The sequence below is a fragment of the Gopherus flavomarginatus genome, chromosome 2, assembly GCF_025201925.1.
Source record: "Gopherus flavomarginatus isolate rGopFla2 chromosome 2, rGopFla2.mat.asm, whole genome shotgun sequence".
In the NCBI taxonomy this organism is placed as follows: domain Eukaryota; kingdom Metazoa; phylum Chordata; order Testudines; family Testudinidae; genus Gopherus; species Gopherus flavomarginatus.
Window position 1 is genome coordinate 293,051,772 of NC_066618.1, and position 270,089 is coordinate 293,321,860.

At 47.9% G+C, this 270,089-nt stretch overlaps 2 protein-coding genes and 5 non-coding genes across 11 annotated transcripts; all 7 read right to left on the reverse strand.

The window, feature by feature from the left end:
- Positions 1-5,889: 5,889 nt before the first annotated feature.
- Positions 5,890-37,792, reverse strand: GPR20 (G protein-coupled receptor 20). 2 transcript variants are annotated; one of them, XM_050941142.1, is made up of 2 exons: positions 37,733-37,792; positions 5,890-8,983 (listed from the first exon to the last, which is right to left on the reverse strand). In XM_050941142.1, exon 2 carries the CDS (start codon positions 8,963-8,965, stop codon positions 7,883-7,885), a length of 1,083 nt encoding a protein of 360 aa, XP_050797099.1. In that variant the 5' UTR covers positions 8,966-8,983; positions 37,733-37,792; the 3' UTR covers positions 5,890-7,882. The 2 variants fall into 2 exon arrangements, with proteins under 2 accessions (XP_050797099.1, XP_050797098.1); XM_050941141.1 differs by lacking the exon at positions 37,733-37,792 and adding an exon at positions 21,062-21,205.
- A 54,436-nt stretch (positions 37,793-92,228) lies between these two features.
- LOC127045073 (serine/threonine-protein phosphatase 6 regulatory ankyrin repeat subunit B-like) lies at positions 92,229-182,564 on the reverse strand. Of its 4 annotated transcripts, XM_050940501.1 has the most exons (28): positions 182,204-182,564; positions 177,313-177,414; positions 169,288-169,386; positions 152,107-152,220; positions 151,775-151,879; positions 150,043-150,141; positions 146,395-146,496; positions 145,252-145,353; positions 144,270-144,368; positions 142,315-142,515; positions 138,899-139,000; positions 138,708-138,806; positions 136,714-136,842; positions 135,506-135,634; positions 134,654-134,770; positions 133,380-133,478; positions 127,882-128,082; positions 124,843-124,941; positions 113,534-113,740; positions 108,394-108,495; positions 107,076-107,174; positions 105,748-105,894; positions 104,018-104,125; positions 102,786-102,983; positions 102,177-102,383; positions 99,412-100,777; positions 94,610-94,762; positions 92,229-92,475 (listed from the first exon to the last, which is right to left on the reverse strand). In XM_050940501.1, the coding sequence occupies exons 1-28, from the start codon at positions 182,354-182,356 to the stop codon at positions 92,264-92,266; spliced, it is 4,950 nt and encodes a 1,649-aa protein (XP_050796458.1). In that variant the 5' UTR covers positions 182,357-182,564; the 3' UTR covers positions 92,229-92,263. The 4 variants fall into 4 exon arrangements, with proteins under 4 accessions (XP_050796458.1, XP_050796459.1, XP_050796460.1 ...); XM_050940502.1 differs by lacking the exon at positions 169,288-169,386; XM_050940503.1 differs by lacking the exon at positions 151,775-151,879.
- An 18,589-nt stretch (positions 182,565-201,153) lies between these two features.
- Positions 201,154-201,226, reverse strand: TRNAA-AGC (transfer RNA alanine (anticodon AGC)). The gene has a single exon. It is a non-coding gene; the product is annotated as a tRNA-Ala (tRNA).
- A 2,476-nt stretch (positions 201,227-203,702) lies between these two features.
- TRNAY-GUA (transfer RNA tyrosine (anticodon GUA)) lies at positions 203,703-203,792 on the reverse strand. The gene is given in 2 exon segments: positions 203,703-203,738; positions 203,756-203,792. It is a non-coding gene; the product is annotated as a tRNA-Tyr (tRNA).
- A 774-nt stretch (positions 203,793-204,566) lies between these two features.
- On the reverse strand, positions 204,567-204,639 carry TRNAA-AGC (transfer RNA alanine (anticodon AGC)). Its single transcript has one exon. It is a non-coding gene; the product is annotated as a tRNA-Ala (tRNA).
- A 3,075-nt stretch (positions 204,640-207,714) lies between these two features.
- On the reverse strand, positions 207,715-207,804 carry TRNAY-GUA (transfer RNA tyrosine (anticodon GUA)). The gene is given in 2 exon segments: positions 207,715-207,750; positions 207,768-207,804. It is a non-coding gene; the product is annotated as a tRNA-Tyr (tRNA).
- Positions 207,805-208,582: 778 nt separating this feature from the next.
- Positions 208,583-208,655, reverse strand: TRNAA-AGC (transfer RNA alanine (anticodon AGC)). Its single transcript has one exon. It is a non-coding gene; the product is annotated as a tRNA-Ala (tRNA).
- Positions 208,656-270,089: the final 61,434 nt, after the last annotated feature.

The window sequence follows — 270,089 nt, forward strand, 5'->3', positions numbered from 1 at the left end:
AACCCCACACTGGGGGTGTCCCTACATTTCTGACTGCTGGAAGATGGGACTGGACATTATGGGGAGGATCACTCAAGAACGTGCCCTCTTCTGTTCACTCCCTCTGAAGCATCTGATACTAGCACTTCCAGAAGGCAGGATACTGGGCTAAATGGACCATTGGTCTGACCCTGTATGACTGTTCTTATGATCTATTACTACTCAGCAGCTATGGGAGCTCTCCTTTGGTTCCTGTGGTAAAGAGCTGCAGTATTACCAACTGGTTAAAAGATAGGAAACAAAGGGTAGGAATAAATGGTCAGTTTTCAGAATAGAGAGAGGTAAACAGTGGTCTCCCCCAAGGATCTGTACTGAGCTCAGTGAGGCTTAGTGGCTAGAGTCAATAAGACTCCCTTGGTTCACCAGGCAGCAAGGTCTAGTGGCCAGAGTCAATAGAGTTGCCCTGCTGGATGGCTTAGCAGCCAGTGGGTGATGGCCTGGGCAGGGGAACCTAGGCCCTCCCTGCTCCACCGGGGCCCTGCCAGTGGCAAGTACATTCACCAGTGAGTGAGCAGGGGTCTGTCGACAACACGCTGACTGCCGTCAGGACAGCAGCTAGTCCCCCATAGGCTACTTCCTACCGTGATATCCATGGCAACGGTGAGTCTTCTGGATACCTCAGCTGGTGCAGCTCATGGTTGCTCAGACCTCCCTGGGGCATCTGCAGGTAGCTGGGCATCTGCCTGGGTTTCAGCGCTTCTGGCTTCCATGGCCTAGGGCTTTGGCTGTTTCCAGGCTGGCACCAGCAACATACATCCTTCCTCTCTGGCAGACCACCCAGACTGAACTGGGCTGCTCCCTTTTATACAAGTACTGTATTTGGTGCATGCCCAGTAGGACATGGGGGCGTGGCTTCTTCAGCCCACACTGAGGAGTTAACCCTTTCCCTTCTAGTGTGGGGTGAGTGCATCCCACCAAAGGATCATAATGGGTCAAAGCTAAATATAAATGAACAGTATAATACTGTTGCCAAAAGAAAAAAAATACCAAACATTTTGGGATGAATTAGCAGGAGTGTAGTAAGACATAGGAAGTAATTCTTCTGCTGTGCTCCTAACTGATTAGGCCTCAGCTGCAGTATTGAATCCAGTTTTGGGTGCCACATTTCAGGAAAGATGTGGACATATTGGAGACAGTCCAGAGGAAAGCAACAGTAATGATGAAAGTTCTAGAAAACATGACCTATGAGGAAGATTGAAAAAGTTGTGTTTGTTTAGTCCGGAGAAGAGAAGACCGAGAGGGGACATGATAACAGTTTTCAAGTACATAAAATTTGTTACAAGAAGGAAGGAGAAAAATTGTTCTCCTTAACCTCTGAGGATAGGACAAGAAGCAATGGGCTTAAATTGCAGCAAAGGAGATTTAGGTTGGACATTAGGAAAAACTTCCTAACATTGGAATAAATTGCCTAGGGATGTTGTGGGATCTCTGTCATTGGAAATTTTTAAGAGCAGGTGACAAACACCTGACAGGGATGGTCTAGATAATACTTAGTCCTACCATAAGTGCAGGGGACTGGACTAGATCAGTGGTTTTCAAACTTTTTTTCTGGGGACCCAGTTGAAGAAAATTGTTGATGCTCATGACCCAGCGGAGCTGGGGATGAGGGGTTTGGGGGTGTGGGAGGGGCTCAGGGCTGGGGTAGAGGATTGGGAAGCGGGGGTGAGGGCAGTAGGGTGGGGCCAGGAATGAGGGGTTCAGGGTGTGGGAGGGGGCTTTGGGCTGGGACAGGGGATTGGGGTGTGGATTTCCCTCCAGTGGCTCCCAGTCAGCAGTGCAGCCGGGGGGAAGAGGCAGGCTTCCCCTCTGTCCTGGCACCATGGACCGCACTGCGCCTGAAGTGGCCAACAGCAGGTCTGGTTCCTAAGAAGAGGTGTGCAAGCGGCTCTGCATGGCTCTCGCCAGTAGGCACTGCCCCCCTCCAGCTCCCATTGACTGGAGCCGGTGCTCGGGGAGGGGGCAGCATGCGGAGCCCTGTGACCCCCCTGTCAGAAGCCGGAACCGCTGTTGGCCGCTTCCAGGGCACAGCATGGTGTCGGAACAGGGAGGCACTAGACTGCCTCAGCAGGGCAGCACTGCCCACGGGACTTTTAATGTCCCAGTCAGCGGTGCTGACTAGAGCAATCCAGTGCCTGACATGCCACAACCCAGTACTGGGTTGTGACACGAACTGTGAAAAACTCTGGACTAGATGATCTCTCGAAGTCCCTTCCAGTCCTACGATTCTATCATTCTGTGATTCTATAATATATAAATGATGTTACTAATGTAACCCTTCTGCCCCTCTGAGTTGGCAGCAACAAGGGCCGGGTTCAGTATCCAGGGGTTCCGTTTCAGTAACACCATGCATAACCGGCTCGAGCCCCCACCCAGTGACCTGGGACACTCACATACCACACCCCCCTGGGCGCCTCTAGGAGGCAATACTTCCCCTCTCGTAAGCACGGAGTCTGAGTGTAGCAAAATCTTTTTAATAAAGGAAGGAATCAATGCGGCATCCCATTGGAGAAACACCACAAACAGGGTTATAACACAAACCATAAACAAAAACCCACCTCCAAGTACGTTTGGCACTGTCCTTTTTCCCCTTAGGGTTTTAAGTCCAATCACCCCAAAGTCCAACAACCCAAAAGTCTCTGGTCAATGCCACCCCAGAGTTCGAGAGTTTATCTGTAGAGGTCCCTCCCCCCAGCCTGGGTAGAAAGGGGCACCTTACGTGGTCCAGGGCCAACTGCCCTGCCTCTCCGTGGGTTCTGCTTCCGCCTTCTCCACGAACTGCTCCGCTTTACCAGCTGCTCCACTCTGCTCCTCCAGCCGTCCTCAGAAACTGCTCCGCTCCAGCAGCTGCTCTGCTCCATGAGCTGCTCTGCAAACTGCTTGGCTCCGCTCGCTCTGTGGGCCGCTCCACCCGTCCCACAGCTACTCTGCTCTGCCAGCCGCTCTGCTGCCACCAGCTGTCCCGTGGTCCGCTCCAGCCGTCCCCGCAACTGCTCCACTCCACCAGCTGCTCTGTTCCACAGTGTAACTTCAGGCTCCCCCACTAGTTAGCACAGTACTCAGTGCTCTCAGCTCAGTTATTTCAGCTCTTTAGTGATTTCAACTCTTAGTGATCTCAGCTCTTAGTGGGGGAGCCTCAGTGTTAGTGCACCATTAGCCCAAAGTGATTTCAGCTCAGTAACCTGTATTTAGATTCTTGAGGGAATAAAAAAAAAATCAACTCTGACATTCCACAGTGGATAGAGGAGGGGGTGGAACTGGTGCTTCTAGCTCCACAAGGCGACTGCACCACCAAGCACAAATACCTGTCCCCAGCCTCTCTCAATTCACTGGGTTTTGGAACCCATGTCCCTTGTCTAGCAAGTACCACCCAAGTGAGGGTGAATCATTTGTCACCAAGCAGTCCCACAGCTCGGCAGTCTGGGATAGGGTAGGCGTGCCTATGCAAATACACTCTCTGAAATTCTTTCCACCAGATGTCAGGGTAGAGCTTATCCTGACTCTGCTTACACTAATAATATATTATTGCATGCTTCAATGTAGAGGGTATGTGTGAATATCCCCAAGTCCCATTGAAGTCCATCATCTCTGAAAATCAGGCCCAGAACTGCCTTTATGTGCTAATGGGACTCATGTGCATAAACTCTCTACATCTGAGGGGTGGCAGAAGCCAAGAAATAAACAAGATGGAAGAAATATACATTGACTGTGTGGAAAGGATCATTGTTCCATTTCTTTTTTGAATGAACAAGATTTAAATGCACACATGGAGGGGGGAGTATAGCTTGTTAAATGTCCAAAAGGAAGTCGGTAAGTTGGGGGAACTGATGTTTGGAGTCAAGGGTTCTCATGTTGGGCATACATCTGGCATTCAGTTGAAGCATGTTTACCCTGTCTGTTGGAGTGTGTTTGCAATCAAGTTAAACGCTGGTCATTACTAAACACTGTAGCTCCCCAAACTGAAACATGTCTGTATAAAGAAAAATGTGGAGCCCTGGTCCATGACTAGTGCTCCCAAACTCTACAGCAATGCCACTTTGAACTAGCCAACATCCTTCATGAAATAAACGTGGCCCACACAGCACGGTAGTAAAAGACAGCTTTATTTCCTGGCCTGCATGACCTGACATATGTCAAGGTTACAGAAGGTTATACGTCTCAGCCACATGACAGAAGTCAGCACCCACTGACTCCAGTGGCTACTGTTATGCTTAATACAGACCTTCTTGCAATACAAATTGTTTACATCAGATATAAATACACATGACATGTTGCAGATATTCTCTTTGTTAGCCATCAACAACCAGTGGAGGAGGAGATTTCACCGACAGTACTTGTCTTTCAGAGATTCGAGATAAATTCAAAGAAACCCCAGGAACCAAATCAAAATGGACACCATGGCATCACTGAAATGTATGGCCTTTACACCAAACTCTTTCAGATGAGCTTCTAATATCCTTTGGAGAATGTCTTCTGCTTTAAATTCCAGGCTTGATTATGTGGAATTTTTCCACTATTATTATTTTTACTTTGGGGCTAAGATCCTGACCCTGGAAGCTGTCCATGTGCATAGCTCCCATTGACTTCACCAGAAGAATCACTTGCAGAAGGCTTTAAGGAGCCAGCCCTACAGTTTCAAACATAGATGTCTGCAAAATATGTGCACCATGAGGAATGTTGGAAGACACCAAACCACGAAGAAGGAAATAAAGTCCAGGCCAGCCTGACAGAAGAAATATACACATACTGCGTTTACAAAAGAGGAATTTAACCTCAGTCCAGGCCAGTGCATGCCCGGGTACTGGTTTGTGTGTGAAATTTGAACGTGCACAATTACCCACTTTTCACGTGCATGCTTTCCTCGGGCACAATGACCTGTTTTCATTGCGGGCATCATGTTCAGGCAGAAGATTAGATGCCAAAGAGCTAGATCTTGCTCTGTGTTGTGCAGGTGCATTGTGGGAAGGGAGTGGATGTGGGCAGCCATTCATCCCTAGTGCAGTAGTGTTACAGTTGGGGGAGGAGAACCACCTAATGCTCAAGAGACTTTTAAGAGTGGGGCTTGGCGGGTGGTTATCCACTGCCCAATGGGGTGGGATCTGCTAGTTTGGGGGTGTGGTTAGATTTCCCCATGCAGTCTGTAGGTTGCAGTGTGTGTTAGCAAGGGCTGTTGCATTGCTCCTTTTCGCAGGAGCGGCAGTGTGCCCAGCACTGTGCCCACCCTGCCCTGCGCCAGCAGGAGTGCTCTGGGAACGGTTGCATGGACAGCACCCGGGACTGCCAAATGTCACGCTTCAAGTGGGGCATGCATGCATCTGGCAGCTGGCGCACACCTTCATGCATCCCGGTGGAGACCTCCGGCATTCATTCCCCCGGCAGTAAGTTGCAGTTCCTCTCGGCTGTTATAGGGGTTGCTGTAGTGCAGGTTTCTTGCCATGCTGGCAGCAGATCCATACCCAGGCCCCTGGGAGGAAGTGGTGGTGGCAGCTGGGCCAGGGGAGGAGTGTGTATGTGTGTGTGTGTGTGGGGGGAGCGCACAATGACGGATGGGGCTGGAGAGGGCAGAATGGAGGGAGGCTAATGGGGTGATGAGAAGACTAAGAGACACGGCCACAGGTTCCCCCCAACAGTCTCCCCAGGCTCCAAACCCCTATTGCCCAGTCCCCCTTATTCCCCAACAGCCCCAATGATAGACTGACATGGGCCCTCCCCCACCCCCATTGTCCCCCAATAGCCCCAACTCCAGGTTGCTACAGGCACCCTGTTCCCCACCCCTCCAAGCTCCATCGCCCATTGGTTAACAATCTCAGACTCTTCCCCACTGCAGCCCCTTGACCCCCAAGGCCCTGACTTCTTCCCGTACCTTGGTCTTCGCTAAATCCTGCCAACCTCCCCTTGCTCTAGGCCTGCCAAGAATAGGTTCCTGCCTCTGCCCATACACCCCCGGCCTACTGCCACTTGACTGAGGTGGGGAAGCACCTCGAGGGGGAAATCCCTGACTTCTCCCCACAAGCAAGAAATGGGACACATAAAGCTGCACAAACTCCACTGCCCCATTCCTTAGCTTGGCTGCCTGTAGCAAGAGCAGAATTTGACCCTAATTTGTAAATTCTGGCATGCAGCTCTCCTTTGCTGGCTCTTATGCAGAGTTTGCTAGTGGAAATTCCAGTGGGTTCCATTAGAATCCTCTAACTAGTCTCAATTGGTTTCTACTGGTTTAAATTGGAAGACCAGTAGCCCCAGTAACCAACAGACCAATAGATCCATCGCTCTGTTCCTCAAACCTAGTTAGCCAGGTGGAACCCATTGAAAATATTTCAAGTGGCATTTCCACTAGGAGAATAATCACAGCAATGGTCGTTTTCATTCATGCTGTGGGTCTCGCTGTTTATCTGGGTTCCTTTTTCATGCTTATGCTTTTTCAATGGTGCAGTATAGAATGCAAATGGTACAGCCACCAGCCAGCACCATAACACTGAATCCGGGACTTTCATTTGTGCCGATGTTGTGAGTCAAACACCGTGAAGGGATTTTTACAAAGGGTTGACTCGTTTTATGACCCTGCATGATGAAAAAGGCAATTCATGCTCCACAAAGGGTGTAAACCTACCGGCCTGCTTTGGGGTGTAAACTGATTGCTGCAGGGGATCAAGAGTGAATTCGTCCCTTCCCAGGAACAACATGGAATTTAAAAGAGGAGAAGTTCATCCCTGTGCAGAGGGCCCTCAAATTAATTTAAATCCTAAACGTACGTCTTAAATCCTGCTAGGGCTCTGCCCTGGGATGGATTTCAACCTAGATGCTTTATGGGGCTGTGGGGTTAGTTGTGGTGTTTGTTGTTGTTGTTGTTGTTGCTGTTCTCTGAAGCCTTAGAGGAAAGGCAGATACAGACTAGTTGGACCAATGGTAGGATCTGGTATACAAACCCTAATTTAATGCCACATCATAAAATAAACTCAAACGAGGCTGACACATCTTCAGATTTCAGTTCTGCTTTTTATCACCACTGAGCTGCTGGAAGAGGGAGCAAATGTGGGAAACAGAGTTTCCAAGAAACCACATATGTTTGGACAGCTTCTTTCCATGCTTGTCTGAAACATAAGGAAACTGGTGATCCAACTGAATAATATGAACCAAGCAATTCAAATCCTTGCATGTACATATATTCTATAAAGTCATACAAATCCTCTCCTTATGGCTGAAATATTAAGGGTGTGTGTATTGAGGGGAGGGGAGGAGGAAAATATTGTTTTGCATTAGAGTGACTTCCCTGAGGAAATTCAGATGTGTTTGAGAAACACCTGAAGAGCTGCTAGTGACAAGTGGGTTAGATTTATTTTGTCCCGCTTCAGTTCAATCACCTGAAACGGACAACTCTGCTTGATGTCTTAAATCTTTGCTGTCTCTAGTAACGTGGAAAGCTGAGCAGCAGCTGCGTTACTCAACAACAATATTCCTTCCCAAGGCTGGGAGGCTTTCACAGATAAGAAGAGTGTTTATGGCCTTCTAAGTCCTTCTGCAGTTCAGTAGCTTACTGTCACATTGCAGTGTGAAACAGTGAAAGAAGACCACAACAGTAACAGGTTTGCTGCTTGTAAAACATATATATTAAAAGGCAAACAGATCATTCCTGTTGTGAACTATAATTAACGGACTTTCTTTTGTATTGGTACTAAAGGCACCGAGAGTTCCTTTTTCCAAAAAAACTATAATGTTCTCGAGGGATAAATTCTAACACAGTCGCTCCAAAACTCATATTAGAAACCAAGAGGCCAAGGACAAAAGTACCAGACAGTTCAGCAATATTCCGCACTGGCTTACTGTAGTGTGTCCCTCTAGGAGCTGCTTATATCTGTGTATTGTTTGTTGAAGGTAAGCTCAAAGGGCTGCCTATTGTGTTTGAGAAGGCAATGATTGCATTTGTACCTGAGCCCTTGGAGCTCTTGTTCATGCTGATGATGTCCCCGCTTGTCTGCTCAGGCTCCGACTTCCTGAAGATATTTTTCATAGTTGACTGGAAGTTGTTGGTGACAAAGCAGTAGACGATGGGGTCCATGCAGCTGTTGAGGCTACTCAGAGTCACGGTCACATGGTAGACAATTAAGCTGATTTCATGGGGAATGTCTGGGTTAATGGAAATGGCCACCTGGCGCACGTGGAAAGGTGTAAAGCAGATCATGAAGATGATGAGGACGGTGGTGAGGAGCTGAACGGCCCTCATTCGCCTCTCACGACTCTGGTGCATGAGGCTGGGCTTGGACAGCGCACACATGATCCTAGTGGTGAAGAAGGTGATGATGATGAGTGGGAAGAAATACTCGCAGACCATCAGGGCAAAGATCTTGGCGAGGCAGCAGGGTGCGAAGGTTATCGCCATGATCAGGATGGAGAAAGTGACCACAGTTGCAAAGACCCAGATGAAGACACAGATCCCCTTGGCACAGCTGGGGTTCCTCCACTTACGTGAGGCTTCCACCTGCACAATAGCCAGGTACCGGTCAATGCAGATGCATGTCAAGAAGAGAATGCTGCAGTACATGTTGACGAAGTAGCCGAAGATGTGAACAAAGGAACATTTCAGGCAGTCCCCTGCGGTGTAGTACATGATGATTCGGGTGGGCAAGGAGAAGCCCACCAGTAGATCAGTAACGATCAGGTTGATGGTGTAGATGACAGAGGTGGTTTTCGTCTTGGTGCGGAAGCAGAACACGTATAGAGCTAAGCTGTTCAGCACAACGCCCACCAGGAAAATGATGCCGTTGACCGCCATCAGTGCTATCCACAAGCTGTAATAGTCTTGGTAAAGTTCTTGGTCCATATGGATGAATTTGTGGAACAAGTTATCCTCATCTGAGCTGCTAGAGTTGGGCGCCCTCGTGGAGTTGAGAAGGTTAAGGGCCGGTACTCGGGGGGAGGAGGCAGCATGCATACTCAGTGCTCTGGGGACCTGAAAGAAGGAAGCAACAGCAAAGAGACATTTACAGTCATGTTCAGGGGTTCACAGCACAGAACACTGCTGCCTCATTTTGAGGTGTTTTGAAGGCATTTACCCAGGGTTGTGGTGGAGTCTCCATCACTGGCAATTTTAAAATCGAGATGGGGTGTGTTGCTAAAAGATCTGCTCTAGGGATTATTTGAGGGAAGTTCCATGTCCTGTGTTACACAGGAGGTCAGACTAGATGATCACAATGGTCCCTTCTGGCTTGGGAATCGATGGATAATTATAGCTCCCCAGTGGCCTACAGCCAGACCATCTCAGTCTGCGATCACATCACATCTCACAAACTAAGCAGAGTCACGCTGGTGCTCTGAACAGCTTACACTCCATATTTTAAATATGGCCCAACATGATGGGATAACAAACATCAAGGAGGACCAGAGATACAGCAATAGGCAAAGCCAATGTAGGGTATACTTGGAGCTGCGGGGAGCGGTGAATTCCAGCTTGAGGAGACATACCTGGATTAGCTGTCCTTGAGCTGGCCGACCCAAATACATGCCCATCAGAGACCCTAGGCACTTACTCAGGGCAACTAGCCCCTCCTGCTGCTCCCACTGCGGGGGCTATGCTCTATTTTTAGTCCACTGACAGGATGAGAGCTAGTGCAGGCATGTCTCCTGGAGCTGGGAACCGCACTCCCAGTGCCAAGTTCAGCTGTACCTTTAGGCCTGCACACATCTGTTCAGTTTTTCAAGTGGAGAAGATACCGATCTGTTGACTCACTTATTGCTGGGAGTGGATGAGAGGCATGACCTTTCAGCAGAGTTTCACAGGAATAATGAGTAAGCACTGGGCAGACCAGAGCAGGGTGAGCTTGTTCCTTGCATACAGATGGTATGATTGATGCCACTGGGAACACAGATTAGCCAACCATTGTGGAAAAAATGGTCTCCAAATTATTAATTCTCATTTAAAAATTCTTAGCGGGTTGGGGAAGATCCTATTGCTTAGATGCTTGGGACATGTAGAAATGCTATCTGAGCAAGAATTAGGCAGCTGGTGTGCTTAGAACACAGCCTGTCATGCTGAACAGTAGTGTCTGAGTGTTTCCTTGTGCTCGTCTGTCTGTATCCACCTTGTGTCTCTTGTCTCATACTTGGATTGCATAAGCTCTTTGGAGCAGAGGCTTGTTGTTTGTTCTGTATTTCTTATAGAATATCAGGGTTGGAAGGGACGTCAGGAGGTCATCTAGTCCAACTCCCTGCTCAAAGCAGGACCAATCCCCAACTAAATCCCCAAATGGCCCCCTGAAGGATTGAACTTACAACGCTGGATTTAGCAGGCCAATGTTCAAACCACTGAGCGATCCCCTTTGTCCAGTGCCTAGAACAATGGGATCAATGACAGGGCACCTAGCACTATTCTTATACAAATCCATAAATAAAGTGCCAGACAAGCACAGCAGGTGGGCCTTGGGGCAATGTGGGAACACTAGGCACATCAGCAGTGGTCTGGGGTAAGCTTCTAGCTCTCAAGGTTGTGAAGAAAAGATTGAAAACATGATGTGGGCATAACCAAGACAGCAACATCTGCCTGAGCGTGCAAATAGCCTGAAACACTTGCTCAGAGAGGTGTAAACTGTCCCATGAATTTCAATGGGGTGTTAACTACACCTGGAAGTGACAGCAACATCTGCCTGAGTGTACAAAGACAGCAACATCTCCCTGAGTGTACAAATTGCCTACAGTGGCTGCTTGGAGAGGTGTGAACTATCCCATGGATATCAGGGGGCTGTTAACTACACCTGGAAATAGCAGGGCCCCTGCCAACACTCCCCCAAGGGAGGATTGAGTGTGGCAGAAGGGGAAACTGCAGGCAGAGATAGCTCAGCAGCCACCATGTAAATATTGGGACCCTTGTAAGAAAGGGCCCCAGATCACTACCCCGTCCCTGCCTCGCTTCCTTCCTTTGCCACTCCAAATGGAGGGGTGAGGCCATGGAGAGGTGATGGTGCCACAGCTTGGGGGTGAGCCACTGGGGTAATGTGTCTGCCTAGAGCTTTGTGTCATCTTGCGGGTGGGTCATCTAGGGGTTGAGTGGGAGCAGAGAAGTGAGCTTTAGGGGTGATGCTGTATGGTGGAACTATCACCAAACTTGATTGCGCATTAAGAACACTTCACTCTCACCACGGGCCATCATTCCACCTAGATAAGTCTTCCTGTGAACACCTTAGCATGGATATGGCCAGTGGCTGCCCCTGTGAGTCAGGAAGCCGGGTAAGGGCATGTGACATGCTCCTGAGACCCTGGACTCCATCTTGTGCTAATGATTTCCCACAAACTACACTTTGAGCTTTGTTTGGGACTGTACGTTTCCAGGCACATGGCTAAGGGTATAAAAGACCCCTGAAATGACTCTGTTTTGCCTCTTTCCTTCTCTGATTCTCTGGACTGTGGATTTACAACTAAAAGGAGCATATTGGACTATGGACTGAGGACCTTCCAATCTTTTGGAAGTTACCAGAGACTTTACAAGTCTGCAGTCTATACCGTCATTGCTACAAACGTGATCTAAGAACGTTGTCATTATTGTAGGTATATGATTCTATTAACCATATTAACTCTCTTCTTCTTTTCTTTATGAATAAACCTTTAGATTTTAGTTACTAAAGGATGGGCAGCAGCATGGTTCTTGTATATTGACCTGGCTGCGTGGGTGATCTCTTGAGATCAGAAGAACCGTTTGTCTGATGAAATTGGAAGTCCAGTGTCTGGGTGGAGCGATAAGGCCTGGAATGCCTAAGGAGGTTCCATTTTTGACTTCTTGTTAACCAGTGTGGTGAGACCGAACTTACTTTTATTACTGGCTTGGTACAATCTAATGATAGAGTTAACCACCTGTTTGAGGTGTGCCTGCCCTATTTCTCAGCAGTTTGTCCTGAATCTGGTATTCTCAGCTGTGACCCACTGAGGTACGGGGATGGATGGGAACAGGGAGAAGGGCCCAGCTGAGTGTGCCCGAGGCTGAGCCTTGCTTCCGGCGCTCTGATCTGTGTCCGGGATGGGCAGATCGAGGGTCTGGGTTCTTCAGCTACAGTCAGATAGTTGCCAGGCTGTTACCCTCGCCATAAAAATAAGGAACAGCTTCATTTTAAAGTCAAGACCCAGTAGGCTGTGTAGCAGCTTCTAGAGCTCTGTAGACATAGCAACATCAGCTTTGAGATTCCAAACCAAACTGCTGCTGCCAGGGTCCGACAGTTTAATTTTCAAATCATTCTCGGCTTACCCGCTGTTTTAAACATATTGATATAAAAACTATATACACGGAAATTTGGCTGATTGAAATACGTGGTTTGAAAAACATCTGGAATACCTCAAATCAGCCTCGTGGGACCTGGGGCTTAATGCCCCCGCCCTCCCCGAGCATCAGCCTGCATCAGCAGAGGATAATAATGAAAGCCCTGGGCCAAGCGAGCTTAAAGCACATGAGATCAAAGAATAAACTTAGTAATATGAGACACTTAGATGTAAACATGTTTTCCAGAATTAACAGAACACTAAATATCCTTGGGGATCCCGTCAGAGAAGGGGAGACGTCCTGTGCAATCTGCAGAAACCGTTGGGAAGGTTTCTAGAAAGGTCAGTGCTCTTCTAAGTGAGCTCTGGAGCATTTGAAGAGATTCTCTACATGTGCTCAACCACTCGGCTGCTCATGAGAAATTCTTGGAAACAGAACTAGCGTCGCTTTGCCTGCAGGAAGCTCCTATTAATAGATAGCCCTGTAAAATGCAACCTCATGATCAGAGCTGGTTGGAAATTCACCAGTGGAATGGGTTTCCATCCAGGAATACCAATAGCTGCAATGCTTTGCAGAAGTGGTTCTGGGGACCCCAGGCTTCTAGGTTTCCAGCTCTTTGGTAGCCTATCTGGGGGTCTGATGGAGAGCTGGGAACCTGGAAGTCCTGGGAGCACTGGCTCCCAAGTTCCCTGGATTGTGGTTCTGGGGCAGCATGGAATTCCAGGGCTTCTACCGTCAGTCCATGAGGCGGATGTACCCTGAACTGGATATTTCAGGGTTCGTGGCTCTGGGGTAGCCCACGAAGGGTATGGCCCTGGAGCTGGGGATTCCAGGGGTCTCAAGGTTCACAGCTCTGGGGAAGTCAGGGAGAATTTCAAAATTTTGGGTTTGTTCCAAAGTGCAGCAAAACCAAATCTGAAATATCAAAATGCTCCATGAAACAGACTCCCCTTTCTCTGTCCGGCCCCGATAAGGAGAGCTAAAAATGTGCTGCTTTGTCTGACCTTCACCCCCATAATTTCCTGCCACTGTGAAAATTTAAATAATTAAAAATTTTAAAAAAATGCTTTAAAATGAACATCGACATTATCTATTGAAATGATAAAAAAATAGAAATCCAGTTCTGCCCTGTCTCGATAAGAAAGTTTCTACCTGAGTCTGAAATACAGCATGACACAGTCTATATTCTGCCTCTCAAACTCAAACTGAGGGTGGCAATCGCATTTTAATTTATTTTAAAGTAAGGACAGAATTAAACGTATGAGACCAAAGGCCTAATCCAAAGCTCATGAAAGTCAAAGAAACACTCCCGCTGGAGTTGGATCAGACCCCAAGTAAGAGTCAGATACAATGCAAACAAGAGAATACAAATGAGAAACACCGACACAGTAATCCAAATCAAGAGAAAGCAGAACGCCGGAGATAGATGCCTTCAGACAATCACGGCACCAAAGATATTTCATTGTAATTTACATTGGGCAGTGAGACCAGAGCCTGGGAATTGAGACAGCCAAATTTGAATTGTTAGCTGCCCTGGGTCATGTGATCCGAGTTGCTCATCGTCTCTAGGCATCCAGTTTAGTTTTAAATGTCCCAAGTTCTGATCTTCCACTACTGCTCCTGTGAGATTTTTCTTCAGCTTTACTTTCCAATATTCACCCTATATTTTCCTTTGCTCCAGTTCAGTTCATTACACCGAGTTAGCAACATGCCTCATTATCACTATAATTGAGAGCGTCATAGGTCTGCATAGTGCTTTACAGACAAATGAAATGGACATGCCCCGGCCTCGAGGAATATTGTTCAGATACCCTAGATACTTGAGGCAAATCATATGGCTTGTCCACCTAGCCCCAGTTTAAAGTGAAGCAAACTCTTGGCCTTTGCAGCCCTAGCATCCAAAAGGTGGCAGGTAACCTTGTGTCTGCCAAAGTGAACTTACAGTGTTGGTTTTTTGTAAGGGAAAGTCCAACATGGTTGGTTTAGATCTGTTCACCCTGCCTCTACTTATCTCCATGGAAAAGGGAAGGATCTGTGTCAGGGAAAATTAGATACAGGATGACCGGGAGATGGCTTCTATTTGGGGTCCCTTTGTGCCTGCCTAGGTACCAATGTCTCAGTAACAAAGCCAGAAGGATTATGCCAAAGGTTTCCTCCCTAGCAGGCAGTGCAAAAGCTGCAGATTGGGCCCCAAGCGAAAGAGAACTTGCTCTTTCTCCAGATCAGAATTGAAATGGTTACAGAAGATTTGTAATATAAGAGTGGACTTTTATTGTTGGGTCACATTCCATTATTTTTCTACCCCCATTGCTTGGTAATATGCATTAGGAACTGGGGAGCTGGTAAGGCAAAAAACTAAAAACCCTCCACCCATTTTTAAAAAGGAGGTGGCTCTGGATCAAAATCCCAGTTAATATTATTCAGTACTCTTCAGCTGTAGAGCTCCGTGGGCTTGACAAAAGGTATATTGTCCTCATCTGTAAAATGGGGATATTGAGGCACAGAGGGGCAAAGACCCAGCTTTCTGTAGGTGTTTAAGCACTGCGGCACTCAACTTTGTAATGCCCACCTGATTTAGGAGCCTAAGTCTAATTTTCCACAAGTGGCTTAGGCACACAAGAGCCTAAATGTCATTGATTGCCAATGGGATTGTGGCTCCTAAGTGCCTATGTCCCTTTTGAAAATGAGACTTAAGCCCATAACGCTGTTAGGTATTGCAATGCTGAGTGCAGCAATCCCCAAACACCTTTAGCAAGCTAGTCCAAAGTGACTTGCTGAAGGGCGAAGAGAAAGTCAGCAGCAGAGTCAAGATTCTCCAGAGGCCTCCCAGGTCTCCTTATTTCAAATCTCGTGTGGAGGCGGGGCAGGGGTGAGCTGCTTCACTTCTCCTGCCTCCCAGGCTTGCGGCACCAATCAGATTAGGTGTCACAAGCCTGGGAGGCGGGAGAAGTGAAGCTGCCACGGCGTGCTTGGGGTGCTCGTGCGCAGAGCAGGGGTGAGCTGGGGTGGGGGGGTGCCTCAGGGCGGAGGGTGGGGGGTGGGGAGCTGCCACAAGGGAGGCGTCTCAGGGCGGAGAGGGGGAGCTACCACGGGGGGGGGGACACCTCAGGGCAGAGGGGGAGAGCTGCCACAAGGGGGGGCATCTCAGGGAGGAGGGGGGGAGCTGCCGTGGGGGGGTGCCTCAGGGCAGGGGCCCCGGGGGGGAGGGCGCAAGGTGGAAGTTTCGCCTAGGGCGCGAAACATCCTAGCATGGGACCTGTCTGTAGCAGGCAGCTAGGCAAGACGGGGATTGGGAAAAGGAGGAAAAAAAAGACTTAGGGTTGCTATTGTTTTCCTTTTTCTGATCAAGCTCCTTGTTCAGCGTTAGAAGATCAACTATCTTTGCAATTCTTTATCTTTGACCCATGCCCTGGGCTGATTCCATCAGGATTTGTGCCAGGTAGGAAACAGATGGATGCTTTGCTGGACCAGACCCTAAAGTCTCTCTCCCTGTTGTCTGCATGCTTGGCACTACGTTAGCTTATTTCTCATGGCTAGCTCAGCCCTGGGACTGTCGAGCTGTTCCCAGCAGGGCAGAGTCGACCACCAGGTTTTCATTCACTGCATTTTTAGTTTTGCTTCTGCAGCAAACACCGACTTCAGCCTCAGCTTTAGAGGCCTGATCCGATGCTTAGCAAAGACCAGAGAAGTCTTCTCACTGACTACCTTGGCCTTTGGATCAGGTCCTCTGATGTGAAGTGGGATGCAGAAGACAGGCAGCCAGGGGGAATGAACCAAGCTCTGTTGTAGCAGCACCTGCACTATTAAAGGGTTATTTAGTGGCATATGCAGACAGGATCTTGGCATGGGGGCACAGAGAGAGGGAACGAGAGAGCCATATGCTGCGACAGCCAAGACTGAAAAGAACATTAACAAACAAGCCAGAGTGTAATTAAAATAAACAGTCAAAGTTAATGCTTTGGCTTTTTCCCATCTCACAGTCCTGAATCCGAACAGCTGGGCGAATTCCCACCCCTCACCCACCTCCTGCCTTCGAACGTTACACAGCTCTCTGGGAACGGCTTCAGCGTGTGTTTAGCTTTGCAGCCGCTCTGTGTTTAAATTTCCTCCAGTGATTTATCATCTTATTTATAAACAAAGGGTTAAACCTGCTCTCTTTCGATTTAAAATGGTCAGATCCGTGTGCTGGCAAGTTCTTTCTCAACTATGGCTCAAACTGGCCAAATATGGTATATTTTGTAGACAGAGCACAGAGGACAGTTTTTATGCCATGTGTATCTCAGTGAACTTGAAGAGGATGGCTATGCTGCAGACTGCCAGCAGAATACCCTAGGTTCAGAACTGTTCAGAAGAAAGGAAACTAGTTAAACTAACCTGGGGGAAGCTCATGGGCTTTGTGGAATGTGCTGGGTTCTCTAGGGGACAATTGACCCCCATAACTAAAAGAACCATCACTAAGTGGCACCCTTGTTGGCATTCTTAGCGGACTCTAAGGTCTGGACGCACCAGAGTGGCCGAAGGTATTTAGGACCCTAAAGATGCAGATAGACACAGTGAGATTTTTAAAAGTGCTTAACTCCTATTGAAACCAATGGGAATTAGACACCAAGATGCTTCTGAAAAGCTTGCCAGGCACCTAGCCGCATCTTTAGGTGCCTAGAATCTCTTTAAAAATCTGTCCCTGGCTGATCACAATCATCCCTAAAATGGCCCCTATCGTATCACAGTTGAGGCAGGTTGGCTGGGGTGAATGGGGGAAAATTGCCTTTACCAGGCTCAGTGTCCATTCTGTGGTGGGAGAATTTTGATACTCAGGAACGGCAGTAAAGCACTTTTCACACTTGTTCACATGTATTACACTCTCTCATACAAAACGCTATGTTACACGGGTGTCAGGCTTGTAGAATGAACCTCTGTAAAGTGAGAAAGCTGCAGTTAAGGTTACGCATACCACATTAACTCTAGCCAGGCGTGTTCTTTCACCTAGGACTCTGGTTAAAAAAAAGCCATTTCAATTCTTTTTTAAAACTCAGACCCTGTCTACTACATCGGCAGAGAAGACAATTTTCAAGTCTTCATAACAAAGTCAAATCAACCCCTTCTTCTCCTTTTTTTTTTTTTTAACCAGAACACTCCAATGACTTTCTTTTCTGTTAGGGCTATTTCCATGCCAAATTCAACTCTCCCCAGTTGCCAAGCTTCCCAAGTACATTGGCATTTCGAGCTCTTCAAAAAAGTCACAAGGGTTTTATAAATGGGGAAGTATTTTGCTCAAATGTAAATAATCTTAAGGAAAAAAGCAAGGCCCTGACAGTTTCGTTCTGATGGGCAAAAGGTTTGGAAATTGGAAAGGAACTGAAAAGGGGGCTGGAATGGAAGTACTCATGGACCTTGCAGAGGGATAGGTCAATGGTTTGAGCATTGGCCTGCTAAACTCTTTGAGGGGGCCATTTAGGGATCTGGGGCAAAAATCTGTTAGGGACAGTACTTGGTCCTGCCGTGAAGGCAGGGGACTGGACTCGATGACCTTTCAAGGTCCCTTCGAGCTCTATGAGCTAGGTATATCGCCATTAAAAAAAAAATTAGTCACTCTCTCTGCTGGCACACTGGGGTTTGAACTGCAGAGCTAAAAGCATGACCTGCTACAATTTGAACAAAAGAGCCAAAATTCTGTAGATTGTGGCTTTAATGACTCATTGCCTCTGTGGATCAGCACAGCATGGCCCCTCCAACACACACTGAGCAGTGGGTTACACATGCATGCAGGGGTAGACAGTCCCTGCTCCTCAGAGCTGGCAGTCCAGAGCTAGATTCTGTCATCTGATCCACAAGGATGCAGGATCCTTCACGGATCAGATTGCAGGAGCATCCGATCAGAAAACTATACCTATGTTCCAGCAATTATATATCCTAACATCCCATTAGTGTTATGCCGAAGACCGAAAGGGATTTTTGTTAATTAAAAGAAGGCGAATTCAGTTTTTCAGAATAATTTTTTTAAAGTGTAATCGGGCCATCCAGTTGGGTACAGCTGCATTCTTTCTGAAAGCAGGCTAGAAGCTGATGCTCTGGCGAAATATCAGCAGTGCTAGACACTCTGGAGACTCTCTATTTAAAACCCAGAAAGAGCTGCACTCCTCCAGCTCTGTCATAGCTCAAGCATGGAAAATATGGAATGAAGCTAGTGAAAATACAAATCCACATACTGGGAAATATTCATGGGCTTGTCTATCATTATGTCTATTTTGCAGTGGTGTAACTCACTGACATCAACAGCGGTAGTCCTGATTTACACCAGTAGAAGTGAAGGAAGAAGAAGACCTATATATATATATATATATAGAGAGAGAGAGAGAGAGAGAGAGAGAAATATGTCACTTGCCTGTCACTAAATATACACACACAATGGTCGGTGCTCTTAAGAGTTTATTCTTATGATAAATCAGAAATGGTTACATTACACAGGTCGCCTATCTCAGTGCCAATAAAGCCTTCAAGCCACCACTGACTTGTGTATGCCACATATTAGAGAAGAGTTACTCCTGAAATGTTTAGATTTTTCAGACATCTTATTGATGCCATGGTATTTTGTATGTCCCTCTTCCTGTAAAGCCTTGGGTTAAGCAGCACATTTTCATATCTGTACAAATGATCTATTAAGTTCCCCCATTATGATTTTGAAGGTTCAATATCTCACAATCTGCCAGAGCTAGAAACAAACGCCATCTACCACTGGGAAGCATTGGAATGACATATCTCTAGTGGACACAGTGTTAATCTCTAGATCGGATATTGTGTGGGAATGCAGACCTCATTGATCCAGGACTGAGATCTGTCAGTCCCTGTCAAGGGATCAGCATAACTGGGGAGGGGGGGGGGAGTCCATGTCTGTGAGGAAGACAGGCCTTTTTGTAACAGGGTCTTTATTATTTTAGAAAAGGGGCTGCTTTCAGAAAGAAGCTCAAAGATTTTGAATGCTAATAGTACACCTGCTAGAGATGGATTAGTGAGCAGACTGGAGGGCGAGAAATATATCTCATGTCATGATGTCCATCATCTCTCTCTCTAACTCTATTCTGTAGTAACTCCTTACAAGAGGCAAAAGACATCGGTACCATACCTTTTGGAAAGGGGACGTTCTTTTGTCTGAAAGACCTCTGAGCCATGAGCCATTTGTGTATTAAGGTGAAGTTCTTCTCTTTATTTTTCTCCAGCTGCTTGGCTGCTCTTACAGGCCTGAGCAGAACTGGCTGGGGATGTGAATGGCAGAGCCTTTCAACAGGGAGTTACGTTTGGTCCCTTAACTTTCTAGCCCAGGGTTACGTGCCAAACAAAGGCAGACCTCTGAGAATCACTCCATCAGCATGTCATCCAACATATGACTTCCCCACATAGGCTTCCTGTATTTTAGTCATTGCCAATAGAAAGAACAGTATTGGCCACTCCAGAGTTTGGTTCAAACGCTGAGTGAAAGTGCAGAGGGCACAGTGTACACTGCTTCTCCTGAATGCTCATCAAAATGCTTCATTCTTATACAGCAATTTCATCCCTTGATCTCCAAGTGTTTTGTTAGCACCCTTATCCTCTTTTTACTGACTGGGAAACTGAGGCACATAGCAGGTCAATGGCACAGCTGGGAAAAAACTGCACATTTTATGACTCCCAATCAACTGTCCTTTCCATTGGACTGGACTGTCTTCCTATTTCTCTCTCTGTAGATCGATAATAAAGATTCCACAGGAAATAAACTTTTGCTTGGTTGAATTCCCAAATGTTTGAGTCTCAACACTTTTTAGTGAAATTTTCATCTCTTGTTTCAGAGGATTTTAGCACTAGACACGTGCCAGGCTTGCTGCAGTTCCGACCAACTGTACAGGCTTCGCAAGTTTTATCTTCACCAAGGAAAAGGTTTGAAATGAGCAACGGGTGGAGGATTTTACCCAGAATTTCCCACTAGTAGCAGCCATAGCAAAAGGGCATGTCAAGTGACCATGCTGAAGTGTTTCTTCTAATAGTGACCTAGGCCTTTTATGAAAAGAAGGAAAGCAGCATTTTTCTGAAAGGTTCTGTCACTTTCTGCTGTGCCATCAAGCTTAGGCCTGCATCGTTCTCCAGCCCTCAGCAAGCCTAGCTTTCTGTGCCAGGTGTTAAGAGCAAGGGCACAGAGCATCACAGCCTTCCTACTTTTTAATCCGTATAAGCCAACTTTAACGAGAATTCACTTTTAACAACAAAATACAGACCAAAGCAATGACAGATCTGTGATACCTTTCACACGAGCAATGCAAAGCCCTTTGTAAACCTTAAATAATTCTCACTGTGCATTAGGTAAATGCCCTGTGAAGTAGATAAATCCGGTAATATTATTTTACAAACTCAGCTGCAGAGAAGTTCAGGGGATGTGCACAAGGCCACACAGAACAGTCAGGAACAGAGTCTGGCCGGGACTCATTCCCCCTTCATGGGCAATCAGGGACTCAACCAAAACCAGAGAGTTACTCCAGTGGGAAAATCAAGACCAGGAGAGTTTATATACCCCACTGTTTAGTGTTCACTACACCTGTTCTTCTACTCCCAATCCATGAACGAGCTGAGTCTGCTACAGCTGCCTGTGATGGGACTCTCAAACTCACAGCACTCGATTGCTGAGTGACCAAGAAGAGCTGATTCACTTACTCCAAACCTTTTCTGAAACTACTTCACTCATTCTCCCTGGCTAACAACTGACCATTGTTCATCAGAGCAGTCATTATTATGTGCTGCCTCAGAAGTGACAGGGTGACTTACCTCTGATCTGCTTTCCTCTTTTGCCCTTACAGGATCCCTGGTTAAGAAAATTCCCTGGCGGAACTGAACATTATCCGGAAAGGAGGCATCGGTTATGAGGAGCAGAGCAACTGGAGTGACTACAGAAGATGAAGAAATGCCTACTCTCTCTCTCTCTCTTCCCCCCACCCTCTCTAAATATAGCATTGAAACCAAGAGGAAAAAATTTACTAAAAAAAAAAATTCCACTTCTTGCCTTCAGCATTCAGAATTTCTTCGCAAGCATCTGGCTTCTTGCCCAAATCTGCCTGAAATTTATGAAGTGTTAGAAATGTCGGAGAGGATTTAAGACCTTCCCCATGGAATAATCCCTATGCATCTCTACTCAATAAATCTCTGCATCTATTGCCATGGGTAGCTTTCCTACCTGCATGGGGAGATGAGCTTCCCCTCCTTGGTAGAAATCAGGAGACATATTTTTTGCTTCAGGGTGTAAGTCAAGTTTTAAATTGCCTTTGTCTAGTCTCATTGCCCTTACCAAGATCTCCAAGATCTTCCTCCTCCACTGGTGAATTCAGGGGACAGGCGAGAAGCTCTGTCACTCCTACAGACCATCTTTTTCACTTTCATTAATATAGATACCATCTGACATACTGCTTTGTTCCTGCCAAGCTCTGATACAGAACCTGAATCTCTACCATGGCCTGGCACGGTAGGAGGAGGATATATTGGGGGAACAAAAAGAGATCAAGTTGCCTAGACAGGGACTGCTGTGTCTTACAGATTTTGGGTGCTACCACATTGCAAACAATAAATAATTTCCGAACTAGTCTCTGGAATCTGCTGGCATTCTGAATTGCCAGATGACTTGCTTGCCATGGCTTGGGAAGAAGAAACATAGGTAAATGCCTTTCTTTTTCAAAATCCTACTCATTGGAAGGATGGTGTGGACAGAAGTTTAGATAGCTATCTGCCTAGTGGCAAGTAGCTCATAAGTTAGACCAGTAGACAGTCAGGACTCCTGGGTTCTGTTCCCATATGCAAAAATTTAGACAAGCTACTTAACATCTCGGCACATCAGTTTACACTTCTGAATGATGAGTTTAATTACTGTTCATAAAGTGAGTTGAGATATTCGAAAGAGAGGCACTCTCTCAAATACTATGATTAGCATGATTGCAGACTCTTAGCTAGCCAGCTGCTAGCTTTTCAGATACTGAAAGGCGAGGGAGCAGATTGGCACCCATTGCAGACAGGCCACAAAGAAGTTAGAAGTTTCACCACAGAATTAGTCCCAGTAGCAGTGGTTTGATAGCTGGATTATGATGATCTGTTCTGAGTATTGGTCAGACCTGGCTAATAAACAAACCCATTTCTCAATGGATAGGGAAATAAATGCGAATGTGCAACTCCTCTTTGACACTGAATGGAGCAGATGAGAGGCTGCCATTTCCACAGGGAGCTCACCAGACAAACCATCCAACACATTTTATTGATAATAGTAACTAAGAGCTTCTTCCTGAAACAGGGCCAATGCAAGACAAGCCTCCCAAGGCACTGGCTGCTATCATAAATATAAAGGGTAACCACCTTTCTGTATACAGTACTATAAAATCCCTCCTGGCCAGAGGCACAAAATCCTCTTACCTGTAAAGGGTTAAGGAGCTCAAGTAACCTGGCTGGCGCCTGACCAAAAGGACCAATAAAGGGACAAGATACTTTCAAATGAGGGAGGCGGGAGAGAAAGGCTTTGTTTTGTCTGTTCCCTGTGGCTTTTGCCTGAGACAGATCAAGGAAGCAAGCAATCCAATTCTTAGAGACTTAGTAAGTATTTAGCAAGGAAATGAGTTAGATTATCTTTTATTTTGGCTTGTGAATTTCTCTGTGCTGGGGGGAATGTGTATCCCTGTTTTTTCTTTTTGTAACTTTAAGGTTTTGCCTAGAGGGAAATCCTCTGTGTTTTGAATCGGATTGCCTGTGAGATTATCTTCGATTCTAATCTTACAGAGGTACTCCTTTCACCTTTTTTCTTTCTCATAAAATTTTGTTTTTTTAAGAATCTGATTGGGTTTTTTAGTATCCTAAAAACCCAAGGCTGGTCTGTGCTCATCTTGTTTATTCTCAAGCCTCCTCAGGAAAGGGGGTGGAGAGCTCCAAGTGGTCCTTTCCCTGATTCTTTGTTTGAATCATTTGGTGGTGGCAGCATTTACCTAATCCAAGGTACAAGGAAGAATTTGTGCCTTGGGAAGTTTTAACCTATGCTGGTAGAAATAAGCTTAGGGGGGTCTTTCATGTGGGTCCCCACATCTGTACCCTAAAGTTCAGAGTGGAGATGAAACCCTGACAGCCACAGACCGTGTCTAGAGTCATTTCATGGACACTTCTACAGTAGCCCCTTTGACTGTAATACAGCCTCTGGGCAGGGCTAGGGAATGTTGATAAAGGCAGGAGCATCTACATGGCATTGCTTCTGCTCCCTCCCCCTCCACCCCATTCCCACCCATCCCCTGTGCACGCTGCTGTGGGGACACTAAGCTCAGGAGCATGGAATGTGTATGGCACCCCTCAAACCCCCCTGCTACAGGACAGAATTTCACCCTCCATCGAGGATTTCATCCACAGCTGCAGAGGCAGGAATCACCTCGGTCATGAAAATGTAGTCTCAAATATGATTAATTACGAAGCCATTTTCTTCAATGGCTGCCGAATTTTGGTATAAACAGCTTAATGCAATATTTGTACACCATGTGTAGACACACAATATAACAAATGGAGGAAGGCTGGGATACAGCCAATCAGCAAGTCACAGGATCGTTCAAGGGAGATTGAGCTTTGGGTCTATAGACCAGGCCCATAAATAGACCAATGGTAAACTCAGCCCATCAATGTCTCATTGGACAGTGGTTATTAGAGAAGATTGACCCCATTTTCTGGAATGTTTTCATCCTTGGATCTTTCCCAGGGAGCCGTAGGCTGAACTTTGCGTGGTTCTGTGTTATTTTTTAATTGTCTATTTTTGGTTTTCTCCATAATCAGGAACAGGTTCTCTGGCCCTATTTCTGGAACATCCTCCCTGACCTCGGGAGCTTTCCAGTCCAGTTAGCCTTCTCCTCCTGAGCTCCAGCCCAGCCTTCTTTCTGGACACCCATGTCACTTGCGTGCTGCGAAATCCTAGGGACTTTAAAAGCAAGCATTATTGCAAGGGCTCCATGAATCATCTCTTCCCAGCTAATCATTGGCTTAATGCAGGAGCTCACATCACACTCTTCCACCATCTTCTCTACCAAGGCTCCATCTTCCATGCTGGCATGCAATGGAATGAAGGGTACAATAGAGAAGGGGTGACCCCATGGAAACAAAGCAAATACTTCATTCTCCTCTACACAGGTTGTGATGGGGACGTAATGGAGACCTTCCAGACATGCTCTTGCTCTAGAGAGTAAATCTCAAGTTAAACCTGCTGGGAGGGATTTTTTCCAAAGTCCTCGTCAGGGACAAGGAGGGGATTTTCTCCCAAGGTGTTCTCTTGATATTGGTACTCTATTGATATCGGTGTTCTGGTCACCTGCTCATTGACTGGGTGGCTCCCTGCTTTGTCCTTCTGGTGACTTTGAATGCCATGCAGCCGCTGTACTCCCATCCCTAGCACATGGGGTAAAGAGAGCTTTCCCTGCTGTCACATACTCTCCCTCATTGCTGAATTTAGAGCTGTATTCACAGTGACAGCAGCTGGAACATTTCAAGTGGTCTGTGAGACTGTGCCGAGCATGATGTGTGGAGAGGCAGGTTTCCCATGGATGGCTATAGGCCTAGCTGCAGTTAAGGTGGAGATGGCCTATCTGGTTTCTGAGCCAAATGCTGGCCCAGGCACAGCTTTCATTGACTACCAGGAGGCATAGGCACAACTCAAGGGCAGGATCAGGGCCATTATATCCCTATTTACCGTTGTTTATAATTTTCTCAAAAACCAAAAAAACTCAAACTTGTGGGCTGGAATTTCTCATGCTTGCTCAGATGAATATGCGATGATGTCAAGTATTGTGTAGCATATTCAAATGTTTAAGTGGGAAAAGGTACTAGTTAAACCTAAAACAACATATCAGAGACAGTGGGCTATTCAGGATAGGGAACTGGACTGAGAGGCAGGAGACGTGGGGTCTAGAGTCACTTAACTGTATTGTGCCTCAGTTTACCCATCTGTAAAATAGGGATAATGCTGTTTATCCAAGTGCTATGAGACATCAGATGAGACGTGTCATTATCTTAATTACACACTCTCACTGGAGAAGCAGTATAAAATGAATTAACTTCTTTAACATTATATTCTATTAGTAGCATAGATCATACCGTCACATAAAGAAAGATTGTATTGTAGTTAGAGATGGCCCCTGACCCAATCCCTAGATCAAATCCCCATGAACTTTGCAGTAGTCTGGATCTGGATCGCAGGTTCCAAAATCCTGAATCTGACCATTTCCTGGACTTTTCACACAGTTAGATCTGGATTTCATGGGGCTTGTTTAGCATCAAAGAAGGTGTTCCTCTTTCTGTCAGGCAGGGGAAGGAGTCCATATCCAGAGGCACCTCGGCTCCACTAAAGGGCTCTCAGGCAGTAGTAGAATCAGCCTTGTGGTTTAAACTGAAATGATCAGTGGGGTTTTTCTGGGAAGAATAATTGGTTGAAATCAAACAGTGGGAATGATACTGGTGTGTCTAGCAGCAGCTTCTCTGTTCTTTATGTGCAAACTGGTTCAGAAAAAAATGAGACTCCTCTTCCCCAATATATAGCAGTTCCTCAATCACCAGTCCTTAAAGACCATGCCCTTGATTTTTTTGGACAGCTGGGATGGTAGTGCCACGCAGTGAGTTTGGTACAGGACTGAGAATCTGGAGGATTGGCAATAGTTTCTGTTGTGAACCCTGACACTGATTTGCTGGAAGACTGGGGACACGTCACGGTACTGCTGCTCCACCCTGACCATCCCCGTCTGTAACATGGGGCTAATGCTATTTTCAGTTGTAGATCTCAAAGCACTTTGCAAAGGGAGGTAAACTGCAAAGTATTCAACTTCATCAAACAATAGGGGGAAAAAAACAGGGTGATTTTCTTCCATTGCCCACAACTTATAAGAACTTCCTTCCTTGTGAACCATGAAGGAGGAACCTGCAGCAATAATGGAAATATTTTGTCAAGTGTTTTGGCCCCATTGTGTTTACATCAGTGCTGATGAGAGAAATGTATTTATTTCCTCCCACTCCAGCAGCAGCAGCAGCAGCAGCAGCAGCAGAGAAGGGCTCTGTGATTGGAGAGCGAGCCTTGGACAGGAGTGTGGGAAGATTTTCAAAAGGGCACTGAGCAAAACATTGGCTTCAGTTCTAATCCGAGGGACAGAGTGTAGTGGAGAAGGGGTGAGATTCCATCAGGTGGCAGCCTGGTGGACTATAGAACATACCCTCTGCTCAACACCTAACTCCCATCTACTTGCAGCAAAGGGAGAGGGGACGTGAGTCAAACTGATCATGGAGCACAGGATGCCCAGCTCTGAGAGAGCTGCCAGCTGTTATTTTGCTGTAATGGTTATTGGGGGGGGGGGGGGCCTGAGAGTCAGCAAACCTGGCTCCTCCTCCCAGCTCTGGCACGGACCCTGTTCACGTGCTGGGTGAGGATTCTGAAGGGTTCTCGTTTTATTCAGGCTGGTTCTCCCACCCCCTCGTTTGGAGGCTCATGCTCCTTGGGAACTAGGCCCAGTTCTCTGAGGGGGAGACTGATGCAAGAGTGGAGAAGGGCCAGATTTACCCCTCCTGTCCCTGACTGGTGCCAGGGGAGTTACGACAGGGAGGACGTTAGCTCACAATGAGTGCAGATTAGTGAAAGTGCTAAAATTCATCACTCAGGCAGACAGCTCTTGAATATGGGGTTTTAAAGGCCAGTGGAGTCCATCCAGGGGCAAATCCAGGTTTATAGGTGCAGGAAGGCTGGAAGGAAGAGTCTGCATGGGGCCTGATGTTTTGGGTCCCCTGAAATATTGTTGAGCCCAACTTAGTTTCAATTCACTGCTGTCATGAAATCAAGCTCTGCTTCTCAACCTCTCGCGCTTGATTTTGAATGACGGCCCTAAACCTAACATGCCACAGGAAGTACAATACTTGTACAGCAGCTGGTGGCCAGCTGTCAGAACAGACATAGAATATCAGGGTTGGAAGGGACCTCAGGAGGTCATCTAGTCTAACCCGCTGCTCAAAGCAGGACGAATTCCCAGACAGATTTTTACCCCGATTCCCTAAATGGCCCCCTCAAGGATTGGGCTCACAACCGTGGGTTTAGCAGGCCAATGCTCAAACCACTGAGCTATCCCTCTCCCCCTAACCCATCAGGGCTGGTGGCTCAGACAGTGGCAAGACCTGCTCAGTCAAACTCTACCCTTCGTTACACCTCCACCTCCCCTGTCCTCTACCTGTTGTTCTACAAGGTGAACTACGATGGTGCATCCTGCCAGGCCAGAGCTTGGTGTGCTGAGGTGGCCTCCACTGGGAGTGGCTCTTTGGTTACATCACACACCTCTGTGTCAGGCTAGTGCTCATCTCTGCTTGGAGATGGCTCAGAACTAAACCCTGGAGCCAGCCTCACCAGCTCCTGGGGTGGGGAGAGATTCCGATTCTAAAATGAAACACAGATTTTATATTTCCCACCTAGCTCTATCCTGGGCTGAACCAACATGTTAGAGCCAAACATCCTCAGATTTGGGGAGGGTGTGTGTGTCAGATTCTGGATCCGGGTCTTAAATATTTGCTTCAGGTTCGTTGCCAGTTATGGTGTTTGCCTCTTTGGGTTAGCCATCCCAGATCAGGCCAGTGAGCATCTTGCCTCCAGTAGCTGCCTGATACCTGAGAATTCAGAAGGAGGAAACACCCTCCTCCTTTTCCTATACAATAACCCAGTGGGCCAACTGTGCCAGCCATGCTGCAGACTGAGGAAATATTCCTTCCTGACTCCTGTTATGGAGCATCATCATCATTAACCATTGTTATTTGTATTGCAGTGGTGACTAAGGGCCTTCAATCAAAGATCACAGTTCCATTGTGCTAAGGGTTCTACAGAAATACAGGGAAAAGGCGGACCCTGTCCCGGGGAGCTTAACACCTGGGTTTGTAACAAGACAGAGCAGGTGGGTGGAACAGACAAACAGGGGTTGTGGGGGAGATGGGGGATGAGGTAACAGTAAAATGAGCTTGTTTTGCCCAAGAAGCAAGTCTCAGCTCACCACCAACCTATCTGTTTTAAGCAGGACAAGATTCTAGCTGTGGATGAGTTGGGCTTCCTTTCTCTCTCCAGGGCTGCCCAGAGGATTCAGGGGGCCTGGGGTCTTCGGCGGTGGGGGGTCCCCGCTTTGGCAGTTATTTGGTGGCAGGGGGTCCTTCCGCTCCGAGATCCGCTGCCAAAGTGCCCCGAAGACCTGCGGCGGGGGCCCTCCCCCCACCGAATTGCCGCTGAAGACCCGGCACTTTGGTGGCGGGTCCTGGGGAGGAAGGACCCCCTACCATGGGTCTTCGGAGCACTTTGACGGTGGGTCCTGGAGTGGAAGGACCCCCTTGCCACCGAATTGCTGTTGAAGACCCAGAGAAGAAGAAGCTCTGGGAGCCCGGGCCCCGCAAAAGTTTTCCTGGGCCCCCAGAGCGAGTGAAGGACCCCACTCTGGGGCCCTCAGAAAACTCTTGTGGGGGCCCCTGTGGGGCCTGGGGCAAATTGCCCCACTTGTCCCCCCCTCTGGGCAGCCCTGCCTCTCTCATCTCCTGGGGATGGCGGATCCTCTGGATGAAGGAACCTAAACTGCAAGCAACATCTATTCTTTCTTTCCTTCCTTCTCCTGAGAAAGCAGCACCCTTGCCTCCATGGACAGGCTCCAGTATTTCCTCATGTTCTAAGAGCTCCGATTCCCAAGGGCTTGAATGGACCAGTAAGGGACTATTGCTTGTTACCCCCATAGAATGAAAGCTGGCTTTTTGTTGAAGTCACCTTCCTGGTCTTAATTCCTTCCCAAGGACAACCCACCCTTCTGGCTGAAGCATCATGGAAGATGAAGATGGAACAGACCTAAAAGCCCTTTTCATCCACATGTAGGAGGTTGGTTCAGGGTTCTTCCCTACAGTACAGTCTGTCCATGCCAGCTTTAAGTGATGCAGATAGTCAGGATACTACTCCTTAGAGGACTGTTCTTTACTATAATACATTTCTGATTGACCTCTCTTTGTTAGCTCCAAAGAGAGCTGTGTCCAACCCATCTCAGTGAGAGTGTCTCTCCTGCTCCGAAGGGACCATATTGCCTCTGAACTGCCCTGATGGTCCAGGTCTGAACTCAGGTCCCTCCTCTGGCACTGCTCCATGTTATGTCACTGGGCCATTGCTCTCACTAGCAGCTGTTTCTTTTTTTAAGCTTAAGAAGCTAACTGCCAAGAATGCTACATCCAGTTTTGCAGTATCACGTGGATCTTTCTTTAATTCCCAGCAAAGGATTTCCTGCTGGTCTTGTTTGTCAGGGAGACACAGAGGGATATTTGCATTTTGAGCAGGAGGATGTGTGTGTGTGTGTGTGTGTGTGTGTGGGGAAGGGGATCACCCTTGCATAACAGATGCACTTGTGAATTCAGCACTGGGCCCCCTTAAAGCTGCTCCTGCCCAGGTCCCAGCTTTTTGGTGGGATAATTCGCTTAGCTGGAGTAGTGTGAAGGTGCAGAGGCAGGAGCTGTGTGTGCACAGAGTCTGCTGGGAGAGAGGAGGGCAGCTTTATGATGAGAGTGGGGAAACCTGATGAACTGTGGGTTCGGCAGATGAGTTGAAGGCACTGGAGGCTGCTGAAATGACTTCGCAGGAAAAAAACAGTCTCAGTTGGCAAGGCCCTGCCCTCCAGTGAACAGCAAGAAAATACATTAATGTAACCGATAAAACAACCTGGGATTCAGCTGAGACCTGTGACGGGAAGCCCAGCCTTCCTCAACCCATTTGCTCCTTACACCTCCCAAACGTCCCCTGGGCACCCACAGGAGAGAAGGGTGCAAATGAGCTGAAGTGACCTCCTTTGTCACTGGGGACCTGTACCCATCACAGAAGGGCCAGCCCTGAACTCCTGCCCTTGCTCCAGGGACAAGTGTCCTGCCTGCCTCAAAGATGTTCACAGGATGGGGCTGTGGTGTAAATGCACAGATGGGCTTGAACTACAGAATTTGGTCAGGATCCGGGTTTCCATTTCAGACACAGCCCAATAAAAACAGAGTTGTTTGGATCCAGAGGTTTGAATTGAGCCCATGTGTGTTTAAACGTGGCAGGCAGCGTTAAACGAGCAGTGCTGAACTGGCTCCAGGAGCTTTGAGCATGGCTTAGATTGCAGCAGGATGCAGTCACCTATCTCTGTGTTTTGACAGACAGAAAGAAAAATGAGGTAAAAAGAGCTGCCGCACTTTCAGATTACCAACGCAGAATCTGATTGCACCTGCACTAGAACTGGGTCACGCGGTGGACATGCCCTGTCTCGAAGGGTGTTGTCAATAAAAATTGACAAATACCTCTGAGGTAACCAGATACATCCCTAGGCCCTGATCGTGCAACTTGTGTGTGTGACTGGACAGGCAGTTGCAGGACAGCCGCCTTAGGGCCTGAGTCAGCAAACCACTTACGAATGTGAGTAGCCCCAGTGAAGTCCAGGCCTTACGGTTAAAGCACTGACTTAACATTCAGAAGAGGGGGCTTCAGTTGCTGGCTTTGCCCCAGAATGCCTTTGGGGCCTTGTGTCATTCAGATAGCGCCTCAGTGCCTCATCTGTACAACAGTGATGTCAATGCTTCCTTTCCCTGCAAACCCTTTGTCTTGTCAATTTAGACTGTCAGATCTGCAGGGCAGGGACTGTCTCTCCCTGGGGGTGGGTACAGGACAAAGGGTTCTGATCTCAGTTGGAGCCTTTAGGCATGATTGGAATGGATAATAATAAATACTAGGGTGAAAGCCTGTAAAGTACATAAGCCAAGTACATAAAATACAGGGCCCTGTCATCTTCAAAAATCGTATTTTTCTCTGCAAATTCCGCAGCTGCCATCTCCACGAGGAGGCTGTAAAATCGCAGTGTGTGAAAGAAGCTGGTAAAATAATTGCTTTTTTTCCCTCTCCATTAATTGCCTGGTTTGTTTCCTTTGCACTGGCAGTTCTCCAGGATAGCTTGACTTTATAGTAACTTGGTTCTTCAGTCAGCCAGGCCGTGATCCTACAGTGAGCTCTGGGTAAGTGGACCTCTGCACCTAGCTCATTGCAGGGCTGGTGCCTCAGTTTCCCCAGGCTCAAAAAAACCCTTATAAACACCAGAGGTACAGAAACACTGATATTTAAAAGGGATTTTTTGTGGGAGAAAGGGGAGATTTAGGAGATCTGATTGAAGGGAGCTCTATTAGAAATTGGAATTTTAAAAGAAAAACTGTTAAAAATTAAAAAATATACAATTCTTAAACTCTAAAAAATAGTGCTGCAGAATACTACAGGCCCTGATAATAAGATTGGTGGTTTTTATTGCTAAGATAACAGTACCTTGTATGCCTTAAATGTGACTGCCCCATGAATTTCCCAGATATCTGAAATCCATTGCACCTTCAACTGTTACCGCTTCAGAAAGATTTCTCTTTAGAATAACACATTATTAATTATTATTAATTATTGCAGCTTTGTCGTTCCTGTTTCCTAGGGATTGGCTGGATGGGGTGACCCTGCTGCATTCTACTATTTCAGAGGTAGCTCTGGTTAACCAAAAATCTAAGGGAATTTCCCCCTCATCAGGGATGTAGCAGCAGAGAGTAACTCTTGACTGCAGATTACCAAGGAGGCCTTGAACTCACTGCAGAGCAGGCAACTAATGGCAATATTTGGAGAGGGCCAGAACTAAATCATAAGATCATCCATAATTCATCTTCTTGGAAGACTCAGGCCCCTCAATCAAGCCTCCTTTATAGACACACAACGAGTTCCTTGGCTGGGACTTAAGTACAAACTGCCTGTGTTGTAAAATCTTGATTCACTTCTGCAGCTTTATCTCATTATGTTGTTACATGACCATTTGTTACATTATGTTTCATTGCTTTGTCTTGGGCTGTGCCAGGGCTCAAGACACATGCCCTGCATCAACCCAAAGCAGATCCTGTTTCTTGCCCAACTAAGCCTCGAACACGATCTCGTTGGATCTCCCTAATGGAAATGCTAGTCCACTTCATTAGAATAATCAGCTGGCCTCCTTCTGTTGGATTCCATTGGTGGCTGTTGGCTTTAACTGGTGGTTGAGTGGTCCCAGGAACCAGTAGACCAACAAATCTGTTACAAAATCTAGTTGGCCAAATGGACATGGGGGGATCCAGTTTACAATTTGCACTTGGTTTGAATATACAGCAGTTTTAACATGCCTATTATCTGTCTGTATACGCGCACACACACACACATTCATCATACACATATACATGCATCTATTTGGAGCGGCCAAATTAAATATGATTTAATCATGAATTGGGTTTACATTTCTGTCTGAAACTGAAAGAAAATAGCTAGGGCCGGCTCTGGCTTTTTTGCCGCCCCAAGCAAAAAAACCCCCCAAAAACAAAAAAAACCCCTGCAGGGTGGCCGAAGCCAGTGTGCAGGGGGGCTCCCTGTGCTGCACACGTGCAGCGCAGTGCACACCCGGTCTAGAAGGGGGTAGAGGGAGGGAGAAGGAGGAGAGAAAGAAGTGGGGTGGCCAGGGCTTCAGCGGGGCGCTCGCCACACGGCCCCTCTTGCTGTGCCGCCTGCCGGGAGGGCTCTGCGCCACTCCGGATGGCTGGGAGGGAAGGACGGGGCTGCCCTGGCGAGTTTGCTGCAGGGCTCTCTCCTCCTCTGCCACCCCGAGCACAAGCTTGCTCGGCTGGTGCCTGGAGCCGGCCCTGGAAGTAGCACTGAATTATCCCTTGGCATGGCTTCTACTGTTGGGTATGTTCTCTTTACAGTAACAAGCTGCCTTGGACAGCAGTATAATTTGAGCCATTATAAGCAGGAAAGAGAAAGAAATCAATCTTTTCAGTTTATCAAGTTGAGTCTGGCCTGGGGCCCAAATATTTTGTGCCTACAAAGTTGAATGTGTCCACCTTACACTGTATGACAGAGGTATGGCCTGCAGAAACTACAGGTCCCAGCATGTATTGCTCCCCTTTGGTCTACCCAGCTTTGCAGCTGCAATTCACTCCTTTTACTATAATGTAACATAGGTGATGCCCACAGACTGACAAGTTTCTCGTTTGGACAAATTTGGTTGCTCCTTTATAAAAACCTTTCAGCTCACACAAGGTTTGTTAAAATAGACTGTGCTTCCGCTTGTCTCCTTTCCTTCTCCAGGACAAACGAACTATAGGCGACATGTTTTAAAATCTGCCATCTCATTGTAGCCAAGTATATATCAGTCCCACTATTGTAAATCGTCATCTATTGTTAAGCTTTCTTGGGTAAGGACTAGTGAGCAGCAGGGCTGGGGTTTGTAGATTTCCTAGAGCTGCAGGGCTGAATCCCAGAAAGGTAGGGTGTGTGTGTGTGTGTATGTGTTGCGGGGTGGAGGGATTCTTTTACAGAGCATTTTAAATACCAAGATCCTGTCTTCTGTGCATGGCCATTAGAGAACTGCCATACTTTTCATATGAGAAACTGTTTGCCCTGGTATCTTTGGCCACAGTTTGCCTCCTGCTGTATGCAGGTAACCTGCTTTAGGACATCACAGTCGCACCTTGAGTGTAGTTGTGGGATGTCCTTTGAGATCTTTCTGAATGAAAGGTGAATGAATAAATGCCCTCGGACCCCATTAGCAGCTCCCTGAGCCACACCAACACCCATTCAGCTGCTTCATGCTTGGGCTAGGGAATCCCACAGTGAGCAGAGCTCCACTCACACAGAGCTCATGGTGAGCTCAGGGCCTGGCTGACTAATGATGACACAGGAGAAACACAGCTTCATACTTTACTACCGGTTTTATCCAGCAGCAAATGTGGATAAGATGGAGATTTTCAGCAAACATCCCACATGGTTCTTAGAATGATTCATTGACACTTAAGATCGATGCCCATCAACATTAGCTGGCAGATCAAAGCTTCATTCCCTCATGGTGACTTAGATCTGAAACCATGCACCACACGAAACCATTTGTGGATCATTCACTCAGTGTATCACGTAAACTCCCTTTCCCTGTCCCTCTCAGCACATCTATTGCAGAGGCTAGCGAAGTCAGTGCGCAAATGGCTGGGGAGCTGCCTGTCGGGTATGCTCGATGTGTGGGATTTGGCTTTGGGACACACTGCCAAAGCCCAGGTATTTTAACCTTTGGGACAAGCTGCCAAGTCCACCTTGTCACCATTCTTTTGGGGACAAGGCGGGCAGAGGTTTATCCTCAGGCTTTATTTTAATTACCCCCATTACGTTTGCTAGTGAATAGATATGTCAACGTGGGAGGAGCAGCCCTTTGTGTCACGTATTTCTAACTGATGGAATGGGTACATAGTGAGGCTTTTATAGATCTAAATAAACAAACAGTGAATAAAAACGAATGGATCTTGGCAGCGTTTGTATCCTAGTGTATACTGACCACAGTAAACATCTCCTCTGGACTGATGCACAGATAGGAGAAGGAGCAGATATCATGTAGCTAAGCGGCACCAGCCCGGTGGGTGACATCATGCCCATTGATGTCAGTTCCTAGCTAAACCTAGCCACTTCTGGCCTATGATTCCTCTTCTTCTGGCTCCTCCCTTTCTGGCCTCACCTCTCTCACTTCTGTCTTTGGCCCGTGACCTCAACCCAATCTCTTCCGTTTCTGGACTTGTTAGATCCCACCCAGCTTCTGCTTCCATTCTCTATGACCAACTAGATCAGAAGTCCCTCCTCTACCTACAAGGAGAATTAATAGGCATTGCTGTGTGGCCTGGAGTCCCTAAGCCATTGGCTGATTCATAGTGTCCTGGCTAGAAATGATAAAGAGCTGCAGCTAAAACTCGCAAGGAAAACTAAAGTCTATGGAGGAAGAAGAGGGAGGGAGGGGTCTTTAAATATTTGCAAAGGGAATTTTGGAGGATCAATGGACCCTTGTAAGAAAGAGCTGTAGAAATGTCCCAGGATGTTCACCCACATGGAGAATTGCGTCGTAAACTGTTAAACACGTGGGCATTTACAACAATGCCTTATAATACTCCATGGAGTAAACAATGTATAAACAACCTGTCGTTTCCAGTTTTGTAAGAGAGCTAAGACAATGCAGAATCGCTGGCCTAAATTTTCAAAAGTACCTAGATATTTTGGGTGGATTGCACGAGTCACCTCTGAGATTTTCAGGAAGTGCCGAGCATCCACCATCTGAAAACCAGGCCCCTTTCAGTTGGGCACCTAAGCACTGAGGGGCTTAGAATCACTGTTCACGTCTGCAAACTCAGGCCAAGATGTTTGTTCCTCTCTCTGGACAGGGGCTATGGCTGCTAACTGTTAAATGTAGCTTCAGGTCGAATGTAGCTGCTGTGCTGATCAGCGTACCAGACGTGTCCCCACACCCTCCATTGACTGCAATGGGATTTTAGAGAACAGTGGTGCTGAAGCGTGTGCTGCGGAGAGTGGCGTTGTCGTCCTGTCCCTTGTTTATGTGTGCGTGGTGTTGCAATCACATTGGGGGTATTATTGCTGGTCTGACCCACTGCAACTCCCAGGTGGAGTTTTGCTTGGAAATCAGCCCTTGACACAAGGAGGGCATGCTGCAGAGGGTCTCATTCCTCTGCCTTCTCCTGCCCCCTCAGTGCCTGAAGGCTTTCTGGGGGCTTTTGGCTCCATTACACTCTGCTGAGTGCAAGGTAGATTATGGCTCAGTATGTGTCCTAAGAGCTTACGGAGGGGTTATTTTGTACAAAGCGAGTGCTCTGTCCCATCTAGTGGCACCAAGACCACTTAGAGAGAGATTGAGTCTGCTCTACTGCCTTAGCTAACAGCCATATTGCTTTTAGCTCATGCACACTAAGCTCCAGAGGTCCTGGGTTCAATTTCGCCCCCCACCAAAAACTAGGGTCTGTCAGTGTTACACCTGGCTTTCCAACTGAGACAGAGGAAATGGACCAAAGCAAAAGTTGGTGGAGTCAGTGGGATTGACTCGCTTGAGAGATTGGGTGTTAATGTTGTGCTGAGGCAATGCTATGGGGCTTGGGGGGAATTTGTCTCTGTTGTTTTTCTCCTGGATTGGCTGAGGGGTTTATTTTCTGTCAGAAGAAGTTTAAAACATTCTCATCTAAAAAGTTTACCAGTCTATGGCCAGCTTTTCCCTCATTTATGCCCAGTGTGACCCGCCCATGTCAGTACCATTGCTCAGAGGGCAGTGTTGGAGGGGACAGATTTTTCACGTGACCGGATGCAGACGTGATAGGCTCATGGTTGCCATCTCGTCCTGCACAGCTATGTATTTATTAGCGATGAGCCCAAGCCACAAAGTTTAGATCTATATCCAGAAACCAGGGGTGTTTGCACCTGGATTTTCAGCTGGGATGCTGCCTTTAGTATGTAATTAGAGATATGACATTTCATATACACACTGCCATCCTGTCTTCGCTTTCTGATACAGTAGATTTTTTTGCTTTAAGAATGCGGCTATAGCTCCAGGAAGCTACCAGATTTTAGCTAAGGAAAAAAATGAGAGTCTGTCTTTAAGAATTGTTTAAAGAAAAGGTGCCTTGCATTGCTAACACCACTGTGTGCAGTGAGCCAAAAGATAACTCAGTTTTCAATTAAACACACCCACCCACTAACTATACAGTGCGCACAATGGGTGTGTAATGATACAGAAAAACCAAATCACAGACATTGCAGAGACCTAGGAGGCCATTCAACCCATCCCACAACTAGACCAGGATCGGTCCTGATAGCACATTTCCCTTTGCTTTCACTAGTCCACTTCTGAATGTCTCAGGTGATGGGGCTTCTACCCTGGGGAGACTTTCCCACATCCTAACTGCTTCCATCATTAGGAAGTTCATCCTGATAGATTTCAGACTCAGTTTTCGTTATCTTAATTTAAACTCATTACTCCTAGTTCTGGATTTATACATACACACATGTACAATCTACAGGTATCTTCTATCAAGTAAAGCTATACATATACCACCAAATGCTAACAGACATCTATCCACAGCATGTTTGTAGATACACCTGTGCTTGTGTGTGTGTACCGACACACATGCACATATAGCAGACAGATATAAATAACGTGTTTATTTCTATATACAAATCAGTTCTGATATAATTGAACAACATGGAAAACACTAGATTTTTCCCTTGCTAAACTGAAGAATGACATTTGCATTTTTGAACCAGATACCTGCCAGTTAAACTCCAGAATGACCCTGATGTTTAGAAAACCATCAGTGACTGAGACTTACTGTAATTTAAGGACCATTTCTACTTGTGTTCTGCTGCCTCTCCCATATATTGAACAAACCAGCTCAGGACACACTAGACTTATTAGTAAGGATTTTCAAATGAATTAAATGCCCTCCAACACGTGTATAAACCAACCGCCAGGCCTAACACACTTCATTTCTAAACTGCAATTGATAAAACTCCCTGAGGGAACTTCCGACTGACTGTCTGCTCAGGGAGGTCCGTGCAGAGGAGAGCACAGTACTTACACTGTTTGAATGAGAAAGATCAGCTGCGGATCTTGAAGTCTGCTCCCAGATCTTTGAATCGAATGACACTGCAGTTACTCCCCAGCGCTGAGCCCTGCAGAGTAATACAGGAACCAGACCTCTTTGGTTTACTTTTACATTGACGTCAGCGCCTTTTTCTAGCATCCCCGGCTCATTTTGGTAACAGGCCATTTTAGGATGGGGGAGTGGGGAGAAAGAGGAGTAAGTGGGATAGTTTTATCACTGTCTTTAGGAAGGAGCCAGGCAGCTGTGGGACGGTGTGTGGGCAAGTGTGTGTACTGAACATAGATGAACACTGCATATAGAGCGGTGCAGACTTTTATGGACAGTCATTCAAAGCCTGATTCTGCTCTCACTCCAGTTCTACACCAGTGTTCCACCACGAAAAGGAGTTGCTCCTTATCTACACCACTACGAGTGTAAAATTCTCCCATTCTGATTTGGTCTTGTTTTACCCCCACTGCTATAAGTGCCTATGCCTGGCAGTAGAAAAATCAGGTCTCGTGCGTGCACAGGATATATGGGCATGCACGGATAGGCCAATTCTTTTAAAAACGGGTGCCTACAGTTAGGATCCTGTCTATATTAAAGTACCTAAATAAGTGGCCGGGTTTTCAAAAGGGCTCAGCACTCAGCTGATCTTTTTAAAGTCAATAGGAGCAGCAGACACTGCCCCAGAATATCTGGCCACGTAATGTATATGTTTGTGCAGAATTACTGTGCATGTGTGTGTATTTTGCAATATGGTATGCATAGACTCTATGTGTACAGGATGTGTATGTATGCACAATATAGCTGTGTGTACAATGTTCGTGCATTCAGTATAGTGGATTCATATTTGTGGAGAGCTTTGAGATCTACATGCAAAAGCTGGGAGTCCCGGGCAAATGAAAAGAGTTATGATTCAAGCTGGTTGAACTGTTCAGTCTGGTGAATTTAGCACTTCTTTCTGCTTGTGAATAGATCCAGGTTGTTCTGCTTGGACAAACAATTTTCAATGTTATGCAACATGCCCCAAAATAATGTTAGATTTCTGTTCAGGCATGATCCTGCAAACACTAAGAGTATGTCTACGCTACCCACCGGATTGGCGGGTAGCAATCTATCTATCTATCTATCTATCTATAATCTATCTATCTATCTATCGTCTAGTGTAGACATGATAAATTGATCCCCAATCACTCTGCCATCGACTCCTGTACTCCACCATGGTGAGAAGCGGAAGCGGAGTCGATGGGGGAGGGCGGCAGTTGACCCCACACTGTGAGGACACGAGGTAAGTCCACCTAAGATACGTTGATGTCAGCTACGCTATTCTTGTAGCTGAAGTTTCGCATCTTAGGTCGATTCCCCACCCCAGTGTAGACCAGGCCTAAGAGTTTGTCTCTACTGCATACTAAGCCCAGGTCGGTGGCCTCCAAGTTTGTGGACTCGGTATTTCCAAACCCATGTTTAGCAACCACACTGCATTGTGAACCCGGGTTTACAATTGCTGGACTCAGGTCTCACAACCGTGCTAACACGTCCACATTGCCCTATGCAGACCTTCTGACTTGGGTCTGTGGCTTGGCCAGTGTCCATGACGGGGCTTGGACTGAGTAACAGTGGGACTTGAACACTAACCCCATGCCCTGGCAGGGTCCTAGGATCTGGGTCCTGAATGCTTGCTGGCCAAGTCAGATTGCTTTGTGTGTGGATGGAAAGAGGGCTTGGGCTCAAACCTGAGTCAGAACCTGGGCTTCGTGTGCAGTGTAGACATACCCTTACATACTCTGGTACTAAGAGCTCCCGTGATGAAGCTGAAATGGAACCTACAACATCACAACAGTAAACTTACTAAGACTACCAGCTCTTTGGGGCATGGGCTGGCTTTTTGTTGCATGATTCTACAGCGTCTGGCACGATGGGGTCTTGCTCCATAATTGGAGCCCTGGGGCACTACCACTGTACAAATAATATGTGAAATTATCATCAGCAGCTGTGTTTATATCCCACCTGCAGTGATTCCCCTGGAGCAATTACACTGAGTGGAGTGTGTGTTTGCAGGGGGTTGGACTAGATGATCTCCTGAGGTCCCTTCCAACCCTAATAATCTGTGATGAATGCTACACATTACACACCACATTAGATCATATTTGAACTCTGTGTAGTTATGCTACGTTCTATAACTATGAATTATGTTATACTTTTCCCAGAATGCTGTTCACTCATGCCATCCCGTAACACTTTGCAACAGTTAAACCCAGCTCTTGGCACAGGCAATTACAAAACTCTGTCAGGAACAAGATGGATGACAGTTAGGGGGTGCTTACATGGCTCACTGGCACCTGGAATGTGATGCCGAAAGCAAAGATAAGGAAGGCACAGGCAGGGCTGCCCAGAGCAGGGGGCAAGTGGGGCAATTTGCCCCAGGGGCCCCCACGTGAATATAGTATTGCAAATTTTTTTAATGAAAGGGGCCCCCAAAATTGCTTTGCCCCAGGCCCCCTGAATCCTCTGGGCAGCGCTAGGCACAGAACAGGAAACAAGAAGAGAAACTGGTACATAGTGGAAGGGTTGAATCTTGGGTGATGTATAGACTCCTCGCAGTCAGTGACCGATCATGCCTAGTGGTCAGAGCAGGCATCAGTCAAAGCCCAGGGCCAGAGACAGAGGCCAGATGCCCGAGCCAAGGGCCAGAACCGGGTTACTTGGAACGAGGCAAGGTAGGAGCTAAGCTGCAGCAAGCAGGCACAGACACTATCACAGCCACAAGCAAACACTCTGAGCAGCCACTGATTGGTAGCTGCTGCGGGGCTTATGAGCAGGTCTGCTCACTCTTCCAATCAAGCTGGTGGTGTAGCCAATTAGGCAGCCTGCTACAGGCCAGCTGTGCTTGTTAGGGTGTCTGAAGCCTGGCTTTGCTGAACACCCTGCTGCCTGACACTCTCTAACTTGTAAACAACTGGGCTAGAAATGTAAGTAGTCTTAGATGCATACTTTCAAAGCAAACTTACTGAGTAAGGTGAAGGCAATGAGATTGCTTCCCAAAAGGGTGGTAAATACGTTTCCTTTCATCCACTGCTGTGTCTTTGCCTCATAAGCTGACTCAGCTGGGCTGTTTAGTCTCCTGAATACTTTTAATATCAGAGCTTACTACTGGTTGTATCTCCACTGAAAACCCTAGTAACAGGGTGTCATAAACAGATAAGTAAGAGTGAATAGAACAAAAGTGCTTCATATCTCTTTTGCCTGGAAAGGGTTAACAAGAACAGTGAGCCAGGCTGTCACCAGACCAGAGGACCAATCAGGGGACAGGATACTTTCAAATCTTGAGGGAGGGAAGTTTTTGTGTGTGCTGTTAGTGTTTGGTGGTTATTCACACTGGGGGCTCAGAGGGACCAGATGTGCAACCAAGTTTCTCTCCAATCTCTCCGATACAGGCTCTTATAAGTTCAGAATAGTGAGTACTAGGTAGAGAAAGCGAGTTAGGCTTATGGTTGTTTTCTTTATTTGCAAATGTGTATTTGGCTGGGAAGAGTTCAAATGTGTATTTGGCTGGAAGGAGTTCAAATTTATATTTTGCTGAAAGGATTTTAATTTGTACTTGAATACTTAGGCTGGGAGGGTATTCCCAGTGTCTATAGCTGAAAGACCCTGTAACATATTCCATCTTAAATTTACAAAGATAATTTTTACCTTTGTTCTTTCTTTAATTAAAAGTTTTTCTTGTTTAAGAACCTGATTGTTTTTTTTTTTTATTCTGGTGTGAGACCCCAGGGGACGGGGTCTGGATCCACCAGGAAATTGGTGGGGAGAAAGGAGGGAAGGGGGAGAGAGAGGCTAATTTATCTCTGTGTCAGGATTACTTTCTCTCTCAGGGAGAATCTGAGAGAGGGAGAGAGAAGGAGGGGAGAAGGTGCATTTTCCTCTCTGTTTTAAGATGCAAGGAGTTTGAATCACAGTGATCTTCCAGGGTAACCCAGGGAGGGGAAGCCTGGGAGAGGCAACGGTGAGGGAAAGGGTTTACTTTCCTTGTGTTAAGATCCAGAGGGTCTGGGTCTTGGGGGTCCCCGGGCAAGGTTTTGTGGGGACCAGAGTGTACCAGGCACTGGAATTCCTGGTTGGTGGCAGCGCTACAAGTACTAAGCTGGTAATTGAGCTTAGAGGAATTCATGCTGGTACCCCATCTTTTGGATGCTAAGGTTCAGAGTGGGGAATTATAACATGACACAGGGTAAGCTCAGGAATATGGGATCATGGAAGAAGACCATTTCATTGTATTGTATCTGGAGCAGGAACCTGTCTATATCTATATCTGTCCAGGGCCTGACACACTCTAGCCTCTGTATAACTCCATGAAATCCACTGTGGACTTTGCTATGCTAATGTAATTAGCCTGAAAGCAGGGGCGACTCTAGGCATTTCTCCACCCCAAGCATGGCAGGCAGGCTGCGTTTGGCTGCTTGCCTGCGGGAGGTCCGCTGTTCCCGCGGTTTCGGCAGACCTCCCGCAGCCATGCCTGTGGGAGGTCTAGAAGCCGCGGGACCAGCAGACCTCCCGCAGGCAAGCCACCGAAGGCATCCTGCCTGCCACCCCCACAGCACCTGCAGAGTGCTCCCCGTGGCTTGCCGCCCCAAGCACTTGCTTGGCGTGCTGGGGCCTGGAGCTGCCCCTGCCTGGAAGGCACTCCAGTGTCATGGTGAGATGGGCACTAGTACAAATCTTAAGATAGATAGGTCTTCTTATAAGTATTACAGAGCTACTGAGAGGTCTCAAAAGAGATCAGGGTCCCACTCAAAAGAAATCAGGTGCTGCGCAAATGCACAGTAAGAAACAATTTCCGCCCCAAAGAATTTACCAACTGAACACACAAAGAAGAGGTAGAGACATGAAACCCTAAGGTCACCCGGCAGGTGAGTGGCACAGCCAGGAATTGAACCCAGATTTGTTGAGTCCCACTCCAGCATCCGAGCAAGCCAGACTTCCATCTCCATCCTCACCCTTTATAAATAACAATAAAGCTTCTAAAATGCCTGGGGTCATTGCTCTGAACCACTGATTTCTCACCATTACAGGAAGGCAAGGGCTCACAAAAATGCAGGCCCTGGAAAGGTCTATATTTATTCTTAGAAATGCTGTTACCCATTGCAGGCGCCATTTCAGGAGCTTTGAATACCAAAGCATGTAAAGGAAAAGGATCTATTTTTTTCCCAACTTTACAAACTCATCCAAAGGTCACTCTGAAACAGGAATAAAACTGTCTTTGAAATCTAAAGCTGCTGTAATAGCATTTTTGGCAGTGAATAAGAAACTTGAATATTTGAGGTTTACTCCGTGAAACACAAAGGGATGGAATGCTTCAGGATAAGGTTAAAGCCTAAGGAAAGGATTAAGTTCGGCATATTTTCTATACAAGGAATGGCCCTGCAGTGCCCTGCTCTGTGACTGACAACAACGTTTAGAGGATTCTAATGGCGGTGGACGAAAGCCTGAGCTCAGCGGGTGGAGTTAAGGCTCTTAAGTCAGACCAGCTACATCAGAAAAAACATCCCAGCAAGGTTATAGTTGTAGGATGTTTGGTAACCCACCCCTCCCCAGCAGGAGGACCAGCTGGAGTGATAGTCCCCTGGGTAGGAGTCCCAGACACCGCTTTAACGCTCCATTTCCCCAGCAGGAGTTCTTGTCTTGGCCAGGGGCCTTTCACAGCTTTGTAGAGCCCACAGGCTTGTCCTGGGAGAACTCACAATTGGAGGATAGCAAAGTGCCCAGACTCTGAGCTGTGCTTGGCTGCAGCATCTGGGGCTTTTCTCTGTCACTCTTTGAAGCCGAAGGCCACCTTTGTAGACCCCGGATTCTAGGGTATTCTGAGGACTAGTTGGGTCCCTGCCTTTGGGCTTCTTTGACTTATGCTCAGCTGCCAGTGGCCCAAAGGGACAATTCTGGCAGCTGTGAATAGCCGGAATGCAGTGGCACTCTGACAAGGCCCTGTTTTCTCCAAGCACGCCCCCATGCTCTGGGAGCTGAGGGCATGTCATGCGGCTACATTGGCTTTATGCTACCTGGGGAGTCATCTTGTGCAAGAGGAATTGCTAGGTAGCTGGTTAAGCTGGATTTCCAGCTGCCTTGCACTGCAGAGGGAGTCGGCGTCACAAATCTCCCAAGATCCCTATGAAGAAATGAGTATCATCTGTTATGATCTCCATCCACACGCAGCAAAATGGTGCACTTTCATTCTCCATGAGTATGACTTTAGATTAAAGAACAACAACAATGAAGCATGAGAGCAGAGCAGAGCATGTCCGTCTAAGATCCTCAGTCTATCTTCACCCCAGATCCCCTCGCAGCCAGGCAAGCAACTTTCAATGTCAGAGAACGGAGCCATTTACCACCTGACAGTGGTGAAATCAGACAAAAACAGTGTGTCTCCTAGGAGGTCTGCACTTACACTGGGTGAAGGCACCTCTAAGGAAGGACACTGGGATGTGAGCTTCCTCTGATCCTTCCTGAGCACCCAAGGCAGCATCCGCTGCAGTAGAATGTTTATTTACATCATCTTCCTTTCCAGTAGTTACGCTGATATTGTCATCAGGCACGAAGGTACCACAGCGGTGGATGAACCTAGGCAGAGATAGAGACAGTTTAGATCGATCTAGATTGCAAACATACTCCTAAGGGCCTCTATTATCTGAGTACTATCTAGATTATTCTGAGTATCTATCTGAGTATTATCTGTCTAGCTTACTAACATACTATTAAGGCCTCCTGAAGTATCTGAGCACCTCAAAATCTTTAATGTATTTGTCCTCACAAAACCCCCTGTGAGATAGGGAAGTGCTATTTTCCCCATATTACAGATGGCTAATGAAGGCATTCAGTGATTTGCCCAAGGCACGTTGGAAATTTAACCTAGGTCGCCCAACATAGTGCCCTAACCACTAGACAATCCTTCCTCTCTGATAGGAGATCAGCTCCTATTTCATGCCTTTAGCCTTGTTAAAAATTTGAAAAGCAGCTTGTTTGTGTCACAGATGCTATGAGAGAGAGGGAGAGTTTGAGTAACTGGTGGTTACTGTGGTTCTTTAGCTACTGGGACCCCAAGAGTCTCAGTGAAAAAGAACGAAACACTTCCAAGTGTGAAGGAATCAAACTGTGAGGAAATCTGCTTGGGAAGACATTTTGACACTATCCACTCACTGTAGCAGGTGGAGAGCAGACGGACTCCCTGAACACACTCATAGTGTAATTACTATGGATCTCTTTATTTTTTTGTTGTTTAATGTGTTTTTTTCCTTTATTTTTTAAAACTAAAAACAATCAGGAGTCTGGTGGCACCTTAAAGACTAACAGATTTATTTGGGCATAAGCTTTCGTGGGTAACCAAAGAAGTGTTTTTTTTACCTATGAAAGCTTATGCCCAAATAAATCTATTCATCTTTAAGGTGCCACCGGACTCCTTGTTGTTTTCATGGATACAGGCTAACAAGGCTACCTCTCTGACACTTTTTGAAAGTAGTTTGTTAAATATCAGAGCCTGGATCTATCAGTAAGGTAAGCAGTGGATTGTAGATCTTATAAGGGATGGAAATTACGTGTAATGCTTTTTTGGCCCTGATGAGTTGTCCTGGGATTAGCGTTGCTTCCAGTTTACATGAACTTGAAACTACTGTTATGTTTTGAGCATTCGTGTGGCTTTCCCTAGGTGGCCACATCCACCTAATGGATCTGATTCTCTGAAGCTTTGCCTCTAATGGAACCAATCCTGTGAAAAAGCAGTGCGGGGTAGGTGTAAAAGGTTACTAAGTCAGGTATCACCACTTAGGTACACCAGCAGTAGCACTGCGCACCCACTTCCCATAGGTATAACTTGTGACAGATGGACAATATCCTGGACAAACCTGATGAAGTTAAAATAAATGTAAACCTTATTGAGTGAGGTTGAATACCTTTTGGGTCCATTGTTTTTAAAATGCAATTTTGTATGTCTCACTGTGCAATTGTATGTAAATCTTCTGTGAGGAGGGGATACTAATGTACTTCCTCTATTATCAGCCCTTTGAGACCACACCCCTGGAAAGATTCACATATATTAGTTCAACCTGCATTCTCCAGGGTCCAACAGGCAAAGACAAGATTTTTGGATAAATAGACTGGACCTACTGAGGCTCCTCAAGACTGTACTTGTTCTGAGCTGAAGCTGTGATGCACTTAAAACCACAAGGAACCCTTGGCTGGGGTCTTGAAGGACTGTTCCTACCAGAGTCCATGTTAGGATTGGAGTGATCTCTGGGATCATAGAATCACAGACTATCAATGTTGGAAGGGACCTCAGGAGGTCATCTCGTCCAACCTGCTGCTCAAAGCAGGACCAATCCCCAACTAAAGCCAGGGCTTTGTCAAGCCAGGCCTTAAAAACCTCTAAGGATGGTGATTCCACCATCTCCCCTAGGTAACCCATTCCAGTGCTTCACCACCCTCCTACTGAAATAGTGTTTCCTAATATCCAACCTAGACCTCCCCCACTGCAACTTGACACCATTGCTTCTTGTTCTGTCATTTGCTATCACTGAGAACAGTCTAGATCCATCCTCTTTAGAAACCCCCTTCAGGTAATTGAAGGCTGCTATCAAATCCCACCTCCCCTTCAGCAGACTAAATAACCCCAGTTCCCTCAGCCTCTCCTTGTAAGTCATGTACCCCAGCCCCCTAATTATTTTCATTGCCCTCCGCTGAACTCTCTCCAATTTTTCCATGCTTTTTAGTACCACGTGTGTAGGTTCTCTGAGTGGTTTTGATATGTTTTCTCTGTAGTGCTTTTACCTTCCAAGTAAAACAGGCTTGAATAAGGAGAGCTGTGTGGTAACTCTGTAACCGCTGACAGTCTCTTTGTTAACCGACTCTCACAAGAGAGCAAGTAGGCCGGCTGAGCAGCCTGTCTTGGCTGGGAATAACACAGTGAAGGCAGCGAACTGTAGAGCCTGGAAATGTCCTGGTCAGAAGCAAGTATGATGCAGAACTTCACCCAAGAAAGGCAATGGCCAGGAGAGATGTGAGTGGCCCTTGCTGAACCACTGAGGGGTAAATATAGGTGCAATTGCCCTGAACTATGACCTATTTCCAGAGGTGTAAGTGATAACACGAGGTGCAAGGCAGTGGAGAATTGAGCCTGAACAGTCTGCCTACCAAATTAATGGAAGTCAGCAGCCATCTTTAATTCCTTTACTGTGAATAAGCAACAGCAAAGTAGCAGTTTGTTGCTGACCCACAACTTCTGCCCTCTCTTGTCCAAACTTGGCAACTAATTCAAGGCCAGATCCAAAGAGCACTGAGTCTGTTTTAAGCCAGGCTTTTTATCTAGTGGGAGTCAATTATAGTCTACAAGTACCTACATGGGAAACAAATATATGATAACTGGCTCTTCAGTCAAGCAGAGAAACATATAATACAATCTAATGGCTAGAAGTCAAAGCTAGACAAATTCAGACTGTGTAATACAGGATGTCAGATTAGATCATTCCATTAGTCCCTTCTGGCCTTGGAATATATGACTGTGTACCAGGAGCGGCGCCAGGGTTTCTGGCACCCTAGGCAGAATTCGGGGACGGGGCGGCATTTTGTGCGTTCCCCACGGGGCACATGTGAGCTTCCAGTTCTGCTCCTGTCGCACCTCCGAAGAAGGACCCTCTGCCAAAATGCCGCAGGCGACAGCGGCAGTCATTGAACTGCTCAATTGCCTGCCGCTGTTTTCCGCGGCACGTCAGCAGAAGATCCTTCTTCAGCGGTGCAACGGGAGCAGAACCCGAAGCTCCCGCGTGCCCTTTGGGGAGAGCGCAAAATGCAGCCCCCCAAATCCTGGCACCCTAACCGATCACCAAGTGTCGCCTAATGGAAGCACCGGCCCTGCTGTGTACTAAAATATATTTTGACTACATGCATCTTTAGTCATAGATATATAAGATCAACACTCAAGCAGTGACACTACACTACATGGATTGCTGGGCCAGGTCTATGACTGATCAAGCATCGTGCATCGTTCCATATTTCCATCTCTAGCTCTCTCACACATTCTCGCTCTTCTTTGCTTGTCTCGGCAAACAGAACCCTGAGGCATCACCTTAATTAGACCAATAAAGCACTTTTTTTTTTTAAAAAGGATCCCATTTTGGAGCTATTTCTGGGAGCTATGTGTTATAAAACCTCAGGCCCATTTCTAGTATTGTTGCTACATTTCCCCATTCCTTCACCTCTTCCATGCCAGCTGCAATTTAAAAAAATCCCACCACATTTGTACTGCACCAAAGCCAAGCAGATATAAGGGCTCTCCATTAGCCCATGGGCCCCAATTCAACCAGGCACTTAAGCACATGCTTAACTTAGGTATATGACTAGCCCCTTTGAAGTCAATGGGATTGAAATGCTTTGCTGAAACTGGGGCTGTAAACAAGGACTGCTCAGATGAGTAAGGGCTGGAGATGAGCAAGCCTAAGGTTCACACTAGTGCTGCTTGTAAACATGAGCTGGTCACTACTTTACTTCCATGACCTTTCTGCTCAGAGCTTCTTTGCCTCTTCTACCTTCTCCTCCTTTCCTCAATTCAGGGTGGTAATTCGCAGTACTCTCAGCCTGGTACAGTACTAAAACAGCAGAAAACAAGTTCCCAGATGTTTCCATTAACTCAGGCCCAAGGCCTCTCCAATGTTATACTCATAAAAAGATATCTTGCTGTCACTCGCCTAACTAGCTAGCTTTCAGGGTGACCTGAACGCCGATGCTTTGCAGCTGGAAGGAGATGCATTGTTTGAAAAGAAAAGAGCATGCTTGTTTCGTGTGAAGTGATGGAGTCCTCAGAGGAGTAGATGGGGCTTTATTCAGTCAAACTAAATGAGGTAAGGGCCCATTGCTTTATGGCAGAATGCGGGCCAATGTAAATGTCGCCTCGCTGAGGAGCGGGAATGTAAACACTGTCAATGTAAATGATGTAACTGGAGAAGTTAATTTTTCAGGTCTAATCCTGTGCTCATTGATGTCAGTGGTAGTTTTGCCATTGGACTTCCATGCCTGTTAGACAGGGGTTTTAATGTCACGCAGAGAAGGCATTATATATCATATTAGGACCTGGTTATGGGAGCCATCTTGAGACTTTCCATGGGTTTGCATAAGGGGGAATGGCTTTTCCTTGGCTAGCATCGAACAGCCTCCTTGGGTAAAATACAGTCTCCTAAAGCCAGACCGAAAAACCAGAACCAAAACTATTTCCATCACTCTTCTCTTTCAGTAGATCTCCATGAACTGTGAATTTGCACCCAACATACCTCCTTGGAGTGCTTTTTTCTGACTCAGCCTGAGGTTGTCAAGGGAAAACTAGTAATTGTGAGGAAGAGCTGAGCATCTCCGACTAAACCAGACAGTCTCAATGAGAAAGACTAGCTCCATCATAGCAAGAGTCATCGTCCTCAGCACCTGCGCAGATATGAGGGCATATAAAAGGCTGCATCATATCGGTCCCCTGAGTGATGAAAGTGGGGAAGAGGAGCAAATTCTGTAGCTCGCCGTAGAAACCAAAATAATTTGTGTAATTCTGACCTTTGAGGGCACGCCTACTCTTGGGGAATGAGATGGTGTCAATGGGGTCCCTCCTGGCCATCCCACAACTGGGATGGAAATGATTTAATGTCTTGCATAGACAGACCCAAAACATTTTCAACACCTGTTACAGAAAGTATAATACACATCTTGGCTCAAAGCCACCACTGGGGCCTGATTCCACTGCCATTCCACTTTTCACTGCTCTGGGACTTCAAGGTAGGCGCAAATGTAATTTGTGTTCACCTAAGGCCTCATAGTATGAAGTGACCTGAGTGTAACTGTGAATTAGTGTTACTCCACTAAAGGTCAGTGCTAATAAAAAAGTCACCTCTCTCTCCCTCCCACAAGGTTCTGACCAGTATGCTCTGGAAGACCATTTCTTTATGACTCCAGCTTGGTCGACTACCTTAGCCCTACCCAACGAGCAAGGCCAACACCTAAAACAGCTAGTCAGAGTGAAAGAGCTGCCACATGCACTGGATAGGGGAAGCCAAAGAGCAGATGAGAGAGTTCAAATCATTTCCCCAGCCTTGTTTAATCAGTAAAGGGGCAGGCCATCAGTGGGCCATGCTTTGCCAGTTTGTACCAAAGCCCTTGTAATTCCAGCAGCAGGGAAGAAGCCCTTTCAAAGGAAGATGCTGAGAATGCCTGATTGTACATCAGTGATTCCCAGCATCTATCAGCATTGATTTTCACCCTCAGCCTATAAAGCAGATCTATGAACTCACAGGGAGGCAGTAAATCACCTAGCCACTTTGTTGATATATTTAATAGCTCTTTAATTTACACTCTATAAGGCTTTTCTCTGTACGTCAACAGCTTGGCCAGCACGTTGTCCAGGAGTTTACTAGAAACGGACACCCATCATTCCAGGAAGAGACTACAGACTTGCTGTTGGCTCGTTCCTATCGATCACTGGGAGAACTGTTTTGTAAATTACATTGGGTGCAAAAAAAACCCACCACCAAACCCGGGGCACTTTGTTGCTTTGCTCCCATGTACACAGATATCTACACAAGCTGCTACCTAACTGGAGCGTGATGTTGTAATTCATTATCTTCAGCTGGCAGCATCTCTCTAAGGCAAGGGCCTATCGAGCTGTGATGGACAAATGTCCAACCATTTGGTGGTTCGCTGTAGTGCTGATAAGCAACCAGCTGTTCTGAGACTTATCGGAGGTCATTCCCAACCGCTTTGGTCTGGAAAAATAATAAGCATGGACCAGCTTCTCGCCTCCACTTCCTAGTTCAGACAAGGTTTTTTTCTACTGTAAGAATAGCCTGGTTGCATCCCATGTAGACTAATTTCTCCGGTGCTCATTTTTATGTCTCCCACAATCCAGTCAGTCAGTTGTCTCTTATAGCTAGAATGGCTCAGAACAGTGCCCCCTTCCCCACCACCACGAGGTTAGTAGAGCAAGAAGGACCATTATTTGCAAGTGACATTCAGCCCCACATCATTCTTTGATACAGGCTGTAATTTCAAATTCTAAATGTAACTGATTCCAATGCTTAAATCGGCATCCAGCGTGTTCCAGGTCTGAAAGGTGCAGGTCCAGGCTCTTATTACAGAAGCCATGCGCAATCCCCACAGTTGTCTATCTGCAATATTGCTAATGCATCTGTCAGGAAAACATTCAAGCGCCATTCCCAGCTGGATAGAGTGGTTCTTTGGTATGGTCACTGGGAATGACTGATGTGAAATCGGATCACGTCTCTCTCTCCTTACCAACCATGCCAGCTTCAGAAACAGGCAGCTGGCCTTTGGGCTCATAACTAAGTTTAGCTTCAGGTCCAGGAGCTGTGTGTGTGTGTGTGTGTGTGTGTGTGTGTGTGTGTGTGTCCAGGGAAAGGGAGCAAGGACGCATGAGCCCCTGATAGAGTGAATCACTTCCCAGCGTGCTGTGCAGAGTGACAGCCCTCACCTGAACTTCCCAAAGGGCAAGGCAGATTTCCTTCTGGTTACGTCTCTGGCTGGAAAGAAATGCAGATAATACTAAAATGAGCCTGCTCAGCTCTTTATTGTACATAGAAACTACAAAGGCTATTTTTGGGTTGATTTTCTGAAATTAGAGCAGACTGTTTTCTATGTACATGAGAGTGAGGAAGATGGAGAGCAATGCTGAGAAAGAGGGGGAGATGAAGGAGTCAGGGATGGAGTGTGGGAAGAGAGAGACACAGAAAGCAAGAGATTGGACTCAGTTAGTTACACCAGTGCAAATCTGAAATAATTCCATAGGTTCCAGTAGAGTCACAGAATATTAGGGTTGGAAGGGACCTCAGGAGGTCATCTAGTCCAACTCCCTGCTCAAAGCAGGACCAATCCCTAGACAGATTTTCACCCCAGTTCCCCAAATGGCCCCATCAAGGATTGAACTCACAACCCTGAACTTAGCAGGCCAATGCTCAAACCACTGAGCTATCCCTCTCCCACATCATTCTGTATGACTCAGCTGAGAGATGGCAGGTCAGTCAACAGGGGGCATGTGATGAATATGCTATGGAAGACTCAGCTGTTGCCCCTTTCCATCCAGCTCAGGAGGGATATTGCTCTCCAGGTGGCTGGGGACAGTGTCTGAGTTAGTGTGGAAGGATCATGGGAGTGGTAGGCAGTGGGAGACTATTTGGGACCTACCAGATGCTAGAGCCAGTATGGATGAAATGCCTACAGTGCTTGCCTAGGAGTGGTGCCACTGGTACACTAGTAAGGATTGGTGAAATATGGTGCTCCAGGGCCCTAGATTCATAGGCTCATCGATCCCAAGGCTGGAAGGGACTATTGATAATCATGTTGCCTTGGAATCTTGGGCCCAGAGCTCTCTAACAATGGGACGGCCATTCAAGATGGACCTAAGCACACTCCATCATCTCATTCAGTATAAAGCCATATAGATGTGGATGAGATGAATCAGAAAACATTCAGCTCCCACAGAGTGGAAATTATTCTTCCTCTCCAGTGCTGGAGCAAGCTGGGGAGCTAGCAGAGGGCACCAGGTCTCTCCAAAGGATGCCAAAATGACAGCCCTAAAACCATGAAGAGTGCCACGTCCTGAGAGCAACAGCAGCGGCCTCCCTAGAGCAGGGCCTGACAGTTGGGACAGTACCATGGGGAGCCAGGAACATGGTGCAGCACATGCAGGTGGGAGGTTCCAGGTTAGAGAGAGAGTGACCATGATGGAGAGGGGACCACAGATGGGCAGTAAGGCCAACCCAGCCCAGCCAATGGGAACATGGATTACAAAAGGATGGGTGAAGCACTGAGAGGCTCTGGGGCAGGAAGCTGCATTGCTATGCAATATAATTGCATAATATTTCATAGGGATCATATAAATGGTTAGTATTCTCTCACTGATCGGACCCGGAATACATCGTCTTTGGGCTGGACTGGGATGTTAACGACCCAGCAATTGATGTAGAACTGTTGAGAAAGCTGATGGAAACACTTCAGAACAGTGGCAGCCGAGAAGAAGGGGAACTGATTCAGACTTCTCTGGGATCCAGTGAGCTCAGGCCAGAGCTCAGCTAACAAGGGGAGCCAGATACAGCCAGCCTCCAGGCAGCAATATCAGTGGAGCCTGTAAGTTGCCAATAACCTATCAAGTTGCAACAGGGGGTTGGAGATGTGTGGGAGGAAGGAAAAAAAGTCAGGTGACATTGGGTCACTGATTGTTGCATCAATGGATTGTTTGCTTCTCTTCCTCAGTCTACGCAATCATGCTCAGCATCTACACATGGGCCAAGAGCTGGCCTGGCCACTGGGTTATTCCAGTTTTATGCCGATGTCCAAATGCCTTCATGTCATAGAATCATAGAATATCAGGGTTGGAAGAGGACATCCAGTCCAACCCCAACTAAATCATCTCAGCCAGGGCTTTGCCAAGCCTGATCTTAAAAACCTCTAAGGATGGAGATGCCACCATCTCCCTAGGTAACTCATACCAGTGCTTCACCACCCTCCTAGTGAAATAGTGTTTCCTAATATCCAACCTAGACCTCCCCCCCTGCAACTTGAGACCATTACTCCTTGTTCTGTCATCTGCCACCACTGAGAACAGCCTAGCTTCATCCTCTTTGGAACCCCCCTTCAGGTAGTTGAAGGTTGCTATCAAATCCCCTCTCACTCTTCTCTTCTACAGACTAAATAACCCCAGTTCCCTCAGCCTCTCCTCGTAAGTCATGTGCCCCAGCCCCCCAATCATTTTCATTGCCCTCTGCTGGACTCTCCAATTTGTACATCTCCCTTCTGTAGTGGGGGGACCAAAACTGGACACAATACTCCAGGTGTGGCCTCACCACTGCTGAATAGAGGGGAGTAATCACTTCCCTCCATCTGCTGGCAATGCTCCTACTAGCATGTTACACTAGCTAAAACTGGAACAATGCACTGGTGGGCAGGGGGCTAGCTTACGACCCAGGAGAGCCAAGCTGATTCCCTGTTCTGCAACTGACTTTCTGTGGGAGACCTTAGGCAAATCACATAGCCTCACTGGGTATATCTACAAAGCAACTAAACACCCTCCCATCCTGCAGGGTCCTAAAGCCCGGGCTCTAGCCCAGAAGTCTATACTGCAATGAAACAGCCCCACTGCCAGAGCCCTAGTCAGCCAGGGGTTTTCCTTTGTTGTGTAGACTGTTACAGGGTTACCTGTAAAGTGGGGACAATAGCATGTGTCTATCTTACAAGGCTGTTGTGGGTATGTTGACAGTGAGGCAGCTCAGATGCTGTGCTAATGGGAGCTATGCCAGTACTGAAGGTAGTGGTGAATCAAACTATAGGTAATTCATCTGCACAGTGGCCATGTTCAGCACATGAATCAGTGTGATCTTGACGCTATCAAAGAGGAAACCGAGGCAGAGGGAGGAGAGTTGGTTTACCCATGGTTACAGCATATGAGGGACAGGAGCTGGGATTAGAGTGCAGGGATCTGCTGTCTCCCACTCTGAGCTCTTTTTCCCAGCCCAAGTTGCTTTTCAGCACTTTGTCATGGTTTTAAAAGAGAGGGTATGGCTTGTGAATTTGTTGTACATGAAAATACATCTCAGGGCTGGCCCCTCTCTGCACCTACTGCAACAGCTAATAGTGAAGGGATAATTCAGGTAACAGACTCTTAGCAAGGAGCTAGCAAGATCCCAGGGCAGAGCCGTTTTCCTGGAGGGCACAATTCCCTCCCCATGATGTCCAGCTGAGCCTGAACCTCACTTATGTTGGAGGGGATCCCGCAAGGCCCCCCTCAGCCAACAGGCTCTGACCTACTGGTATTTGCAGAGCACCCCAGCTATGTCCCTCTGCCTGGCCACCATCTGGCCCCATTCCCAGTGGCTTTGGCTAAGGAAGGGAGAAGAGGGTGTGGCTCTCTGTCTCTGAATTAGATGTATTTCGAGTGTCTGGTTAAATGCTGGGTACCCCAGAAGTGTGTGTGAGCTCCCCCTAAAGCATCCAGCTGCGCAAGGCTCTGCTCGAGGCACTGCACGAAGAGAAGATGGGGATTCAGTCCCTGCCATCTTCCCTCTGAATCCCTATTGAGCCAAAGTCCCAGCCAGGTGGTAGCGGGCAGTGTGATGTTTAAGGTACACATTTTCAGTGAAATGGAAGACTGAGCACTTACCCTGATCATGGACTCCAGGACACCTTTCACTGGAGCAGAAGAGTTAGCCTCCATGCCCCAGACAAATTCCAGGCTGGACAACTGCATTGTGCCTTGCTTAAATTCCCTCTGCGGTTTCAACTAGATGGTATTCTTCATTTCTTATTGTGTAGCGTTGTGGTGTGCTATTAAACAGCTGCCATGTTCCACCTCAGAGGTGGCTGCATTTCTGTGTTATGAATTACTTTAATCCATTCTTATTTGTACAGTACTGCTCCTGTGCAGGGTGCTTCATAGACAAGTATGATGACAATGTCTCTGCTGCTCCGAAGAGTTTATAAACTACACAGTAACGATCATTTCCTAGCTTGTAATGCTGTTTGGAAAGGTCTCCTGTGAAAGGACCTATGTCAGCATAAAAATATTATTTTACCATGCAGGGAAAAGATTCTGACCCCATCTAGTGATCTGTTTGTGCCTCGAAGTGTGAGATCTGATGGCATATGAACTTAGAGTTGATTTCCACTGAAAGGAAAATCTGACTCTGTTGCTGTGAGTCAGGTTTGAATAAACTCCCTGCACTGTACCCTGGGTTAATCTGAACTGCCTTGTAAAAGCATTAAGCAGTTAGAGTCTCTCTCATGTAACTGACGAAAGCTCCCTCCTGCAAAGCTCATGTCTTCAAAGATGAGGACTTTTTAAACAGGAAATACTTAAGAGGTGGCATTGACTGCACTCATCACGTAGCCAGCTGAATTTGTATGCGTCAGGCACTTTGATTAATAGATGGGGTTCTGGGTACTTGAGAAAGACTAAGTCCAAGATTGGCTAAGCCAAATGCTGCTCCTCTCTTGTGAGCTTGGAGTAAGCAACTCCAGTCATTTGTCTTAGGTGCCCATGACATCAGTGTTGAGGTTTTTCACAATTGTAAATTAAAGTGACTGATGATGCTGACCAGAGGTGGCTGCTCCTCTCAGGGAAATGGAAATAATTCAGAAAACACAGCTGGATTTATACTAATGCCGGCTCCAAGCATCGGGAAGTAGCCCAGGAACCCTATCCCACACCACCAGGACACACACCCCATGGATGCAACACTGGAGCCAAGACATCTCACAGGAGCAGAAAGCCCTACATCGGAGCTCTAAGTACCAGGCATCTGAGTTATAGCTTTCCTCTGAATTACTCTCGTTTTTCATCTGCAATGCTGCATTTTCCCTTCTCATCAGCTACCCAGGTGTTGGGAAATTCTGAAGTAGGATCCTGGTGGCCCCATGCTGCTCCCATTGAAGACAATGGGCCTTCTGCTGTTGCCTTCAGAGGGAGGAAGGTTGGGCCTTGTATGCCCATGTTGAAGCTAAAACAGTAGCTTCCACTTGACATGGGCACCATGTGCGGTTGCTGCTGAATCAGCGACATGGCTAGATACAGAGATGTTGGACTGGAAGCAATCTGAATTGTCCTGTTGGACTGTGGAGACCATGAGCTGGGATGTAACCAACTGTGCTACAGATGCTTCAAGGTAGGAAGAATCAGTGGAGTTAAGTGAAAGGACACAACTGGGGTTTCCTACAACAGGCTGGGGAGCTCTGGTATTTCTCATGACAAGCAGTTTTTGCACGTGTCAGAGTGCAGGGCATAAGGGCCCTGGTGGATGCTGCACAGATACAAAGGCCATCTTCTCAAAGACCCTGTGTGCTGTGGCTGTCAGCCCAATGGGCTGCAGCCATTGTGAGTTCTGAATGGCTGTGCCATCTTCACATGGGACCTTGGAGACCCTGCCTGAGACCCACAGTGGCAGCAGTTTATGGCAGTGATGGAAGAAATCTTCAAGACAGACACTGGAGTAGACAGACTAGCAGGGCAGGAAAAGTTCCTTGGGTGCTGCCCATAATTCCATCATCCGCTAAGGCTGTCATAAACAGATAGCTAAGGGTTAATGTTCTTTTACCTGTAAAGGGGTAACAACAGTAACCTGAAACACCTGACCAGAGGACCAATCGGGAAACAAGACTTTTTCAAATCTGGGTGGAGGGAAGTTTTGGGTGTGAGTTCTTTGTTCTTTGTCTTGTGTCTGTGCCCTCTTGGCTCTGAGAGTGATTTTTCTATCTCCTGCCTTTCTAATCTTCTGTTTCCAAGTTGTAAGTACAAAGATAGTAAGACAATAGGTTTATATTGTTTTTTGTATTTACATGTGTGTAGTTGCTGGAGTGTTTTGAATTGTATTCTTTTTGGATAAGGCTGTTTATTCACTTTTTTTCTTTTAAGCAATTGACCCTGTATATTGCCACCTTGGTACAGAGACTATATATTATGTCCTTTTTCATTCTTTTTTTATAAAGCTTTCTTTTTAAGACCTGTTGGAGTTTTTCTTTAGTGGGGACTCCAGGGAATTAAGTCTGCAGCTCACCAGGGAATTGGTGGGAGGAAGAAGTCAAGGGGAAAATCTCTTTGTGTTAGATTTACTAAGCCTGACTTTGCATACCCTCTGGGTGAGGGGGAGAGATTAGATCTCTCGGTACTTGTGTTTCCAGGACTGGAAGCAGGGAATCTCCTACGGTCGTCCAGGGAGGGGAGCCTGGGAGGAAGTACCAAGGAAACAAGGGGCGGGGTTTTTTCCCCTTTGTTGTAAGACTCAAGGAATCTGAGTCTTGGGGTCCCCCAGGGAAGGTTTTGGGGGGACCAGAGGTTATCAGGCCCTAAAAATTCCTGATTGGTGGCAGCGCTATCAGATCTAAGCTGGTAATTAAGCTTAGGGGAATTCATGCTAACACCCATATTTTGGACACTAAGGTCCAGATCTGGGAAGAAATGTTATAACAAAGGCTCCCATGCAAAATCATGATTGTGATGGGGAACCCAAGATAGCCTTCACTCACACCTACCCATCCTACAAGAAGTGTTCAGATCACACCTGGAGACCAGAGGCACACAGCTCTGCACAGAGCTCATAAGAACAGCCATACTGGGTCAGACCAAAGGTCCATCTAGTCCTGTATCCTGTCTTCCAACAGTGGCCAATGCCAGGTGCCTCAGAGGGATTGAACAGAACAGGTGATCATCAAGTGATCAGTCCCCTGTTGCCCATTCCCAGCTTCTGGCAAACAGAGGCTAGGGACACCATCCCTCCCCATCCTGGCTAATAGCCATTGATGAACCTATCCTCCACGAATTTATCTAGTTCTTTTTTAAACCCTATTATAGTCTTGGCCTTCACAACATCCTCTGGCGAAGAGTTCCACAGGTTGACTGGGCATTGTGTGAAGAAATACTTCCGTTTGTTTGTTTTAAACCTGCTGCCTATTAATTTCATTTGGTGACCCCTAGTTCTTGTGTTATGAGAAGGAGTAAATAACACTTCCATGTTTACTTTCTTCACACCAGTCATGAGTTTATAAACCTCAATCATATCCCCCCTTATTTGTCTCTTTTCCAAGCTGAAAAGTCCCAGTTTTATTAATCTCTCCTTATATGGAAGCTATTCCATATCCCTAATCATTTTTTAAACCTTTTTCTGAATCTTTTCCAATTCCAATATATCTTTTTTGAGATGGAGCCACCACATCTGCACACAGAATTCAAGATGTGGGTGTACCATGGATTTATATAGAGACAATATGATATTTTCTGTCTTATTATCTATCCCTTTCTTAATTATTCCCAACATTCTGTTTGCTTTTTGACTGCTGCTGCACATTGAGTGGATGCTTTCAGAGAACTATCCATAATGACTCCAAGATCTCTTTCTTGAGCAGTAACAGCTATTTTAGACCTCATCATTGTACATGTATAGCTGGGATTATGTTTTCCAGTGTGCATTACTTTGCATTTATCAACATTGAATTTCATCTGCCATTTTGTGGCCCAGTCACCTAGTTTTGAGAGATCCTTTTGTAGCTCTTCGCCATCTGCCTGGGACTTAACTATCTTGAGTGGTTTTGCATCATCTGCAAATTTTGCCACCTCGCTGTTTACCCCTCAGTAGAACTGTTCAACAATCAAGCATTACTGAGATTCCTATACATAGCTCTGACACCAGCCAGTTAATGGAGATAATCTCTATGCCCATTGCTCTGGTTCCTGTGCCTGTGGCTTGCTGCCTTACCATTGTGACTTACTCTGTCACCTCAGAGAAGTGACCAATACATCACCACTAATTCACACTCCCCCTTTTTTCCAGGTGTTGCTCAACTGGGGTTCATAATGGTGGAGAATTTCTGTATCTATTGCAGACCAGACCATAGAATCTTCCAGGTGCAACGAGATCTGAATTTCAAAGGTAAAAAAACAGGCAGAATAAATCCCTTTCCTCTCTCTGACACCCTTTCCCGTCTCTGACACCCTTTCCCGTCTCTGACATCCATCATGCAGAACCAAGAACACGGCACAACCCTAACATTTTTCCCCCTTGGCAGGTTCTCTTTAATCCTATCTCCTGTCGATTCTTCAGCAGGGCTGTGCAACCCTATCTGAATCCACTGGCATTTCCGAAGGCAGCATGGCAACAAGGGAGAGACGCAAGACGCATTCCTAATAGGACCAAGATAGCTTTTTCCCATAACTCTCGGGCAGTGGGAACATAGCAGCTTTGCAGAGTGGTGCTGTGTCTAAAGTTAAAATAACCGGAGGGACAGAGTGGGGCATTTCAGTAGGATTATTGTAATTGGTGCTTTTACTCCAAATTAAGAGGGTGGGGGAAGAAACCTTTTGGCAAGTTTCCAAAATGCTGAAATGAGCCACTTTGATATTTCTTGGCTTCTTAGTGTTTGACAGGAATAAAATTCGGCAGAGGCCAGCTTGTAAATACAATTTGAACCGAAGCTTTGTTTTCATTAACAGAGCTTACCAAGGCCTGGGGCTTTATTGTTGTTCCTGAAAGTCCCAACAGTGGATTCCTCCTGCTCTTGGGGTTGCAGAGTTTCCTCCATCCGATGGAAAAATAATATTGATTTAAAGTCTCAAATGTTCTTAACTCACATGGGCCAAGTCCCGTTTTACAACGTCGAATCCCCAAGCCCTCTTTGTCCTTAGGCTTCTAAGCCATGGAAAATCTCAGCTGTTTTCACCCTATAAATCTCCACTGACTACAGAAATGTCTCTCACTAGGAAATAAATAGGAGAATACTCTCAGGTCGCAATGGTGTTGAAGGTGCCAGTGTTTGATGCTTTCCCAACAAAACCCATGCTGACTAGAGGAGGGATGGAAAGAACTTCTCTTTATTTTCATGATCTATCTCGAAAAATGGGAATTTGTGCCAGCACAGTTTATTTTGGTTAAAACAGAGCTGTGCCACTGGTCCCCTGAGCCTAAAGGTTGAATTCTCATGCACAGAGAGGTAAAAAAGCTCACTTGGAAGAGATAGAGGGGCAGGGGCTAACTGATGACTAGCGATGGGCAGATCTCCAAAGCATTAGCAGCACCGTCAGTTTTATCCCAGTATCTCCAAATGGCTTTGATCTGTGAATCAGGGACGCCCAGAGGCGGGGGAGGGGGGGCAAGTGGGGCAATTTGCCTCAGGCCCCGGGCCCTGCAGGGGCTCCCACGAGAGTTTTTCGGGGGCTCTGGAGTGGGGTCCTTCACTCATTCCAGGGGCCCCGAAGCTTCTTCCATTCCAAGTCTTTGATGGTAATTCGGCGGCGGGCCCCGGACCGGAAGGGCCCCACCGCCGCCTAATTACCACCAAAGCAGGGGCCCCCCTCCGCCGAAGACCCCAGGCTCCCTGAATCATCTGGGCGGCCGTGCTGTGAATCAGGCTGGGGATGCCATTAAATTGGGCTCCATTGTGAGATTTCCACTTTGGCTCACTCTGAACCACACCAGTGAAATCCCCTGGTGTCTGAAACAAGGCAATGTTCTCCATGATAGCGCTCTGAGCATGAGCATTACAGACCGTGGAAGGGATGAGGATTAGAAATGCGGGCTTGGAATATCCAGAGTTACAATAGCAAGAATGAAAAAGGCAACAACTTGGGGGGTTGGGAACCCCATGAGAGGTATGTCACAGATACAAAGTCTCAGACTTCAGGGATAAATCAACTATTGGGGGTCAGGAGGAAACTTCCCCCATGGGCAGGTTATTCCTTATGTTGGAGTCACCTTTCTTGGGCGCAAGTGACATCGACCATTGCTGGTGACAGCATAGTGGGCTGGCTTCTTCAAGGCCAGCTGGCTAAGTAGGACAGCGAACATTAGATAAAGTGGTTTAATCTCCACGGAGCCAATGGGGCAGTGTAAAGATGAGTTGGCCGATGATCGCTGAATGAGGTCAGCTCGACTCCCCTGCCTCCCTGGAGTTGCATGAAGGGAGGACTCTGGCCCCAAATGTCATGCTTCAAAAGCAACTGGTGGTCCCTTGACAACGGAGACACTTTTGGAATTCCTCAAGGAGCGCAGGGTAAATCACTACCATCTGCTTACAGTGTGGGGGAGCCTTTTCTGTGCCCACCACGGGGGAACTCGCCCCAAACTATCAGATGCTGGCAACACAAGCGCCCCACTCCAGGGTCCCCAGGAATCGCTCTTCCCCTCAGCAGGCCAGCAATTTGCACACATCAGCCCTTAGGCTCCCTAAGTGAGTCTTTGGGGCAGAGCGGAGAAACTGGGGGTAAATCTATAGAAATTGCTAGCCCCCCGAGTTCTGCTCTGGCCCAGGGGTGTAGGTCCTGCCAATCTGTCTGTACACTCCACTTGATTATACTTGAGTACCCACTCCCTGAACCTCTGGACACCGCAATGCACACACGTTCGCTGCCTCTGTGGAAGCAGCACCCCCACTTCACTAGCTTCACCTCAGTTCAATACTCTCCTTAGCACACAGCACGTAGTCATGTCTATAGTAAAATAGATATCTATCTGACAAAGCTTCAGATAAAGAGTCAAATAGAAGCCAGGATGGGAATCGGAAACATGGCTACAGATAAAAGAAAAATATAAAATGCCACTTGAGCCCTGTACTTATTAACAAGAGCCTTTCCTGTCTAACGAGGCATTTCGCACCCAAAGGTCTGTCTGTCTAGCATGAGACATTCACCCTGGCAGTATCACCCCCATAATGGATCCCATCTTGTGTCCCTCTTTCTCCTATTTTACAGTTCCAGACGTTTTGTCTCATTTCATAACCAGAGTGTTCCAGGAACTTCCATTCACCCATCATTGTGCCCCTAGTCTTGGTCTTTTTATTGGGCTTCTTTTTAAAGCCTGCACCTTGTCTAGGCTGTCAACACTTGGCTGGGTCGGGCCAAGAGATGTCAACTGTTCTCACACTGGACCGAGTTAGCTCAGAGAACCACCCTGCCCCCGGTGACCAGTTTCACCTCCAGCAGCTTTGGAACGCGCCATTCTACATGTTACACAACTCTTCAAATATTTTCCATATGTACATCTCGCAATAACCATGACCACCAGCGAGTTCTTAGCTTTCAGCAGACACCACATGGCCCCCTTTGGGGAAATATCGTGAAGATGGCCATCGCAGGGAAAACGCTCCATCTGGGCGTGTCTAGGCAAGGTCCTGGGTATAGACTTGTAACCATGCGCCTCTGGGTATTACCATCTTGGGATGCCTGGGTCACAGCTACACACTGTGACAGTCATAAGTGCAGCATGGTTAAATCATAAGTAAGTGCCGAATCAAACAGACCTGGCCTAAGTGTCAGCTCACATGGAATCTGACCGTGCTTCTAGCAACTGTGACTAAGAGGAGAGTGTCATAAAAGATTAACCAAGATTTTCAAAAGAGCTTTACGATTTTGGGGGCCTCCATTTTTGGGTGAAACACCTGAAAGGGGCCGGCTTTTCAGAAAAGCCCCAGTTCTTTACAACGTCTCAAGCTGGGCTCCCCCAAATTGAGGCCCCCATAAACCACTAGGCGCTCTTGAAAACCTTGGCCTAAAATGCTCAATCCAGTGGATGCATCAGAGGGGGAATGGAGACTTAGGTTGCTGTGATTGTTTAATCAAAGTGACTGGTTTCCCCTTCATCCTTCCTGGTTGTTATTGGGGGAGGCTTCTTTTGAATGAAAAGAAACACGGTGTGACTTAATGTTAATAAAAGGAGAAGGAATAAGGGGCCCAGAGCACGATGTTTGTCATGTATTCACAACACCCACCAGTGGGCCCCACCGATCAACTCCTTCCCCTCCCACCTGCTGGTGAGCACCACTGATCAGCTCCTCTCTGTCCCCAGTGATCAGCTGTTCAGAGGTGTGCAGGAGGTGCTGGGGGGAGGGGGGCAGAAGGAGGTGGAGCGAGGGTGGGGCGCACTTGAGGGAAGGCGTGGAATGGGGCACAAAGAGGCAGGGTGGGGGTGGACCAAGGGCAGGGCGGAGGTCTTGGGGGAAAGGGTGGAGTGGGAGTGGGCTTTGGGGTGGAGCAGGAGTCGAGCACGCCTGGGGAAATCAGAAAGTTCGGTCCTCTGTGTAGAGCATTCAGGGCTTGCTCTCCCAGCCGTGTCTGCCCACAAGGCTTCCAGTTGGGGTGATCTTGACATGTGACCACTGGGAACCAGACTGAGGCTACCACACTTATGTTTCACAGGCCACTGAACTGCTGCATGGTAACAACTGCACTCCCCACCAGCCTAGGCTTCATTTCAATTGGTGGCCGAGAGGTGAAAAGCTCTCTAGCCCTTTAAAAAGCCCTTGAGCAATCTAGGCTGCTTTTGAATTTTAACCCATGTTTTGAGGAATAATATGGGATATTCGTCTCTATCCCATGTGGAAACAGCCACACAGTTTGATGTTTATGGAACCCTAGCTTTCTATACACAGAGGAGTGTGATTATTTCATGAAGTGACTACAGTTCCTTTCAAAAATCTGAAAAAACTGTCAAGAGGGATTATATTTCTGATAAAATGTGAAAGGCAAAAAGATCCTTTCATCCTTGGGACCATTGGCATTATGTCCTGCTGTCACACAAACCCACTGGTGACGTGGAATATAAAGAGCAGGAAAACATCATGAAATAGCCTGGGTTATGTTATGTTCATGGCAAACAAACAGAGACGTTAGGTCAAAACATAAAATACTCTTTCTGGAATGTTGCAATGTAACATGACTTCATTTCTTAAAATTCAGAACCTTAACACACAAGAACCAAAACCAGGGAGCGACAAAGCGGGCCTCTCCCTAAAGTGGGGGGGCAATCCCCCCTTGCTGTAGGCTGGCTCTTTGCAGACTGACTGGTGAATGACCCAGATCACGAGCTTCCCTACAGAGCCACTTAGCCTGCAAGCAGGTCCAGGAACCCTTCTGAGAATTTAAAGTGATCTCTCATAATTTTAACAGCTTTCAATTCATCACCACTCTCTGGGCTAAAAAGCCCATTCCCAAGTTTCAGAGATAATGGTCTTGGACCAAATTCCAAGGGTTTTACATGGGGCCCAGCCATGTGCCCCAGGTCCGTGCTCAGAGGGGATTGTCCATGTGTGGGTATCCCCCCATCTCCTGCAGAAATGTGTGTGTTGGGGGAAAGGGTTCAGCGGCCTCTGCAGCACCATCCTTCCCCTTTCCAGAGCCCCACACAGGGAGTGAGTTCTTGACAGGTGGATCCATGCAAGGGGAGGGGACTGGGGATGCTGTGGGCATGGTAGGGATGGGATGCCTAGAATGGACAGTGCCTGGCTTCTCCAAAATGAAAGCCTGCAGGGCTAACTGAGCTCAAACCTCCTAGCGGAGAGGCACATGACAGAAAGGGGAAGAAATCTGTCTGCCTGAGCAAAGAAGAAAAAAGACGTGTTTTCATCTCGGCTTGTTTCACTCACTGGATCGGAAAACACCAGTGTCAATTTTGCTGTCAGCCCGGCCTGTTCTTTATCTTCCCGTCTTTCAGCAGGTTCTATTAACTGCTCATCAGGGGCCTGATCCTGCCACAAGCTGAGCACCTCCATTGGCTTAAATGGAAGGCAAGGGTGCTCATCCCCTGCCAGGATCGGGCCTATGTCTCCCTGACTTGTTACACTGCTGTACCTAAACCTGTTTCCTGCTTACACAGGTTGTCACACAGACACAGAACAGAAAGGAGAAGGCATTCGGGGTCAGACAAAGCATGAGTTACTGACACTCCAGTCCCACCGAAGGAGGCTTGTTGCCTAGCCCGAGAAGGGATGTGTCGGGTGGAACAATTGCATATGTTGCAGAGGCACATTTTCCTTTCCTACCTATCGCCCCCCGCCTTGAAATCTGTCTCGAGCCCATTGTGAGGTGTGGGGAACCTGCGCTGGGAACTGGGGGCAGAAAGTCACTCACTGAATTTAATATGGCGGGTTGGCCTCCTTTCCTGCAGGAGCTGCTTCGTTGGATCTTCATCACCCATCCAGTATGTTTGTTGAAGGATGATTTTCCTGTTTCCTCTTCCTGAATCTCTTGCCAGGCCAGCTTTTTCCAACCCTTTTTTCTCCCTGCGTTTTACTGAGTTATTCTGGGGAATGTAAATTGTTTTGGGCAAGCTGGAAAATCTGACACCCGTTGAGATCCTTCCCATACACAGCAGGTCAGGAGAAAGGAGGAGAAACCTTGGCAAGCATCTTGCAACCTGTTCAGCCAGAAAGCTATTGCATCCCTTCTTTCATTCTTCAGTCTCTTCTCCCACTCAGGGTTCTTCTCTTTCACACTTTCCCCTCTGGAAGGAAAGCTCGCCCTGTGGTTACAACACAGGACTCAGAGAGAAGGAAATCTGTGCTTCCCCCAAATCTCCCAGGCTTCTGGAGTGACCTTGGATTTATCACTTAACCGTGCCATGCCTCAGTTTCTCCATCTGCAAAATGGGGATTCTACCACCTTCCAACTCTTGTCCAGATGTTGGTGTTTGCAAAGCACTGAGCTCCTTGCACAGAAGGTGCTATAGGGAAGGCACATTGCTATTATGTACCATAGTCATCTGGTGCAAGACACAGGCCTAGGTAGTTCCCACATAGGCCAGTTTGAGGGTGAATCTGCTATTTCTCTCCTTTCTGTATTTTTACTTTTTTTTTAAAATTAACTTTTCCCCCTAAGCTTGAAACAAAACAACAACCCCAAACTCCATGTGTCAGAAGATAGGAAAAAATAAACTCCAAAGTCATGAAGGCCAGGCGGGAAAATCCTGACTTCACTGCAATTTTACTGTGTATAGCATGTTTCCTAATCTGAATTAAACACCACAGTCGCAGGAGATGAATAATCCATAACAGTTGAGAAGGAGGGAATGTCAGAATTAAAGACAAAGGAGCAAATGTTTATTTTCATGTGAGATTTTAAATCAGACTGGGGATCAGTTAGCTGGACAGATCCAGGAAGGCCATTCCTAATAGCAGGAGCTGCAGAGAAGACTCTTGCTTCCATAGTGGATTGTGGGAACAGACCACGAAGGGCTCAGTGGAGTCACCCAGTATTATGTTCATGGCCTACACACAGTTAGAAACAAAATATTAAAAACTCTTCCTGGAATGGGGTAACACTACTTTATATCTCAGAATCCAGAACCCTAATACACATCAGTCAAAACCAGAGATAAACAAAGCAGGCTGCTCCCTAAGGCAGTGAGAGGCCCAACTCCCCCCATCTTGTATCGGACTGGCTCTTTTTACAGACTGACTGCTGAGGATCCAGTTTGCAGGCTTCCCTCAGCGCTCCCAACCCTGCAAGGACTATGAAAATCCTTAGAATTTAAAGTGATAGCTTGTAATTTTAACATACAGTTTTCAGTACACAGCACCCAGGAAAAGGCTGTTAGTCCTAGCTAGGCAATATTGTGTATCACAGGAGAGTGGGGAGATGCTGGGTCTGCAACATACTCCAATACCTTCAACAGCGTGATGAGCAGCAGGCAAAATGTCCTCTGCCTGACATTCCCCATGATTGGTTTACTCTGTGAAGAACGAGATTCCAGCTCAGGATTGGCTGAGAGCAATTCAAAAAACTGTAGAGGAAGAACTTCCCCACAAAAATCCACCTAACCCCATTGCCTGTCCAACCCATCCTTCACACTCATTTCTGCCCCCAGGCCTGCAAGACACGGGAGCTGACTAGTGGTGAGCCATAACTAATGCTCACTGCGTAAGATAGGCTTGTTTGACTGTTACCTTGTCCTCCGCTACTTATTATTTATTTGTATTACTGTAGTGCCTAGGAGCCCTCGTCACAGACCAGGGCCCCACTGTGCTAGGGGCTGTACAAACACAGAACAAAAAGATAGTTCCTACCCCAAGGTGCTTGCAATCTACAGACAAATGGCAACAAATGGTGGAGTACAAGGAAACAATGAGACAATATTGATCAGCATGTTAGGAAATAGTCTCAGCACATCAGAAGCTTTCCTTCTGCCGCCCCCTCCTCCCCCGACATTATCTTGTCCTCTACCTTTCCCCTACTTCTGTTACCTTGTACTTCAATTCTTCCCTCCCATTGGATTATTTCATCCACCTGTTCGGTACTATTGTAATCTAGATTGTAAAATCTTTGGGGGCTGGCCTGTCTGTTTAATAAGTGTCCATACAGTGCCTAGCATGGTGGAGCCCTGATTCTTGACTGGCCACCTTTGGCACTAAGCACATCATTTTCATGTCAGCTCGGCTGGAGATGTAAGCCGCTGAGTGAGGCTTGCAGAAGCTGAAGTACTGGAATCCCCATGCCAGAGGCTGGAGGGATAAGGCAGTGCACAGGAAAACTGCACAGTTTGCTACGGACCCAGAAGAGGTTCCTCACTTAGATGGGGATGGAGAGAGACCCTGAGTGTTAATCCCACCTGTTGGTGGCCTGACATTCATATTCAAGGAAGTTAGACATACTGGATGAGATTTTCCAAAGCACTCAGCATTCGTCTAAACTCTGCTTCCAACTCCCATTGACTTGAACGGGAGCAGAGCTAGGCCAGTGCTTAGTGCTTTCCAGTAGTGTACACAGGTGCAGTGCCATTGAAATTAACGGGTTTCCTCTGCTTATCCGAGGGGGAGAACCACAGAGTCCAAGGCCAGAGGGGACCTCTGGGATCATTGAGTCTGACTTTCTGTTCAGCCCTGTGCTTGATAAAATGACGCTGGCTATCTTGCGTTTGCCAGAAATAAAGAGCAGAAAGAAAGTTGAGTGCTAGCTACTGTTGGAGAGGAAAGAAGGAGTTAGCCAGGTGTTTCTCATCATACAAAGGTATCTTCCAGAGAAATTAAGGGAGACAAATGAAGAAATCAGCCACAAAGTCAAGAGGAAATAAATATAAGCTGCTGTGCTAGGTGTGTCTGTTGGGCTTGGTGTGACTTGCTGAGTGTGCGTTTTGCAACAGCGTGTATCTATGTTCGTGTGTGTGTGTGTGTGCGTGTGTGTGCATGTTGGACCATGTGTATTTGGAAATGAGAGCAGAGAGAAAGACAGGGCACGGGTCATGTGACAATGAGCATGAGTGTGCACATGTACACGTGTGCATTCAAGCATGCGTTCTTGCACGAGTGTGTGCTTACGTAGGGACGAGTGCAGCTGTGTACGTGTGGAGCATGTGTGAGGGTGCAGGAGACCTAAGCATCTAACACACCACTGTTAAGCTTTTGCTTTTCCCAGGACACAAAATCCAAGGTTCCCATATATGGAAGAGCAGTGAGAGAGGAGCAGTGAATCATGGCAGAGAAAAAGCTGCAGGCCGCTGTTCTCAGAGACTCCGGGTCCAGCAAGAAAGCACTTCTAGGTTTCTGTGAAGTACATGGGCTTCCATCTCTGAGTATCCACAAAATGCATCTCTGGCTTCCTCTGCCCCAAGAAGGGGACCTACGAGGAGTTGAATGATGAGGTGCTGGGGGGAGGAGAAGAGCGTCCCCTGGATCTTCTCTGGGATGAGTCCCTCCAGAGCAGCGATTCATGCTGACTGCGGGGGGAGAGGTCAGCACAGAAGCCTGCACGGCTGCTGCCACCCACGCTTTCCCTGTTTCAGGGATGAATCAAAGAATCCCAGGGCTGCCACTGTGGCACTGTATTTCAATGAAGAAACAGCACGGGACAAGCCCTGAGAAGGGCTCGTCCTTATTCTTGGTATATTTGTGGTAATTGGCTGCATTCTGCACTGCCCTGCTCCTTCAGTGCCACGTACTGTACAAAGTTGGAGTCTGATGTTACTCGACCTGGTGACTGCTCTCAGGGTTCCCAGAATGGTGACTCACCTTATTACCCCCTGCCTTCACTGTGAGGGAGTCTGGTTGTGGTAACTGGGTGTTAGGTCCCTAACACCACCAGCCCGTCAGCTACTCCAGCACTCTCCTCGGAGCTCTGTCAGTCCGGTCTTCACCTTGCTGGTTAACAAGAGGTGCTCCCCAATCCTCAAGTCCCCTGTGAGATCCTGACACTGGGTACTCACAGAAACCCCAGATCCTCTGCCCCCAGATTTACCTTGGATCACTGCTCCTGGAAATCACACAGCATTTATAATAAAACAAAAGTAGGTTTATTTAAGAAAGAATGGAAGGAAACTAGAAAGAAGAGAGAATGGTGGAAACGATTGGTTACAGTTCCAAACAACATCATCAGACTTGAACCTGGGTCTGCACATGAGAATAATTCCCTTTCCTAGCTAATAAAGTAGGTCCCCACTCCCCAAGTTCAGTCTGTTGCAGAGCTGGCTGGCTTCGCTGAAACCAGGCTCCAATCTTGCATGAGAACATCCCTGTTCCCCAAGATGTCTCCTTAGTGAAAGGATACTGAGTGCTTTTCCTCACCCTCTGTTATTATTCTGAAACAGCCTTTTGTACTTGCTCATAGGCAGGGTGATTCCTTGTCTGCTGGAATATTCCTTTTTTATCTCCAAGCGGTTTCAATGGTGTAGTTGTCTCTGATGATTTTCCATCAAAAATCTTGGGATGGTACAAGGCTAGATAACTGAACCTTGCATTACAGCACCAGCTGACCAAGGCAGGGTGACAACTCCCGCCTGCTTGAATAGGCCATCATTGAGATATATTCCCCCTGGGCCCCCCTTCCCCATGACTAACATTTACTCCAAATCCATAAAACAGGATTTCAGTACAAATACATTATTCCTTAAATATTACCCATACATGCCTCTGAGAATGATTATGAATCCTGACAAGTTATATACCTTCAATAGATACCTTATATGCTACTCTGAACAGATAAATATTCTGTAAGACGTGTTAGGTGTAGTGAGTTTGTCAGGCCTGAGGTGAGAGTTGTTTGCAAAAGAACAAGGAACCCTTTGCCTAGGAACCTCTGGATCATGGAGCCTTCAACACCCACTTTGCAGAGGTAAATGACGACCCAAAGTGCAAGGCAATGGAGAATCAGGCCATTGTGCTTTCTGACCCTCTTTCCCTCCATAGAATTCTTTCCCCAGAGAGATCTGTTTGGCAGACTCAGCTGGTGCTTCTAAGTCCAAATGAAACCCTTCCCTCTCTCCTGGAGGATACTGTTTGTCCACTCCGTTGTAGGTGGCACTCTATACATTCATAAATACGTATGTTAAATCTCACCTAGCATGCTGAGACGCACCGGCAGGAGAGGTACTTGCTGTAGGAATGTAAACCATAGCCAGGAGTGGAGGATTTTAGAAACCAGCACTTTGCAGTTCACAGCGAGTCTCAGGGAAGGTTTGTAGTGAGGCTGTCAATGAAATGCCTGATCCAAAGCCCACTCAAGTCTATTGGCAGCTTCCTAGGGAGTTCAATGGGCTTTAGAGCAATCCTTCACAGGTATTTGGGGTAGACTGTGGGTGCAACTAAGCTGGGTAAACCTGCACGTCACTGTTGGGGTAGGTCAAATGATCCATCAGGAATCGGCAGCCCAAGACTTGGGGTTTGCCAGAGACATGGCTTTAGAGCTCACCTGCTCCACCGCCAGTGGGAAGGTCTTTTTCCACACTGTTCTTTACGCATGAAATGCCTTCTGCACTCTGCTCTGCCAACCCCTGTCCTCTCATCCTTCAATCCCTCCTTAAAACAGTTATTCCAATACCCGCAAGACGTGAAGCAATAATAATATTTACGACCAACGTTAGCCGAGGCACCATGGTGTACCCATCCTCCTTACGTGAGCGAGCACATGACCTGACCACTACAGCATGTCTCTCACCCCTCAGGCCCTCTCTGCTGTTTGCTCTTCTCTCAGCTCATCAGGGCTAAAACTCACACAGAGAAGGGACCAGAGGTGAAATCCTGGCTCAACTGAAGTCGCTGGCAAAAGTCTCATTGACTTCTGTGGAGTCAGGATTTCACTCCTTGCTCTGCAAAGCACTTTTGGAAGAAACCTGTAAAGGGTTCACCACCAGCAGTCAGCATATATGACTCTGCATATAGTCACATCTACAGATATCTGAACAAGAGAAACAAGACATGCAAGGAAGTAAACTTAAGAATCAGAGGCAAGATCAGTAAAGAGAAGAAATCCACAGTCAGATTTCCCCCAGTTTATACAAACACACCCACCCCTCTTTGGGCAGTAATTTCATGTGCTATTCACTGACATTCTCACTGAAAGAGACACCGTGTATAAATTTAACTTTCAGAAACATGGCCTGAGTTTGACCGTATGGCACATATTAGCATTTCTTTCCCAAGCTTTTCTGCTCCTCTGCACAGCTGTCTGGGAAGCCACATGCATTGCTTTAGGGGAAAGAGACAGAGAGAAATGTGCATCGCCAGTGCCATTCGAGGGTGATGAAATGTGTGTGTGAGAACCATTAGATGTGGAAATAACATACATGGCAGCACAGTGCCCTTGTTTATGTGGAATGCACTGGACTCAGCACAGGGCCTGAGCCCGAATGTTAACCAACTGGAATGCCTTATGCAGAAGGCTCAGAGGGTGTACGGGGCCAATCCTGCACACTGTATGTTTCCTGTTGAGGTGCCAGGCCTGATTTGCACCTTTTGCAGTCATTTATGCATATGCAAGATGGGTTAAAAAAACCAGCACACACATGTTCTGATTGGGTAGCCCTGTACGCCCACTGTGCACAAATGACTAGGCAAGGCAGTGGAGAACTAGGTTGATAGAGGGCTAGTCTTCAGTGAAAGCAAGGGCACATTGGAATATGACCTTGAGGAGTCATATTAATGGACAGTGCTTTGCAGGCAGTGCAGATAGGGACAGGCTGAAATCAACGTCAGTTCAGCTGGTCAGCATTACACCTGTCCTCGCAGCAGGGCATCCCCCTTCCCAGCTGAAACCATCATAAACATTCCGATTTGTGTGTTTAACGCCATGCTAGTTATTCTGACCCCCACATGTTCAAACATCATCTCATTTTCAGCGGAGGAAGCTGTGCCCAAAGCAGGTGTTTCTATCTCAGTTTGTCGGTGTTTGGTTTCATAGGTTCTGAAGAGGGTCAAGTGATTTGCAGAAGCCTGATGCAGAGTAAATGCCCTTGGATTTAAGTCCCTTAATTCTCTGTGGTTTCATAGCTCTCTTCATTCGAAGCTCGCAGACTGCTTTGCAGATACTGATGAACTAAGCCTGGGGGGTGAGAGGGGAGGTTGTTGTATTATTGTAACTGAAACACAAGGTGGGTGAGGCCCATGGCTACAAACTGGCTGCTGAGAGGCAGCGTCTGTATTTAGTCGGAGTGACCTGCTGTTGAGGGGCACTGAGGGCCAGCAGTCACAGAGTAATAGCTCACAACTCCTGAGCAAGTCAGTGATACCGGTGGGTGCTCAGCACCTCTAAAAGACAGGGCACTCATGTAGAAACCTACTTATGGCTTTTGGTGCCCTGTGCTGCCTCTCCACTCCAGCAGACTGCAGCGTAACTCCTCGCCCTTCCCCACCAAGCCTGGGCTCAGTTCTGGGGCAGGAGAAACAGCCCTTTGAGTGTCTGTGGAGCAGGCTTTGCTGCCCCTTGGAATAGCACATCCCCAGCTTTGGATTTAAGCAGCCAGTGAGTGGGACAAAGAAGAACAAGGGGCCTAAACACTCAGCAGCATCAGCCCCCTGCTCCCCACCCACACCCCATCTCTATTTGATCTGGCATGCACAAAATGGCTGAGAAATCTTCCTGGGACCTAACCTCCCTGCCCCACTGTGACATGGCTGGACACAGGAAGATCTCGTCAGCCATTTTGTGGGTCAGAGACCAAGAGAGTTTGAGAATCCGTGCCCTGAATCACAAGGCATTGATCATACCTGAGACCTTGAAATCTGGGGCTTGCTTGAATTAAGAGAGCTGTGCGTCTTCTCCACAGGGTGGATGGCTCTCTGTGACGGATCTTCTCCATCGGGGAGCTGGATGGGGAGAAATTTACAAAGACAGTGAAAATTCACTTGGTTCTTCCCCCACTTCTGGCTGCACTCATGTTCATCTGGTGCCAGACTCCCATTGTCTTTCCCTGTTATCTGACCTTTCTGCTGTGATGCAAACGCCTTTGTTCCTGATGTCGAGCTGAGCCTTGTAACATATTTTTATGTTTGAATCACAAAGTAACAGATGACTCAGGCACCATGAAGGAATTTTTTATTTTGAAATCACAAAGGCTAATCACCATATATCCCTGTCCATCTCATATCTACCTTAGGTACTTATATGGCCCCATCTATCTAAGCACATCACAATCTTCAATGTATTGTTACCTCTTATGACACAAGTGCTTAGCCAAAATTGGGGGTGTTTCTGGCAGGAGGAGATGTTGATGCTGGAGTCAGGTATTTCTTTGATGCAGTCTTGTTTGTTTACAAAGACTGTATGAAGTCCTGTTTCCCTGAACGCACCAGGAATCAAACAGCAGGAGCCAGTTCCTTTGCTCACAGTTCCAATCCACTTTTCCAGCCAGACCTTTTCCCAAAAATCTCACTCTCTTCACTTTTCCTCAGGGTCATGCTAGCAGTTCTTCTGTGGTTGTGCCTGGTCCTTCCTTCCTACTTCTCAGATGTTTCTGGCTCTGTCTTCACACACACACAAAACTCCATCAGACAACACCCGGCAAAACGCCTCTGCCACATGTACTCTTGGGGGAAGTCTGCACCACTGCATATGTGCAGAATTCATGTCCCCCACAGATTTCTTTGCTTCCCTACAGAAAAATGACTTTCTGACAGGGAGGCAAAGGGAAGCTGCAAGATCAGTCACGTACCACTCCTTACCTGTGCAGGTACATCATTTCAGGCACCTGGAGCAGCTGGTAGAGAGGTAAATCACCGCAGGGCTGGGGACACTCCAGTCAGTGGCTGGTACCCAGAGCTCAGATCAGCTTCTTGTCCAGTCTGGGTTGGAGGCAAGAGGGGACAGGACTTCCTTTTCCCCTGCCAGGAGTGGCTGGGGCTGCCAGGGCCACCTCCTACAAACCTCCCCCAGCAGCAGGAAGCTCAGCATCCTCCCCTGCTTCCTGCCAACATTGCTCCTTAGTTGCGGGAGCAGGGGTCACTGTACTGGGAGCTGCTCCCTCAACTGCCCAACCCCTGAGCATGCCAACCTCCCATACCCATGCACCCTCGCCAAGCCTCACCCCATACAGCTAGAACCCACCTAGCCCTCCATACCCAAATCCCACCCCATTGAACCTGAACTCCTGCGTCTGGAGCCTCCTGCACCCAGATTCCCTGCCTCCAGACCCCCACCCTTGCACCCAGACCACCCTCCACTGAGCTCCCTGTACTCAACCCCCCAGCTTGATGAACCCCACCCCCTGCATCACCCTGAGCCCCCACATTCAGACCCCCATGCCACTGACCCCCAGCTAGCTGCACCCAGACCCCACTGCACCAAGCCCCACTCCTCCAGCACCCAGACCACCCCTGCTGAGACCCCCACACCCAGACCCCCCCCGCTGAGACCCAACCACTTTCTCCTGGAAGCCCCTGAAAAGTGCCACTGCCCCTGCAGCTGGAACCCACAACAAGCCTCTCTGCATCGAGATTCCCCCACACCTAGACCCCCCACTGAGCTGCCTGCACCCAGATTGTCTCACACCGAATTCTCTCGCCCTACACCTGGATCCTTTCCACACTGAGCCTATTCACACTTGGGAGCCTGCGTGCTTGAGCCTGCCAGCCCCACTCTTGGTGCTCCTGGCGCAGAGGGGCAGGGTCCCAGGGTGTTTCTGGGGCAGGCCCAGGCCTTGTGCTGTGCCAGGGTTGGGTACAGCCTCATCACTGAGTCCATGTCCCGGTAGAGGGGTGGGGAGGCTGCAGGGTGATCTCTCACCTTTGTGCAGCCTGTAGCCTGTGCTCCCCACTGCCATGCTGGAGCCTCTGCATTTATTTACTGACAAATAAAACTTCCAGAATATTGCAGAATTTTGAAATAGCATGCACATAATTTGTAATTTAGGAGTACACACAGCTCCGTTTCTGACCAGCCCAGCGTGGCCTGTGTTTTGGGTGGTGGCTCCTATTGTTTGAGCTTTCTAGTTCCATTAAGGAACTTGATTGAAATGACAGGCGACCGTTACCACTCACCAGCTTCAACCCAACCCCAAGCATAACAGAATTTATCGTCACCACACCCCTGTGAAGTAGGGAACTGCTAACACTCCCATTTCACTGCCCAGAGACTGAGGCCCAAGCTGACACAGGGACTCTTCTCTAGAGCAGGAAATTGAATCAATGTCTCACAAGTCCTAGTTTAGTGCCTGTGATGGGGGTACTCCACTTGCTGCAGGGATGGTGCCTTCTCCTGCTCACTCCGGGGAATAGCTCATGAGAGCAATGCCTCTTTCTGCGGTTGCATTCTCTCTCTCCACCTCTTTCTTTCTGGGTGTGCAGCTCCACAAGTGGCTGCTGCCTCTTGCTGACTTGGCCAGGATACCAAGGTTTTTCTTTCTGGGGCTGGAAAGCCTCTTCCCACAAACAGGCTCAGGCAGTCTTCCCATGCACTGCCTCATAGTGCTGCTCCCTCAGCAGCTGACAAGGGAACCTGGGAGCTCCGAATTCTGGCTCAGGGACCCTCTAGCCAGCAGTCAAGGTTCTGTTCCTTGTCAAAGCTCACTGCCTTTCCTCTGAGCCCTGTCCTACCTCCTGGCACTCCCCCCTCTCTGGGGTTTGCCAGCCCTGCTGCATCTCCCTGACTGTAGACTTTCCCAGCAGCCCTTTCTGCTGCCAGTTTCCTGCCTTTATAGTCCCATCCCTGCTCCTTCCTCCTCTGCTGGGTTCCCTCCTGTCATAACATTTTTTCCCAGATCTGGACCTTAGCGTCCAAAATATGGGTGTTAGCATGAAAACCTCCAAGCTTAGGTACCAGCTTGGACCTGGTATCGCTGCCACCAGCTAAGAATTATACAGTGCCTAGCTCACTGTGGTCTCCCCAAAACCTTCCCTGGGGGACCCCAAGACTCAGATTCCTTGAATCTCACAACAAAGGAGAATAAACCATTTCCCTTCCCCCTCCTCCCCTCCAGGTGTTCCCTCCCTAGGTTCCTGGAGAGATATACAGAAGCAAGCTCCGTGAATCTAAATAAAGGGATTCTACCCTCCCTGTTTCAAGTCCTGGAAACACAAGTACCGAGAGAGAGCTAATCTCTCTTCCCCCTCACCCAGAGGGTATGCAAAGTCAGGCTTAGTAAATCTGACACAAAGAGATTTCCCCCCTGACTTCTTCCTCCCACCAATTCCCTGGTGAGCTGCAGACTCAATTCCCTGGAGTCCCCACTAAAGAAAAAACTCCAACGGGTCTTAAAAAGAAAGCTTTATGTAAAAAGAGTGAAAAAGGACATAATATATAGTCTCTGTATCAAGGTGACAATATACAGGGTCAATTGCTTAAAGGGAAAAAATGAATAAACAGCCTTATCCAAAAAGAATACAATTCAAAACACTCCAGCAACTACACACATGTAAATACAAAAGAAAACAATATAAACCTATTGTATTACTATCCTTGTACTTACAACTTGGAAACAGAAGATTAGAAAGCCAGGAGATAGAAAAATCACTCTCAGAGCCAAGAAGGTCAGACCCAAGACAGAAGACCCACACCCAAAACTTCCCTCCACCCAGATTTGAAAAAGTCTTGTTTCCTGATTGGTCCTCTGGTCAGGTGTTTGGTTCCCTGTGTTAACCCTTTACAGGTAAAAGAACATTAACCCTTAGCTATCTGTTTATGACACCTCCCTCAGTCAGGGGATTGCTTGGCCATCTGATTCCTCTCCCCTGTAGCTGGTTGGGTGAATTAGCTCCCTTAACAATCTGCGCTAACTTACCTTTCAGGGCAAGTGTGGAGCGAACACCTTGTTCCAGTGTCCTAACCACTGGATCACGCTTCCTTTCCACATCACGGAAGTCCACCACATGTCACCCTTAGGGAATCTCTGCTCACAAGGGCTGGCAAAACCGGGAGTGCCGCAGGTCAGGGTGCTGGAGTGTTGGCCCCGATGCGTGGGGAAAGGTGACACAGTTCCTTCCTGCAATGCGGGCTTGCCTCAGATTTCTAAGCATCATCCTGGCTTTGCTCCAACTCCCCTGCTGACACAGCGTCACCGCAATTCCAGCAGCAGAGACTTGGAGCCTTTAAATCATTTCTTCCCAGGTTGTTGAGAAAGATGAGCAGTCTTTGGGGTAAGTAACCATTGGAGACTGATCAGTATGACAGTCGCTCTATCTTGTACCAAAAGGACCCTGGGGAAGGGGACATGTACCCATTGCTATGACACCATTCTGACCCAATCCTTCTCCCACTGTAATCGACTGGTGTTATTCCTCAGACATCAACGGGAGTGGGAGCAGGAAAAGGCAGCGTATTGAATGGCTGTCAGACCTCAACAGCATTTCTTTTTATTGCTTGCCCGCAGCCAAATTGAAGGGCCTGGTTCTGAGCGCCCACTCATTTTACTCTGCTGTTACTCCAGTAACTATAGTGAAGTTACACCCACTTTACACTCAAGTCAATGAGAGCAGCATCCTGTCCTTAATCTGTCTTCGTGCTGGCTGAGAGAAATCATGCATCACAGCTCTGATTCTGTAACGGCCTTAGGACAGTGGTTCTCAAAGCTGGTCTGCCACTTGTTCAGGGAAAGCCCCTGGCGGGCTGGGCTGGTTTGTTTACCTGCCGCATCTGCAGGTTTGGCCGATCGCTGCTCCCACTGGCTGGGGTTCACCGCTCCAGGCCAATGGGGGCTGCGGGAAGGGCGGCCAGCACGTCCCTCAGCCTGCGCCGCTTCCCGCAGCCCCCATTGGTCTGGAGCAGCGAACTGTGACCAGTGGTAGCTGCGATCGGCCAAACCTGTGGACATGGCAGGTAAACAAAGTGGCCTGACCCGCCAGGGGCTTTCCCTGAACAAGCGGCGGACAATGTTCCCTCTAACTTTTGACAGGCCACGTGCGCAAAAAATTTCTTCTGTGCAAATTGTTGTGCTTCTGTGCAGATTTTTGTGCACACAGTGTTTCGTCGTGTGCGTACCGTTTAGGATCTGTGTGCATGCGCACACGCGCACGGCTTAGAGGGAACAGTGGCGGTGTCCCTAGTTTGAGAACCACTGCCTTAGGAGCAAGGCTGGCTCCAGGTTTTTTGCCACCCCAAGCAAAACAATTTTTGGCTGTCCCTCACTCCAGCCCTGGGCTCCTCCCACCACCAGTGCCCTCCCTCACTCGCACCCCCTCCTGCCCCAGCCCTGGGCTCCCCCATGCCAGTGCTGACTCAGCCTACTCCCACCTTGCCTCCAGCTGATCTGGTGCTGGCAGGGTTGGGGCAGGGCCTCCCAGAGGATTCAGGGAGCGTGGGGTCTTCGGTGGCAGGGTGCTCCTGCTGCCGAATTGCTGCCGAAGACCCGGCACTTCAGTGGCGGGTCCCTGGGCGGAAGGATCCCCAGCCACGTGTCTTTGGGGCACTTCGGCAGCGGGTCCCGGAGTGGAAGGACCCCCCGCCACTGAATTGCCGCCAAAGACCAGGAGCGGAAGAAGCAATTTGCCCCAGGCCCCAAAGCATTTTCTGAGAGTTTTCTGGGGGCCCTAGAGCGAATGAAGGACCCTGCTCCAGGGGCCCCAAAAAACTCTCATGGGGCAAATTGTCCCCCACCCCGGGTGGCCCTGGATTGGGGTAAGCATTAAGGCTCCTGGGCCACGCCTCAGCCCATGGTCCTTCCAGCCAGGGCTCCCGCCTCCAGGACTGGCTGGGACCCAGGAGGGCAGAACAGGGGGACCATCCCGGCAGGGGGCTGAGGAGCTGGGGCAGGGTAGCCCCAGAGGGAGTGGAGCCCTGGAGAGTGGGATGCAGGCCCCACACAGCAGTGCCCTGCCCTCTATGGCCCCGCTCCTGCTGCTGCTTCTGGCCACCTGCCACAGTCCCTGGGCGGCTTGGGCTGCTTCGCCCAGCCCCAGCTGCAGCGCTGGTGGGCGGCCGCCCTGAGGCATCTGCAAGCGATTCCATGTGCCCCAAGGGGCAGCCCCCAGCCTGAGTGTCGCCCCACTCAGAGCCTGCCTAGCCCAGCCACAAGGTGCAGTGTTGCCCCCCCGCAGCGCAAACTGTAGTGGTCCAAGGGTGTGACACGCTGCTGCTGCCAGGGCCGGCTCTAGACTTTTGCCGCCCAAAGCAAAAACCAAAAAAAAAAAAAAAAAAAAAAAAAAAAAATGGCCAGAATGCCGCTCTTGAAAATGTGCTGCCCCAAGCACATGCTTGGTTTCCTGGTGCCTAGAGCCGGCCCTGCTTAGGAGACCCTCTGGAAACCTTGGCGCAATTCAGGGCTCCACACAATGGCTCTGCTACTGTAGTCAGCTTTTCTGGACCCCATGCCTAGACCTCAGTGTGTGCATAGTCAGGATAGCTGATTACACAGGAGCTGGGGAGATGGGTGTCTGGCTTCCCTAAGGCCAGCCAGAAGCCAGCCCATCATGAATCAGGAGGTGGGGTATATTCATGCCTTTTGCTCCCTCTCACACGCACACGCATGGTTGTAGATTCCTAGAACCCAGGACTTGGGGTGCAAAGAGTGCTGGAGATGACATTATTTGGCTCCTATCTCAGGCTCTTGGGCTCATCCTCACACAAGCTTCTGTTCACCTGGATTCACCCTGCTGATTCCTGCCCACTCGCCCAGCACCCTCAAGTATCTGGATCACTTTATAAATCTGCCTTGTTAGTTGAGTCAGGGGCAGATTGTAGCTAAAAATCAGGGGCAGGATCCTTTTCCATGTTTTTCTGGCTCAGGGACAGTCCTAGTTGTGCTGTATTCCGATGTTGTTTGCATTAGCACCCTTCATTAATCCTTTTTACTGCAGCCTTGACCCCTGGGAATGGCACTGTGCATTTTTCTTCAGTAGCAGCTGCCACAAGGTGAGGAGGTGCCAAAGAATAGAAGAAATCACACAGCAACTTTTCCTAGGGCGATAGCTTTCTGCTCTGTACTGGGCAGTGTTAAACAGCCATCCCATGGCAATGCAGGAGATCTAGGGACCTGGCAAACGCTGCCTCCTTTCCGGCTTTGGAAGAACACATGAGTTGCATCTGGATAGCTTATACCACGCCCACTCCTGTCTAACCACTCCTGAGCCCCAGTCTGCTTCTTCAGCTGTGCTGGCTTCACACTTCAGGCTGCGAGGGCTGTTCTGAAAGTGAATTTGTAAAGCTGTTAACTTGATTTAAACAGTTTAACCACAGAAATAGCTAGTGGTGGACTCCAGCCGCCAGAACTAACAGTACGGCCCCTTTTCTTTTAGCATCAGGCCCAACTCAGCCAAGGTCCACATCCTTTACTGCTAGGGCCATGGTTGAGCCAGTGACATTACTAATGATTATTATTTGTGTATAATAGTGTGTAGAGGCCCCCAGTGAAACCAGAGCACCATTGTCCCAGGCATTGTGTAAACACAGCGAGAGGCGATCTTTGCCCTGGGAAGCCTCCAATCCAAATAGACAATGCAGACAAAAGGCAGGAGAAAGGGATACAAACAGAAGAGAAGGGTCTGAGGCTCAGAGAGGTCGTGTCTCTTGTCCAAAGGCACAAGGGAGTTTGCAGATGAGGCCAAACAGAGCCCAGTTCTCCAGAATCCCTGTCCAATGCCTTAACTACAACGGGGGCTATCTAAATCCCATGTGACAGCTGGAAGAAAGTATAAAAGAGGGACAGTGACATCATCACTAGGTCTCTCTCCTCCCCCAGAAGATTGTCTGGAAGACACAGACTTTGAACTGGGGAGGTTAGTCTCAGGCTGAGAAGGAAATTCCACCTGTGTAATAAGAACTGTGAACTGCCTGAAACAGCCAGTGGGGGTGAGAAACTGTTTGATTCAAATCTTGCTTAGTCTTTAGAATTTAGACTGTGATTTTATTTTTATTTCTCATGTAACCAACTTTGATCTCTATGCCTGCCACTTAAAATCACTTAAAATCTCTCTCTCTCTCTGTGGTTAATAAATCTATTTTATCGAAAACAGTGTGTTTTTGGTTGAAGTGCTTGGAGAATCTCAGCTCCAGTTAACAAGAGCTATTGCATGCCCACTACCCTTTGTTGGGGTGGTGAACTAATTAATGGGCTTGCACTGTCCAAGGAAGTCGGTATATTTCTGGGGTGCAAGGCTGTGGGCTGGTGGGATTTGTATAATTCATGAGTGGCTTAGAGCACCTGGGCACAATTTAGCTGGGTATGCATCTCCACATACTGATGGCTGAGTGATCACAGCGCCTGGAGGAGTTTGCGGCTTGCCACTGGCAAAGCATTGTGTGAGACAGCCCAGGCTGGAGAGTTAAGGGGGCATAACAGTCTCACAGTTTCAGAGTGTACCCCAGGAAGCCCGTCACAATTACCCACATCAGTTCTGATTTCAATGACAGCTTTGCTTGCATACAGGGTTGGGCCTTTAAAGTAACTTTGTTTTTAATTTAATCCTTCTGATCCCTTTTAAGTGCACATATGAGTCAACAGTGTAACACTGTTGCAAAAAAATGCAAACATCATTCTGGGCTGTATCAGCTGGAGTGTTGTAAGCAAAACATGAGAAGTCATTCTTATGCTTTACTCTGCACTGATGCAGCCTCAGCTGGAGTATTGTTTCCAGCTCTGGGCACCACATTTCAGGAAGGATATGGACAAATTGGGGAAAGTCCAGAGAAGAGCAACAAAAATGATGAAAGGTCTAGAAAACATGACCTAGGAGGAACAATTGAAAAAACTGGGTGTGTTTAATCTGGAGAAGAGAAGACAGAGGACACACAACAACCGTTTTTGAGTACATAAATGTAGTTACAAGAAGGAGGGTGAAAAATTGTCCTTGTTAACCTTTGAGGTTAGAACAAGAAGTAATGGGCTTAAATTGCAGCAAGGGAGGTTTAGGTTGGATATTAGGAAAAACTTCCAGTCAGGTGGTTAAGCACTGGTATAAATTGCCTAGGGAAACTGTGGAATCTCTGTCATTGGAGGCTTTTACGACCAGGTTAGACTAATACCTGTCAGGGATGGTTTGTTGTTACATAGTCCTGCCTTGACTGCAGGGTACTGGACTAGACGACTGATTGAGGTCCCTTCCAGTCCTGCACTTCTATGATTTCTTCCAAGAAGGCTTTAAAAACTGTTCTTGCCAGAGCCCCACAGCAAACTCATATCAGAACCTATTGTACTCAAGCTCCATCTACACTACAAGCTAGAGATGTGAGTTCCCTGCTCAAGTTCACATACTCAAGCCAACTCTCACCAAGCTAGTGCATGTATGAATAGCAATATCACCACAGTAGCACAGGCAGCAGCAGCGGCACAGCTGAGCCGTGCCGAGTACAAACCTGCCTGAAACCCACTGGTACATACTCAGCGTGGCTCAGCTGCCACCCCCCAGGCTACTGTGGCTACATCATTATTTAGGCTACGTCTACACTACAGGATAAATTCGAATTAGCTTAAACCGATTTTTATAAAACAGATATTATAAAGTCAATTGTGCGCGTCCACACTAGGCACATGAATTTGGTGGTGTGCGTCCATGGTCCGAGGCTAGCGTCAATTTCTGGAGCGGTGCACTGTGGGTAGCTACTGTAAAATAATGAGGCCAATAATGTCCATTTGCGTCCACACGAACCCTAATCCGATATAGTAATATCGATTTTAGCGTTACTCCTCTCGTTTTGTAGGAGTACAGAAATCGATTTAAAGAGCCCTTGAAATCGATATAAAGAGCAGTGTAGTGTGGACAGGTGCAGCGTTAAATTGATTTAACGCTGTTAAAATCGGTTTAACAGCGTAGTGTAGACCAGGCCTTAGACTGGTGCCCTTCGTTCATGGTATAGACATAGCTTTACATAACATGGTGATGGGTAACCTTATAAAAAAAATGATCTGAATTGTTATGTGTCCATTTGTGCTAGATTGTTATCCTAGCAAAGGCCCTAAGAGTCCACTGTACCCTCCAAGCTGTGCGCATTAACAGATCCTAAACACCACGCACACAGCAAAACACCACGTGCACAAAAATTTGAACAGAAGAAACTTTTTGCATACACGGCCTGTCAAAAATTAGAGGGAACATTGGCTAAGATCTGCATTTGGTCAGGATAAAGCATAACATCACCTCCCAAACAAATACAGATGATATTTCCCTTAAGTGTATTGCCTTAATTGGTGACTTTATTATATTCCATTAAAGCCCATGGACACGAGCAGCAAGGATGAGCAAAAGCAGCAAAGAATCCTGTGGCACCTTATAGACTAACAGATGTTTTGGAGCATGAGCTTTTGTGGGTGAATACCCACTTCGTCAGATGAATGTAGTGGAAATTTCCACTACATGCATCTGATGAAGTGGGTATTCACTATGCTTTTACAGATCCAGACTAACATGTCTACCCTTCTGATACTTGAAGGATGAGCAAGTGGTGACTGGGAGTGTTACACATTTAACGTGAATGTGAAAAGCTGACAGACGCACAGAGATGTGTGCACGTGTTTGCTGTTAGTGGGATTCAGTCTCAGAGCACCCTAATCTGACCTGCCAAAGGAGGGAATATCTCTGCCAGCTTATTCTAGCCAGGAGGAATCATCAGGTGGCTGAGGCTGCCCAGAGAAGGATCTGGAGGAACAGAAAATGGAGACCAGACCAGCAGAGCTGAATTCGGGGCTGTTTGCAAATTGATATGATTTACACTGTTTGAAATAAAATGAGCACAGAGGTTTAACACTACAGCAAGCGGGGGTCAGGGGAAAGGAAGCTATTTTCATTAGTTAACTGCGTTCAGTAAAAAACTTGAATGCATAGAAATACAGCCACGGCCAATGGTGCTGATGTCATACGTGGTGAGCGTCCTCAGGAACACAAGCAGCGAGCATGAAACTCTGCAGAGAACGAGTTAAACGCAGAGGGTGGGACCCCGTGCAGTGGCTGCACCCAGCCAGCTGTTCAGGGAATTGCATGGGTAAAAATGCTCCCCTTGGTTTAGATGGGCAGTCAGACCTTTGAAAGATTCCTTGCGTGGTCAAGCTGCTGCACAAAGGCAAGGTTAATGTGCACTGTGCAAGACCATGCAGTCCTGGGGGAGCAGTGTTGCACTAGCAGGAGCCTGGAGAAAAGCCCACGGGCTTGAGGCAGGAAGAGCTCCCTGTGGAAGCAGACAGAGGCCGAAAGCAGTGAATGCCTGGCAGCACAGGCTTCGGCACAGGCCATAAAAACCCACCCAGAACACTCAGGTAGCTAGTTCATGTCGCCATGGCGTTTCTGCTTTGGGACCCGAGCTAGCGATATTAAAGCTACCTTGGTATGGCTACGAAGCTGCAACCACACCCTGTGGCTGCAACGCAAACATGCTTGTCACAGTTTAGGGCACCTGCATCTGTAGTTACCCTCCATGGTCCAGCAACTGAACTCACTCTCAGATCCCAGATCCCCAGCCGTCACCTCTCTTAGACAGAGACCTGCATCTCTCTGCCTGCTGACCTGCTGACAATTCCCTGCCTACCCTGTGTTATTTCCAGCAAGTCAGATGACCTAAACAGCCAGTGTCTGTGCTTTGCAGAGGCTATGAACAACGTAATTGCCCACAGTTATAAGTTAGCGCACAACTCTTTCTAAATGTAAACCTTCTGCCAGGTGGGGCCAGCAGCAACAAGGGGGGGGTTTAGTATCTAGGGTTTCCTTTTCAACAATACAACACAAAACCGTCTCAAGCCCCCACACAGTGATCTGGGACAATTACACACCACCCTCTGGGTGCCTCTAAGAGGCAGTACTTCCCCTCTCGCAAGCACAGTCTGAGTGGAGCAAAAACTTTTAATAAAAGGAGGGAAGTAACTCAGTATTAATTTGGGAAAACACCACAACCAGGGTTCATAAACACAAACCATGAGCAAAAGACCCACCCCCAAGTAAGTCGGGCAGTGTCCTTTTCCTCTGAGGGTCTTAAGTCCAGCAATCCAAAAGTCCCTTTTACATGTCCATCCCTTCTTTGTACCCCACTCACAGTTGCTGTCCTGGGCCAGTGCAGCCCCCAAGTTCAGAGGCTCATCCGCATAGTTCACCTCCCACCCTGTGTGGAGGGGGGTAAGGAAGCACCTTACATGCTGCACTGCTTGGGCACTTGCTCGTCACCCCAACGGCCAATTGCCATGCCTCTGCAGGGCTCTGCAGGCTGCTGGCCACGCCTTTCCGCCAGCTGCCCTGCTGACCACGCCTCTCTGTCGGCCACCCTGCTGGCCACACCTCTTTGCCATCTGGCTGTTTGCCGTGCCTCACCACCAGCTGGGCCACTTGCTGTGCCTTGCTACCAGCTGCCCTCGCCACTCCACCAGCCACCTAGCTGGTTGCTTGCTGCACTTCTTCACCAGCTTCTGGGCTGGCCATGTGCCAAGATATCTTCAGGGCGCCCCTCACAACAAAACACGTCTCTCAGTGATTTCAGCTGTTAGTGGGAGACCCACACTGCTGGTGCACACTGGGCAGTCTCTTGCCATAGCCACACTGTCCCAAAGTAGGTCTAATACTTAGACCTAGGAATCAGTGATTTCAGCTCTGCAGCATTTAACAAGACTCTCAGTTAGCTCTTTTATTATACCATGGAGTAGAGACAGGTCAACCCACACCATCTGGTACAAGTACCTGTCCCCTCTCTCAACTCACTGGCCTGTGGAACCCATGCTCCCTGCCTAGTGAGTGGGGTTAAGTTGAGGGTGACTCCCTCCATTAGGGTATGTTGGGTACAGTTCTGCTGCCCTCAGTTCACACAAGGATAACAACCCTTTATTAGTCCTGCCCCAGTAACAAGGAGATAGGGGGTCCAACACCAGCCACAAATGATCATTCGGGCAAGCAATCCCATCATGCTGAGCACCTAGACAAGGTGGGTGTGTCCATGTAAACGAGATCAGCTTCTGAAGTCTTTTTCCACAGCTCACCACTAGATGTCAGGGGAGAGCTAATTCAGACTGTGCTTACATAAGCAAGCACATTTATTCTTAAGAGGAAAGCATTACAGAGAAAACAGTAAAAACAATAAACGAACCTACACACATGCTAACAAGCTTGCTAGAGATCACCCCAACTCCAACAAGGGCTCTAGTAGGTGTCAGTCCTTCAAATCCCACCGTAGGAATTTTCCGTGGTTACCAGTTCATAATAGCTTTTGCTCAAAACAAGCACCCCCATAAATACTTCAGTCTTTCCTTTGTACAGCTTGGTCCTTCGACAGTGCCTTCATGAAACAGGTGATCAGCAGACAAAGGGCCCACTCCTAAGTGTATAACTTCAAAAGGCTGGGTTTCAGCATAGCTAGCTGTGGATAAATTTGTGTTCATCTTCCCCTTGAGATTCCCACTTAATTTTGTTTGTCCCATTGTTCAATATAGTCCTTTGAAGCTAAGAACACTCCCCAAGGTTTACATTGGCCACTTCTCCCTGTAGAGACATTAATACAATCCCACAATAATACATAATGTTTGCATTTTTAATACAATGGACTCCAAAGATACTGAAACTTAATTTAATACGGTTTTTTTCAAGGATATTGCTGGAAATTGCCCTGTTAAAATACCTTCATAGAGCTTCCTGGTGACAGAGTAGTGGTGCTTTCACTGAGGTTACTGCTAAATGAAATCACTCTCCCATGGGCAGTTTGTGTCCACCTCTGTTCCAGGTAAATAGCACTTGGGCACATGTTGTAAGCAAACGTCACACTAGGAAATACCTTGGCTGTGCATCACCAATTTCTCCTCCAACAGGAAACTAAACGGCTACAAGGATCCAGTGTCTCCTGCAGCTCAGCAAAAGGGGCAAAAATACAAACCACATTTAAAAACTCAAACAAATTAAAATGGCATCTTAGGATTCCCGCTCCTTTTTGGTGAGCACGACAGGATCATCTGGCTACTTGTTAACAGACTCCTGCTGGAGATTAGACAGGGTAGGAGAGTATGCATTTTACCACCTGGAGGAAGCTTTTGCAGCATATTGTTGACTGACACAGACTGTCCCTCTGGCCCATTTGAGACCAGTATTGTCACAGATTGTGTCATGGCAGTGAGTGGTGGAGAGTGAAAAAGGAATTGATGATAAGACCAGTGATATTTCATTCCCAAGGATCTCAGGAAGGCAACATACTGTACAATTGCTGTCTGTCTTCCAATATTCAAAATAGGCCAAGTCCTTGGTCCCGACTAAGTGTCGTTTGTGCCACTCCAACGCCAACTGATCTCATTTTAGGGTGACCAGATAGCAAGTGTGAAAAATTGGGACAGGGGTGGGGGGTAATAAGTGCCTGTATAAGGAAAAGCTCCAAATATCGGGACTGTCCCTATAAAATTGGGACATCTGGTCCCCCTATCCCATTTCCACCCCCACTCCTCACCCAGGGAAGCGTTGTGGATGGGAGAGGGCAGGGTTCGAGCGTCGTAATGCTGGGGCCATTTCAACACCATTCAAGTTAATGGTGTTAGAGTCTCATACCAGGTTTACAGCAGTGTAACAGGATTGTTACTGAAACTCGTCCCCTTTCAGAACATAAATCAACAACAATGACGCTAGGCTCACAAACATTCACAAGTGAGAGGCGATTCTTGACACTCATAAGCACATTAAAGGCATTCGCTGGTTAGATTTGTTTCTAAGGGAGCCTGATGTAAGCAGTACAGGGCCTAGCCTTGATTTCAGTGCATACAGCTCAACCTAAGTGTGGCAGGATCTGGTCCTATATGGAATAATACTAAAAGAATTGGTTTGCTTATCTGCTCATAGCATTAGCAGGGATGCTGGCCTGAAATAAGACGTTAACACTGAGGCTAAGCTGATCTTCAGAAAAAAATTAGCCTCTGGTGGGAAAAAAAAGAGCAGTTTTCTTAACCTTTCAAATGTCTAGTTATTCAAGAGGCTTGTTGATTCATGCTGGAGATTTAACGGGGCACTAATGCTTCCTCCAAATGCCAGCAATCACAGGGGAATAGCTCTTCAAACAGATGGGGGATTTTCAATAGGTCAGCTACTGCTGGCCATGAGTACATTGTGGCTGGAAATTAAAACAGGGTTTCTAACCATCAGAGGAGAGAGGGTCTGGGACAGCCTCCCAGCAGCAGTTTGAAGATGGAGCTGGATATATGTGTGAATGGGGTTATATGACGGGGTAGTCTGTGATAGCAGGGGATGGACTTGATGACCCAGGAGGTCATTGCCCGTTCTACATCCCTAAGTTCTCCCTCTTTCAGCCCAGAAGATAATGTTTATCCTCAGAAAGTTAAAGCACCCCAGAAAAATGGGCTTGGAATGAAAATGTCTCCTCATTAATGATCATTCTGTGGGCCCCATAATGGGGTGGGTGCTGCTGTTTTGCATTATAGTAACACTTAGGGAGCCAGGTAGTGTAGCCAGCTTTCCATTTTGTCATAACCGAACCTTACAGGCCCTCGTCACTCATTCCCCCTCTCCTGGGACTCACCTGCCACCTGAAGAGCCAGGTGAGAGAAGCTGACATGGAGCCCGCCTGCCTGTCCATTTGGGGCACAGCGAGGTGTGTCTGTCCCTGGAGCGAGGGGCAGGAGAAAGCCAGGGCCCTGGAAGGCTGAGAAGGTGGGCTGGGCTGTCATGGGCAGCGAGCCTGGCCCCGCTCCTCAAGTGCAGTGCACTGTCAGGATCCCTCCTCCTCCAGCAGCGGCTGCTCTTCCCGCCCTCCCAGTGGAAGAGGCCAATTGGGGTTACTTCAGTAACTGGACTTTTGGGGTCCAGTCAGCAGTGCTGACAGGACACTGCATAGGTCCCCTTTTGAGTGGACTTTCTATTTGAAAACCGGACATCTGGCAACCCTGGAACTATCTGAGCATGCTCGGTGCTGTATGGATATATAGCAACAGGCCACCCCTGCTTGATGGGTACGTCTATACTGCAAAAACACCCCACACAAACCCTGCAGCAGCAAGACTCAGAGCCCAGGTCAACTGACTTGAGCTTGCACTACAGGGCTAAAAATAGCAGTGTAAACGTTCCCACTCAGGCTGGGGCCAGGCTCTGAGACCCTCCCCCGGCTGGGTTTGAAAGACGGGGCTCTAGCCTGAGTGGGAACACCAATATTGCTATTTTTGGCTTCGTAGCGTGAGCCCCGTGAGCCAGTCAGTTGACACAGGCTCTGAGACTCGCTGCTAAGGGGCTGGTTTTTTGCAGCGTAAATACCGTATGTGGACAAGTCAGTGACAAGCAGCAGTATTATCTCCATGCTGCAGATGGGAAATGCAGGGAGTAAGTGAGTTGCCCAAGGTCACACAGGAAGTCGGTGACAGAGCCAGGAATTAAATCCAGGGCTCTTGAGTCCCCCTGCTGTGCCTCAACCACTCAACCACCCCAGTTTACTCACAATAATAGCTACTGAGAAACTCCTGCAGTGCTGTATTACTGTGTTCCTGAAGTCCCTATGGGCTGTGAAGTGCAGACCCTCAATACACTCAGATACTCACCAGGAGCACTGTGGGGAGGTATCCAAGCACACTTTCCTGCTTCTGCCCAAACTCTTGAATACTTCCAATACTTCGGTTCTCAGCAAGCCACACACTGGCCCCCCAGTGCTGTCTCATCCTGGAGACTTCAGCACATTGGAACTCCTCCTCCTGCACAGCACGGGGATCTCACACACGGAGTGTCTCCTCGGTATCCATTCTCAGTGGTATGCAGGCGCTGTCCCGACCGACCACCCACAGACAGGCAGCCTGGCTGCTTGTGGGGATGGGAGAGGAGGTGAGCTCATAGAAAGCCTGTTCAGACAGACCACCAACGAAAGAACGCAGATTTATGGAAGCCAAAAACTTGCAACCTTTATTCACCCTTATATAAGGCTTAGCCCTGCTGCCGCTGAAATCAATGGATTTTTGGCCATTGATTTCAATGAGAGTGCAGATCTGTCCCAAAGTGCCAGCTCTCCCAGGACCTCAGCGCTCTGCCGCGTTCCCATGAGGGAGGTGTGATTGTCATCTCCATTTATAGATAGAGAAACTGAGGCACAGAATGGTTACATGACCGGCCTAAGAGCTAGGATTAAGTGTCAAGATTCTGGACCAGAGCCAGGGCCGGCTCTAGGCACCAGCAAACCAAGCATGTGCTTGGGGTGGCACATTTTCAAGAGCGGCATTGCAGCCATCTTTTTTGTTTTGTGTTTTTGCTTCAGGCAGCAAAATCTAGAGCCGGCCCTGGCAGCAGCAGCATGTCGCGCCCTTGGGCCACTGTAGTTTGCGCCGCGGGGGAGCAGCGCCGCACCTTGTGGCTGGGCTGAGCAGGCTCCGGGCGGGGGACACTCAGGCTGGGGGCCGCTCCTTGGGGCACAAGGAGCAGCCTGCAGGTGCTGCAGAGCGGCCGCGCCCCAGCGCTGCAGCCAGGGCTGGGTGAAGCGGCCTGAGCCACCCAGGGACTGCTGCAGGGCGGCCAGAAGCAGCAGCAGCAGGGCCATAGAGGGTGGGGCACTGCCGTAGGGGGCTCGCATCCCGCTCTCTGGGACTCCACTCCTTCTGGAGATAACCTGCCCTGCCTCCTCAGCCCCCTTCCAGGCAGTCCCCTGGCTCTGCCTCCCGGGTCCCGGCCGGTCCTGGAGGCGGGAGCCCTGGCTGGAGGGACCCTGGGCTGAGGCGTGGCCCAAGAATCCCGCTGCTTACCCCAACCCTGCCAGTGCCAGACCGGCTGGAGGCGAGCGGGGGAGCAGGCGGAGTCAGCACTGGTGTGGGGGAGCCCAGGGCTGGGGCGGCAGGGGATGCGGGTGGGGTGAGGAGGAGAGCCCAGGGCTAGGGTGGGAGGGGGTGTGGGTGGGGGAGGGCATTGGTTAGTGGGGGAGCGCAGGGCTGGAGTGAGGGGCAGCCAAAAATGTTTTTGCTTGGGGCGGCAAAAAAGCTAGAGCCGGCTCTGACCAGAGCACAGGAGTCCTGATTCCCTACACCCTTGTGCTAACCAGTAGGGCCTACTATCCTCAGGGCCCCTATTTTACCAGCAAAATTCATATCCCTTCTCCCCGTGGTAGCTGCTCACACTGGTAAGCCCCAGTCACTGAATGGATTTCGATGAAATGCAGGTTCCAGGTGGCACAACCCCTGGGCAGCAGGTCTGCATCTCTGCGGGGTGATGGGGGGGAGTCCTGAAGGATGTGGGTCTGCACCTTCCATTTCTCTTCACTGTACTATTGTCTCTTCTCTTTGGGCTACACTGCAAGCATAAAGCCAGAGCCCCATGGCAGCAGGGCTGCAGAGAAGCACTCCTGCACAGGAAGTTGACTTGGGTCTCATGCTTTTGGGAGCGGCAGTGGGCATCAGGCCAGAGCTACACCCATTCCCATGCTGAGTTGTGTGGAACATCCTCCTAGCTGGCCCACTCTTCTGTTGCCATCAGCCTCCAATAGTCCTTGCCCTCAGGAATGACTGTTGATTGCTGCTGTGCCTAACCACTGAGCAACAGAGCAAAGGTGTAGGGGGTGGAGATGGGGATTTATAGCCCTCACACCTCTGCTCACTGAGGGTGTGTGTGAAAGCAGTTTAGCCCACTGCACCATGGGAGGACAATGCAATTCTTCACTATGCAGCACCTGGCAGTGAAGCTGGGACTGGTTTTACACAGGAGAGTGTTTTTCTAGCCTGAGCTGTCCTGCCAGTCCGATTGCTGTCCCCATAGCCCAGTGATTCCCTCTACCACCTGTGGAATAGGCTCAGTAAAACTGCCACTACCACTAAGACAGGGAGAAACCAGAAGCCAAATCCAAACCTTCAGGCGAAACTCCCTTCTCGAGGGCATGTAGCATGACCAGCACCTCCTTTGGGTGCTGGAGAAGGTAGTGGCTGACCAGCCAGAAACCCTATATTAGGTTCCAATCTTTTGAAGTGCTGAGCCCCTTGGTTCTGGGCTCCAGCCAGAGGCCTCTTGCCGGAGACACTCAGCACCTCTCAGGATCAGGTCCCAGAGGGAGGATCACAAGTACAAAAATCCAACGGATTTGGACATGGAGGAAACACAGAAAATTATCTTTATTGCATTCCGTTTGAACATACAACACGTCGTTGTTCACGCCCTACTGCATTCATGGCAATCTCTGGTCCTGGGGAGCTGGGTGCAAACAGGCTAGATCCTGCACACATCCTGGCCGTTCACCAGCAGATGGATGGGCTGCACACCCCTCTTCTCCTCCTCATGGTGCATGGACAATTCCCTCTCGAACAGCGCTCTGTCCATCCGCCCTTTCAAGGAGTAATAGCGGAGAGCCACGCTGTGCCAGTCTACTGCCTCCTCAATGTGCAGTGGCCCTGCTGGCAGAGGGCTTCGAATGTGCCCACCTAAGGACAGAACAAGAGATGGCTAAGAGGGCAAGAGGAGAAAGTCACCCATCCATGCACCAAGGCTCCTCTTTTTGGAGTCCCCCTAACAGGCGGAGTTGGTTCAATGTAAGTGTCGGCCCTCATATCCCTCTCCTGGACGAAATCAGACCTGCTCAAGTGTTTGTGATTATATTGCCTCCTGGTGGCTGGAGGACTACAAAGAGTCTATCTCACAATACTGCGGTAAAAGTAATGGGACTTCCCATTTTGTTCAAGTGGTGGAGGTCTGCTTTTGGAGCAAAGATCTAGAGTTCAATCCTGGGGCTGTGCAGATTAGTTGGCAATGGTGGTGTCTGCATGTGTTTGTTTATGGACCCTCACAAACTCAGTGTCTTAAAATATATTGTCTGATATTATTTGGAGCTGCTGAGATTAGTGAGTTCTTAAACTCTTTGGTTCTCGTGATTAAGAAAAGACACTTATATAAATTATCAAATTACCCAGTGAAATATGTTACTCATGGTTAATTGTATGATGTGTTGTATTATATATTTGATATTAATTTTCTGTAATGATTGCATCTGATTTAATGGGATTGCTTACGGAAAAGATTCTGTCTTCAGATGTGCAATTGAAGCTCCTATTGAGGGAGCAGTGGTTTGGTAAATGGAGATAGAGCCTCTCCCCACTAGTTTATGAGTTCAACTCCAGTCTGTATCAAACTGAAAGCTGTCAGTGGCTATGCAAATTAAGTTGGTCTCAGTCCAGTCTGGTGAGGCGGAGGCAGCAACTCATAGGAAACAAATATGAATCAAGGATAAATGTGTCTGTGCTCTTCCTCTGAAACATGCTCTTGCTGCAATGCAGAATCCATCCCGTCCCACCTCTGTCTCTGTGATAGAGCAGAATGGCCCTGCAGCCAAGGTAGGAGGCACGCTGTCATACTGAACCCATTCCTGGTGAGTGTACAGTGAGAGAGGCAGAAGGCAGTGAGGGGAACACCCCATCCTCTACTCTTCTATCACTAAGGCAATGAAAGAGGAGGAGGCTTCCTTTCACCAAAGATGTGTCCCCTCCACGCCCCCAAAATTCATTCTGAATGTGCCATGCGATTCCATCGTGTTTATCCAGTTTGCCAATACTGTATCTGATTTCCTCTCTTCAAACTCACAGGGTCGGCCTAACCTACTGAACAGAAACCTCCCTTCCAGCTGCCTCCAACAGCACTGTAAGTTCCAAGCCAAGCTAGATAACAGGGGAGGGGGAGGAGGAACCTTTGTGGAGAGTTGCGTTAGTGAAACGTTGTGTTACATTGATGTACAGTTTGGCCTCTCCAGACAAAACATAAGCAGCACTGGCTGAAGCCCCCTCCCTCCCACTGCTTTGAAAACTGACTCCTAAGTGTCTGAACCAACAGCATTAAAGCAAAGACAGGCAGAGTAATGACTCCATCCTTAGTGCGCTCTGTTGTGCCTAGATATGGTAGCACATGCAGAAGTTCATTCTGCAGAGCACCTTTCAGCCACAATATTTCCCAAAATGGACAATACTCTTAGGAAGTGGAACAACAAAGGACAGCAAAGGGGGACAAAAAATTCAGATGTGTAGATCAGGGGGGAAGAGAGACTCTTCCAGCTACATGAACCAATACGGAGACTCAGTGTGATGGAGAGATATAGGAAGGCAATTGCAGGATACAGGAAGACAAGAGCCGCAGAGGAAAAGATTATTTGCATCAACGGTACTGACTCCGTACAGATATAACAGAAGTGAGATATAGGGCAACAGTCCAACCACACAGACTGAGGATCTCAGCAGTACAGAGAAAAAAAACAGGTACATTAAAGATCAACTGTTCAGCTTTCCTAGGGAAAGATTTAGAATCAAGGAGATGGAAACGACCCATTAGGGAGTCTAAATCATCCAGTGGAGGATTGTTCCCTGCATTTTGTATCCTCCAGCAATGGGGTCTTCTTTCCATTCCATTATCAAATAGCTCTCCTGATTAGGACTCCCCTTCCCCGATATTCATCCTATGTTTTCCTTTGCTCAGTGTCAGAGGTGCACCCTATTGGGGCACCCTATGTAATCAGGTCCCCTTCTAGCGGTCTATTGTGGATTTCCAACATATGGCTCAGCAAAGGGTCAGTACCTTCTGGTGATACTTGTGTCATCCTCTTGGCAGCAACCCTAATCCAACCCATGGATGTGTGAGCCAGCATATTGATGGATCGTGTGTCGGAAGTGCTGTCCAGGTCTTCCTCTTCATTTATCAGGTCTCTGCGTTCAGTGGAGCACAGCTTACCTTGGAGGAGCACAGAAGCTCAGATGAGTAGGATTGTGTACAAACATGATCTTAACCTCTACAATGAGGACTTATCTTCACTTTTCCCCATGCTTGTCTTATTATTCTGTTTTTGACACAATTGTGCTAGCTGGTACGTGAGATACATATAGTTTACACCAATAAACCCCCCCTCCCATCTTCACACAGGAAATCAGTGACAGACAACCCTTGAACATATCATAGTTTCAGGTAAGAGTCCCAAAGTTTGGATGTTCACTCAAGGCTTACATGAGTCTTCTGAGTGTGGACCTCTCCAAAGACTAGGGTCTCCAATGAGATTTCTGTACTGCTTGGTTTAGATGAGATTGGAAATATCTCAGCAATGGCAGGGCCTCAGGTCAATTTGGGCAGAGAGTTGTTCAAGTTATCTTGATAAATATTAATTATTGGATCCAGTTATTACTGATTGTTTTCAACTTATTTTTTCACTGTATGTCCCCAGCTGCAGTGTTGGAAGGAATTGCTCAGTGGTTTGAGCATTGGCCTGCTAAACCCAGAATTGTGAGTTCAATCCTTAAAGGGGCCATTTGGGGATTTAGTTGAGGTTGGTCACTGTTCGAACAGGGGATTGGACTAGATGACCTCCTGAAGTCCCTTCCAACCTAATAATCTATCATATTGGAAAGATTGCCAGTACTCAGGAGTGGAATGATTGGTTTACCCCTCTCCTTGACCCCAAAATAGAAAAACATTATTCATCTTTAAGTTTTGGCCTTTAAAAAGAGTCAGATAACATCTGAGGATTATCGTGATCATTGGACAACATTTTCACACCATGGCGCCTACAGTTCAGCTCATGAATATGCATTTAGACTCCTAAAGAAAAGCTTTTATTTGGGTGTCCAAATGTGGATTTTTAGGAGACCACCGTTAGGGACCCAAGTTTGTAAATTTCATAGAGCTTCTTGGGAAATGCCCCCTCAGAAAAAAAATTGTTTTGAATGAAATTTAAAGAAAAAACAATTTTTGTCAGTGTGTTGGGTTGGTTGGGTTTTTTTGTTTGTTAAAACCTCTCAATGCTTACACTTTTTCAAAAAATTAAAGTTTTCAGGCAGACAGGGAAAAATAGTTGGTTTCACCGAAAACTTTCCTCTGACTTGAAATTTTTTGGTTTTCAGTTACCAAATCCCTCGATTTTTTTTCAAGTTTCGGGATTTTGGCTTTTCATTAAAAACACTGATTTTTTTTATCAAAAAATTTTTTTTTGCTTTGAGCAGGGAATTGGACTAGATGACCTCCTGAGGTCTTTTCCAACCCTAATAGTCTATGATTCTATGATTTATCATGGAAATTTCCAGTTTGACAAAAAAGCCAGTTTTAATTAAAAAGTAAAAATATTGTCCAACATCTTTCCCAATTTAGCAAGCCCTGTGCTAAGCCCCTGAGGTAAGAGCTGACAAATGCATAGTAAATAACACATTCACTGATTTTAGCCTCCTTTTCCATTTGCATGTTGTCCACTAGAGGCTTACAATTTTCTTGAATTTAATCATTATTGGATATTATTTTTCAATTAGTTTTGGTGCATAATTCTTGGCCTGTAGCAGTTTGATATCTGGTTAGTTTAGATAGGGCACACAGCAATGCTTCTGATCTCTGGCAGGATGAGTGTAACACATAGCATTGTGGTTGCAAAATTCACTCTCCAAAAATACTTTCTCATATTCACTTAACATTTGTTGTTCACACCAACTTTCCCGCCATGAATACACTCTCTGGGTACACTCATTCAATTTAAACATAGTGAGCGAGTGAACACAGAGAAGTTAGATTTTCATCTGAGCAGAATATTTTTTTCAGATGTTTGCTCCTCTCTGTAGGACACTGTTCCTCTGCCAGCCCTGAGGTACTACGTGTTGAGCCACATTTCTGAAACCAGACAACTGGGAAAAACATGGAAGGGAATGCAATCCATAATTCGCTGGAAAATCACAACTTCAAATGCCAAGAGGGTCTGAAATGACTGAGAACGGGGCCAATGCCAGGAAACGGCCCTGACACAGACCTATTTATAGTAGGTCTGCCTAGGGTGAAATCTAGTCCACTGACTTCACTTCTCAGGATCAGGCCCACAGTCTCCTGGGATTACATTTCTCATAGAAGCACAGAAATTGGAGATGGGGAAGATTTATTAGCTCATCTTGTCCACATATCCCTGCAGGAGCAGTGCAGGATTGTCTCTTAACAGTTCAGTTTCAAGTGCCTGGGCCAGTTTAGATTTTAATGTCTCAAGTAATAGAACTTCTTACTGCAAAACAATTCCACAGCCTACATGTTCTTTTTCTAAGGCTTTTTTGTTTGTATTTACTATTGATGTTAGTTTCTTAGTTCTGCCCTATAGTGGCATCATGAGGAAAAAAGGGGAAGAGTCCAACGTAGCCTTAGAAATCGGTTTAATATGTTCTATGGGACTATTAAGCATTAATCCTAATTGTATGGTTATTCCATGTGTCACTACAGGGTGGAGTTAATGTCTGAGTGCCTTAACTGTGCATTGGCGTCCCTTAACATGACTGGATTTCTTTTAAATTTAAGCTTAACTGAATTTTCTGGATTGGTAATGCTTGGTTTTGGGATAATTACAACATCCCTGTAATTACCCTTAAATTACTAACGTGCTCGACCTTAACTCCAATTGGATATCCTTTTTATCTGGGATCACAGTTCTATATCCTGTATCCAGAGCTTCTTGGGAAATAAAATAGTATTATGTTGATTAGCTACTTGGTTAAATGATGCATGCTTGGTTCTGGTTCGGGGACAAGGGGGAGTTGCAGCTGTTCATGTGACATTCATGTAGGAAAAGGCTATGTATATGAAAAACCCACCACTGCTATGTATATGAAAAACCCACCAGTGCAAAAAATTACACTATGTTTCCTGAAACATTCCCAATGTAATGAATGTCAGTGAAATAAAAATGTATAACCCACCAACCCTTTATTTTAAAATAAATGAAAACTGATCTCTCTAGAGATGTAATACAGCAGCCTCAGGTCATGTGAGGGCACTTATACCCCATTCTCTTGTGAGTCTGTGAGAAGGAATGGAGCAGTGTCTCTTTAAGAGGACATACATCAGAAAACTCTTAGGCTCTAGGTTTCATCCTCCTTTCCTGGAAAGTAACAGTTTCCATTAGACTTGGAGATATTCTTGCTGCACTTACCCTACCACCCATCTAGCCACACTGATGTCCAGGGCAGGGGTGTCATTTCCGAAAAAAACTGGTGGTGGAGTGCAAAGTTGTGTCAGCATATAGAACATAATATGTGATAATATGAGTTGGTGGAGTGGAGCAGATAGACTTGTGAATTTGGGAGGAGAGGAAAACCAAGATCTGAGGGACTAACTGCCCACCTTGCCACCTAGCAAATGATACGCCTGGACCAGGAGTTGCCTGGGTCTAACAGAGAGCCATCTGTCTTCATTGGCAAGATATTTTTGTTGGAGGCGATCATTGCCTATGTACCCAAAACCTCTATATTGCACAGTACTAACCCACATTTAGGTGTAGATGAGTGGAAATTGCTTTGATGCGTTGCTTGGAATGTAGTTCAACGGTATAAAATTACGATGCACTGTGGTAACATGCATAATATTGTGAGCTGGATCAGAAATATCAAGGTTCTGTGGCCTCCAGACTAGATGTCCACTGTTGGGTCACCTGGAGGGTATTTGGTCTGTAATAAACTGGTTGGAAATTTTCTGATGGAATCTTTTTCTGTTGGAAAATATCGATTCATTGAAAGTGAAACATTTCACAGTAAACATGTCAATTTTGATGCAGTTTAGTTTTGGGGAAGAGAAAAGAAATTATTTGGATTTAGGTTAAAACATTCCATTTTACACTGCTTAATGGAATGTTTGCAGTTTTTGTTTTGAAATGACTTTTCATTTAGAAATTTATTCTATAGTATAAAAAGTGTCAAAATTGGAATGAAACGCTTTGATTCACCTGAAATGAATTTTTTTTCCATAATTTTGTTTTCCATAAAATTTTGAATTACGCCTCTCCCCCGATATAACACTGTCCTCGGGAGCCAAAAAATCTTACTGTGTTATAGGTGAAACTGTGTTACATCGAACTTGCTTTGATCCACCAGAGTGCGCAGCCCTGCCACCCTGGAGCGCTGCTTTACCACGTTATATCTGAATTCATGTTATAACGGGTCGTGTTACATCGGGGTAGAGGTGTATTTTGTTTTTGTTCCATTTTGGAATGGAACTTTTTTCAGACTCACAGAATTTCTCATATATTGAAAAACTCAGTTCCAACCCAACTCTAGTTTGCAATGTAAGCAACAGAGAGAACCATGGGCTCATGTTCTACTTTCTGCCTCAAAGGAGTTGCTTGACTGTAAGTGAGGACAGAATGAAGCCATGAGTGTGGTGCCTGACACAGCACATACTGCCCCTTGGTGAGGACCTTAAATAAATCCAGGCACTGCCATCTGACATGCTCCCACTTTCCAAGGTCTTCCTCAAAACTCTTACAGCTGCCAACATTCAACCATTCTATTCATTTCAATAGGCTTCGGGAACATGCCTAGGACTGCAAAGTAAAAATGTTCTGTGACACAAATCTACATATAAATTAGCAGTTGTACCTTTGTGTTTGCAAAGTATTTTGATATAATAGAGAAGATTTGTGAAGAGGTTAAAGGGGGAAGGTGTTCCAGACTTCCTAGTCATGTCCCTGATGAGTATGGCCCTGCCAAACTTCCACTCCGTGTCAGACTGGGCCTGTATCCTCTGGTAGGTGTCACTCATCATGGCGATCAGCAGGTTGATCAGCACAATCAAGGTCACGATCAGGTAGACCCCAAACACAAAGCGGATGATGACAAAAGTGAACTGGGGAGTTCTGGTGAGTGAGGGCAGGGACTCGGGGTCAACGAGGCCAAACAAGGAGAAGAATAATGTGACCATAATGACAATGGGGTCCTGGATAGTGGTGCTCACAGTTGCGTTCCCACCGGCAGCTGAGAGATTGGTCTTTGGTTCAGGGTAGACTGGCTGGTAGACAGATGACAGCTGCATGGTGAAGGCTATGTGAAACAAGCCCAGGATGACTGCGAACCTGGTGAGATCCTTCATGAGGTTCCTGATTATGACGGCCCACGGGCCAAAGAGGTGGTGGAAGGTGAGGAACTCCAGGAACTGCACAAAGGAGAGTGTCATGGCCACCCCTAGGAAGATGTTCCTGGCAAACAGGCAGTGCAAGCGATCAGTGCCGGTGAACATCAAGGCCAGCAAATGGCAAAGGAAAGCAATGGCAGAAAAGCCCAAGACGAACACTCTGATCCAAGCCAGGCCAGCCCTTTCTCCAGAAAAGGTGAGCTCGGTGACCAGTGTCCCCAGCAGCCAAGCTAAGAGCAACCACTCATTCCAGTATGGCACCATGTGACCTTCATAGATGGGGCTAATAGGGGGATACACTATGGTTAGGATGAACAGGATGAGCAGGAAGATATGAGATGCCAAGTGGCTCATGAATTTCATGATAGGAATTTTATTGAACCTATGTTTCAGGGGTAGGGAGAAAACCAGCCACATGGGGGGGCACGCTAGGAAGCAGATGAATAAAAGGGCGATCTTCCATGGGGCCCACTTCAGGCTGCCATACCAGACTTCTGTCAGATATTTTTGCACTGCTGGATGTGCTACTACATCCTTCTGTTCACATTCAATTAGCGAGTCCAGCATGGTAGTGCCTCTATGATCCACTGCGCGGAGAAGGTAGCCAGCACTTCTACCTCCAGAGGCCAGCGTCAAGAGCTCAGTGGCCATGCTCTCCGTGTACTTGGCAGCAGTCAGCAAGTCTTTGGCGCGTTCCTTCTCCTTCAGCGCAGCCATGTTGAAGGCCCGGGAAAGCTTGACAGCTGTGTCCAGGGGAGCAGAAGAGTGAAGGACAAATTCCTCAGTCGCCTGGTTGTTGTTCAGCTTCCCACAGACCATAAGGTCAAAGATAAACTGGAAAAACAAACACCCTAGTTAATAACAGAAAAAGGAAGGAGAGTCTAGTGCTTAAGGCATTGGCTGGAACTCAGGAGATCAGGGTTCAATCACCACTTCTGCTACAAGCTCACTGTACAACGTTGGTCAAATCATTGAATCTCTTTGGTGTCTCAAGCCTTCTTCTGTAAAATGGGTATAACAATACTGTCTTTCCTCCCACTCTTTGTCTTGTCTATTTACAATGTAAGCTCTTCGGTGCAGGGACCATCTTTTCCTATATGTATGTACAGCACCTAGCACGAGGAACCTCTAGGTGCTACTGTAATACAAGTAACAACAACAATGCACAATGCTTTACAAACATTGACTGACCCACAACACATCTCTAGGTAGGGCAGTATCATCACCACCGCTTTACATATGGTGAAACTGAGGCAGAGATCAGATGACTTCCTAAGTTCACAAAAGGATTCATCATCCAAGCTAGGATTAGAACTCCAAATTCTGTGCTCAGAGGCCACATCTAATATCTGGAATTAGTAAATAGCAATGTGGGAAAAAACAATCCAATTTGAGAGGAATATTTCCAAAATGCCAGGAACATTCACATATCTTCACCGGGGCTGAAGAAGGCTCATCATATAAATGCTGGAGATGTAGAACTAATGTTCAGTGATGTTTTTTTCAGCTTCTAGAAACAGAGGAGAGGTGTCTCTGACCAGATGAACCCCCTGGTCAAGCTGGTTCTAGTATACTTGGGTGAATAATAGGTTTTTAGGTTAATTGGCAATTTTGACAAAGTTAAAAAACAAATTGTTTCAGGTCAGACCAAAAAAGACAACTTTTGCAGATTCAGCAGTCCATAACATTTTCATTTTGGGTTGAACAAAATGTTTCATTCCAACAAAATCAAAATGTTCCATTTCAATTTTGACCGTTTTTTTTTAAAACACTTTTGAATTTTTAAAAATAAAATGGAAGGAAATTTTGAAACAAAAAGTCATTTCCAACTGAAAAATTGAAATGTATCATTTTGAACATGAAACATTTTGATTTTTTCAGAATCCCACAACCCCAAAACCAAACAATTAGGTGAAACAGACACCAATTCATGAAACAGTTCGGTATTGCTAAATCTGCATTTTTCACCAAAAAAAAATGTTTTGGCTGAAAATTTTTGCCTAGCTCTAGTCTTCAGCAACATATGGCTCTGAGCTTCGGGAACCCCATCACCATTTCTACCATTGATGTGACCAATGACTATAAACATCTAAATTATTGGGATCCAAGTCATGCTATTGCACCATAAGGACACAGTGTAGATGCTGACGATTTTGCAAACAAGAGTAGGACACATAAGTCTTGGCTCAGGGCTTGCCCACGTCACCTCCCCAGAGCTCAGGGTCTCCCCTACCTTCCTGTCCTCAATCAGTTTCAAGGTGGTGGTGTTCTTTTTCAGCAGGAAGCTCACTACTTCTTGGTGGTTCTCAGCAGCTGCATACTGGATAGGTATCCTCCCCTCTTTGGACTCGAGAGTGGGTGTGGCACCGCTTTCCACTAGCAGCCGGACATTAGCCAGGAAACCCGATTTGGCAGCAAAGTGCAATGGGCCCCAGCCTTGCTGCGGAATTAAAGGATGTACAGTGAAAATGCAGCATTCATTGACCACAGGCGTCAGGCAGTCACGTAGTAGGGAGTGGTGCAGGAGGGGATGGAATCACCTTTAACCAGAATTGCATGAAACTTTCATACTTTCAGGTGATGGGCCCACTGGAAATCCATGGGAAGCTTACTTGGCTGCCAGCTTTTGTCAATAGACAGCCATGTTGCTGTTAGGAACCATAGAATTCAGGACGTAGGGTTTGGAGATAATGTGTAGCACCCCCCATGGCATCATGTGTCATTCATGGCACTGGGCCTCGATCAAGGCTTGGAGACTCTCCATGAAGAGGTTGCACAGAAAGCGTGACCGCCCCACACTGTTCTAGCAGGCTAACACTGACCGTGTGATCTGCTGCTGTACCTTGTCGGTGAGGTTGATATCCGCTCCCTGGCCCAGCAACGCCCGCACCATCTCAACGTGGCCATTGGCTGCAGCCAGGTGGAGGCATGTCCGCCCTCTCTTGTCTCGGAGATGCAGCTGGGAGGTGGATTTGCTCAGAAGGAGCCCAACGACAGCGGTGTGACCATGCTGGGCTGCCAGGTGGAGAGGGCTGGAGCCCTAAGCACAAGTGGGCTGGTTAGTATTTTACAGTGTTTGGCACAGGGATGGGATGGCTCCAAGGGCACTAATGGGACCTAACAAGGTCACCTGGAGTCACTGTCAGACTCGGCATGAGAGGCATCTCTCTTACAGCAAGGACAGAGGCTGAGGACTGAGGGTCAGGGAGACTGAATTACCCTCCACAGCTAGAGGTGACCCCTCCAGAACAGAGCTGAGGTCCACTGTCTGAGGGCTACATGGACGAAGCTTTCATTGCAGCAGCCTCCTCTGCAGAGCGAAGAGCTGTCTCTACGGTTGTCAACTCAGCACTGGTCAGTAGTAGCACTAAGATGGTTTGGACTGGCCTGAGCTGGTGAGCAGCCCAAATGTTAGGTCGTGGGGTTGGCCTTGGATTGTCCCAAGAGGCTGATGCTTCTTGGTGGCCTTGCTCTGTTGTCATCTTACACATCAGTGCGGGGTGGGAGTACAATGCTAGCCCAAACGGCCACTCAAGGACCCTGGAGTGCTGGCCTCCGAGAAGCTAGGCCCTGAGAGTTGCTCAAAAGGGCTTGGTTAGTGTCAGCTTTGGGGGAGACATACCACAGCCAGCAGTAAACATAGAGCTCCCCTTGTGACATATGCCCTGCATCAGCATCTCTCTTCCGCACCCTTGCTTTGCCCCTCCCATCTTCTTCCCCCTCCCATCCCTGCTCTGCACCATGGACCCTCCTCCCTGAATCTCTGCCCTCTGTGTCTTGTCCTTCGCCCTAACCCTCTCTTACTCTTATGGGCCTTGTGCATCCAAAGTGACTCTCCTCCTGATCACCCCCGGGATCCTGCTTCTCCCACCTAGCGCAGAGCCAGAGCAGCCTCTGGGGTGGGAGGTGGAAGCTTCCCGAAGAGACAGTTACCCCAGATGTGACGCTGCAAGAATCAAAACTGCCCCCCACCTCCTGACAGGCTGCAGCCTTCTCCTGGGCTGAGCTAGCTCAGAGCATGGTGGCTCCCATGGGAGTAGAACAGCCCCACACTGAGCGTGGCTGGCCTCTTACCTGCAGGCTGGTCTGACAATCCACCTGCACACCTGGGTAGTTGAGCAGCAGCCGGACCAGGCTCTCATGTCCCGATTGGGCAGCCAGGTGCAGTGGCGTGAATCCTGACTGAGATAAATCACACAGATGGCGGCAGGGCCCCTTTGATGCCCCAGACTCCTGGGCATACAGCGAGGGCAATACAGTTCCCAGACACTTCTCCCCACACACACACACACTGCATACAAGTCAGAAGCCAGAGCAGCTGTTCCCCCATTTTCTGTGACTCACACCTGCAGGCGGGCCATGATGATCTACCTTCGTCCAGCAACGCTGCAGCCTCCTCCACACGCACCATCACGCTGGGTCCTCTTAGGCCTTGTGCTGGCCACCCCAAAGTCCCTCACTAACAGCTCCTGCTGTCCCCTGAACATACTGCCTGTGTGTGTTGTTGGATCCTATTTGGGCAGCACACCTGGCCTGCAGCCTGGCCAGCAGTGAAGCTTTCATGCTTTTTTTGTTCCTGTCACCAAGGACAGGCGGCGTCACGCACACGAGCTACATCGAAGACGTGTGTGTGACAATCCTGGGCAGCAGATTGAATGCAACCAGGAACTAGGGCACTTCTAAACCTTTACGCCACTGGGGCAAGCTCATTCCAATACCTGCTTGCCTTCACCTGCCCCTTGCGCTAGCTGGAGGATGACAACTCCGTTCTGTGGCAACTTTTGAGGTTTCCAAATTTCTTTTTTGTTACGCATTGGAACAACCCCAAAACCTTTCAAAGGTTTTCATGAGACTCTGTCACTATAGCCTGGTGGCGGGGGCACTGCCGTGGGAGACCCAGGCACAACCCCTGCTGTGCCTGATTCAAAGCAGCAAATTTCATCCCAGGTAACACGGACTCAGACAGAGCGGGGTCTTGAATCTGGATCTCCCAAATTCCAGGCCCATGATCTGACCTCCAACCCAAAACCCTCCTGATGAAAATTCATGGAAACCAAAACATTTCGGCTTCCCCGAAACAGCATCTTTCCGCAACAACGTTCCAACCAGATCTTCCTGACCCCCATTTCTGGGGCAAGTAGCACCATGGGACTGAGGGCTGCAGCATCATGGTCTCTACACCTTGCAAGCTCCACGCACAGCCCATCCCTTTCAATCAGGACCTTGGAGTCATTTGTCATCCAGGCCTCCAATTTCTGGCCCTTTGAAAAGTCTCTTTGTGAAGCCAAATCCTAACCAAGGAGAGCAGAGATGGGAAGAGGCAAAGGCAGGTTTCCCAGGGTGAATCCAGGGGTAAATCCTTCTACCCGCTCCATAGGCCCAAGGGAGAGAGGAACCAGGGAAGCTGCGTTACATAGAGTGCAGTGACATGACGCAGGGAGTTGGGTGGGTGGGGTCTGGGGTCCATCCAGGTGCAGGACCACCCAGGAGTGTGTGTCGGGTGTAAGAAGGTTCACTGGCGAAAGCCACAGCAGAGAAGGGAGTAAGATTTCAGCTGGTGTGGAAACTACTCGGGCCGTTCTGAGCTACAGTAGCAGCAGGGAGGGGGATTCAGTCCGCAGCAGCACTCCTCTGCCAAGCCTGTCTACAGGGGAGAGGGCTCGGGCCTACCACACAGTGAAATCAAATGGCTCAGTAACACGATTCCCCATGTTATTTGGCTCCACGGAAATAGACAAGTGGGTTCGGGATGCCATGTGTTGGCTTGTCCCTTAATCCCTCCCCAGGGCTGGCTGCTGTCTTACCTCCCTGGCTTGCTGCTTGACCTGCTGTCCTTCGGAGGTGAGCTTGGGAGGCTCGCTGCGCATGGCGGCCAATCCCCTGGCGAGCATGTCTCGGACGAAGTCCAGCTGGCCGTAATGAGCTGCCACATGAAGGGCAGTAAATCCTGTCTTGGAAGGGAAAGAAAAACACATCCACAGTTCAGGGAAAACAAACAAGATTTGCTCTTTTAAACGAACCAGAGCGCTCCCATTTAGCATCTGATCAAAGCACAGTACATGCCTGACAGCTGGAAGGAAGAAGGTTAAAAGGGAGAGGTCACAGAAGACATGAGAATGACAGGAACGAAAACAAAGAAAGGGAGGGAAAATGAGAGAGTTGGAAGAGGAGAAGGAGCTTTTGGGGATACACAACATTTCAGGAAGCAGCCTCTGCATTTGGCATCCACAGTTGACTCTGCAAGGCTCTGGGCAGCATCAGGAAAAGATGACCCCTGACAAAGCAATAGAAGGCAGGCCCTGTGTTAAGGGATGTGATTGGGCGCCAGGAGTGTGCGGTTCTAGTCCCTTCTCTGCCGTTGGCTGAGGTTTCAAAAAGGACTAACAATTTTGGATCTCTCTATTAGCGGGTGCTCAACCTGAAAGCCCTCAAACAAGCCTGATTTTGTGGAAGTGCTGAGCACCCAGCCTCTGAAAATTAGGCCCCTGTGAGGCATCCAAAAACTGAGGCCCTCAAAATCACTAGTCACCTTTGGAAACCTCATCTCACACTCTCTGGGCCTCAGTTTCCCATCTGCACAACAAGGATACTAATGCTTTCTTTCTCCCACCTTCTGTCTGCCTGGGCTCTTTGCAAGCACATTGGGGCAGGGACGGTCTCTCACTAGGTGTACACAGTGTCCAGCCCAGTGGGGACTAACCATTACCAATAACTGTGTGTCCCAGGCATTTCCTTGCTTTCCTGTGTGGCCCTCTCTCTGCTGGACACGCAACCAGGTCCTGACACTCACCTCTCACCCAGTTACAACAAATACCACCTGAGTTGGGTCCAAACAGTGGCTGTTTTCACAACACAGCCAAGGGCAGCTCCAGGCCCCAGCATGCCACTGGGGGCACTGGGGGCACTCTGCCGGTCTCCACGAGGGCGGCAGGCAGGCTGCCTTCAGCGGCTTGCCTGCTGGAGGTCCGCTAAAGCCACGGGACCAGCGGACCCTCCGCAGGCAAGCCGCCGAAGGCAGCCTGCCTGCTGCGCTTGGGGTGGCAAAATGCCTAGAGCCACCCCTGAACACAGCCACACCCACGCCATAGACAGCACGGTCCTTGATGGGCAAAGCCAGCGGCCATGCACTCACCTTGGTGCTGGTGATTCTCAAGGAGACGCTGCCCTTTAAGGCCTCCAGGACACTGATGTGCCCATGTTTGGCTGCCAGGTGAATTGCCGTCATTCCTTCCTAATAAGGAGCAGAGGAAAAGCATCAGAAGGCAAGGCCTGGTGCAAATCCCAGAGTGTTGTCACAGCAAGGGAGGAAGTCTGGGCAAGGGACAGAACCTCTGAAAGACCTCCTGGGGTCTACTCATATTCTTTGAGGTTCTGACACTCCCAGCATGGCCCAGTTCCATGCTATGATGGTATAATTCAGGGGGGTCTCAAACTTCAGAACCCCATTCTGACAACAAAAATTACTTCACAACCCCTGGAAGGGGGACCAAAGCCTGAGCCTGCCCAGGCCCCACTGCCTTCGGTGTGGGGGCCAAAGCCTGAGCCCCACTGCTCTGGACCCAGGGGGCGAAAGCTGAAGCTCAGGGGTTTCAGCCCCAGGCAGGAGGCCTATAACCTGATCCCCAACACCCAGGGCTGAAGCCCTCTGGCTTTGGCTTCGGCCCTGGGCAGTGGGACTTGGGCTTCAACCCTGGGCCCCAGCAAGTCTAAGCCAGCCCTGGTGACCCTGTTCAGAGGGGGTCGCGGCACAGTTTGAGAACCGCTGGTATAATTCAAGGTGTCACAGACTGGCTGGGCATTCAGGACAACAGACCACTGAACGGAGAGCTACCTTAGCCTGGAACTGTTCGAGGAGTCATGAAGAAAGAGGAGGCTGGTTCTTTATAAATGAAACATTACTGCCCTTCCGCTGCAAGGGGCAGAGAATTTTAACCCTTCATCCCTGAATTAAACACCTCACCATGCTATAATCATAGCATGGCAACAACCTGGGACTAGTCTACAAGAGACACACTAGGGGCATGGGGGGAGAGATGGAAAGAACAAGAATAGGGATGCTTTTACTTTAGCGTCTCAGCAAAATGTTAGTACCTTCCCCAAAGGGGAAAGGGCTCAGACCCCTGCGCCCCATTCACAGAGGTGCACATCAAGGAGAGACACAAGGATGTGAATGTAAAGTTTGTGAATGCACCTTTCTCTGCCAAAGAGAGATTCCCCTTCTGAACATGCCTCCTGAAATGAAGGAGGGGCATTTGCACTCATGGGCAAGCAGGTGTTACCAGTCCCCTCTGTGCTGATTACGGAGGATGAGTTATTACAGCCCCTAGCAGCTCATGCTTTTGACTCTAGAGGGCCCAAGCTGTCTGCCAAAGAGGGCACCTGTCACCCATTGCATTCACTCCATCTGCATTTTGAACTGGGAGCTGCCCAGCAGGGCCCTTGGTACGTACGCCGTCCTCATCCGCTGCCGAGGCTCCCGTCTGCAGCAAGACCTTCACCACCTCACCATGTCCACCAGCAGCTGCCAGGTGCAGGGGCGTGGAATTGCTTGTCTGCAACACAAAGACAGACTGGTTGGGTAACTAACCATGTGCAAGTATCAAAGGGTAGCCATATTAGTCTGTATCCACAAAAACAACAAGGAGTCCGGTGGCACATTAAAGACTAACAGATTTATTTGGGCATAAGTTTTCGAGGGTAAAAAACCTCACTGTCTGAGCTTCAGAGCAAGCTGGCAGTGGGGCTCACCTTGCAAGGATCACAGCATATAAGGTTGAGAAGCAAGGGCCAAGGGAGGTACCAGAGCTCCCTGCATATAACAATGCAATGGCACAGAGTATCAGGACGACGTGGGACTCTCTCACAAGCATCTCCTCCAAATGCCTCAATCCTGGGTCATAGATTCATAGACTCTAGGACTGGAAGGGACCTCGAGAGGTCATCGAGTCCAGTCCCCTGCCCTCATGGCAGGACCAAATACTGTCTAGACCATCCCTAATAGACATTTATCTAACCTACTCTTAAATATCTCCAGAGATGGAGATTCCACAACTTCCCTAGGCAATCTATTCCAGTGTTTAACTACCCTGACAGTTAGGAACTTTTTCCTAACGTCCAACCTAAATCTCCCTTGCTGCAGTTTAAGCCCATTGCTTCTTGTTCTATCATTGGAGGCTAAGGTGAACAAGTTTTCTCCCTCCTCCTGATGACACCCTTTTAGATACCTGAAAACTGCTATCATGTCCCCTCTCAGTCTTCTCTTTTCCAGACTAAACAAACCCAATTCCTTCAGCCTTCCTTCATAGGTCATGTTCTCAAGACCTTTAATCATTCTTGTTGCTCTTCTCTGGACCCTCTCCAATTTCTCCACATCTTTCTTGAAATGCGGTGCCCAGAACTGGACACAATACTCCAGTTGAGGCCTAACCAGCGCAGAGTAAAGCGGAAGAATGACTTCTCGTGTCTTGTTTACAACACACCTGTTAATGCATCCCAGAATCACGTTTGCTTTTTTTGCAACAGGATCACACTGTTGACTCATATTAAGCTTGTGGTCCACTATGACCCCTAGATCTCTTTCTGCCATACTCCTTCCTAGACAGTCTCTTCCCATTCTCTATGTGTGAAACTGATTGTTCCTTCCTAGGTGGAGCACTTTGCATTTATCTTTATTGAACTTCATCCTGTTTACCTCAGACCATTTCTCCAATTTGTCCAGATCATTTTGAATTTTGACCCTGTCCTCCAAAGCAGTTGCAATCCCTCCCAGTTTGGTATCGTCCGCAAACTTAATAAGCGTACTTTCTATGCCAACATCTAAATCGTTGATGAAGATATTGAACAGAACCGGTCCCAAAACAGACCCCTGCGGAACCCCACTTGTTATACCTTTCCAGCAGGCTTGGGAGCCATTAACAACTACTCTCTGAGTACGGTTATCCAGCCAGTTATGCACCCACCTTATAGTAGCCCCATCTAAATTGTACTTTCCTAGTTTATCTATAAGAATATCATGCGAGACTGTATCAAATGCCTTACTAAAGTCTAGGTATATCACATCCACCGCTTCTCCCTTATCCACAAGGCTCGTTATCCTATCAAAGAACGCTATCAGATTAGATTGACACGATTTGTTCTTTACAAATCCATGCTGGCTATTCCCTATCACCTTACCACCTTCCAAGTGTTTGCACATGATTTCTTTGATTACCTGCTCCATTATCTTCCCTGGCACAGAAGTTAAACTAACTGGTCTGTAGTTTCCTGGGTTGTTTTTATTTCCCTTTTTATAGATGGGCACTATATTTGCCCCCTTCCAGTCTTCTGGAATCTCCCCCGTCTCCCATGATTTCCCAAAGATATTAGCTAGAGGCTCAGATACCTCTTCTATTAACTCCTTGAGTATTCTAGGATGCATTTCATCAGGTCCTGGTGACTTGCAGGCATCTAACTTTTCTAAGTAGTAACTTGCCCTAAGGATGCAACCTATGATTCTTCATGTAGGCCACAGAGAAAGTGTAGAGGGGCAAACAGCTGCGTTTAAATTGTGGGGAGGGGGTTTCTTAGGAACTGGGACTGAAATCTCAGCACTCTTCTGTTTGGCCTGACAAACAGGGCTCAAAGAGACCTGCCGAGGACCTCACTGCAAAGGACACATTGCAAATACCCTCCCATGCAAGCAAAGCCTTTAGCTACATACATTAGCTACAAACTAAATCAGAGGTGGGCAAACTATGGCCCACAGGCCACATCTGGCCTGTGGGACCCTCCTGCCCGGCCCCTGAGCTCCAGCCCCAGGGAGGCTGGCTCCAGCCCCTGCCCTGCTGTTCACCCTCCCCTGCAGCCTCAACTCGCTCTGGTGCAATGTTCTGGGCGGCGGGGCTGCGAACTCCTGGGGCAGAGCAGCTGCAGTTCCGTGGCCTGACCAGGTCTCTGTACTGCACGGTGGCATGGCTGGCTCCAGCCAGGTGCCACGGCTGCCTGTCCTGGTGCTCTAGGCAGCGCGGCTGTAGCACAACCAGCCACCGGTGCTCCAGGCAGCGCAGTCAGGGGGCAGAGAGCGGAGGGGGTTGGATGGAGGGCAGGGAAGTTCAGGAAGTGGTCAGGGGGCGGGGGTGTGGATAGGGGTCAGGGCAGTCAGAGGGCAGGGAACAGGGGTGTTGAATGGGGGCAATCAGGAAGGAGAGGGGGGTTGGATGGGATGGCGGGGGGCAGTCAGGGGCAGGGTTTCTGGGGTCAGTCAGGGGACAGGAAGGGGTGGTTGGATAGGGGGAGGAGTCCTGGGGGGCCATCAGGGGGCAAGAAGCAGGAGGGGTTGGATGGGGGCGGGGGCCGGGCCACATCTGTCTGTTTGGGGAGGCACAGCCTCCCCTAACCAGCCCTCCATACAATTTCCGAAACCCAATGCAGCCCTCAGGACAAAAAGTTTGCCCGTCCCTGTACTAAATAAATAAAAGGGGGCGGATGCAACGAATGCATTACTGAAAACCAGCTGCCTGTTGTCGCAATGCCAGCAGGCAGGGGGAGGGGAAAACACGCTTTCTAAAACCTGCAGGCACATTCCCCTTAGGATGTTGTCTAGGCCACTGTGTCTCCGGGAGGCTGGCAAGAAGACAGAGGGGTTCCCCTATTTATGCTCATTGGGATGCTGGCTCTGAACTTCCCAGCTGCTTCCTATCTCCAATATGGGCCAAACCAAAAAGCCAGGCCCCAACGCTCATGAAGTTTGGGGAAGGTTAGATTCGGATCCCAAATGTACAGCTCAGGCCCATGTTATCAAAGCAAAGTGGTGAAGTATCGCGTTATGCACCGTGACTGGGGTTATTCACTTCCTTCATGTCTGTCTCTTTGCACACATCCTGGGGGAGAGCTGATTCCAGAGTGTGTGGCAGCTGTCCACATTTCCTGGGGCGGATACAAGCTCTCTGTGTTTCTGAGGCAGCCACGGTTAGTAAGGTGATAGTGTTCTGTGGCTGCCATCTCATAATTTGCCATGACTATTACTGGGATGCCCGCTGTCCGTGGAGCAAAGAATCTGATAGCGTGGCCATGCAGCATGCATAAGGCTACAATTTAGTCATGGCAGTCACGGATTCCGTCACTTTGCCAGACCTCTGTGACTTCTAGGGCTTCAGGAGGAGGAGGAGGCAGGACTGTGCATCCCTGCCCTGCAACTGGGGCTGGCTGGAACCAGGACCCTGCAGCCCCAGCCCTGTGGCTTCCACCGGGGGCTGTAGCCGGGTCCACACACTCCAGCCCCATGGCTTCCCAGGCTCGGCAGAGGCTGAACCGGGGCTGGGTGCCCCAGCCCCACGGCTTTCCCCAGGGCCTGCAGCCAGGGCCAGGAACCTCAGCTCCATGACTTTTGCCAGGGGCTGCAGCCGGGGCCACACGCCCCAGCCCCACGGCATCCCGGGCTTGCCAGAGGCTGCAGCTGGGGCCGCGTGCCCCAGCCCCACGGCATCCCGGGCTTGCCAGAGGCTGCAGCTGGGGCCACGTGCCTCAGCCCCACGGCATCCCGGGCTTGCCAGAGGCTGCAGCTGGGGCCACGTGCCTCAGCCCCACGGCATCCCAGGCTTGCCAGAGGCTGAAGCCGGGGCCGCGTGCCCCAGCCCCACGGCATCCCGGGCTTGCCAGAGGCTGCAGCTGGGGCCGCTTGCCCCAGCCCCACGGCATCCCGGGCTTGCCAGAGGCTGCAGCTGGGGCCACGTGCCTCAGCCCCACGGCATCCTGGGCTTGCCAGAGGCTGTAGCTGGGGCCATGTGCCCCAGCCTCACGGCATCCCGGGCTTGCCAGAGGCTGCAGCTGGGGCCGCTTGCCCCAGCCCCACGGCATCCCGGGCTTGCCAGAGGCTGCAGCTGGGGCCACGTGCCTCAGCCCCACAGCATCCTGGGCTTGCCAGAGGCTGTAGCTGGGGCCATGTGCCCCAGCCCCACGGCATCCCGGGCTTGCCAGAGGCTGCAGCCAGGGTTGCGCACCTGTGTCCCACAGCTGCGGCCAGCTTTGGAACAGGGGCCGTGAGCCTCCCATGGCTGTGCCTCCCTGCTGTGGCCACTGGAGCCGGGGCTGTTTCCCCCATCATGGCGGGTCGCTTGACCTGTCAGCCCCCCACCCCCTCCATGGGACTCTATTCCTCCCCCATATCTAGCCCTATCCCCCCCCCCAGTTATTTTTAGTAAAGTAACAGACAGGTCACGGCTCTGTTAATTTTTGTTTATTACCTGTGACCAGTTCGTGACTTTTACTAAAAATAACTATGCTAAAATCTTAGCCTTAAGCACGCGTAATGGAGGCACTGAGAATGATCTGGATCTCTGGATCCTAGCTTGAGCTCTCATACACACGGGAGAGAGGAGGTGCAATACTCTTTCTCTCTACATATCCAGCACTAGCTTCAGAATCACCCCATAGACCATCTGTGGCTAGTTCTCCCTTTTCCCCTCTCACTGCTGCATTACCATTTAACTCCCAGCTTCCTAATCCCTCTGGGATAGCAGAATAGGCACAGACCTAAACTCTCGGGTCAGTTCTGTGTGACACTGCCCACCTGGACTGGCCCATAGCAAAGGGGACACCACCACAGGGACTCACCTTGTTGCGTGCTGTGGTCGCCCCCATCTTGTTGAACTTCAGCAGCTCTTTGATCACAGCGATGCTGCCTTTGGAGGCAGCTATGTGGGCACAGGTCGAACCTTCCACGTTGGCAGAGGTCACCAGTTCCGGCTTGTGCTTCAGAAAGAACTGAACCACCTCCGAATGGTCATTCTCAGCAGCCAGGTGCAACGGTGTCTGTCCTTGCTGAGGGGAAAACAGAGCCAGGCACCGTGAGATCCCCGCCTGTCAGTGAACCCCTTCGGGGCTTGGTTGTGTCTCAGTTCCTCGGGGGCGCACCTGTCAGAGGTTAGAGGCCAGGGTGAAAGCGGGGACATTTTTCAAATTCACAAGTGCAGATGTGAAGGGCAAACATTTCCCAAAATTAAAGGCTTCTCTCAGAAAGATTGAGAAGTCAACCCTCGGCCACCTGGACTGTACCTAAAGGCTCATGTTCAGGGGTAGATCTGACTTTTTTTGGTCAGGCAGCTGGAGACCGAAAACAAAATCAATCACACAGCTGTGAGGGTTGAATGGAAACACATTTGAACCCGCCAAGACCTGTGTACCTGCTGCATCATCTGATGGCAGCATTCATTCAGCGGCCAAAGCAGGCATGGGGCTGAGGGGCACAAAGTCCCTTCTCTGCTTTAGGCATTAGCAAAATTAAAAACATGAGGGGAATTTTACCTGTGTTCTCTGGCTCCTGACACTGGTCCCTAAGGTATCTGTGGGATTAAACTTTTGTGGGCCCCCATGGGGGTAATGGGGGAGTTGGTCCCCGGAGCGAGGGACCAGCCGGGGGCTATGGGGCATGGTGCGGCAGGGGTGGCCCTGCTCCGCCCAGTGCGAGGGGACGGTTTTCAAACCAGCCGCCACCAGACGCATTCTAGTCCACCCAGCCTTGCGCTGCCAGTGTGCTCCTTCCCCTCCGGGGCAGACCCATGCCGCAGCACACCACCCCCTTGCACAACGCCCCCCCTTTATGCCAGCGCCCTCATACCCAGTGCCCCATTGCCCAGAGACCTCCCCTACACATCCCTATGCCCAGCGCATCCCCTCCCAGAGACTCCCCTACTCACCTCCCACCACAACTACACAGCTCCCTGCACACCACACTGCCCCCTCCCAGTGCCCCCCCACCAGAGGATTCCCCCCCTCTGCCCAGTAGGATGGGAGACTGGGAGGGTCATCGGGAGGTGGGGCTTGTCAGGGTGGGGGTTTGATGCGCCTGCTTAACAGGGGAGCCCCAGCTGCTGCCAAGGGGATGCCGCATGCTGGGCTCCCGCGTCTTCCATGCCCCTGCTTTTCCTATCCCTTTCTCTTCCCCATCCTGTGCCCTTTCCCCACTGCCCCACCCCCTTCCCATCCCACTTCACCGCCTCTTTCCCGCAGCGCGCCCCCTGCCCTGCCCCACACAGTATGGCTCCCAGCACACAGAAGGGAAGCACGACCAGCACTAGGCTGCAGAAGATGGCATCCAGCTGCAAAGTCAGTGGAGTTGAGTGGCATCCTCTTTTTTCAGCCTGGAAGCTCTGCCCTCACAGAAATGGGGAGGCAGTGGTATGTGACCCGTTTCCCCCCCACCCCAACTCTGTTAGGAGCATGCCCCCCAAACTATGCCCACAGGCACTCCTAGTCACACACCCCCACCGCACGCTCCTGCAGAAAGTGACGGAGAAGTAGGGAAGAAAAGAAATCTGCAGAGGGACCTGCTTTTATTCCCCCAGGAGTACCCCCCCACAAAGACACCCCAGAGACCCACTCCCCCATGCCCTGCCCCCCAAGTCAAACTCACCTGCCTGCTAGGAGCTGACCCTGTCTGCTAGGCTGAGCTGGCCGGTAGGCGATCTCTCAGAAGCTGGGTGACCAGGTGTCTGGTTTTCGACTGGAACATCGGTTGAAAAGAGACCCTGGCGGTTCCAGTCCACACTGCCGAATGGGCCATTAACAGTCCAGTCGGCGGTGCTGCAGGGCTAAGGCAGGCTAGTCCCTACCTGCCCTGGCTCCACGCTGCGTCCTGGAAGTGGCCAGCAGGTCCAGACCCTAGGCAGGGGGGGCATCAGGGCTTCTCGCATTGCCCCGTCCCGAGCACTGGCTCTGCACTCCCATTGGCCAGGAACCCTGGCCAATGGGAGCCAATGGGAGCTGAGAGGTACAGGGGCAAGGGACATCGGTGGCCGGGTGTGCGCATGCAAGGCGCAGAAGGAAGCCTGCACTGCCACAGGTATAACAGGCCGTAGCAGTACCTATGTGAGTTTCTACAATCAGTGCATCTTCACTAAACAGACTGCAGGCTATGCGTCAGCTTCTGCTATTTACCAAGCAGGATGATGGCTAACAGAGTGCTAATGAGCCTTGCCAGAGCATCTATTCCCAACCTTGCATCGAATCTTACCTGATGTTACTGGAGATGGGCCGGGTACTGCATAGCCCAGAACATTGGGTAAGTTTAGATCTAGATTTTAATGGGAATAACTGAGTCTTCCAGAGCTTAAAGAGGTCTGAAGAAAGTGTGTGCGCATGGGGCTCTGTCGTGATCTGGGAGCAGCAAGTTTGGTAAAACGGTGCCTAATGTGCACCCCTCGGTGTTCCAGGTCGACTTAAATATATACTGATTGCTGGTTCTGTGACCCCTTGTGATCTCCCCTCCCGCTGACTTTAAGCACAGGGGCTGCTGCTTCCTTAAAATGGGATGTCTGCCTCCTCTGACTTCGCGTCAACACACAGGGACATGGCACAGCACGGCATTGTTATGGTGCACAGTGATGCTGTGCTGAGTGGATTGAGGGGTTTCCTTTGGTTGCAAATGCTGGGGCTAGGATATTGGTTGTGTAAGCACTCATAAGGGCATGTCAGGGTTTGATGCACCTGCGCCCTGTCCCTTTAAGGACCAAAGGTCAGCTGAAGAGGTCAAAGGGGCCTGCCTAGATGACAGCAGCAGAACTTTTGGTGTGCTCCAGAAGGACTCAGCCGCACTGGGGATTCTTCGAACTGTGCGTGTTTGTTTTTGGATACTAAATTTAATAAAACTCTAGTTTTAAAATGGCTCCGGATCTGGGACGGTAACAGCTGCAGGCTGTTTTTATGGGAGGCAGAAAGCCAAGAGAAGCAACTGTTAGTGGGGCCCTGAGAGGACGCAGAGGTAGAGCTTGTTGGGCACAGAGCTTGCTGGAGAGTCAGGCTGGGGGATTTCAGAGCAAGGAAACTGCCCGCTGTTTGTTTCCACTGCGTTCAGTTAAACAGGACGTTGGTGGACGTTCCATGTACATGAACCAGATTATTTCTGCTTCACAGTGGGGGCCTTCAGGATCTCAGCAATAGCGGTGGATCAGCAGTTACCATTCCTATATGATTAGCGCTGACTGACCTTTTTGTTGAGGGGCTCCGCAGAGGCTTCAAGGACTAAATGGGCCACGGAGAGCAATGTAACCTCTCCCCAGTGGGGGAAGTTCCTCCAGGTTACACTCAAGGCATAGTGGTATGGGGCAGTGTGCATGCTGGCTAACCCTGCTGTACCAGTCCTGCGTCAATACGCAGGAGTTGAGTCTTCAGGGCTCTCCAGCCAGCCTCTTCTGGTCACATTCTCCAAATTCTAGTGGTGTTTAGATGTTGCTTGTAATTATTAGAACTGGGAGCATTGGCTGTTTGGAGCCTGAAAGGACAGGAAACAGGAAGGAGGGGAGGGGAGTTGAGGAGGCAGAGTGAGAGTTACAGAGGGTGCAGCAGCAGCTTGGTAAAGAGGTTTTCACTTTAAAAAGAAAGTCCTGTTGAAGTTTGTTAGTACCTTGCCTAGTTGATGCAACATTTTGGCGATGAGGATGGATCTTCTGCTTCTGAACCCACCTGCACCCTTTCTGCAAAGCCCCGGTGAGCCTCCAATTGCTTTTACTGCCTGGATCCATATGTTTGAGACTTATCTGCTTCCAATCAGTGCTACAGAGATTTCTGAAGTAATAAAGCGTGTTCTGCTAATCCACTGCCTTGGAGCAGAAAGGCAGTGTATATTTTACACTTTTCCCCTTGCAGATGATAAATATGAGACTGCACTCACTGCATTAAAGAACTTTTTTGTGCCAAAAATGAATGTAGTAGCTAATCACTACAGATTTCACCAGCATGAGCAGAAACCAGGGGAGACTATAATGCAGTATATTGCTTCCCTGAGGAGTCTGATTGTAACTTGTGACTTTGGGAATACGGCAGATGAGATGATTAGAGACCAGCTCATTGAGAAAACAACCATGCTTCGTGTAAGAGAACGCTTACTTCTAGAACCACAACTTACACTACAAAAAGCAATAACCATTGCTATTCAGATTGTGTCAGCTACAACTGAAGCCAAAATAATGAGCAGGGATACAGGAGACACAGTCCAGGCTGTGACTCCTTTGCAAAAAAGTTCACTATCGCTGCAGACAAACAATTGCAGGAGGAAAACTAAGGAAAAGCCACTGAATCAGCAAATTCAAAATACAGTACAAGCATGCTTTCGCTGTGGATCCCCACAACACCTTGCAAGCTACACAGGATGTCCAGCAAAAGTAGCTCAGTGCCATCATTGCAAAAAGATTGGGCATTTTGCTAAAGTATGTCGCAGTAGCCAGTTCAATCAATAGGGGCATGCAGCTACAATTCCAGATGTTACTGTGCTAAGCGTGGACAAAACTACTACTGCACATATTGCAGAACAGATAAAGTGCACTGTAAATGTTTTTGCCATACCCTCAGGCAAATCACACTCTGTTAAGCTAATGTTGGACACTGGCTCAGCAGTATCTATACTACCTGATTCCATCTATTTGCATTACTTTAAAGATGTGCCTCTTACTGAACCCAAACTTCAGTTGGTGTGCTATTTGAAAAACCATATTCCAGTACATGGCTGCCTGCCAGCAAGAGTTATTTTTGGTGATTGCTGCGTAACTGCAGAGTTCTACATTGTCCACAAAGGCACTCCTATCCTTGGCAGAGATTTATTGGCTGCTTTAAATCTCAGGGTAGTTAATGGACGAATTGATCTTCCTCAGCAAAGCACTCTTGCGGTACACACACCCGTTTCAGCTGGGACCCAACACCAGGTTGAGGAGAAACTCGGCTGTGCTTATGGGTTTCTCCATGAAGTTAAAATGCAGAATAATATGATGCCTCTATGACAGAAATTACGGCGCTTACCATTTTCAGCCAGGGAAGCTGTTTCAGAGGAACTTAGAAAACTTGTTCAAAAGGACATTATTGAAGAGATTAACTCCTCGGAATGGGTTTCACCTATAGCAGTGACACAGAAGAAGGGGAGAGGCATTTGCCTTTGTGTGGACTTAAGGGAGCTAAATAAAGCTATTGTGATTGACAGCTGTCCTCTTCCTCACATAGAATATATGGAGATATACCTATCTCAGAACTGAAAGGGACCCCAAAAGGTCATTGAGTCCAGCCTCCTGCCTCCACTAGCAGGACCAAGTACTGATTTTACCCCAGATCCCTAAGTTGCCCCTTCAAGGATTGAACTCATAATGCTGAGTTTAGCAAGCCAATGCTCAAACAACTGAGTGATCCCTCCCACCCCAAACCATGATGTCACATGTGCAAAAAAAGGCAAGAACAAATAGGACAGAGTTGGTTGGGTTGCGTAGCATCCTTTAAAACCAAGTCTATGTACAAATACAGTTCAAAGCCAAGACCCGTCCAGATATTGTGAGTGTTGTGCTTCAAATCAGCATGGAGACAGGGCATAGCTACTACAGTAATTCAGAGACCTCTTTAGTCGCATTTGATCATGTAAATAATTTCTTGTCAGTCCCATGGCCTAAAACCCACTTTTGCTTTACAGTCAGCCTTGTTGCTTTTCAATTTGTTTTATTAGGAAATTTCCCTCTTTTCTGGTGCAGGGGCTATTGACAATGAGCTCTTTCAGGTGGTATGATTATGTATTCACTCCGTTGGTTACCAGAAGAGACATGATAGAAATGAAATATCTGGGCTTTCCATTAAATTAAGCAAGAGAAATTTTTGGCCACATAAGCAGGAGAAAATTTGAGAGACAGCTGCATTAGTGTATGGAATAGTATTAAAGGAGAACAGAGGAAGTCACTTTGCTTGGGATGTTTAAAAGAAGTATTTGCCAAAATCTGTGGAGAAAAGACATTTTTTACTCTTGATTTGCAAAGCGCATACCACCAGATTATACTGCATGAAGATAGCAGAGACCTCACAGAATTTATTACACATGAGGGACCATTTCGTTTTAAACGTGTTCCATACAGTCTCGCATCAGCCCCAAGTGCCTTCCAAAAAATGATGTCGTTGATTCTGAAGAATCAATGTGGAGTTCAGTGCTATTTGGATGATATTATCATGTTTGAAATACTACTGAGGAACATGACAATAACCTGCAGTCTGTACTAAACTGCATCAGCAAAGCAGGCCTCAAGCTCAATAGGTCCAAATGCAAATTTAGACAAACTGAACTCTCCTTTCTGAGACATACAATTTCACAGGCTGGACTAAAACCTGATCCAGATCATCTCCTGGCAATTTCAAATGCTCCTCCTTCAACAGATTTGCAAACCTTATGTTCCTTCTTGGGTCTTACCTCCTGGTATGCAAAATGCATTCCCAATTATGCTTCTGTCATTGGATGCACAAGCTAGTTTTGAAAAGGTGAAAGACTTGATTGTACGTAGTCCAGTACTTGCACTATTCAGTCCTGCATTGCCCACAGTTGTGACTACTGATGCTTCTGATTATGAACTTGAGGCTGTCCTCACACAACTTCATGGAGAACAACACAGAGAGTTTGCAAATGGCTAAACTGGTTGTGCAATTGTGGATACCCTTCACTACTGATTTCTTGCAAGCGTATCAGGCTACACAACATGCCACAACACAAAGATCACCCGCAGAGTTACTGCATGGGGAACAGATGAATACTAAACTGAACACTGCTGGATTGTTAAAGGCATGACTTGAGGCCCCAACTGAGGATGATGTGAGAAAAACAGTTGAACAGAACCAAGCAAAGTATAAGGCTTTCACGGACAAGCGGCAGGGTGCTAAGGAACCAAAGTTTGAGAGTGGTTCCTTCGTTAGAATACGAAAACCTGGAATTTTACACAAAGGCAGAGGTGAAAGTAACTTACAGGACTTATCGGTACAGCCGGAGTCCTGAGGGGGGCGTGGCCTTATCTGGAAGAGGCGTGGCCTCCCAAGATTTAAAGGTCCTGGGGAACTAGCTATGGCTGGGAGACCTAGAGCCTTTAAATCAGCCAGGGGCTCCCAGCTGCAGAGGTGACTGGGAGCCCCCTGGGGCTCAGGGGCAAATTAAAGGGCCCAGGGCTCTGGCCACCAGGGGGAACCCCGAGCTTTGTGGGGCTGGGGCAGGGATTTAAAGGACCCAGAGCTCCTGCCACTGAGGGAAGCCTGGGGCTCTTTAAATCCTGGCCCCAGCCTGGCTGCCAGAGCCGTGGCTGGGATTCAAAGGGCTCTGAGCCGCGGCTGGGATTTAAAGGGCTCAGGGCTGCCCGCTGCTGGTACGCCATACTGGACTGGACCGGCTTACTTTCACCTCTGACTGTATGTATGCATATGTGTATGAATATGTCACAAACAATGCAGCTGCAGCCTGCCACCGATCAGCAGCGACCCCAGCAACCGGCCCCTGTGGGCTGCTGCCTGCAGAGAGCCAGCAGGTGCCGCTGGGCTGGGTCTGCCAAGGAGTAAGTAACCAAGGCAAAAACCACAGCCAGCCAGTCAGAGAGGGAGCTGGGGAGGAGGGGAGAGGGAGGGAGGAGGAAAGGAAGGGAAAGTCAAGGGTGAATGAAGGACAACTGGAATAGCCTTCATGAAATATACAAGATATTTAGAGAAAGTTTTGTCAATTTCAGCCTCTGCACTCTGCAGGCAGGACAAAACAAAAAGAGATCTGAGATTGCACCCAATGTCCTAAGGACATTTCAGGTGTTTAAATCAATATATAAAGAGGGTGGATTGGAATGAAAACTACTATTTCTTTCAAAGGAGGCACAATAATTTCCCTGAATATTCTGTTTTCCCCTCCAATTCCTTTGTGGTTTTGTCTATGGAGGCTATTTGCTTTCCCTGTGAATCTTTAGTTGCTTTAGCAAAATTGCTTTGCCCAAAATAAACCCTAATCATCATGACACATCTTTCCACCATGTTCTTCATGTTATTATTATTTTTTTTTAAACAGTAACATTTCAAAGAGGATCTGCAAGCAGTGTGGACATCACAACCATGATCCTCTGCTGGGGAGGGAATGGGATCGATTTGAACTTGGAAATGGTTCCTGATTTTGATTGTGTTTAGGAGATCCCCTCATCCCGGGGGCAGAAAAGAACTACCCCTGCCATAGTCACACACACCCAACAACAACTGGGATTGAAATTAACAAGGATGCCAGAAACGGCTCCTAACTCTGGGCACTGAACTGCACAGGGAACAGCTGAGTTTAAACTATTCTTTTGCAGGCAGCAGCAGCAGGCATCTCAGCCAGTCTCCCTACTGCAAGCTAGAGCCTAGAGGAAAACCTCTGCTGGAGGGGGAGGGGAAATGGGGAGGAATGCAGAGCCTTGTCTGCAGCCTGGCTAGAGGAGGGGGAGGAAGGAGATGAGAAACCAATGCGACAGTGAGTTTTCTCCTTCCACCTGCTTTTATTAACTCTGAATTTAAGCTGTGCAGCCAAATGCTTGTATTTGTTGTGTATATTAGTATTGGAGAGATCCCCTCATCCCCGGGGGCGGAAAAGGACTGTCTCTGCCATGGTCAAACACACCCTCCCCTCGACTCCCTCCCCCCAGCTACTGTGAGTGAAATTAACAAGGATGCCAGAAACCTAGCCCTGGGGGCTGAACCATCAGGGAACAGCTGAGTTTAAACTATTCTTATGCAGGGAGCAGGCTTCTCTCTCCCTCCCTCAGTCAGTCTCCTTTTCTTACCGGTCCTCCGTACCCGCTTACCTTCACCTCTGCACAAAGAGGACCATCAATTCTTAGCTCCTCTTAAATCATAGAGAAGAAGGGACCTTACACCTATTGACTTTCTGATGGGCGAGTATGGAATGCTTCTTTTCTTGCACCTGCCTATGCACCAAGAGGAGATTATGCCAACCCCAGTCTGCATTGGATGACTTCACCATAGTATCAACACAACAAGACACTGCATTGGAACCAGGGCTTGAGAGACAGCCTGTCAGACCCAGACGACCACCTGTCTGGACTAGAGACTATGTCATGTCGTATCTACAGTGTTTTTAGTGTAATATTTCTGCCAACAGTATAGTGTCTCATTTCCTATTTGCTCCTGTGGTTAGAACAACAATGTTTATTTTAATTGGGAGATTTTCTTAAGAGAGGAGGGAATGTGGTGTTTCGATGTTGCTTGAAATTATTAGAACTAGGAGCACTGGCTGTTGGGAGTCTGAAAGGACAAGAAACAGGAAGGAGAGGGGAGGAGTTGAGGCAGAGTGAGAGTTACAGAGAGTGCAGCAGCAGCTTGGTAAAGAGGTTTCCACTTTAAAAATAGAGTCCTGTTGAAGTTTGTTTTTACCTTGCCTGGTTGATACAACAATTATGGCCAGAATTCCTCGATCAGGAGAGGGAGGTCTCAGTTGGTGGAACCAGCTCCACTGCAGTATCACCCGCCTCCCCCAGCAAACAGATTATACTGAAGGACAAAGTGGGCATGTCAGGTCAGGGCAGGGCAGAGCACTATGCCATTCCCCCCTTCTCAGCTAGCAAGTGATCCCTTAAGGACTTTATGTCGTTAGTGTAAGCCAGTGCAGCCCCTAGTCTGCTCTAACTCATGCCAGGGCAGGCACACTGAATCAGAGAACTAGAATCAGCTCCCAAATAATCCCCCAACTTCCCTATGCTAAGAGGATCTCTGTGAAGGACAGAAAATCTCTTTTTAAAAGATAAATTAACAATTGAACATGCTCTTAAGCTAAGGCACTATTAATAACAGCAACTTATACCGATTGGTCGCCTTTGTCTTTTACGTTTTATTTTCCCCTCATTTTCCACATGGTGTTCCTGACCATTCCTGCTCCTCCAGCATGCTCCTGATTGTTATTTTTAGCAGAAGAACTAATAGTAAGAATGACACAGGAATCAGCAGTGGAAAGAGGCCAGCAAGTGAAGTATCCGGTCGTAAAAGCCAGCACAGAATGTTTGCAATAAAATATCTGTACGCAGGGAAAAAGCAGCATGGGACACAAAGCAGAGCAGTGAGCGATGAAAAGTGACGTCTGACACAGATGTGGGGCGGGTGAGCATTCCTCCCAATTCAATAACAAGCTGTGGCACCTCTAGCTCATCTTCCATTGAAGGAGCTCACACACTCCAATGAATTAAGCCCCATAAGAGTCCTTTGAATGACCCCTGACCCCAGTTTACAGATGGGGAAACTGAGGCACAGAGCGGTTAAGCCCATGGTCACAAAAAGAGTCAGTGGCAGAACCAAGTCCAACACCCCTCCTCCCCCCGAGGAGTCAGAAGGTGGCTCTTGTGGCACAGTGACTCATGGGGTTTTATTGCCATCTGACAGGGACCAGTTGCAAGCGGCTGATCAGATTCAATTCAGCAATAGATTAGAAATAGAGCAGGGGAGCAGGGTTCCTGAAAATTACAACCAATGGGATGCCCTGCTCTTTATACACTACGTAGGGGCCAGCTGGCTGGCAGTACACAGTGCTCAGTGGTGAGGCTTCGTTTGGGGAGGAAGGACAATCTAATGACTATGGCACAGAGCGGAGATTCAGGAGACATGGCCTATAATCCCAGTCCTTAGACAACTTGCTACCTGCCTCATCTCATTGCCTTCAAATGAGGATAATATCACCTCAACTCAACGCCTGTAAATCCTTGGAAGGCGCAGGTGATACGAGAGCAAGGTGTAATGATCTGGGGGAGTTAAAAGATTTCTAGGCCCTGGGGCTAGGAGCTTTGGAGCTGGCATCCTGCTGATGGAATATCAGTAACTGGAGAAGGGGCATCAGGCACCCAACCACCATGGCATGGGGGTCCCCCTACCTTAACGGCATCAGCAAAGGAAAACAGCAATCAAACAGCGATGGAGAGAGAAGGCTCGTGGGTAACGAGACGCAGACAGAAAGAGCCTGAGGAGCTCAAGAAGAAAGGAAACTATTTTGTCTTTGGCGGCAGCAGCGGGACCTTCTGAACTGCAGGATGTTTTGCTCCGAGATATGTGCTTGTTTCAGCAGAGCTCGTGAAACATGATTCCCGGTGCAGGCTGCTGTGCCTCGCTGCGGGGGAGAGCAGAGAGAGACTTACCATGTCGGTGGCGTTGACGTCCGCGCTCATGCTCAGAAGGCTGGTGCACACGTCCAGCTGGCCGGTCAGTGCAGCGAGGTGCAGAGGGGTTCGCTTGGTCTGCCCGAGAAGAAAAGCCAAACACGCTTCAGCAAATGCCAGCTTCCCCCAAGGAGGCAACACGAGATCAGGAGAGAGGGCAGTCCTGTAGGTATCCGAGTGCACGTGGATGCCTGGTCTGGGGCAGAGACTGCTTTTGGCCTTTTAAAGCCTGCGGGTGTGTCTTCACTAGGGAAAGAGGCTTTTTCTTACCACGTGTTAGCTGACACACGGTAAGGTCCTACTGAAGGTGAGACAGTTTGTAGTTTCCACCCGTTAGCAGACTGAGGTGAAGGCTGTGGAGGAGCCTAGGGTTTGTACCTCAACCTGCTAACACATGTGAAAGCTACGCACTGCCTTGTCTCCACTAGGATTTACCTTGTGTTCGTTACCTCATGGTGGCTAACAATACCTCTTTCCCCAGTGAAGACGAGGTCTAGGATTTAACGGAGGGATGTTAGCATGTGCTAATAAACACCTTTGAAGAACCTGGTGTATTCAAGGCCCCCTGCCTTTAACACATGCTAACCAAGTCAGATTCAAGCCAGGGTTGGCCTTATGGGTTGGTGACACGGGCATCCACCTATAGCTCCATGGTCGGGGGGTGCCACAGTCAAGAAGCCAGGAGGGAGGCAGGCCTAGGGTGTGAAGCTGCAGAAGGGAGCTTGAATTTGATCTCAATGGGGGGAGAGGCAGCAGGGATCAGGGGCATTGGGGGGTGGGGGCGGGAAGCCCAGGGAAGCTGTGGGATCAGAGGGGCTGCGGGGCTGGGTGGGGAGCCTGGGGAAGCAGTGGGGCCCAGGATGCCAAAATACAAGTTCACCCAGGGTGCCATTTTCCCGAAGGCCAGTGCTGATGAAATCCCAGAGTGTCCGTGGCTTTAACTCAACCAGTTTAGCATGTGTTAAAGGCAGGGGGCCTTGACTTGTTTCCAACATGTTAGCACCTTCTGTCCTGGTCCAGACAAAGCCCAAGCAACCGAGAAGGCCATTCTCCACCCTGATGACATCTCATCCACTTGGGACGCTTTAAGTGAAGTATCCTGGAGAGTCCCCACACACTGTCTTGTACTGTGGATACGATTCTGTGTTGAGCTTCTCAGAGGCACAGCTCAGAACTCACAGCCCAGGGGGAGGAAGGTCTCCTGTGACTTTAAGCCATCTCCATACCCTGGGCTGCTGCAAGGAATAGAGAGACTCCCAGCACAACAGCCATGGGAGCCAGTCTAAGCCATTTCCCCAGCTGACACTGGGCCATTGCATTGCCTAGAGTCTCCTCAGCACTGTGTACTGTGGGACCACCCTTGACACATCCCTCCGGCTCCCAGACCTGCCTCTTGCACACAGGGCCGGCTTTAGGCCTATTTCACCAATTCCCTCGAATCAGGCCCCGCGCCTAAGAGGGCCCTGCACCCAGTGCAAATCCCTTTCCTGGCTAGAGGCACCTTTTTAATTTTTATTTACCAGGCGGCTTTCCGGGTCTTCAGTGGCACTTCGGCTGTGGGTCCTTCGCTCGCTCCGGATCTTTGGCTGCATTTCGGCAGTGGCTCCTTCAGTGCTGCCGAAGAAGACCTGGAGCAAGTGAAGGACCCGTCGCCGAAGACTCGGAGCACGGCCCAGTGAGTACAAGCCCCATGTGATTTTTTACATGTGTTTTTTTTTAGTCATCTGTTCGAATTGGGCCCCGCACTTCCTAAAGTCGGCCCTGCTTGCACATCTCCTATGATAGGGTTTGCGAGTGGGGGATCCTCCTCGGAAGGCAGCCTTACAACGGTCTTCCACAGTGCCTGCACCAGGGGACTGCTCCCCCAGCCAGATAGGAGACTTTTAGGGGCCCTTTACACCACTCTGTCCCTTTTACCAAGGGGGTATGTGTGTGTGTCTGTGTGTGTATATAGCTGATACATTTGTTCCTAACAGCCGCTAGCTTCGCAGCCCTTATTTTGGTAACTGCCCCTGCCCTCGAGGAGCCTTGACAGAGGTTCACATTACTGAAGTTCTAAACTTATCCCAAGAACCCCAGTGGTTGGCCTTGGGAAGGAAGCAGGCTTGGCTGATGGTACAATCAAGGCCCTTTTTGCCATATTTATGTAGCTCTGTGCCTTCTCACTGCTGGGCGTGCGCAACCGAGCCATTTATTTACTAGCTGAAAACTTGAACAAATATTCCTAATGAGATGTAAGCTGTGATTGAAGTAGGGTCGGCAAAGGGCAGAAGGCGAGCATTTGGGCCGTTAGTATCTAACTGAAGCCCTGTGAGGATAGCTTTTAATGGAATCCCTCAGAGGTTCTTGAGTGGGTTTACTTTTGTCCTTACTATGTAAGTCTTACAAAAGGGTTTCATGTCCATCCGTGCACCTGCACCCAAAACCTGTTTGGGTCAGACTGATAATGTCTGTTTCTGAATCAGCATTAGCAGCCCTTTGGGTTTCTACTGCTTACAAATTTGTCTTTTTCTTTTAAAATTGCCCTGACATCTGGCAGTTTTTTGTTTGGTTTCAGCCAGTTACAGAGTTTGGGCCTAGAAAGCTGGTCCCTTACAGCTTTCTTTGCCACTATTGTTATTTATTAATAGTATAGTATGGTGACACCTAGAGGCCTCCATCAGAGATCGGTGTCCCGTGGTGCTAGGTGCTGTATGCACATATCAAAGAGATGCTCCGTGTCCCAAAATTGCTTAAAAGTCTATGCACATGGCATGACACAACGGAATAAACCAAATAAAGGAGCAGAGGACAGGGTGAACAGTGAGTCGGTAATGGTGAGCATAAGTAGCTACAATCTAATACAACCTAATCTGATACAGCCTAAACATTATCTGCGTACTGGTCCAATCCCTCCGACTCTGAAGGCTGCTCACTGTGTGACATTTCACTTGGCAGTCGTCTCCACTCAGAAAGCCACCTTAGTAGCCAAACTCCTACCCACATGCAGTTTGGTTATGCCTATAAGCCACTCCTTACCAGGGTCATAGCATCAATGCTGGCCAGGTGAGTCTCCACGAGGAGCTTGACTAAATGGTTGTAGCCGTTCTGAGCGCTGAGGTGAAGAGGTGTCAGGCCCAACTTGCTCTTGGCATTGACGAAGGCCTTGTGCCACAGCAGGACGTCTGCAATCTGGTCATGGCCGTTCTCTGCGGCCAGGTGCAAAGCTGCTTTTCCGTGCTGCAAACAAAGCCACAAAGCTAGCTGCTGCGGTTACACAGGGAATCAGAAAATCAGAGAGATGAGCTGCTGGAACCATAGATTTTAATAACTTCCCACTAGCAGGGCCTTCCTGTGTGCTCCGGACACTATAAATACTCTGCCACGAAACCATTGCTGTGTGACTATTTTTGGCCATAGTCAAAGCAGTCAAGCAAGTGTTGTGTGTGTCTATGTAAAGGCATAAATGATAAGAAGAAGAATAGTCTAGTGGTTAGGGTGCTAGATAGTACTCGGAAGACCTTGGTTCAAGATCCTACTCTACCAAAAACTTCCTGTGTGACCTTGGGCAAGTTATTTACTTTCTTTGGATACATCTACACAGCAATGAGTCTCAGAGCCTGGATCAGCTGACTTGGGTTTATGCTATAGAGCTAAAAATAGCAGTGCAGAGATTTGAGCTCAGGCTGAAACCCAGCAAGGGGAAGGGTCTCAAAGCCTGGGCTGGATCATCTCCATTGCTACTTTTAGCCCAACAGTGTGAGTCCTAAGAGTGAGTCAGTTGATCCAGATTGAGAGTCTTGCTCCTATGGGTTTGTTTTGCAGTGTAGACATACCCTTTGCATCTCAGTTCCCTACCTGTAAAATGGGGATAATAGCAGTGCCCTACTTCAGAGGGAGTTGTGATGTGCTCAGATATGAAAGCGATGGGAATCATGTAAGTATCTAAGGCTTGGTCTACAAAGGGGTGGGGGTGGGAATCGATCTAAGTTACGCAACCTCAGTTACGTGAATAACGTAGCTGAAGTCGACGTACTTAGATCTACTTACCATGGTGTCTTCATTGTGGTAAGTCGTTGGCTGACACTTTCCCGTCGACTCCGCCTGTGCCTCTCGGCCTGGTGGAGTACCAGAGTTGATGGGAGAGTGCTCGGCAATCGATTTATCACGTCTGCACTAGATGCGACAAATTGACCCCCGCTGGATTGATCGCTGCCCGTTGATCCAGACGGTAATGTAGACAAGCCCTTAGGTAGATACTGCCCTCCAATGGCTGGACTCCACAGAGTACATAGAACTTACTACTACTAGCAGCTGAAGGAGCTTTCTTTTAGATCAAATGCTAGAAGCCTATGCTTCTGGAGCGGCAGGATATGGGTTCTAGTCCCCACTATCCAGGTGTCAGTGTTTGTGTGGTCACTGTGTGGTGTCTGCAGGATATGAAAGTATTGTAGTAGCTTTACTGCACCAAGAAAGAGTTTTAATACCCTCTCTGGCCAGAACAGTACGAAACCAAACAGAGATTTGCCTGCAGAATAACAATCCCTATATATGTATATGGCATCATAGGTATCCCATGTGTTATAGACCATGTCTCTGCCCCAAGGAGCTTACAAACTAATTAGTCTGAAAGCACAGCTAGCTGGTAAGGGGTAGAGGAGACAGTGGCCGGAAAGATGGCCACATAGTTTTTCCAGGCAGAGCAAATCGTCTATGGTATTTGCTTCACATGTTTCTTGTTCATTGTATTGGAAAAAAGTTTATTTCATGACTGGTACGGGATTTAGATTGCTCCCCTGGGTGGGCTACTCTGGAAAGGCTTCTTGGGAAAAGGGAGTTCTAAGGCAGTGGGGGTTATGAACAAGCCAATGAGCTATGTGTATTTGACCTCAGAGATACCACCATGCTCCTCCAGTTACTTTACGCTCGGTAAAAGGACTGGCTGGACATCAGCAAGAATAAAGAATAAAGTATCTTCATGTAAACAATGCATAACTAACAGATGAAACACAACACATGAAACCTTTAATAATAACACCCCTAACCAGGGAGACCTTGGAAGAGACTAGCTGCCGATGTATGTGAATTCAGAAGACATCATTACCCAGCAGTTGAGGACAATTTTCCCAGGTATGTAGAAATAATGTAGTTGGAAGACATAACATGTTGCGGAGTTATTGAGAAAATGAGGTTCACTTCTGCTCATTTCGGTATTCCAGAACAACTAGTGACAGACAATGGACCACAATTCACTGCAGCAGAACATAAATTGTTCCCAATGAAATATGATTTTGGTCCTGTTACTAGCCGCCCACATTACTCACAAGCAAAGAAGAGACTGAGAGAGTAGTACAGACAGCCAAAACATTCCTACAGCAGGAAGATCCATTCCTTGCTTTTCTGACTTACAGATCATCATCAATAGCAACTACTGAATATAGTCCAGCACAGCTCTTGATGGGAAGACAACTCAGAACTACTGCTCCAACTTTGGAAAAAAATCTGTCTCCAAAGTGGCAAGACATGAAGAGAGTAGCCAAATCAGATAAAAAGCTTAAAAGGAAACAGTCGTGGGATAAGAGGGAAGGTCCTCTCATGGATCAGTAACTGGTTAAAAGACAGGAAACAAAAGGAGAGAGAGAAATAGCATTGTTCCCCAAGGATCTGTACTGTTCAAAGTATTCATAAATGATCTGGAAAAAGGAGCAAACAGTGAGGTGGCAAAATTTGCAGATGACAGAAAATTACCCAAGATAGTTAAGTCCAACGCTGACTGTAAAGATTTACAAAAGGATCTCACAAAACTGGGTGCCTGGGCAACAGAATGGCAGATGAAATTCGATGTTGGTAAATGCAAAATAATGCACATTGGAAAACATAATCCCATGTATACAAACACAATGATGGGGTCTGAATTAGCTGTTACCACTCAAGAAAGAGAATTTGGAATCATTGTGGATAGTTCTCTGAAAACACCTGCTTAGTGTGCTTCAGCAGCAGTCAAAAAAGCTAAAAATGTTAAAGCAGCAAACAATCCTGTGGCTGCTTTTACAGATCCAGACTAACACGGCTACTCCTCTGATACCTAACAATGTTAGGTACCATTAGGAAATGGATAGATAATAGAGAAAATATAATGCTGCCACTATAGAAATCCATAGTTTGCCCCCACCTTGAATACTGCGTGCAGTTCTGGTTACCCTGTCTCAAATATACATATATTAGAACTGGAAAAAGTACAGAGAAAGGCATGAAAAATGATGAGGGGTAAGAAACAGCTTCCGTACTAGTAGAAATGAAAAAGACGGGGATTTTTCAACTTGGAAAAGAGATGACTGAGGAGGGATATGATAGAGGTCTATAAAATCGTGACTGGTGTGGAGAAAGTGAATAAGGAAGTGTTATTTATCCCTTCACATAACACAAGAACCAGGGGTCACCTGATGAAAATAAGTAGCAGGTTTAAAACAAAAGGAAGTACTTCTTCACACAATGCACAGCCAACCTGTGGAACTTGTTGCCAAGGCATGTAGTGAAGGCAAACAGTATAGCTGGATTGAAAAAAGAATTAGATAAATTCATGGAGGATAGGTCCATCAGTGGCCATTAGCCAAGATAATCAAGGATGCAACCCCATGCTCTGGGTGTCCTTAAGTTTCTGATGCTGGGACTGGATGACAGCGGATGGATCACTTGATAATTGCCCTATTCTGTTCATTCCTTCTCAAGGCACTGGCCACTGTTGGAAGACAGGAAACTGGGCTAGATGAACCACTGGTTTGACTTTTACAACAGACATCACTCGGTTATAGAACTGCTGGTCTAGAGCCCAGTGACTGTGTTTGTGTCAAATTGGATGGAGAAAAAGGATGGACAACTCCAGCTGTCGTGAAGAAAAAGAATTCAGTGCCCAGATCATGTATGATTGAGGCTAACACTGGAGAGCTCAACGAAAACCACTAAGAGCTACAGTTTGTTCCTCAGAAGAAACAATCAACAGAGCAAACTCTACACATGTGGGATGAAGAACAAGAAGACAATGACTCAAGGATTCTGGACTGACCACAGCCAGTCGTTGCAACTACAGGGTTCGAGTTGTGTAGTTAGAAAACCAGTACATTTCAGAGAAACGTAACAGACTGAAACTTTCTGAACTTCAAAGACAGCATGATAGTGTAAATATTGTAAGGGGTAGGTGTGATGGGTTGGATCACAGAAACCCTCTTGGAAGCTGCCACCTGATGTGCCAAGACTACTTTTACTTCTGCTTTCCCTGCCAGCTCAGGACTCCAGCACCCTGTCTTGCTGAGCCAGACATGCCCGTCTGCTCTAACACAGACCCAAGGTCTGAATTACTTGCCCCAAACCTGTAGGTTTACCTGAAAGCAGCTAACAGAGGTGTTCCTGTCTTTAACGCTTAGATGCCCAACTCCCAAAGGGATCTAAACCCAAATAAATATGTTTTACCCTGTATAAAGCTTATGCAGGGTAAACTCATAAATTGTTCACCCTCTATAACACTGATAGAGAGATATGCACAGTTGTTTGCTCCCCCAGGTATTAAAACATACTCTGAGTTAATTAATAAGTAAAAAGTGATTTCATTAAATACAGAAAGTAGGATTTAAGTGGTTCCAAGTAGTAACAGACACAACAAAGTAAGTCACCAAGCAAAATAAAATAAAATGCGCAAATCTATGTCTAATCAAAATGAATACAGATAATCTCACCCTCAGAGATGCTTCAGTAAGTTTTTTCCACAGACTGGACCCCTTCCAGGCTTAGGCACAATTCTTTCCCCTAGTACAGCTCTTGTTCCGGCTCAGGGGGTAGCTAGGGGATTCTTCATGATGGCTCCTTCACTCTGTTCTGTTCCACTCATTTATATATATTTTGCATAAGGTGGGAATTCTTTGTCCCTCTGGGTTTCCAGCCCCTCTCACTGGAAAAGCACCAGGTTAAAGATGGATTCCAGTTCATGTGACATTATCACATGTCACTGTAAGACCCCAAGCCTACATTCCTCCCAGCCTGACTCACAAGAAGGCTTGCCTGCAAACAGAGCCATCCAGTCAATTGTCCTGGTTGATGGGAGCTATTAAGATTCCAAACCACCATTAATGGCCCACACTTTGCTTAATTACAATAGGCCCTCAGAGTTTTATTTCATATTTCTAGTTTCAGATACAAGAGTGATACCTTTATAAAAATAGGATGACCACACTCAGTAGACAATAAGTTTTGTAATGATACCTTACAAGAGATCTTTTGCATGAAGCATATTCTAATTAAGTTATATTCACTCATTATCAATTTTTTATAAAATCATATAGACTGCAACGTCACAGTAGGAACGTAGAACTTAAAGGGAGAGATGTAATGGAATGCTAAACTGTATTATATTGTGTGTAAAATACCTTTTTAAAGCTCACCTCAGCCATATCTCCTTCTCACACAGCCCCTGCACACACAGAGAGCACCACGCCCCCTTTGAGAACCAGGGTTGTGGTGATACCAAGGAGGCGCCGGTCTCCTACCTCATCGAAGACATCGACACGAGCGTGGTGCTGGAGCAGGATCTTCACTATTGCTGTGTGTCCTCGCTCTGCTGCCACCAGCAACGGGGAGCAATCATTCTAGAGAAGGGAGGGAGAGACAGGGCCTGCTTAGCTCTTTGTCCCTTCCCTGCTATTGTCACAGCCCTGGAGAGTCAGCATTCTCTGAGGTTCAGAAATGCTATTAATTCAGTGGTGGTGAAAGGTGCCGGACTAGCAGCCCCAGTGATGGAAGCGCCATGTAGTGACATGAAGGGTACAGCACTGACAATGGCAGCACCAGTTTCCTCACACACCTTCCTTGCCGATGCGTTCTGGAGGAACCCGCCTCTGGCAGTCATATGGTACCTCAATCTCAGCATCCAGTAAGTCTCCGCCCTCTCTTCTGGGATGGTTGTCAGTTAACACCAGCTGTGCCGGTGGCTCTGTGACATGGCCACCCATCTCCTAGAAGGGGACTGAGGCCACCAGCTCAATCCATGTCAGTCAAAGAGCCAGCAGATGGCAATGACTCTTCACCACCACCCACCCAGCCTAGGGGCAAATGAGTCCACAGCCCATCACCATCCCCCTGGGTCCGCCCACCTCCCACAACCTTTCCAAGCCAATACAACACCAGAGGCTTCTTTATTTGAGTGGTTAAGGTCAAACTGGTGAACTGGGGCATATGGCTCCTTTGGGGGCAGAGGATCTGGGATTTCTGAGTAGCCCGTGTTAGGAGCTGAGTATCACAAGAGAATGCTCCAAGGGGACTCAGGGACTGGTGTTCACCTCTTGTTAACCTGCCAGGCAAAAACAGAGGGGGCATAGCCTGGAAGAGAGTGCTTGGGTGGCTGACAGGCCAGTGTTGTTAGGGAGCTTACAAGCCAGACTCCCACATGCTGCAGGCAGGGGGGTAAGCAGGGGACTCAAAGCTCTGAATACCCCAAGAAACATCCCATGGAACTATAGCATAATCTGTGGTTATCTGTGGTTGGTGGGTATGGTTCTCTCTGCTGACTAGTGAATATAGCCTGCCACTCATGTAGCTGGGAAGGATTTAGCATCATCAGGGCATGCTGGCTATTTACCATTTCCCTGGCCAATCAAAGTTAAAGGTGTGGAAGGGTACAAGGTCTAGATTTTTGCACTCCCTTACCTAGCTTACATTGCAATTGAACTCTCCTGAGCTAAGCTTTATTCTGGTCATTGCTCCTGCTAGGGAAATGCTCTCCTCAGAGATGCAAGGATGAGGTCCCAGCCCAGAACAGAAATACCTTGGCTTGCTTGTTAATGGTCTGCTGCATTCGGCTGGCACTAATGTGCTTAAGCATCTCCAGCAGGACATCCGCATTGCCCACACGGGCACAGTAATGCAGAGGGGTCTCAAGGGACTGCAACACAGAAACAACCAAAGGGACTCTGAGAAACCTGTCTCCATGCATCCCATTAGCCTGAACAACTTTGCCACCCACCCAGTCAAGACTAAGGAGAACTTTTGGGGACACCTTAAAAATGAATGTCCTGCCTGTTATGCATACACCATGAAGGGAAGGGTTTGCTCTGGGGTCCTTAACCAAAACTCTTTCCTCTCGACTATGGTGCAGCATGCTTTGCACCTGTTGTTTCTCCAGTTGACGTGCTCCACCCCAGAGGGGGCTGCGCTTCTATGGTGCGGTGCATCTATCATGGGAGAAGTGCTTTGAGATCCATCCAGATGCACAAAAATATAAATGTATGTCATAAACATATAGCTTTGTTTGTAACAATTTTCTAAAGTCTGACAGCTAAGCCAAGCCGTATCCAAGTGACTGCGTGGGGGCTTGTTTTCAAGAGAGCTAAGCACATAAGCTGCTTTAACAAGGACAGTGGCACTTTTGCCAAAACTCCCCATGCGGCCCACTGAGAAGATGACTCTTCTGCCAGGAACCTTCAGGACAAACAGGACACGGAATAAACTCCAGCTTCATAGGTCTGGGAAAACCCATGCCCCTGACTTTGCTAACTTTGAAGTTCCGATCAGTCTGTTGGAACGAGCTCGGCAGATGGCCCATATGCCTGTAACAACAACAGTGATGGCATACATCCATTGAGCCTGTTTCCCCTAGGGACCTCAGGCTCATACGTACCAGTCGCGTGGTACGGGAGATGTCGGCATCGTACTCCATGAGCATGGCAATGATCTTGGTCTCCTCCTCCTCAAAGTGGACCATGTCCTTCTTCACTGCGGCAGCCAGGTGGAGAGGTGTCTCCCCTGCCTGCGAAAGGGTACGAGCCAAAACACAAGCAAAGCAGCATGTTGACCCAGCGCCTCTGATTGCGCTATCACGCAACGCTGTTCTGTAACCACTCGGGTACAGAGCCTGGGCAAGCACAGGAAACCATGCCCTGCAAACTAGAAAATCTGGCCAGCTTCCTCCAATTCTTACCTATTCATCTACAGCTCCCCTGCATGGAGGCTACTGTCAGTTTATCCTACCCTGTGTTCAAGGCTTTCCCATCCTCCCGAGTGCTAGCCAAAACCGGCCTTTTTCCTTGCTAGGTGACTGATGTCTCCACAGAAGGGCTGCTGCCCAGCAGGAGTTTGCCCTTCTGCCTCAAGTCTTCCAATGAGCTCACTATGAATGTGGGGTTGATCCGCTGTTGTAGGGTCTGATCCAAAGCCCACAGATGTCAATGAGAGTCTTTCCATTGACTTTGGATCATGACCAGAGCACAGTTTGGTGAGGAGAGGAGAAGAGAGGGGACAAGAAAGGATGGGAGAATTTCTGGGCAGAGTGTGGCAGTTTGGGAGGACCCAGACCCTAGAAGTGGTTTCTAGGACCACCACTGAAAAGCAGCTTTCTGCTCCACACCTTCCAGCCTTGGAAGGGACTGGACATCCCAATGGAGGATAGTAATGGGAAGGGAGTCTTCAGAGGACGTGGAGGGTCCTACAAATAAAGCCATCTTACAATGCCACTTGCTAATTGAGTTGATGCCCAGTTTATCAGCCTAGTCCTGTGGCCTTATCTATCACGCTGTGGGTGGGCACGGGGTGCTTATTGCTGTTCTCACCCAGTGCCCATCAGACAAACAGGGACTCTGCCATGTAGCCCTCTGCCTCGCCATAGGAGAGGGTCACTGATCGAATGTGAGCGCCTCTGGCTCTCCCCATGAGAGGGTGACAAGTTGAGAGGTGTTTGTGTGGCTTAGTTAGGAGGGGTTCATTCCCCCTTGCCATGTCACACCCTGCACCCTCCCTCTCCCCATTTACATAGCATGCTCTGTTTCACATGTCCAGACATTCAGGCATGGGCCTGTCTCACATGCAGGCCACTCCCTTTACTCCAGTCACCTTGTTTTCCTGGTTGACGCAGGCGGTGGCTTTTGCATGACTTTTCTCCGTGGCCAGGTAGTTGAGGATCTCCTCTACCACGGGCAAGTGGCAGTGCTGCACCGCGATGTGTAGGGGGCTCTCTCCAGCCTGCTAGCAGGATAGGGACATTGAAATGGGTGGCTGCCTCGCCTCCAGGGCTGTCTCTGGTACTGCACACGCCATCTCCCACTACGATATAAAACGATCTCCTCCCATCTCGTCCTCTTTCCCTCTCTCCACTCAGAAATGAATGAACGTGCCAGGCGTGGAGACAGCTGACCCAGCCACATGCTGAGAACCATCCCTCAAGCCTGACTCTAAACTCCACCCTATTCAGCCTCCGCACTTCTAGCCCGAATAAGGCTAAAGGGGATAAACCACCCCCTTCCTTTAAGCTCTCAGTTCCCTTCAGGCATCCACTGACAGTGCAGAGTCATATGGCTTAAGTGTGCACCATAGAGGTTGTTCTGTGGATGGTGTCCTGCATGGTACAGAAATTCTAAGGACTCTGCCTGAAATTTAAGGTCCTTTGAGTTTCAGGATCATTGTCTATGACTCTGCCCCACTGGGCTGAGCAATCATTAGTATGAACACAGTTACTGAGTATATACAAGGGATTTCCTATTGGCTCCACACCCAAGTGCTAAGCAGGATTGATCTCTGCTACATCAGCCTTTCTAGCTGTGAGGCAGTAAAAGCGACCTGTAAAACAAACAAACTCAAAATATTGGGCTAATGCCCCCTTTAAAAAACACACGCAAATCTTTGTGGTGGAAAACGGAATCCTGAATAGTCCCCCAAGCTCCCTTATTTATTTTTTCCACAGGTTTTGTCTGCCCCTCAAGACTCTATGGTGACTGGACAGCTACAGAAATGATCACGTCACAAGAGTCAAGAGAGTAAAGTTGAGCAATCAAGAGGGGGAGAGACTGTTTCAAAGTCTTTTCTGGCTTGTTTTTGACAGCAGCTCTTTCTATTCAATAGCTAATTAACCGTCTGGAGAAAGGCAATCTTAGTTAAATATCCACCTCCCGCCACCTGTTCAGTTGCACCACAGAGAACATGCTCTGAAAGGCTGAAGAGATTTTTCCAGCAAAATCAAGGAGCAGAAGCACTGACACTCATGATATTTCTAAAGTTTAAAACAGACACTAAAAAGCAAAAGCCCAACCCTTTCAGGCTGCCTTTCTAACCAGAGAGAAGCCAAAAGGACACAAACCCAAGGGCTACGAGCCTTTCTAGGTCAGCTTTCTCCAGGAACCAGAAGGCAGTTGTGCGAATTTGGTTTTGGGGTGAATTTTAATGCTCCTGCAAATGGGGGCCAGAGGACACTGGCAAAAGCTGAGCCTAGCAGGGCAAGCAGGACCAAGCTTCCTGCCCATCCAGCTTTGCACTTCCATCATCCAGCCCTGGGGTCTCCCCAGATCAGACACTGCTCATTGAAACAAGTCCGACCCAGCTGTGTGGAGGGGAGCTACAGAGCTGAGTGGGAGACCAGCGAGCTCATTGAAACACTTAAAACCTAATTCCTGTGTGAGCCCAGCTAGCCAGAAGAGACCGGCCAGTGTATTCACAGCTCACTCCATCACCTGGTTATTTTATTTGGCCTCATAACTGCTAAATAATGAGCAATCCGGGTTTGTTTGACAGATTGGTCTAACCCTTTGTGCATGTTAATGTTAAGACATATTTTAGTTCTGACATAAATCCCAATGGAATAAGACTAAGGTTGCAGAAACAATCATCACCGGCCCACCGCGGGCTGGTTGGTCCCAGCTGTTGGGGTGCACTGGAGCAAGTGCTCAGTACACATGCAGGTACTGGCTACTCCTGATGGGGCAACATATGGGACTTGGTGGGCCAACGGTCTGATCTGCTCTGGCAAGTCTTGTGTTCCTGGTCTTTCCCACAGAAGGTTCCTGGGACATGTGGCAGAGACCGAGTGTGTCTTGGCTGCCTTGGGGGACATGTACCTTGGACTGTGAGGTGAGCTCCCCACCTTCCTCAATCAGGGCCTTGATCATCCTCAGGTTGCCGTGGCGAGCTGCGACGTGCATGGCCGTCTCGCCGTTCTGCAGCCAAAGCGCAGCATTGAAATGAGCAACGTGCCAGCAAGATCCAGCCCCTCCCTCTTTGCCCCCAGGAACGTGGCCACGTGCTTTACCTCTTGTTCCACGTTGACGTCGGCGCCACTCTTCAGCAACATCTCCGCCACCTTCTCCCCCTCACGGATGCGGGCTGCGATGTGCAGAGGTGTCTCCTGGGCCTGAGGGAGACACAGACAAGGCCTCAGAGCCCTGTGGAACAGTGTTGACTTCTCTTATTACATCCACTCACCTGAGCCTCCTTGCTGTCTGGCACCCTGTGTCATCGCTTACCCCTGTGCAAGGGGGCACAGCATGGGGGCAACATGCTGCCCTTCTGATCGGGTAGATTTCACACCCACTCAGCACACTGGGTGCAAAGCCGAGGGAATCAGGCCTGGTATATTTCATACACTCCTCAGAGCCCATGATGTCAATCTCAGACTCCCCAGGATACCTGGAGTCTTCTTAGCCTCTCCTAGCTCCATTGTCCAGACTGATGCATAAATTCCTCCTGCTTCTGATCTAGGGCTGCCACCTTCAGACCTCATCCCATGGCACAAGGTCACTGAGCCATGGGCAGAAATTTTCTGAATTTTGATTTTGTTTTGAGAAAATGTTTACATTCCCCTCTCCCCGCTCGTTTTTTTATCCAGCCCTTGTTGTGATGATGTCACTGAAGAATTAGAGCATCATCACCACATCATGGCAGGACATCTCGCATCATGACACTGCAGTGGTTTGGGAGATATTTTGGTGCAGAGTTCACAGTCAATTGCAGGGCATGGGAGTGCCATGTTGAAATCCAAACTGGTCCAGAATAATCAGTCAACCCTTCCTTACGCTCCCCTCAAGGCTCGAGGGAGTCATCATCAAGGTAGGAGGAGCTCTTTTCCCTTCTAAAACCCCAGATCTGGTGGCTTTGGTTTATATTTATATGATTTCACGTATCCAGAAGTCAAAGGTGAATGTATAAAGCTCTTACACCACCTGGAACCCAACCCAGTTAGCACTTTCTTTCCAAGATCAAACCTCCTAACTAGTAAATAAATTGCAATTCTACTTTATCTGACAGGCTTTCAAACCACTAGGTATCTCTGTCATTGTGAGGATCAGACTGATGTAGGTTAGCGTCATCTCGCTACCTACAAGATCCCCATGGCTACCTTGCTAGTTTCAGCCTGCTTTTTACAGCCTGGTTTCTGAGAGCTGCATGGATTAAACCGAAGAGAATCGCTACAAAACAGAGATTAGAGCTGGGCAAAATTTTTCAAGGAAAATTTTTTTTTTCTAAAGTGAAAAAATGTAGATTCAGGTCGACTGAAACATTTTGCAAATTTGTGTTGAATTTGCCTAATTGTTTTGGTCACAAAAAACAACAACAAAAATTTTCTGAAAAAGTTGAAATGTTTTGTTGGGACTTATTGAAATGAAATGTTCTGACTTTTCAATTCAAAACAACTTTCCCTTTTGAATCTTACTTCAATTGAATGTAAAGACTTTTTTTTTAAAGGTAAAAAACTGGAAAACAAAACTAAATGGAATTGTTTTCGATCTTTCGGTTTGGCCACTGAACTGCAAAATCAGTCCCAGCTCTGTCAGAGATGGCAAAGCTCTGTCTGGGCCATGGCATGGCAGGATTGCTGCCTACGGCACGTGTGGACTAGATGACCCAAGAGATCCTTCCATCTCAAACTTGTAGGATTCCACATTCTTCAGTGCTTTGCAGAGGCTACTTTTAAATGTCTCCCATGTTGATTATTCACAGTATTGTCAGAATGAGAGACACATGGAGGCCAGTGACACCCAGAAACTTCACAAGTAATTACACGGCCGTTATTAACCATTTTATTATGCAGATAAACAATGCCACAAAACACTGAAATCCAGCAGCAGATAGACAGAGTTTTTTGCTTTATGACTAATCACACACATCTCCTGCTGAAGAACCCTGGCGCGTCAGTCATTATCTTTCCCATTATCATCTTCGTTGCCATCATAATTTGTGGCTGTCATTCTAGTAGTGCCAGTGCTGCCCCTTTGAGGGCCCTAAGCAGGAATATTTTGCCCCTTCAACACATACTAATAATTAATAGGGGGCCCCATTGAGCTGCCTGGGGCCCTAAGCAATTGCTCAGTCTGTTTGTGCCTAGCGCCGGCTTAGTGTCCTGGCATCTCCTCATGTGTCTCCCCTGCCCCCAGCCAGCACACAGGCCTGACAACATCTTTTATCCTGAGTTATCCATACTTCCACACCCTACTAATTTACGGGTGTCCCATTTCTCAGTAGCTCCTCCCTTATTGTCATTAATATCTACATCAATGAGTTACCATAGTAACTCGAGGTTATTACAAAATTCCCCAAAACTTTAGTTTCAGGTATCTTGCAGTATTAATTGGTACATTGTGTCATATTTTCCAGTCTGTTGCTGCATGGTTTCCCGAACCTTGGCCCTTAACACATCTTTTACTGTGATCTTGCACTGTATCGGCACCAGGTTATCTTTCAGGACAGTGGCACCAACCTGTTTCAGGCCTAAGCCTTGTGTGGCTCAGCTGAATATTTTACAGGCCTCTAGGCTGTGTGTCACAATACTAATAAATATGTATATTTCACCTCTATATCCCAAATATACTTACCGGTACTATCTTTTATTCTTGGCTACAAAGCCTCTGCCACTTCCCTTGGGAGAATATTCCACTGCCTCTAGCTCTCGCTCTTAGGGGCTTTGCTGTCACTGCTTATTGTAAATCCCTAACAAGCTCCATCCCTCATAAGCATTTACACCATGGCTAGCGGCTCTTGTGTCCCACAGAAGTGGTGCTTAACTGATCTGTACAGCGTCTTTCTATTTGTTCCAGCATCATACAAATAAAGAGGAAAATTTCCAGCCCAGAGGAGCTGTCTGTACAGGTCCCATTAGCTTTATTGGGATAAATACTGATAACTCTCCCCCACCCCCAGCCAGCAACAATCCATCCCAGGGTGTCCCATTTCAGACAGGTTTCCCTTTGTGTGTTCAGGGCTCACACACTCCAGCTGGCGAGAGAACGTGTCAGCCAGTCCCCACAGTTCAGGGTAGAGCCCAGGCACGTTTCCCAGCTGTTCTTTCCTGGTGCAGAAAATGCTGCTGGCAGGTGGTGCTGTTGCACCACCTGGTGTGCGTTTGCTACAACACTACAACCCGGTTCAGAGGGAGCCTGGAGTAGCCTTCTGGTTTTCTAAAACCGATCAATGCCAATTGGACACAGCAGGGCACTGTGTCAGTGAATGAAATCCTAGCCGAGCCCACAAAGATCCTGATCACTTGGCAGCCTGTACCCCTCTGAAATAGGTAAGGGCATCGAAAACACAACCCACTTGGGTGCTGAGGGGATTGGGAATACCACGGTATTGTTACAGCGGAGGCAGTAAGAAAGCAGCACTGATTGTGAAGGCAGGAACTAAAGTTACACAGCCTGCAAGGAAGAGTCACATTCCAAGTTTCACCCCTACCTTGCCTCCCTTGAGCTGGACCTGGGCCCCAAAGCCCAGAAGAGTCTGTACCACTAACGGCTTGCAGTGCTGGGCAGCAATGTGCAGGGCCGTGTAGTTGTCTTTGGTTCGAGCATCCACCTCTGCTCCCCTCTGCAGCAGGGCCTTCACCACGGCTGCATGGCCCCGTTTGGCTGCCGCGTGCAAGCAGACCGCCCCGTTCTGAAAGAGAGGCAACCAGTTCCCTTGGCGCTTGGATTTTCAACACTCGCTTCCTACACCCACTCTGACACCTTAACATATGCGGAGTGAATCGGTTTGCCAGAGGGCTCGGGCATCACTTGTGCCATAGGAACTGGTACAAACATTCTGTGCAGCTGGGGCTGTGACAGACTCACATCCACCGTGGATCAGACATGAGATGGGGGACACAACACACATGGGTCAGGGGGTTACACTGGCTCTTTGTGGCTAAGAGAAGTGGAAATATAGAAAGCTAGGTGGGGAAACAAAGGGGGAATTATGAAAGTAATTTGGGGGTGACGGTCATCGAAATTTGGATGAAAGTTTGTGTTGAAATGAGAAAAACTTCTGCCAGTTCTGTAAATCAAGTCATGGTGATACTGAAATATTGCTCCTGGCACCCTTCTTATGCATGTGAGACACTCGGCAGCTTCCAGAGCTTGGCAGAAAAAGGTAGGGAAAATGTGCGAAGAAGTGAACATTTTTCATTGGGTTTGAATTGTTCAGTGAAATTTTCTCCCTTTCCGCAAAATTTCACTTTGTTTGGGGGAGGGGTGTGTGGACAGCCAGAGGTGAATATATTTCCCCAACATTTGGTCTGTTTTATGCAAGGTTTATTGGGACTGGAAATGCAGTTTCAATAAAGCAGATGCAACTCCAGGCTAAGAAGGCAGCTGGGAAGGAAAGATGCGACAGTAAAGACCGTCAGCATGGCTAATGGAAACAGTTTAATAGACAAGTTGCATTCCTATAGCATCTTGGGACTCAGGATCTCAGCCTGTTTTGGAAACAGTGAGTCTTATATCATTCCCTAGGAGAAAGGTAGAAATTGTTATCCCTATTTCAACAGATGGGGAAACTGAGGTAGATCACTATTAAATGACTTATGTGAAGCCACATAATTAAATCAGTGACAGCTGAGTGGAGACCTGCCACACAGTCCACATATCTGATATATGGTGTCTGTCCCAGGCATGCTACTGTCTGGGATGGTTTACGAGACCATAAGTTGCTAGGCTGATAGGAAATAAACCTCTCATCTCAGTTTTTACTTTTCCAGTTAGAAATGAAGAGGAGAAAGTAGTGGGGAAACTTCCACTCCCTCAATTTTTCCAGCAGGGGAAAATAATAAATAAGTGGGGAGAGGGGGGTCCCTCTATTGAAATTAAGCTTTTTAAAAATTTCAACCAATGTAACATTTTTGCATGAGGTAATGTCTTTTATTAGACAGCTTCTGTTAGGGAGAGAGAGCAGTTTTTGAGCCACACAGAGCTCTTAATCATAGAATATTAGGGTTGGAAGGGACCTCAAGAGATCATCTAGTCCAACCCCCTGCTCAAAGCAGGAGCAATCCCCAAATGGCTCTCTCAAGGATTGAATTTACAACCCTGGGTTTAGCAGGCCCATGCTCAAACCACCAAGCTATTCCTCCTTCCTTCTTCTTCAGGGCCTGTTGGTCCCAGGATATTCGAAAGACGAGGATCTGAAGAAGAGCTTTGTGTGTCTCTTTCCCCAATAGAAGTTGGTCCCATAAAAGCTATGGCTTCACCCGCCTTGTCTCTCTAATATCCTGGGATCGACACGGCTACAGCACCACTGCATCTCCTTCAAGAACATTTTTGTTTTGGTTGAAAAGCCATTTTCCATCCCCCTGAATCCAAGTTTCGGATGGACATTTTGGAGCAGCTCTAGCAGCAGACATCGGCCCTGCCTGACTCTCTGTGCTGGGTTACCTTATTTGGCATGTGCAGCAGGACTCCTTTCTTCAGAAAAGCCAGAGCGGTGTCTGGGTGCCCGTGCTCAGAGGCAACGTGCATGAGGGTGCTGCCGTCCTGCAGGGAGCAAAGATGGGCAGCAAGTAAGGATGACAAGAATATCTGGGCTAGGCAAGAAGCTGGGTAAAGGTCCCAAAGGTGGAGTGGGTCAGATAAAGACCCTGCCTCCCATTCCCCTCCTAATGTCCCAGCCTCATCTCCCTCTGTCTCTCCAATTTCATCAGTATAGTATTCCTATCCCACAGCTGTCTCCTGCTTTCGCCTGCCACCTGTGCACAGAAATAGGCTCTTTCTGGCATATGGGACCTTCTGGGCTGCTGTTATAATGCACTGGCACTTGTGTTGCTTGTGACTGACATTACAATGAAGGCTGGGGGCCTACAGGCCACATGCTCATCACGGCTACAGTGGACACAGGCAGTGTTGGGGATAGAACAGAAAATCAGCCGAAACACTGGCCTTTCCCACTTGAGACGACAGCGAATCCTCATCAGCTGGCACTACGGCTTTTATCCACTCTATGGGCCACCACCAGAGGGCAGCACACGCAGCCAGTGTATTACAACGGAAGTGTCCCCACGTCACATTTCCACGTGGATTCCAGTTAGGGCCTTGCAACCTTTGTGCCCACAACCTAAACGTCTTTGAACAAACCAGCTCCCCGACAAAGAAATGCACTTGCACTGCCCTGACTGAGAAAGCTGGCTAATACCTGGCCTATTCCTTGGCTTTAGACTTCATCTCCCAGCACTGCATGTTACTAGACATGCTGATGCTGTGTGGCTCAAAGCTAAGGCAACAAGGGCCTAATTTCCAAGCCAGTTTTGTCTAGCTCAAGATTGCAAGCAGCAACCAAACAGTGGGCACAAGTCCTGGTCCTCTATGGCCTATACGCTCAGCTACTACTCAGAGGAACATTGTGTGTGGGTGCGTTTCTCACCTTAGTGCGAGCTAGCACATTGGAGTGGAACTTCTCCGTCAGCAATTCCACCACATTGGTGTGGCCTCTTTCTGCAGCGATGTGCAAGGGGGACCGGTCCATCTGCAACCATCAAAGAGAGCAGCATTTCCAGAGAAGCAGTTGGAGCTGCCAGCATTTCTTTGCAAGTGTAATGTGTGCTTGGGAGGGAGAGAGCCTGTATGCAAGCCTAACCGGAATGTATCCTCAGCTGGAACGGATCAACATCTGCCTCTAAGACACTTTGTATAGCCAGGGTAAGCCTGGATCTGAAGCTGTGGAAGTTGGGGGGAAGCTGGCATGGCTGCTGTTCTTGGGGTACTTGCTCATTGGCTAGATGACTTCAACCTGCCAAGGGTGCCAACCTATTACCGCACTACCGCCCACCCAAACATTTGTTTTAAACCACCACAACACACAGCACTGCTAAACCAAGTGACGTATGCAGAGTCAGCTGCATGAACGATCAACCAGTTCATTCAACAACTCGTGTCTCTTTGTCTTCATTGAACTGAAACAGTTAAAAGACAGGTCCTTACGGAAGAGGGGAAAGGCTGTTCTCCTGGGCTGATTGGCATGGGCCCTTGAAAGTCTTTTCTACTTTACCTTGCCTAGGGCTGCTGCCTGCCTGGATTTGGGAGGGGAGGAGGACAAGCCACTTTCACCAGCACCATGCAGTTTAACAAGTGGAGGGAAGTTCCTGGTTTGGACTGTCTGCCTGCTGAGGCAGATTCAAGTTTGAGGGCTTCCAGGCCATTAACACCAGAAGCTCTGTAATCAAAGGTGCCCCTCATGGAGTCGTGCTGTGTCCGTCAGTTTCACATTTGCTTCCCCCACTGGGCGGCCCTGCCTCAGGATGGTCTGTAAAGGGTCTGTAAAGGGTTAATCAGCTCTCTGGCACGTCTAGGTAACCGTGTCTCCATCTCGGGATGAGCCAATGGCAGTTTACTCTGATGGTGCAGTGCTGCACATTGTATGCGCTGTTGGTTGACGGTATTGACCCATCCATCCACCCGTCTATTACACCTCTCAGTTCGGTATTGAAGTGCAGAAAAAAGGGACTCGCAATCCCAAAAAGCACTTCCTAAGTCAGCCAGTTCCCACTCCCCGCCCCCTTTTACACACTTTGTCTGCTATGGTAGTCTTGGCCTTGCAGTGATGGAAGAACTTCAGCAGGGCTTCATCGCCTTCCCACGCAGCGACATGCAGAGGAGTCTGACCTTCATCCTAAAACAAAGGGCGTTAGAACGTCCTGGGTGTAGCGTAACTGAGTTGCCCAGCGGCTCCACCCTTAGCCCAAGCAGATAACCTGCTGGGCAGGAGAATTTGGGTACCTGAGATGGCCACCTTGTGTTGCACTAAAGCATCACTCCTCTGCCCTAAAAGCTTCCTAGAGCCTCCTAGAGTGACATCACCAGGTTAACCAGTGTCACTGTACCACGCCTGGAGATAGTGAGGTGGCAGCTTCCTGTAGTGTTGTGGCTGCTGCTGTCTGGAGAGCAGGGTCTGGCCTAAACGAAGCCAGATCAGCTTTCAGAGATGCAGCACTGTTCCAGAACTGGGTAGGCCCAGCTCCTGCAGTTTTCAAACAGAGAATGGGTTTCCGGCAAATAGGATGTATTTGCAGCTCAGACAAGACAATCTCTCAGCCTGACATGAGTCTCTTGGAGGTCTCTCACCCCAGGCCTCCTGAAGCCTGTGGAAAGACTCATTGGTTTCAATGAGCTTTGGATCAGGCTTTCAATGAGGGGCAGATCAACTCTGAATTATTACTGATCATTTGTATTACCGGAGCACCTAGGAGTCCTAGTCATGGGCCAGGACCTCACTGTGCTACATGCTGTACAAACACAGAACAAGAAGATTGTCCTTGAATAATCCCAACCTACCATCTACCCCTACTGTCATGGTTTCTCTTGTGAAATTTCCCATGTTCTCAATGCCTCGAAAGCCAGTACCCTGTGACACTGACAGAGATCAACTCCTATTAATCCGCTCCATTGTTTTCCTTTTATTGTATTATGTAAAGAATCTATGACCCTCTGCTGAGGACTTCCTGGGTCATAATTACAGATGGAACTTGGAGCCTTCTGCTCCAAAAGCCCAGGTCCCACCACTCCAACTAAAGCAGGCTCTCCTTGGGCAGCAGGTGTGCTAGAGCTTCCAGCTTACACTTCAGTGGACCTCTCCACTCAGTTACATCTGTTCAGAAGCCACCCCAATGAACTGTGTTTAATTAAGTCACAAGTCCTCAACTCCATGGGGAGGTATGTGAACAAGTCTCAGCGGGTCTTGTCCACCCTTCCTTTCTTTATGGCTAGATAAACGGGAGTCCCCAAATCTATTCTGCTGTAACCTGGAGTCTTCTTAGCATCTCTGCCATGTGCGTCAGGTGGCATGTGACCAGGATTCATCACCGAATTTGGTCTGCTCTCCTTCTTAGCTAACCTTGGGTGCTGGCATGGAACAGTTGAGACCCACCGAACCATATAACTCTTGTAAAAGTTGTTAGCATGAACTATTGGGGAAAATATAGAACTGAAAATGGCACTTGCATTCCTGCCAGAGAGAAATACAACCAGAGAACACGATCAATAGGGGTTGTTCGACTGGCCATTTGAACCATTTCTAATGAGTACGTTTGTAAACATGTGTTTGCACAGTGGAACCTGTCCTTCGAATCAACATGTTCCTTTTAAAACCAGCCTCCTTACTCTGTCAAACGCTGGAAGGAGAAGGTGGATTTGAACTCTAATGGGCCTTTCAATATATTTCAGCACAAAGCTGACAAGTGCTAGTGCTAAGTCTGCCCTGGTGCTGGAATGCTAGCAGACTAGATTTATTTTGGCATTTAGCCTAATTCACTTAAGGGCCCTTTATAAATAACCCTGGACCTTTTGGCCTTGCAGTTCTACAAAATTGCTTTGTTTATTTGACTGTTTAAGTTAGTCCTGAAAGTTTTAATGCAAAATAAACTTCTTGTCAGAGACCATTTTCTTGTGGAATCCCTGAAAGGACCTCGCAAAGGATTGCACAGCTCTTTGGAACAGGTGTTTTCCTTATTTTCTGCATCTTTGGGTTTATTAGAGGAGAAGACAAGGAAGAGAATGAATAATCTGGGGGAAGGTTATTGGCCCCCAGCTGGTAACACGCTTCCCTTGCCCACAGAGCCTGCCTCAGTCCCTGACTTTTGTGAACCTGATTAGAGTGATGGACTCCTCTCATTTGTGCTCACTGATCCTAAGCCCCGCTACGTGAAACTGCACTGGTAACAACCATAGTTAGACCCTTTTTACAATAGCGGTGCTGGAAGAATTCAATCCATAGCGTAGCTAGAAAGAGAGAGACACACACAAAGATTGTATGGCTGAAGAAGAATAACCCCACCTCTTCAATCATCCCATGTGATTACGGACCCTGGAAGACATATGAAACATGGGTTCCACAACTTTGAAACCAAGGTCAAAAACTCCAGAGTCCTGTCTGCCTTAGTGCTTATGTAACCCTCTGGTGAGGAGAGCTGGTCAAGAATTTTTCATCTAAAAATGCTGATTTGTCAAAACTGAAACTGTTTGTGAAACAAGGTCGGGTTCAACAAATTTCCTGACTTGGAACAATGTCGAGAAAAATGTTTCCGAGTTGTTGAAATGTTTCATTTGGACATTTTTCTAAATGGAAAAATTCTGTTTCAAAATGACTTTTGAGGACAAAATGACATTTTGATTTCTAGTTTAAGCTAATCAGACTGGAGAAATGGTGAAAAAAGTCAAAATTGAAATGTTTTCAAATGAAGTGTTTCAAATAACCCAAAATGGAAATAAAAAATGCAAGTTTTTTGATTCGTGAACATTTTTGAGATTTTGACTTTTCATCCCAATTTGAGACAGGACAAATTTTGAACTCTCGAAAATATTTGCAGGATGGGAAAACCTCTATGCCCGATCCAGAGGGTAGGAGTCTGTTTCAACCCCTGCTAGGGAGCCTTGCCTCTTCAGTTCAAGCTATAGCTACTCAGGCTTTAACTCCGGAGGCCACTGTTTCGATCAACCAGTATATTATGATGCCAACATAATAATAAGGGCATCACACCTACACTGTTGGTAAGCAATAATACAACTTCTCTGTTGCTAATTAACTTGTACCAATGTTCCTAGTGCAGCCATGGCCAGGGGGACTTGAAAATAAGCGTGAAGAAAATTAGTTCAGTATTAAAGCTGCAAGCATTTAACGTCACTAAATTTCATACAGGCTCATTATCTCTATCATCAATATTACATTCATTTTCAGCATGCATGCAGTTAAAGGGTGGATTTTTAAAGGATAATTTAGTTTATTAATGAGCTGGTAAACTCAACTAGTTGAATACTTCCATGTCAAGGAAATTTTGATTTAAGAAACCTCAAGTTAAAGCTGAACTACAAAAGCAGTTTCTCCTCCCTTGGTGTTCACACCTCAACTGCTAGAAGAGGCCCTTATCCTCCCTGATTGAACTAACCTTGTTATCTCCAGCCTGATTCTGGACTGCATATTTATACCTGCGTCTGGAAATTTCCATTACATGAGTCTGACAAAGTGGGTTTTCACCCACGAAAGCTCGTGCTCCAATACGTCTGTTAGTCTATAAGGTGCCACAGGACGCTTTGTTGCTTTTTACAAAGAGAGAGAAGCAACATTTGTTTTTACAATTGATCAGCTATTGATCTGCTCAGCTCTAATGATAGCAAAGGCAAAACTTGTGCTCACAATACCAAGCTTTGCTTATTTTATACTCACATTCTGGCAATCCACCACAGCTCCATACTCCACTAGGATTTTGGCAACTTCCACATCTCTTTTCCTACAGCTTGCATGCAGCACAGTGTCACCGTATCTCTGTAATGAACAAGCAATGCTTTGTCTATCCATCAATCTTCAATCATGCAGAAAATTATGACTGATTTCTGTCCTGTCACTATCCCCAATAACGCTGATATGTCGGGAGCTGGAGAACATATTACTCTGGTTCATTGAATACTGGCATTGTCTTTTGTATGTTTTGTTATTAGTCACCCATTATCTGTGGCTAACATTGCTCCAGTCACACTCCCGTCACCCAGAGGCAGATTAAGATTTATCAGGGCCTTGGGCACAAGGAACATTTGGCTCACCACACCTCCCATGGGGCCCTGCCCCCTGCTCCTCCAATTCCCCCAGAGGGCCTACCCTCTGGCCAGGCTGGAAGCCAGAGCTGGGCCCTGGTAAGAGCCACCCAGGGAGCCTGGGCCACTCTGGGGAGCCCCTTGCACCTGCCCTAAGGGGAGCACATGGGCTAGGGCCTGTTCTTGGGCACCCCAACACCCCACCCAGGAAAGTGGAAGGTCTGGGGCTCCCCACAGCAGCTCAGGCTCCCTGGGCAACTCTTACCACTGCCCAGCTCTGGCTTCCAGCCTGGCCAGAGGGTGGGGTCTCGGGGGGAAGAGGAGGAGCAGGGGTGGGGCCACAGTCCCAATGCTGGTGGCCCTCCTCCCTTGTACACACGTTCTGGCACTCCTGGGGTCCCAAAATTGGCCAGAGACCCTGGGCACAGGCCTGTTAATCTGCCACTGGTGCCACCACTGCACAGATGTTCAGGTTTTCCCTTTGGAGAATTGCTTAGTATCCATTGCAGAATACTGAAGGGTTACCTAGTCTGGGCATTCGAAGGGCACAGCTCTGACTCAGGCGACAGGCATCGTGCAAGCTTCACATACACACGGCTCTACCATGCATCTCATTCCTAGTCTGCAGCACCTCCACCTCCAGCTACTGTACTCTAGAGGGCCCCCTCACACAGCCCTGCCTGACTGCAAGTTATCTGCAATTCCATTTCCATCCCCCTTTCTCTCCCCCCAGCTCTACCCATGCATATTAACCCCAGCCTACAATTCCAGACCTGGGGTACTCTGACACCAAGGCACCTAATGGTGCTGCTACATTGGGAGACTTTTCCGAACATTCTTTCTGCTCTTCGTTGTACCGTTTTAACGCACAGTAGAAAATAACATTTATTTTTTCCCCCTATCAACCCCCTAAATTTTCTATTTGGCAAACACCAATCCCCTCCCCACCCCTGCCCTCCCAAATGGGGCCTGAAATGAACACAAGCTATTTTCCCTGTCTCCTCGCCTGTCTGCCCACAGCATAGATGTTAACGGATTCTTCAGAACCGGCAGAGAAGGCCCAAGAGCAGGAAATGAACAGGCACCAAATCTGCGGAAGGGTTTAATTCCTCTGACAGATTGTAAGTGCCAGCTGGTGTAAGGTAGCATAGCCCTATTGATGTCAATGGAGCTACGTCGATTTCCACCAGCTGAGCATCTGGCCCGAAGCGTGGCATGTGGGGAGTGAGTTGGTAGGACTCAGGCTAGCTCTTAGAAAGAGTTTGATCTCTCCAGCCCCTGATGATGCAGCAGTGGGGAAGACACAAAACCAACTGCCTGGAGGGCGTGCTGCGGTGTCAGCTGTGGGGTGGGCATGTGTCCGGTACCTTTTCCCGTGCGCTCAGCTGGGCCTCGGTGTGTGTGGAAAGCAGTTCCTTACAGACTCCTAGATTCCCAGCTTCCACTGCAAGAAAGAGAGGAGTGCGGCCGTCCTGCGGAGAGGGCAGAAGGAAACCAAAGCCTGGGTGGGGCTGGTGACACCTTTCGTGCAGTGCCCTCGGGGAACGTGAGCTTCAGGCATGGAGATGGAGTTTCAGGCTGCCCCAGTCCAGCCCAGTAGCCCATGGCATTCACTTAGTGCCACGTCTGGCCTCCAAGCCAGGCCCGTGTTACAAGAATTCACTACCCCCGTCACGTATAGGGAAAGGCCCCTGCTCACCTGGTCTTGGCTCAGTCTAGCATCTTTGTGAGAAGCCTTCAGCAGCATCTGCATCACACCGACAGCCCCAATGGGACGGAGGGCTGCGTAATGAAGAGGCAACTGCTCCTTCGGCTGCAATGTGGAAGGAAGGCAAGGGGCAGATTTAGACTAACATGCTTAGGGGGCAGAGACAGTGGATTTCTCCTTTAATCTCTTCTTCGCCTGAAAAGCCCCACGCACACCTCTGGGGCCACAGAAATAACAATGGATGCCGATGCTGAAAGGGGCTGGACCGAGGGGCAGCTCTCTCATTGCAGAACAAAGCTGCCCCTCCCTAGGGACAGCACTCCAGTTACGCAGTCTGCCTCAGGTGCAGTGAGCAATTCACTCACCAAGCAAGAGACTGCACCAGGGGATGAGTCATCGGGGTAACAGTGAACAGCCAGAGACATTTTCCGGGGGAGCTGCTAAGGTGTTCTCACAGGGAGTTTCAGATCCATTGTGACTGTTGTAAAGGACATTTGGCTGGCTATGATCTTAGTGGGCACTGGGCTATGAAGGGAGGTAAGTGCTAGATATGGAGTCGTTGTCCCCCTACACCCACTGCTCTGGCTTTCTTGGGTTGTTTGAGGTGTGGAGCTACGATACTGACATGCCCAGCTCAGGGTAGCGAGGTAGCAGAGTGCATTGCAGTGAGGGGCAGCTGGGCATTAAGAAAAACACTTTGCCTCCTAAAGCATCCCTGCATCTCAAAGTGCTTAAGCCACATGACAACCTCGCGAGATAGGCCAGAGATCATGATTCACATGGAGCCAGATCCAGAGCCAGACATCTCTCTATCGATTCCAATAGGCTTTGGAGTAATGCTTTCAAAGCACTGATCAGAGGCTGCTTATATGTTTATATGGGCTAGACAGCTGCCTATGGGGTGGAACCATCCAGCATCGGCACTCTGGAGCTGCGGAAGGGAAGAGAAGATACATGCAGAGTGGAAACTTTAGGGGAATTGTAGGCAGCAAGAATATCAGGCTTGAGTTGGACACTGGAGCTAACAACTCTACTCCTACACAAAGCACAAGGGACCCCTTGATGGCCAGTGGGCAGGACCAGTCTCACCCACAAGATGCATGTGCTTTATACGGAGAAGCACACACTCCGGCATGCTTCCAACATGCACAGCCGCTCTGCAAGCTGCAGGCAGGGTGTCTGGATTTCTGTGGTTCTGCAGCTGCAAAGTCGGCTCACTGCTGCAGAATCTAAGCTTTCGGTTGCAACACAACCACATTTCTAGCCCTTTGGGCTCCGAATTAACCTTCCGCATCATGTGTCAACTGATGCAGTGCCCTCTTCCCAAGCCTATAAATGTGCATGAAGCAATAGCTCGGAGGGGTGTGAATTGCTACCCTTCATCTGACATGATTGACACTGAAGCCTATCAGTGACAATTCAAATAGCAACATGATTAAACTAGTTGTATTTATGCACCTGTATTGGATGCAGGAGCAAAGGCTGGGTTGAATACTGGAGTAGGGCAGACGGCTGAGGTCGAGGTTGGAAATTCTAAATTCAAGCACTAGCCCACAAAAATTTGAGTCTCCTCCAACTCTTCACACAAGGGGGAAGGAAAGAAGAAGGGTGTCATCTCCAGAGTGCCAAAGCCTGCCGCTGTATCCAGGTGCCAGGTAACCTAAACCACCTCCCATGCCTTCCCAGCTGCCAACTCCCGCCCCCCCAACTAGCATCTGGGTCATCATTGTCTTCTTCCTTGCCACTTCCCCATTCGAGGTCAGTGACTTTTATAGCCATCTTCCAATACTCATGATCATACACTAGGCTGTTCTGCTGATTGATCTCTCGGAGCTCCACTGATATCTGATCCATGTACCGAGTCTTTGGTTTCCCCACCTTGGACACCTTGTGTCCACAATCATTGCAAGAACCATCTTAGCAATGCAGCTCTCAGGTCTCTGCTAGATATGCCCACAGCAGTTTAGTCTAGCCTCCCTCCACTTGTCTGCAACTGGAGCAACAAACATTAGGTCCCTTACAACCTACCAGGGAGTGTCCAACCATTTGACCACCTCAACATCTTCATTTCCATGGTGGCAAGCATACTGATTTCCTTCCCTGTGGCTGGCCATAATTCTGTTCCATACATTAAGATGGGTCAAATTACAGTTCTATACACTCTACCTTTTACCTTTACTGGCATCTTTTTGTCCCAGACAACCGGGGTCATGCTCCCGCCACTTGCACCAGGCAGGGTTAGTACAATACCAGGCATCACTCAGAATGGCACCATTACCAGCAACCACTGAGCCTAGGTATTTAAATTCTTTCATGCTTTTCAGCTCTCTGCCAGTGATTCTTTTATGGGGAGCCCACCTCCCGCAGTTATCACAGCCTCAGTCTTACCTATGTTCCTCTAAGCCCAGCCCACTCCAAATGATGTTGCCACAGTTTAAAGTCGGCTTGCAGGGTCTCACGATCTACTGCACAGATCACTAAATCATCAACCAACCGTGTGTTCCAAGGCAGCTCCCCCCATATATTCTCACTTATCACAGCCATGACAACTGCAAACAAAAAGAGATTCAATGCTGAACCTGGATGTAGGCCGACATTGACTGGAAATTCTCAACTGGAGCCCCAGGTAGTTTTGACTACAGTAGTCACTCCACCGTACATATATCCTGGATAAGGTGGACATATCCTTCTGGCACACCTCTCTGCCACTGGCACCTTGGTACGTAAGCTTGCACCTTCTCCAGTTGTCATCTTTCTTTCTCTGACCTTCTCTATGAAGATTCATAGCACAAACATGGCATCAGTCATGCTCCTTTCTAGAATGAATCCATACTGGCCCTGCCAAATTCCAACCATTCAACATAGACACTTTTCGTAATCGTCTCCCTTACTTTCATAGCACGTGACTTCAGCTTAACCAGGCAATAATTAGCACTCGGTGTAACATTGCGTTTATGTTTAACAATAGGCACCACAAAGCTTTTACACCATTCAGCCAGCATTTTCCCTTTCTTAAGAATAACATTAAACAAACCTGTAAGATACTTGATACCTTCCCAATGATACCACTGCATCTCCCTGGTACTTTGTCTGGTCCACGTGCTTTCTCTCTTTTCTTAAAGTGCCTCTGCAAGCTCTTCCTCTTGCATGCAATCTATCATGCCCCAGAGTTTGGTGGACATGTTCTTAATTCCTCCATTGAGTTCTCCTCATCCATCACTCTTTCAAAATAATCACTCCAAACTTCATGGATGGAGCCACCGTTTGTTTGCAATAGACCATATTCATTTCTAATGTAATGCAGCCAGCTAGAACGCGGGCAACCCAGTGATATCATTTGCTTTGGCAGGGCATAGGACAGAAGATGCTCATGCAAATATATTGGCCCAAGGTTTTTCACTTAGCTAATTGAGTCACCAGTACAGCCCTCTCAGGCATGGCTTGCTGAGCCCTGCTTTGTGCATTAGCATTTCCCAAGGAGACATCCTAAGTGGAACAAAGGTGAATGCTAAAACTGAGTATTAAAGACATCCCTGTATTCCCTGGGAATTTGAACACTGTTTCCCCACTTCCCTTTGTTGCCGCTCCCAGTGTGGGGGAAGGGCAGAGGGCCCAACAACAATGGCTCAGAAAGGCAGTGGGGGGTGACCTCCATTGGGGAGGATTAGCGCTGCTTGGGTAGCCTCCCTTCCTCCTGTCATTCACAGCCACCATTCAGATGTGCCAGCTGGCAGGTGCCAACCCTCAGAACAGCCCTTGATCATGCTGGGCTGCTTTCCCTGCTCCCCTCGCCTGCTCTTGTCCATGGAAAGGGCCCAGAATTTAACCCCTGAGTGAGGAGAGGTCCCCACTGAAGAGCCGCCTGGGCATCTGCTGGAGTCCTGAATGGATGCCTCTTTCCCAGCGAGTCCCTCACTCTCACCCAGCTTCTTGAGCTCAGCACAAGAGCAGGTGACGCCTTACAAAACTTTTCAGTGGATTTAACTCAGTGGGACCCAGCACACAAAATATTCCCACACCACTGGCACCTGCTTCTCACAGAGCCCTCAATGAGGTGACAGGTGTGGGAGGCAGAACCAGTGGGTCCCATTACTCCTGCCCCCCATAAGGAGGGCAGTACTAAAGACACTGATGAGCATCCTTTAGGCCAGATCCTCCCACCCATCCAGCTGTTGGAAAAGCAGCTAGAAAAATGAAGGAAAACTCAGACCTCAGCCAAGGATCAACGTCACACTGAGATGTTGTTTAAGGTACAATCACACTTTGCCCCAATGATTTCTTTAAGCCAAGATGCTAACCCTCACTCCGTTTGGTGCCCCATAAACACGCATAGAGTCAAACAGTTCAGATCAGCATCCAAACTTATGAGACCCTCTCTAAACTGAATTTCCAGGCCTTTCAGGGCTCATGTCCAGCTGATGCCCACATGCAAATATATTATGTTAATTTCATAAGGCATAAATATGCCCTCTGGGAAGTTGCAATGTAACCTGACTTTATTTCTTAGAATTCAGAACGATAACCTGCAAGAACTAAAACCAGGGAAAGACAAAGCAGGCTGCTCTCTAAGGCAGAGAAACACAATTCAACCCATCCTGCTCTAGGCTGGCTTTCTGTAGACTGACTGCTCAAGGCGTAGATTGCACACTTCCCTACAGAGTCCTCCAGCTTGCACGCAGGACCAAGAAGCCCCTTACTAACTTAAAGTGATAGCTTGTAATTTCAACACAGTTTTCAATATAGCGTAAGATCCAAGCTCTTTTCAGAGATGAGAAATGTGCCCTCTCTCCAGAGAAGGGCACTCAGGAACTTTGGCATGCTCAGACAGCGGTGTACAATAACTGCTGGACTGTACCTCCTCTGCAGAGTTCATTCCAAAACCACCCATATTGGCTGTTTCATCCCAACCTCCCTGTCCCCCGCTCAACATCCCACCCCATCTGATATCTCACCAACAGGAGGCAGAAGTTCTAACTGGAAGGAAGTTTCAGGTCCACTACTGCTCTCACCTACCCTAGTCTGACACTGGTGGGAAGCCAGTGATGTCAGCAGGAATACTTTACACAGGTAGAAGTGGAATCAGGATCAGTCCCATATCACCTGATCCTGATCTCATGCTGATTTTACACTAGCATGAGCCCTTTGACTTCAGTGAATTTACTTCTGATTTACACCAGCATAAATCAAGTCAGAATCAGGCCCATTATTTCTGAAAATCCTAAACCAGCCACCTGAATGACAGCACCAGGCAATTGCCTAGAGATGGAGGCAGATGTCACAGTGATAGAGGCTGTATAGAGTTAGTCTGACCATTCCCATCAACAGGCCTGGCCATGCCTCAGTTTTCTCTGCTAGTTTGTTCCAGTTACCATCTGTCTGTTCTAATACAGGAACTCTTCCTGCCCTGCATAAATTCACTGCTGGGGAAAGGTGCTGAACTGACAGCCTGGGAGACTCCAGCCATATGGTTTGATGGCAGAGAAGGGACAGCATGGACACCAGTAGGACATCATCCCCCAGCTACCCCTTGTCATTGTACATCAATCCTGACCTGGCAGGCACTCCATGTTGAGGAAGACTCTTGTCTAATGGACACTGGATTGGTCAGAGCTTGTGATGGTCTTCTAAACCCTCTTCCCCTGAAGTAACATGACTTCTCTGTTAGGAAGATGAGTTCCAAGAGCAACCTGGGACTGGGAAGGGTCAGACAATGCAGCCTTAGGGAGTGCTTTGTTCATTATCTTTATCTAACTAGAGCGAAGCTAGATTTCTAAGGCTTCGTCTACACATACAAGTTTTTCCAATATAGTTCTGTTGGTTAGAGGTGTGATATCTTACTGATATATTTATGCAGGTAAAAGCCATAGTATAGACCCAGTTATACCGGTATAAAGGTGACGGCGATTTCCCTTCCTGTACAGGAACAGCTATACATCTAAGCAGTTTTATACTGATTTAACTGTCCACACTGGGGTATGGTGTTTGTGCATCTTTAATGGTACCAGTATAGTTAAAGCAATAGGACTTTCTAGTGTAGACAAGCCCAATGGCACTTCTCTGGTATTTAAGTTCCTTCTCTGGCTGAGATGATTTAGTTGGGAATTGGTCCTGCTTTGAGCAGGGGGTTGGACCAGATGATCTCCTGAGGTCCCTTCCAACCCTGATATTCTAGGATTCTATGATTCCCCTCACAAAGCCCGTTGCCAAATCCGTCCCTTGTTTCTTTTCAGTCCTTCAGAGGACAAAGAGCACGACTGAATTTGGCTCAGCGTAGGCAGACTGCCAATGTGAAGTAGCTGAGCAAGGCTTGCTGTTGGCACCCTTCCAGAACCAGGGTACTGACACGAGGGCCCCCTGGGAGTGGGGAGAAGAATACCGCCTGTTACCGCCACGACTCCCGCTCCCACTCACTGCTCAGTTCTTTGGGAGCCCATTCTTCCCATATGCCCAGCGTTAACCTCAGACGCTGGCCCTGGGACGAGGGATGCAAGGCTCCAAACAACAGGCCCTGGCTCCAGACCTGCCTGCTGTCTTTTCACAGGGCTGCCTCAGGCCATCACGCTGCCGAACATCAGTGGCAATGCCCGATTAACTAGGCCTGGGAGAAAGCAGCAGGGGAGTTATTTCTCCTGGGGTAGGATGGGAAAACTGCCCAAACAATGGCTCCATTATGCACAGTTGTCTACCCCTCTGAATGGGCAGCTCGGGAACACTGTTAATAAGAGAAAGAGGATTTTTGTTTCCCTAAAGATACATTACGATGGGGGGAGGGAGGAAGAGGGTACCTGTGTGGTGGCCCATGAGCAAACAAAAGTTGGTCTCAGTCCTGAGGGGGAAACTGCACCACTGCCAGGGGGCAGCCAGAGCCAAGCACGGAAAGGAAATGAGCCTGAACGGCTCTCGCACGCTGCCCGTGGATCAAGGGAGGCTGACAGGAAGCTGGCCTGTTGATAAATAATGTCAGTCGGCAGGGTTACCAACCCAGCACCTTCTTCACTAACAAAGATCCATACCGGAGGCTATTCTAAAAGCACGTTGAGGCAGGGCTGTCCCAGGGATTACCTGGCCCTACACAAAATGAGACATGGTGTTCCACTGAGATCCTGACTTGGCCATGACCATAACACCCCCCACCCCCAAACCACATGTATGTATCTGTGTCCCCCACCCCAACCATTGTGGATGCCTGGGATTCACCTTCCTCCTTGTCTCCTCTGCTGACACCATCCCAGGCACCCACAGAGTGAGAACTTAGGACCTTAGACTGAAGTGAACAGCAACACTCTATGGAAGAGGAATTCAGTTCCTCCCAGCTCACCAGTGCCAGGTTGGAGGTGACCCTAGATGGGGTCTCTCTCCTCAGTATAGGTACAACATGAGTTGGACACTATGCAGATTCTCTAAGCCAATATACCTCAGCCCTGGCCTGGAGGGGCAGGGTTTGTCAGCCTCCAGGATCTTTGCTAAGAGCCCCAACAAGGGAACCAGTGGTGGTAGCTTGGAAGAGGACTAAGACCTCTATGAAGTCCACTAGGGATTTTACATGGAAGGTGCTCAGATACTGTGGTGATGGGCAGCAGTATAAAACACTGTGAGACATGGATGAATAGACAGATTGATCGACCTCCCAGGTCGATTAACACAAGTGAGAGAACAAACAGCAGCTGGTTACAATTTTTGGTCCCCACTGGTTTAGTAATTTAGGTTCAGGTCTGAGAGCTCTGCAAGGCTGTTGTTTGTAAATGTAAGGGACACAGCACAGCAGAGTGAGGCATGGCTCAAGGCTGTGCCGGAGGCTCATCTCCCTCTCCTTCATTCCCACTTCCCTTCCCTAAAAGCCAGGGTCACGAATAAATGGAGGGAGAGGCAGAGACCCCAATCACATTTCCCCCCTTCCCACCTCCAGTGGCAGTCACCCAATGCCACAATGGATCCTCAGCTCAGGGAAGAGCGCCTCCTTCTGGATCACCAGCCCCACTTCCTGCAGTGCCTGAGAGGTCGTCTATCTGCAGACTGTCCATGGCTAACAGTGCCCAGAATGAGATGGCTGGAATCAGCTAAATGTTACTCACCAGGGGGACATAAAAGCATATTACATTGAAGTGTTTATTGACTCTTTTTATGCACCCAGCATCAATAGACGTGAAAGCCTAACAGCTTGTAGACATGAGTGCAAACTGCCTGTACCAGGTAACCCATCCAGCCTACAGCTCTCTCTGTGCTGTGAATAAATAACTCTGCAATGGTCCATCCCCGGTATCTCTCGGGCTGCACCGCTGAAGGTCAGGAAAGTTGTTTCCTTTTCACTATTGTCGTCATCACTGGCTAGCTAAGCTCACAAAACGGAGCAGGGGAATGCAGGTTCAGGGTAAGAACAGACTTCACGTAGGAAACCAGAATTGCTCTCTCAGGAATGCAGGCAAGTGGCCAGCTCTGGGATCCGGGCTGCACAAAGCAGGCTGCAGCTCATTTTGTGCTTTAAAGAGAAGGGAGGGTGGTATTAGAACCTTCACGAAAAGGCCCTAGGTATCTGTAACCCTCCTGCCCATCTGAGTTGGCAGCAACAAGGGCCGGGTTCAGTATCTAGGGGTTCCCTTTCAATAACACAATGCAAAACCGGCTGGAGCCCCACCCAGTGACCTGGGACAATTACACACCACCCCCCTGTCTCTAGGAGGCAATACTTCCCCACTCACAAGCATAGAGTTTGAGTGAAGCAAAATCCTTTTAATAAAGGAGGGAAACAATGCAGCATTATGTTGTGGAAACACCTCAAACAGGATTCATAACACAAATCATGAGCAAAAGACCACCCCCAGATAAGTTTGGCAGTGTCCTTTTCCCCTCAGGGTCTTAATTCCAGCAACCCAACAGTCACCCCACCCACAGTTTCTGACCTTGGCCAGTGCAACCCCCAGAGTTCAGAAGTTCCTCTGCAGAGTTTATCTCCCAGCCTGGGTGTAAGTAGGGGGAGGGGCATCTCACATGCTCAGCTCTCGGGTTGATGGCCGATTGCCATGCCTCTCCGTGGAGTTCTGTTGCAGTCTTCACTGCCAGCTGAGTCTCTCCACCAACCACCCTGCTAGCCTCTCCACTCGCCATGCCTCTCCATTCCTCTCCGCTAGTCATCCTGCTATCTGCTCTGCTCACCTCACCACACCTCACCTCTCCATGCCACTCCACCAGCCGCCCTGCTATCCGCTGTGCTCACCACACCTCAGATCTTCGCTATCCACTTCTCTCTGCTAGCCATCCTGCTAGCCACTCACCAACTTGTCTTCAGCCCCCACTCCCCAACACAGCTCTCAACAATCTCAACCCTTTAGTGACTTCAGCTCGTAGTAGGAGAGCCTCAGTACTAGTACACCACTAGCCCAAAGTAGATCTAATGTTTATACCCGCATATCAGTGATTGTGGCTCTGTAGCATATAACAAGATTCCCAGTGGAATCAAAATTAGTACTGTTATTAAACATTGGATATAGAAGAAGTCAAAATGGTATTTAGGACCCTCGGAAAACACACATGCTAATAGGTATAAATGCCTGCCCACTCACTCTCAATTCACTGGGTTTTGGAACTTATGTCCCTTGCCTGGTGAGTGCTTCTAGGTTGAGGGCAAGTCCCTCCATCATAAAATGCCAAGTACAGTTCTACCGTCCTTGCTTCATATAACAAGGATAACAACACTTTATTATTCCTGCCCCAATAACAAAGATACTGGGGATCCCACAGCAACCAAAGTGACCATTTGGGCCAGCAGTTCCGTCATGCTAGGCAGGGTGGGTGTGCCCATGCAAACGAGATCAGCCCCTGAAGTCCTTTTCCACAGCTCACCACTAGATGTCAGGGGAGAGCTAATTCTGACTCTGCTTACCTCTCTCTCTCTCTCCAGATTTAGGAACTGAGTTCTCCTCCCCCCGTCCCACTTGAGAGAAGCACCCTGGGACCCTCTGTGTTATAGAACTAATCATAGACTCATAGACTCATAGGTCAGAAGGGACCAATCTGATCATCTAGTCTGACCTCCTGCACAAGGCAGGCCACAGAACCCCACCCATTCAATTTTATAACAACCCCTATCCCAGGACCGAGTTATTGAAATCCTCAAAAATGGTTTGAAGACCTCAAGCTGCAGGGAAACCACCAGCAAGCGACCCGTGCCCCACGCTGCAGGGGAAGGCGAAAAACCTCCAGGGCACCTGCCAATCCGCCCTGGAGGAAAATTCCTTCCCGACCCCAAATATGGCGATCAGCTAAACCCTGAGCGTGTGGGCAAGAGTCACCAGCCAGCACCCAAGAAGGAATTCTCCGCAGCAACTCAGTACCCATCACATCCAACATCTCCCCGCAGACCATAGAGCAGACCTGTCTGGTGGTAATTCAAGATCAATTGCCCAAATTAATGATCCTATCATAACATCCCCTCCATATACTTATCAAGCTTTGTCTTAAAGCCAGGAAATTCTTTTGCCCCTACTACTTCCCTCGGAAGGCTATTCCAGAACTTCACTCCCCTAATGGTCAGAAACCTTCGTCTAATTTCAAGTCTAAACTTCCTAATATCCAGTTTATACCCATTCGTCCTCGTGCCTACATTAGTACTAAACTTAAATAATTCCTCTCCCTCCCTAACGTTAACCCCCTTGATATATTTATATAGAGCGAGCATATCCCCCCTCAGCCTTCTTTTGGCCAGGCTAAACAAGCCAAGCTCTTTGAGTCTCCTTTCATAAGGCAGTTTTTCCATTCCTCGGATCATCCTCGTAGCCCGTCTCTGAACCTGTTCCAGTTTGAATTCATCCTTCTTGAACATGGGACACCAGAACTGCACACAGTATTCCAGATGGGGTCTCACCAACGCCTTATATAACGGTACTAACACCTCCTTGTCCTTGCAGGAAATACCCCGCCTGATGCATCCCAAAATCGCATTTGCTTTTTTAACAGCCGTATCACATTGGCGACTCATAGTCATCCTGCTATCAACCAGTACCCCAAGGTCCCTCTCCTCCTCCGTCGCTTCCAACTGATGCGCCCCCAACGTATATCCAAAATTCTTATTATTAATTCCTAAATGCATGACCTTGCACTTTTCACTGTTGTATTTCATCCTATTTCTATTACTCCAGTTTACAAGGTGGTTCAGATCTTCCTGAATAGTATCCCTGTCCTTCTCCGTGTTAGCAATACCCCCCAGCTTCGTGTCATCCGCAAACTTTAGTAGCACATTCCCGCTCTTTGTGCCAAGGTCAGTAATAAAAAGGTTAAATAAGATCGGTCCCAAAACCGATCCTTGAGGGACTCCACTGGTGACCTCCTTCCAGCCCGACAGTTCACCTTTCAATACGACCCTCTGGAGTCTCCCCTTTAACCAGTTCCTTATCCACCTTACAACTTTCATATTCACTCCCATTTTTTCTAATTTAACTAACAGCTCCCCGTGCGGAACCGTGTCGAACGCCTTACTGAAATCTAGGTAAATTATATCTACCGCATTTCCTTTATCTAAGTAATCCGTCACCTTCTCAAAGAAGGAGATCAGATTGGTTTGGCACGATCTACCTTTAGTAAATCCGTGTTGCAATTCGTCCCAATTACCATTGACCTCTATGTCCTTAACTACTTTCTCCCTTAAAATTTTTTCCAAGACCTTACATACTACAGACGTCAAGCTAACAGGCCTATAATTACCCGGATCGCTCTTATTCCCTTTCTTAAAAATAGGAACTACATTAGCAATCCTCCAGTCATACGGCACAACCCCCGAGTTTATCGATTGCTTAAAAATTATCGCTAACGGGCTCGCTGTTCTAATCGCAGATGGCTGAGATGTGTAGGCTTTGAAGTCACCCATGTTCAGCAAAGGCAACAGAGCCTGGGGCAGTCGGCCATGTGTCGGCTGGAGAGCAGGAAGAAAGTCCTCTGCTCCACTGGGAGTTACAGGGCTTCAAGGAGAAGAACAAACGTGGCTTTTGGCTGTCTAACTGCAACCAGAGAGTCCCAGCTGAGCATCCTAAACAAACCAAAAGCGTGGCTCCCTTCTCCCCTCATGTATTAACTCTCCCCCTCCAAGTGAACCTGAGGAAGAGAAGAGTTTTTGTTGTTTACAGTTATAGGGAGTGATGAGAAAGAAGCATCCATGTGTGGCTGGGAAAGATGCAGAATTCAGCCCTCAGGTTATGCTGTTATATGAATTCCTTTAAGGACTGACGCTCTAGGGAGGTTTGAAACCTATTTGTCTGGTGTTGCCTTGTCCAAGAGACAGCCTTTGTCCTTACCCTTTGTGGTAGACTCACTAGCAATCCAATCTATGCATTAGATATTTACAAAGAGCCAATCACTGTCATATCTACACAGAACTGGGATACCACAAGGTTGAAAGAGAAAGCAAAATCTGTCCTAGTTTGTATATGAAGCCCCAAGGATGGTTGGGAAAGGAAGAGCTGGCTGGAAAGCAGAATTTAAAAAAAATAATAATCTGGACTGGGGATGAAAAGTCAAAATTCCAAATATTATGAAGAAAAAAATATTCCAAAAAAATTTCAGTTCACAATCAAAACATTTCATCTCGATAATGTCAAAACAATACAAAACATTATACATGTAACACTGAAATATTATAATATAATATAGAAGTCTACATACAATGTGTTGATGTTACCAAAATGAAACAAAGTCCAAATGAATCATTTCAATTTTTTTTCAGTCGAAAACGTAGTGGAAATTGATACCTTCCCATGAAAGGCTGAGATTTTGACAAAATTACGTTTTCCAGCAGAATACTCTTCCATCAAAAATGCTTCAACAGCTCTAGACAGGGCTTTGGGAGGTTTCAGAAATTCTCTTTGTTCATGTCCAGCCTACCTAGTAGTCCTCAAAAGACAGAATAGTTCTTTCCATGGTGCATGAATCCCAGGCTACCATTGACTCAGGGATATGTCCATTCTGCAGTTTGAGGTGTGATAGCAGCATAGATAGATGCAGGGCCGGATTTAGATGCAGACGACCCAGGTGACCACCTGGGGTGCCAGGCTTGGAGGGCCTGGGCTCAGGGTGCTGTGAGATGTTCAAAAACGCCAGAGACCCTCCTCACCTCGGGCCTCATTTGGTCTTGGCCCTGGATAGACATACCCACTCCAGCAGTGTGGTGACGCGGGATTCAGCGTGGGCTGTACAAGCCCTTTGGGGACCCCAGACACATATTCAAGTGGCTAACCTGTGCTGAAACCCAGGGCCTCTGTTTGAACTGCTATTACTAGCCCAGGGGAAGCTAGTGCCAGTGCATTTACCTGTGCTGCACCATACTTCAGCTTGCCGTGTAGACGTACCTTGGGACATATCTGCAGGGACAGACCTAAGCATAGGACCAATATGAAAGGGAGAACACTAGGAACCGTTGAACAGAGCCAACAGAAAGCCCTGTCTCCTGGAGAAGACTGAACTAGCCAGAGCTCTGCAGGTGGATCGTAACACAGAGGAGAGAAGTGGCAGGACAGACTAGGAGGGCCAGAGAAAGGAAACTTGGAAACGAGAAGGATGGCTCAGAAATCAGCGGGCAGAAAAGAAGTGGCTGAAATCAGTGTTTATCACTAGATGAGGACTGGGATTATCAAGACTGATGAAAGAGTAAATGTCAGCAGTGTAACCCCCAAGGAGATGCCCTAGATTCCTGGAGCTCTGTCTGCTGGCAGCTCAGGGAGGAGGAGCCGAGGCAAACTCAGAGAGTCTGCCCAGCCACCACTAGGAAGTGAAATGCCCCTCCCAGGGAGTTCAGGACAGGGGAGTAGCCATTTTGGAGTCAGTCTGGAGCCAGCCAGGGCAAGGGCAGGACTGGGTGTGTGGGGAGCTGGTGAGTCCCAGGCCTGCAGGCAGGGTTCCTCGAGAACAGGCCTCTAGGGACCTGACAGCAGAGCCCTCAGCTGCGTTTTTCCTTCCCCACTGATGATTCCCAGTTGGTAGCATTTGCTGGGACATTTCCCCAGCCAGGCTGAGTTCGCCCTCCAGCTCCCTAGGTGAGACCAGTCACCACATGGTCAGCTCTGCTCTGGCTGCTAGTCCAGGGAAGCTGCCTGCTGAGTGTGTGACTGGAGGCTACAGTTTGGATGTTAGGGGAGTTGTGTAACCTGCACCTTGAGCCCTGCACCCCTTTGTGGTGAGGGGAAATCCTGGGGCCGATGCAGCCTGATTCCTGCCTGAGGAGGATCCCTGCAAGCAGACAGGGGCCCCTCTGCAGTGACTGAGGGATCCAGCATCATCTTCGAACCTGAGGATCATTCTTGGAGTTTGTGAGTGCACCAGCTTTTAGTTAGTTAGTCAGGGAATTTGTTTTGGGGACCCCCTACTCCCTGAACTGTGTCCTCAAGCCAGTGAGTGAGGGTTTGAGGATTTTATATCTGCTGCATATTACACCTGTGGAGGGATTTACCACCTCCTCCCGCTTGTGAGTCCTTTGGGCTGTACTGAACCCAGTGAGCCACACTGCTAAACCACTGCAGAGAAGAATTTTATAGGTCATCAAGGTCCCAGCAAAGTACGCATACCAACGGGACACTAATTTTACACTTGTTACATCAAGTCACGGATATTTTCATTGTGGGCACCAGTGACCCTCAAAATAGTGTTTCTCTCTGTTATGTTGTATTTGTCTCCTGTTTAATATAATTATTGTGTTGAATATATTTTTATGTGTTTGTGTTATTTCTTGGAAGTCTCCAACTATCTGGCAAGTAAGTGGGGATTACTCTGTAGTTAGAATTTTCTGTCCAAGCTGCCCTGGTGACCCTGCCAAGAAGGAGTGAGGGAGGTGGAGGCACCGCCACATAATTTCATAGAAAGAAAATACACCCTGCTGAGTGGGTGGCAGGATCCAAAAGAACCCAGACCTGTCCATCAAAACCTGTAAGCGGATTGGCATTAAAGGAGGTAACCAGGTGGAGAGAGGCGCTACATCAGGACTGATGGAAGAGTAAATGTCAGCAGGAAGCTACCATCTCAGTGAGTAGAATAGCAGTTGGTGGCCGTTCCTGAAGAAGTTTCACAAAGGAAGCTGATAACTGTGGGGCTGGCACAATGTTCTTCCTTCTATTGGACAGTGAAAACACTCACCGAGATAGCTACAGCCAGTGGCAGCATGTGCCAAGAGTGCCTGATAAATAGCTCAGTGCTCTGTGGCTAGGACTTGCTGCTCATTGAAGAAATGAGGGAGCGTCTCTCTCTTTAAGGAGAGCACAGGTGCTAGAGAGGGACTTCTGGCTGAACTCCCCCTGGGACTCTTCTGCACACACTGAGTCTGGCTTTGTGCATGTGTTATGGAAACTCTCATGGGTCTCCTGGTTGAACAATTTCTAAAGCACTTCAGCAGGCTGCAGGCAGCCATGGAAAATATAGAGGCACAAAGCTGGCCAGAGAGAGGTCTGACAGGAGGAGGGGAAGTGGTGTTTGAGTTTATTTTGTCTTTAGGCCAGTTACCAAGAGACATGGAGTCTGTCTTCCCAGTTCACGTCTTGATTTCCACTTGCATTTTTTTCCTCTGTGTACTGCCCATGCAACCTAACACCTGCTGCCAAACCCTGCCATGCACTCTCCCATGCAACCTGTTTCCCTGTTGCCAGAACCTCTGGCATGCAGACCCCAGGCAAATCCCATTCCCCATGGCTGGAACCGCCTCCCACCCCCAGTCACTGCAATGTACTCCTGTGTCTTTTGCCTAGTCTGCAACCAGGGGGAGGGGCAGCAAGTGAAGCACTCCCAGAGCAGACAGAAGGGGTGAGATAAGGAGGCTGAGGGAAGGAGTGAATGGGTGCTGAGAGGGAAAGGCAGTCTTCGGGGAGGGAAGGAGGGCTGGCCAGTTCTCGTGCCTCTGCACTCAGGGCTTAAAGAGCCACGATATCAGATTAATTCCCAGTACTGCAATTAGTGCTAGGAGAGGCCCTGGCTATTATCTAGTAGCTGTATTTCTCTCTGAGTCATCCCATGCTCAGCCAGAGACAGGGCAAGAGAGACCTTGTAAATCCGAGGGTGAGCAGAGCATCCCTGGGCTGTTTAAGAGCTGAGCCAAGTTTACAGAGTTCTTTTTTTCATGTATGTGTGTATATATATAGTATTACAGACCTTTACTGGCCCAATGTAATGATTGCCTGGAAACAGCGCAGTGCACAGAGGAATAGCACAAAAGACTTTTCTGGGCTGCATCTGCAACACCTCTGACCATGCTGCCAGAGGGAAGTAACAGAGCAGAGGAGAATTTCCCTCCCGTCACAACTGACAGCAGACACAATCAAGGAGGAAAGCACCTGTCCTCTGGAAGCTGGAATCCCGTCCATGCAAACAGCCACCTGCACACAAGAGTAATTTTTCTTGGATGTGTTTCCCCCATTGTTGGAGTGGAAAAAATTCCCCTGCATTCAGGCGGATGGAAGTCGAAAGCTTGGCCTACCAGGCCAGCCTTGAGCAGAAAGCTCTGCATAAGGAGAGCACTAATGGGCTCCCACTAAGCAAAGGCTGAATGATTGGGGAAAGAAGAGGACTGAATACTGGGGGGCAAGAGGTTCTCAATCTTGAGATCTATTTGGCTGTGAAATTGTCCCACCTAGAGAAGCAACAGGAACCCCATTGCTTGGGACAGTTGAAACAGCCTGGAGAATACCCTGTAGGGAAGAAGCCTGGCTTGAGATGAATGTGGACTGAATGGGACCCCATGTATTTCACAGAGTGGATTGTAGCTTCTCTGGGATCCACAGTGGAAGATGCTATAGAAGGGCAAAGTGGTTCCAGTGTATGAACAGTACAACAGACTTGCTCCAAGTCTAATGTGTCATGGGTGCTTTGTTTTCATAGAATATCAGGGTTGGAAGGGACCTCATCTAGTCCAACCCCCTGCTCAAAGCAGGACCAACCCCCAGCAGATTTTTACCCAAGATCTCTAAATGGCCTCCTCAAGGATTGAACTCACAACCCTGGGTTTAGCAGGCCAATGCTCAAACCACTGAGCTATCCCTCCTCCTCACCAATATTTTTGCCAATATCTGTTTTAAACGAACAGTGGCAGTGGGTCAAGAACCAGTCTCAGGCACAGCCCCATTGGGATTGACCATTCAGCTGAAAAAACGGCAGTGGAGACTTCAAGGGCAACAACGCTCCCCCCTACCATGCCCCCATATGTGCACATACCCCTCCGGGGACGTTGGAATCTGCCTTTCCAGCCAGCAGGAGCCGGATGATCTCCTCCTTCGAGTGGGCAGCAGCCACATGTAAAGCATTTCGGCCATTCTGGAAGGGGTGAGAGAAAGAGCAGTTAGCAACGTGCCTTAAAAACTTCAGCAGCAGCAGCTGACATTGCCAGTGTAGTTTCAACTACTCGGTCCTGCCGGGATGGGTTTCCTCTCTCAACCAACAGGTGCTGAAAGGTGCCAGATGGGCAGCCCACCAGCATGAAGAGCTCCGTTTATCGACTGAAAAGGCTCAGTATAGAGACATCTTTCCTACCCAGCTCTGCTAACCTGCTTCAACACTGGCCTGGAGGGACCATCTGTCAGGCTGTGTCTGTGCGTTAACCTTGAATGGTGTCTTGCAACATGTGTTAACTCCTTATGCTTAAGTCTGTTCCACCTTGTGATTAGCTGTGAAACCTTCCCTGGACCTGAAGAAGAGCTCTGTATAGCTTGAAAGCTGGTCCCTCTCACCAACAGAAGTTGGTCCAATCACAGGTATTACCTTACCCACCTTGACTGTCTCTCTAGGCATTTATGTCGCAGTCACCACTGTGATATCTGAGCACCTGACATTGTACGTCAGGATGGAAGGGTAGTTTAGTTTCCACCCCATGCAGGGAGAGCAAGTATTAAAGTCTCTACCAATTAGCAGCCAGTTGAGGATCGCAAATTGTGCAGTGGGGATATCTGTCAACAGGGAATAAGACAGAGAGCTCCAAGCTCAAACAAACAGTTGGCAGATGGAAGCTAGTTTGGGTCCATTCTGACCAGGGACAGATTTCAACCAGCTAGAGGCTTAAGCCCTGAGCCCTGCTTACAAAAAAGCAACCTGCTGTGCATGCTTACTGAGAGCCTCCCAGCTTTCATAGCCATCACCAGAACTGCATTAAAACCTGAAGTTACTGGTCCAGGAACTCTCTACAGTGGTTTAGCCAGCCAAGCATCTCAGTTGTTAACAGTGATACCAGACAACCAGAGATATTAGTTCCATAACTGGCAATTCTACCAATAGAGTTGATGCCAATCAATGTCCTGAATACAGGACTACCTTGTTTGCCCTTTCCCCACAACAACACAACAAAAAGCCAATCCCAACCGACAGTCTCTCCACATGGATGATTTAGAAATCACTGATCACAGTTATTGCTACTAAAAATAAATGGCTGGTGGCCAACCAGCTAACAGAGGGGAAAATCTCTCTTATGGAAAAACTATCTCAAGAACTGAGCTGCTAGACAAAGATCATCTGGGCAAATCTCCACACTGCAATAAATAAATAAGACCATGTCGCCCTTTTATAGCACCCTTCACCCAAGGACCTTCAAGGCCCCTGAATTTAGAAAATCACTTAAGTATTAAGACCCATTGAAGGCAGCGAGATTGAAGCACATGCTTGAGTGCTTTGCTGAATCGGGGCCTGTGCACTCAAACATTCACTGACTTAGCCTATGAAAACAAGGTAGTCCGATGGCCCCTCCTTGTCGCTTAGCTAAAGAAAATGGATTCAAAACCACTTTTCTAATGTATGGGCTTTATTAACCGCCTCCAATAGCTAATAACTAATACGATCACAAAACACATAATCAGATAAGTACCTCTAAACTTAACATTCCCTGTCTAACTTACGAGACAACCAAAGAGAAAAGAAACTCACCAGACAACCATCACACCAATATCAAATAAATCAGTGCTCCTCATCCCAAATCTACCAAATATCCTGAGACAATGGGCTTTTTTGTTTATTTCCATTGCCAATCCCCAAATTAAAATACCTTATTAAGGTCGCTAAATTACTTACAAAATAAAGGGTCTGTGCCAACAGTTTACATAAGCTCAAGGGTTTCAGATCTCATCGTCCAGTCGGAGCATTTCCTAGATTCTCAGACCACAGGAGCCATCCAGTCCCTGTGTGTGCCAAATGTAGGGATTGTCTTCACTATGGGCTAAATCAGCACCTCTGTGAACCTTCCTTAGAGATTTTTAAGGTCAGGCTTGACAAAGCCCTGGCTGTGATGATTTAGTTGGGAATTGGTCCTGCTTTGAGCAGGGGGTTGGACTAGATGACCTCCTGAGGTCCCTTCCAAACCTGATATTCTATGATTCTATGTTTCATGCAGTGGCATCGATTCAGTGGCTCTGCTGAATATGCAATAATGGGCGATGGGTGAGCGCTTTCCCGTTAACTTAATTAATCTACCTCACTGAGAGGCGGAAGCTACGTCAATGGGAGAGCGTCTCCCGTCGACATAGAACGGTGTAGGTACTGCTTCATGCCGACGTAAGCTACATTGACTTAAGTTACATAACTTACGTACCTTAACTAGAGTAACTGACATTGACTTACAGGATAAGTGTAGAAAAGGCCTCGTATTAAGCATTTTGTCCCTCCGCTGGCCACCTGGAGCTTGACTTTCTCTCCTTAATATAGTAATGTTTTGTAATTGCAGCTGCAGTATGAGAGCCAGTGAAGTCAGGATCCCTCTCAGTTTGAGGGGCCAGGGTTGTTCAAAACAGCCTGGCATGGAACCATTAGGTCTCCTCAATGGAAAGGACAACTTTGCTGCATTAGGTTTGCAGGGCAAGCTCAGGCCCTTGGGATGAATCTGCACTAACAGCAACATCATCTAACTCTTATATAGGGCGTTTCATCCCTAGATCTCAAAGTGCAGTACTAAAGAAGCCAGTATCATGATCCCCATTTACAGATGGGGAAACCAAGGCACGGAGAGGTTAAAGTAGCATACCCAACGTCGCCCAGCAGACCAGTAGCAGAACTGGGATTAGAACTTAGGTCTGGCTCCCAGTTCAGTGCTCTGAGCAATATGCCAGGCACAAGAAGGTGTTTCCTATATACTCAAAGGCAGAGTGTGACAGAAAAATGGCCTAATAATCCTCATCCTCAGGACTCCCAAGATCATATCTCTCTCCCTCCCTCTGAACAGGACACAGCCTTAACTGTCTCGATAGCCTCCCACTGCTTTCCCCCAGTGCCAGCACTAACTGGAAAAAAAACATCTTCCCTGAGGGAAGCTTCACTTTTTCTTCTAGCTGCCTCCTCCTCCTTTGCCACCAGCCCCTTTGCCTGCTACCACTGCCAGCCAACTCTGGGCTAGCCTCAGGAGCTGTGCCCTGCCTGCACGTTGCTGCTTCCAGATCGAGGGGAAGGTGAGAACACGGCACTGAGACAGCCAGGTCAGGAAATTCAATCTAGACAAATGCAAAGTACTATACAAGGCAGGAAACATCAACTGCAGAACTGCAGCCCGGGGAATATCTGGCTGGGCAGTAGTGCCGTTGAAAAAGTTCTGGGGGTTATAGTGGATCACAAATTGAACATAAGCCAAGAATGCGATGCAATTGCAAAAAAAAAGTGACTATCACTCTGGGGATGTATTAGCAGGAGAGCCATGTGTAGGACATGGGCAGTAGCTGCTCCACTCCACTCTGCGCTGATGAGGCCACAGCTGGAGCACGGTGTCCAATTCTGGGTGTCACATTTTAAGAAAGATGTGGACAAAGTGGAGAGTCCAGAGGCGAGCAGCACAAAAGATAAAAAGTTTATAAAACCTGACCTATGAGAAAAAAAGATTGCGGCAGGGGGGCTGGTGACAGTCTTCAAATACGTTAAGGGCTGTTATAAGGAGGATGGTGATCAAATGCTCTCCATTCAAGGTAGGACAAGAAATAATGGGCTTAGGCTGCAGCAAGGCAGATTTAGGTTAAATATTAGGAAAAACTTTCTAACTACAAAAGGAATTAAGCTCTGGAAGAGGCTTCAAAGGGAGGTTGTGGAATCCCCGTCATTGGAGGTTTTTAAGAACATGTTGGACAGACACCTTTTGGGGATGATCTAGGTTTCCTTGGTCCTGCCTCAGTGCAGGAGGCTGGACTGGATAACTTCTTGAGCTCCCTTCCAGCCCGACATTTCTCTGATTCTATGTCAGGAATGGGACAATGGGAAGTTGAGTGGTTCTGGGTGAGAAAGAGGAAAGGTGGTGACAGAAAGAGGGAGCAAACGGAAAGCAAGGAGAAACTGAGGGAGACACTCCAGGAATAACCTCTTGTAATGCCCAGTGGCCAAGGATGACTAGGGGACAGCCTGGAGCAGTAGTCAAGTGTTTGTGGGTGCTGGGGTAGTTGGGCTGTTGATCGGTATCAGAAACAGAGTGGGGCAATGGTCAGAGTTCGCACTGCGGTCAGTAGCTGGAAGATCCAGTCTGAGGGGCAGGGTCAGTGGGTTGGGAAGGGGAGGTCAGGCAAGTCGGTAGGGTCAGGGGAGGCAGTCTAGTCAGCAGGCAACGGTCTGTTGCTCAGAGAGCTTCCTCTTCCTGTTGGAGCCTTTATATGGTCCAGGTACCCAATGAGTGCGCTGTCTGTCCATCCAATCATGGCTTCTGTGGTCAGTAGGCCTTTAGCACTAAGGTTGTTGTGGAGGAGAACCGGGTTCAGTGCACCACCATAGTACAGCCACTATGGTTGTTGCCTAAGGACCTGGCAGGCCTGGGCTCAGTAATGAGGCCCTCAGTAGGGGGAGCCCAGATCCTCAGGGGAACCTTGGCTCTGAAGTGAGCCTCTGCTTCCTCCTCCAAGGGGGCTGGCTGCATTTTGTTGTTTACTGGTGAGTGGTCAAGGACTAGCACAACTCTGGGCAGTAAAAGCATGTTGGCTGCTATTATTTATTATGTATATTATGATAGCACCCAAGAATCAGCACACCTGGTGCTAGGGGCGGTACAAACAGATAGACATTCCCTACCCAAGAGAGCTTCTAATCTAAATGTACAACTATAGTGAACAGGTGGAGACAGGCAGACAGATGAGGGAAACAATGAGACCACAGTGGCTGGCATGATGGGCAACGATCTCAGCACAGCAGTGGCCTAACCATCAAGTGCTTTGTAGGCCTCACAGGCAAAGGGGTGATATGGTCAAAGCAACAAGCTGGGAAAAGGATCTTTGCGACAGCCATTTGAGTGTCCTCACAGTCAAGACCCTCCCTGGCTTGTCCCCACCCTACCCATCATCTCTCATGAGATTTGTGATGGCCAGAGGGGAGGATGTCACCATAGACGAGTCGTAAGATGAGGAGGGCTTAGACAATGACTCTAGCTGTGTGGACAGAGAGGAAAGGCTGGACCCTAGAGATGTGATGCAGAAAAAAGCCTGTGGAATTAGACATAGCCTGGATGTGAGGTCGTAAAGAGAGAAGAGCTGAAGAGGACATCAGGGTTACAGGCCTGAATGACGACAAGGATGAGGGTGTTTCTCGCAGCGGCTGAGAAAGGCTTCTGACCTGGACTGTATCCAACACGACAGCTCCTGTAGTCCATTACCATCAGCCCTCCCTTACACCTCCCATTCTACAAGAAATGCTCTCGACACCTCCCTCCCCCACCAAGGCTGTGCAAACCTCAAGAGAAATCTGCTTCCAAGGCAGCGCTTAAGGCTGGACTGTGAGATTTACTGTTGCTCCCAGGCCTATTGTGGCACTTGAAGGTTCTCGTGGCAGAAGAAATGCCTCCAATGCATCTTCTTGATGGACAACAGCTCCTGTGCTGCTGCAGTAATAAGCTTGTCATTAGGCATGAAGGACTCTCGCTGGAGCAGCTTTGAATGATCGCTCGGGCGGATACTGACAAACATCAGCTGAGAGGGGATTTGTCTAGCTGCTCTCTGCTCAACAGTCTGTGACGTTATTACACAGAGATCAAGCTTGGTAAACGCTTGCTGTTATTCTTAAACCTGGTGCTAGATCTGCCTGACTGAGGCACAGCAAGTCATTTCCCTGACATACACCTCGTCTCTCTGTCCCTGCAATAGCTCAGGGCAGGGAGCTGCCTATTTATTATGCGCTCATATTTCTCTGACTCTTTTATTTCTAAACTTGTTTACTGGTGGCTGTGTAGTCCAGTGGATGGTATACTGGTCTGGGAGTTAGGAGTTCTGATTCTCTAGTCCCCACTCTACTACTGACCTGCTAGGCATTCCCGTGCAAGTCACTTTGCTTTCCCCTTCCCATCCTTTGTCTGTCTTGTAAACAAACTTGCAGCAATTTTGGTTTAAGAACACTGTACTTCAGTTTTGCTTAAACCTGTTCCTAATGGATTTTAATTGAATTCAACTGATCCTGGTTGGAGTGCTGTAGGAGTGCCTGGGACGCCTTTTGCACCTCACTTTAAAATCACACTTAAATTAATTTGGTGTAACTCTGTATGTGGACAAGCTCTTCAGTCATAAGCTTCTTAGGGCAGGAACTGGTTCTGACTACATATGCTTGTACAGTACCTAGCACACTGAGGTCCTACTTGAGGTTGTGGTCACTCAGTAGCACCAGATTATAAAAGATAAATACTGCTTTCTGTTTGCCACAAGTATTCAAAAGTTAATCTGTGTTGCCAAGTTGCAATTGGTCAGATAAAGTCACATGATATCGTTTCTGCTCCATGACTGGAAGAATGCGAGTGCTTTTAGGGTAAATACCAGGGTGTATGAACTTAAATGACTCTTTCTGAGAACACTCATAGGTGAAATCCACAGACATGCACAACGGGGAGTTTTGAGTGAGTGTGAGCTCTGGTTCTTTGGAGGCGGCGAACTGGGTGGCCTCTGTGAGGGCCCAGTGACAGGGCTGGACAATGCAAAGGGGACGGCTTGGCGGAGACTCCAGACTGGAAGGATTATAAAGACGTCACCATACAAGGAGCAACCAGGCTGATGGAATCCAGGGTGAGGTCACTGTGCTAGTAGCAGGTTTCTGGTGGCAGGGCCCTGAGCCGAAGCTTCCCAGCACAGAAGCACTCAGGGTCACAGGGCAGGTGGAGACACAGCCCCTTACTGGTCTGGGTGAACCTCCAAAGCATCACACCACCCATCTGCATCTTTAGGTGTTTAAATACCTTAGAAACAAAGGGCCAGACTTTCAATGTGCACCAGCCTTCCAAACCATAGCGCCCTCTCCCTCTGAGCAGGTGAACTGTGGACCTTTCACAAAAACATTTGAAAAACGAAATACCCGAAATATTACCAGACATGATCAGGGCTAAAAAGACAGACACCCCAGCGCTGTGGAGGGGAGTTCCATGTAACACGTGCCAGAACCATGCAATATTTGTCATGGACCCTTACCTCCTCTCCTCCCCAGCATGTCTATAGACGTACACAGATGTTTGTTTCTGTCCACGAATACATAACAAATAAAGGCCAATGCCTTGGACCAGATGACCTCCAGCTGGCACAAGTTACCAGACTCCTTTAAACATAGGCTTTAGAGATTAAAATAACCTATTGCTTACTCACATCTCTGCTACTACAGGATTATTCCCATCACAAACGCTCCTCCCTGCTCCATCCAGTCCAGTCCTAGAAGATTCATACCATGGAGTTTTCCTTAGGAGACTCTTCCAATGTCTAATAGATCTTAACGCTAGGAAACATTTCCTGACATCCCTCATACGCTTTCCTAAACTCACGTTCAGTCCCTTGCTTTTTGCCGTAAACAATTCCTCTCTCATCTCCATGTCTATTTCATTCACATGCCCTCAGATGAAAGGCTGGGCTTGTTGTTTAGGCACTAGGGAGGTTCTCAGAAAACATTGGTTCAAATCCCAACTCTGCTATCAGCTTGCTGTGTGCCCTTGGGCAAGTCACTTCATCTCTCCAGGCCTCAGTTCCCCACCTCTAAAATGGGGATTGCAATTCTTCCTTTGTCATGCCTATGTAGCTTCTCAGCTTGCTGAGCAGGGACTGTCTCTCACTAGGTGTTTGTACAGCACCCAGCACAATGGAGCCCTGACCTCACTTTGGTGTTATCGTAATACAAACAATGAATAAGAGTACTATCAGCAGACAGTTATCAGATCCCTCCAAGTGGTCACGTAGCCCATAACTCCATACTGTATAGAGTCCTTTAACATGAGTCTCTCCCTCCTTGCTCCACTTAGTCCCATCAGGGCTCTGGACAGGTAGATAGTAAATGGTGTCTTACCTTAGTTTGGTCTGAAAGATTCACTCCCAGCTCCAGCAACCTCTCGACAATGGACAGCCTGTTCTCTCTCACAGCAATCATGAAGGGGGTCAGGCCCGACTCCTGGAGGAGACAAGACAGGCATTGCTGACTGAGTACCTAGATGTCTGAGGCTGGCCCACACAGGTGTCTGTGTCATCACGAGCTATTGCTGCTCATTTCTTCTTTAGAAAGTTCACCTTTCAGGCAACCCACTTCAGCACCTGATCCCAGCTGCCATGCTGGTGCCTGGGGAAGGAGGCTAAGATCTCAGGTAGCAAGGGTCCCAGCCCACACTGTGCTGTCTAAACACGATCAATTGCCCTCAAAACCCACCTTCCGAGATCTTTGCAAGAGGTGAAAATGGAACGACTCACACAATTCTTTTCAGCCCAGTTTGAGATTAGAGTCAAGTCGATCAGGACGACTGTAAGAAATGCTGGGTGTGTCCTTTTCCAAGCATGGCGTTGCATTAGATTGCAGCTGTTTTAGGGCTGGAACAGCTTAGCCGTGCTGGTCCCCCCTGAGGCAGCACCCTGAGGGAGCACCCTACCTCAGGCCTGCCTCATGTGTCTCTGGGGGCTTTTCTTTTCTTAAGTCAGGTCTGTAAACCCTGTGCAACCCAGTGTGACCCAAAGCGCCACTGTATTCACACTACTGTAATAATTAGGGTGATCATATGTCCTGTTTTTAAATGGACAGTCCCGTTTTTTGGGACTTTTTCTTATACAGGTGCTTATTACCCCCCTCCTCCATTCTGTTTTTTCACAGTTGCTGTCTGGTCACCCTAGTAATAATCTTTGTATGAAATATGCCTTGTGAGGTGTCAACTGAAAACTAACAATGCACTAGTGAATAATATCATGATGAAAAGTAGGTAGCAACATTATACGTAAAGTTATGAATTCCCCCTGTACGATGGTATTAGCACATGTTCAAAACCAGACAGCCCTGCCTAGGCAAAAGCTTTTAAAGCAGGTCTAGCATAAACAAAGGGATCTGTGTTTACCCCAATTTACATACAAGTATGTGTATATGTGTATCGCTTGTCTCCCAACAGCCACTTTTATTAACTTAAATTACCATTTTAAGTATTGTTCTGAGTATTTGAAATTTTCAGGCTTGCACTTACTTACTTCTTCCTTCCACTACACCCTCAAAATTTTTCAACCTGTTTTTCAGTCTCTCTGTCTGTTGCCTGCCTGCCTGGGCCCGATTTTGCTTTTTTTGCTGAACCGTCCCTCCCATGGGCACCAACTTGTTTTACTACCAGTTTAGCTAATAGGGTGGGCTTCTCAACTAGCCCCCACCCTTCCTGGTCTCTTCCCTTAAACATTCCTACTCACAAGACTACCCGAGTTCTCCCTCGTGAGGCTTGCCACCTGGACAAAAACACATGGCCCACTGGCATTTAACTATTCAATTTCCTCTTGACATTCCTTTCTGAACACCGGGTAAAGGCCATTTACTTAACATATAATCCAAAGGACTATCTTTAGAGGGTTCATCCAGAGACCCACCCATCTGTCTTCTAACACTCAAACAGAGAATTACACAGAGAGCAGAGGGAATTATGGTCTAAACAAGGATTTTCTGCTTCTATTACACTGACCACTACAGGGGACGGGACAGAAGGATCTCAATTCGACCTCAGAGCTTCATAGCACGCAATGGCTTCCACCCTGAGGAATTATGAATGAGAGGTTCAGTTCTGCCCACACACCTAACACCCAAATGAACAGAGCAGAAAAACAACAGTAACCAGTTAAACAGAACAGAACCAGAACCAGATAGCAAACCAGAACCAGATAAAAGCAGCAAAGAATCCTGTGGCACCTTATAGACTAACAGACGTTTTGGAGCATGAGCTTTCGTGGGTGAATACCCACTTCCTCAGATGCATCTGAGGAAGTGGGTATTCACCCACGAAAAGCTCATGCTCCAAAACGTCTGTTAGTCTATAAGGTGCCACAGGATTCTTTGCTGCTTTTACAGATCCAGACTAACACGGCTACCCTCTGATACCAGAACCAAATAGCGTTTCCTTATCCTATTACGGCTCACCTTATCGGAGCATGAACCCCAGGGGCTGCGGTGCAAGGAAGAGGGGCTAAATACCCCAGTGGCGCCGCTCCAAGTTTGCCGCAGCCATCCAGAGTCCGATGTCCGAGCTAGGAAAGTCCCATCTGGGTCGCCAGAAACTGTTACTGAAATATCGGGTCTGCCTAGCTGAGAGCCAATCACAGCCTGATAGGGATAAGGAAAAGATGCTTTATTCTGCAGAAGAAAGGAGAGCCTTGTACCTTGGTACAAAAAACTCTACTCAGTACAAAAATCAAGAATCTTTTATACACACTCACACGCCGACTTCGGTCATGCTAGCATTTGATTGGTGGTTAACAAACCCTGTACTTCTGCAATCTGCTCAGCAAAAACCAGCTTAGGACCAGCTTCAACTGCCTCAAAACTGATAAGGGGAGACAGTTCAAAAGTTCAGGGTACTGTGTCCGTGAAGCTTCTGCTTCTCCCTACTGGCTGCTTGTAAGCTGTTAAGGGGGGCTACCCAGTGATTTTCACAAAGGCAACAGGGGGAGGAGATGGTAGGAAACAGAATAATTTGCATTTCAGCAAACATAAATGGGGGAAGAAAGAGCACAAATTCCTTCACCACCAGACTCCATGTTGCTTTCCTCATGCTTGAATAAACTTTACTTGGAGGCGTAACCTTCAGAAGACTCCAAGGTTCACCGGACTATCAAAGAAAGGGCCAGAGATCCCCATGTTTTCTCTTTCACCTAAGAAGACAAAGGCGCCTGTGCTGTTATGCCTCTGGAAGAGATCCTGAGAGAGAAGAGGGTCCATCTTTCTGGTGGACTGCAGGTATCGAACGCCATCTTGCCAAACTCTTGAACCAAAACTTGCTAGATTAAGTTTGAGACTTTCAGAGGTGTGTTTTCACTTTCAGTTGCTGGTAACCATTTCTAACTTTCTCATACTTGAATTCACTTAAAACCCCATCTTCTTTTGTTCAGAAACTTGTTTTGCTGTTAATCTAAACCAACATCATTGTGTTTGTACTCCAGTGGTGTTAACTCCAATTAATCACAGAATCACAGAATATCAGGGTTGGAAGGGACCTCAGGAGGTCATCCAGTCCAACCCCCTGCTCAAAGCAGGACCAATCCCCAATTAAATCCTTAAAAACCTCTAAGGAAGGAAATTCCACCACCTCCCTAGGTAACCCATTCCAGTGCTTCACTACCCTCCTAGTCAAAGTTTTTCTTAATATCCAACCTAAACCTCCCCCACTGCAACTTGAGACCATTACTCCTTGTCCTGTCATCTGCTACGACTGAGAACAGTCTAGATCCATCCTCTTTGGAACCCCCTTTCAGGTAGTTGAAAGCAGCTATCAACCCCACCCCCCCATTCTTCTCTTCTGCAGACCAAACAATTCCAGTTCCCTCAGCCTCTCCTCATAAGTCATGTGTTCCAGCCCCCTAATCATTTTTGTTGCCCCCCTAACCCTAACCCAATTTTTCCACATCCTTCTTGTAGTGTGGGGCACAAAACTGGACACAGTACTCCAGATGAGGCCTCTCTAATGTCAAATACAGGGGAATTAAGTGTGTCCAATGTGGCCAACTGGGGTGTTGTGTCTGGTTAGAGGAGCAAATGAATCATATTATTTCTCTGAACTGCCCTGTAGAAGCGTGGACATTACAGAGCACGTGGTCTGGGGACAATTCGGGACTGGGAGTGTGTTGGGGTCACCCTGCAAGTAGTAACCAAGGCTGCTGGAAGCTGCAGACAGGCTGCTAGGGTCAGAACCGCTGTACCAGGGCTGTCTAGCACACAGGCCCTCAGGGTGTGACCTGCATGCTTGCCGGCTGGTTGTGAGTGGTCCAGGTTGGGAGTTCCAAGAGCAAGGTTACAGGGCAGGCAGTGACACTCAAAAAACCAGGCACTACTTTGGTTGATGAAGATTAAATCCAAGCCCAAAGCTCTCGACCTTGAATGGCTAAATGCCCTTTACAGGCAGTGGCAGCAGTTAGCAACATGGGCTCAAGACTCTAGGACTTTTCCATGCTCTGTGGCTCAGACATTGCTGCTCAGCACATGTGGAGCACTTCAACAGACAGCCCCCTTTGGATGGGATGGTTCACAAACACTATCCAATTAAATGAGTCCTACTCCTCTGTCCGTACTGAAGGCTGGTTTTGCGGCTAAGTCTCTGGGTTAGGGCTCAGTAAATCCAAGTTCAATCCCTGACTCTCCCTCAGACATTGTGTGCAACTTCGGGCAAGTCACTTCACCGGGTTCTCCATCTCTAAACCGGAGGCGGTAATGTTTCCTTATCTGCCGTGTCTATTTAAATGGGAAACTCTTCCAGGCAGGGACCGCCTCACTATGTGTTTGCACAGTGCCTCTCACAATGCAGCCAGGATCTCAGTGGTGGTCCTGCTATTGTAATGCACACAATAATAGTGAAACCGTTGGATGAAACATCCTTGTTCTTAACAAGGAGAAGCCATTCAGTGTGAACCACAACTGGGAAGGAGAATGGGAGCAGGGTCGTCAGTTCATGCTGGTAATAACGGATTTACCCGCCTGTTCCAGCTAGTGGAATACTCTGCCTCCAGCAGAGGTGAATACAAGATGATGCAGACTGAAGCAAACCCCTGCTCCCAAGGCACTTGGCCATTTATGCAGTGGAAAGAACCATGAGTAGCTCCGGTGACTCCAGCTCTTGCCTTCCTCACTGCCTCTCCCCGCTCCCCCACCCCCAAATCATCATAGCACCATTTATTCTTTTGTATCTGTCATAACACAAGCAGACGCAGAAACAGTTTCCTGGCTGTTAGCTACTTACTTGGTCAGTCTGGAAGATGGCCAGGTCCCCCTTGTCCATGCCTCTCAGGGTCTGCTCCAGGGTGATCCACTCCCCTTTGGTGGCCAGCTGCAGCACTCTGCTGCCAGATGAAAATGATCCTGGGGGGCTGAGAGACGAATTGTTCTTGGACATTTTCCTTCTCTTCCCCCAAATCAGATTCTTTTCAAGGTCAGTCCTTGCACGGCCCCTTGTAAGGAACCATATTTCTTCTCTCCTCGGCTGTGTTGGGAGCAGGCATCTCAGGGAGCGACCGATGTCAATTTCTCTTTCTTTTGCTCTCCCTTGGTAGGAGGTAAAGGCAGCAGATTGCCCCCCCCTTCTCTCTATTCTCTATTGAGTCAGACTCTTCCAATCAGAGAGGCCTTTCAGCTCAGGCTCTGGTTAAACTTTTCTAACTCCTCCTTTGTGTCCCGGTTACCTTGACATCAGCCTCCTGCAGGGGGGTGAGGTGGGGGTTGGGTTTTCTGCCCGTTAAAAAGCTGCCTTTATCGATTTTCCTACAAGAGCTTAATTCAGTCAAGTTCACGGGCCTGGGGCATGAAAAATGCAACTCCTTCTAATGAGGATTGTGTAACATCGCCATCCTACTGTGAGCCGGATTTGAAGAGTTACTGCTGCTGCTTGGCCTTTCTTGCTCGAGATAGGCCCAACAAGACGCAAGATGTCACCCTCCAAGAGCTGAACTTGCCCACATGCACTTGGGTTCAGAGTCAAGGGTTTTAAGCCATTTCCCACCAACCATTTTCTTGGTCATTTTTTGTAGAAAAAGCCACCATGATCCCAAGTGATCTAACAGCACCAGATGCTCCCAGGCCTTATAATTCCAATGGGGGGAGGCAGGAATTCAGGCCATAGGACTGGAAAGGACATCCTGTGTCAGGCAACCGCGCCACATAAACTTGTTAATAAATGTATCAAGCTCCATCGTAAAACTAGTTAGAAAAGCATATCCATGTTCACAGCTGTTGCAGGCAGTAAATGCTTAGTGCAGTTTGCATTCAATCAATAGCTTTTCACATCTCCCTTCTTTGCTTATGGCAAGTAGATCTACTTTGCATCCCTCTAAAGGGGCAGACAGAGGGCCCTGCCCAGCAAGACAGGATCTGTGGTCTGACCTGCCATGCTGAGCAGCATGTTTCAGGACATGCTGTATGTATCTATTAGTAGTTCTAGATCATAGAAGACCAGGGTTGGAAGGAACCTCAAGAGGTCATCTAGTCCACCTCCCAGCAGGACCAATCCCCAGACAGATTTTTGCCCCAGAGCCCTAACTGGTCCCCTCAAGGATTAAACTCATAAACCTGGGTTTAGCAGGCCAATGCTCAAACCACTGAGCTAGCCCTCTGTCAGAGGCAGCAGCCACATTTACCAAGTGCTTTCCAGACATACAAGAGATGGTCCCTGCCTGGAGGAGCTCATGATCTAAGGACATGGAGATCTGGGAAGGGGAAGAACAAAAAGAATTTTCTATACGAGTCAAGAGGCAGCACTAGCTCTCTGGCCGCATTACAGATAAACCAGGCTTGGCAGCACAGTGAGACTGTGGGGAAGAAGGGGAAGGGTGGATGGGTTAAACCCATGAGCACATTTGGCAAGGCAGGAAGATGGCACCTGGACTGTGGCAGGGAGGATGCCAATGCCACTAGTAACAGACAGAGCTGGTCAGAAATTCTCAGATGCAGCATCTTTCCATCAGAGGGTGTCCAGAGAGTGCGTCTGATTTTGGAAACACCAAACTATAGCTGGGAGACAGTTTTGGTGTTTCTGAAATGAAATGCGGCAGGATTTCACTTCCAGGAAAGATGCTGGAGCATCGGCTTTGCATCCTGCCTGGGGAGGAAAATATTTCCAAAACATCGAAACAGTTTGCAGAAGTGAAACTTAGTTCCCCGTCCAGCTCCAGTCACAGACAGTGGCAGGAGCCAGGAGAGGGCTTCTGATACACCGCAAGTTTAGGCTGAAGGCAAGTGATCAAGCAGGAGAGGTCAGAGAGACGGGCCCAAAAGGTGGGACTGACAGGAGGGGGGCTGATCAGGAGGGGAGAGCTAGCTTTACGTACATTCACCCCAATAATGGCACTCGTGCCGAATGTGGCGGTGTCTCATTACCTCCCTCCAGCTACTCGCTGGAAGGGGAGACCAGGTTAAATTTCCTGTGAATCGAGAGTCAGTGCGGGAACTAGGTTAGTGGAGTCTTATGTCTGGAGCACATACTACTATGTCATCAGTCTATACCCTGCTCCTACTTCTCTCCTAGCGGTGAGCCAAATTGCTGATTTTCTATAGCTCACACCTATCCAAAGGGTTTTTACTATTATCTTTCCTGACCAGGCCCCAGGAGGGCTTAGTCACACACTGATTTCCCAACTTGGTTCTCCTCCACTGAAAATAACAATTTACAAGAGTTGCCTTAAAACAGAAAATGTTCCAGTGACCTCCGGTGGCATCCCCGGGAATGAGTGGAAAATACTATTGATTATTGAACTGTGCTGGCCAGTCCTCAGGCCCAGACTTGGACAGAGCAGAAGATAGGGCCACAAGGAAGTTACGTTTAATTTCTTTGTTTGAAGGGATGTTCAGAACAGTGACTGTGATTACAGAGGAGGATTTTAAGGCTGATCCTTTGGTTGTTTCGGGTCCATGACACATAGCCTATGTCTACACTGGCACTTTCATTGTTAAAAAACTTTTGTCACTGAGGACAAAAGTCCCCCCCCCCCAACGACAGAAGTTTTAGTGACTGTGACTATGTAAATAGCAACTGTGTTAACTGTTTCAGTACTGAGCCTGTTAGCTATAATGGGATGGTGGGCAGAAATTGAACAGAGAACTGGAATAAACATCTGATACACAGCTGTGTTTGCAAGAAACAGACTTGATTCCCTGGTCACGTGGCAGCGATCCGTGCACTAGCACCAATGGAACCCGTTACGAATACCACACCCTTTCCTTCACACTCCCAACTCCTGCTCTGGAGTTTTCCGAAGGGACGAAAGAACGGGGGTTGCAAAACCCAATAGAACAGCAAAGTTATGATGATATTGCAAAAATTCAGCGAGACTCTTCTTAGAGCTGGTCAGCAAACAGGAAACAATTTTATAAACATTCCCCCACTCATTTTTCAATCAAAACATCAAAATATTTCACCCAGCTCTCATCAATATTTTAATGCTTCCCTGCAGTGTTGGAACCCCAACAGATGGGTGTGACTGGTTGGATCACAGAAACCCCCTTGGAAGCTGCCACCCGATGTGCCAAGACTACTTCTGCCCCTGCTTTCCCAGCCAGCTCAGGACTTCAGCACCATGTCTTGCTGAGTCAGACATGCCCGTCTGCTCCAACACAGTCCCAGGGTCTGAATTACTTGCCTCAAAGCTGCAGGTTTACCTGAAAGCAGCTAACAGAAGTGTTCCTGTCTTTAGCACTCAGATGCCCAACTCCCAATGGGGTCTAAACCCAAATAAATCCATTTTACCCTGTGTAAAGCTTATACAGGGTAAACTCAAAAATTGTTCGTCTTCTATAGCACTGATAGAGAGATATGCACAGCTGTTTGCTCCCCCCAGGTATTAATACATACTCTGAGTTAATTAATAAGTAAAAAGAGATTTTATTAAATACAGAAAGTAGGATTTAAGTGGTTCCAAGTAGTAACCGACACAACAAAGTAAGTCACCAAGCAAAATAAAATAAAATGCGCAAATCTATGTCTAATCAATCTGAATACAGATAATCTCACCCTCAGAGATGCTTCAGTAAGTTTTTTCCACAGACTGGACCCCTTCCAGGCCTGGGCACAATTCTTTCCCCTGGTACAGCTCTTGTTCCAGCTCAGGGAGTAGCTCATGATTCCTCATGATGGCTCCTCTCTTTGTTCTGTTCCACCCCTTTATATATCTTTTGCATAAGGCGGGAATCCTTTGTCCCTCTCTGGGTTCCCACTCCCTCCTTCTCAGTGGAAAGATACCAGGTTAAAGATGGATTCCAGCTGAGGTGACATGATCACATGTCACTGCAAGACTTCATTGCCCACTTGCCAGCACACACATATACAGGAAGACTTACAGGTAAAACACACCCATCTGCAGACAATTGTCCTGGTTAATGGGAGTCATCAAGAGTCCAAACCACCATTAATAGCCCACACTTTGCATAATTACAATAGGCCCTCAGAGTTATATTTCATATTTCTAGTTTCAGATACAAGAGTGGTACATTTATACAAATAGGATGATCACACTCAGTAGTTTATAAGCTTTGTAATGATACCTTACAAGAGACCGTTTGCATGAAGCACATTCCAGTTACATTATATTCATTCATTAGCATATTTTAATAAAACCATATAGACTGCAATGTCACAGTGGGGTTGGGGGGTCTGGGAGGGAGTTAGGGTGCGGGAGGGGTGGTGGTTCTGACCTGGGGCAGGAGATTCAGGGTGCGGGCTCTCACTGGGTGGCGCTTACCTCAGGTGGCTCCTGGTCGGTGGTGCAGCGAGACTAAAGCAGGCCCCTTGCCTGCTCTGGCTCCACACTGCTCCTGGAAGTGGTCGGTATGTCTGGCCCCTAGGGGGAGGCGCAGCCAGGTGGCTCTGCGTGGTACCCACACCCACAGGCACCGCTCCTGTAGCTTGAGCCTGGACTCGACCTCCATCCATTTGGAGTAGGCCGTAAAATGGCCGGGTGACTTTTCATGTTGCTTTAGAGCTTCAGCTAACTTATGCCAGTAATTGTATGCAGAAAGCACACACAGTGATTTGACATTCTCGTTAAATATTTTGCAACAAAAACAGAACACTCTGTAAGTTGATTTTGAGTAAACCGGCCAACACTGATACAGTTTCTCACCATTCTTGAGCACTCTTTTGCAAAGTGACTTTGAGAAGTGTCATTTCTGCTAATTTACTGGAAACATCATATCCTGGCTTTTGCCTGGCCCATTCAAAATTGTACAATCAATACAGGCAGATTTTAGGATTACTGGCCATAAAAAGCAGGATCTGATGTACTGATTTGTGGTGCGCAATCTTTTTCACTGCTGTTTCTGCCATTGTGCAATGCTGATTCTTCTTTATCGTTTCTCTCCTTTTCATGTAAACCAGATTTTTCTTGGCCATTACTCTCCTTTTTGTGTGAAACAGATTTTTCTTTATCTTCACTCTCCTCCATTCCTTATCCTTAGGTAACTCTACTAATTCCTTAGTAATAGGACTGCCATCATTTACGCTTCACTCCTCATTTTCTTCTGCACTGGGACTATTGCTACTGCCTAAAGCCTGTGCTATGTTGTTCTGTTTGAGATATTTTCTCATCAAATTTGCCCCTTGCTGCAAACTAGATTGCAACTGAGCTTTTCACTTCCTATACTAAGCACCTAAGGGCTTCTTCAGGGGCATCTTTTATTTTCTATGGCGGAAAGCAGACAGTATGAGGGACAGCAAAAGTTTATGTTCCACAGTCTTAGAAAGTCATCAAACATTACATGTTAAGCATGGCAAAAGAAATAACAGTATTTCTTTTATATTGTTGAGTAGATAAGAGTTTGATAGATATCTCTGGTGTCTCATTAAATATGTACTTTATTAGTCACTACTTACACTCTTCATGTCTTAAAATCAGGGCTTTGGAGCGGACCCTGGAGCTGGAGCGCGGAGCAGCTCTGGAGCAGTGGAGCTGCAGGTTTTTGCCTGGAGCTGGAGCAGAGCCATAGCACAGCGCCAAAGCCCTGCTTAAAATACAAGTACACTTTCACAATTACACAATGTTTACAATATTGCAGCTGGGTTCTCACTTCACTTCACTTTGTTCTTATATCTCATTGACTGACTGGTGATGCCCCACCCTTTATATACCCGCAAGGGCATGGCTGACAACATTCTAGGAGGTTGGAGGAAAATGTAGTTCCCAGAAAGTTTGGAAGGTTTCATGAGAGTCTACAAATGTCTAGAACATTTTAGGAGGTTAGTGAAAAATAAATCCACAGATGGAATACTTGAAATGTTTTACTTCAAACATTCTATATTCCTTTTTGACACTAACAACAATAACAGCATCCTAAGCTTGATACCCCCCAAATCCAGCATTCCAGCCTGGGTTGCTTGCCCCTAAATCTGGCCCTGAAACTCTTTGCTGGTGGGAACCAGGCTCCTGAGTTTGAGTAAGGCAACCAAAGCAAAACCTTTCTAACCTGATGAATGAGGCAGCTGCAGTGAATGAAACACAAACCTCTCCTTCTGCACACTGTGGCATGGAGACAGAGTAGGATGAATATAACCTTGGTCTTCTGTTTTTAAACCTTTCTCCGCCATCCTCTTAGCCTGTTACTTGAGTGGTGGGGTAGGTAGTGTTGCTATGGTAATTCCAGGCAGGAGACAAACCACCTCTTCAGGTTTTTCTTTTCTTATTAATTTATTTTTGAATTCTTTCTTTTGCACTGGATTCTTCCACTCAGCCAATAGCAACAGAAGGCAGAACAAAACTGAGGAGGTATCTAGAAGGTGGGGGCTAGTCCCTCATCAGCCATCCAATCAGCTTTGATTCTGCTTCCTACAGCTACAAATAGACAATGATGCCACACTGAGGATATACAGACCTAGCTTTCAGAGAGCAGTCTTACTTCAATAATATTTGTAAAGTGCTCTGAGATCCTCATTTGGAAGGAACTACGTAAGACCAAATTATTATTATAGTAGTGCATATAGTAAGGCAGTGATGCTATCTTTTTTGAGCATGTCTGCCAGAGCTCCACCATCACTTGGATTAATAAAAGTCTTGTTTACAGTACTAACTGTTGAAAATACCAGCTATAGATGGTCTGACTGAAGTTCATTACAACCCTCTTTATATGAATCACAAAGACCTATAGACTGCTCCAAAGACATCACTTAAATAAATGGTTTTAATTTCCATTTACCAATAAAGCAGATATTGATATTTTATTCCAGTAGAGTACTGAAGATGAAGTTCTGCCCTCACTGAAGTCTATCGGAGTCTTTGTATTGACTTCAATAGGGCCAGGATTTCACTGCGATTTGCTAAATTATTGGGAATTTTCATAAACTGAAGTTGTTTCACAGCTGCACATTCTAACATATAAAACATTCTAACATATAAAATGCCTATTCATTATCTTTAGCAAACCAGCCTAACTAAATACAATTTCACTATCAACCGTTACATTCAAGGAGTATTTCCACTTGACAACTGGTTTTCATTTTTAACATATTTTCTTATAATAGCCAAGGACAGCATGCTACCTGACCCAGATCTATCTGGCCTTTCCCTGCCTTTCTGGGATAGATTGTCCCGTTTCTTATATGTCCAGCAGTTCATCTCCTTAGACAAGTGGGTGCTAAGCTCAGTGGAACCAAGATATATCTTCCACTTCCCTACTATCCCCTCTTCCTTATCCCACTCCCTCTCCACACACCTCTTTAGAGACCCCACTCATTAGTCTGTGCTAAGCCAAGAAGTGTAGACTTTACATTCCTTGGGAGAGATAGAGGAAGTGCCTGCTCTCCATTGGAGCAGGAGGTTCTATTCCCGATACTGTCTAATTTGCAAGGCCACAGGAGGTCTCAGACCCATCCTAGACCTTAAGAATCTGAACAGATACATGAGGAAGACAAAGGTCCAGGTGGTTTCTCTGGCCATGATTATGCCTTCCCTAGATCTGAGAGACTGGTCTGCTGCCCTCGACTTAAAAGATGCCTCCTTCTGCATGGCAATCCAACCTGGCCACAGGAATGTCCTGAGGTTCATAGTAGGACACAACCAAAATTCACAGTAACGCCATTCTGCCTGTCGTAAGCCCTGGGGGAATTTACCATGTGCATGGCAGTGCTAGCGACTTATGGAGGTAGTTTGGGGCTGCCTCAGATACTAGGTTCAGGTCAATGTTCATTGTGTCTTCAACGTACTGGGCCTGCAACTAAACGGAGAGAAGTCAGTCTTATCACCTGTCCAAAGGATAGAATTAATTGGGGTACTTCAGGATTTGATAGTCCAGGTTCTCACCAACAACACCCCAGCAGCATTTCATGTGAACAAGGAAAGTGCTGCCATGTTCAACAGCCTTTGCCAGAAGGTAGTCAAGTTATGGAACTGGTGTATTCAGAAAGCATCTTATCTGCCCTGAGTTCAAAATGGATTAACGGATCTGAGCAGATCCTTCAACTTAGATCACCGATGGTGTCTCAATGTGAATGTTTTGGCTTGAGTGTTTTGCACAGAGGGTTTTGCGCCCATGGACCTACTCATGACCTGGCAGAACAGGAAGTGTCCCCATTTCTGTTCCAGAGCAAATCACAGCCCTGGATCAATAATGGACACTTTTCTGTTCCCGTGGGACAAGGACCTCCTTTATGCTTTCCCAGCAGTGTCCTTGATTCCCAGAATCACCAGCAAAGTCCAGCAAAACTGTGGCAGAATGCTCCTGATTCCTCCTACCCAGAGCCAGTGCAAGGAAGTTTCGCGCCCTAGGTGAAACTTCCACCTTGCGCCATCCCCCACCCTCCCCGCGGCAGCTAACCACACCCCCTCACCCCTCCCACCAGAGGAGCCCCCCACCACCTACTAGGGAGCCCCCCCCGCAGTAGCTACCCCCCTTCCACGGCAGCTAACCCAGCCCGGGGAGCCCACCCCACCTCATCTCCACTCCGCCTCCTCCACTGAGCATGCCGGCGCCGCTCTAATTCTCCTCCCCTCCCAGGCTTGCGGCACCAATTGGAGGGGAATTAGAGCGAGGGCTGTGTGCTCAGCGGAGGAGGCAGAGTGGAGGTGATCTGAGGCGGGTAGCGGTTCCCCTGTGCACCTCCCCCGTTACTGTGGGCGGCCCTCCCCGTGCTCCCCCACCCCAGCTCACCTCCACTCCATGCTTTTAAGCACCCTCAACCACTAGGTGCCCTAGGCAGCCACCTAGTTCGCCTAGTGGTTGCACCGGCCGTGCTCCTACCTGGCCAAGACAGACATGGTATTCAGACCTCCACATTCTGTCCTCTCAGGACCCCTTACCATTGCCAGGGACCAAAGACATCCTGGCATAGAACCACGGATGAGTGCTGCCCCCCAAATCTTCCAATGCTGCACCTCACAGCGTGGCTCATCAGTGTCGAAGTCTGGAGAAAGAGCATTGCTCAACAGCTGTCCAGAATGTTCTGCTTAATAGTAGAAAACCTTCCACCAGAGTTACTTAAACCTAGATCCTTTTCAGAGTCCCGGCTTTCCAGGAAACAGCCCCCACCTGTAGGTACAGCCTGCACTCCTTGTTCCTAGTTGTATAATGTTGCATTTAGCTGTATTAAAATGCATTCTTTGAATGGACCCAGCTTACCATGTGACCCAGATCACTTTAGATGACTCCCCTGCCCTTAGAGTTATTTACTTTCAGAAAAAGTTTGACTAAACATTTTTGTTGGAATTTGCTGGTTTGTCAAAATCTAAAGGCTGTGCGGAGGTGGTTTGATTTTTGAAAAAATTCTCCAACAGAATGCTGCTTGCCAGGCCTCTTTCGAACCCAGACTGATTTCTTGCCAGCTCACCCACCTGGCTCCTTTGCTGCCTGGCTGATGGGCTTATCTCACTAGGAGAGTGGTGAAACACTGGAATGGGTTACCTAGAGAGGTGGTGGAATCCCCTTCCTTAGAGGTTTTTATGGCCCGGCTTGACAAAGCCCTGGCTGGGATGATTTAGTTGAGGATTGGTCCTGCTTTGAGCAGGGGTTTGGACTAGATGACATCCTGAGGTCTCTTCCAACCCTAATATTCTATGATTCTGTGATGAGCATGGGAGATGATCAATTTTCTAGCCACTTTGGTTTCAAATTTACAAACTTTAAGGCTGGTCTCTCTCCTTGTCGAGGATCTTCCCCCAGCCTCCAACTCACTAACCACTGGCTGGCTTAGACAGCCATGCCAGGTGCTGCTGCTTTGATCCACGCAGCGTTAGAGCTGGAAATGTAGGCTGGGATGGAATACCAACTTCTTCGCTTCTTTCCTTTCGCGAGCATAAAATATCCCAACAGGTAACACTAGTGAAATCCAGGAGCAGAGAGCACAATGTCTGTGATTATTTGGTATGTATGTTACAGTAACGGGTGGGACAGCAGCCAGGACGGGGGTACATTGTGCTAGGCCTGATACACAAACATAGGGAACTCTCCCTGCCCCTACCAGCTAAATGACTGACAGTTATTTAACATATTAAATATCTCAAAAAACTTGAGGACAGTTCGGCTGCCAGTGTGCGGAGGCCACTGCCTGTCATGAGGATGAATATTGTCTCTGTGTTTCCTTGTATTTCCCCATTGGTCTGTCTATATCCACCAGCTGTCTCCTACATTAGCTTGGAAGCCATTTGGGGCAGGGACTGTCTTTTTGTTCTGTGATTGTACAGTACCTCCCACGATGAAGCATCTACAAACTGCACCACTACAAATATAATAAATAATAAAAATCTGCAGCTCAAAAGGGGCATGACGCGCAGCGCCGGAGCTGGGATCAGAGCTCTTCCGTCTTCAGTCCGTTTCCAGCACAGGTCTGTCCTGCATTCCCACCCCCGGCAGCTTGGGTTAAAGCGAGCAATTTGCATGCTAAGCCCTGCTATAACAAAGAGCCGCTTGCCCACCCATGCTGCTCGCTCTCCACCGGGGTAGAGGATCTGTGTCCTCAAGGACGCAGCCTTGAACAAAAGCCACGAAACAGACCCAAAAAAAAAAGAGACAAAGTGACACCACAGTCTGACCTTTGATTGTCCATAGAAAGCTGCCAAACTAAATTGCACTCTGGGCTCCGGTCCTTCCCACTCATTACATCAGGGATGGCTCGTCAGAGATTCTTTTCTGGCTTCGTCAGAGAGCTCACGACCCCGGTGAATCTCATTCAGTCATGGCTCTGTCTATGTCATTCGCTCTCCCTGGCAGTGAAAGGGGCAATGCACTGACACTCAGCGTTGCTCCTGGCAGCCAGAAACAATAGCTGGGGTGTGTTACTCCCATCCTGAGCGGGGTCCAGCCACCCGATCAAACAGGGCCTCTCTGGGCAATCGAAGGAGGAGCAATGCTTTAAAACCAGCTCACACGTGGGGCCTGCTGGCCATGGAAGGGTCAGGAAGGCAAACGGCTGGTTTGTCATTCCTGTCCCAAGGCCAGTTGGGCCACTTTAAAATGGAGAGCATCTGGCGTGCCGTCGTCTGTTTCCACATGGAAAGCTTGGCTCCGCGCTGTGTTCACGGTTTTTGTTGTCTGCCTCGCTCCTGCTGCTGTCGGGTTTTCTCCTTCCCCCTCCTAACAGCAGGCAGCAAAGGAGAGTGGGAATGGGAGCCCTTGTCCTGGACAGCTGTGTGCAGAACACGGGCTGTATCCTTCTTGCCTTCAAGGACACAGCCAGGAGATTTCCGCACCAGACAAAGCTGAGCTGGCTTTTGTTGGCTGTGGATGCTCAACAGATGGATAGAGGTGATGAATAACTGAGCCCAAATCTGCTGTGATCATTCTTGCAGTAGGAGAGCTCACTGCACTGTCTGTGTCTCGCCCCGCTCTGCCCCACCTTCTGCGATTCCCCTTTCGTTCTGCTCAGTCCCTTATGCCTTTGTTCAGTGTCACCCCATAACCCGACGTTTGCGAAGAGGCTTGAAGTGCTCACCGGTGCTACATAAGTGCAAAGCATTTACAATATGATGGGCAGTGTGTCTGAGTGCCACCGCCCTCTGGAGCTGTGTATCCGAGGCCCCACATTGCTAACAGGGCTTCTCCTTAATTATTCACTGTTTGTACTACTGAATAGGATGACCAGACGTCCTGATTTTATAGGGACGGTCTCAATATTCAGGGCTTTGTCTTATGCAGGCGCCTATTACCCCTCACCTCCTGTCCCGATTTTTTACATTTCCTATCTGGTCACCCTACTACTGAAGCACCTGGGAGCCCCCATCAGGGACCAGCCTCTATTGTGCTAGGCGCTGCACAAACACAGAACAAAAAGCCAGCCCCTGCCTAAAGAGCTGACAGTCTAGCTCAAGTGCTGGAGGCAGTGGTGAGCTGGAGCCGGTTCCCGCAGGTTCCCAAGAACCGGTTGCTAAAATTAGACCTCCGTGGAGAACCGGTTGTTAAAGGGCCGGGGGGAAGGCAAACAACTCCAGTCCGCAGGCCGGACAATCCTGTTGCTCCCAGGAGTCCCAGCTGGGGAGGCTGAGGCTCCCCTGGCCCTTCCCCTGCTTCCCCCCAGCTGCAGGGTGACCAGCCGCTGGCACCAGCTGGGCAGCTCAGCTGAGCTCCGGAGTCGTCCTGCTGCCGCTTTTGGAGCAACCCAGCAAGGTCTGTCTGTGGAGGGAGGGGTCCTGCAGCAAGCTCCACAGCTGGCCAGAGAGGAGGGGAGGGGGCTAGTGGGGCAATTGGCCCGGGCCCTGCAGGGGTCCTTGGCCCCAAAAGGATGTCTCCCCCAGGCCCTCCTCTGCTTCCCCCACCCCAAAGAGCCACAGCATGGCCAGCAGCTGGGCAGCTCAGCTGAGCACCTGAGTCATCCTGCTGCTTTGAGCTGCTGGCAAGGGAAGGGGGGAGGGGGCTGCAAGCTCTAGGGTTGCCAGGGGGGCAAGTGAAGCAATTTGCCCCAAGCCCTGCAGGGGCCCCTGGCCCCACGGGTATGTGTCCTCCCGCCCTGGCCCCTCCCCTGCTCCCCGCCTTAAATCAGAACTTTTTATAGGGAACCGGTTGTTAAGATTTTGGCAACTCATCACTGGCTGGAGGTCTGTGCTCCCAGAGCAGGAGAATCAGTTCAGTCTGCAAGGGGCCCGCAATCCCACTGTGGGGGTGTTACAGCATTAGTAACAGAAACAGAACAGCGTGAGACTTCTACTGTGCCCCAAACCCGGATCTCTCTCTCTCATTCCCCTGCTACGATGTCTGATCAGGCTGAGCCGAACAGGCCCTGTTACTTGGGAAAGCCAGTGTAACAGGGGCCAGGCCAAGCCACCCGACTGCCAGTATGAAGGAGAGGGGTGGGCGGGGGAAGAATTCAGAGCGACAGCTGATAGTACTGGGGCCGGCTCATCAGGGACACCCACCATGGCCCATGGGGCCGTGGGCTGGATCACAACTACATGCCACCCTTAGACTGTGCTGTAGCGAGGCAGTGTGGCTCCCCTCCTCCTCAGGGAGGGTCGAGCCCTGCCAGGGGCCAGAAGGGGCGGGGCCACAGGGCACTGGACCCGCCCCTCAGAGGGTCAGGAGGCGACCTGGGAGTATAAAAGCTGGCCGGCAGCGCTCAGTTGGAGCCCAGCCGCTGTCGGGAGCAGACCTGCCAGAAGGTGCTCGTGAGTGGGAGGCTGCTGAGGCCAAGGGCAGTTGCCTGGACTGGCCGGAGCTTCCCCGTGCCGGCTATGACGAGGAGCTGCCAGAGCTTCCCCGCGCCCACTACGAGGGTCTGAGCCTTTGTAACTGTGTGTTTGGTGCCCTGCCCGAACCAAGGGCTGGGCCCCCTTTAACTGTGTCACTGCTCGGTCCTGCCCCAAAGGGCTCGAGCTGCCTGAACTATTGACTGCTCGACCCTGAGCCACGAGGGTCTGAGCCTTTGTAACTGTGTGTTTGGTGCCCTGCCCGAACCAAGGGCTGGGCCCCCTTTAACTGTGTCACTGCTCAGTCCTGCCCCAAAGGGCTCGAGCTGCCTGAACTATTGACTGCTCGACCCTGAGCCACGAGGGTCTGAGCCTATGTAACTGTGTGTTTGGTGCCCCGCCCGAACCAAGGGCTGGGCCCCCTTTAACTGTGTCACTGCTCAGTCTTGCCCCAAAGGGCTCGAGCTGCCTGAACTATTGTTGCTCAGCCCTGAGCCAAAAGGGTCTGAGCCTCTATAACTTTGTGTTTGTTGCCCCGCCCTATAGCAGAAGGCCGGGGCCCCGAGCGATTGTGCAGCTTCACTCAGCCCTGAAGAAAGGGGCTGACGTAAACGACGTGTATCGAGGCCGGTGTTGCTCCCCTCCTCCTCAGGGAGGGTCGAGCCCCGGCCGTGCGCCTTTACATGCGACTATGAACCAGCCTTGTGCCAACTGCCTGGCTTCACCTGAAATACCCTCCGTGTTGCACCAAAGCATTGAGGATCCCAGCCGCACACCCCAGGCTGGACCCAGCGCTGTTCTCTCCTCCCTAACCTGTGTGTCACGTTCATGGTTCTATTCCCTCCATGCCCATCAACGCCTCTGGGAGGGGCAGCAAGCCTGCTGTCTGCTCTATGCATATTTGCTCTCCGGTGGCAGCCGCAAACTGCCTGAATGCCCTAGCACCCCACAGGGGAGCTGGAGGCTCCGAGTCACTGCAGAAGCAGACAGGGAGCGGCTGTGCTGTCAGATGGCCACTGCTGCTTTCCTCCACCGCTGACCCATTGCCACCGGCTGGCACCTAGCTGAGGCCAGGCCCAAGGGCGGCCCCACGCTGCCGGCTTGTTGTGGCTGGCGTTACAAGGCCGTGTTGGGCACGGCGAGAGCAGGCAGCAGGGAAAGCTCTTGATTCAGCCAGCCAGGAGGAGAGCAGCCCGGGCGGGGTCAGGAACGATTGGCCTGGCGCTTCTTGCACTGCTGCATTGGTAACGGAGGCAGCTCCGCCTCCAGCCATTGCAAACGCCTTCATCTGGGCCCAAGTGCTGAGCTCATGCCTTCCAGAAGCAGGAACTGTACGTGTTACACAACCCCTTTCATCTGCACTGGGGCACAGAGCAACCGCCCGGTGGATGCAGGTGCACAGGGAAGAGTGTCACCTACTATATCAGCAACACCTGGGCTTTCTGGTGGGGGGGGGGGTGTCTCCCATCCGAGTCCTATTCTGCCTTGAGCCTGCTTATGTTACAGGTCCTGGCAGTTTGGCTTCAGGCCATCAGACTCCAGCTGTAAGGTTAAAGTCGCGTGGCATTGCAAGTAAAGGTGCAATGAACTTTCCTTGCAGCACCGCTCCCATCCAGGAAAACCGCATGTGGTTATTTCCATCAAATGAGTTTTCTAAACCTCTGCCTGCCCCGAAGAGATTGGATGAGCCTTCTCCAGTGACGTGCCGAGCTATCTGCACAGTAATTACTGCTATTCTCCAATCCAGGATGCAACCACAACGGCTTTAACCCATCAGCCGCCTAGCTTCCCGAGACACCTCTCCTGGGACTAGACCGTCACTCCTGGGGCAGAATGCTGTCTGGGTTACCCCACCAAGATGAGGCTGAAGGAAAATGGGGTGTCCCCTCAGTCTGCTTCTCTTTGTGACTGAGCCTAAACACCCCACCCCATTCCTGTCGAGTGTGTTAAACTCACGTTAACCAAATGGCGAACGTGAGATTTAACACCCAGAAAGTGCGGCCTGTTAAGTGCTCTCAGAGCAACCACAGCTCTGTCCTCTTGTATGCAGTGTCCAAATGACAATAAGGTGTTTTTGTTATATTGCCACTTGACTGGTGAAGCTTACTGTTTGCTAATGGTAAACTTCATCCAAACACATACCAGTGAGCAACGACGTGGTGTTTGCCACTGGCCATTTTTTCTGTGGGACAAGACAAGTGACGGGTGCGAGAGGTCTCTGATTTCAAGAGAGCAGAATGAGCTTAGGGAAGGGAGAGGGACTCTGCTGCATCCAGCGGGGAGCGGACAGGTACGTGCTTGAATCTGGATGGGAAGGTGTGCGGGGAACGGATGTTTGTTGGGTGCATGCCTAGCTCTGCAAAGTGATCTTCTCTTCCAGAGCTGCAAGCTCCTTGCCCCGTTTCTGATGTTACAGTCCCATCACCCCCAGTTGTTTCACTGTCCTCTAATTAAATAATGAATGTAAAACCAAGTTTAAAAAAAGTTCAACACCTCATTCACTCACCCTACCTTCCTCCACTGTGATGCTGAGCATTATGGTGCATGGATGCCACCTTCAGGAACTGCATGGGAATTACACAGATATTAAAACAGCTAGATATCTGCAGTCACCACAAAGAAACCCATGGCAGGAGTGGGAACTCAGTGGGTCAGTCCCTAATGGGGACTGCACCCCAAATGGGAACCAGCACAAAGTTTCTGGCAGTTTTCCTTCTGCTGAGTTAGGATGCTCTGAGCCCAGCCTGTGTTTCTCCAGCTGTGAGGGTGTAACTGAGTATCAACAGCGGAGACAGAAACCACATTTTAGAACATAAGAATGGCCCTACTGCGTCAGACCCAGGGTCCTTCTAGCCCAGTATCCTGTCTTCCAACAGTAGCCAGTGCCAGGTGTCCCAGAGGGAATGAACAGAACAGGGAATCATCAAGTGATCCAGCCCCTGTCACCCATTCCCAGCTTCTTGAAAACAGAGGCTTTATAATAAAGTTCTTTTAAGAACCTGATTGATTTCAGTGTCCTAAAGATGAATCTGGTCTGTACGCACATTGCTAAGGCAGTTAGTTTATATATTATTCTCAAGCCTCCCCAGGGAAGGGGATGAAGGGTATTGGGGGGATATTTTGGGGGAATTAGGGATTCCAAGTGACCCATCCCTGAATGTTTGTTTAAATCACTTGGTGGTGGCAGCAATACTGTCCAAAGACAGAAATTTGTGCCTTGGGGAAGTTTTTAACCTAAGCTGCTAGAATATAAGCTTTGGGGGTCTTTCATGCAGGTCCTCACATCTGTACCCCAGAGTTCGGGGGGGGGGGAGGGAACCCTGACAGGCCAGATATTGCTAACAACTAACAATGAGTCTCCTCATATCAGAGTGGGGGAGAGATAGCTCAGTCATTTGAGCATTGGCCTCCTAAACCCAGCATTGTAAATTCAATCATCAAGGGGGCCACTTAGGGATCTAGGGCAAAAATCAGCACTTGGTCCTGCCAGTGAAGGCAGGGGGCTGGACTCAATGACCTTTCAGAGTCCCTTCCAGTTCTGTGAGATATAGGTATATCTCAGTATATTTATATTTATTTATTTTAATGTGTTAGGGGCCTCACTTTGGGAGCAGAAAACAATCTGAGTTCTACCCCGCACTGTGAAGTTCCTAGTGGCCGTGGTGTGCAGCATGGGGACAGTTATGAAGTCCTCAGTGGCTGGGAATTTGTCCCAGTGCTGTTCCTATTTATACAGAAGGATCAACAGAGGTAGAAAGAAGCTAAAGAATTTGCCCAAAATCCCACCACAAGTCGGTGGCAATTGGGAATAGAACTCAGAAAATGTTTGTTTTAGCCCCATGCTCTCATAATTATACAGCAATCATTGCCCAGTCTTAGACTACAAAGCATCAGAAATGTGCAAAGATGAGCTTCCACTCCACTTCTCCTGAGCAAGAAAATTGCATGTGCAGCTTATGAAAATCTCAGCTTTTCTCGGATGCGATGGTGTCACAACTTGGCAGGCCAGATGAACTGAAAGCACTGGGTTGGAGACTAAGAAAAAGACATAATCAAGATTTTTCGATGCTTTTCCTCCAATTTGTCCAGTGTACTTGAGGGTCTTAAAGTTCAGCTTATGGCAATCTGGTTTGTTGACTACAATTGAAAAAGCAATTCAGCTGGCGCTTCTGACAGAACAGAGGCTTCTGTTTTGCCTCATGGTTTAAGTGTAACGCGAGTGGGAAATGGTATCTGTTCTGAGTTTTCCTTCTGAAGACCCTAAACACCTTCTGTAAACCTCCAATTAGGGTTGCCAGACATCCAGTTTTTGACTGCAACGTCTGGTCGATAAGGGACACTGGTGTCTCCCCTCAGCACTGTTGACCAGGCTGTTAAAAGTCTGCTCTGTGGCGCAGTGTGGCTAAGGCAGGCTCTCTGCCTGCCCTGGCTTTGACCAGATCCCTGGAGGTAGCCGGCATCTCTGGCCCCTAGGTTTAGGGGCAATCAGGAAAGCTCCGCATGCTGCCCATGCACCATAGCTAGATGTCTACGCTGTGAGTGCAGGAGGGTGAAGAGAAAGGAACTCTGCCTATACAGGCGTAAACTGTGGCCTAGGTACTTGGAAACAGGCGTGGTAGATGAAAATAGTGGCAAGTGGTGCTTTAAATGCGGCAGACTTCCAGCGGCCAGTCTTGCACGAATGGAGGGAAACATCGTGTTGGCCAGAGTGGGCGCTCTAAAGAAGAGCGTGTAACCGAGGAAACAAAAGCCCACTCCTTCGAGCCGCAGTTGAACCAGCGACCTAAGGTTTCTAAGGGGACGAAGTCTACAGTCCTCCACTCTACCAGCTGAGTTATCAAAGGAAGACAGGCGCAAAGGGACATGAGTCACTCAAGGTGTCAGGCAGAACTGCCACTGGCACTTATGCATAATTATAGACTTGCCTCTGCCCAGCACTTGAAAGGAATAAGCGACACACACCTAGCCCTTCATCCTCACGGCTGCCCCGGGGGCTGGGCAGCAGCCTAGTTTACCCTCAATTCACCCACCAGGAAGCCAGCACACAGCTACCGCTCAAAGGCTCCCTAACAGGCATGGCACGAAGACAAGGCCGCAAGGTAAGAAAGGAACGCCGGGGGCACGACGCTAGCCCTGCCTGCTAGCCGGGACGCCGCATCCTCCCCCTGACCCGCAAGGGACCCGGGATTGTCTCAAGCACGCGCACCACAGTGTTGGGACCCCAGCCCTGATTCCCACTCAGAACAGGGACGGTGGTGCAATGGAAAACATGTTCAGGGCCTCCTGCCTGGCTTCAACGGGGCCTTTTAAACCACAACATTTTCATAGTCCATTCCCCTTCCCCTTCGTCAATTATTGACACATTCCCACTCGTACCCTTTCACACCCGACTCGGCTTCCCACGCCTATCTCAGGAAAAACAAACGCAAAGCGACTAGCAACAGAAAAGAACTCACACACACACACACATGCACACACTCCTGAAAGAGAAGTTGCCCCTTTTGCTCCCTCGGGACAAAAGGCTTACCGCCAAGCCAAGAGCGGACCACAATGCTCCTTTGTGTGCAGACGGGCAGGGATGAGAACAGGAGAAAGAACAACAGCCTGGAAAATGCGGGCATCGATCCCGCTACCTCTCGCATGCTAAGCGAGCGCTCTACCATTTGAGCTAATTCCCCATGCCCACACCAGGAGACCTGCCCCCTCCGCCACGCACTGTCAACTCAGCGCAAACCCCATCCAGCGATCACTTTGTGACGTTATTGATATAAACTGGGACCATATAGAACATGGGTTGCAACCAAGGTCCTGTAGTGGCACCAGATCCTATGTAAAGGGGGTCATATAAGGTCTCTAAGACCAGGTTACGGGTTACTGGTTATGATTGTGCTGTCTCTATGTCTGTATCATGTTGTAGTTGAAGTTATGAATATTGGCTGGTCCTTTGGGATCGAGAGAACCTTTTTCTTTTACTGGGGTGTTGGTTTTCATAACCATTCATCCCCAAGACGAGTGGCACTGGTGGTGATACTGGGAGACTGGAGTGTCTAAGGAAATTGCTTGTGTGACTTGTGGTTAGCCAGTGGGGTGAAACCGAAGTCATTTTTGTCTGGCTGGTTTGGTTTGCCTTAGAGGTGGAAAAACCCCAGCCTTGGGCTGTGTCATAAACAGATAGCTAAGGGTTAATGTCTCTTTCACCTAAAGCACCTGACCAGAGGACCAATCAGGAAACTGGATTTTTTCAACTCTGGGTGGAGAAAAGTTTGTGTCTGAGTCTTTGTCTGTCTGCCTGCTTTTCTCTCAGTTTTGAGAAGTGATTTCTGTTTTCTAATCTTCGGTTTCCAAGTGTGAGTACCAAACATGGTTTTGTTGTTTTTGTATTTACATGTCTATAGTGGCTGGAGTGCTTTGATTTGTATTCTTTTTGAATAAGGCTGTTTATTCAATATTCTTTTAAGCAATTGACCCTGTATTTGTCACCTTAATACAGAGAGACCATTTTTATGTATTTTTCTTTCTTTTTATATAAAGCTTTCTTTTTAAGACCTGTTGGAGTTTTTCTTTAGTGGGGAAACTCCAGGGAATTGGGTCTGCAGCTCACCAGGGAATTGGTGGGAGGAAGAAATCAGGGGGAGATCTGTGTGCGTTGGATTTGCTAGCCTGATTTTGCATTCCCTCTGGGTGAAGAGGAAAGTGCTTTTGTTTCCAGGACTGGAATTACAGAGGGTGGACTCCCTCTGCTTGAATTCACGGAGGTTGCTTCTGTGTATCTCTCCAGGAGCACCTGGAGGGGGGAAGGGAAAAAGGATTATTTCCCTTTGTTGTGAGACTCAAGGGATTTGGGTCTTGGGGTCCCCAGGGAAGGTATTTGTGGGGACCAGAGTGCCCCAAAACACTCTAATTTTTTGGGCGGTGGCAGCCGTACCAGGTCCAAGCTGGTAATTAAGCTTGGAGGTTTTCATGCTAACCCCCATATTTTGGACGCTAAGGTCCAAAGCTGGGACTAAGTTATGACAGGCTGTGACTGCCCTGTTTGAGCAATTGGTCCTGAATTGGCACTCCCAGTTGGGTCCCACCAGAACCGCATCGTCACACGCTTCACACCGCAAAACAAACTACCTTTATGCTTGCACACCCCCTCGGAATGGACCTCCGCTCAGCAAGGTCACCTGGCATAGCAAAGAACGCTGCTCCCCTTTCTTGCCTTTCAACCAAATACACCTTTCCAGAGACCATCACAGAAACTCACACACGCCCAGGCTTTGCACTCCCACACACACCTAACGCCTCTGCTCATGACAACAAGAAGAGCAAAAACGGCAAAGGAAAGGGGACGAGTTGCCTCCCTGCCCGCCTAGGCCGAGGACAGCAAAGCTTCGGATTATCTACGCATAGCCCGGCAGCTCCTTGCCAGAAAGTCCGCCAGATCGGGCTTGTAGCAATTCTCCGCCAGAAGCCTTTTACACACTCTGTGCAGTCACGGTTGCCCAAAGAAATCCCAGCTCTACCAATGGGATGGACAAAAGCCCAAAACGGAAAGAAATGGAACCGCTCCCTCACACTACTCCATAAACTGAGCTCTGTGACGCTGGGGAAAGATGGACAAAGAGAGAGCAAACCACTGAAACGCACACATTGCTACAACGGGGAGCATAATAGCCCGCCGTCAGCAGCGCACACAATCGGTTGAGCCTGAAGGACAAGGCACTCTCAGCCACTAAAGGGCCTTTCCTATCCCCCCACCCTACGTTAGCCCACTCCCTGCCACCAGAAACTACGTCCCCGCGGCACCTCTGCCCCATGCAAAAAAAAAAACAGAGACGACTTGGGGACATAGCTACGGCCGGTCTCTGTTAAGAACAAAGGCGCCCCGCTACCAGGGTGAGAAATGCCACTCTGAAGCCCGAGATCCATAGCTAGATGTCTACGCTGTGAGTACGGGAGGGTGAAGAGAAAGGAACTCTGCCTATACAGGCGTAACCCGTGGCCTAGGTACTTGGAAACAGGCATGGTAGATGAAAGTAGTGGCAAGTGGTGCTTTAAATGCAGCAGACTTCCAGCGGCCAGTCTCGTCGCACGAATGGAGGGAAACATGGCAGTGGCCAGAGTGGGCGCTTTAAAGAAGAGCGTGTAACCGAGGAAACAAAAGCCCACTCCTTCGAGCCGGAGTTGAACCAGCGACCTAAGGATTCCCAGGGGAACGAAGCCTACAGTCCTCCGCTCTACCAGCTGAGCTATCGAAGGAAGACACAAGCAAAGGGACACGAGTCACTCAAGGTGTCAGGCAGAACTGCCACTGGCACTTACGCATAATTATAGGCTTGCCTCTGCCCAGCCCTTGAAAGGAATAAGCGACACACACCTAGCCCTTCATCCTCACGGCTGCCCCGGGGGCTGGGCAGCCGCCTAGTTTACCCTCAATTCACCCACCGGGAAGCCCGCACACAGCTACCGCTCAAAGGCTCCCTAACAGGCCTGGCACGAAGACAAGGCCGCAAGGTAAGAACGGAATGCCGGGGGCGCGACGCTAGCCCTGCCTCCTAGCTGGGACACCGCATCCTCCCCCTGACCCGCAAGGGACCCGGGATTGTCTCAAGCACGCGCAGCACAATGTTGGGATCCCAGCCCTGATTCCCACTCAGAACAGGGACGGTGGTGCAATGGAAAACATGTTCAGGGCCTCCTGCCTGGCTTCAACGGGACCTTTAAAACCACAACATTTTCACAGTCCATTCCCCTTCCCCTTCGTCAATTATTGACACATTCCCGCTCAGAGCCTTTCACGCCTGACTCGGCCTCACACGCCTACCTCAGGAAAAACAAACGCAAAGCGACTGGCAACAGAAAAGAACTCACACACACACACACACACACACTCCTGAAAGAGAAGTTGCCCCTTTTGCTCCCTCGGGACAAAAGGCTTACCGCCAAGCCAAGAGCGGACCGCAATGCTCCTTTCTGCGCAGACATAAATGGTGCAGGTGGGTGGGGATGAGAACAGGAGAAAGAGCAACAGCCTGGAGAATGCGGGCATCGATCCCGCTACCTCTCGCATGCTAAGCGAGCGCTCTACCATTTGAGCTAATTCCCCATGCCCACACCACACATCCTGCCCCCTCCGCCACGCACTGTCAACTCAGCACAAACCCCATCCAGCGATCGCTTTGTGACGTTATTGTTATAATCTGGGACCATATAGAACATGGGTTGCAACCAAGGTCCTGTAGTGGCACCAGATCCTATGTAAAGGGGGTCATATAAGGTCTCTAAGACCAGGTTACGGGTTACTGGTTATGATTGTGCTGTCTCTATGTCTGTATCATGTTGTAGTTGAAGTTATGAATATTGGCTGTATACTGTCTATATTTCAAACTTGCGCTGTGTTACTGGGAAAGATCCCAGACAAGTGGGTGTTAGCTCTGCTTAGCCTGCTTGATGGCCCATTAAGGACCATCAGCTACACAATCGACCCATTGAGAGGAGGCAGATACGCCTTGTGACTCAGCAAAGTATGCAGGGACTTGCCCATGTGACTCCAAACTCCATTTTGCTGTAATTTTCCACAGTAAGAACAAAGAAGTGTTCTTACACCTGCACGTGCCTATCTAAGGGTGATGCCTCACCTCCATCTGGTCTTCAATCCTGCTTCTTACCTCTGGAGGGACTTTGCTACAAACTGAAGCTCTACACAAAGGACTGATGACCCATCCCAGCGGGGGATATTCTCCAGAGACTTGATTTCAACCTGCAGGTTACTCCATCACTGCTACAAGCCTGAACTAAGAACTTTGCCATTACTGTATGTAATTGATTCCCTTTAACCACTTCTAGCCCTCACCTCTACCTTTCTCCCTTTATGACTAAACCTTTAGATTTTAGATTCTAAAGGATTGGCAATAGCGTGATTTGTGGGTAAGATCTGATGTGTCTATTGACCTGGGTCTGGGGCTTGGTCCTTTGGGATCGAGAGAACCTTTTTCTTTTACTGGGGTGTTGGTTTTCATAACCATTCATCCCCAAGACGAGTGGCACTGGTGGTGATACTGGGAGACTGGAGTGTCTAAAGAAATTGCTTGTGTGACTTGTGGTTAGCCAGTGGGGTGAAACCGAAGTCATTTTTGTCTGGCTGGTTTGGTTTGCCTTAGAGGTGGAAAAACCCCAGCCTTGGGCTGTGTCATAAACAGATAGCTAAGGGTTAATGTCTCTTTCACCTAAAGCACCTGACCAGAGGACCAATCAGGAAACTGGATTTTTTCAACTCTGGGTGGAGAAAAGTTTGTGTCTGAGTCTTTGTCTGTCTGCCTGCTTTTCTCTCAGCTTTGAGAAGTGATTTCTGTTTTCTAATCTTCTGTTTCCAAGTGTGAGTACCAAACATGGTTTTGTTGTTTTTGTATTTACATGTCTATAGTGGCTGGAGTGCTTTGATTTGTATTCTTTTTGAATAAGGCTGTTTATTCAATATTCTTTTAAGCAATTGACCCTGTATTTGTCACCTTAATACAGAGAGACCATTTTTATGTATTTTTCTTTCTTTTTATATAAAGCTTTCTTTTTAAGACCTGTTGGAGTTTTTCTTTAGTGGGGAAACTCCAGGGAATTGGATCTGCAGCTCACCAGGGAATTGGTGGGAGGAAGAAATCAGGGGGAGATCTGTGTGCGTTGGATTTGCTAGCCTGATTTTGCATTCCCTCTGCGTGAAGAGGAAAGTGCTTTTGTTTCCAGGACTGGAATTACAGAGGGTGGACTCCCTCTGCTTGAATTCACGGAGGTTGCTTCTGTGTATCTCTCCAGGAGCACCTGGAGGGGGGAAGGGAAAAAGGATTATTTCCCTTTGTTGTGAGACTCAAGGGATTTGGGTCTTGGGGTCCCCAGGGAAGGTTTTTGTGGGGACCAGAGTGCCCCAAAACACTCTAATTTTTTGGGCGGTGGCAGCCGTACCAGGTCCAAGCTGGTAACTAAGCTTGGAGGTTTTCATGCTAACCCCCATATTTTGGACGCTAAGGTCCAAAGCTGGGACTAAGTTATGACAGGCTGTGACTGCCCTGTTTGAGCAATTGGTCCTGAATTGGCACTCCCAGTTGGGTCCCACCAGAACCGCATCGTCACACGCTTCACACCGCAAAACAAACTACCTTTATGCTTGCACACCCCCTCGGAATGGACCTCCGCTCAACAAGGACACCTGGCATAGCAAAGAACGCTGCTCCCCTTTCTTGCCTTTCAACCAAATACACCTTTCCAGAGACCATCACAGAAACTCACACACGCCCAGGCTTTGCACTCCCACACACACCTAACGCCTCTGCTCATGACAACAAGAAGAGCAAAAACGGCAAAGGAAAGGGGACGAGTTGCCTCCCTGCCCGCCTAGGCCGAGGAGAGCAAAGCTTCGGATTATCTACGCATAGCCCGGCAGCTCCTTGCCAGAAAGTCCGCCAGATCGGGCTTGTAGCAATTCTCCGCCAGAAGCCTTTTACACACTCTGTGCAGTCACGGTTGCCCAAAGAAATCCCAGCTCTACCAATGGGATGGACAAAAGCCCAAAACGGAAAGAAATGGAACCGCTCCCTCACACTACTCCATAAACTGAGCTCTGTGATGCTGGGGAAAGATGGACAAAGAGAGAGCAAACCACTGAAACGCACACATTGCTACAACGGGGAGCATAATAGCCCGCCGTCAGCAGCGCACACAATCGGTTGAGCCTGAAGGACAAGGCACTCTCAGCCACTAAAGGGCCTTTCCTATCCCCCCACCCTGCGTTAGCCCACTCCCTGCCACCAGAAACTACGTCCCCGCGGCACCTCTGCCCCATGCAAAAAAAAAACAGAGACGACTTGGGGACATAGCTACGGCCGGTCTCTGTTAAGAACAAAGGCGCCCCGCAACCAGGGTGAGAAATGCCACTCCGAAGCCCGAGATCCATAGCTAGATGTCTACACTGTGAGTGCGGGAGGGTGAAGAGAAAGGAACTCTGCCTATACAGGCGTAAACCGTGGCCTAGGTACTTGGAAACAGGCATGGTAGATGAAAGTAGTGGCAAGTGGTGCTTTAAATGCAGCAGACTTCCAGCGGCCAGTCTCGTCGCACGAATGGAGGGAAACATGGCGGTGGCCAGAGTGGGCGCTCTAAAGAAGAGCGTGTAACCGAGGAAACAAAAGCCCACTCCTTCGAGCCGGAGTTGAACCAGCGACCTAAGGATTCCCAGAGGAACGAAGCCTACAGTCCTCCGCTCTACCAGCTGAGATATCGAAGGAAGACAGGAGCAAAGGGACACGAGTCACTCAAGGTGTCAGGCAGAACTGCCACTGGCACTTACGCATAATTATAGGCTTGCCTCTGCCCAGCCCTTGAAAGGAATAAGCGACACACACCTAGCCCTTCATCCTCACGGCTGCCCCGGGGGCTGGGCAGCCGCCTAGTTTACCCTCAATTCACCCACCGGGAAGCCCGCACACAGCTACCGCTCAAAGGCTCCCTAACAGGCCTGGAACGAAGACAAGGCCGCAAGGTAAGAACGGAACGCCGGGGGCGCGACGGTAGCCCTGTCTCCTAGCCGGGATGCCGCATCCTCCCCCTGACCCGCAAGGGACCCGGGATTGTCTCAAGCACGCGCAGCACAATGTTGGGACCCCAGCCCTGATTCCCACTCAGAACAGGGACGATGGTGCAATGGAAAACATGTTCAGGGCCTCCTGCCTGCCTTCTACGGGGCCTTTTAAACCACAACATTTTCACAGTCCATTCCCCTTCCCCTTCGTCAATTACTGACACATTCCCGCTCATAGCCTTTCACGCCTGACTCGGCCTCCCACGCCTACCTCAGGAAAAACAAACGCAAAGCGACTGGCAACAGAAAAGAACTCACATAGACACACACACACACACACACTCCTGAAAGAAAAGTTGCCCCTTTTGCTCCCTCGGGACAAAAGGCTTACTGCCAAACCAAGAGCAGACCGCAACGCTTCTTTCTGCGCAGACAGAAATGGTGCAGGTGGGTGGGGATGAGAACAAGAGAAAGAGCAACAGCCTGGAGAATGCGGGAATTGATCCCGCTACCTTTCGCATGCTAAGCGAGCGCTCTACCATTTGAGCTAATACCCCCTGCCCACACCACGCACCCTGCCCCCTCCACCACACACTGTCAACTCAGCACAAACCCCATCCAGCGATCGCTTTGTGACGTTATTAATATAAACTGGGACCATATAGAACATGGGTTGCAACCAAGGTCCTGTAGTGGCACCAGATCCTATGTAAAGGGGGTCATATAAGGTGTCTAAGACCAGGTTACGGGTTACTGGTTATGATTATGCTGTCTCTATGTCTGTATCATGTTGTAGTTGAAGTTATGAATATTGGCTGTATACTGTCTATATTTCAAACTTGCGCTGTGTTACTGGGAAAGATCCCAGACAAGTGGGTGTTAGCTCTGCTTAGCCTGCTTGATGGCCCATTAAGGACCATCAGCTACACAATCGACCCATTGAGAGGAGGCAGATACGCCTTGTGACTCAGCAAAGTATGCAGGGACTTGCCCATGTGACTCCAAACTCCATTTTGCTGTAATTTTCCACAGTAAGAACAAAGAAGTGTTTTTACACCTGCAAGTGCCTATCTAAGGGTGATGCCTCACCTCCATCTGGTCTTCAGTCCTGCTTCTTACCTCTGGAGGGACTTTGCTACAAACTGAAGCTCTACACAAAGGACTGATGACCCATCCCAGCGGGGGATGTTCTCCAGAGACTTGATTTCAACCTGCAGTTTACTCCATCACTGCTACAAGCCTGAACTAAGAACTTTGCCATTACTGTATGTAATTGATTCCCTTTAACCACTTCTAGCCCTCACCTCTACCTTTTTCCCTTTATGACTAAACCTTTAGATTTTAGATGTTAAGGATTGGCAACAGCGTGATTTGTGGGTAAGATCTGATGTGTCTATTGACCTGGGTCTGGGGCTTGGTCCTTTGGGATCGAGAGAACCTTTTTCTTTTACTGGGGTGTTGGTTTTCATAACCATTCATCCCCAAGACGAGTGGCACTGGTGGTGATACTGGGAGACTGGACTGTCTAAGGAAATTGCTTGTGTGACTTGTGCTTAGCCAGTGGGTGAAACCGAAGTCATTTTTGTCTGGCTGGTTTGGTTTGCCTTAGAGGTGGAAAAACCCCAGCCTTGGGCTGTGACTGCCCTGTTTGAGCAATTGGTCCTGAATTGGCACTCCCAGTTGGGTCCCGCCAGAACCGCATCGTCACACGCTTCACACCGCAAAACAAACTACCTTTATGCTTGCACACCCCCTCGGAAAGGACCTCCGCTCAACAAGGACACCTGGCATAGCAAAGAACGCTGCTCCCCTTTCTTGCCTTTCAACCAAATACACCTTTCCAGAGACCATCACAGAAACTCACACACGCCCAGGCTTTGCACTCCCACACACACCTAATGCCTCTGCTCATGACAACAAGAAGAGCAAAAACGGCAAAGGAAAGGGGACGAGTTGCCTCCCTGCCCGCCTAGGCTGAGGAGAGCAAAGCTTCGGATTATCTACGCATAGCCCGGCAGCTCCTTGCCAGAAAGTCCGCCAGATCGGGCTTGTAGCAATTCTCCGCCAGAAGCCTTTTACACACTCTGTGCAGTCATGGTTTCCCAAAGAAATCCCAGCTCTACCAATGGGATGGACAAAAGCCCAAAACGGAAAGAAATGGAACCGCTCCCTCACACTATTCCATAAACTGAGCTCTGTGACGCTGGGGAAAGATGGACAAAGAGAGAGCAAACCACTGAAACGCACACATTGCTACAACGGGGAGCATAATAACCCACCGTCAGCTGTGCACACAATCGGTTGAGCCTGAAGGACAAGGCACTCTCAGCCACTAAAGGGCCTTTCCTATCCCCCCACCCTACGTTAGCCCACTCCCTGCCACCAGAAACTACGTCCCCGCGGCACCTCTGCCCCATGCAAAAAAAAACGGAGATGGCTTGGGGACATAGCTACGGCCGGTCTCTGTTAAGAACAAAGGCGCCCCGCTACCAGGGTGAGAAATGCCACTCCGAAGCCCGAGATCCATAGTTAGATGTCTACGCTGTGAGTGGGGGAGGGTGAAGAGAAAGGAACTCTGCCTATACAGGCGTAAACCGTGGCCTAGGTACTTGGAAACAGGCATGGTAGATGAAAGTAGTGGCAAGTGGTGCTTTAAATGCAGCAGACTTCCAGCGGCCAGTCTCGCACGAATGGAGGGAAAATGGCGGTGGCCAGAGTGGGCGCTCTAAAGAAGAGCGTGTAACCGAGGAAAGAAAAGCCCACTCCTTCGAGCCGGAGTTCAGCCAGCGACCTAAGGATTCCCAGGGGAACGAAGCCTACAGTCCTCCGCTCTACCAGCTGAGCTATCGAAGGAAGACAGGAGCAAAGGGACACGAGTCACTCAAGGTGTCAGGCAGAACTGCCACTGGCACTTAGGCATAATTATAGGCTTGCCTCTGCCCAGCCCTTGAAAGGAATAAGCGACACACACCTAGCCCTTCATCCTCACGGCTGCCCCGGGGGCTCGGCAGCCGCCAAGTTTACCCTCAATTCACCCACCGGGAAGCCCGCACACAGCTACCGCTCAAAGGCTCCCTAACAGCCCTGGCACGAAGACAAGGCCGCAAGGTAAGAACGGAACGCCGGGGGCACGACGTTAGCCCTGTCTCCTAGCCGGGACGCCGCATCCTCCCCCTGACCCACAAGGGACCCGGGATTGTCTCAAGCACGCGCAGCACAATGTTGGGACCCCAGCCCTGATTCCCACACAGAAAAGGGACGATGGTGCAATGGAAAACATGTTCAGGGCCTCCTGCCTGCCTTCTACGGGGCCTTTTAAACCACAACATTTTCACAGTCCATTCCCCTTCCCCTTCGTCAATTACTGACACATTCCCGCTCATACCCTTTCACACCTGACTCGGCCCCCCACGCCTACCTCAGGAAAAACAAACGCAAAGCAACTGGCAACAGAAGAGAACTCACACACACACACACGCACACACACTCCTGAAAGAGAAGTTGCCCCTTTTGCTCCCTCGGGACAAAAGGCTTACTGCCAAGCCAAGAGTGGACCACAACGCTCCTTTCTGCGCAGACATAAATGGTGCAGGTGGGCGGGGATGAGAACAGGAGAAAGAGCAAGAGACTGGAGAACGCGGGCATCGATCCCACTACCTCGCGCATGCTAAGCAAGCGCTCTACCATTTGAGCTAATTCCTAATGCCCACACCAAGAGACCCGCCACCTCCGCCACGCACTGTCAACTCCTTTCAACCAAATATACCTTTCCAGAGACCATCTGTCATAACATTTTTCCCAGATCTGGACCTTTGCGTCCAAAATATGGGTGTTAGCATGAAAATCTCCAAGCTTAGTTACCAGCTTGGACCCGATAACGCTGCCACCAGCCAGGGATTTATACAGTGCCTAGCTCACTGTTGTCTCCCCCAACACCTTCCCCAGGGGACCCCAAGACTCAAATTCCTTGAGTCTTACAACAAAGGGGTATAAACCATTTCCCTTCCCACCCCTACCCTCCAGGTGTTCCCTCCCTGGGTTCCTGGAGAGATATACAGAAGCAAGCTCCGTGAAACTATACAGAGGGACTCCACCCTCCCTCTTTCCAGTCCTGGAAAACACAAGTACCGAGAGATCTAATCTCTTCCCTCTGCCCTTCACCCAGAGGGTATGCAAAGTCAGGCTAGTAAATCTAACACAAAGAGATTTCCCCATGACTCCAACAGGTCTTAAAAAGAAAGCTTTATATAAAAAGAAAGAAAAGGACATAAAAATGGTCTCTCTGTATTAAGGTGACAAATACAGGGTCATTTGCTTAAAAGAAAAAAAGAAGAAGAAACAGACTTATCCAAAAAGAATACAATTTAACACATTCCAGCAACTACACACATGTAAATACAAAAGAAAACAATATAAACCTATGGTCTTCCTATCTTTGTACTTACAACTTGGAAACAGAAGATTAGAAAGCCAGGAGATAGCAAAGTCACTCTCATAGCCGAGAGGGCCCAGACACAAGACAAAGAACAAAGAAGTCACACCCAAAACTTCCCTCCACCCAGATTTGAAAAGAAATCTTGTTTCCTGATTGGTCCTCTGGTCAGGTGTTTCAGGTTACTCCTTTCCAGGTAAAAGAGACATTAACCCTTAGCTATCTGTTTATGACACGCCCCCCAAATTGCAGACAGTGGGGAACCTCACTGGCAGCGATTTCCTCCTAGAACTTTAAAATAAACAGATTAATACAACACATGCACCTTACATATACCACTAAGTATATAACTAACAGACTTTTACATTTTAAGAACACTTTTTAACTACTGGATTCTGGGAAACTCTCACGGGAGAGAGCATCAGTTACTTTGTTAGAAGCTCCTGAGATGTGCTGAATTTCAAAATCAAAATCTTGGAGAGCTAAACTCCAACGAAGAAGTTTCTTGTTGTTCCCCTTGGCAGTATGAAGCCACTTTAGCGCAGCACGGTCAGTTTGTAGCTGGAACCGCCGTCCCCAAACATATGGGCGTAGCTTTTCCAGGGCGTACACAATGGCGTAGCATTCCTTTTCACTGACTGACCAGTGACTTTCCCTCTCAGACAGTTTCTTGCTGAGAAACATGACAGGATGGAAGTTGTGATCCGTTGCTTTCTGCATGAGGACTGCTCCTATACCACGCTCAGATGCATCTGTGGTTACTAGGAATGGCTTGTCAAAGTCTGGGGCCATTAGCACAGAGTCTGACATGAGCGTTGCCTTAAGTTGGGTAAAGGCCTTCTGACACTCATCAGTCCACTTAACTGCATTTGGCTGGGTCTTTTTGGTCAGGTCGGTCAGTGGGGCAGCAATTTGGCTGTAGTGTGGTACAAATCGCCTGTAGTACCCGGCCAAGCCTAAGAAGGATTGAACCTGTTTCTTTGACTTTGGGACAGGCCACTTTTGGATAGCATCCACCTTGGCCTGTAGGGGGTTTATGGTTCCTCGACCTACCTGGTGTCCCAGGTAAGTCACTCTGTTTTGGCCTATTTGACACTTTTTGGCCTTAACAGTTAGTCCGGCCTGCCTGATGCGCTCAAAGACCTTTTCCAGGTGTAGTAGGTGTTCGGGCCAGGAGTCTGAAAAAATGGCCACATCATCGAGGTATGCAACTGCATATTCTCCCAGTCCTGCTAGTAGACCATCTACCAGCCTCTGGAAGGTGGCGGGTGCATTTCCCAGCCCGAAAGGAAGGACATTAAATTCATACACCCCCGCATGAGTGACGAATGCTGACCTTTCCTTGGCAGGTTCATCTAGCTGTACTTGCCAGTACCCCTTAGTTAAGTCTATTGTAGAGATGAACTGGGCACGTCCTAACTTCTCCAATAGCTCATCGGTGCGTGGCATTGGATAGTTGTCCGGACAAGTTACCACATTTAGCTTACAGTAGTCCAAGAAAAAGCGTATTTCCCCATTTGGTTTGGGTACCAGAACCACTGGAGATGCCCATGTACCCAAGACAGGCTCTTTCAAAATTTTCCAAGGCCTCAGTGTCATCACCTGCCTTGTAGGTGGGAAATTTCTTGGTATGTGGAACTATAATTGGCGAAACGTTGTTAGGATTGGCTGGAGCATGCTGCCCAGCCTGCGCTAAGTCCAGTTCATGTTTTCTCTGTTTTTCCCTCTCTTCACTTTCTTTTTGTTGTTTTTCCATCTCTTCTTCTTCTTGTTTCCTTCTGTGGGCCACCTCTTCTTCTTCTTGTTTCCTTCTGTGAGCAGCGTCTTCTTCTTGTTGTTTTCTTTTGTGGGCTGCCTCTTCCTTGGCTAGTTCTGCATTAATTAGTTCTATCCGTCTCTTATGTTCATTTTCTTTGTCTATGGCTTGTTGCCGTGCTCGCTCCTGCCTTAGGCTTTCCTTGGAGATCATGTTTTCTGCTTTCTTGTGCTGAGGCTCCCTCTGGTGTTTATTGTCTGAACTGCAGCTTCTCTGTTGCCTCCTGCGGTCCGCCTAGCAACAATGCCTTTTTCCCTTTCTTCATCTAGCTAATCTTTTAAATGTAAAGTAAACCAGAAAAACCACTTTATTTGCATGTGTATTGCTGGATACTTGACTCTCAATGGGAGTGCTATTGTCTGACAAAAGACCCATTTGTCACAGCTTAATGGTTCCTTGCTTAATATGCAAGCTACTGCCAGGAGAGAACAGAAAGAAAAAAAATTTCTCTCTGGTTCCTTTTAAAACCAAACCCTCTCTGCTTAAAAGCCACTAGCAGAGAAAAGAAAAATATAATATTCCTACTGGCTTCTGGATTCTATCTATCCCACAACGCTGCACACCATGTCATAACATTTTTCCCAGATTTGGACCTTAGCGTCCAAAATATGGGTGTTAGCATGAAAACCTCCAAGCTTAGCTACCAGCTTGGACATGGTAAAGCTGCCACCACCCAAAAAATTAGAGTGTTTTGGGGCACTCTGGTCCCCCCAACAACCTTCCCTGGGGACCCCAAGACCCAAATTCCTTGAGTCTTACAACAAAGGGGAATAAACCATTTCCCCCCCCTTCTCCCTTCCAGGTGTTCCCTCCCTGGGTTCCTGGAGAGATACACAGAAGCAAGGTTCGTGAATCTAAACAGAGGGACTCCACCCTCCCCGTTTCCAGTCCTGGAAATACAAGTACTTCCCTCTTCACCCAGAGAGTATGCAAAGTCAGGCTTAGTAAATCTAACACAAAGAGATTTTCCCCCTGACTTCTTCCTCCCACCAATTCCCTGGTGAGTTGCAGACTTAATTCCCTGGAATTCCCACTAAAGAAAAACTCCAACATGTCTAAAAAGAAAGCTTTATAAGAAGAAAGAAAAATATATAAAAATGGTCTCTCTGTATTAAGGTGACAAATACAGGGTCAATTGCTTAAAAGAAATATGAATAAACAGCCGTATCCACAAAGAATACAATTTAACACATTCCAGCAACTACACCCATGTAAATACAAAAAACAAACAATATAAACCTACTGTCTTGTCTCTTTGTACTTACACCTGGGAAACAGAAGATTAGAAAGGCAGGAGACAGAAAAGATCACTCTCAGAGCCGAGAGGGTCAGACACAAGACAAAGAACAAAGAACTCACACACAAACTTCCCTCCACCCAGATCTGAAAAAGTCTTGTTTCCTGATTGGTCCTCTGGTCAGGTGTTTCAGGTTACTGTTGTTACCCCTTTACAGGTAAAAGAACATTAACCCTTAGTTATCTGTTTATGACAGGTGCAATGAGAAGAAACTAAGGGATGTCCATATGGGCAGTCTTCCCCTCCCACCCCACCCCACCCCACCCCACCCTCCAAGGAAGGTGCATGAGAAGGAAGGAGTACAGATATGCCTCCAGAACGGTGGAGTGGAGAAAGTACACCTGGAGACCCATTGCAGGGCACATGTTGATCTAGCATGATTTTTAGTAAGCCCTTTGACACAGTTCCACGTGACATTCTTATATACAAACAAAAGGAAGTGTGGTCTAGAGGAAATTGCTGTAAGACAGGTGCACAATTAGTTGAAAAAAATGTACTCAGAGTAATTATTGATGGTACTACACTTGGAAAGGAAAATCAAATAACATCAGAACGGCCACACTGGGTCAGACCAATGGTCCATCTTGTCCAATAGCCTGTCTCTGACAGTGGTCAGTGCCATATACTTCAGAAGGAATGAATAGAACAGGGCAATTATCAAATGATCCATCCTCGGTCATCCAGTCCCAGCTCCCAGTAGTAAGTTTTTGGAACACTTAGAGCATGGGGTTGCATCTGTGACCATCCTCGTTAATACCCATTGATGGACCTTTCCTCCATGAACTTTATCTAATTCTCGCATGTAAGACATGGGAGGTAATTGTCCCACTCAGAACTGGTGATACCTCAGCTGTGTCCAATTCTGGGTGTCACATTTTAAGAAAGATGTGGGGAAAATGGAAAGAGTCCAGAGAAGAACCGGGAGTCTAGGCTGGCCTTCTGGAACATAAATAAGATCCTTGTGATAGATGAAGCCATCCTGCAGCCTGAATTTCGAACTAAATGGAACATCTGTGTTTTCCGGGGTCTGGCAGATCTGGGTCTTGAAGGAATCATGAGACAGCATGATGGACATTAGATCGCTGTCACATTGACCCATTGACAAAGTTGGATGCCTTAAGCACTGTGGAGGGAAGTTCCTCATCAGGCTCAAGGTGCTCCTTTTTGCTTTCCCATTTCTAGCCCATTTCTAGTTGACGGGTTACAACAAAGTCAAATCGGGAATAAAAGAGACAAATGGATCTAGTGCTGATTGAGGTGCCTGGCCTTCCTGAGCTACTTCAGGTTTTTATGGTCTCTGGGAACCTAGACTAGGAACTGAGATCCAACCAGGAGGTGACAGGACCCAGTGGAACTTGCATTTTTCATGTTTCGCATACAGATGTTTTTGCCGGAGTCTTTCTAAGATGCAGTGCCAAGTCAGTCACAAAGATCCTGATCATCAGAAAAAAATGAAGCTCTCATCAAGGTAAAGGACCACAAATTGGTCCGACATGTCTTGGAAGATATCACTAATGAAGTGCTGAAAGGTTGCCAAGAGGTTGCACAGGCTGAAAGTCATGACCTGATATTTGAAATGCCTATACCAGCTGTGGAAACCCAATACAGAGGCTTCCAGAAGGTTCCTTCTAGACTGGCTCCTCTTGTCTCCTCATATCCAAACTAGATGATAGGCTACACAAAGATCCAGCTTAATGAAGACTCTGGCAGAGCTCACTCTTTCCATGCGCCCATTATTAAGAGGTAAGGGGTACTAGTTCTGGACTGTAACTTTATTTAATGCCTGGTATTCCACATAAGGATGCAGGGAGCCATATTTCTTAGTCACAAAGAAGATCACACCCTCAGCCAGGGACACAGAGGATAGATGAAATACTATTGTAGATTTTCCTTGCGATAGCTCTAGAGATCCTAGAGATCTGGTTCTGAGAGGGAATAGATTTGACTGAAAGGATCTCCATTCCAGACTGGACATCAGTGGGGCAGTTGTAACTGCAATGTGGTGGCAAGATGTCAGCCTGTTTGTTTTTCCCAGCAACATCTGCTAAAGCCTGATACTTGGCAGATATTCCCAAGGCAATTGGGAAAGTAGTGGGGACCCTAGCCTCTGTTTGCCAGAAGCTGGGAATGAGTGACTGGGGATGGATCACTTGATGATTACCTGTTCTGTTCATTCCCTCTGGGGCACCTGGCACTGGCCACTGTTGGAAGGCGGGATACTGGGCTGGATGGACCTTTGGTCTGACCCAGTAGGGCCAGTCTCATGTTCTTATGGAGACTGCCAGGGTTCCTTCCATACTAAGTCTTTTGGTCTCAGGATCCCCTGGGTGACAGGTAGAGCTGCAGAGGACCTCTGGCCTCCGGCTGAGTTTCAGGAAGCAAGACAGCTGGTGGTATGGCAAATTAAACTGAATCATGCCAGTCCGCTGGTGGATACATGGATTGTTGGCGATGAGCTATGGGATGATAAGAATGATTGGAGAGTGCAGTGCACAGATCAACGTGAACTGGAGAATTTCATGGTGACCTTGAAAGGTGATGACTTGTAAGGGGGCCATTTGGTGGGTGACTGAGTCCAAATAGAGGAGTGATCTGTCAATGGCCTCCATGAAGTTGGGAGGAGTCTTGCACTGAGTCGGGATATTATGCACTCGGGCCAACTCCAAATCCATGAAATTATTTGAAGCACCAGAGTCCGCTAGAGCTTCTAGATTAACCTCCAACATAGCGGGGTGCTGAAGAAGGAGTGGGAGTTGGAGGGATGTCGGCTTGGCAATTTGCTGTTGCCAAAGTTTAAGCAGACCTATGTTGGCACTAGGCACTGGCATGAGGGGGAAGACTGGATCCCTCTATCCGGGCTGGAGTTTGCCATTTCCCAACCTGAAACACAGATCTGCTTTCACAGGGCTGCTTGACACGAAGTGTCACAATTTACTGCAGTATAGGTATAGGCTTCATGCTTGACACTGGTTTTTCTCTGCATCGTAGAGACAGGGATGGGCTTGGCCAATCTACTTGCGTTTGGCTGGAATGAGAGCACCAGGAGTTGGCAAACCAGATCTGGTGAAGTTGGCACAGGTCAGGAGGTTGACCTCCTTTCTAGGCAGCATTCCATCAGGCTGCTGCCAACATTAATACTGAGCTTGATCAAGGTGTTCAAATTGGTCACTGGCTCTATTCACGCAAGCTCATCTTTGATCTCATCTTCAAGGCCAAGACAGAAGTGGTAGCACTGTGCAGTCTCATTCCATGCGGTGTCAGCCACGAGATGCCAAAACTCTGAGGCATCATTAGCAACTTGCCGGTGACCCTGCTGCAGGTTCTGGAGCCCAGCCTCCGCCGTGCGTACATAGCTCAGGTCATCAAAAATTACTGTGATATTTTGAACCAAGGCCTCAGACTGGTTCAGGACGTTACAGAAGTGGGGAGGCCCAAGCCAATGCCACCCCAGTCAGCTGGCTGATAAGTCCAACCTGAGACTGGTCCGTGTGGAAAGACTGCAGGCACAGCAGGATTAGGAGCTGGGACTGGTTCATAAAACCAGGAAACTGGCTGTGGTCACCACCACATTTGTCCAGCGGGGGAATTCTAGGTTGCGGATGGGGAAGTGTCCTGAGTAACACAGGCTGTGCCTGCCACATAGCGTTCGGTGCCTGCAGGGCATCTGCAGGTTCTGTAGGTGCACCAGTGGTTTCCCTAGGAATTGAAATTAGGGGAGGTGTTCGTATTTATACGGGGGGGTGTCAAGTCCAATGAGATATATAAATAGAGATGAATAAAGTAAATATTTTGTTAGTATGATGCAAATTTAACATAAGGATAATGCAAGTTACACCAAAACATATAACAGATCTAGATTTCTAAAAACATATGATTTTTTTAAAAAAATATATTTAATTTAAATTGACTTTTGAAAAGTAAGCCATCATGGGATAAGAGAGAAGTCTTCTCAAGGATCAGTAACTGGTTAAAAGATGGGAAACAAAGAGTAGGAATAAATTGTCAGTTTTCAGAATGTAGAGAGATAAATAGTGGTATCCCTGAGGGGTCGGTACTGGGACTATTACTGTTCAGCATACTCATAAATGATCTGAAAAAAATGGGTAAACAGTGAGGTGGCATAATACAAAACTATTCAAGATAGTTAAGTCCCAGGCAGACTGGGAAGCATCACAAAGGGATCTCACAAAACTAGGTGACTGGGCAACAAACATGGCAGATGAAATTCAGTGTTGATCAATGCAAAGTGATGCACATTGGAAAACAATCTCAACTATAGATACAAAATGATGGTGTCTAAATTAGCTGTTAACACTCAAGAAAGAGATCTTGGAGTCATTGTGGATAGTTCTCTGAAAACATCCACTCAATGTGCAGCGGCAGTCAATGATTCCCAACGTTCTGTTTGCTTTTTTAAAAAGAACAGGAGTACTCATGGCACCTTAGAGACTAACAAATTTATTTGAGCATAAGCTTTTGTGGGCTTCAACCCAGTTCATCGGATGTAGCCCACAAAAGCTTATGCTCAAATAAATTTGTTAGTCTCTAAGGTGCTACAAGTACTCCTGTTCTTTTTGTGGATACAGACTAACACGGCCATTACTCTGAAACCATTGCTTTTTTAAGAAAAAGATAGATAATAAGACAGAAAATATAAAAATCATGGTACTTGTACACCTTGAATACTGTGAGGAGATCTGGTCACCCCATCCCAAAAAAGTTATATTGGAAATGGAAAAGGTACAGAGATGGGCAACTAAAATGTTTAGGGGCATGAAACAGGAGGAGAAATTACGACTGGGAATTTTCATCTTAGAAAAGAGACGACTAAGGGGGAGTATGATAGTGGTCTATAAAATCTTGACTGGTGTGAAGAAAGTGAATAAGGAAATGTTATTTAATCCTTCACATAACACAAGAACCAGCAGTCACCAATGAAATTAATAGGCAGCAGGTTTTAAAAAAACAAAAGGAAGTATTTCTTCACACAACATAAAGTTAACCCATGGAACTCTTTGCCAAGGGATGCTGTGAAGACCAAAACTATAACAGGATTAAAAAAAGAACTAGATACATTCCTGGAGAATAGGTCCATCGGTGGCTATTAGCCAGGATGGGGAGGGATGCAACACCATGCTCTGAGTGTCCCTAGCCTGTTTGCCAGAAGCTGGGAATGGGCAACAGGGGATGGATCATTTGATGATTACTTGTTCTGTTCATTCCCTCTGACACACCTGGCCTCGACCACTGTTGGAAGACAGGATACTGGGCTACATGGACCATTGGTCTGACCCAGTATGACCATTCTTATGTAAAAATTAATTATAATAATAAAAATGTTTAGTACAGAAACACCCCAACATAATGACCTCTCAAGATAGCAACAATGGGAGATAACAACCTTGGCAAATACTGCATTTTAAAAATCTTGGCCTACTAGGAAACATATTTATATAAGTTTCCATTCCCAGTCACAAATCTAGCATTCTGGACCAAAGCCACTAAAATATAGTCCAACAAACAAATGTTTATTTAATGTGCGCCTTATTTAAGCTGTCGGAGCTGCTTTCATGTGAGTACACCTCCCAGGTGGGGGGCAAGAAGGCACCTTGCTCGTTCTTCCAGCTGCTCACTGTTCGCTCTGGCCATGGCTGTCCATTCACTCCACCGCTCTGTTGCCAATGGCCTTGCGCAGTCACCTTCTGCTGCCGCCTGCCTCTGTGACCTATGCAAGTTGGTCTGTTGAGGTTCCACCCAGTCCCAGTGATTTCAGCTGAACTCTCAGTGGGGGAACCTCTCTGCTAGTGCAGTCTGGGCTGTCCTTTACACAAACACTGTCCCCACAGGAACACTGTCCCCATAGCAGGACTAAGCATATAGACCTGATTATCAGCGATTTCAGCTGCAGTGGTCACTTAACAGAACAAAAGACTATCTATGGAGCCTAATCAGCTCTATCTTTAAACAGAGGAGAGGGACAGGGCCCCACCCTCTCTTTTGATGCCCTCAGTCAGCACAGGCTAAGTACAGTTCTACTGCCTTTTACTCATACAATAAGAACAACAACGTTTCATTCCCAACCCCACCTCCCGTATTCAAATGATTTGTAACCCAACCCCAGCCAAAATCTATCACTTGGGCAACACAGCTCTGTTTGCTGGATACCTAGGTAGATTAGGTGTGAATGTAAATACAATCTGGTCCTGAAGCCTTTCCCCCCAGCCCATCATTAGTTGTCAGGGAGAGCTCATTGAGACTTTGCTTACAAATCATCATTGGAAATTATTAGGTTGGCCAACATAATAGAAATGAATGCACTGACATTGTCATAAAAAATAACAGCTGTATAAGGAAGCTAGTCTATGTTCATACTTTTCAAATCTATTATACTCTCAGATACACGTATGTTATCATACACTGTATATGCTTTTAAAGTGTGTATTAATGGTTCAATTTCAATTCAAATTTCCAAACAGTCACTAAATTGGCATGTTTCAGAGTAGCAGCTGTGTTAGTCTGTATCTGCAAAAAGAACAGGAGTACTTGTGGCACCTTAGAGTCTAACAAATGTATTTGAGCATAAGCTTTTGTGGGCCCACTTCATCGGATGCATAGAATGGAACTTATAGTGAGGAGATATGTATACATACATAGAACATGAAAAGGTAGGAGTCGCCCAACCAACTCTAAGAGGCTAATGAATTAAGATGAGCTACTATCAGCAGGAGAAAAAAAACTTGAGTAGTGATAATCAAGATAGCTCATTGAAGACAGTTTGACAAGAAGGTGTGAGGATACGTAACATGGGGAAATAGATTTAATATGTGTAATGGCTCAGCCATTCCAAGTCTCTGTTTAAGCCTAAATTGATTGATTGTATCTAGTTTGCATATTAATTGAAGTTAGCAGTTTCTAGTTGGAGTCTGTTTTTGAAGCTTTTCTGTTGCAAAATTGCCACCTTTAAATCTGTTACTGAATGGCCAGAGAGGCTGAAGTGTTTTCCAACTGTTTTTTGAATATTATGATTCCTGATGTCAGGTTTGTGTCCATTTATTCTTTTGTGTAGAGACTGTCCGGTTTGGCCAATGTACATGACAGAGGGGCATTGCTGGCACGTGATGGCATATATCACATAGGTAGATGTGCAGGTGAACGAGCCCCTGATGGTGTGGGTGATGTGATTAGGTCTATTATGGTGTCACTTTAATAGATATGTGGACAGAGTTAGCATCGGCCTTTGTTGCAAGGATAGATTCATGGGTTAGTTTTTTTGTTCTGTGGTGTGTGGTTGCTAGTGAGTATTTTCTTCAGACTGGGGGGCTGTCTGTAAGCAAGGATAGACCTGTCTCCCAAGATCTGTGAGAGTGAGGGATCATCTTTCAGGATAGGTTGTAGATCTTTGAGGATGCCCTGGAGAGGTTTTAGTTGGGGGATGAAGTGGCATTCTGTTACTTTCTCTTTTTTTGAGCCTATCGTGTAGTACATGACTTCTGGGTACTCTTCTGGCTCTGTCAATCTGTTTTTTCACTTCAACAGGTGGGTATTGTAGTTTTTAAGAATGCTTGATAGAGATCTTGTAGGTGTTTGTCTGTGTCTGAGGGACTGGAGCAAATGCGGTTGTATCTTAGACTTGGCTGTAGACAATGGATCGTGTGGTGTGTCCTGGATGGAAGCTGGAGGCATGTAGGTAAGTATAGCAGTCAGTAGGCTTCCGATATAGGGTGGTGTTTATGTGACCATCACTTATTAGCACAGTAGTGCCAAGGAAGTGGACCGCTTGTGTGGATTGGTCTAGGCTGAGGTTGGTGGTGAGATGGAAATTGTTGAAATCATGGTGGAATTCCTCAAGGGCTTCTTTTCCATAGGTCCAGATGATGATGTCATCAATGTAGCGCAAGGAGAGTAGGGGCGTTAGGGGATGAGAAGTAAGTAAGCGTTGTTCTAAATCAGCCATAAAGATGTTGGCATACTATGGTGCCATGCGGGTACTCGTAGCAGGGCCACTGACTAGAAGGTATATATTGTCCACAAATGTGAAATAGTTGTGGGTGAGGACAAAGTTGCAAAGTTCAGCCACCAGGTTTGGCATGTAACTAGTTCACAAAACTGGGGGGTGGGGATGGGGAGAAATCCCTGGAGGTACCATTTGAAAACTAACAGCTCTCTGGTCAATAAAATCATGATGCAACATTACATAGAGAGCTATGAGTTCCCCCTATACGACATTACTTGTGAAACCCCGACAGCCCCTCCTAGGCAAATGCTGTTAAAGAGGTCTGTCCTAAGCAAAGGAATAGGGGTTTATATAAGCAGCAGACAGGGTCATCAACACAGCAGGGGAAGGAGATGGTAGTGAACAGAGCAATTTACATTTCAGCAAACACAAGTGGAGGGAGAAGAGCACATATAATGTTGACAGACCCTGGTTGTTGATAGGCAGGATCAAACCTGGGACTTTTGGAACTTAGTGCATGATCCTCTACTGCATGAGCTAAGAGCCAACTGGCTGTTGAGCAGACTCATTTAACTGTCTCTAAATGGTCTTGGTGACACTAGATGGGACAGGACACCACACCCAGGAGGTGTGTGAGTTACACTCGGAGCCTTCACCACCAGACTTCAGGTCGCCTTCCTCACATCTTGGATAAACTTTGCTTTGAGGGGATCCTTTAGAACAGTGGGTCTCAACCTTTTCAGTCTACTGTGCCCCTTTCAGGAGTCTGATTTGTCTTGTGCACCCCCAAGTTTCACCTCACTTAGAAACTACTTGTTTACAAAATCAGATCTAAAATACAGATGTGTCACAGCACACTCTTACTGATAAATTGCTGACTTTCTCCTTTTGTCTGTATGAAATTTTAACCTGTACTTTATTTCACTAGCTTGTTATGTAGCCTGCTGTAAAACTAGGCAAATATTGACAGAAGTTGATGTGCTCCCTAGAAGACCTCTGTGTACCCCGTGCCCCTGGTTGACAACCACTGCTTTAAAAGAATCAACTTCCAAGACTCAATGGACTAGAAAAGAAAGGGGCAGACAACCCCACATTCTTTCACCTAAGAAAACAAAACCACCAGCACCTTTGGGCCCCTGGAAGATAGCCGGAGCAAGGGGAGAGCCAGTCACCACTTTGCTGGGACACTGTGGCTGAGAGAAACCATCTTGAACAGAGCCTGTGTGAAATAAGGCATACATTTATATTCGTGAGAGTAATTAATCGTTGGAACAATTTACCAAAGGTTGTAGTGGATTCTCCATCACTGACAACTTTTAAATCAAGACTGGATGTTGCTCTAAAAGATCTGCTCTAGGAATTATTTTGGGGAAGTTTTCTGGCCTGTGTGATACAACATTCTGGCCTTGGAATCTATGAAGGCACCTTTCAAAGGGCAGTATGGGTGAGTAGACTATTAAACACATGAGGAAACTGAGGTACAGAGAGGCAACTCATCCAAGCTCATGCAACAGGTCAGTAGCAGAACTGTGACTGCACTGAGATTCCCTGACTGCCCAGCCAGTGCTCTGCCCATTGGAACACACTGTCTCCAATCAGATTTCTTGGAGTTCTGCTCATCCAATCAGGGAACAGAAGTCAAGTCATATGACCCGAGTGTCCAATCCACACATTGTGAGTTTTAACTAGCAAACTGATTCCTGAAGAAGAATTATTCATTGAACTCACCCCAGGATTATTTTTGAAATTGGGATAAATTTGAGTGCCCTGTAAGCTTTTTACAGAGAATTTGTGAAGAGGAAATGGGATGGGTTCACAGCCTAAATTATTCCCCATGAATTATTTGCTTGGCTATAAAGATAAGTGCTTCCATACCGCCCACATATCGGCAGGTACTGCCGACCCAAAACATTCAAACAAGTCAGGCCTCCCAAATCATGAGATTTTAAAATTATCTGGGGGATTCTTTTGATTTGCCTTATACTTTTTGAACCATTAGGGGGGTCACATTTAGAAGCATGATGGGCTAGACATTTACTATTTCTTAAATGACAGTGGAGATTCTTGTGTGCTCGGGGATGGCCCCACTCCGGGGTACTCTCTCTGCACGGGCCGTTTCCCTGACCTCTGAGCAGCACATTAAGTTCAAACCAAATACAATTTATTAAACAGCAACTGTAAGGAAAATAAGGAAAAATGGAAGAGGGTGAAGGGGAACAAGGGACCCGCCCTATGGGCTCGAGGGCACCACAACCGGCATCTCTGGGACATGAGAGCAGGTCACAGCCTGTTCCTCATACTCCCGGCTCCCTCGCAGGCCTCAGGCTCTAGCCAGCCCGGGCCCTTCTCCCCAGATTGCCCACCCCCCTGGTCAGGGTCACATTCCCTCTCTCCCAAGTCCAGCCTGCGTGTCTGAGGGTGTCTCCCTGCACTGGGCCACTGCCCAGGGCCCCCTCGCTCTCCCCAACCACTCCCCGTGCTCGGCTCCAGCGTGACTGTCGCCCACAGTCTCGGCTCTGGCCCCGCAGCTCCCCGCTGCAGCTTGGCCCTGGCTCCCTGACAGCGCGGCTGGTCTGCGCTGCCCCAGCTCCCAGCTGCTCCAGCTCCCCTATCTCTGGCTGCTGCTCTCCCCTTAGCTCTGCCCCGCTCGCCTCAGGCAACTTCCCTCACACAGAGGATGGGCTCCTGGCTCCCTCATAGCCGGCCTGCCCTGTCAATCAGGCTCACCTGGAGCGTTGGCATTTCCCCCTTGGCCCTGGGGACTGTCAGTCTCAGGATCCTGATTTCTCCTCATCTGTTCCCCTTTCTTTTGGTACTGGGAGATTCCAGCCAAAAACCCCACTAAGTGTCAGTGGGGGCAGCAGCCCCCTCCTGCTGGCCTAGATCCAATCTTCAGAGCAGGCCCCTTGGACTGAACTGGAAATTGGGGTTCAAAACACACACACATCCAGCCCCTGACGCTCTGAGCTCCAAATAGTTCTTAGATCTGGCTGAGGTTCCACTCTCACAAGCTCTTCATCTACCCACCCTCCAGTCCCTCTTCCGAGTGCACGGGCCGCCCGGGGCTGCACTGACAATGTCTTCAGCAGTCAGCAGAGCTGCCAGGGACAGGGCTGAAACAGTTCCCGTCCCTGACAGCTTGATGTAAGTCGGATTGCCCAGGGGGCATCTGTCTGGGCTCGGTTGTGGGGGTGTTGCTTCAATGTGGAAACCAATGCAGAGTGCCCCAGTGCCTCCTGTCTGCAGCACAGGCCCACCAGGGACATAGGGTTTACTACAGGCTAAGGAGGTGGGGTCCCTCTTGATCAAACAATGGTAGCGATTCCCTGATTGGATGCCTTGGCACTACCTCAGTGGGCTCTACCTAGATCTAGAGCTGGGCAAACAATGGATATTTCAGTTCAGTGACACTTATGAGAAATACGTTATTTTAAAGTTTTGTTTTGGGTCAAACTGAATGTGAAATTTTTCAGACTTTTCAGTGACTCAAGGACAGTCCATGGTGAGCCTATTCCAGAGCAGAGATTTGAACTGTTGCCTTTTATAGCTAGGGTAAATGCAGCCTAAACACTAGACTAAAGGCAGAGAAGTTGCAGCACCACCAGCAGCACCACCTTTCTCCTTCTCTCTTGGCCCTTTTGTGACTGGCCAAAACTGTATGTGTCAAATGCGCTATTCACTTCAGGTCACTCGAAACTGAAATAATCCTCTTCATCCAAAGAACGTCACCCAGTTTGACATAGAACACCAAGAGCTAAATTCACAATGCGACTGAGGTGTGGTGACAGTGAACGTCACCATGCCTAACTTTTGGATGATTCACAAAATCTGTGTTGGTGCCTGGGCTTCCTGTAGAACAACTGGGGTGAGACAGACACCTGAGAAGCAGTCACAAAAGCTGGCAGTGGAGAAGACTCCAGGTTCAAGGCCCATCCTCTAGCTGAGGGGAGAAGAATTTGAATGGGGATCTGCCACTTGCCAGATGAACACACTGGGCTTTGGGGCAGCCGGACTCCCTCAATCACTCCTCTTGAAGCTGTTCCATGGGGGGAAATAATCATTGGTGCAGGGAGCCTGGACACTGGGTCTTCCACCTCCACACCCTCTGTAAGCTCACTTAGAGGAGCCCGGTTGGGCCCCTCAGCCAAGTTAGGTGGCCAGACTCCTCCCGCTCTGGTGTGGGTGCTGCGGGGAGCATGCTCAGAAACACAGATGCCTAGTGAACTTTTACTTCAAAAAATGTCACTGTCGAGTGAGTTTAGGACCCTGCAGTGGTGAGCAGCAGCTTGGCAGGGGGTTGGGCATCCCAGTGGGGCCTGATTCTGGCCATTAGGTGCCTAAAGCAGCAGTTAGGCACTTAAGCCGTGTTGTGAATCTGGCCCCAAGAGGTCGGCAGAGCTGGGAAGGGATATGAGCTCATAGGAAGAAGGAATCACAACTGGGAGGGGCTCAAGAAGTTTTGGGGTCTTAACTATGTGGGATCTCCTCTGAGCCATTCCCAGCTCTTGGAAAGCAAAGAAGTTCCTCATAGACTTTAAGGCCAGGCGGGAACATTGTAATCATCTAGTCTGACCTCCTTCACCTTGCAGGCCAAAGAACCTCACCCACCCCCTCCTGTAATAGACCCATAACCTTCCCGGGCCTTTATGACTTGGGGCAAACCAACCAGTACTTGGCTTTGTCAGAAGTTGATCTCATCAGGTTCCTTGGGCTAGATACCTAAATAATTCCCAGGCTTGAGAAGCTCTTTGTAGAGGTATCAGCTACAACACCTTCCCTGGGCCCTAGTGCCACCCCGTCCAGCCTCTCCCCCCGCCCAGTGATGCTGGGGATGGCTAGCCAATGGGTTGCTTGTACTTGAGGCTGCTATCCCTTTAAGGCTGGAGCATCCTGCTGTAATAGTACCTGCCTCTCTAAAGGGGTTAGTAGAACCTTCTCTCCAGCCACTTGTCTGCTCCCAGATACTAGGTAGATGGCCTACGTTCTGCTCTCCAAACCTTGGCCTTGCTACGTTCCTGCACTGCAGGTAATCAAGCCCAGGAAGCTCAGCTAATATGTGGAATGCAGGCGCAGTGGACTGGGGTTTAAGTTGCAGGGCACCTCAACTATCCAAGCCTCAGTTCTTGAGATCTCTGTTTTCCACAGCTTGGCCGTGGCCATTCATTATACTAAAGCACCCTTTAATTAGTAGTATCTTCCTTCCCTACTCCGACACCCCAGCCCCATGACATCTCAGCTCTTGGATGGTGTGCTGTAGAGATGGGAAATTGGAGTTAGTCATACTGCATTCAGATGGCACTCCCCTCGGGTCTGTGGCAGATCTCTCCTTCTTTCGCTCTTTGGTTCAAGGGCCTCACTTCCTTCCTGCTCCTGCCCCTCCCTCGGGTCTTGTGTCTGCTAGCTTGGAAATGCCAAACTCCAATTTTCCATCACCCCAGGAAAGCCCTGCCCTTTATCTCCTAGGAAGTTTCTCTTCTGAGCCCCATGGAGTACCCTGCTTTCCACCCTCTAGTATAAACATCTCTGGGACATTTCTGCCCACTGCTGCCACCCTTCAGTGTCTAGCACCAGGTCAGTTTCTGAAAACTTAGAGGGTTTGCTGTTCTCCTCCTCCATGGCTTGTTGGCTTTTATTCACACACGTGGCCAAAACATCTGTAAGGATGAGACTTCGGCCATGCATCTGCCAAGGAAGGATTGATTCCTGAACCAGATGAGGTAAAATAACAAATCCAGTGAGCTAGTCACACCATCAGTCTCAATGAAGCCCCAGGCCCCGCTTTCATCTTGGAATCTGGGGTTAAACGTCATACCCCAAGAAGAGTCTCTTATCATCAGTCTCTGTGTACCAGGACAACAAGCGATTGTTCTCAGCCACTTTGGCCCATGCTTACAAGGCCCACTGGTTGCTAGGGAGATGGTGGAAATAGTGGGCCCCTTCTGTTAATGGGCATGCTGGCAGGGTGGGATTCACTTGTATGGAAACCAGAAATAGTATAAGAGACCTACCATCAATCAAACCCTAACCCTTCTCCTTGGCCACTTAAACCCTGCCCCTTGACCCCTTAATCCCCGACCACCTGTCACTGGAAGTCCCACCCATGGGGAATATTACTTCCTGGGTCAAAGAGGACACATGACCGGAAGCAAAGTGTGTCATGTGACCCCTCTAAGAATTCATCCCACTGCCCTCTACCAATCAGGAGGGGTTTCTCCCCTGTAGGCCTGCTCCAAGAGGTGATTTGACCAATCAGGGGTGTTCCGGGGCATGATGACCCATCCGGAAGTGGTTCGTGTGACCCCTCTAAGAACTCCTCCACTGCCCTCTGCGAACCACGATGGGTTTCAGCTACACAGCACCGCCCTGAGAGCAGATTTGACCAATCGGTGGTGTTCTGGGGTGGGATGACTTGCCCAGAAGAGGGTTGTGTGACCCCTCTAAGAACTCCTCCCAGAGCCCTCTGCCAATCAGAGCGCATCACCATCACCCCATAAGTCCCAGCAATCGGGGCAGAAGAGGCCATCTTTTACCAAGAACACGTGCTTTAGAAATCGTGGAAACATGGACTCCTTCACCATCCTGGTGAGAGCTTTAGACTTTGTGTTAGCCCCGAGGGCCTTTGGACTTGTGTGGAGAAAGCGCTACATCAGTGACAGTTCCGACGAGGGCCCTTTGACTCAGCCGTTGATGGATACGCCAGAACCCAAAACCCAAACCCTCATGAGGTACCCCGATGAGCATGAAGGTCTCTCATTGTCCGCCCCCCTAGAGGTGGAAAACGTACGCTGCTTGGGGGAGTCACCAGAGGACAAGGTGAACAGAAAAGACATCGCTCAGGTAAATGAATGATTAAGAAGTGACGGTTGATGATGGGGTGTAATGAGGTTAGGAACCGGGAGGTTGTGTAAATCTAAAAACAAGCAGTGGGGTGCTTACACTGTTTCTTTTCTGAAAATCTCTCAACAGCTCGACGATGCCTTTCTAGAGGCCTTTGAGAACTGACATCGGTAGCCCCTTAGGAGTAAATATATCACGCATCAGCTGTTTTTGCTCATGTCTGAGACACAGATCTCAAGAGGTGAATCCAGAAAAGGACAAAATGGAAGAATGAACCAGCTCAGATTCCCTTATGGTAGGGGTCATGGTGTCCATTTTTACACGTGGTTGTAAAAGGTCATGTTAAACCAGTCGATTAATAAAACTTATTTATTTAAATGTGTCAATACGAATGTGTCCCCCTTCATATTTGTGTTAGTAAAAGACGGTACCAGTAACAGTCATTTCTACACAGGCAGCTCTGTTAAAGAAAATATATTACACTCCCGGGGAAGTTGGGAGCTTCGGCGGGGTGAACCCTCTTTCTCAAGTGGCCAGAAAGCATAGTAAAACTTTAAATAGAAGACAGGTAACAGCTTGGCTTTCAGACAGGGACACTTACACTTTACACATTTCCAACCCACCATCAGCCTCGGCCTGGGCCATTCCACACAAGAGATCCACTTCCTAGACACCACAACACTCATAAATGATGGCCACATAAACATCACTTTACTGACCGCTATACTTACCTACATGCCTCCAGCTTTCATCCAGACCACACCACTCAATCCATTGTCTACAGCCAAGCTCTACAATACAATCACATTTGCTCCAACCCGTCAGATAGAGATAAACACCTACAAGATCTCTATCAAGCATTCTTACAACTACAGTACCCACCTGCAGAAGTGAAGAAACAGATTGACAGAGCCAGAAGAGTACCCAGAAGTCATTTACTGCAGGATAGGCCCAACAAAGAAAGTAACAGAACGCCACTAGCCATCACCTTCAGCCCCCAGCCAGATGCGTATTATCACCTAGGCCAACAAGGCCTAGGCCTAGGGCAGCAAATTTGCTCATGCCTCTTCCCCAATTCTGCCTCTTCCCCAAATCCTTGGCCCACCTCCTCCCGCAGGCATGCCACGCTTCCCTCCTTCCACCTTCCTCCCAGGCTTGCCACACGAAAGTGCTGGGAGAGAGGGAGAAGTGAATAGTGGCGCACTCAGAGGAGGCGCAGCAAAGGTGAGCTGGGCCCCGCGGGCGCGGGGAATAACTTGGGGAGGCCTGGGAACCTATCCCCAGCTCATCTCTGCTCCACCGCTGCCATCCCCCGAGCATGCCACAACTCCCCTTCTCCCCGCTCCCTCCCAGGCTTGCTGCGGGGGAGCGGAGGTGGGCTGGCGTGCAGGGGGGCGTGCGCAGCAATTTTTTGAGGGCCCAGGGGAGGCAAATTTGTTAATCCGCTACTGCCCCCAACTAAAACCTCTCCAGCACATCATCAAGGATCTACAACCTATCCTGAAGGACGATCCATCACTCTCACAGATCTTGGGAGACAGGCCTGTCCTTGCTTTCAGACAGCCCCCAAACCTACAGAAACCACACACCACATAACAGAAACACTAACCCAGGAACCTATCCTTGCAACAAAGCCTGTTGCCAACTCTGTTCAGATATCTATTCAGGAGATACCATCATAGGACCTAATCACATCAGCCACACTATCAGAGGCTCATTCTCCTGCACATCTACCAATGTGATATATGCCATCATGTGCCAGCAATGCCTCTCTGCCATGTACTTTGGCCAAACCAGACAATCTCTACGTAAAAGAATAAATGGACACAAATCAGACATCAAGAATTATAACATTCAAAAACCAGTCAGAGAACAATTCAATCTCCCTGGCCACTTGATTATAGACCTAAAAGTCACAATATTACAACAAAAAAACTTCAGAAACAGACTCCAACAAGAGACTGCTGAATTGGAATTAATTTGCAAATTGGCTTTTTAAATTAGGCTTGAATAAAGACTGGGAGTGGATGGGCCATTACACAAAGTAAAACAATTTCCCCATGCTTCTTTTTTCCCCCACTACAGTTCCTCACACCTTCTTGTCAATTGCTGGAAATGGGCCATTTTCATTACCACTACAAACAGTTCTTTTTCTCTCCTGCTAATAATAGCGCACCTTAACGGATCACTCTCCTTATAGTGTGTATGGTAACACCCATTATTTCATGTTCTCTGTGTGTGTATCTATCTATCTATCTATCTATCTATCTATATATATATCTTCCAACTGTATTTTCCACTGCATGCATCCGATGAAGTGGGCTGTAACCCACAAAAGCTTATGCTCAAATAAATTTGTTAGTCTTTAAGGTGCCACAAGTACTCCTGGTTTTTTTTCACTTTATACAAACCGGCTCGAATATGTTTTAAAAGAAACAAGACCATTGGTTCAGATGTGGATGTGCAATGACAGGCAAATTTGGTGGATATGCACCAGTTCTCCAAATGCAACAGCGGTTTTAAGTACATCTTAACAGTGATAGACATTCTAGCCAAATATGCCTGGGCCTTAGGCCTAATAGACAAGACAGTGGTGAGGTATCCAAGGCCTTTCAAACTATTTTCAGCAAAGATCACGTGCCTCAAAAATTACAAACTGATCGGGGAAACAATTTTTAAACAAACCTTTAAGCAGATTATTAAAGTGGCATGGAGTTCACCCGTTTGTCCTTAATGCAGAAGTCAGATCTGCTGTTTTAAGGCCTGGGGAGGCCTCAGACCAGAGGAAGTGGAATGCATCTACCTCCTCCTCTGTGATCTTTGCCTCTACTTACATTGGTCAGCCTGATAGATGGAGTAATACTGCTGTCTAGGCTGCTATGGGGCACCGTATTTTGTCCTCTTTGTTATGAGTGGGGAGAGGCAGAAGGACTTCGGACCAGTTCTCAAGACCTTTAGGATGTGCAAAGCCTCATCTGTTTTGGAGGAGAACCCTCAAAAGAGAGAGGTCCTCAGCTGTGTGTTGCATTACTGTAGGAATTCCCAAGGATTGCAACCCAGGAGGAGCGGTACATTGTTACAGCTGTCACGGTGGCCCTGGCTGCAGAGTCCCCTATGTCCAGGGAAACCTGCTGTGCTGCACCACAACTGAAAGTGCGTCCCTTGAATCTTCAGGCAAGCTGGTGACAAAGCGGGATAGGGCCTCCCCACTGGAGAAGTCACACAGCAATAACAGGGTGTGATGGTTGGCAATCTGGTATTGTAGATTTGCCCTGGAATTCTGCCTCCCTCTCCCCCTCCCCAATCAAGCTTTTAAGTGTCTTTGTTGTTGGGGGGTAGTCTAAGCACAGCCCTGACGACTTCTCTCACTCACGGCAGCCACAGCTAATGAGCATGGGTAGGATGTAAATGGAACCATGTAAACCCCTGGGATTGAACCTGGTATTTCCAGTCCATTTGTTTGGCCAGTGGAGAAGTGCAGGAAGGGGTCTGCCAGATCATTTTGATTGGCTGAATGATTAATTACTATGTAACCAATGGGTCAGGAAACAGTACGTGTATGGGCTGCAGTGCCAGTGGTTGTGACGAAGCCAGCAATGATCAGTCAAATGCACAGGAGTTGGGCAGCTGTTCCATACCAACCAGCCCCTCAGGGCTGTTCGGGAAATGTGCCTCCTGGGGGATTTACTCCGACAAGGGGCTGTAGATCTGGAAGCCGGAGGCATTCCACAAGGGGGCACTGGCAGAGTATTGGGCCCCAAGCGGCCCAATTCCTGGATGGACCCTTTTCCAAGCCCCAGCAACAAGAACAAAGACGAGAGTGAGCTCTAGACTATCGATACCAGGAAACCTGAGAGTCGATTTTAAAGTCCAATGAGAACTTGGAGTCCCTTGAGGACCAGGGAGATGTGGTGCTGGGAGGAGTCTTCAGGGCCCTCAGTCAAGACCTATGTCTGGATGCATTACTGGAGGCAGCATGGATGGCTTCTTAGCTGCTGGAAATACTCAGTATGGGGAGGATCCTGAACTGGCCCCATGGAAGGTGCCAGTACTGAGCGGAAGGCAGGTGGTGCCATGGAGGAACCGATGCTGACAATCTAGAAGACTGCATCAGTGCCGAGTGATGTTCTTCACGCTGAAGCAAAGGTGATGTCGATACCAACGAGCATAACAAGTGTCTAGCCATGGCCTAAGCCTCCGGCGTGGTAGGTACCAACATGGCTGCTGACCGCAGTGGTCAGGGAAGACTGTTCTGCCACGATTGGAGAAGTATCTGGGCCCAGCAGTCCTTGAGATGGAACTGGAGTTCACAGCTGAGGTCTCTCTGAGTGAGTTGGCACCAGGGAGGAGTGAGCCGAAGGAGGTGCTCTATCTTTGGTACCTGAAGGACCCTCTGCGGAAGAGACCTACACCCTAAACTCTGAGGAGCCAGATGCAGACTTCTGTGCTTGTGTTTCTGAGGCGGGTGGCTCTGATTCCCTGGGCCTCAAAGAGGATGGTCCTGGAGACAGGGATCTTCTGAGGCCTTTTTCAGCTGATTTAGCCAGTGGAACGCTTTGGGAAGGAGTCTTTGAAGAGCTTCCTTTTAGATGATGCCGGGGGCTCCGACTCTGGTGGAATGGCACCCTACATGATGATAGATCGGAGGTGCTCCTTGCCCAGCTTCTTCATCCTAGTCTTGATGCCACAACAGATAGAGTACCTAGCTCTGATGTGGCCTTCTACCAAACATGCAAGGTTGAGGAGGGAGAGTCACAGCTTCCTGCAGCCTGCACCAGGTTTGAAGTCCAGGGTTCCTGACATAGATTCTGCCAGTACTGGTGGGGTCCCGACAGCTGCTGGACTGGAAAAGCCCTAAAAGAAGGGCTAAATCGAAAGAAATAAACTTCAAATTATACAACAATAAAAGAAAAGAAAGATCCGAAGAGCTTTTTGAGTACCACTAGGTAGCTGGTGTTCCTGGTGAATAGCTGCTCGAACACTTCCACCACTAACCACGGACAGCACTAAGGAACAGGAGGAGGGATCAGTCTCTGCCCTTTATACTAGCACAAACTTGGCAGTGGGCAGGGCCACCCCTCCAGGTACTGCTAAGGGAAACTCTCTGGTGTAGTAAGTGAAGGCCCTGATAAAGGCCCAGTATGAGGCCTGAGGCCTGAACTAAAGTAATGGTCAAGACTTTGCTAACATAAAGCAAAGTGAAGCTGTGAGCCAGAGGCAGGCCCTGCTCACAGAAGCTGGCAAGGAAAGGGCTGATGCTGCAAGAAGATACGTACCTAAAAGGTACTGAACACTAGAGATCAGAACATTCACATACTTGCACATTCCACATAGATAACAAGGAACAGACTGACCCATCCCAATGACAGGGGCAAAAAGGTAATATGATGGATAGAGTTGTTTTGATCGAACCAACATGTACAAGGTGAGAGGCAGCACTTTGCTACGTAGAGGGGTTGTACCTTGCTGTGTGGAGGGGCTGCACCTCAATACGTCAGGAGTAATGTGTAACTTGTTTGTACCTGTGTATAAAAATGTATCCCTGGGGCGATGTCTTTGTCCGGCCTAGGGGGCAGTGGAAAGTCCCGCCAGCGACTGAGCCGAGTCCGTTGTTAAGAGGCACTTTCTCGTAGTATGCCCTGTAGAGTAACAATCTCAGAGGAACTGCAACTGTGTCCGAGCGCAATAAACCTGGCTGACTTGCCTTCGTACCTTACTAGACTCTGTGGTCATTGGGGGTTCTCTTCGGGTCTGCTGTGTCAGCTATCTGCGCAGAGCTGGGGCAGCACGCAGAGGGAACACACGCACGCAGCCGAGTGATACCAACAAGGAGAGAGCAAAGCAGAGCACCACACCGGTAGCATCTGACAACAACACTTCTGACAACACTGGTGACCCCGACCGCTGATCTGGTGAGTAAGTGAGCTGTCCACTGTAGGAATCGCGATCTAACATGACAGAAAACCTCAAGCTAGGGAACCCCCTTATCCCCTCCCTTTTGATCCCCACGGAGTTTGATAACTCCTGGACCCGCTGGATTGCCAGTAAGGGGGGTCCATATGAATTGAGGAATGGGGAAACATGGACTGGCATATGTAGAGCTGAGGCTCTAAGAAATAATAATAAAAGTGAAAAAGTAACAGTAACAAAGAAACAGTTAAAAGAATCAAAAGAAGCTACACAGCCCTGGAATGCTCCCACCGCCCTTGCAGGGTGGCAAGCAGCCCAGAGACAACCAGTACAGGAACCGAGTAAAACACTGGAAACAACTGTAAGGAACCTACAAAAAATACATGTGCCGTCCCCTGTTATAAATATTGGTGGTAAACAGCAGGCTTCAGGTAGCTACCCTGTGCCTGAAGAATGGGGACAGAAGTGGAAAGAGGTGGTCCTAGTAAAATTAAAACATGTAACTGGGTCCACTGCATTGCAACCATCACCTTATGATAAAAGCCGGGTTCCAGTTAAACTTAAACCCGAACCTAGACTGGTGCCTGTCAGAACAGGACAAGTAAGTGCACAGAAGGAAAGAGTAGCAAACAATACTCTCATTGAATTGGTAAATCAAATGAAGGAAAAAATGTAACAGTTCACAGAGCACATTAGGAGACAGGAGCTGCGACTTGATCGTAGGGGAGTGAATAAAAAAGAATTTCAAAGTAACAAACTAAAATTAAGCGGGTTAACACCTAGAATTGATGCATTAACACATGGAGCTGCCCAGAAACAGTTAACTGCAGCAAAAAAGGGCACTCCCACTATCCATTTGGCATGCACACAAAAGCAACAGACACTGGGGGAACAAATTCAGGTTTTACAAGAGCAGGTAACTACCCTCAATCTCCTCTCAGAGCCAGGATAAAAGCCAGGGGCGCAATCCTCAACTGTGCAGGTTCCCAATTGCTTTAACCCATGGAACCACACTCCGTGCTCATATCTGAAAATATAACCTTTTTTCTCATATATTTTTACATACCAGTTAAGTTTTGTCCTTTACGTGTTTTCTCAGTTTCCTAAACTTGCTGCTGCTGCCTGTACTTTCAAATGCCTTGATAGAGTTAATCTCTCTTGGCTCAGGTCTCGTTACCTATCTAGGTTGCTCTTCACCCACCCTGCCTTCTCCCCCACCTCTCCTCACTTCTACTTTTTCTCTTTGTTTTAAAGGTGAAAAGTTATAGTTTTTACAGAAACCTCCAAAGAGAAAGCAATAACAACAGAACAAAACAAGAAACAAAAAGAAAATAAGGTAAAAACTTTAAATCCAGTAAATTAATTATTTTAACCCTTCAGGAATGCAACAGCTGGAATTATTCCTACCTTTCTTGAAGATATGGTTGCCAAGCAACAGAAATGCACTCTCTGCATCTAATCCTAACCACTAACTAATATTTGAAACATGGGCTTTTTTTATTCCATAGAGCAGAGTTTTAAAATAATGTTAAATATAAAGTAATGCAAAATTCCTTGTTACCAAATTAATACAATATATTTGGCAAATATTAATATATTTTTTATCAAATTCATGCTACAAGTTAAATAAGGTAATAGCTTGTTTATTCAAATGTTTAACCCTTTTTACTTTTTATTTTTGGTGACGTTATTTTGTATAGTTATGAATAGAATTCTGGAACCATTTGTTTTTAATTGTAAGTTTGTCCTGTATGTCCTGTGTGTGTGTCTTGTGTCTATGTTGTATGTGTCACATGACAATTTTTTTTAAAATTATTTTTATTTTTATTTTTTGTTGCAACAAAAGTCAATTTTTTTTTCCTTTTAAAAAAAAATATATGACATGTGGTACCACACTATTTTAAAATCACGGTTGGGGTATAATCCTAGTATTATTAACACCAATTTTTTGTGCACAGTTCAAAAAGGTTTCAGTTACAAATATATGTACATATATTTCTGTCTCAACAAATAATGCAATTGCAAACAAAAAGAATTCTCTTTTATCAATCACAGTTTTGTTTTTTAAGTTTTTTTAATTGTTGTTCAAAAAAAAATGTAAGGGGAAACCTCAACATTAAGGTAAAGATAATAATAACAAAATGTCAATTTCTTGTTTGGGCTTTTTATAAATTTGTTTGCACTGTTAAATATAGTTATAAAACTGTCATAACCAAAATGTTTTAAAATAACAATTTATGCATGAAGCTAACCAAACAATTTCAACAGGTTTCCACGTTTTTAACAGGTTTCCACCTTTGGCTCCCAAACATAGCAAAGCATTTTGAAAGTATACCCTCAAATACCCTCGAAGTATTTGCATGTATTTGTATTTAACATTTATTTTGGTTTAATGTTATAGTTGGTTTAATTTTATATGCTTTTGTTTTGTTTTATGTTCATGGGGAGCAATGGTTGTTAAAGTTTGTGCTTCTAAACAGTTAACAAGAGTAAAATTGGTATCACAAGCAAATTAACTCTAACTCTAAAAAGCTTGTTGAAGTTATGTTACTAAAAACAAAGTGTTCAGCAAGGGAAGCAATACCCCTTCTCATGAAAGAGTGTGAGCATTTATTTTAGCTGTTAAGCATTGCATTTAGTGTTAAATATTAGTAATGCACCCCAAATGAAAATGAATGTCTATACACCAATTGCAAAAGAATAGCTTATGTTATAAAAGGCTCAGTCCCTATTACATTGTTCTTATTACACTGTAAACAAACTAAGTTAAAACTGTGTATTAAGTTTGAGTTACTAAAAACAAACAAACAAACAAAAAAACTTTACTATGTTAACTAACAAAAGTTGTTTAAGTTGCATCCCACAGACCAAAGATGCCAAAAAAATCACACCCTGAAGACACCAGATAATAACTGTATACAGTGAAGAAACCTCCAAGCATCAAGAAAAGAAAAATGCTTTATAAATAACAGACTGTTCAAATACACTTCTATCTACCATATATGGACAATTAAGTTAACAATCAAACAAAAACCACTAGCTGGATCAGAAAACCTGTCATTTAATTTTAACTTAATTACTGTGTAAAAACAACTGAATTATTGCTGTATTGTATTATTGCTGTACAATATGTACAATGTGTATAACCTTGCTAAACTGTTTAATCAACCCACAGGTAAAAATTAACAAACGAATGGCAGCAATCACCATGAAGGCAAGGAAAAAACAAATTGGTAAAGAAATTAAGCTACATAGTAACTACAAATTGGGTAAACAAATTGCCTGTTAGTACCAGTTATAATTTGGGTCAGTGACACTGCATCCTAACTGAGGCACATGTTAGTCAAAACAATCTTGTTTAGTATCTGGGTACCAATATTAAATCCTAACACAGCAATATTTCATAAATTGGTTACTGTCCATTCAGTAGGTTATCTGGAAGACAGCATCCATAAGAAACAACTGGATCTACATGAGCTACTGGTGTATCACAAAGCACTACTCCAAATTTCTGCTTTACTTCTCATATACATAGCACTGTGGGACACACTATCACAATCCTATCCCAGTATTTTAAAACACTTAGCCTACTACTAATGATTAGACAGGTGATAACTGAAATTGCCCTAAGAGGAGTGTGTTTCTATCTGTGTCACCAAAGTAAAAGGGCCAGAGTACATCAGCAGCCTGGAAAAACATGGCTATGCTTGGATATAAGTTAGTGTCATATGTACACATACATACTATACATATAGGCCCATACACACTACAAATATATGCCATATTCATATAATTCATATATATTAATTATTTGGAAGTGCCTCTAAGGATCAATCATAATATTACATTCCTCAGTCATGGTCCCGGGCCTAACATTCCCAGGCCCAGCATAAGGGACTAAAAAATAATTGGATAATAAAATCTGTCTCTCAGTCGTACGAGGGAATGTGCAGACTAAACAGACGGATGGGGCATGAGCGTATGGATGGTAAAATAAGGTAATCACATAACAGTGTTTAGCCCACTGGGTTACCTTTAGTCCATGCATTATGCTTTTCCAGGACGATGGGTAAATATCCTCCCCATAAAAAGACAAAAAGTGGGGGAATGTAGTAAGTGAAGGCCCTGATAAAGGCCCAGTATGAGGCCTGAGGCTTCAACTAAAGTAATGGTCAAGACTTTGCTAACATAAAGCAAAGTGAAGCTGTGAGCCAGAGGCAGGCCCTGCTCACAGAAGCTGACAAGGAAAGGGCTGATGCTGCAAGAAGATACGTACCTAAAAGGTACTGAACACTAGAGATCAGAACATTCACATACTTGCACATTCCACACAGATAACAGGGAACAGACTGACCCATCCCAATGACAGGGGCAAAAGGGTAATATGATGGATGGAGTTGTTTTCATCGAACCAACATGTACAAGGTGAGAGGCGGCACTTTGCTACGTAGAGGGGTTGTACCTTGCTGTGTGGAGGGGCTGCACCTCAATACGTCAGGAGTGATGTGTAACTTGTTTGTACCTGTGTATAAAAATGTATCCCTGGGGCGATGTCTTTGTCCGGCCTAGGGGGCAGTGAAAAGTCCCGCCACTGACTGAGCCGAGTCCATTGTCAAGAGGCACTTTCTCGTAGTATGCCCTGTAGAGTAACAATCTCAGAGGAACTGCAACTGTGTCCGAGCGCAATAAACCTGGCCGACGTGCCTTCGTACCTTACTAGACTCTGTGGTCATTGGGGGTTCTCTTCGGGTCTGCTGTGTCAGCTATCTGCGCAGAGCTGGGGCAGCACGCAGAGGGAACACACGCACGCAGCCGAGTGATACCAACAAGGAGAGAGCAAAGCAGAGCACCACACCGGTAGCATCTGACAACAACACTTCTGACAACATCTGGCACCAGTGCACATGTGCACACACTTACAGTGTAATGGACATATGCAAGCGCTCCAAGAAGAACGGTCCCTTCTGGCCTGCAGCCGAACTGCTCCAAGCTGTCGGCCTGACAAAGCCCTTCAAACAAAGCAGATTTGAGCTTGCTAGGGCGAAGTCCAAGAACAACTAGGCTCAGTGGGACGATCTATTGGGTGCCCAGTCAACAGTGAATCAATGTCACAGCCTATTGTTTTGTATCCACCGTGCTGGCAGGTGGATCATCTTCAGATGAGCTGTAATGACACCCTAAGGAGTCGGGGACCTTAAAGAGGGGAGGGATAGCTCAGTGGTTTGAGCATTGACCTGCTAAACCCAGGGTTGTGAACTCAATCCTTGAGGGGGCCATTTGGGGATTGGTCCTGCTTTGAGCAAGGGGTTGGACTAGATGATCTCTTGAGGTCCCTTCTAACCCTAATAAATTAAGAACCTACAACACTTCAGTAGCAGGCACCAAACCTGGTGTCTTAGCCTAGCTCCAGCTCAGGTAGTCACATTGTCCTGTTAGAGTTCCCTGCTGTGGTTTCACTTGGATACTGCATACATCCCTCCTGGTTCTAAGCCATTGTGTCACAAGCCAGCTGTCAAGCAGTGCTCTGGCCCAAATGCAGCTCCTGGGATCTTTGGCCATGATTTGCCAAAAAGTGTTCTTGCAATATTTGGTGTCTTACTTGAAACACCTTAAAGGGGCCTGATGTACAGAAAGGGCTGAGAAGCTGCCTTCTGAGAGCCAGGCCCCTTCAATTGTCTCTATTTGGGCACTCAAACATCACTAGATACTGCTGAAAAATCTCATAGTCCTGACCTGTTACCACCAGCATCTCATAGGGGCTGAGAGGTTTTTCACTCACACACAGGATCCTCCTCTCTATTTATATTGTACAGATCACTGCCCACATAAAGCACACTGCTCTTCATTCCACGCCCAGAGCCTACACAGACGTGAGATTCATTCACACTGATGACTCAACAGTGCCATTGACTCAAACCCATCGAGAACGATGGGATTATCATCATAGGCTGGAGGCAGCTCTTGCATTCAGCTCATCAAAGGATAGAGATGCTAGGTCCCTGAGCATCTTCCATCCCCAATCATTTCACCAAGCTCTGACTGGGCCACTAAGGCATAACTTGGACAAGACACAAGGCTGAAGGCTGCATGCTGTCTGTGGAGGTGTGCACAGCCCCCCACAATCTCACAAGGAGATGTTGCAAACGAAGACACTTCAGTCATGGAGGGATGAAAGGAAGCGTTTAATGGCTGCTATTGGTTGAAGGGAACTCCCTCACTGTGAGAACCATCCATATCTCTCAGCGATGGGCAGTCACTGATGGTACTAAGCAGTTTGCGGCAGAACCAGGCATGAGTACTTTGTCAGCTTCATTACACAGCAATCACAGAACTTTTCGCCAATAGTTGGATGGCCAGGGTCCGATGCTGACACCTCACCCCATTCTGGTAGAGAGATGAGCCAGTGTGGCCGCAGGAAACTGTATTGGAGAAAGAAGAATATTATCTTCATTTGCACTTAGTTTTTCAGGAATGCCAGGAAGATGATTCAGAGGGAGCAGTTCAGTGCCTTCTCCCTTGCAGCTTGCAGTAGCCAGAAAAATGACTCATCTCTTCAGGTCTCCACTGACGTGTTTTCCACCCTTGCCGCTGAGATGTTTTCCTGTCCTTCAGCAATTAAAAAAAGTTAATTGCCCTCACCAACTTTCAAATGCCTTGGGATACAGGCTAAGAGACACTAAACAAATCCACTTTAGCTGGCACCAGCGAAAGCTCTATATGCCATATTTATGGTTTGTGTGGGTGAGCTCTGATCTGGGAGTCAGGAGAACTGTATTGCAATCACACTGGTGGTGTGACCTTGGGCGAGTCATTTCTCTGGGCCTCTATTTCTCCTCCCACCCTTTGCCTGTTTAGACTGCAAACCCTTTAAAGTAAGGGCTAATTTCTTTCATACAGTGGGGACTCAACTGGGGCCTTCAGATGCTACCTTGCTGCAAACAGCAATACACCCCACCACTGCTTTGACATTTCATCTGGTATAAAATATGGTATAAAATTCATATGGTATAAAATTACATATTACAATTTCATTCTAGGTAGACCTTCACGCCCCAAGATGCCCATCCTGGGCTCTGGCTGCCCTTGGCATACATTGAAAAGACGAGTTACCAAACGTAAGTTATCCTAAGCAGCAGCACTGCTCTTCTTCCCACCCTATCAAGCACCAGCTAATCATCAGTCATGTGCCCCATTGCGCTTTCTGAAAGGGGAATCTCACGCTCAGCTGACCCAATGTCTGCTCAAACTGATCAGCTGTGTAGTATGCCAACAAGGTCAACAGATTGAGGGGGTTTCACTTACCTCCAAGGGTGGAATTCCTATGGAAGGATCGGGGATGCAGCACCAGCAGCCCCCTCCTGTACATCACAAGAAGGCTCCGGCCAGAAGGTCTTGACTCTTTTAACATCGCTGTTCCATTTGTGCAAAATGTGCAGCGCCTGGATGCGTGCATTGCCAGAGACGGGGGGTACATCGCACTGCCAACGTTAACCAGTGCAATGCCTTCTGGTGTTATTGCAAGCAGGAAGCGGAGAGCAGCATGGAGGGAGTGGAGATTATGTTTGTTCTGGATCCAGCAAGAGCAGCCATGCATCGCAAAACCTGGTGTCTCAGCTTGTATGGGGAGAACATCCAGGATAAAAAGGGAACCATGTTTAATAGCAACCAAGCCAGAGCCAAATAATAATGATGATGAAGCTTAGTGCATATCCCTAGATCTCCAAGTGCCTTGCAAAGGATGGGTTAATAACAGCTTGGAAGCTCTTTGGTCTAGGGGCTGACTTTTTGTTGTGTGTTTGTACACTGCCTAGCACAATGGGGTCCTGGCCCATGACTGGGGATCCTAGGAGCTACCATAATAGAAACACACAATAACTTCTTTCCAGGGCCGCCGGGGGGTGGGGGAGTGGGGCAATTTGCCCCAGGTCCTGGGCCCTGCAGGGGCCCCGTGAGCCCTGGCCTGGTGGCAGTCCGGGTCTTCGGCAGCATTTCGGCAGCGGGGGGCCCTTCAGTCATTCTGGGTCTTCGGCTGCATTTTGGCAGCAGGGGGGCCTTCAGTCGCTTCAGGTCTTCGTCAGAATTTCAGCAGTGAGGGGCCCTTCAGTCGCTCTGGGTCTTTGGCAGCATTTCGGAGGTGGGGGTCCCTTCAGTGCTGCCAAAGACCCAGACTGCCACCAGGTGAGTACAAGCGCCACAGCTCTCCCGCTTTGCCCCAGGCCCCCTGAATCTTTTGGGTGGCCCTGCTTCTTTCACAGATGGGGAAACTGAGGCACAGAAAAGGAACAGGATTTCCCAGAGGTCACCCAGCAAAGCAGTGGCCAAGATGGGAACAGAAGTGAAATCTCTTGTTTCCCAGTGCTGGACCACATTGAAAATGAGTGCAAGTTATCAAGCATCAACTTTTCTAGTAGGGACAGCCCACAACATTTTGGCACCTGAGGCGGGGAGCTCAAATGATGCCCCCTCCCTTGGGCCAAAACTTTGAAAGGTCTCAATTCTGCCTTCTTCCTGTTCTGCTCCTCTCATGGTACTGCTCTGCTACCTACCCCAGTAAAGGAGAACTAACAACCTAAAATGCCTTGTTCAAAAATTTTAAGTAACGCAACTTTCAAACGCCTGAACAGCAAATGTAACTTTTCTTGTCTGCATAGTAAACACTGGCATTTTTATCTGTTTGAATAATCAGCGTGGTGCTTTCTGTGCCTTCTTGGTTGCAAGGATTTGAACTGTTTCCTGAAGGTCCACAGTCTGGGCCAGCTCATGCTCTATTGAGACAGTTGCAAGGCCGACCAGCCTCTCCTGTGTCATTGCGGAGCGCAGATGTGTTTTTATTAACTTCAGCATCACTGACCACCAAGTTCAATGAATGAGAACTGCACGGGACAAAAAAAACTCGAGGGTTTAACTTTCAGATCTGTGTCTGCACTTCTCTGTTCTTTCCTCTCATGTTGGCACCATTGTCGTAGCCCTGACCTCTCATGTCAGCTATCGCAATTTCTGTATCTTACAGCTTTTTAAGGAGCACATTAGTCATACCAGCTCCTGTAGTTTCGTCAGTGTCAATAAATTGTAGAAAATGCTGACAGTCACCATTGCAGGGACATTTTCACTAGGTTCTATTCTTACAAAACTCACCATTAAAGTCATTTGTTCCGTATGGCTGATGTCAGGAATGCAGTCCAGATTAACAGAGTAATGTCTTGTTGACTGCAGATCTGCTACAATCTACTGTTACACTTTTGTTGCCACTAACTAAATGATCTCATATTGAATTGTTTTTCCAAGGTAGTGGGTGGTGACTCTTCTTAGATGCTCCTGGAGTACAGCATCAAACTCAGCCATCAGCTATGCAATTTAAGGAAGTTTCCATTGTTTGGCACATATAGCTGATCTGAAGTTCCACACAGTGCTAGGTTTTGGGTAGCAAGCATTCTCACAATGGCAATGAGCCTTTTCAGAACTGTAAAGAGACTCTGTTTCAATCTTCTCTTGATGCTGATCATCTGTGCTGGTCTTTAACCTTACTCTCATCTCAAGCTCTTTCCACCTATAGAACGCTCTCTGGTGATTTGCGGCCTCCTCATGGCATGCCATATTTCTACCCAGATTTTTCCAGTCCTTTCTTCCTGTAGAACCCAATGTGGCTGGAACATTAGACTGGAAGAGTCTGAAACAAAAACAGTTTTTGAGTACATAAGCCATGGCCTCTCCACTTTGTCACCATTGGGGATTTCACGCCAGTAATGTGTTGGATGGAAACTTCTATTTTCATTGTCTTTGCGGAACATGAAGTTTTTCACTTGCTGTGGCCTATGCAGTACAAGGAAGTCCCTCAGGCTACTGCTCAAGTGGGTCCACAGTCCTGGATCATCTAGACTTAAGGAACTAAACTCAGCAGCAGCTGTTTCTTGTGCCTCCGCCACACTCTTCTCTGATCTACACTTTTCTTTAGGCATGTGCATAGTTACATCCATTTGAGATGGAGATATGGATGCTTCAGTAGCTGCCAGGTCACCTGCACTCTAACTGGAGGATCCAGCATCTCCTCACCACTCACATCCTCACTGGCCGGAAGGCTCACTGTGAACATTTGTGTCTGTGTATCTCAGGAGAGCTCCTTCCTGCTTAGATAGAAAAGCTTCCTTTGCTTGCTTTCTTTTTCTGAATGCTGCCCCAGAGGGGCGTTTTCTTCTTTCACTCATGGCTGCTGTTCTGTGCCAGCTATAGTGGCTCTCAACACTCAGTTGAAGGGGACAAATAAGCAGGCTGATAGCAGGGCCTGAGTGAGGGAAGATATCAGCGTCTTAAGGGCCTAACTAGCTTCTACTACTTCAGTTGTCTGCCCGTTCTCCTCAAGCGGGTTCAGGGAAGCAGCAGGAAACAGGAAGCTCCCTGAGAAGCTGGTGTTAATCAGTCCAGGCTCCTGTGGGTACATAAGAGGTACATAAGAGACTCCTCCTCCTCTCTCTCCCTGCAGCTCCTGTTGCTTTCTGTTATTCCCTCTCACTTTTTCTCCTGCCTGCCTGTTATGTCTCTTGTGCCCTCCTTCCTTCAGCACAGCACTCCACCATCTCTGGGCATCTAGAGCAGAGAGAATACATATGCACCAGCAGCAGACACAATTTTCTACACTCTGGGTCCTAGTGGCACCCCCCTACAGTCTGACACCTGAGATGTTCGCCCCATCGTAAGGGCAGCCCTGTTTTCTAGGCAGCACTATAGAGGAACAGTTGCCTAAAATAGCGTTGGGGGGCTCTATACAGTAGTATAACATGGGAGTGGGGTTATTCTGCAAGATGGTGGGAAAAGTATAGGTGCATTTTTATAGCCTTAAATCTATGGGGGAGGGCGGCTGCTACAGTATTGAAATGCTCCTTCAGAAGCAGCCCAGGGCCTTCTGGTTGGGAGCTCGTCTCCAGCAGCAGTAATTAGGCTGATTGAAGGAACAGCTTGTTATTGTCCAAGTCTGTAGGCAAAATGCACAGATCAAAGCCAACGGCTAGATAACAATCTTAACTGCAGACTGTTTAGGGGTGGTCCGGGCAAGCCAAGGAGGATTCCTTCCCTTGTGCTGCCCCAGCACTCTGCTATCTGGAACTCTCCCTTCCTCCGAGCCAATGAGTCAGTTCGCTTCATCATCACACCTTAAAGCTTTCCTGAGCCTACTGCTGGCCAATTCCCGCTTCCCTTCCCCGGCCCTGCTTACCCCATCCGGCCCTCGCTGCAATTACTGGAGAGATCACCATCTTGGCTGCATTTCCATTTCAGCCTTTTCATTTCACTGCATCGGAGCCCTTGGCCGACCTTCCCGGGAGAACAGCGCAGAGCCACCAGTCTTTGCCCTTTCGCCCCGGCCAACAGGTGCTGGATAAAAAGTCATTTCCCTGTTTAATTCACAAGATCAGGTTTGAGACATGAACAACAGTCACCTGGAATCAGTGATGGCATTAGCCTCACAAGGACTTGGCTGTGCAATGGCAGGAATTGGATTGAAACAGGAACCCACAGAATCCCTGTCAGGAATGGGGGCCTGCAGCTGGGCCCCAGGAGCCACTAGCCAACTGTGATTGAAACCCCTAATCGACCAGATGGTCTGATTGGCAGTGCCAGGACTGCTCTTAAGCCCAGCAGTAGCATAATGCCAGCAGACCCCGGGTTGTCGGCAGGTGGGATCAAACCTGGGACCTCTGGAGCTTAGTGCATGAGCCTCTATTGCATGAGCTAAAAGCCAACTGGCTGTTAGCAAAGGCTGTAGAGCAGATGCATTAATCTCTCTCTAAGTGGTCTCAGTGCCACTCAATGGGACAGAACACCACACCCAGAGGGTGTGTGGGTTACATTAGCACTTAGTTGGCAACTGCTCAGTGCAGACCCTGGCAGCTGCTATCAATCCTGTGCCTGCCTTGCTCCTGCTCTGCTCTGGACTGCTCCAGCCCTGGGACCCTGCTGACTTGCTGACTCCAGCACTGAACCCTGGTTCCTAACTTACCATTGCTGCTCTAATCACTAGGCCTTGGTCCATGACAGGTTGAGCAGCCCACACAAAAAAGGAGGAGGTATAGAAGGGGCGTCAGCACAGGTCAGTTACTGGAAGGATCCCCCGAAGCCGAGTGTCTCTGTCAGAGATAGTGTGCACCACCTCACAAGGCATATTTTGTACAAAGATTATTACCATCGCATGTAGGGTGTGACTAGAGGGCTGCTTTGGGTCACACATGCTCAGTAGGGCATCTCCAAGGGTGGAGGGCCAATTCCACTCCCAAATTTTAAAAAAAGGGGGTGCCAATCTGTTCTGCCAGTTCAGCCAGCCCCAAAGAGAGACAGCTGTATCGGAAGGGCGCTGAAGATCTCTACCCTGAGGGCTGATGTTCGCAGGTCTGCTTTGGCTACCTGCAGTGAGCAGATAACTGCCAGGAGAAGGATCCCAGCCTATTCAAAGAACAGGGTGCTTGCTGCTTGGTCAGCTCAGGAGGGTGTGAGGACATAGATGCCAAATAAGCAGCGCATGATTTCAGTGCATAGGATTAGTGGCCCGTGTATCTTTCAATACTGAAGAAATCTGTATTTTAGATACTGTTATTTTTCTTTGTCCGGTATGTGCTGTATTGCTGTAATGCTAAGAGCATGTTTTGATTTATGAGGCGTCTTAGTTAACCCACAGATTGTCATTTTATCAACAGAAGAATTTTTTTTGTTTAATCTGAGAAGCTTTACTACACTGTGGTGTCTTTTCTCCAAATCAGAGCAACTCAGGGTACTGGCATCCGCACCTGTCCCATTTTGCACATTTGTGGTTTTCTCCACAGGTGGGAGTTCTGCTGTCAGAACAGACTGAACATTCTCACTATCCCTGCAGTACAATGGAATTATTACGGGTACGGGTGTAATCGAAGTTTGGTGGGTTACACTGAGGCCAGGCCCTTGTCTCCTGCTCTTTAACGGAGCACTGACTCTGCTCTCCCAGGAGCCCCTCTCTGCCTTAACACAGGTTGCTCTTACAGGCCCAGCTCACTAGGTGACATCTACCCTGTCTTTCCATCCAGACTCCAAGGAAGACTGGAGAACTGAGCAGGATTATGACATCAGAGGTATCAAGAAGACTGAACAGCTGTAACATAAGAACAGCCACACTAAGTCAGACCAAAGGTCCATCTGGCCCAGTATCTGGTCTTCCGACAGTGGCCAATGCCAGGTGCCCCAGAGGGAATGAACAGAACAGGGAATCATCAAGTGATCCATCCCCTCTCGCCCATTCCCAGTTTCTGGCAAATGGAACCTAAGGACACTCAGAGCATGGTGTGGCAGCCCTGCCCATCTTGGCTAATAGCCATTGATGGACCTATCTTTCATGAAATTATGTAGTTCTTTTTTGAACCCTCTTATAGTCTTGGCCTTCCCAACATCCTCTGGCAAAGAGTTCCCTGGGTTGACTGTGCATTGTGTGAAGAAATACTGCCTTTGGTTCTTTTCGACCTGCTGCTTATTCATTTCATGTGGTGACCGCTACTTCTTCTGTTCTGATAAGGAGTAAATAACACTTCCTTATTTACTTTTTCCACACCAATCAAGATTTTATAGACCTCTATCATATCCCCTGTAGTTGTCTTTTCTAAGATGAAAAGTCCCAGTCTTATTAATCTCTCCTCCTATGCAAGCTGTTCCACACTCCTAATCATTTTTATTGCCCTTTTCTGAACCTTTTCCAATTCCAAGATATCTTTTTTGAGATGGCGAGACTACATCTGCATGCAGTATTCCTACCCTTTATTTTCTGTGGTTCAGCCAGTTACTGATCCATGAGAGGACCCTTCCTCTTATCCCATGACAGCTTACTTTGCTTAAGATCCTTTGCTGAGGGACCTTGTCAAAGGCTTTCTGAAAATCCCAGTGTGTCAGTGCACTGCAAGGCCTTCAATGGCTATTAAACTTTCCCATGGGGACATCGGAGACACGGTCCAGTGAACTTGTGTTCAGGCCTAACAAGATCTCAGATGCAACCTGCTGTGAGAAACTCGTTTTAACAAGGATGCCCCTGTGCCAGCACAGGCCACAGGTCAAAATGTGTAACTTCAATAACAATGGTATTGGAAGAGCCCAAAATAACCACTACAGGAATGTATTGACTATGACCCCTTACTTCAAATGCACTGTGGCCTAGTAGATAGAGCACTAGATGGAACTCAGAAGACTTAAGTGCTAGTCCTGACTCTGCTACTGTCTTTCTGGGTGACTTTGGGCAAGTCACTGGTCTTCTCTGTGCCTCAGTTTCCCATCTCGAAAAGGGGGCTAAAGCTACAGACCTCCTTTGTAAAGTGCTTTGAAATCTACTGATTGAACCTATTAGATAAGAGGTAGGGCTCTTTATTATCTTATGATATAGGGTGCTTTTCTTAAAGCGCCCACTGCTAGAGTCAAGGGATTTATTTGAGAATCTCTGCTTTTTATTTTATTTTATTTGTTAGCCAGTTTTAAGCCCTCGTAGTTGCAAAGAGAAGCTGGAGAACGTGAATTGAGTGCACCCTAGTGGCTCAGGCACCAGAAGGCAAATGAAGAGTTCCCCAGATGAATGTTTTTTGAAGATCCCATTATTTTGAAGATCCCATTATATGTTTTTTGAAGATCCCAAATCATTATCTCATGATTTTGGTGGGGCCCAGCTCAAGCTTTTGGAATGCGTGGGCTGGCGATACCGTGAACGTTTTTGTGCACTCGTAGCACTAGATAATCACTTCGGGGCTGCTTCTCACTTCAGGCTGGGAAATTCTGTCTCAGTCACAGGTGTTTTATGAGTTCCCACAAGTAGGGAAAAAATGTCCCTTGCCTAGGGGCTTGAGAGTCATAGAGCTCGGAAAAGACCCAGGGTTTTCCTGGGAAACCTGATGCCCTCTCTCCTGCCTTATTCTGAGCTCAGCAGCTCAGCCCCCTTGGGCGGTTACTCCAGCCTATCTCCTGATGTAAGTACAGCATTGACAGCTCACAGGCTAGAGGGAGATTGCAGGAGGGCAGCCCTATTGTGACCTAGAGACGACATCAGCACCTGCCTGATGCCAGAGCAGCAACCTGCCCTCAGGTGTAGCCTGGGTACTTGTTGCTGCTTTGAGCGTATCTGTGATTCTTAGTGCCTGAGCCTGACGAAATGAGTTCACTCCTCCTCTATCTCATCTCTGCCTCCTGCCTAACGATCCTGCTGCTCTTTCTTGTGTATTATGCTGTGATAAGGCTCACCAGATCTGAGGTAAGTGAGACTCCTAGAGAGATGGAAAGGCTGGATTGATGCCAGTTGAATGCAGGAACCAAACATAAGTATTTTTAAATCAGCAGGCTCTGATCATCTCCACCCGAGTCCTCAAAGAGCTGGCTCAGGAGGTTATTGGCCCACGGACATTAATTTTTTAACAAATTTAGGATTCTTGAGGGAATTCCAGAAGGCTGGAAGTGTGCTAATGTTTTGTCAATATTCAAAAAAGTACAGGAGGTTGACCCAGCTTCTTATAGGCCAGTTAGCCTGAAACAATGGACAAACTAATATGGGATTCAATCAATAAAGAATTAAAGGACGGGAATATATTCAAAGCAGGTTAACAATGTTTTATGGAAAATGGGCCATGTCAAACATAGATGTGGCAGACTTAGACTTTTGCCAGGTATTGTTTTTCATAGATTCCAAGGCACGATGGGCCCATTGTGATCTTCTAGTCTGACCCTCCTGTCTAGCACAGGCCAAAAAACTTCCCCACAATCATGCCTAGTGCGTACCTTTAATTAAAATGTCCAATCTTGATTTTAAAAATTGCCAGTGATGGAGAATCAATCCACCACGACCTTGATAACTTGTTCCAATGGTTAATTCCTCTCACTGCTAAAAGTGGACGCCTTCTGTCCAGTCTGAATGTGTCTAGTTTCAACTTCCAGCCACTGGATCATGTGAGACCTTTCTCTGCTAGACTGAAGAGCCCATTTGTAATTATTTGTTCCCCATGTAGGTATTTATAGACTTTTCCTCAAACCACCCTTAACCTCTTTAAGCGACATAGACTTTAGAAGCTCAGTCAATCACTTCAAGGCATGTTTTCTAATCCTTTACTCATTCTTATGGCTCTTCTCTGAACCCTCTGTAATTTATCAACATCCTTCCTGAATGTTAGACACCAGAACTGGACACAGGATTCCAGCAGTGGTTGCACCAGTGCCAAATACAGAGGTAAAATAACCTCACTCCTCCCAATTTGAGATTCTCCTGTTTATGCATACAAGTACCGCAGGACATTTGGATTAAAAATTAGCACTGTACAATATCATTGGAGCACTGGTTAAATGGATTAAGAACAGGCTAATGGCTAGCTGACAGATCTCAAAAAGTAATTGTCAAAGGGTTCATCAAATGTGGGCATTTCTAATGGGGCTCTGCAGGGATCAGTACTAGGTCTGATGCTATTAAATATTTTTTCAATGACTTGGAAGTAAATACAAAATTGCTGCTGATAAAAATGTGCTGATGACACTAAGATTGGCAGAATGCTAAATAACGATGAGGACAGGGCAGTCATACAGAGAGTTCTGGAGAGTTTGTTTGGCAAATGGGGCCCATTCAAACAAAATGCATTTTCACACAGCCCAACACAGAGTTATACATCTGGGAACAAGGAAGGCATATTCAACTTTGGATTTAACAATCTTTAGTTTTGTATCATCTGCAAATCTGGCCACTTCACTGTTTCCCCCCTTTTCTAGATCATTTATGAATATGTTGAACAACTCTGGTCCCAGTACAGATCCTTGGGGGACCTTGCTATTTATCTCTCTTCATTAACTCACCATTAATTCCTACCTTTTGTTTCCTATCTTTAAACCAGTTACTGGTCCATGTGAAGACCTTCCCTCTTATCCCATGACAACTTACTTTGCTTAAGAACCTTTCATGAGGGATCTTGTTAAAGGCTTTCTGAAAGTTCAGGTACACTATATCTACTGGATCACCCTTGTCCACATGCTTCTTCACCCCTGTGACATTACGCCCCATATTCTTCATAGCAATATTGTTCTGTGAATATGGCATAAGGAAGGTATGTTTTATGCAAGATGGGTCAGGTGAGATATCATTGGAAAGGTTATGATTTACTGAATGGGATTATCCTATTTGTATGGATGTATCATTTTTGTATCTGAAGTTAGGAATATGGGCTCTGTATCAATTACAAAAGTGCTTGCACCAGGGGAATGCCCCCAAACAGTAGGCACTCAGACTGGATGGGCCATTAGGAAGGACAATAGGACTTTGAAGATACTAATCTTCCTCCTTCCTGAGAAGTTTTCTGGGATGCTGCTTTGACATCACATGGTCATGTGATCATGTCACCTCATAGAATCATAGAATATCAGGGTTGGAAGGTACCTCAGGAGGTATTTAGTCCAAGCTCCTGCTCAAAGCAGGACTAATTCCCAACGAAATCATCCCAGCCAGGGCTTTGTCAAGCCTGCCCTTAAAAACCTCTAAGGAAGGAGATTCCACCAGCTCCCTAGGTAACCCATTCCAGTGCTTCACCACCCTCCTAATGAAAAAGTTTTTCCTAATATTCAACCTAAACCTTCCCCACTGCAACTTGAGACCATTACTCCTTGTTCTGTCATCTGCTACCACTCAGAACAGTCTAGATCCATCCTCTTTGGAACCCCCTTTCAGATAGTTGAAAGCAGCTATTAAATTGCCCCTCATTCTTCTCTTCTGCAGACTAAACAATCCCAGTTCCCTCAGATGGACATCATTTTGGACTGGTGGTAATTTTCCACTAGGAGGGAGTGGGCGGTCAAACTGGGAGACAAAGGATTCCTGTCATAGCCAAAACCTATTTAAGACTTGGAAGTGAGTTAATCTAGGTTCTTCTCCACCACCTCCCTGCTCAAAAAGAAAGATGGCTGAAAACATCTGGAGAAATAAAGGAACTAAACCGTGGGGGAGGAGGACAGGGGCTGAGCCCAGGCGAGAAAGATCTGCCTGTGAAAGGAATACCTGGATATTTAAGCTGCAAGCAGTGCAGTTTACCTTCAAGAAACTTTGCAGCTCCCAGGCAAGTGGACTGAACTCATGCCAAACTGTTGTTGTTGTTTTTTGGTGTAAAACAGCTGCCGTTTAAGGATGACATAGGGGTTATATCAGCACTTGTTTGGAAGGATTTGCATAAGCCATTCATGGCTTCTTCACTCAGGAGTAGCATAGCCATCCCAAATGCATGCAGATAAAACCCCGATATCATGCATTCCCTAAATATGTATATAGGAAACATTCTTGTCCAGATGTCAGATTTCTCCCCCAAGATCTGAATTTCGTGCATGGTGTCTGGGGTTAGTTGCATACCCTGCAATCCTAAAACCTGCAGAGTGTTATCATCTATGCAGGAGATAGAGCTTTGCAGGCTCTCTCCTTCAATGCTTATAAACTCTGCAGGCTCCTGGTATCAGCAATCCCTGTTTCTCCAATCCCTGGTTTATTCTGGTGACGCCTGTTAGGGGTTGTGCTTTGTGCCTTATATTGGCTGCATCACAGGAAAGCACAATGCCTACCCAGGATGCCTCAGCATGCATTACTCTCCCAGAAGGGAAAACTTCCCTCTGGCCCCACATGGCAATCACCTCTGGCTCATTTTTCTCCCAAGTGTATTGAGGAGTTCTCTTCTAACCCTGCTGCTTTCTCTGTGTGTGGCAGGCTTCTCCGAGGAAGAGGAGGCACAGAAAGAAAAAGAAGAAACCAAAAGGTAAGCAGCCCCTGACCCCACAGCTGCAGTGCCAGACTCAGACCCCATGCAAAGCAGAGAAATAGGGTCTATTCCCCCTTCTTGCTGCCTTCCCTCTTCCTGCGAAGGCACTGTCATGCCCAGAGTCGCGCAGAGGCACTGGCTGGGGCTCCGTTCACAGGCTGCCTCTGAAATCTGGGGCAATAGGGTGCTAGGAAGCAGAGGGTGCCCAAGAAGCTCAATGTCTCCTTTATGTGTCACTTCTGGCAGCTTTTGGATGCTGTGAGGAAGAGTTGGAGGAAGCTTGTGCATCCCTAGAGACATGGTAAGCAATGCCCCCCTGTCGTAACTTTCCTACTTAAATCTGAACCTTAGAGTTCAGAACATGAGAAGTTAGCATGAAACCTCCAAACTTAATTACCAGCTTGGATCTGATATCGCTGCCACCAGCCAGAAAATTCCAGTGTCTGGCTCACTCTGGTCTCCCCAAAACCTTCCCTGGGGAACCCCAAGGCTCAGATACTCCGAGTTTCTCCACAAAGGGAAGTAATCCACTTCCCTTCCCACTCTTTACCTCCTCCCAGATTTTCCCGCCCTGGGTACTCTAGGAGATTCCCTGCTTTAAGTCCTTGAAACACAAGTACCGAGAGATCAAATCTCTCCCCCCTCTCACCCAGAGGGTATGCAAAGTCAGGCTAGTAAATCTAACAAAAAGAGATTTCCCCCTCCGTTCGTCCCTTAGCCTTAACCAGTGAAAAAACTCAAACAGGTCTTAAAAAGAAAGCTTTATATAAAAAGAAAGAAAAGGACATAAAAATGGTCTCTGTATCAAGGTGACAATATACAGGGTCAATTGCTTAAAAGAAAAAATGAATAAACAGCCTTATCCAAAAAGAATACAGTTTAAAACATTATAGCAACTACACACATGTAAATACAAAAAAAACAATACAAACCTATTGTCTTACTATCCTTGTACTTACAACTTGGAAACAGAAGATCAGAAAGCCTGGAGATATAGAGATCACTCTCAGAGCCGAGAGGGTTACCGAACCAAGACAAAGAACAAAGAACACACACCCAAAACTTCCCTCCCTTGACATTTGAAACATCTTGTTTTCGGATTGGTCCTCTGGTCAGGTGTCTCAGGTCACTGTTCGTTAACTCTTTTATAGGTGAAAGAGACATTAACCCTTAGCTATCTGTTTTTGACACCCCCTCCATAAATCTGCAGTGGGTCAGTCCCCTCCTTTAGCATCATGCAATTCATCCCCACCCAGGGGCAGTAGCCCGAGTAATCCCTCCCCTGCCCCGACTATGTACCATGCAAACAACTCTTCTCCTTTAGACTCATGCAATTCATTCCCACCCAGCAGAAACTACCATCTCTAAACCACCCCCACGCCTCATACAGTGGGTCATTCCCTTTCTCAAGCATCATAGGGCTCATTTAACCTGGGGCAGTGGGGCGGGGAGTAGATTGCGTCGACTGGACTGCACCATCCTCCCCTCCCAAGAGGGGGAGAAAATGTTTTCTGGGAGCAGCCCCGTGCAGGTGAGGTGGAGAGGTCAGGAGGAAGGCTGGCCTTTCTGGTATGGTGAGTAGAGTGAAAGGGATCCAGCAGCACTTGACCCCTCCTCCAGTCCCCCAGCATAGGTTCCCAGTAGGATTTGAACCCTGGACCTTCAGCTCTGCAGCATAAAGCACCCCTTAGAGCTAAAGAGGTAGCTGCATTAGTTGGTAGCTATAGTAGGATGTTATCCTATATGTTGAGTAGCTTCTGTGGAAGGCACATGACACACATGCTGCCTGCAGGATACACGCTCACCTCCTCAGCACTAGACAGGGCTCACCTAATAATCCAGCTAACCCAAAACCAGAACATCGAAGGCCCAGGTATTGCAGGGGAGGAGGCTGCCTCAGTGGAGAATGGGACAGGGAGCCTTTCAGTGCTGCCCCTCTGGGTAAAAGAGGGCCTGAGGGCAGGGCCTGCACTCAGCTATCTGCTCTCTCTGTTCCACAGCTGCCCTGTCCACCTGGAGAAGCTCCCCTTGGCTCAGAGCCTCAGGCTCGTTGAGAGGAGGCTACAGTATGTGGCCAGACACCTGGATGAAGTTCTGATACCGTAAGGCAACTGAGCGGGGAGCACCAGACTGGGGGTGGGTGGGTGGGGATAGTGAATGTAGAGAGGAGGGAGCAGGGAAAACCAAACACTCCAGGATCCTAAAATAACAGGTGAGATACCAATGAAAGTGAGGTGAGGGATTGTCAGAAATTAAATGCAGAGACTACAAGTTGGGGTTGTGAGTAGGATCAAATCCTTCTATACGGCAATGTCTGCCAGCAGGCGACTGTCTAGAACCTGCCCGTGCTGTGTTTGAAAGAAACAGCAAATGACACACTGTGAGTGGGTGTCCACCCCACATAGGACTGGAAGGAGCTAAGGTGGCCAGGCAGGCCCATTAACTCCACAGGGTATAGCTGGAGGAAGAGCCAGGGAAAAGGGAATTGATTCCAAGCAGGCTCAGCTGGGCAGTAATAGGTGGGGCCTATAATGCCAGCAACAGACAGGGGCTGCCACTGGGAAAGGGCAGCGCCTCCCTGGGAAGAGGGTGGAGTGTTTGGAGCTGGTGCACCCAGAGCAAGGAGGGGAACCAGGAGTAGTAGGAAGCAGTCCAGGCTGGGAGAGGAAAGCCCAGAACTGCTGGGTTGAGGGTCCCTGGCCTGAAGCCTGGTGTGAAGTGTAGGCCCGGGTTTCCCTACCAGCCACCGAGGGCATGGCATGGACCGGCGGGGTAGTGAACAGAAAGAATGTCTGGGTCACTGTGGGAGTGACAGGCACTTGAAGGACTGTACCCTGGAAGAGGGGGAAACGCTGAGTGGCCTAGCCAGGGGACTGAGTCAAGAAGAGGACACTGCAGTTCCGGAATGAGAGAGAGAGGATGTGACCACATGTGACAATTGGAAGGGACATTGACCTTGAGAGCTAATCCCCAGAGTAGGCACAAGACAAGCAGTGAGTGGGACACCCCGTGATACACCCCAAACATGAGTCATCAGCTGGGTTCAAATCCAGGACTTTCAGGACCATAGCACAGACCTCCACCAGAGGAGAAACTCCATTAACTGGGAGCAATACTAGGTTGTTAGCCTCTAGTGTATCAGCCATTAGAAGAGGACAGTTTTCCAGTGGGTTAGAATGTAAGAACATAAGAACAGCCAGACTGGGTCACATCAAAAGTTCATCTAGCCCAGTATCCTGTCTTCCAAAACTGGCCAATGCCGGTGCAGCAGAGGGAATGACCAGAACAGGGAATCATCAAATGATCCGTCCCCTGTCGCCCATTCCCAGCTTCAGACAAACAGAGACTAGGGACAGCATCCCTGCCCATCCAAGCTAATAGTCATTGATTACTTTATCTAGTTCTTTTTATAGTTTATAGTCTTGGCCTTCACAACCTCCTACGGCAAGGGTTACGCACACATGCTCACATCTTCCTCACCCAAAGCAATTGTTGTTAGCTAATCTTTCTATTAAAATAGCACTAGGTCCCCAATCATGCTCAAGGCCCCATTGTGCTAGGTGCTGCACGTGCGTGTGACGAAGGGTTATCGTTATAGATAAAATGAGTGCCAGCTCCCCCTCTCAGTCCTTTGTTAGCCAGTTGATGTTCTTGTGTCAGAGTGTGGTGTGCAATGCATGCCTAGGCACTGCCCCATTGCACTACTGTTGGAAGGCTGTGCCCAAGCCCTGCCTTTGCTCAGCAGGGCCATGTCCCATCTGTCCCTGTCTGCTCTCTCCCACAGGCCGAGTGTATCGACATCTGCAACGAGCCAGTTCTCCTATTCCTCTATGGAATCCACCACCTCTTCCCTCTGGAGTTCCAGCTCTTTTTCCCTGAGAGAAGCTGCCGTGATTCAGTCAGAGCCCCTCCGTCACACAGGGGAGATCATGCCTGTAGCAGGCTGGGAAGGATCCACTTATCCCATCCAAGCCCAGCCTCTCCCCAGGCCTCCTGCCCACAGCAGACGAGACCGGCGAGAGCAGACCATGGGTCTGGACCAGATGTCAACCCATGACTCAGACTTCAACATCCACCAGAAGGATCTGCAGAGGCAACTGGGTGCTCCACAAACCCCTATCCCGGGGGAGCCATTGCTGAGTGAGTGGGACACCAAGCAGCAATTGGAATTAGACACAGATCGGCCCAAATGTGGATTTCCAGCAAAGGTCCCGGAGCCCCTCAGATCCAACACCAGCCTTCAGCACGCACAGGAGATCCAGGAGCCATGTGTCTGCCCCTCGGGATTCCTGCCCCAAAAGGCCCACAGGATCATGGCATCCCCTGATGCCATCCTGGCCAGGCTTGTGCCCACGGCAGGGGTCAAGCTGCAGGATCAGGTGGCTCAGAAATGCTCGGAGATCCAAATGAAGATGGTGAGAGAGTCGCACAGAGATGCTCCCCTCCGGAGAGAGACTGCCCTGCCTGGGCCACTCCGCCCCCCTAGGGAGCCAGACAAGCACAGGACAGTGGCATTCCCAGCGATGGGACAACAGCCTGCCCACCCCATCGAACTCCACATAAGGCGTCAGCATCTCGTCATGCAGAGGGGGCTGCTCACCCTGGACCCAGACACCCTGGCAAAGCTGCCTCACGCCGTCCCAGCCAGAGGAGCCCATGTGGATTTCAATGAGATGGAGACCGATTTCCTGCAGACGGGGAGGCGAAGCACAAGCTCCTCTTCTTCCACACGTCCTCCAACACCAGTGGAGGATACCACCATGGAGACAGACAGGAATGATGGCGCAGCAGGAAACCAGACTAACCCAGAGTGCTGCACTCTGCCAGCAAGGGTGGGTCTGACATTGCCACCTCCAGGAACCGCAATAGCAGAGAAGACACTCGCAGTGACACTCCAGATTTATAGAAGCGAATTGAGAAAGCCCATTACCAGTGTGAGCAGCACCAAAGAGACTGAAGAGAAGCTGGAGCTGCACATGGAGAGGAAGGATCTCTTGGGAGAAGGCTCCTGCCTGCGGCCAGGGGCACAGGCAGGTGAGGACAGGGCAGATCTTCCCAGAACCCAATGCCAACAGGTTGCCCCAGAGGCACCAGGCTCTGAGCAGCTAACAAGATCCACCCTTGACTCTCTCATTGCTGGGCAGGCTGCACACGACCTGCAGATCAAGCACCTGACGGAAATGTTGAGCAGCTCCCGCCCCTTGGCGGGCCAGGTCTCAGTTTGCCAGCAGTGCTGCAAGGCATATCCAGGAAAGCTGAAGGGTAGGAAAACTCAGAAGGAGACATCTGCTGAGCTGCATGGTCTTCGAGACATCATGGATTCACATGGGTTCAATGGAACTGTGAATTCAAAGCTCTCCAGGGACCAGCCGCCAATCAGAGTCTGCAAGAAGTGTAGTAAGCATCAACGGAAGAGACCAGCTGGCTCTGCAGATGCTGACTTGCCCAGAAGATCCCATGGAATTCCACAGCAATGGACTCCAGGAGACTCCTCAGCATCATCCAACCACAATAAGATGCCAGTGCTGTGGCTCCTTCCAGAAGACAAGAGCAAGACGCGGGATGGATTGGGGAAAATGAATCTCATCAAGCAACCAAAGATGGTGTCCATTGCTACCAGTACAACAGGGCTTTCGCAAGCTGGGGAGAAAGCAACTGGGAGTCCCAAAGGTTCTTTCTCAAAGTCACCAAAGGCCTCCAGAGCTAGGACACCATCCCTTTCAAGGAGCAAAGTTCTCAAACAGATGTTAATATGCCTCAAGCAAACCTTCATCAAGCTGAAAAACAAAGTGAAGTCCCGAAAGTCCAAGGACTCTTGTTCAAGAACCCCTGACACTAAATTTACAAAGCCACCCTTTTGGAAGGCAAGGGCCTCCAAGGGTGTCCGGTTTCCATACTACTGAATCCCACCCTGCCAGCATGCCCACTAACAGAAGGGGCCCACAAATTCCAACATCTCCCTGTCATCCAGTGGGCCTGGTAAGCATGGGCTAAAGTGGCTGAGAAAAATTGCTTGTTGTCCTGGGACACAGAGACTGATGTATGAGAGACTCTCCTTGGGGTATGACATTTAAACCCAGATTCCACGACGAAGGGGGTCTGGGAGCTTGGATGAGATTGAGGGTGTGGCTAGCTCACTGGATTTGTTACTTTACTTCATGCGGTTCAAGAATCAATCCTTCCTTCAAGACGAGCTGATATTAAATTTACAAAACCACCCTTTTGGAAGGCAAGGGCCTCTAAGGGTGTCCAGTAGTACTATTAGGGCCCTCCCGTCAATCAAACCCAAACCGGGCCTTTGACCTCTAAAACTCCGTCCCCTGACCTCTTAAATCCCGCCTACCTATCACCAGAAGTCCCACCCATGGGGTATTACTTCCAAGGTCAAGGAGGACATGAGCAGAAGCAAAGTGTATCATGTGACTCCTCCAAGAACTCCTCCCACTGCCCTCTACCAATCAGGAGGGGTTTTGCCCCCATAGGCCTGCCCCGAGAGGTGATTTGACCAATCGGGTGTTCCAGGGTGGGGTGACCCATCCAGATGTGGCTCGTGTGACCCCTCTAAGAACTCTTCCCACTGCACTCTACCAGTCACAATGGGTTTCAGCTGCATAGGACCACCCTGAGATCAGATTTGACCAATCGGTGGCGTTCTAGGGTGGGGTGACCCATCCAGATGAGGGTCATGTGACCCTTCTAAGAACTCCTCCCAGCGCCCTCTGCCAATCAGAGTGCAACACTATCACCCCATAAGTCCCAGTACCGGGGCAGAAGAGGCCATCTTTTACCAAGGACACGTGCTTTAGAAATCGTGGAAACATGGACTCCTTCACCACCCCTGTGAGCACTTTGGACTTTGTTTTAGCCCCGAGGGCCTTTGGACTTGTGCGGAGAAAGCGCTACATGAGCGACAGTTCCCACGAGGGCCCTTTGACTCAGCCATTAATGGATACAGCGGAACCCGAAACCCAAACTCTCGTGAGGCACACCAATGAGTGTGATGGCCTCTCATTGTCCACCCTCCTAGAGGTGGAAGGCGAATGCAGCTCAGGGGAGTCATCGGAGGACAAGGTGAACAGCAAAGACATTGCTCAGGTAAATGAATGATTAAGAAGTGATGGGGTGTAATGGGGTTAGGAACCGGGGGGTGGGGTGGGTTGTGTATATTTAAAAACAAGCAGTGGGAACTTACACTGTTTCTTTTCTGAAAATCTCTCGACAGCTTGATGATGCCTTTCTAGAGAACCCAGAGGCCCTGGACAGCATTGCATCAAGCAGCGAAGATGAACCAGGCTCTTCTTGTTTTTGCTCAATTCCGATAGAAATTGTTGAAGAGGACTCCGAGGATGACGGCTATGAGGAGTTTAGCAGGCTTGGCGTGGAACTAACTGAGCCAGTACCATGTTGTGAGTGTAAAAAAGTCATGCGGACTATTGTACGTGTTGCTGTTTATGCTGTCCTTAATCACTGCCTTAGGGAAAAGCTTTTTGAAGATTGTGAGGACTGTGTCATAGATGCGCCAGCCCAACGGCACCATGACTGTGTGACTTGGACTTCAGTAGATATAAACTTCAAGCTCCGGCGCCTGCGTACTGAGTTGTGTTTGGAAAGCTTATTCAGCACTGTTCTTGCCATAGGTTATGCTATGCAATGTCTGTGCCTAACCCAAGAACATTTAGCGTAAGGGGTGACCTTGATAAATGCTGTGCAATTTAGTGCAGACCCTGACCGTGTTTTAAAGAAAATGACCAAACTGGAAGATGCCAGTGTCACATTATTGACTTGAACTGGGACCGTATAGAACATGGTTGCAACCAAGGTCCTGTAGTGGCACCAAATCTTATGTAAAAGGGATCATATAAGGGGTCTAAGACCAGGTTATGGATTGCTGGTTATGATTATGCTGTCTATATGAATATGTCATTTTGTAGTTGAAGTTATGAATATGGGGTCTATGCTGTATCTCAAACTTATGCTATGCTTCTGGGTAACATCCCAGACAAGTTGGTGTTAGCTCTGCCTAGCCTGCTTGATGGCCCATTAAGGACTATCAGCTACACAATTGACTCATTGAGAGAAGGCAAATGCGCCTTGTAAGTCAGCAGAGTATGCAGGAACTTGCCCATGTGACTCCAGACTCCATTTTGCTTGTAATGTTCCACAGTAAGGACAAAGAGCTGTTCTTACACCTGGAAAAGACTATAAAAGGCTGATGCCTTATCTCCATCTTGTCTTCAATCCTGTTTCTTACTTCTGGAGGGACTTTGCTACAAACTGAAGCTCTGAACAAAGAACTGATGACCCATCCCAGCTGGGGATGTACTCCAGAGACTTAATTTAAACCTGCAGTTTATTCTTTCACTGCCATAAGCCTGAACCAAGAACTTTGCCATTATTGTATGTAATTGATTCCATTTAACCAATTCTAGCTCTCATCTGTATCTTTTTACCTTTATGAATAAACCTTTAGATTTTATAGATTCATAGACTCTAGGACTGGAAGGGACCTCAAGAGGTCATTGAGTCCAGTCCCCTGCCCTCATGGCAGGACCAAATACTGTCTAGACCAGCCCTGATAGACATTTATCTAAGCTACTCTTAAATATCTCCAGAGATGGAGATTCCACAACCTCCCTAGGCAATCTATTCCAGTGTTTAACCACCCTGACAGTTAGGAACTTTTTCCTAATGTCCAACCTAAACCTCGCTTGCTGCAGTTTAAGCCCATTGCTTCTTGTTCTATCCTTAGAGGCTAAAGTGAACAAGTTTTCTCCCTCCTCCTTATGACACCCTTTTAGATACCTGAAAACTGCTATCATGTCCCCTCTCAGTCTTCTCTTTTCTAAACTAAATAACCCAATTCTTTCAGCCTTCCTTCATAGGTCATATTCTCAAGACCTTTAATCATTCTTGTTGCTCTTCTCTGGACCCTCTCCAATTTCTCCACTCTTTCAGTACCTGTTTTCCCCCAATTACAGAGTTTCATCCTGTTAGTTTATCGATGATGAAACAACGTGTATGTCTTGGATGCACGCAAAAGGCCGGTACTCTGTCTCTGGCAATACCAGCGTCTTCATAGCCTGTTTCACCTCCGCTTGTGCCTGCTTAGAACTATATAACCTCCTAAAGAGGTTGCAAGAGTGGTGCCTGTACCAAGACACTGACTTGGTGATATTTGTGAAAAGGGAGGGTGAGTGGAATCCCCCTCTGGGGGATTATTTAGGGGACCTCACGAGCGATTATTTTAATTAAAAAAATAATAATCTGTGTACTTTTTTCTGAATTGGTCTTTTTTTTAAAAAAAAAAAACAAACACCAAATATCAATTGTCTTTAAACCCCTCACCTGGGGTACTTTATTGGGTAACATGGCTTTGAAAATCATCGCAAGATACACGTCTGTGCTTGTTGAAACATGTTTTGAGCAAGGCTAGGCACGCTCAAGGAATATCTCATCTGTAAATGTCTGTTCATAACCCTTTTCAAAAGCTCCTTTGGTGTTAGATAGTCTCACGTGGTCGCATTTCTCAAAGGGGCAACAACCGGTTTTATTTTAAACCATCTCCGTAAACCATTTTCCATAGCTTCAAAGAATTTGAAGGGTTAACATCAGCGGGTCTGGTACGTATAGTTCTGTGAAACTCTGGTTGTAACTCTTTAAAGTCAGATAACACGTCAATGTAGCAAAAGATGTTATGGGCTGTAATATAGCTCCATATCCTAGGTTTTAAAGTTCTGTTAAATCGTTCTACAACACCTGCTTTGACTTCATTATCAGTAACAAACGGGTGAACTCCATGCCACTTTAATAATCTGCGTAAAGGTTTGTTTAAAAATTCTTTCCCCGATCGGTTTGTAATTTTTGAGGCACGCGATCTTTGCTGAAAATAGTTTGAAAGGCCTTGGATACCTCACCACTGTCTTGTCTATTAGGCGTAAGGCCCAGGCATATTTGGCTAGAATGTCTATCACTGTTAAGATGTACTTAAAATCGCTGTTGCATTTGGAGAACTGGTGCATATCCACCAAATTTGCCTGCCATTGCACATCCACATCTGAACCAATGGTCTTGTTTCTTTTAAAACGTATTCGAGCCGGTTTGTATAAAGTGAAAAAAAAACAGGAGTACTTGTGGCACCTTAAAGACTAACAAATTTATTTGAGCATAAGCTTTTGTGGGCTACAGCCCACTTCATCGGATGCATGCAGTGGAAAATACAGTAGGAAGATATATATATCTTATATATATATATACACAGAGAACATGAAATAATGGGTGTTACCATACACACTATAAGGAGAGTGATCCATTAAGGTGCGCTATTATCAGCAGGAGAGAAAAAGAACTGTTTGTAGTGGTAATAAAAATGGCCCATTTCCAGCAATTGACAAGAAGGTGTGAAGAACTGTAGTGGGGGAAAAAAGAAGCATGGGGAAATAGTTTTACTTTGTGTAATGGCCCATCCACTCCCAGTCTTTATTCAAGCCTAATTTAATGGTGTCCAATTTACAAATTAATTCCAATTCAGCAGTCTCTTGTTGGAGTCTGTTTCTGAAGTTTTTTTGTTGTAATATTGTGACTTTTAGGTCTATAATCAAGTGGCCAGGGAGATTGAATTGTTCTCTGACTGGTTTTTGAATGTTATAATTCTTGATGTCTGATTTGTGTCCATTTATTCTTTTACGTAGAGATTGTCTGGTTTGGCCAAAGTACATGGCAGAGGGGCATTGCTGGCACATGATGGCATATATCACATTGGTAGATGTGCAGGAGAATGAGCCTCTGATAGTGTGGCTGATGTGATTAGGTCCTATGATGGTATCTCCTGAATAGATATCTGAACAGAGTTGGCAACAGGCTTTGTTGCAAGGATAGGTTCCTGGGTTAGTGTTTCTGTTATGTGGTGTGTGGTTTCTGTAGGTTTGGGGGCTGTCTGAAAGCAAGGACAGGCCTGTCTCCCAAGATCTGTGAGAGTGATGGATCGTGCTTCAGGATAGGTTGTAGATCCTTGATGATGAGCTGGAGAGGTTTTAGTTGGGGGCAGTGGCGGATTAACAAATTTGCCTCCCCTGGGCCCTCAAAAAATTGCTGCGCACCCCTCTCTGCACGCCAGCTCACCTCCGCTCCCCCGCAGCAAGCCTGGGAGGGAGCAGGGAGAAGGGGAGTTGTGGCATGCTCGGGGGATGGCAGCGGTGGAGCAGAGATGAGCTGGGGATAGGTTCCCAGGCCCCCCCAAGTTACTCCCCGCGCCCGTGGGGCCCAGCTCACCTTTGCTGCGCCTCCTCTGAGTGCACCGCTATTCACTTCTCCCTCTCTCCCAGCACTTTCGCGTGGCAAGCCTGGGAGGAAGGTGGAAGGACGGAAGCGTGGCGTGCCTGCGGGAGGAGGTGGGCCAAGGATTTGGGGAAGAGGCAGAATTGGGGAGGGGGCATGAGCAAATTTGCTGCCCTAGGCCTAGGCCTTGTTGGCCTAGGTGATAATACGGATCTGGCTGGGGGCTGAAGGTGATGGCTAGTGGCGTTCTGTTACTTTCTTTGTTGGGCCTATCCTGTAGTAGGTGACTTCTGGGTACTCTTCTGGCTCTGTCAATCTGTTTCTTCACTTCTGCAGGTGGGTACTGTAATTGTAAGAATGCTTGATAGAGATCTTGTAGGTGTTTATCTCTATCTGACGGGTTGGAGCAAATGTGATTGTATTGTAGAGCTTGGCTGTAGACAATGGATTGAGTGGTGTGGTCTGGATGAAAGCTGGAGGCATGTAGGTAAGTATAGCGGTCAGTAAAGTGATGTTTATGTGGCCATCGTTTATGAGTGCTGTGGTGTCTAGGAAATGGATCTCTTGTGTGGAATGGCCCAGGCCGAGGCTGATGGTGGGGTGGAAATGTGTAAAGTGTAAGTGTCCCTGTCTGAAAGCCAAGCTGTTACCTGTCTTCTATTTAAAGTTTTACTATGCTTTCTGGCCACTTGAGAAAGAGGGTTCACCCCGCCGAAACTCCCAACTTCCCCGGGAGTGTAATATATTTTCTTTAACAGAGCTGCCTGTGTAGAAATGACTGTTACTGGTACCGTCTTTTACTAACACAAATATGAAGGGGGACACATTCGTATTGACACATTTAAATAAATAAGTTTTATTAATCGACTGGTTTAACATGACCTTTTACAACCACGTGTAAAAATGGACACCATGACCCCTACCGTAAGGGAATCTGAGCTGGTTCATTCTTCCATTTTGTCCTTTTCTGGATTTTCCTCTTGAGATCTGTGTCTCAGACATGAGCAAAAACAGCTGATGCGTGATATATTCACTCCTAAGGGGCTACCGATGTCAGTTCTCAAAGGCCTCTAGAAAGGCATCGTCGAGCTGTTGAGAGATTTTCAGAAAAGAAACAGTGTAAGTACCCCACTGCTTGTTTTTAGATTTACACAACCTCCCGGTTCCTAACCTCATTACACCCCATCATCAACCGTCACTTCTTAATCATTCATTTACCTGAGCGATGTCTTTTCTGTTCACCTTGTCCTCTGGTGACTCCCCCAAGCAGCGTACGTTTTCCATCTCTAGGGGGGCGGACAATGAGAGACCTTCATGCTCATCGGGGTACCTCATGAGGGTTTGGGTTTTGGGTTCTGGCGTATCCATCAACGGCTGAGTCAAAGGGCCTTCGTCGGAACTGTCACTGATGTAGCGCTTTCTCCACACAAGTCCAAAGGCCCTTGGGGCTAACACAAAGTCTAAAGCTCTCACCAGGATGGTGAAGGAGTCCATGTTTCCACGATTTCTAAAGCACGTGTTCTTGGTAAAAGATGGCCTCTTCTGCCCCGATTGCTGGGACTTATGGGGTGATGGTGATGCGCTCTGATTGGCAGAGGGCTCTGGGAGGAGTTCTTAGAGGGGTCACACAACCCTCTTCTGGGCAAGTCATCCCACCCCAGAACACCACCGATTGGTCAAATCTGCTCTCAGGGTGGTGCTGTGTGGCTGAAACCCATCGTGATTCGCAGAGGGCAGTGGAGGAGTTCTTAGAGGGATCACACGAACCACTTCAGGATGGGTCATCATGCCCCGGAACACCCCTGATTGGTCAAATCACCTCTCGGGGCAGGCCTACAGGGGAGAAACCCCTCCTGATGGGTAGAGGGCAGTGGGATGAATTCTTAGAGGGGTCACATGACACACTTTGCTTCCAGTCATGTGTCCTCTTTGACCCAGGAAGTAATATTCCCCATGGGTGGGACTTCCAGTGACAGGTGGTCGGGGCTTAAGGGGCAAGGTTTAAGTGGCCAAGGAGAAGGGTTAGGGTTTGATTGATGGTAAGTCCCTTATACTATTTCTGGTTTCCATACAAGTGAATCCCACCCTGCCAGCATGCCCATTAACAGAAGGGGCCCACTATTTCCACCATCTCCCTAGCAACCAGTGGGACTTGTAAACATGGGCCAAAGTGGCTGAGAACAATCGCTTGTTGTCCTGGGACACAGAGACTGATGATAAGAAACTCTTCTTGGGGTATGATGTTTAATCCCAGATTCCAAGATGAAAGCGGGGCCTGGGGCTTCATTGAGACTGATGGTGTGACTAGCTCACTGGATTTGTTACTTTACCTCATCTGGTTCAAGAATCAATCCTTCCTTGGCAGATGCATGGCCGAAGTCTCATCCTTACAGATGTTTTGGCCACGTGTGTGAATAAAAGCCAACAAGCCATGGAGGAGGAGAACAGCAAACCCTCTAAGTTTTCAGAAACTGACCTGGTGCTAGACATCGAAGGGTGGCAGCAGTGGGCAGAAATGTCCCAGAGATGTTTATACTAGAGGGTGGAAAGCAGGGTACTCCATGGGGCTCAGAAGACAAACTTCCTAGGAGATAAAGGGCAGGGCTTTCCTGGGGTGATGGAAAATTGGAGATTGGCATTTCCAAGCTGGCAGACACAAGACCCGAGGGAGGGGCTGAGGCAGGAAGGAAGTGAGGCCCTTGAACCAAAGAGCGAAAGAAGGAGAGATCTGCCACAGAACCGAGGGGAGTGCCATCTGAATGCAGTATGACTAACTCCAATTTCCCCTCTCTAGAGCACACCATCCAAGAGCTGAGATGTCATGGGGCTGGGGTGTCGGAGTAGGGGAGGAAGATACTACTAATTAAAGGAGGCTTTAGTATAATGAATGGCCACGGCCAAGCTGTGGAAAACAGAGATCTCAAGAACTGAGGCTTGGATAGTTGAGGTGCCCTGCAACTTAAACCCCAGTCCACTGCGCCTGCATTCCACATATTAGCTGAGCTTCCTGGGCTCGATTACCTGCAGTGCAGGAACGTAGCAAGGACAAGGTTTGGAGAGCAGAACGTGGGCCATCTACCTAGTATCTGGGAGCAGACAGGTGGCTGGAGAGAAGGTTCTGCTAACCCCTTTAGAGAGGCAGGTACTATTACAGCAGGATGCTCTGGCCTTAAAGGGATAGCAGCCTCAAGTACAAGCAACCCATTGGCTAGCCATCCCCAGCATCACTTGGCGGGGGGAGAGGCTGGATGCGGTGGCACTAGGGCCCAGAGAAGGTGTTGTAGCTGATACCTCTACAAGTAGCTTCTCAAGCCTGGGAAATATTTAGGTATCTAGCCCAAGGAACCTGATGAGATCAACTTCTGACAAAACCAAGTACTGGTTGGTTTGCCCCAAGTCATAAAGGCCCGGGAAGGTTATGGGTCTATTACAGGAGGGGGTGGGTGAGGTTCTTTGGCCTGCAAGGTGAAGGAGGTCAGACTAGATGATCACAATGTTCCCGCTTGGCCTTAAAGTCTATGAGGAACTTCTTTGCTTTCCAAGAGCTGGGAATGGCTCAGAGGGGATCCCACATAGTTAAGACCCCAAAACTTCTTGAGCCCTTCCCAGTTGTGATTCCTTCTTCCTATGAGCTCATATCCGTTCCCAGCTCTGCTGACCTCTTGGGGCCAGATTCACCACAGGGCTTAAGTGCCTAACTGCTACTTTAGGCATCTAAC

Coding starts and splice junctions, on each gene's coding strand:
- GPR20 (XM_050941142.1), bottom strand. CDS start 8,965: ATGCATGCTGCCTCCTCCCCCCGAGTACCGGCCCTTAACCTTCTCAAC.
- LOC127045073 (XM_050940501.1), bottom strand. CDS start 182,356: ATGTCCAAGAACAATTCGTCTCTCAGCCCCCCAGGATCATTTTCATCT. Junction 107,175..108,393: donor CGGCAGCGGATGAGGACGGC/GTACGTACCAAG, acceptor GCTCCTTATTAG/GAAGGAATGACGGCAATTCA. Junction 104,126..105,747: donor TCAAGCAGCAAGCCAGGGAG/GTAAGACAGCAG, acceptor GATTTATCTCAG/TCAGGATTCACGCCACTGCA.